This window comes from Canis lupus, chromosome 11 (assembly GCF_003254725.2).
Source record: "Canis lupus dingo isolate Sandy chromosome 11, ASM325472v2, whole genome shotgun sequence".
Taxonomy (NCBI): domain Eukaryota; kingdom Metazoa; phylum Chordata; class Mammalia; order Carnivora; family Canidae; genus Canis; species Canis lupus.
In genome coordinates this window covers 22,893,265-23,157,586 of record NC_064253.1, presented here as the reverse complement: position 1 = coordinate 23,157,586, position 264,322 = coordinate 22,893,265, and the positions used below count along the sequence as shown (strand labels likewise).

Below are 264,322 nucleotides of genomic sequence, written 5' to 3'. Positions count from 1 at the left end.
TTGGGAATGGGTGGTGAGAAGCCTGGCCTCTCTAACTTGGGCTGGGTTTCTAGAACCTGTCACTAGCCATGGATGAGGAGCACAGCTTGTCATGATGGTGGGGAGAAAGACTGAATCAGGAACTAAAAAGAGAGTTATTTTGAATAATTCCATCCAAGGGAGCAGAATACAGAGGTAGAAACTGAGACAGAAGCCAATAGTTTGCATTTAGGGCCAACTCAATAGTTCACCAGGCTAGGGGGTACACAGGAAGTAGATCCACTGTAGTCCCAAAGTGCTGCTATGTAAAGTATGTAGAGGCCTGTCTCCTTTGAGATGGAGACCAGAGAGTGGCTCTGTGCTGGCTTATGGCCAACTTCCAAGACAAGGAGATCTGGCTCCTGAGATAAGGTGAAATTCTACCCAAGTAGCTCTCAGTACTGCTGCCTGCACTCACTATCCCTGTCCTCAACAAACTACTCAATCTCAGCTGCTAAAGAAAAAATATACATCTAAATTTGTCTTCTATTTTTGTTAAGGACAGAAAGAAATTGCACTGGCTTACAAAGGTTCCGTTGGAACCCATCACAGTTCAGATTATCTTTCTGAACAACTGTTCATATGTATCAGCAGAGCAAAATATTACCAGATAGGTAAAAATACTCAGCGGTTTAAATAGAACATTCAGAATGAATAACCCTGAGTAAAAAGACAAAAGATCTTCTCCCTCCCCTGTCTCCTCTGTATACCTTTTTAAAAATAATTTTTATTCTTTCATTGCATTGATAAAATGAGAGCAGACTATTATGGCAAGGAAGCATAACAATTCTTGAAGATAAAAAATATAATTGCAAAACTGAAAAGAAAAATAGAATCCTAGTAGCGGTATGTGCAATTAGCTTCTGTCTTGCTTTCTAATCCCATACTCCCGTAAAAGGAATCCGTATTCTTTGGAGAAGTGGCTGATTCCAGGACTGGCACACAAAAGAGACAACAGGGACCTGTAACATCCTGTAATGCCAGAAAGTAATATGCTCACAAAACAAAAACAGAAAAGCCACAGTAATGGGGTCAAAGGGGCACAGGAGACAAATGAAACAGCTCCCAATGGCCAAAGCTGGAACACTCTGAGCAACCAAATAAATAAACAGTAATGGATTGCAACCCAAAATGTAAAATAAATACCCACAAGTCCATACTGATATAAATAAATAATTGAATAGATAAATAAATGGGAGACAGGTGTGCCACGCAGAATAATCCCAAATAATTTATGCAGATACTCAGCCCACAAGGAAGTGGAACATAACTCCCCACCCTGTATGTGTGGACTGTCTATAGGGCTTTCTTCCAAAGAGTACAGTATAGAAAGAGGGGAAAAGAGAAATCTACAGTGGAGAAATCTGACAAACTCTGTCTCTGCCAGATGATCAAGGTCAACATTGACAGGGATAAGTCATGTTGATGGATATTATTTTTGATATGATGTCATGAAAATGAAACTTGATTTCTGTGGTCTTCCTCCCTAACCTCAGTTTAAGCATGAGAAAAACACCAAGCAAATCCTAATGGAGGGACATTCTACAAAATGCCTAGCCAGTACTCAAAACTGTCAAGGTCATCAAAAACAAAGAAAGTCTGAGAAACTGTCATAGCTACAAGGGTCCTAGAAATAACTAAATGTAATGAGGTGTTCTGGATGGGATCTTGGAACAGAAAAAGAACATAAAGTAAGAACTAAGAAAATCTGAATAAGGCATGGGCTTTCGTTAGAAATAAAGTGTCGATATTGATTCACTAATTGTAACAAATATATGTATATATGTAACAAATGTAAGCAGTTAACAAGAGGGAAAACTAGATGTGGGGTATATGAAAACTCTCTATAATACATTCACAGTTGTCTTGTAAATCTTAAACTGTTCTAATAGAAAAACTTTATTAATGGGATGCATCGATGGCTCAGCGGTGAAGCTCTGCTTTCATGATCGGGGCGTAATCCTGGAGTTCAAGGATCGAGTCCCACGTCAGGCTCCCTATATGGAGCCTGTTTCTCTCTCTGCCTGTGTCTCTGCCTCCCTCTCTCTGTGTCTCTCATGGATAAATAAATAAAATCTTTTAAAAAATCAAAAAAGAAGACAGAAAGACACTGGTAAGTATGATAGAGGGTAGTCTGCTTTTAGGGTCTGGCAGTGGGTGTCAGATTTTGAAGAAAGAGGAGCTGGATGGCTGTATCCAGGGTAGAAAAACTTCAGAAGAAGTGGAAGTTTCAGTGGAATTTTTAATTAATTTAGTCTTAGTGGAAAACGTAAAGGCCATTTTATGTGTCTTTGTAATTTGTATGTATCGCCTTTCTTCCTCATTTTTTTTTTCTTCCTCATTTTTATTAAAAAAAAAAAAATGTGCGGGCAGCCCCAGTGGCTCAGTGGTTCAGTGCCGCCTTTGGCCCAGGGTGTGATCCTAAGGACCCGGGATTGAGTCCCATGTCGAGCTTCCTGCATGGAGCCTCCTTCTCCTTCTGCCTGTGTCTCTGCCTCTCTCTCTCTCTCTCTCTCTGTCTCTGTCTCTCATCAATAAATAAATAAAATCTTAAAAAAAAAAAGGTGCAAAGTGGGCTTGTTGCATACTTTTTGGAACGCATATTAAAATATTAATTGATGGAAAAAAACATCCTCTATACAGGTTTTGAACAACAGATTGGGTTCCAGTAAGAAGGAAGGCAAGTACATAAAATGCTAATTTGGAAAGATAAGAAAAACCATACACAGAACTGATAAATAAGAGACTAATTTGAATATCCAAAGATAATAAATATACAAATTCCTTACAAATTTTTTCAAAGAGAATACATGGGTAAAATGTACAATCTCACTACTCTGTTAGCATAAATCTGGGATCCTTTTCTAGGAACATGCACATAAAAAATTAAGAAGTAGAAGAGATAAAAGAGCACTAAAATGAGAAAAACCAGAAAATTCCAAAAAGTTAATGTCCAAAGCCATCAGATCCAGATTTTCCAGACAGGTTTATCAGAACTTAATTCATTCAACAATTTTTATTTTCATTTTCTGCTTAAGAGTCTGGAAAAACAGGGGTGCCTGAGGGGGCTCAGTTGGTTGTGCCTAGGAGCCTTGCTTTCTGTTTAAGGGCATGGTCTCAGGGTTGTGAGACCAAGCCCTAGGTGGGGCTCTGCGCTGAGCATGGAGCCTGCTCAGAATTCTCTCTCTCTTTCTCTCTCTCTCTCTCTTTCTCCCTCTTTCTCTGTCCCTCCCTCCATGCTCCCATGGGTGTTCTCTCTCTCTCTCTCTCTTTCTCTCTCTCTCCTGTTCTCTTTCTCAAATAAATAAATAAATAAATAAAAACTTAAAAAACAATCTGGAAAAATGGTCTAAGACCCCTGGCTGGTTGTTCCTACCCATAAGCAGCAGTCCAGTCCTCAGTGGGGGTGGAGGGCCGCAGTTTTCTGCAGGCCCAGGCTGAGTAGGCACGGAGGCCGCCACTCCCTCCAGACAAGCCTGCTGGATTGGCGGGAATAGCAGTAAATTTGGTAGCTGGAGCAGTCTGTGTACCCTGAGGTTTCTCCAGATCAGATCAGCCCCTTTCAGCAGCAGCCTGCTCTTCCTTGTCAACCATCTCCTAGAAGCAGAAGTTGGGCATGACCCCGCACCAGAGCACTTGGGCAGTGGGGCTGCACAGGCACAGAACTGACCTCGCTAGCACCCACCCCAGCACACCTGCTGAGAGAGTGCCCTTGTCGCTGCAGGAGATGGCAGTGTCTGCAAACAGAGCACAGGAGAGTGTTACACAGAGGGATGGTAGGCAGATTAGCTAAGAGGCTTCCATGAGAGGCTGGTGGTCAGCCCTAGGGCCAGTAAGCACCAGGAGGTTCCAGGACTAAGTGGCCAGCAACAGGTGTGGCTCCAGTGGCAGCAGCAAACTTCAGCATAGCCCACCAGTCAGTATTCCTAGAGGATAGGACACCAACATAAGCCAGGTTTCCAATGGCAACAATGGCATGAGCTGCCAGCAGAAACTTCTCCCGGGCTCTCTTCAGATTTATGACATAGATGCTCACTTTTCATTTTGCAAATGGACTGTCCCATTTGGAAGTCAAGGTTGGTGCCACCTAAGTGGGTTCTTGCTGCAAGGAATTTGAGGACTTCCTCCTCCTTCATCTGCAAGACATCAAGAGCTTCAGACGTTGTGAAAGTTTCCCTTTAAGTTATGATGGGTACTCTGAACAGTGCTGTATGGAGCCCTTTCTGGGTACCACAAAAAGGCTAGGAAATATCCAATTGCTGTTCTTATTGCTGTGTCCTGGGCACCATTTTATCACTGAAAAATCCTTTGCTCTCCATGGAGGAGTAGGGAACAACAACAACAACAAAATTATCATACTATTTATACTCTTCCAGAGTAAAGAAAAAGATGGAAAGCTTCCTGATTTACACTAGAAGGGTAGGGTAACCCTGGCCAAAACCCTAACACAAATAAGGGGAAATTAAGAATGAACTCACTTACAAATGTAGATGGTATAGGTAATGTGTTAACCATTTCCCCTTCTGAAAGAGAATTTGGCCTTACCACCAATTTTTTTAAGCCTTTGTTCCCCTGAAAACCAAAGGAAGGTAAAACATCAACTAGGCCTGATTGGCAAAATGTATCTAGACTAGCAAGAGTCAAAATGATCTAAAAATTCCTCATGGGGACACCACAGTCTTGGGCTTCTGAATACAGGGGTCTTGGAAGCTACAACTATGGAGCTCTTTCAAGGGATATTGGCAACTTTGAGGCACAAGGCTTTTAAACCAAGATCATGCCCATTCCCTCCAAATGAGAGTGTGCTTCACATCTGAGCCATCTCATCTAGAGAGCTCAATGAATAGGTCCTGGGTGACTGTAAGGACCACTCCCACTGAGAGGAGGAACTAATGCTATTGTCTTGGCAAGTAATGTTCCATCTACTCTTCAGGGGACATACAGACTAAGTGTAACGTAGAATGGTCTTATGAGTCTAAAGGCTTAGATGAGCCTGTGGTTTTTTTTGAGTGTTTGAGTCTAAGAAGATCTCCCAGTGGGCAATAAAGATAAAAACCCTAAAGAATGGGATAGCAAATTGAATGCAGCTGCATTTTTTTTATAAAGATTTTATTTATCTATTCATGAGACACACACACACACACACAGAGGCAGAGACACAGGGAGAGGGAGAAGCAGGCTCCATACAGGGAGCCCGACGTGGGACTCGATCCCAGGTCTCCAGGATCACAACCTGGGCCGAAGGCAGCACTAAACCGCTGAGCTACCCGGGCTGCCCTGCATTTTTTTTTTTTTTTAATGGCGATATAGTATGACCTTACATTTCAGGAATGTAAGGATGGCTTGACATTTGGAAATCCATTAAAATTATATGAATTACTAAAAAGATAAAATTCATGACCCTGACGGAACTGAAAAGATATTTGATAAAATTTAGCTATCATTTCTAATAACTCAGTAAACTGGAAGTTCAAAACTCTTCCCTAATATAAAATCAATAGCAAGCATGATATTTAAACAGAAAGCATTGAAAGCATTCCCATTAAAATGAAGAAAATGGCAGCGATGCTTGCTACTACAAAAAGAAAAGAAGGAAAGAAAGAAAAAATTAAAAAAAGAAACAAGACACAGTAGTCTAAAGGAATTGATTATAGCATCAGGGATCAGCAAACTTGGACTGGCTGCCTATTTTTTCTTTGTTTGTTGCCTGTTTTTCTTTTAAGTAAAATTTTATTAGGACAGAGCCATACTCACTGATTTACATTATCTTTATAGCTACTTTCCTGCTACCACAAAAGAGTTCAATAGTTGCAACAGAGACCACATGGCCTACAAAGTTCCAAATATTTACTATTTGGATAAGAAAAAGTTTAAAGAGGATCATTATTTTCAAATGAAAACATCCACTCAAGAAAAATCCAAAGAGAATCAGCTGAAAATAATTAGAATTAATAAGAGGTTTCAGTAGTTGGTGGGTATAAAATAAAGATATAAACGTTAATAAATCTGTTGTGTCAGATCGCATCATTTGGCCCTAATTACTCAGTCCTCACGATGGCCAGTTCTTTGCCATGTGACTAACAGTTCAGTGTGCCCTCATCATGGGCAAGGTGACCTGCTTTGCTCACTGATCAGTTCTATGGCTTGCTTTGGCAGTGAGGTGTCGGCAGAAGTAATATAAACAGAGGCTTGAGATGGAAATGAGCATTAGCCTTACTTCTGTTATTCTTCCTCCACTACCATGAGCATAATGTTTCTGGATTATCTCACTGGTCTTGTGTATGTGGGAGCTGAGATCCTCCAACCAATACAGCTGATATCTAGGGTCTATGTTCAGGCCTAAAACCATAGGTTGATAGACTGACTGCATTAAGTGGACTTAAAATCTAGTCTATATAGTTGGGTCAGTGGAAAGAAAGATTGTTATATGGCATAGCTGACAAAAGCACGGGCTCTGGGATCAGATATCCAGTTCAGGTTGCTAGGTGTGTAGTTAAGGCAACCCTCTTCACCTCCCTGAGCTTCAATTTCCTGAGCTTCAACATCTGTGAACTGGGGCTAATAAAGACTACAGAAGGCTGAGTCTTTGCATATAGTCAGTGTTCAGCAAACTACTTTGCATATAGTCAGTGTTCAGCAAACTCTAGTACCTTCCCCAATGTGACCCTAAAAGGAATTCTCATCCTTTCTCAATTAGATGTTCACCAATAAGCTATCCACTGCAAGAAGGGCAGGGTGGTGGGGGGAGGATTCCCCCACAGTCTCTACGAAACACAGGGGCATGTTTCAGATAATAATAGGTTGTGTCAGTAGGAAAATGTAAAACTTGCATTTACAAGGATGACCTGGATTATTATTCACTGACGGTGAGGAGGAGCAGAAGTGGAAAAAAAAGGAATGGAGCCCAGATCCTGGAGCTCTGGAAATCGCATGGAAGCTAAGCTCGGAGCAGTAGACTGCAGGTCCATGGGACCCAGAATTTGTGTAGGAGGAATGTGACAGGAGAGGTGCCGAGCACCCACCTAGAAATCACCCCGCCTGAGCAAGAAGCCCCTATAGGGATAACAGTGCACCCAGTGGGGCCTGCCCCTCACAGTTGGTTGGGAAATAATAGCTTAGAAATAACTATTTAAGAAATTAGTGCTTTAGGATTCTCATAACTAGTTATCTCTTGGTTGTTTAGAGGAAAAGGCAGAATGGGTTTTACTTAGAAATTTAGTGTCTTCTTTTTGTGTGTCATTTCATGCTGTGGCTTCCTAGAACAAACAATCTTTTTTGTTTTATTCCTAGAGAAATAATACATGACACATGGGTATTTAATCACAAAATAAAAATGTCAAACTTTATCTTTGAAACAAAATAAATGGCTGAGTATTGTCTTTTCTCATTTATTGTAAAATATGCTATCTACACTAAATCTTGGTAAGCATCCCACTCTCCAATCTTCTTGATATTTAAAACAGGTGAGTAATTAATTTCAGAGCTCGGTGCATTTCCTCTGTAAGAAATCATTTGCTTACTCACAATATATCCTAGAACCTAAACCTCAAAAGCTGTAGACTTTGCTAGATAAATATCTGCTGTTGTAATGGTGTTTTAAACGCCAGAGCTGCATTTAAATATTCTTAATTCTTTTCATTTTTATAACTGAGTGGCTGAAAAGATAGAAAAGAATTGTAAAGAATATAGTCATCGCACAATTCTCTCACCCTGTTTCTTCCTTTACAGAGTCTAAGTTCCCACACCTGACATGCTTTCTTTGTGTAGTGACTGTGAGAACCAGAAAGGAGAAGAAATTAAAAAGTTCCCCAAAGTTCTGAAGGGACTGCCCTGCAGGAGGGTGTATTTTGTTGATTTAATATATATTAAATGCATTTTTACAAAAGTAGTTATTCATTCACTTAACCAGCAATTTCTGAGCACTTAGTATATAGACCATGCCCTGGGAATACAATAATAAACCAGAGTCCAACATCATATCATTCTCACGGTACTCAAGCCCACCCGGAGGAATAGACACAAGACAGGATCATGCAGATTGCCATGACTACTATAGTCAGCAAGAGCCTCATGGAGGAAGTGGCATTTGAGTTGTAGCTTGAAGGATAAGAACATAACACACATGGTAGAGCTGAGGAAGAATATTCCAGGCAGAGCTTAGCAAGAACAAAGGCCTGGAGGCTGGAAAAGCAACCAATGTGACTGTAGGGTGGGAGGTAAGAGGGAGAGCAGAATATGAGCATAGTCTGGACCAGACCAGACTACATTTCCAAATGGAAACATGGTTCACATTTGAGGAAGCATCCCAAATTGAATTCCTCTATCCTTCTATGAGGTAAGGCTGAGTAATCTACCCCAGATTCCTGTGTGGGTGACTGTTAGTGGTCCATGGATGCTTGGAAAGTCTAGGTAATCTGCCCAAGGAGCACCGGTGTCCATTGATAGCATTTCTCTGCAACCATACTTGGAGATGGATACAAGGGTAGGTGACTCAAGATCAGCAGGTTGGGCCAGGATTTGACGCAGAGAGAAAGGAATGTTAGTTCATCTGCTTTTCTCCAGACTTCAATATGTGGGGCTCTTCCAATAAACCACCAGGACCTACTTGCAATACCTTGAATGGTAGGTACCTAGCTTTGCCAAGAGAAGACCTTTGGCTCATGGGGCAAGGAAGCTCACTCTATAGCCAGCTGCAGAAGATAATGGGCTTCTAGCACTTCAGAGAACCTGGCAGCTGATGATTCCAGGGCTTCCTCTGCTCTCCCCTCTGTAGAGAGGCCTGAGCTGAATAACTGGAAGAACAATTGGAAAAGAGACACTCAGACCACCAACTCCTAGCTTGACATTTCCCAAGAGGGGAAGATCATAGAGGACATCTACTGAAAATGTGGAATGTGCTGTGTGAAGTATGCCAGGGGCAGGCCTCTCTCTGTAAAGGGCCAGACCATAAATATTTTAGGCTTTTCTCTGTTTTTCTTTATTAATTATTTTTAAATCAAACCTTTAAAAGGTTAAAAAGAATTTTTGGTTTGTAGGCCTTACAGTGGATCTGGCTAAGTGGGTTATAGTGGGTTGACATCTACACTGGGCTATATTGTCCCATCAAACATCAAACTTAAGCTCTGAGTAAGAATTTCTTTCAACCTTTACAAGAATCTTCTGAGGTAGGGCTTACATGACAACCCAAATCCTATCCCCATCCCCATCCTTATCTTACAGTTAGGAAATAAAAGGATGAGAGGCCAAGCAACTTGCCCAAGTCCATATAGGCAGAAAGTGATAGAAGATTGGAACCCAGGTGGTCTGACTTCAAGGTCACTGGTGTTAACCACTACACTCTCCTATCCCCCACTGGTAACTGAACATATGGCTTTGCACAAGCCCACTTTTTCTGGGTACAGCCTCCATCCATCTGTACAGCAAGAGGGACAGCGTAGTGTTTTCCTCAGTGTGAGTGGTACACTTGAGGCTATGGGAAATAATTTCCACACCTCACACGCACGGCATTAAATAGTATTGTTCACCACAAAGAGTAGGTGATTGCTTTTTCAAGTCTCTTTTAGGTCTTCCAATGATATTAGAGAGAAAGGTTCATTTTGATGCTGGCACATCTTTGAAGTTTCTCTAGCATGTGCCAATTTCCATTTTTAGAAGAGATTTCCATTTTTACGGAGCTTCAAGATGCAGGGTCCTCAGGAGGCAGTGGTAACTAACTAGAATTTAGTACCGCCATTGTATCCTCATTGTTACCTTCTATTTTTGCTCTCATTATTTTATTTTTCTTGCCTTTTATGATTATCTCTATTTATGTAAAATGTTAGTGTTGCTATTGCTGCGATTCTCTTGTCCATTCCTGCATAGTTACAAGATGGCCTCAGAAGCTCTTGCCATCACACCCACCCTCAAATTGCAATAAGAGGGTAAGGGCAGATCTCAGTTACTTTTGCCTCCTGTTACCAGAAAAGAAAATGAATTCTACAGGCATTGCATTGATCAGAACACATTGTGTGGCGACCTGTGGCAGTGCAGCAGAGAGAATGACGAAGTGGGTGTTTGGCTGGGTACATCGCTGCCCTGAACTAACCAGGGTTCTATCAGCAAGAAAAGGGCATCGCTACCAGACTCTGTAATAAAAGTCTTGCCATCAGCTAGCAGGCCTCTGTGACTTCTCCTTAGTACGTGCTGAGGACAGGTATGGAACTACAGAAAGATTTTGGGAAGTTGGCAGAAAGCCAATTTCATCTTATTTTGCTTGCTACCAAGATACCTCTCTTTCCCACAGTCTGCCACCACTCTGAAGGAACGACACACGACGAGAATGGCAATATTAGCAACACGCTCCTACGGCACTGGTGAGAAAATCTTGAGTTTGTCCCACTGGTTAGTATGGCTCAAAGTGATAAACAACAGAATCCCCACTTTTCCAATCTCTAGTATGTAGAAGATAAATTTTCTTAAGCACACACACTTCAGATACATGCCCCAGAAACCAGATTGGAAACCTTACAAAATCAGAGTTTTCCTTCTATTTCAAAATCCGCTTTCCACATTAATGTTTTGATTCGACAAGCATTTAGCAAAAGCTCACTGTTCCTCAGGCACCTGCCCATGTGCTGAGGATATAAAGGGGGAACTGGACCCATAGGGGGTGTATATCCTGGTGGGAGAAGCAAACAAAAAACACACAGGGAAGATTATGAGCTGAACCTGGGAGCCAGACTTCTGGGCTTTAAAATGAATTTTATTGCTTCCTGGCTGTGTGGCCTTAGGCAAATTACTTGAATCTCTGTGCCTCAGCTTCCCCATCTATAACATAATGAGGGTCAATCAGAGTACCTGTCTCATAGGACTATAGTGCGACAATTTTCTGGCTCATAATGATAAGAATAGCCTCATCAAATGGCCAGGAAGCTAAGATATAGACAGTGTCTTAAAAATAAAAAATGAGTTCAGGTCATGATCTCAGGGTCCTGAGACTGATCCCCACTTCAGGCTCCAGCAGGGAATCTGCTGGAGATTCTCTTACCCTCTGCCCTTCCCCTGCTCTCTCTCGGGCGTGTTACCACTCTCTCTCAAATAAATAAATAAATAAATAAATAAATAAATAAATAAATAAATAAATCCATCCATCCATCCATCCTTAAAAAAATAAAATATAAAAAACGAGGATGACATATTAGTATCTGGCTGTATGTACTGCATGGCTTAATTCCCAGCAAGTGCTTAAAATGGTGAGTGGTATGCAGTAAGCACTCAATAAATGTTAGCTGCTACCCCATTTCAAGCCCTGAGTTTTGACTGGATGCTGTGCAGTGCTACATAATTTCCCTAAAGACACTAAGGAATCCTCCAGGCCAATTTTAATGGACACTGTTGCCACATTCTTTCTCCTTCAGACACCTGTTTAAAGGAATATTTGCACAAAGATGCATTTGTATGAGGTGGAGAATCTGGCCCCAGGCATGAAAAACACTGCTAAGATTTGGGAATGAAATATAGTAAGATGAAGGTTGCAATGCTTCACGGAGCTCAAGCGCTGAAGTGTGCAGAAAGCCTGAGAGTGCAGCTCCCTGGCATGGTATCTCTTTCTTCCGCCCCCTCCTGGCCCATTCATTAGAATACCTGTGACTGGCTATTTTATCAGCATTTCCAATAAAGTAAAAAGGGGGAAAATACAGATCTGAGCTTTCATGGAAAGTATTCTAACTCTCACAACTAGAATATCTGCCTTAAAAAAATATGGTTTTAAGATCTTTAACTTTTCCTTCGGCATCTCAGTACCCAACTATTTGAAAAGCATCTTTTCTGGGGAATGACATTTCCTAGCACAATGTAACATATTAGTCTGTGCCGAGTGACTCAGTTTGATGTATATGTATTTTTTTTTTTATGTCAAGTGACCCAAACTTACGTAGAACAAGCGGGCACCTGGTATCAGTTTGATGTCAGGGTTTTTCCAGGTTTACAAGGGAGCTTTAAATACGGTGTGAATTCAAGTCATCTGCAAGCCAACTTGCAGCTCCTGTCAAGATGCTCCTGTCCACAGTCCTTGCCTCTGTTCTGCTCCTCTGCACTGTGGCCAGCCAGGAGTGTTTTAGCTTTATGGGGATCAGTGATGTCAGGTACCTCATTGACAAAGTGCAGGTAAGCTGCAGAGTTGGGCACCAGATGGGAAGGCAGCTAATGGAAATTTAGGTGAACTCACTTAAGGATGAAAAACTCACCACCCATGATGGGTTCTTGTCTTTCTACATCCTTTAGAAACAACCCCCTTCAAGCTGCAGTTGCAGCGCCAATGTGAGTAAATGCTCTTTTGAGAACTTTCCAAACTTATTTTCATGTTTGCATCTGGCATCTTTACTCTGGAATTCTTCTTTTGCAGGTGACCGACTGTTTGTGTCTGCCCATTCCTTCTGTAAGTAGAACAAAACAATATACTCTTGACATCATATTCCTTCAAAGTTTTCAAGTAAAAGTAAATAGCTCCATTTGGCAATTTTAAGTAAGAAAATGTTCCTTGATTGAATTTTTACCCCTCAATATGTCCTTATAATAGCAGGCTCTTGAAATTCTATCCTCTATACCTCGCTTTATGCCTTCAGAAGTTTGCACACTATTCAATGTTTTAAGAAGAATCTTGGATGTCTTTCTGGATTAGTGGCCATGTGCACAATTAAATCAAACTGGAGCTGAGAATATAAGAATGTAGCTTGTATTGTATTGCTTACTGATTTCCTAAAACTCTAGGATTGCAAAATGAGTAAGTAAAATTAATGCTTTTTTTCCTCTTGCATAAACTATCCCTGTGCTATACCTTTTCCCTTTTTCCCTCCCCTCCAATCTGTTTTTTTTTGTTTGTTTGTTTGTTTGTTTGTTTGTTTGTTTTTTTAGTTGATTTAGGATGGCTGTGGCACAGTTTGAATGCTGGGAGGTTAGCGTGTCTCAGGTAGAAGGAAAGTGCAAAGGGCTTCCAGAGTGTCATTCCTCACACAGGCAAAGAGGAAGTATGGAAGAAATTCTCTGGTTTCCTACCCTAGCAGGGGTCAGATATATCACACCCCATCGGGGCACATCCACTAGATGAGACAAGTGTGAGGCACCTGCCGAGGAGGAACCAAGCATCCTGTAGCCCAGGCCAGCCCTTCAGTTTATGGTCTATGATTTTAGCTACTGCTGAGACACTGGCTCTATCCAATTGGCACATCCCATCAGACTGGTGGGAATTCCTTTCTCTCTACTTTGGAACTTACTTTTACAAGACATGGAACAGAACATTAGGTGTAAAGGAGACTAGAATTAGTTGTTTTCCAGCATCCACAGGCTTTGTGTTCCTTGGATGGAGCATACTGGAAATCTCCAAGGAGTGACACTGCTGAAAAAAGCCCTTGCCTTGAAATGCTGAAGATCATTTCCTAGACCAACAAGGGACTTGTCTAAAAATAATACCAGTTTAGGCTACATTGGTTAAATGAAAATAGTGCCTGAAAGTGTTCTCTTTGTGATTCTTCTCAAAGTGGTCCTCAGAGTGTTTTTTTCAATAAATTTTTATTTACCAGGACAACTGCACCACACCATGCTTCCAAGAGGGTCTGTCCCAGTTGATCAACTCCACAGTGGGAGCAAGATACCTTCTGATTTTCAATCGAGTAAAAAGAACAGTCCAAGACCTAAAGAACAAGTGCAAGGTGAATTTGTTTTTATCTGTGATATGCTCTACTTAGTTATTTTTATGTGAAGGTCAATGACAACTCTATCTAAATGAAGAAGGATGATAAAGTTGGAACTGGTAGTTCAAGGTCAATAAGAGTCCCCTAAGAAATTTACTCAGAATGACACAAAGTGAGATCCACCCTGCTAGTCCATTATTCCCTCTAGTTTTAAAAAATACTCATACCCATGTTGCCATTTACTTCTTTCCACTTTATTGAATAATGAAAGAATCTGTCCTGATTGTAATAAGAAGTTTCAATCTAGAGGATCAGAGCTGTGCCTCAAAGGTTACTAAGTTATGCTAGAAATTCAATTCACTAACAGGGTGTTTGTTGTGGCCTATAAAAAGATTTTTTTTTTTTTGATTGGCTAAGAAGGTACAAACACTCAGATCCAGAGGGAGGCTTGCCATTTGCCTTAAGCACCTACTGGCAAGTTCTCTTCTTCAGCATATGCCCTTGTCCCTGGAGGGAAAGGGGGGCATGACTCTTTGAGAATTAGCATCTTCACGTGTGTCCACAGAAGGCAGAGAGCTCTTCACTCAGCTACTTAACTGAGCTACTTACCATCAACAGCATGTAGTCTAAATGCTTAATATTTACTGTTTCATCACAATAACATTCCTTTTTTTTTACAATAACATTTCAATAACCAGTGTTTCAATGATCATTTATCACCCTCACTTTATTAGAGGAGGAAAGCAATGCTTAGTGAGGTTAACCCATTTGCCCAAAGCTAGATACTTAATAAGTGGCAGAGTTGAGATTGGAACTCTGGTCCATCTGGCCCCAATGACTCTCTTAGCCAAAGTGCTACTCAATGACCTTGGAAGGATGACCAAACAGGATAATAAAATATTGGGACTCAAAGAATCCTGAGAAAAGTTCTCTTCTAGTGAAGAGATTTAGGACCATTTGATAGGTATCTGTGTGTATATGTGTGCATGTGTGTGTCTCACCCCTGAGATGGTAGCACAAAGTCCGCCACCTACACTGGCTATACAACATGCTAGCCCTGGATCTCTCCATGCATTTGCTCTGTCTCAAGCCCCTGCTGTCTGTACAACCCACCCCACCCCACCCCACTGCACCCCCACTCCACCTCTCGCAGGGCTGCAAGTAGGGTGGTTCCTGGTCCATACTATCTTAGTCACTGTCTTTGTTAACTCTTCTCCCCACAGTATTTCTCCTGTGAACAGCCATGTAACCAAACCACAACAGGCAACACGCTGATGTTTCTGAGGAGTCTCCAGGAAATTTTCCAGAAAAAAAAGGGAGTCACAGTATGAAGATGAATTATTTATGCTATTTATTGAATTAAAAAGCCTCTTCTTTAAGTTGGAGCGTTAAAAAATCAGGTGAAACCATGCTAAATCAAAATCAGTGGTAATAATTTGTTTAAAATAATGTATTTTGTAATAAATATAGATGAAGAAAAAGAACACAACTTGGTCTCTTGGTGCTTATTTGCTCCTTGCTGCTCAGAAAAAAAGAAAGTTACAAACTCTGTGGGGGACTGAATGGATCACAGACTCCTATAGTAACAAGATTCCTTATTCAGAACAGACTGGAAGTGCCGCTAGTCATGGCTAGGGACATAGAGGGCACAGTTAGGAAGGGTGTGTGGACACAGCCACAGGATTGCTGTCAGGGAGGCTCAGGGCATGCCTGATGCACCCTATGTGTGGGTGCTGGGGGAGGGATGCTCAGGGCACTACTGAGGAGTTCAGGGTCCTGAGAAACCACCTGTGCACCTGAAATGGGAGAAGGCAGTGTGGTAAGCCTAGGAGGTGGGAGCCCATCCAGGAATGTAGGCGCCTGCACATAGAAGAGAGCAGAGTACCTGAAGCTGAGCCAGGGCAAGACCCATGGAGCAGACCCTCTGAGTTAGAGCACAAAGCAGAGCAACCTTAGGATCAGTAGTCACCTATTTGCCCCAGAGACCATCAGCTAGTATCCCCCGCATGCTGGGCAGGTTGCCCAGCTGGGGTTCAGAGCCTGATGGGGGCTATACTGAAGGGATCCTTAAACTAGCTAGTCAGCCTGGCAGAGCGTGGCTGTCTCTGATGGTAAATTTAATGTCACCTTGACCAGGCCACAGGGTGCCCAGATATTTAACCAAACATTGCTTCTGGGTGTGTCAGTGAGGGTGTTTCTAGATGAGATTAGCATTTGAATTGGTAGGCTGGGAAGCTGTGCCTCTTGTGCTGGGCCTCATGCAAATCCAATGAAAAGGCGAGGAAGAACTTGCTCTGACAGCTTGAGCTGGGACATTCTTCTACACGTGGACTGGAACTTACACCATCAGCTCCCAGGCTCTCATGCCTTTGGACTGGTATGATTGCCACACCAGCTGCTTCCTGGGCCTCAACATTGCAGACAGCAGATTATGGGATTTCCCAGCCTCCTTAAATCACATGAGCCAATTCCTTATTATCTATCTGTATGTCTATCTATCCAGCCTATTGGTTCTATTTCTCTGGAGAACTCTGATTAATAAACTAACCATCTTACCTTAATACTTAACCTGCCACTTACCCCAGGACCTCAGATTCTGTCTTCTATTCTGCAGTGCTTATACCTTCCAAGATACTCTAGAATTTCTTACTTGACCATGTTTACTGTCTGTCTCTCTTCACTCAAATGCCAGCTCCCTGAAGGCAGAGAGCTTTGTTAACTCACTGGTGTATCCCAGATGCCCATCCTGAGCCTGTCCTACTCCTATACCAGAGTAGGCACTCCATAAATACTAATGGAATAAAAGACATTGAAGATGCAAAAACAGAGTATGAACTGGTCTGTAGGTCAGGAATGTGCTCACCTAGAGAAGAGATGGCTCCCAGAACCACTACATGTGCTCAGAAAGGTGAGGTCCCAGGCACCTGGGTGGCTCAGTGTTTGTCTGCCTTTGGCTCAGGGTATGATCCCGGGGTCTCCCTCTGTCTATGTCTCTGCCTCTCTCTTTCTCTCTCTCTCTCATGAATAAATAAATAAAATCTTTATTTAAAAAAAAAAGGCAAGGTCCCTTCACAGAACTCCAGGCTGGCCCCAAGTGTGGGGTTCACCTGACCTGGCCACTTGGGGGGACCGCCTGCCAGTAACTTCCTGCATGGCCTGCCACTCTGTGTGATGAGCAGGGTGAAGGCAGGGTTAAGGTGAGGGTCTTGGGGTTGGGATGGTCTGACAATCACAATCACCCTTGCTCCTACTACCTGAAGGGTTAGAGGCTTGGGAAGAGCTTACAGGAATCTACCATGGGGAGTATTTTTCCAGGTACTGTCAAAATTAGGATTACTTTCCCTCTCTATTGAGCTAGACCATCCTTGGGTATTTTTGATACCCAATACCACAGAAAGTTCGGAGCATCAAGAGTTCTTCAGTGAGCTTTGCTCAGCCTTTTTTTGTTTTTTTTTTTTATCAGTTACAATGTCAAGCAATATGAGAAGTGACTTGTATTTTATTGTATTTTTAAAAAGATTTATTTATTTATTAGAGAGAGAGCATGGCAGGGGGCAAGGACAGAGGAAGAGGGAGAGGGACTCTCAGGCAGACTCCATGCTGGGAATGGAGCCAGACACAGAGCCTGATATGGAGCCCGGCACAGAGCTCGATCTCACAACCCTGAGATCACAACCTGAGCCAAAACCAAGAGCTGAACGCTTAACCAACTGCAACACCCACACAGCCCAGAGGTGACCGGCATTTTAAGCAGTCCTCAGCCAAAGGTAAGATTCTCTGATACTCTAAGTAGCCCTGGTCCCCTGGAGTTGTACAGACCCTTTAGTGAGGGGGTGGGCACAAATTCAGTGCTGCACCTGCAGCCAAGCCCCTTCTGCCTGGGTGAGATGGAGAAGGAATTTTAGCGAGCCGCACCTAGGTCAGAGGAGCCTGGGCTATCTTCTGGAGTGTGGAAATTTTGAGTCCATGGGGACAGCCAATCATCATTGTTTTAGTCTTAGCTTGCACGGAAAGGAACAAATTTCTCAATGATTTATTTACAGTGACATGTATATGAAAGGGCAAAAGTCGGATTTTCTGTCAAGAGGCTTTCAGAAGGGGACCAATGGCCTAGCCTTTGTCCTCTCTCAATGCCAAAGGCCATAAGCATTTTGTAGTGAACATGGACCTTAAGACAAATAGACAGTCATCACAGCCTGTTGCCCCACTTGCTTCCCAAGAGAAGTGAGAAGCATTATGGAGCAGAGGTGGGGGTGGGGGGGCCTGGGGCATAGGCTCTGACAAGGAGGAGTTCTGAGCATCTCCCGTAAGAGTGGATACAAGACATCGTGTTCCACTATTACTGTTTATAGTAGTTTATCCCAGCGTCTCCCACATGACTTCTTCCCCAAGACCAGAAGTTCCGAGCACTAACTGTCTTCAGCACTGTCCTGAAGACAGTGACTGTCCTGCCTAGCTCTCTAACTGGTCTGAGGATCCCAGGGCACAAAGCACTGAGGTAAAAGCTCTATCTGGCCAGTACATACATTATAATGTATTCAAATTAAGCATGTGATTACTAAGCACTTACTCTGTATATACTTGGCATGCATTATCTCATTTAATCCCATAATAACCACAAGAGTTAAGGATTATTATTTCTGTTTTGTAAGTAAGGAAATTGAGGCTCTAAATGATTAAAGACCTTCCCAAAGTCCTACAAGCTGGTGAGACCTAGAGCAGGACCCTTGCTCATCCCAAATCTATTGTTCTCTCCACTCTATTCTTTTCCTATTTCATGTATATCAGGGTGTGTTGCCTCAGACTACAGTTTAAGGTAAAGCAGATTCATAATTATATGGGTCCATACTCCCTTAGTCCGAAACTTGAGGACCAGATAGCTTTCAGAATTGAAACTATTTGGCCTTCTAAAAAGTGAACACATTGCTCATGCGCCATATGTTACAGAATACCCAGAGCAGGATGTGAGACAGGATTCTGTAATTAAGTATATTAATATTCTCCAAAAAAAAAAATACATGAGCAGTCACACAAAGTAGTCAGGTTTTGCAGCCAAATGAGTCTCAGCAAATCTTGGGCTTTCAGAACCTTTGGACTTCAGAATTGTGTAATTCCCTAGCTCTGGCCCCACTTACAGAAGCAGGGCACTCTCTCCCAAGGGCTTATCTGGGGCCAGCTGGCCTCTCAGGGAGGGACACAGGCTTCTGTAGCATCCCGGGTCTTGGCCACAGCCCCTTCTCTCATCTCCTCCCCTTGGGTTTTCTGAATGGCACCAGATATGTTCTCCAGTGTGGTTCACCACCCACAGCACTGGGAGCTGCCACCTCAGCAGTACTCACTCCACGTGGGGATCACAGTGAGGACAGATGCTAGTTGTTGGTGATGATTTCAGAACACAGCTTGGGGCCACCGTCGGCTGCCAGAGAAGATGGGGTGAGAGATGAGCTGCGATCCACTGTCATAGATGAGTCAACAGTGTGGCCTGGTGGTTTCCCTCAGTTGTTCTGCAAAAAGTCACATAACCCACAGGATATACCCCTGCAGGCAAGCTCAGCCCAGAGTTCTCAGGGCCTGTGATGAGGTGCACTGTAATTACTCTCCTACCCATGTCAGAAGAGTTGAGATTTATCTAAAAAACAGCTTGGAGAAAGGAGAACGAATGAACATGCATTGAGTGTTCACTGTGTACCAAGCACTCTGCTAAGCATGTTTTATGGAATGTCCAGTTGGATCTTTCCAAGAACCTCATGAGGTAGATACGTAAATTTGTTAATCCCAGTGCATAGATGGGGCAACTGAGGCCCAGAGAAGTTAGTATAACTTGCCCCAAGCACACTGCTCAAAGTGAAGCCAAGGTTCCAACTCAGGTAACTGGCCCTAGAGCCATATCTTACATCTAACCAACAGGAGCGTGGAAGCTCTCAACACAGCCTCTGCCTTGTCCAGACTGCCCAGTCCCAGGCAGAGTTGTCTCCAGAAGATTCCAGTCCAAGGCACAGTGACACTGACCAAAGCCAAGCCCAGAGGTTACTGGCTGTAATCAGTCCCCACTGGTCTATCTGCCCATCCATCCAATTTGAAGCAGGAAGATATTGCAAAGGTTCAACTCTGACATTCCCTTCCTAGCCTGCTCCCCTCACCTACTCTAGACCAAGACCTCTCTTCCTCTGCAAAGGGAGCCCTCAACAGAAACGTAAAGACCAGCCACCCACTTAAAGTGTACAGGTCAGTGGTTTTCAGTGTCAGTCACTACGGAGCCATGCAGATCATCACTACCATCTAAATTCCAGAACACCTTCTTTACCTCCAAAAGAAACCCTGTGCTCATTAGCAGCCATTCCCTATTCTCCTTAATCAACTAATAATCTGGGATCCCTGGGTGGCGCAGGGGTTTGGCGCCTGCCTTTGGCTCAGGGTGCGATCCTGGAGACCCGGGATCGAATCCCACGTCGGGCTCCCGGTGCATGGAGCCTGCTTCTCCCTCTGCCTGTGTCTCTGCCTCTCTCTCTCTCTCTCTCTCTGTGACTATCATAAATAAATAAAGAAAAAAAATTTAAAAAAAAATAAAAAAAAATCAACTAATAATCTACTCTATTCTCTATAAATTTGCCTTTTCTGGATTTTTCCTATAAATGGAATCATACAATATGTGTTTTTCTGTAACTGGCTTCTTTGACTTAGTACGATGCTTTCATTCATGTTGTAGCATACAGCCATACTTTGTCTCCTTATTGCTAAATAATATTCTGTTGTGTGGATATATTGCATTTTGTTTATCCATCCGTTGATAGACATTTGGGTTGATTCCACTTTTCAGCCATAATGAATAATGCTGCTACAAACATTCACGTGAAGGTTTTTGTGGGACATATGCTGTCATTTCTCTTGAGTATATACCTAGGAGTAGAGCTGCCGGGTCATAGGTATTTATTTTTTTTAGAGAAAGAGAGAAAGGGGAGAAGGAGAGAGAGAATCTTAAGCAGGTTCCTTGCCCAGGGCAGAGCCCGAGGCGGGGCTCCATCTTACCACCCTGAGATCATGACCTGAGCCAAAATCAAGAGATGCTTAACTGAGCCACCCAGATGCCCCTAGGTCATATGGTAACTCTATTTAATTTTTGAGGAACTGCCAAACTGTTTTCTTTTTTTTTTTTAAGATTTATTTATTTATTTATTTATTTATTTATTTATTTATTCAGAGAGAGAGAGTCAGAGAGTCAGAGACACAGGCAGAGGAAGAAGCAGGCTCCATGCAGGAAGCCCGACATGGGACTCAATCCCACGTCTCCAGGATCACAGCCCAGGCTGCAGGCGGCGCTAAACCGCTGCACCACCAGGGCTGCCCTGCCAAACTGTTTTCTAAAGGGGCTGCACCAGTTTCCATTCCCATCATTTCTCCACATTCTTATCAGTAATTGATGTTTTCGGTCTTTTCAATTATAGCCATCCCAGTGGGTTTCTGGCAGTATCTCATCGTAGCTTTGATTTGTGTTTCCCTAATAACTACTGATGCATCTCTTCATGTGCTCATTGGTCACTTGCATATCTTCTTTGCAGAAATGTCCGTTCAAATGCTTTGCCCATTTTTTTTTTAAATCGGGCTACTTGTCTTTTTATTGTTAAACTGGAAGAGTTCTTTTTTTTTTTTTTTTGGAAGAGTTCTTTATATATTCTCGATAGAAGTCCCTTATCTGATATAAGATTCTCAAATATTTTCTCATTTTGCAGGTTGTCATTTTATTGATGGGATCCATTTGTAGCATGAAAGTTTTTAATTGTAATCCCAATTGTCTATATTTTGTCACAGGTGTTTTTTTTTTTTTTGTCAGTTGCACTTTTGGTATTCTAAGAAACCGCTGTCCAATACAAGTTCATGCAGATTTACTCCTATATTGCCTTCTGTGTATTTTATAGCTTTACTTCTTACATCTCACTCCACAACCCATCTTGAGTTAATTTTCATATACTGTGTGTAATAAGATCCTGACTTTTGGTATGTGGATGTACAGTTGTACCAATACCACTTGTTAGAAAGACTATTCTTTCTGCTTTGAATTGTCTTGGCACCATTGACAAAATCAATTAACCATAAATGTAAGGGTTTATTTTTGGACTCTCACTTGTATCCCATTGATCTATATATCAAACCTAATGCCAGCATGACACTGTCTTGATTAACATAGCCTTGTAGTAGGGAAGTGTGGGTCTTCCAATTTTATTCTTCTTTATCAAGATCATTTCAGCAATTCTGAGTCCTTTGCATTTCCATATGAATTTTAGGATTAGCTTGTCAATTTCTGCACTCCCTCCCAAGAAAAAGCCAGCTGGGATTTTGAAAGGAGTTGCATTAAATCTATACATCCATTTGGGAAATATTGTCACCTTACATAACAATATTTGAACACTATTTAGTCTTGTGACCCATGACATAGAATACTTTTCCATTTATTTAGATATTTAAAAGTCTCTTTCAACAAACCTTTGTAGTTTTCAGCATATCAGTTTAGCACATCTCATGTTAAGATATGCCTATTTTTCAAATGGTATTGTAAATGGAATTGCCTTCTTACTTTCATTTTTTGGAATGTTCATTGCTAGGGTATAGAAATGTAGTTGATTTCTGTTGCTGATCTTGTATCCCGAAATCTTGCTGAACATGTTAATTGGTTCTAATATTTTTTCAATGCATTCTTTAGGATTTTCTGTGTATAAGATCATATCACCTGCACATGAAGCAGTTCCATTTTTCTTTCCAATTTGGATGCATTTTATTTCATTTCATTGCCTAAGGGCCCTGGCTAGCACCTCCATACAATGTGCAATGGAAGTGGTGAGAGCAGCCCTCCTTGCCTTGTTTGTTCTTAACCTTAGTGGGAAAGCATCTAGCCTTTCACCACTGAATGTGATGTTGGCTGTGGACTTATCACAGATGCCCTACCCAAAGCATGTGCATTGGAGGTCCATTTGGAGGTCCAAAAGCCTGGAGGCCAGGCACCTGTAGTTCTTGGGGTTTCACCTGTAGAGACAGGTCCAAAGAACACTACTGCAAGCACCCTGCATTGCAAACAACTCAGACTCAGAGAGAGGAAGGGAGGTCAAAATAAGAAATTAGAAAAATCACATAAGTGATGCTCTCCCTGTGTTCCCCAACTCCTGTGTTTTTTTTTTAACTTTATAGTTTATGAAACCATTTTTGCATTTGATTCTTACCAAAGCCCTAGCAGGTAAATAATGGAGACCCACTGTTAAATCCTCCATTTTACAGATAAGAAAACTGAGGCCCAGAGGGGACAAAAGTTTCCCAAGGTCACAAAAGTAGCTGATGATAGTGCAGACCTGGAACGCAAGGTGGAATTCTCTCTAGTCTGAGGTTCTTTCCACTACAGAGAAGTAAAGGACAACAACGAGGTAGACAGTGAGATCTAGAAAACAGGAAGAGAAGAGTCCTGAGGCTCAGATGCTCTCACCACTGAGGACCCTGGTCACAAGGTACCAGAAGCCTAGATCTATGGATGGTTTTGTTGACCTCTGCTGCCACCAAGTGGTGATTCTGGAGTTTATCAGCCAAGAGAGCCTTTGGGTGACTCGTTTTTGTGGTGCAGCAGGAGAGAAAAGAGAAATCGAGGGAGACACTTTCAAAAGGCAAAGGAAATGAATCTAAGGAGATTTTCCCCCACTGGGATCTAAAATACAAATGGCAATTAATGTGCATGCCAGTTCTGCTGGCTGGTGGTGGCTGCCCAGGGCCCAATGCTGAAGATTCTGAAGTAGGATTTAGCTCATCAGGAAAAGACTCTATGACTCATTTGGGGCACCAGCGCAGGCACAGAAGTGAGAGTGGCGTTGTGGACACATGCCACGGGGCAGCAGAAGAGCAGTCGCCTTTCCACGTGGTGATTTTAGTGAGGGAGAAAATTTAGAATAATGAAACCATTCTGGAAACCAGACTGTGGGCAAAGTATTTTATTGTGTTTTGTTCTCCCCGTGAAGACAAAGCTGCAAGAATGCCGGGCCCAGCACGCTCAGCGCCACCACCTCCCAAGTGCCTTTTTGGCATGTGCCGCTGCTCAGGCAGGGAGGCTCTCCCAAGACTTGCCTCTACAGGTGGCTGACCTCGGCACAGCCTGTAGCAAAATGAGGCTGTGGTCAGGGCACAACATATCCGGCCAGGTGACACTGGCCCTTGGGAAAAAGGATGAAAAATAAGGCTTTCATCTAACCGGGATTATCAGTCAGCAAGACCCAAGGGTCAACAAATCATTGAGAAAATCATTTCTGTGAAGCAACAGTTGGCAGAGTATCACCCCTGAGAACAGATGTGAAGGGCCATGAGGTTGTCCGTGGCAATTCGTAAATGTCCAACAAAGGTATTATAGGAAGAATGCATCTTCATTCCTTGAAAATGGATTTTCCAGGAACTGAAAGCAGATCAATGAGGTCTGGAGCAAGAATGTCACAGCAAGAAGCAGACCTGCATTATTCCAGCAAGTTTCTGGGACAGTGGATCCTGGCCTGTGGGTAGGGATGGCTCTGCTGGATTCATGGGCTTCCAACAGGCTGAAGAACTGACTGCTGACCAGGGTTGGGACCCCACTTCTACCAACAAGGGGCATATTTCTCATGGTGTCTGAGTCGGGTATCTCCCTGTGAACAGATAAAACTATCCACATTCCAAACAACCACCTCATGCGACATTCACTGTTACACATGGCCCTTGGGTCATTCACAGGTGTGGCTTTGTGGGAGAAATAACTGAGAGGATGAATGAAAAGTAAGCATTCTTCCTTCCTGGGAGCTGGTGGGAGATAAAAGAGAGCTCTGCCTCTGCTGGATGGAAAGAGGCTGCATAAGCCAAGGGTTGGACTCTGCTCCCCACAGACACTGGACACAATTCCATGCCATCCCACCACCTATACTCAGGGACTCAAGATAGTCACCTTCCTGCGACTTCTCAGGGACTGTTGGGCTCTGCAGTTCTCCAATATCCACCATGTCTCACTCCACCCCCAGCCTAGACTAGGAGGAAGGCACTGGTTTCCATGTCTTCAAAGACTGGATGCTATTGCTTCCTAGAGCATGACCTGCCCATGAACTCAGAGCTACTTGGTAAATTCAAATCTAGGACTTGATAAAGAGCCTTGGAAGTTGTAACTCTTTAGGTGAAACTTGTTCAAGATGAGGCCCAGAAAAGTCACTGGGAACCTTCCCCTTCCACTGGAGGGCCACAGCCTCCTCTCCTACTCCAGCAGAGGCAAAGCCGGCACCCATGTGTGCCTCTTGTACCGTGAGAGTATTTTCAGAAAGGGGAGCTTCCAAATGGGGTGGTCACTGCTCTGAAAGGCCAAATCCAGGACGATCAGAATTTGGCTTGTTAGAAACTTCTTCCTTCCTCCTGAAGTACCCATCACCAGGGTGGTGACAAGTGACCAAGTGTTAGCAAGCATCCAGCTGCTCTGGGTTTGGCAAGGTCTTGGCACTAAAGCCACCTTGCTGCTGAATATTTAATCACATAAGAAAAAATGGTCTGACCTATTAAACGAGAAGAACAAGTAAAAAAAATATTGCATAAAATAGGTATTTTTTTGTTCTTTCTGCTTATTCATATTTTCTTTTTCTATAATAAAGAGGCACTGCTTTTATTATAGGATTTTTTTGGAAAGCCACTTTCATCTGTTCACGGTGGGAAGTGGCCAATATCTAAGCACAGCTTTAAGAAAGAGATCATTCCTCTGCCTGGCCCCGGACAAAACCCAAAGACAGTAGCACTTCACTCAAGATGTTTAAGTATGCAAAATGTGTTACTACTCTTTTCCTTTTATGAGAGAGGGCAAAAAGCCAGGAGAGCCGTGAATGTGGGTGCTTTAGTAAAAAGCCCAAGCATTTGATTTACGTTCTAGGGCTTGTCCTGGGCTCAGTCTTGTGGGTTTGATCCATCATGCTCTTCCCCTGGATCTAGGGCCTGGCCCCACCAACACATGCTAGTAGGCGTCCGCTGCCCCAGGGGAGGCAGCAAGAGGTTTGCTAGACCTTTTTGATGAAGGCCATCCTTCTGGAGAGAATTTGCAGTCAACAAGGCTGAAGCAAAATGGTTTCCTGTTGACTAGAAAAATCAGTGACTCGTCCCATTTTGTCTTCTCAGCTCTCCAGGTTCCCAGTTTGGAGCTAGAGAAGGAGAAACTGAGGAAAAGAAGGAGCTGAAGGGATATTGGAAACTGATTGTCCATCTTCTCAATGATGTTTCTGAGTGGCCACCTCTGTCAGGCTCTGTGTGAGGCACCAGCAATAGAGAAGTGAAGAAAAAGTTGCAGCTGTCCCAGGGCTTTCATGCTGGCTGGGGAGTGGAAAAAGTCATCAGGCAGTTATGATGCAAGGGGATGTGGTAGGGGCTGAGCAGGGGCTGTGGGAAGAACCTACAGCAAGCACAACTCATCCTGGCTGAGGTATAAGGGCAGGCTTCCTGGAGGAAGAGACTTCTAGACTAAAGCCTGGATGACAAAGAAGAGTTGGTGAAGCCAAGGACAAGGGAATGGGGGCAGTGATAAGAGAGTGTCAGGTGGGCACAGCATATGTAAAGATCCAGAGGCAAGAGTAAGAATGTTATTTTCAGGATGCTGGTGATGACAGGGTTGATGACTAAAGCTTTACCTAAAGGGCAATGGGGAGCCACTGAGGGCATCTGACTAAGGGAGTCACTTGCTCAGATTTCTTTTCTTAGATCCCTTGGGCCACAGTGATCTTTTGCAATGAGAGAGAGAGAGAGAGAGAGAGAGAGAGAGAGAGAGAGAGAGAGAAGGAAAGGGTGTGGGAGGTGGGAATGAGGGCAAAGGAGGACAGCCTTTGGGAGCCCATTGTGGGCTCTTGGACTCATGCTCTGAGTTCAGTAGGGAGGTGGGGAGATGGTGCCCTGTAACAGAGGGTGGGTGGTCTGGTTTAAGTCCTCACTTCTGGGCCTGGGCCATTGAATTTGTACAGTACAGTGAAATACACCTCTACTCCTTTCCAAGGGCTTTTGAACCTGCTAGATGGGAAAACAGATCAGTGAGCTCACTACAAACAGGTAAATTCTGTGTCGATCTCAGTTACTAAGCACCTAGCTCACCTCTAGTCACATGTGGGGACTTCGGAAGGGCTTTCTGGCGATAAGAAGGGTGGCCACTGAAGCCCCATAACACAGATTAGATAGGAAATGAATGACAGGGACGTTTCAGAAAGTCACAATGAATTCATTGCAAAGAAGAGTGCCAAGCTCCAGGAGGTGCAGCTGGCTAGGAAGGAAGCACACTGACCTGGTGCTCAGGGGTTGGTCACCGTGTGGTCCCCGCGGATTGCCTGCAGTGAGAGCTCATACCCAAGGAACATGGCAGCGCTCATGGGGAAGCCACGCACAGCGTTCACCGTGATGCCTCTGAAAAATACCTTTGGCAGGAGGCAGCGTTATCTCAGAGGACTGACCCAGACCCTCTACAGAGCCACCCAGTGAGGTGCAGAGAAAGGGCTGGGGATGTTGCCCACTTGTCCTAGCCTGGACTACACAGAGCCCAAAGGACCCGTGCAAGCCCAAACCACCCAGGATGCCCGAGTCATGCCCCTGCCACGCCCCTGCCACAACCCACACCACCTGTGCTTGGGCTTTTCCTCCCAGGCCTGGTACATAAACACTAAATACTGTGGGCAAACTGTTGATTGTGAACACCCATAAACACTTTCTTAACTGCTACTCTTTCTTATGTGTATACTTAACACACACATGTACACACACACACACACACACACACACACACACGCATGCACAAAATCCTCTGAAACCTGAAAGTCCGAGCTCTCCACTCCACTCACTTCGCAATGGCAGACAGAGCAGCCAGACATGACCAACCATTTTGACAGGTGCTTCTCAGGATGTCCCCCAAGTGGCAGAGTGGGAAAGAACGCAGGCCATACTTTTATGATGGTAGACAGGACGTTGAGACACAGCTTTGCCATTGAATTGCTGTGTTACTTGGGAAGTGGCAAAGTCTCTAGAACTCAACTTACCAACTATGAAATGGGGGTAACAATACTACTGACCTGACAGGCTGTTGAATAAATGAGATGATGCCTTCAAAAGCTCTTGCACCGTGCTCGCCATGCAGCCAGCACTCATGAACTGCCGGCTATCCCATCACCCTCGTTATTATCAGTAACCATCTTTACACAAAGTGGGACTCAACCTTAGGTCATCAGCATGAGTGCTCAGTAGTAGTGTCTTGTATTGATGAACTGCTTAACTCAGCCATTCGTACAAGAACCCTGTATTTGTCTTCTAACCCTTGCATCCCTAGGGCCTATGATAAGATGCTTCACTTCCTCTGGATCTTGCTGCCCAGTGCTGCATAGAAATCAATCAATGTAATGTGGTTCCAGTCCTTGCTGTTTAAAACCCACTAGGGGGAGATAAGTCCCATTTGGGAATAACTACAATACAATCTAGAATGTGATGAGAACAGATAAGGACTTTGATGAGGGGTGACATGGGGAGGTGAGGAGGACTTGTCCTAAATGTCTTTTCTGGGAAGAGACAACTTCTCAGAAACTGAAGGAAACTCTACCCAAGCACAAATGACCCAAGAACTGTCAGGAATGGATATAAACCCATTTATCTGACTCCTGTATATTTACTAAGTGTAATAAAGAGAACTGGTACTTTTAAGGAAGTAGAAATCCAGCCCTTCTACATTTCCTCAGTTTTCTCAGTTGTTGGGCACTGTGGTGTCAGGGTAGGTACAGGCCACTGTCGTGGGCCAGTATGTCAGGATGTCTTCTTTTGGGAGAGGCACCTGTACCTTGGCACTTCTGCAAGATGGCAGTCTGCAAGATGTAGCTTGGTTGCAAAGGGGAGAGAATGCCTCTTTGGATTTGGGGGAAGCCTTGACCCTCCCCGGGAATGGAACTGATGGTCAAAGATCCCCAGAGGTGAGCAAGTGGCTCAGCAAGCCCTGGAGTGATTCAGAGATGGGGCACACAGGACACTTGGAACATCAGGGCTACTCTCTCATGTCTAACCTTTCTGGAATTGCCCAGGCTTACCCAGAGTGACTGAATAACAGCAGGGAAGTGGCTCCAGCTCTGAAAGGAAAATTCTATGCTGGGTGCCCATGGACACTCCCCTGTGAGTCTGGGCCTGGCTCTGCTCTGAGGCCAAGCCAGCAGGGCTCAGCTTGGAGTGTGGACCTCCTCCCCCACAGCCCTGGGCCCTGCAGGAACCATGAAACACTTCAGACATACAGACATGAACTCCCTCCAGCAGCCATGGCCTGCTCTGCTGTGAAGCCTGAAGACGGCAAAGTGCAGACCTGCTGGCTTTTACCCTGAGCTTTCAGAACACAAAATCACCAGACCTAGTCTCTCCTCCTGAAGCCTCAATGGCTCTCCATTGCCCATGGAAGTCTACACACTTCCCTGGCCTGCCAAGATTCTTATACTCAGGCCCTGCACTTTCTCTGGGCAGCCTCTTACACCTGACATTCTGGGCAGGTTAACAGCTTGTCACTCCTCCAAGGAGCCTGCTTTCTCCTACCACTGGGTCTCTTCTGCTCTGTCTGCCAGGATGTTCCCCAGGCCTGGCTGTACCCTCAAGCAGTCTTCCCATGGTCACCTCAAGCTGGACTGTGGCCCGTTGTCTTCTGTGCACTCAATGGCTCTGCCATCTTAGCACTTCTCACACTGTCTCTAAGCACCCTTCATTTGTCTGTGTACCCATTAATAATCTCAGTCAGGGTAGTGACAGCAGGGCTCTGTGTAGTTTACCTTGGAACCTCCAGCATCTACACTTCTGAACCCCCAGCATCTACACCTCTGAACCCCCAGCATCTAATGCTTTTCTTGGCCCAGAGGGCCCTTTATAAGTCTTACTAAATGAATCAGTAGATGGATGAATGGATGGATGGAAGGAACAAATTCCTTGTGAAAAGGGAACAGTCTCTGAGCTGAAAGAATCCTGTGGGTGGTAGTGGTAGTGGGGGATTCCTAGAGGGGAGGGAGGGCTCCAGTCCCTAGATGGCAGAACCAAAAGGCAACCAACCTTGCTGTCTCAGGAAACTGCTCTTCCTACAAATGTTCCTTTCCACCTCCCCTTAGAATTGTCCAATCTCGATCCACTGTCACAAACTGCCTCACAACATCCACCTCTGCGCACCTAAAGGATACCAAGTCGCTCCTCCAGCCTCCTGATCTTAGATGGTAACTCTTTAAGTTGCAAGATGGCCCAAGTGACCCATGACAAATGTCACAGCAGGCAGAGAATGGACTCACAGCAGGCAGAGAAGGAACTTATTTTTTGACTTGGGAATGCCCCCAAAGTCCTAGACTTCTAATTCCTTTTATCAAAAAGGCTGCATGGATGCCTGGGTGGCTCAGTCGGTTAAACGTCTGCTCAGGTCATGATCCTGGAGTCTGGGGATCAAGCCCTGTATCAGGCTTCCTGCTCAGCAGGGAGTCTGTTTCTCCTTCTGCTCCTTCCCACTGCTTTTGTTCTCTCTCTCTCTCTCTCTCTCTCTCTCTCTCTCAAATAAATAAGATTTTTTTAAAAAGGCTGCTTTTGTAGTAATCATTAAGTGAGTTACAAAGATCTGTCAAACTTGGGTACTATTACCATTATTCTACTTCTTCGCAATTCTTTATTCTCACTGAGTTCTTCTTCCATAGTGAAGTGGGGACAGGTTGGCTTACCCTGCTTCAGTAAGCCACAGTAAAAATTGCAGGAATGGATGCTCCATCGAGCCAGCACCACAGCCAGCTGTGACTGGAGCCATCCATTAGTACCCAAGAATAAACTACTTCTCCTGCTGCTGGGAAGGACTATGAGACAAGCCATCTGTCCAGGGCTATATGGGATGTTTTCTTCATGTTACTACTTATGTTTACATGCAAACACATATACAAACATACCTAAATCTACCTACCGACATACATGCTTGCATAGGCTGTGAATATTTTTGGAATATTAAGAAACTCCTAACAGTGACTGCTTTTGAGAGAAGACTGAAGACCAAGGAGGGACAATTAGACAGTATATCTTCTAACACCTTTTGAAACTTTCTATGTTCATATATTATCTATTTTCAAAACCAACTAATAAAAAATTTAAAAAATGATTTTCAGTTAATGAGGGACTAATCAAGTTGAATACTGCTACCCCTATTTAAAATCTGTCTCTGGAATGCCTGGGTGGTTCAGTGGTTAAGCATCTGCCTTCTGCTCAGGGCATGATCCTGGGTCTGGGGATCAAGTCCCACATCAGGCTCCCTGCATTGAGCCTACTTCTCCCTCTGCCTGTGTCTCTACCTCTCTCTCTCTCTCTCTGTGTCTCTCATGAATAAATAAAATAGTTAAAAATAAATAAATAAATAAATAAAACCTATCTCTGAATATAAATTATGGATCAATGCTACTGAGATTAAGAAATCAATCATCTGACCTCAGCTGCCTTCTAGGACTTTGTTTTTAACAGAGCACAGTAATTTCTGGATGAAATAATAGCAGCAATGTACTTATCCTTTATAGACTTTATGGAATTGGGATACAATATTTTGATACATTAATTTGAATAATATGATACATTAGTATTTTAATTAATAGTAGACAAAAACATCTCAAATAAAACAGTACCCTGTTTGAATCTCTCTGATGTGCCCCTCTGTACTTGTTGGTTGAAACACAAACTGTGCTTCTGTTAAAATAATACAAAAGATAAGTGAGGTGAGGATTCTAGGAAGGTGGCAGAACAGGAAATGCCAGCAATCTGCTTCCTTACCTAGATAAGAGTTGCATTGGTAGAAACTGTCTGGTGTAACTATTTTGGAAATCGGGGGTTTATTTAATGCTTAAAACTTCCAGGAGAAGGTTTGGACAGTAAATCTGGTTAATTTCAGTCCATTTTAGCTCTTAGCAAGGGAACAGCTGCCCATCCTCCACCCCCAGGCCTGTGGCAGACAGCTGCACACACATGCTGGGAGCAACCTGCACACACAGCTTCTGGAAGTGGGCAATAAGGACCCTGTCTTCCAAATATTGGACATCTTATTTTTGATCAGTGATTGGGGTTTCTGATCACAGAGGTACAAAGAGGAAGGTGGCCACTGCTGTTTCCTCTCCTCTCACTGATGCAAGTCCTTCCTCCTATGGCTGGTGCCCCACTCCCCCTTCACTTATCTTTTTTTTCCCCTTTTGGGGGATAGATATTAAAGACTAGGACATTCAAAAGCTACTGCATATATGGGGAAAATTGGAAAGTAACTGTGCATGCCCAGAGAAAGGCTCAGAAAGGAACTAAAAAGACCTTAAGTTTACAGTTCCAGCTGGTCTTCGGCAGACGGACAGGCTAAAACAATTTTAAAAAGTGAAACAATAAATAAAAACAATAAAAAAACAATAAAAAAAGACACTGGGACAGGAAGAGAGAAATCTGATTTCCAGAGTTACCACATAATTAAACTCAAAAGTCTAGTTTTCAATAAAAACATAACCAGGCATAAAAAGAAACAAGAAAGTATGGTCCCTTCAAAGAAAAAATAAATAAAGAGAAACTGTACCTGAAAAAGACCTGGTAGCAGATCTACCTAACAAAGACTCTAGAAATGTCTAAATGATGTTTGAAGAACTAAAGGAAGATATGGAGAAAGTCCAGAAAATGATACATGAACAAAATGAAAACATCAATATGAAGTAGAAAACCCAGAAAGAAACCAAATAAAAATTCTGCAGCTGAAAAGCACAACTGGAATGAAAAATTTACTACAAAGATTCAAAGGTATATTTGAGCAGGTAGAAAAAAGAATCAGCAAACTTAAAAATAAGACAATGGAAACCACTGTGTTTAAGAAAAAGAAAGAAAAAAGATTGAAAAGAGCCTAGAGATCTGTGGGAAAATATTAAGTAAATTAATATATGCATTGTGGGAGTCCCAGAAGGAGAAGAGAGATAGTAGCAGAGAAATAATGACTAATAACTTCCTAAATTTGGTGAAAGACATGACTATAAACATCAACAAAACTTAATGAACTCCAACTAAAATAAACTCAAAGAGACCCACACCAAAACGTAATCAAACTTGTGAAAGTAGCAAGATAGAAAGAACACACTACAAAGAATCTTCAGTAAGTTTAACAATAGATTACTTATCAGAAACTTTAGAGACCAGAAGGTAATAGGCCAACATATTCAAAGTACTAAAAGAAGAAAAAAGAGTCAATCAAGAATACTGTATCCAGGAAAACTATCCTTCAAGAGTGCTCGAGAAATCAAGACATTCCCAGATAAACGAAAGCTGAGGGAGTTTGTTACCACTAGACCTACCCTGCAAGAAATGTTCAAAGGAGTCCTAGAGGGTGAAATGAAATGGCACTAGAGAGTAACTTGAATCTGTATGAAGAAATAAAGATCTCAAAAAAAAAGGAAATACATGTGTGTGACAACAGTGTGGCATCGTGGCAGTACAAAATGTCCCTATCTTGTCTTCACCTCAACAACAAGAGTTGGGCATCCATCCACAACATGGGTACCTCTGCAGGAGTTGTGGGATCCAGCACCATCTGCCAGGGACTCAAGAGTCCTGCCCGCCTGTGTATCAGGTACTAGGCCAAAAGACCTCAGTACTGGCAGTGGAAGCTGCAGCAGCCTATGAACAGGCTCTGGTGCCTCTCAGCTGCAGTCTAGGATTGCCTGGTGAACCAGGATTGGCCAGTCACCTACAGACAAGAGAGCCTTTGTGGAAGTCCAGGTTTCCAGAGAAGTCCCAGCATTCCATTGAGGTGAAAAAGAAAGAAAATTAGTCTGGATGCACCGGTGTGGGTAATTAGTAAAGATTGGAGGGCTGGGAATGAGGCAGCCATGTGAGGAAAGGTCCAGTGTTCAGTGGTAACTTTAACACTAGTAAAACTGCTAATACTAATACTAAAGCCAATGACAACTGGCTCTATTTTAAATATACTGTGTTATGCATGAAACCAAGCACTTTTTATATGGCCAATTTAATTTCACTAACAAATATCCCTGTTGTTCATGGTAGGGATGATTATCCTTGGAGAGACTGAAGCCCAGAGGTGAAATAACTTGCTTGGATTTCCCCTAGCTCATGAGTAACCAGGCTGGCTTTAACTCAAGTCTGCTGACTCAAAGGAGAAAGCCAAGAAAACTAGTGGCCCACTGGAGGCAGAGCATGCATGACTGTTTCTCTGGAGGGTATCAGGGGTATCACAGGAGGCAACATAGGGATGAATTTCTTTATAATCTCGGATGCCAAACTTGGAATTTGGTTGTCATCCTAGGATAGTTTAGAGATAGGAACGGGCTTGGATTTTGACAAGCCCTTTGGATGCAGGGAGGAGGAAAGAGAAGGGAAACAAAGCCAGGCTGGAGGATGCCTCATACAAGACCAGAGATGATGGGGTGTGAACTCAAGTGGAGTCAGACAGTAGAAGATAGACCGGGGGACTGAATGTTGATATGACTGCCATGCATGGCTGTGTGACCTCAGGGAGGTTACCCATCCTCTCTGAGCCTATCTCTTCCACCAGCCTGGGGCATGGATTAGATAAGACAAGGATCTAAGTAGTGCTGTATATGGTGACCGCTGGTACTTTGGTTTCCTGACTTCCCCCTCTGTAATCTCATATGCCCCCAAAGACTGGCCAGCCCACCTTCCAGGGACTGACACTGGCCCCACATGACTGCTGATGGGCTTACTTTAAGACCTTCCTTCTGGTAACTCTGGGAGATACAATCCAGGACACCTTTGTATTTGTTTAAATAAACACCGTCAGCTTGGAGTCGACTTTTCACAACATCCATAGGAGTTGCTGTCCCCCAAGAAATTGCACCTGTAAAGAGACAATCAGGTATCAGGGACTGGATGTTTGGGGTCTGGAGGGGACATGGTTCCCTGCCTATTTCCACTATTGACAGGTTAACAAGCTGCTGGGGAAGTGGCAAGAGCTCAGTCAAGACCTGTGAAGGCCATCCCTGAACTTCCCTCACCACTCTCTCTGGGCTTTACAGAAGTCTCCTCCTCTAGGCCTTGGGTTTGCCATCTGTAAAATGGAGCAATAGTACTTATCTTCATGAGGTTACTGTTAGGACAAATAAATGGATGCACGTGAGAGCATTCAGCACAGTGCCAGACCCACAGCCAGTCCTTTATAAGTAGATGCCTTTATTAGCAGCTTTTATTGAAGAAACAGGAACATGCCCCACTGAAGAGGTGGGCCAATTCTTTACAGTGCCTTTCTGAGGCACCACAGGTGAGAACCCAGAGTAAAGCCTGAGGTGGAAAGCTTGCAGCTCCCCCAGAGACAGAACCTACTCTGAATTCAGAGAAGCTAAGGCAAACACTTGCAGGTAGGCTGCTTGCCAACAAAGGGCCAGGCTAAGGACTAAAAGAGTAGGGGCAGGTCTTTACAAATCTAGTAACTTTTCCAGATATCTGAAATAGACGCCTTGGGACAAAATAACACTGGGTCATCCTCATTGGAGAAGTTCAGGTGCCCTAGTTTGAGCATTTTGGTGACTTTAAGGGACTCTAGGAAAACAGTGCCAGGTTACTGTATAAACACTGAAACTGGCACATTCTAGACAGTAAGAGAAAAACACACAGATGCCAAAGTCCAAGGCATCTGGTTTACAAGGTTTAATAGTTGCTGCCCAGGGACTCCCAAAAGAGACCTTAGCCTGCCTTGGACCCTCTGCCCATCCTAGCCTCCACCCCCTCGGCTTCCTGCCCATGGTCCTCTGGGAACCCTATCCCACCCTCTTGCCTCCTGCCAGGATAATGAGGCTGCTTCCCCTGGAGTCTGTCCAGGGACTGCCCTGGCATACTCCCCTGTTCCTCAGCCCACGGGCAAGGCTATTACAAAATGAGGTCTGCCTACCAGGCCACTCATACCTGCTTTCACCAGAAGTGAGAATGGATGGGGCCTTATCTGTCATCTCTTACTGAGCACTTACAGGGAGCTGGCACAGGCCTCAGACACATGGGGGCAGAGGGCAGACACAGGTGTTTGGTGGCTAAGACATAAGCTTCATTATGTGTTTGCTGAGCTTAGAGCACAGGTGAGGAGGAGGGGAGGAGAAAGTGGGGAGAAGAATGACAATTTTCTTCTCTCCAGAAGATCTTCCCCATCAGCATCACATGTGCCATGTTATCAGCCTTCTTGAAAAGCAACCCGCTCTTGCCTTCCTTACCCTGCCCTGGCTATAGCTGCACACCTCCCTTCCCCAACACAGCACAGCCAAACCCCTCAGAAGTGTCATGTATACTTGGACTATCTGATTTCTTTAATCCCATTCTCTCTAGATCCCATTTCAATTGGGTTTCCACACTCTTCTCTTGACCAAAATGGGTCTTGTTACGGTCTCTGATGACCTACAAAATGACTTACTATTCCTACTCCTGGCTAAATCCAGGAGTAGGAATAGTAAGTTCAAAGACCTCGTGGTGGGGAGAAGCCAGGCATGGTCAGGTTGCAGCAAGGAGACTGGTGTGGCTGGAGCAGAGCGAGCCAAGACGTAGGAGTAGAAAAGGAATGCAGAAGGCTGATAGGCAGCTGGATCAGAAGGGGACTGAAAATCACTGCAAGAACACTAATTTTGACCCTAGATGAAGTGGAGGTGCTGTGTGATTTCTGAGTAGTGAGACTAAGTAACCAACTCATGGTCACCCAGTGAATAAGTGTGGATTTGAACTGGGATCTTGCTGACCACTAAGTCCCTGCCATACTGTCTTCACTAGCTGTGTGTCCTGAGGTTGGTCACTTAATGTCTCTGAGCCTTGGCTTTCTCATCTGAAAAATGGGGAGACTGATTCCTCCCTTATGGAGTTAATGAAATTCTCATATTAGAAAGGTTTGCTGTGTCAACATTCAAAACAGGTGAACCCCAATAACAGATTTCCTTTTCAAACCTCAGCAATACCTGACACAGAATAAATGGTCAGAATACATCTTCTAACTGAAAGTTCAACAATCTGGCATAGGGACCTGCCATTCCCACAGGTCCAGAGGGAAGGAGAGGCAAAAAAGAGGGAGACCATTTCCCATCCCCAGCCTTTTCTCTGTCTGGCTAGGTCTGGCACATAGAGGGTGCTGAACAAAGAACTGTTGCATGAGTAACTAGATTAATTGTGCCCTTTCCTGGACTGAGAATGGCATGATAGGTTCCCCAGCCATCTCACTACAGGGGTCAGCATGGGGACGGGGATCAGTGTGGTTGCCCTTACCTGCCATGCCACCGGCCAGCCACACGGCACAGGGGTTGGGGCCTGTGCAGGCCTCAGGTGTGATCCAGTCATTCAGGAACACATAGGGGATGAAGTAGAGGCAGTAGCCTGGGACATCCCTCAGCAGCATGGCACCAACACCCCGGTACATCCCTGCCAGGCCCTCGGTCCGCACGATGGTTGCGATACAATGCACAGGCCCCTGGTAGACGGGCTGCTTCCCAAGAGCCACTGCCCGGGGTTTCAAAGCAAGGTTGGCTGCAAAGACAAGGGGGAGAAGATGGCAAGTGACCCAGGAGGCAAATGACTGACCAATCTCCAGCCCTTGAGCCAGCCCAGCCTATTGACAATTTCCACTTGTGCAGCCTGTTTTTCCCAAAGTTTTTACTAACACTTATGACCTTAGCAGGTCACATGAAGATTCTGAAGTTCCAACAGAAAACCTGAGGTGTGCAGCCTGATATGCAGCCAGACTGGAGATAATACCTGCTGAGTGAAAAGGCACCAGTTGCCTGGATGGTTTCTGGTCAACCATCACTATGTGTTTGTAAGCAGCAGTGACTGCAGAATGCCCAGGATCAAAATGAACAAGCTGTACCAAGCTCTTTTCTGAAGCAGAGGTTGCAAAATCCAATATACTGTGTATGGGGTGTGGGTGGGTGTGGGTGTGTGTGCGTGAGAGAGGCTTGTGTGTGCTTGTGCACAGTGTGGTAAAAAAGCATATGAGATCTGGACCCAGATTGCTCTGGTTCCAAATCCTAAACCCACTACTTAAAAGCTTTTCAACCTTGGTAGGCCACCTTTTTTCGGCCTTTAGTTGCCTATCTTTAAAAAAGAGAACAGGCCACTATTTATTGTATACAAAGTCGCTAAGAAAGTAGATCTTAAAAGTTCTACACACACACACAAACACACACACACACACACACGAATAGTAACTATAGGATATGATGAATGTGTTAACTAACCTTACCTTGGTAACCACTTCACAATACACTTGCATATTAAATAATTGAGTTGTATACCTTGAACTTACACAATGTTACATGTCAGTTATATCTTAATAAAGCTGAAAAAAAATTTTAAAGGGAAAAGAAGAGAACAGGTGAGTATACATAAGGTAATACCTATAAAGTATTCAACAGGGTACTAGGAACACTGTTGGGATAGAATAAGTTATCAACAGATTATTACTGAGATGTAGGTAATTGGCATGAATTGGAAGCAGGACACATGGGCTGGAGGGCCAGACATGCTTTCACTCCAGCCATGACCAGGCCGCACCCTGAAGCAGCTGTAGGACAGCCCTGATGCCACTGGCCCAAGTCCGGAGGCATGGGGCTGCTGTCTCCCTGTCTACCTCCAGGGTCTCTGCTGGCAGATCATGGAATATGACGTCCTGTAGCTTCTTCTAGGAGTGTGTGTAGCCAGCATGCAGTGACTCTGTCTCTTCTTTTTAATCCTTCCACCTGGCTCCCCTGGCTCCTTCTCTGATGCTCATCTCTGCATCTATGAACCCTTTAGCTCAGCTCTGACTCATGGCCAGAGAGGCCTCCTGGTCCTAGTGCAGATAAAGTAGACTCTTATTCTCAACATTCTGTTCCTGAAGAACTAATGTGGAATTAACAGAAAAGAAACAGAATGAAGCTTGCCTGTGACACACACCTATTTGCTGCCTGGGTTTAGTTCCCTGTATGTGGCATCTCAGTTTAGTTTTGAACATGCTGACAAAGAGGCAGTAACTTTCACTACTGAACAGTTGAATTTCCAAGTTCCCCAAACAGTTCCATCTTTATCAGATGAAAGGTGAGGAGAAAATCTTCAGCTTCATGATTCCGTAGTCCAAACTGAAGATTTGAAGTCAACAGCAACCTGTCCTTTCGCTCATTCCAGAAGGAGGTAAGATAAAGGGAAAGCTTTTTATTTGCCTGGGAAGTGTGTTTGAACAAATGAGTCCTATATTTTCTTTTTGTGTGTAGGGAGGAGACTAATCGCTGCAATGTGCGTTCAGCCAACTACAGTGTGGGCAGGAGACTAAGTCCCATTCGTTTCCACAGCAGACCCCCCAGGAAGGGAGCAAGAGTGGTGGCCACTCCTGGTGGAAAAGCACCCTCTGAGTTTAGAGCAGGATCAGACAATGTGGTATTTGAAAGCCTACTGAGAGACCACTGCACACCCCTTCCTTTCCCAAATCCACAAGGATGCTGCCCGGATCATCCTGGGAAATTCTAGGATGAGATCGAATAGATACAGTTGTCCTACCATATAAACTTTACCTGGGTCATGCTCATGTCCAAGTAACTGTGACCTGACCCAGGAGTCAAGGTTTCCCTGAATCAATTATAGGTATGATGTGGCTCTCAGAAGTTACTGATTGAAGGAGGGTGTCCTGATAATATTTTGTTTGTGTAGAGGTATAGATGTTGAAAAAAAAAATACTTGCCCAACCTCCAACATGCCTTGTCAACAAAAAAACCTGTACTTTTTCCCCCCTTTTCTTCTCAGGATAAGCAATAAGGAAACACTCATGTTGCCCCAGGTTTGTAACATGAGCAATCTTGTTTTTATTGCCTGAGAATTATCTATTTATGGCTATTAAACCAATGTAATTGTCATGGGGACTGCCATAACCTGGAATATGGATACGAATCTGAACTGGTAGCCAGTGCCTTCTGGACACAAGTCAATTCTGCAAAGCCTCTAGAACTCCTTCTAGCTCCTTCATCCCCAGTGTTAAAGCATGCACACACACATGTGCACTTATTTGGATATAATTTCAAATTTGCAAAAAAGGGCAAAAGAACAATCATACAAAGAACACTCTTATATATCCTTTACCCAGATTCACCTATTGACCTCATTTTACCTCATTTATTTTATGGCATGTGTGCACTCTTTCTCTTGCCCCTCCCTTCTTACTGAACAGATGCCCCTGCCCCAATCCATAAACTTTGCCTGGGCTGTGTTCATCACCTGACCTGGAATCAAGGGCTGTATGCATCAGCTAAGGATATGATGTGACTTTTCAGGAGTTACTGGTAGGAGCGTATCTGATAAAAATCTTCCTTGTTTGGAGGTGCCAAAGTTGGAAAAACATCTGACAAACTTTGAACCAACAATGTCAACAAGACCCAAACTTGTACTTTTTTTTATCCCTTTTCTCAAGGTAAGCAATAAGGAAATTCTTCTGTATACATATGCATATTTTTATCACACATACATACATGATACTTTCTCTGAACCATTTCAGAGTTAGATACTAAATGGCCCTTTACCCCTAAATGCTACGATATGTATTTCCTAAGAATAGGGATACTGCCTTACATGCAACAGTAGTTATCAGTTTCATAATCTATATTGACAATACCTTTACCTAATGTACTGTCTATACTCAAATTATCGCTTGATCTCATACTGACCCTGCATGGCATCCCTCCCCTCCCTAGTGTAGGATTTTAGTCTAATCAGGCAGTGCATTTAGTTATGATTCTTAACCTTTAATTTTATTCTTAGTAAGCTCTACACCCAACATGGGGTTCAAACTAAGGACCCCCCAAGATCAAGAGTTGCACACTCCACCGACTGAGCTAGCCAGGTGCCCCTAGCTTTCTTTAATCTGGAGCATTTCTACAGCTTTTCTTTGTTTTTAATGATACTGACATGTTTTTAGTATGTTGCCTCCCTTCTTACGAATAGAAACTTCCTCATTTGGGATTTGTTTGCTGTTTTCTTGATCACATTGAGATGATGCATTCTTGGCTGGATTTCCTCTCCTCCCATTAGAGGACTAATGACTCTTAGGAGCCACTGGTTTTCTCCTTCTCTGGCCTCCTATCTTTGTTTTTATTAGTTTCCTTTTTAATTTAGATATAATTTACATTCAATAAAAGGTGTAGCTCGTAGGTGTACAGTTGATGAGTTTTGACAACTGCAGGCACCTGCGGCACCACACCCTACTGAGAAAATGACATCTTATGCTTGAAACAACCTGTTTTGGTCACAGCCCACTAAGACGCAGTGAAGATTCCAAGCCTACCTACTCTCTCCTGCTTGCTTTTCAAGGTCTAAGAGCTCTGTGACATCAGTGGTGTGCTACTCAACAAGAAGCAAATCTTTCAACTAGTCGATGGTTGTTATGGGCCTATCTGCAGTAGCAATAGTGACATGGACGATTCATATGGGACCACAAAGCAGAAAACAGCAGCAACTCTATCAGTTGCTCCAAGAGAGGCTGAGGCTGGGCTTGGGAGGCGTGGCCTGGGGGTGGCACTGGTTAGGGGGCGTGACCCGAGAGGAGGGCTTAGGGCTTGGGAGACGTGACCCTGGGGAAGAGTGGCCTGAGGGGAGGCACGGCTTAGGAGGCGGAGTTTGGGAGACAGGGCCTGGGGAGGCGTGGCTTGGCCGCTCCTCTTAGTAAAACGCTGAATCAGAGTTCTTGGTAACTCTAGCTGTTTAAAACAAACTTTGTTGACCTTTAAAAATGGATTTGGGAGGTTGCCGGCAAGCAGCTCTTGGAAATAGGCACAACTGAAATCCGTGGACCAGCATGTTTGTGCACGAGGAAGGGGGTGAGGTGCTGGGTGAGTACTCTGCTCACTCTGAACCACCAGCTTTTTGCCTGTTGTTCTTGAACCTTCAGGGCTTGGCTTGGAGGCATATGCATGCGTGTGAAGGGATTCACATAGGGCATATTTTTTCTGGGACAAACTATATTTAGTTTCTCTAATTAGAATTTTTTGTTCTACCATGGGGATAAAATCATGAATCAAATTTTGATCATTTATCATGAGGCTTTGCCACTGAGACCATTTTTTTTTCTGTACTCTAAATGAAGACCCTATTACCTTTTATTATATGATATGTATGGATTAAAAACCTGCAATGCTCAGGATGCCTGTGGGTTTGTTTTCCCAAATTCACTTAGGATCAATTCAAACCCCCTATCCAGGCAAGATGCCAAAAGTCAATGAACTTGGCCCCTACCCAGCTCCTAATCTTCATCCAGGAGCAGAGGAGAGCCTATACGGATCTAAAAATTCCCTCTCCTCCAAACTCCCTCACCTCGTCCCTAGCATCATCCCCACCTCCCTCAGCTCAGTCCCTTGCATCATTCCTTAGACTACATGGTGTGGATGTCTGACTTCACTGCTCTGCACCAGTGCAAGGTGTCGTGCTTACTGACCCCTGCCTGGGCCAGGAGGTCCCTCTGAAGGCAGGTGCTTCTGCAGGGAGTAGGGGTTTCCAGGTTTGGCCAGTCCTAACAGGTACCCATGCAGCCACCTCTTGGGGGTTCTCCCACTTTAGAGGGGCTGAGCCAGCCCAGATGCACAACCTAGATTTGTCTCTCAGAAGCCAGGAAGGGAAAGAGCCACAAGACTTCTCCTGTGTGTGCAGTCAGTGGTGGGATTAAAAACACTACATTATTTCTCAACAGGTCACTTTCTACAGAAAATTTATAATAACTAAGCCATCCATAGATGAAGTCCTGCTGGTCCCCAGTCAGTGATGTACAGGTTACCACATTTTCTGTGCTCAAATACTTCTGGGCCAGTGGACTCTCAAATGGAAATTGGGAACATGGACTTATTTCAAGGGACCCACAAATTGGTAAGTATTATAGATTCACAGGACTCCTAAAATATCTCACATACATGTGTGATCACTTTTCTCATGTGTAGGTGTTATTGTGGGGAAACAAAAAATCTACTTAAACACAAAAATTTACTTAAATATAATAATTATCCATGGTAACTTCTTATTGTATGTGGTTTCTTAATCCACAGACACTTAATGAACAGTGCTATTCTATGGGTTGGACCCCATTTAATATACTTAAAAAGTATTCTTAGGAAAAGATGGGACACCCTCCCCCCACACACATACTAGCCCATGCCAGAGGCTCTACCCTCTATTTTAAGGTCTGTTCTGGATGCTGCTACTTCTGAGCATGTTGTTTGAACCCATGCAATGAGTTTCCTGATGACATGAAAAGCACACTGTGGCTTTTCCCAGAGCACTAGGACCCTGTGCCTGACATCCTGTCCCATATATGCCTCAACATCCATTCAATAAATACTTGAGCATTTAACCAGGCAGCTCTCAGGACTCGGGCCTCCCAAAGTTTCCCTCCCATGCCTGGCATTCACTCACCCAAGCCTGGGCCTATCTGATCCTTTTGGCCACAGGCTGCAGATACTAAAAGCAACTCCTACATCATGGTCTCAGCTACCATGCTCTTCCAAAAATGCCATGGAAGCATGCAGTGATGTGGATATACATCTTCCAGCAGACAGGCTGAGTAGAACTTCTGCAATTTGGGTTTAAGCAGGCTGGTCAAACAGCTCAGTTCATTTCCTCAGAATATTACCAACTGGGATGCTCTTGCCCAGTTCCTGTTTCCAAAGAGTCCAGTAGTTTCCTTATGATCTCAAGACTCTGAGAATAGGCAGATGGTTTAGCAGAAAGAGCTCTGGATTAGAAGCAGTTGGGATTTTCTTTGCTACTCGGTTGCTATTTACTGTAGGACCTGGTGCAAGAGACTTAACCACAATGGCCCTCAGTTTCCTCCACCACCTATAAAAGGAGAAGAATAAACAGCCTGCCCATCTCTTTTGGCTTTTGTGAAAATTGAGTGAGAATGTTGGCAAATGCACTTTACTTGAGGCAAACTGTCATTCCTGTTTTTATTACCCCTATCCTGATATGACTCCAGATTCCGGAAGTGCTAGAACTGCCAACCTCAGGCAGCTGTGGCCTGCAGCCAAACCTACTGTGGGAGACTGGGGATGCTCACGCAGGGCCAAAACTACCACTACTACTAGCATGGAGTCCTGAAATCAGAACAATACCTGATCTCATCAATTGATTTGAAGACCAAATGGATGTGTTACCCAAGCACATAACCTCACAACAGTGTGTTGCATTGTATGCACTGTCATTCATCTCTGCTAGCTATGTGGGACCATGGTTTGTAAATGATTCAGCCAAACCATCCAGAATTCAACGATTCCTCTTGGACTATGTGGTTAAATGCCTGGCCTCTTCATAAATTTCCTCCCTTCACTTTTAGGCTGCAGTTGCTCCAGCCCTCACTTCCTATTGGCAGCCCACAGTCTACTGGAGAAGAAGGCTCAGGCTGTATGGTCCGAGCTTGTCTTCAATCCCTTGTCATGCTCCAAGGGTTCCTGTCCTCCCACATAGGCTCTCTTCTTTAGGAAATAAATGGAGCAACATTCAGGGAGCTTAGCTTCAGTAATTCTTGTCCTGCAATGGGAATGTCTTGAAAACTCTACTGTTATCAGAAGGCTGCTCCTCCCCAAGGCCAACCTGCCTGGAGAAGAGTGTTTTTCTTGGAAGCCACACATCTTTATGGTGTGGCCAAAGAGAAGAAATGATGTAGTCAGGGCCTGCAAGGCACAGTTGGAGACCTTTCCAACCAGATATTTCTGAAAATTCAGAAAAATCGGAGAAATGGTTTTACCACATTTTGTCACCATGTAGCTCCTTGGGCTCAGATAGGCTTTGTGTTCTGGTGTGTGGTTTTGATCTCATCCACCCAGGTCCACCCCTCAGGCAGCCCTCTCTGATATGACCATTCCAGCCCTATTTATCTCACCTAGGCATGCTCAGAAATTAGGACCTTCTCCTCCTTAAGTACTGGCCATGCTCCACCCCATTCATTCTGTTAGGGTCATTTTAAACACGGTAGAGCCCGGCCTTATGATGAGGGCTCCCTCAACCTCCTTCCTCTTGCCCTCAAAATTCTCTTTGAATTATCTGTTTTGTTCTCCTCTCCCACTTGGAAATGAAAGGCTTTTTACTTCCTCACCCCTAGGTCTCTGTCCCTAGTGTCTGCCCACCCCCCACCCAAATTCAGCAAGTCTCCCCTCTTGATTCCTTTTGGCCTATTCTGGTAACAGGAGTTTCTCAGGACTGTGCCTCCAGAGGCAGTGGAGGTGGATGGCCCCAGGGCCATACCCTGTCTGCAGTGTGTCACACATGAGGGAGCACAGACACGGCACACAACCTGAACCTCAGTGTCCCTATCTGTTAGGATAAAGAGAATGATGGCACCTCTTTTACACAGTTGCTGTGATGATTCAATTGTAGGTGTGCATTAGCACAGCACACATGGTATGGGCTCAGTAACTGCTGAACACAGATACCAGTGTTGCTGGGGCTCCTTCCTCCCTGAGTTCTTCTACTGAATCTTTTCCTTCATCTCCAGCCTCTTCCTTTCAGTTCACCTTGGCATCTGCATCAAATTCATGGCCTCAGCTGTCACTTCTCTGTCAGAGCCCTGACTCTTCCTTTCAGCTGCTGTACCTCACGCACGAAGCCTCAGCCGAACTCAGCATGCTCTCACTCAAGCCTGCCCTCCTGCCAGTCTCCGAAACAGCAGCAAGTGACAGAAAGCATGTATGGATCGCTGCCCCCCACCAAGGGCTGCCTCACGTACTTCCCATGCCATTTCATTCCCTGAGGTGGGTGGGGGTTGTTCCTCCCTCACAGTCACCCAACTGTGACATCCTGGGTCATTTTAGACACTTTCCTCTCTCCTGCTTAGCCCACTGATTCTCCATCACAGATGCCTCCAATCTGCCACTTCCCTCCATTCCCAAAGCCCAAGGCCCTGGGCTCCCTGCTTCTGTCTCTTCTCTGGTCTGTGGTAGCAGCTCCCAAATCAACCCGCCCACTTTACTTTCCCCATCCCTTTAACCTTTCCTGAAGGCTGGATCCACCTTCCTGCCACACAGCTCTGCTCAGGTCTTCTGGTGTCCAGGACACCTCACAGCCTGCAAAATGACATCTTAGCCTACCCTCAGCTAAGAAATCCAAGCTCTTCACAACTCACCCTGTGCCATCTCCTCCCCACATTGTAGTCTGCCCTAACCAAATAGTTCACTCCGAGGTTCCAGAGCTTTCCACAGGCCCTTCTCATTCTGCTCTACCCATCTGATTTCCCCACTAGACTGTGTGCTCCCTGAAGGCAGGGGCTGGGTATCTGCTACCTCTGATTTATCTACTCTGCTTGGCTCAGAGAAAGAGCTCAGGAAATGCTGGCAGATGAAGGAGCCAGAGAGTGAGTTCCAAGAAGTGTCACACTTAGCCTTCTACCTCCATCTGGGCCCGGTTAAATTATAGGATGGTCAGCACAGAGTTAATGCTGAGTCCTCCTCCAGTCCCCAAACTCTCCCCTCCTAGGGCATTAAGGCTTTTGTGATTTGCACATTAATTAGGCTCTGAATGAAAACATAGACCTCAAAACTCCCACACTGGAGAGAAATGAGTGTCACTGGCCGTCAGACCTCCCTCCAGGATGTGACTTGGCCCTGGCAGCAGAGGGACTGCTGGCCTCTGGAATCACAGCCCTGAATTCCAGTTCAGGCCCAGCAGGGCACCCAGGGAGGCTCATGCCCACACAAAGGGTAATGATGACTTCCAGAGGGAGGGTTTCTTCACCGGTGCCTTACAGTCCAGGTCACAGCCAGCGGAACTCAGGCCAGCCTCTCCCTGCCTGCCAAGTGGCAGGGGCACCAGGAGAAAACCTCCATGAAGTTGCAACAGTTTTCATGAGGGCTAACTGCTGTTTAGTATGCAACCACAGTCAGTGCCAAATGGAGCTTCCCTCTCAACTTCAGCAACTTCTGAATTTGGTAAAACCCTTCTGTATAACAATTTCATAATATGTGCCAAGATTCTTAAGAATGGCCAGACCTTTTGACTCATTCATGAATCAAAGAGCCCACACATTTAGAGAAATAACCCTACATGAAAGCAACTCCATATGGACAGATCTCCTGACCACATCACCATGCTTAAAAGAGGATGAACCATCAACAACATAAACATCCATCACCAGGAAGATGGTGACATAAGTTTAATAGTACACCTAACATTTATTTCAGGTGTTTGGTGTGCCAGGCATGGTGCTGAGTTCTTCGTGTTCAATCCATCATCCCATTACATCCCAGTTATGAAGTAGCCACTATAGCTGTGTCCAGTGACATTAGTGGAGATATCTAGAGCTCCCAGGTTCTAGGGAAGGGAGGACTAGAAGTGGGTGGTCTCACTCCAGGAACTGAATTTTTGCCACACTGTATCATCGCTCTCCACACATGTGTCCACATAAGCACAGTGATGGAATATTGCACATCTAATTAAATATTAGTCCTCCATTATAAATAATTTTAAATGCCATTTTCATTACATGGAAAATGTTGTCAAATTGAGTCAAAAACAGGATATGAAACTGTACGAGTATAACCTCTTAAGATATTTAATCCATATATTGAGAAAAGGAAAAGGAAATGGAAACACATTAATGTATTAACAGTGACTGTATCTGGGGGGATGAGCATTTTCTCCCTCCACATTTAATGTCCTCTCTTGTGTACATTTTCAACACAAGGTCACCACTAACAGATAATCAGGATGATCCCACTGGCTTTCTAATTGCAAGCCTTCAGGTAAGCTGACCTCTAACCCCGATGTGACCTCCATGCTACCTTCACATGTCCCAAAGGAGGGATGCCAGAGGCCTCCAGCACCTGAGTTCAGAATACGGATACAGTCCCTCATGGCCCATTGTCTCCAACCGAGAAGTGGTCAAGCATTTCTGGGGTAAAGCTACAAACCATAGACAATTTGACAAGCCTGGCCCGAGGCTGCCTGGAAATGCCCATCTCAGCACAGTCACCATGCAGAGCGGGCCTGACTCAGGGCCCAGACTGCAAGCTTGCAGCCAGCACTAGCTCCATACTATCCCAGGCCACGTCAACACATTGGACTTCATGATACTGTGTTTGCAGCAGGTTTTGTTTTTAATGAAATTGCCTGACAATTTCCAATCTAAGCCATGTGGCCACCATGACCTGGGATGAAGTTGTAGCCACCCACTTTGGACACAATGTGGGTTTGGCTTACAACAGTCCCCACTACTCCCTACTATCTCCCTGGCACTGGAGCTGACACGTGCTGCAGCTTGCTCATTTTGTAATAGCAGAGTGATAGGGAAAGTGAAACATGTTCTGTGTACATGTTTCGATCAAGAGGAAAAAGGAAACATGGGTTAGGAGAGCTATGGGTATCAAGAAAAACAGAACAGGGTACATTTTCCAGGTACCTCTGCTCACTTATGCTACCTCCATGGTTCAAGTGAGTCTCTGAGCTCTCCATGTCGGGCCTAGAGGGTCTCTGAGGAACAAGTAAACTGCATCCTTCCTCCCTTCCTAGAGAGATTCCTGGCAGAAAGTACTGCCTGGTGACGCACTGCCTGCCTGCCCCTGCTCCAGCCCCAGTGGAGATCCTGCCCAGCCTCCAAAGACTTTCCCCCAAGAAGCTTGCCTAGAAGGTGAAGGAACAATGGGCCAGGCAGAGAGGGGCTGCCCAAAGCCACAGAATCCAGACCCATTCTTGGGAATCCGTGAGCTGTGTCTGTTACTTGAACAATGTCAGTTTGGAGATGTGCCCCCCAGCCCACTTACCCCCTCAATTTTGAAGCTGGATTTGTGAGGAATGTGTGCAAAGGCCCAGGTGTTAATCAAAGCTGCCCTAGTCTCAGGTTCTAGAAAATCCCAGGGCAGGAAACAGAAGCAGCATCAGTGGGCCCTAGTCAGAATGCCTGAGGTTTCATCTCAACTCCACCTCCCACTAGGGAGTGACCCCAGGCCGGGCAGGAAGCTACTGATGCCTGGGGATCCCCTTTGTTAATGTCTAGGAATTGGGTTTCTGGAAAGATTAAACACCTGCAGAGCTCTCAGCATAGTGCTTGGTGCAGGATAAGGGCTCAGTAAATACTGGCTGTCCTGGCCCTGCTGCTGTGACCTGGCTTAGCCGAGATCAGAGGCTTGAGGACATCCTCCGATCTTGGGTTCTACCCTCCCTGTACTTGCTCAGGTGAACTGTCTTTGTTTTGTCCTGCTAGCTAAGCCCCTGGGGCCCAGATGCTAGTGACTTAGAACTCTGCAGAGTTGAGAAATCTTGGCCTGCAGGAACCTTCCCTGGCTTCTTAAGAACCTTTCCTGAGTTCACAAAAGATCACTCTCCCGGCACACGGAAAAGGATGTAATAAACACATGTTCATTTTCCACTGCTGCTGCAAGGGATTGACTCAACAGAACAAGTTTCCTTCTGGCACTATAGTGAACTGACAAACTAAAAGCCACGGACACTGTCCTACACATACAGGAGCAGGGCCAGGACACCACCTGCCTCAGACATTTTTTAGAGCTTCCTGTGGTGGAAAGGCTAGGGAAAGCCTATGGGTCTCCATGTTCTCAGCGCTCAGAGAACTTATCCAGGAGACAAGGCCCCAGAAGAATATGCACGTCCCAGGTGGGCAGTTCTGGAGAACCCTAGCCTGGGAGAGCAACAACTCAGGCTGTCACGGCCCTGGATAGCAGGCATGGGTAACCCTCAGACCAGGTACACAGCCCTGATCTCCAGCTACTCCTCCATCCTCCTACTTCCTGCCCCCATGCCCTTCCTGACTCCCAGCCTGTCCTGTTCCCTCCCCCCTACCCCACCACAGGTGGAGTGGCCCAATTCCTGTCTGCTGGACAGAGCCTGAGAGGAGGGGTATGATGGAGACTTTTGTTCACCACTGAGTCCTAGCACCTAGCTCTGTGCCTGGCATACAGCAGGCACATACACAACATGTTGGGTAAATGAACAGGGCCAGCAGCCATATGGACCTTAGGGTGTGGTAGTGGGTGTTAAGTGAATGACGCACACAGGATGTCTGGCATACGGTGAGTTGCTTGGCAGCTTTTGCAGCTGCTGATGGCAGCTGCTCAGGTCCCTAAAACTGGCTGTTGCAGCGTACCCAGCTTTGGGACCCTTCTTGGGTCTGCCCATTCCTTGACCACCTCCTATCCTTCCTCCAAGATTCTAGCCTGACCTCAGGATCCCTTAGAGCTCAGGCCTTAGCCCACCAAGTTAGTTACCATTCTAGCACCCTATGTAGGGAAGGCAGGGATGGAGGAGGACAGGATAGAGGATGGAATCAATTAATTTGCCTCCAAACATTCCGGGCTTTTCTAAGAAAGGCATTTCTCCAGAAACACCTCCTCTGGTGTCCAGGCTGGCTGTGTCTCACCTCCCCCAAAATATAAATGCATGCTTAGCCCTTTGCCTCCTCTTCTAGGGTCAAAGTACCCAGGCTGTGAAGGAGGCAGGTCTCCTCCAGGAGCAAAGGAGACTCATCACTGCTAATTCTTTCACGATCTGGACCCAAAGAGTTTTAAGACTTACGGAAAGATTTCCTCTGCACCTGAAATGGACACAGGCTTTTCTGAGGGAGGGATAGAGCCAAAGGCCAGGCTGGGGCCCATGCTTCCTGGTTCTCCATCTGCTCATGATGCCCTTCATTCCTCAACAGATTTGCTTTTGCCTCTGTGACAGGACCAGACCAGCAAGCTTCAGACATTTCTGTGAGATGCAACCCTATGATTAAACTAAACCGCACCAAAACATGGCTCAGTATGTCAAGTAGATGGAGGTGGACTCACCTCACCCTGTGTATCTCTGAGTGGCCCCGATGAGGGTATGCAGTAACCCTCAGGATGAGCCAACATGCTGACAGTAACTATGGGCCTTGGGGCACTGAGTGTCCCCCAGGGATGACCCAACTATTAAGGGCAGCCAGTTCCCAACCTCTCCATGGACCCCAGTGGGGATGTCACAATCATGCTCAGGGGATGTACAGTCGTCCTGGATGCCTCTTGGGCTGGGCAAGAGGTACAGGCTGAATCAAGGCACCTGGGCTGGGAGCAAGAGAGTTGCTGGACTGGAGTGGTCCTGAGTACACTATTGGGACTTCAGCTGAGCAACACAGCTGAGCCTGGCCTCTGTAGGCATAGGGGTCACATGCTGACCACTAAGAAGGCTGCCAGGGAGTGGGGTCTTATCTATAAGAGCTGTCACCCCAGATCGGATAGCTGAGGTGTCAGTAAGGACCACAGATCCAGCCCTTCCATTATGCAGAGAGGGACCGGTGGCCCAGGCAGGGGCAGTATCTCACCTGAGGAGACAGATTGAAATCAAAGCCAAGAACCAAACCTGGAGATACTGAAATCTGTCAGGGCACCTGGGTGGCTCAGTGGTTGAGCATCTGCCTTCAGTTTATGGCATGATCCCGGGGTCCGGCGGTGAGTCCCACATTGGGCTCCCCACAGGGAACCTGCTTCTCCTTCAGCCTGTGTCTCTGCCTCTCTCTCTGTGTCCCTCATGAATAAATAAATAAAATCTTTTTTAAAAAAAGAAAAGAAAGGAAAAAATCTAAGACCCCTGGCTCATCTTTCCTCAAGAGCTGGCACTTTCTACCCTGCACAGCACATACTTTCCCATTCTTTCCATCCTCCTTTGTCAAAAGCACAGGAAAGACCTAGAAGCTCCTTTTTCAGAAGGGAGGAAGTAACGGACCTGGCGTGTGGTACAGGAGATCTGTGTCGCTTACCAAGAAATGAAGCTCAAACCAGAATGTCAAGGAGGGGAAGAAGAGCGACCCTTCACCCCCTGCAGCTGGCAGTCCAGGGCTGAGGCTCCTGGCTCCACACCCTGGTGTTAGGGACAGGTGTGGCTTTGAAACCTGTGAGCCCTCAGGACCCTGTGCTTGATTTAGTGTTCTGGGCTGCTCTTCTAAAACCCTTTACAGTTTTTTTTTAAGGTTTTATTTATTTATTCATGAGAGAGAGAGAGGCAGAGACACAGGCAGAGGGAGAAGCAGGCTCCATGCAGGGAACCCGACATGGGACGTGGGACTCGATCCTGGGTCTCCAGGATCACACCCTGGGCCAAAAGTGGCTCCTAACTGCTGAGCCACCTGGGCTGCCCCCCTTTACAGTTTTTGAACAAGGAATTCCCCATATTCCTTCTGCACTGGACACTGCAAACAATGCAGCTGGTCCTCACCCACCCATCATTAAATGCATGGCCCTATGTGAGTGTCTTCACCTCTGGGAGCCTCAGCCTCCTCTGTAAGATGGAAATGCTAATAGCGCCTGCCTTCCAGAATTGTTATAAAGACCAAGAAACATGCCCAAAGCTCTAAGCAGGTGCCTGGCACAGAATAAACGATAGCTACTACTATAGATAAAAATAACAATTGCAGACTCTTACGTGACAACACAGACACTGCTCAATGAAAAAGACGTCAGCAACCACATCCCAGGTGGCAAAGCAGAAAAGGGGCAGAGGTGCCCAGATGCCAGGCCCCCTGCTCTACTCTTACCTTCCCGAAATGGCTGTGTTTGCATCTGCAGCCGGATCTTGATGAGGTCAACGGGCGCTCCCAGCCCGACAGAGACCACGCCAGCCACCATGCTGGCCAGGAGAAGGTCAGACAGGGTACGGGACCGGCTGGCCTCGGGATCCCTGCAGTGGTGCTGGCTGAGGAACCTCTGCGTGTTACTGAAGACCCCAAACACCACGGAGTTGTAGACAGCGATGCTGGCGAGGGGAAAGGACATGCCCTTGAAGAAGCCAAACACCTGGGGGAAAACCAGGGAGCAGGGACATGAGGGCCTGGGGCTGTCTGCAGGCCAGGTGCCAAGCCACCCAACCATGCTGCCCTCTAAGACCCTGCCCTTTTAGAGCCCACAGGCTGGTGAAGAGACACCACAGGAAAGATCAATCATTATGTCAGTGACAAGAATAAAAAAGGATGATGTGATGGAGCGACCAGGTGGCAGAGGGGTTGCTCTCCATTCGTGGGCAGGGCATCCTAGCCAGGTGGGAGTGGAGGGGGGTGGGTATCCACTCCTGTAAGCACTTTTGTTTTCTGGGTCAGGGTGCCCTAGGCCTGGAACCCATATTTGCCACCAGAATGGCAGTGTTCTTAGGTTGGAAAGACACATACCCTCCTCATGTGCCACTCAACCAAAAGCATTCTCTAAGGCACTTGCCAGGCCCTGGGGGACAACTATCAGGAAGAAATACTCACTGCCCTCACTGAGTGCACACTCTGGGGACAGGGACAGCCAAATGGACAGGTGATTAAAACTCAATGCACTAAGTGTGTAGTGGGGGTCTAAGGGGAGGGGAGCCCCCAGAGAGACAGCACCGGGAGGCTTCTGCACACATGCAGTGACCACAGGAGCAGGTGCTGGAGGCTGGGAGAGAGGGTCCTTTCTACACTGCACTCTTGGGGGATATCACAGACTCTTCTCTGGAATATTCCACAGGCCCTTGGAGGAGTCAGAGCAGCACATACTTTCAGCCCCGTGCCAAAAGTTAAAAAGTACCAGGAAGCTGTATAAGCTCCAAGCCACACACAAACCTGCTAATCCTGACCTGGGTGTGTGCACCCTATTTGCCAGAGGCAGGATCTCTCTCTCTCTCTCTCTCTCTCACACACACACACACACACACACACACACACACACACACACCCCACCTCAGGTTCTTCTTCCAAAATAAGCTCCCTCAGATAAAGTGGGACATCACTTAGCCCTGAGGTGCCGTGTCTCCAAGGAACGGCCACAGTCCCCACAAAATCCCTCGGAGTTCGGACAGTGGCTGGCAAGCCCCGAGGGGAGTGTGTGCCAGAAAGGAGATTTAACGGCCACTTCTCAGGGAATTGGGGAACCCCGAACAGCTAGAGCTAGGTTGGCAGTCCACTGCAAAGCAGCTCATAGAGAAAGTTCAAGCAACACTCAACACAAAACACACCCGTGAGGAAAAAGTCTGGGTGTGGGGATGAGGCTCCAGAGCCCAATGGCACTTCCTAGGATGGAGCCTGTGGAGAAGGTGGTCAACAATGGGGCCATGTTTCCAAGGCCTCAAGGCTTAGGGCTGCTGTGGGGCCATATCTGATGATATCTTTAAACGGTCATTTCATCGTTAATTAGAAAATGTGTTTTAAATGCCCCCAAAGAAGTGTCTCAGAGGGCCGCCTGGGTGGATCAGCGGTTGAGCGTCCGCCTTCAGCTCAAGGCATGACCCCAGGGCCTGGGATCCCACATCGGGCTCCCCTGCATGGAGCCTGCTTCTCCCTCTGCCTGTGTCTCTGCCTCTCTCTCTCTCTCTGTCTCTCAGGAATAAACAAACAAAATCTTGAGAAAATAAAAGTGCCTTAGCCTTCTGAAAGCACATGCTAATGTTCAAGACAGGCACCTGGTACATCTTCCACAAAATGCCAGTCAGGTTTTCCTCTTTGAAAAGGGAAAGCCTCATGTCCCCTGGTCTCAAGCAACCTGAGGTAAAGCCGGCTCAGGGCACCTGGAATCACAAGTGCCTGGCTCCTGCCACACCTGGAAGAAGGGAAGCCTGTGAGCACAGTTTACCCGCCTCTCATTGGGCTGTGAAAACTGACAGGCCACCTCATTACTGCAAGCATTTTCCACTCTGTGATTCTAAATTCCTCAGAATCTCTCCAGAGAGGTTACGCAGAATCAATTTTTTCCCCTAGTAACAGTGCATGAGGTGGCAGAGTTAACTTGAGGAAACACACAGCATGTGAGGTGTCGTGTGAGAAGAGTGGGGAGGCGGCAAGAACGAATGGGCCCCCCCACCGCCTGATGGCTGGTGTCAGGGCTAGGGCCGTGGTGCCTGGGCGCGGGCAGCTTCGGGCTTTTGGTGGGGGTCCCTGAGGGGTACTGCTCCTGCCCCTGCCCCAGGGGAGCACTTACACTCTCCCTCCTGTACACGGTGCGGATGCAGCTGAGGGTGTTCCCATAGTTGACGCCGGCCTGCAGGCGAGTCTGCGGAGACAGGCAAGGGTGTGAGGGCCCAGGCCCAGAGGATTCACATCCCCACCACCCCAGAGGTGCTAGGGTTAGGAGCACTGAGGCCCAGCGAGGGGGAGGGTGGGTTTCTGTCCTCTGCTGCCAGGCCAGTGCTCTGTCCTCTGCCCACAGAGCGCCTTCCACATCCCATTCAGGCATCACTGAATGCAGCAGAAGTCCTCTTGGTCTGAGAGAAGAACAAAAGTCCATTTGTTGTTCAAGAGTGATGCTTGTTTGGGGACACGTGATCCCTGCCTCTTGAGGACAAAAACGAATCTGTGGCTCTGCCTCATCCGCTGCCCATCACTCTGCCATCTTAAGTATTCCCCGAGTGACCTGCCCCTTGTGGGTCCAGAGCCCCTTCATCTCTCACCTATATGATGGGCTGGTTTGCCCACTGGCCTCCTGCTGCCCTCTCACTTCAGGCCTGTGTCTATACAACAGTAACACCGTCTTTTCTGACAACAGCGAATTGCATCACTGCTATTTACAGCTCACTGATGGCTTCTCATCAGAGTTGAAGTGAACCCCACACTCTCTACCAGTGTCAAAGAGGCCTGGGTAGACCCCAAGCCTGCCTCCCGCCCCTGCACATTCTTTCATCTTTGCCCTTGCCTTCTGGGCCCAACCACGTGGCATATTCCCACGTCCTTGGCATCACTTTCCCCCTCCCTCAGCCTGCCTGAACTTTCCACTGGCTCTTCCTTCCCCCAGAAGGCTCTTCCTCCAGCTCCTGCTTATCTTTGGGGTCTGAGCTTAAGAGATGCAATGATGTCATCTGTCTGTTTACTTAGGATTTATTTGGGGTTCCTTACTAAGGCAGAACCATCTTGTATGTCCCTCTTGTCCCCAAGCTGAGCACAGCCCTGACATGTGTCTCCTTTGCACTGGCTAAATGAGGGGCTGGAGAGGAAGACAGAGTGTCCTCTAATGGAGGCTGGCTCTGGTGACCAGGGGCAACAGTGGGCAGCCACAGAGGGTCTGAGCAAGCCCATAAAAGTGCCAGTGGAATCCTCGAGCCTGGTAAGAAGGAGCCCTGAGAACCATAGGAGTGATCCGGACCCTGTCCCCCAGAACCCAGGGTCTTATGAAGACTAAGACCCAGTGTGCAGACCAACACTTCACACGAACAGTCTGTGCTCAGTGCGTAGACAAGTAGTAAAGACTCTGGCAGCACATCATAAACGTGACAGTCTCTGAGGTAAAAATCACAGGTGATGTTTTTCTGCACTGAACTGTGCTTCATATCCGACTTTCCTAAGATAGACAGGGGTTACTTTCATTATTTTTACTCACATAATATAAAAATAATTTTAAGGACACAACTAATATGGGAATATATCTTCTTAATAAAAAAAAATTCAACATTCTCCCTCCTTGATCCCCCTCCCTGAGCTAACAAGCCTGGCTAATCTCGTGACTAAGAGATTGATAGGCACTCATCTCAACAGGGTCAGAAACCCAGATGGCCATGGGAAATCTGTGGCACTCTCACAGGCATGATGCGTGAATGGTATCGTATGTTTTATAAGTGATACTTTAATAATCAAAGACATGTAATGGTTGACTCATCAACCAGTATGATTAAATGACTGTTTTCCCAACAGCTACTGTTCCACTCTCAGGAGATTCAGCAGTAGGGGAAATAAACTTCCTGGCCTCATGGAACTTAGAACCAAGTGGGGATGGAAACAAGAGTCAGCAAAAGGTCACTTCCAAGCAAATATGCATGTCCGATGATGACAAGCACCATGCAGGAAACAGACCTGGGGTCAGAAGTGCAGGCTGGTTGAAGGAAAATGCAGTATTTAACTGGTAGAGGCAAAGACACAGAGGAAGGGGCAGGGAGAGGAGAAGCAGCCTTTCATGGTCAAGCAGACCCATAGAGCTCTACCTCAGGGTAGGGTATGCTTAACCAGGGCAAGAATATAGGCAAGGGGAGGTGGGCACAGTCCTCCCTCTCTTCCCCCAGCTAAGGCCGGTGTTGGGGTGAATCTCTGTGGCCCCCAGTACCTACGGGACTGCCTCTGGGGACTGAATCCACAGTCTGAGTCCCTAAGAAGAATCAAGTTCCTCTGAAAAACTCGAGCGCCTGAGTCACTCAAGCAAACCATACATGAGGAAGTCAATCCCAGATCACAGAATAGAGCAATGATCTCCCAGTCATGCTGGGGACTTGGAGAGACTGTCATGGAGGCCAGCAGCACAGCACATGCCTCTAGGGCTTCCGTTATAATAGGGGCTGGGATTTTGTGTGCGACAACTATGTACCTGGGGGAGATACTGGGGCTCTTACAGAACTTATCTCATGGAATCCCACAAACACTACGTGGCATGGATCCTGTCCCCATTTCACAGATGGAGAAAGCTGCCTTCCCGTCTTAGTGTCCCATCACTATGTAACAAATCATGACAAATTTAGCAGCTTACCACAATCACAATGCATATCTATTCTCTTAGGGTTCACTAGCTGGTCTAAAGGTAGCTGAGTCCTAATCAGGAAACCCTGGTCACACTGCATTGGTGCCAAAAGCCAGGTGAGAATCTGTATCCCAGCTTCACAGCCACCAAGCAGCCAGAGGCTGGCTCTCTCACCAGTGATAACAAAGCAGGGAAGGAGTTTCTGACCCGGGTTAGCAGCCCAGGTCCTTTTAGGTCAGCTCTTCTGAAGGCAAGCCCTAGGACCTTGGACAAGTCACAACTCACTCATGACATAGGAGCATGCCTGCTCATCGGGATAGGAAGGGCTCACTCATTACTCTAGCCTCAGGGCCACAGGGTTAGGATCTTCACAACAGTCCCATGAGGGGTGCTCTTTGCCCATTTTTCAGATGAGGAAAGCAAGGCTGGGGGAGGTTAGGTGCTTGTCCCTGGTCACAGGAGAGTAGGTGAGGAGGCAGAGACTGAGGTCCAGATTATTCAGACTCTAAAGCTCTTGCCTGGACCTTTCTCAGACAGGGACTCCAAAGAAAATGTCATCCAGAAGGAAGGAAGGAACGAGCGTGTTCTGGGGAGTAACAATGGCCCCGGGCCACATCCCTGGCATCAGCAGGCTGGCCCCCTGAGTAATCAGCAGGCTGGCCCCCTGAGTAAGAAGGTTCTCAGGCTACATAGAGACCAGATCTGATGTATCAGAAAGGGTTCCCTCAGAGGTTCAAGTGACAGACTAGAGAGAAGGAAGAGCACCCCAGCCTTTTAACGTGGCCAGACTTGCCTGTGTGGAGAGGGGGAGACTCCAACAAGCTTCACCAGCCCCTGAGCAAGCTGCAGGTAAGGGACGGATGCTCTACCAGGGGGACACCGAGGTTACCTGTGCCAGGAATGCAGCTGGAAGGCCCACAGGAGCAGGGATTGGATTTGCTTTGTCTACTACTGATGCCCTCCATACTGCCTGCACGCAGAGGGCATCCAGTATGCATTTGATGTCGGAGCAAAAGGCAGGGCCCATATGGGGGACACAAAGAGCCAGGAAGTATCTCCCACTATTTAAGACAAATAGGCTAAACCTCCATCAGGAAGAAAGCAAGCAGGGCAGCCTGGGTGGCTCAGCAGTTTAGCACCACCTTTGGCCCAGGGCGTGATCCTGGAGACCTGGGATCAAGTCCCACATCGGGCTCCCTGCATGCAGCCTGCTTCTCCCTCTGCTGTGTCTCTGCCTCTCTCTCTCTCTCTCTCTCTCTCTCTCTCTCTCTCTCTCTCTCTGATGAATAAATAAATAAAATCTTAAAAAAAAAAAAAGAAGAAGAAGAAGAAGAAGAAAGCAGGCCTGGCTGTGACCCAGCAGGGACCCACTGTCATACAGGGAAGACACCGGCAGGAAAAGTGATTGTAGCAGCCATCTGGGAAGAGCCTGAGTGGTTTCTCTCAGAGCACAATCCAGGCAAAGCTTGAGATATGAATGCAAGTCAGGGGTGAGACAGCACTCTTTGTGACCATGCTCTCAGGGCCTGTCTATAGCTCTATAGTCCTGCTCACCACTGGGGACAGGTAGTAGGGATGGGGGTGGAGTCAAAGAACATCCCTTTGTAGAGCACTTCATTCCCTGACTCCTGGATGCTTTACCTCCTGGGATGACCTCAGGCAAGCCCTTTCCCCTTTCTGGGCATTTCTCCATCTAAAGAACAAGGAGGTCTGGATGATCCCAACACCCGATGGCCCTGTTGAATCCTCAAACCTTATACACTTCCTTGAGTTACAATGGCTTCCCATCCCCAGCCCAGGTCCACAGTCCTTTTTTTTTTTTTTTAAGATTTTATTTATTCACGACAGACAGAGAGAGAGGCAGAGACACAGGCAGAGGGAGGAGCAGACTCCATGCAGGGACCCCAACATGGAACTCGATCCTGGATCTCCAGGATCACGCCCTGGGCTGAAAGTGGCTCTAAACCGCTGAGCTACCCGGGCTGCCCCAGGTCCACAGTCCTACTCTGACAGCGAAGGTCTCCCAGGATTGAGCAATGACCACCTTTCCTGGATTCTGATCTATAGCAGCTTTCAGAAGTCTGATGCATCACCAAACCAGCCACGCTGGCTTTTCCCAAGCATCGCCCCCCAAACAGTGTCCCCATCTCACTGCTTAGCTCTTGCTGCTGAGCCAGGAACATCTTTTCTAATCACCTGAAACCCAACCTTAAATCTTGGACTCAGATGCCACTTTGCACCTGAAGCCCCTCCTGGATCCTTAGTTCCACAGAGACCAATAGGATTACTTACCCTCTCCTTGCCCCCGCCTCCCCCCCACAGCCCACGAGCACCTGGGGGCAGAAATGGGGCTTCACAAAAACACAATCACTGCCAAGTCATGAGAGGAGAGTGATGATTCCAAACCAGGCCTCTTGGCACCCCACCCCTGGCTTGGCATATAGAATCTGCCCTGGGCTGGAGACTGTCTTGGGAAAAGAAAGAGCAGACACATTCCTGGAGGCAGACTCACTCCAGGCCACTTTCCAAGAAGTAATGACAAACACGGCTGCAGTACCTTGACTGTGTCTAGAGGGTGGCCGATGATGACACTGGCTGCACCTGTGAATCAAAGAAGAGGACCTGGTCACTCAGCCCCTGGACTCTTCACCGGGTACCCAGCTCACTCATGCCATCAATACCCAGCTGCCGGGGGGACCCCTGTAATGTGCTAGGCACCAGCCCAGGCGCTGAGGAAGGCAGAGACCATGAAGTAAAATCTGGGCTCTGCTTCAAGGAACCAGCACCCCAAAAAGGCAGTGAAGGTGCTGGGGCAACTGGGTATCCACATGCCCATGAGTGAAGTCAGAGCCCTACTTCATGCCATATACAAAAATGAACTCAAAACAGACCAAAGACCTTAAAACTCAGAGGGAAATCTTCCTGACGTTAGATTGGCAAGAGATTCTTCAATACGATGCCAAAAGCACAAGTCATGAATGAAAAAATAAATTGTGTGTCATACAAATTAAACACTTATGTGCAACAAAGGACACTATCGAGAAAATGAAAATAATCTAAGAATCGGGAGAAATATCTGTAAATCATATATGTATAAGGGTCTAGGATCCAGAATTTATTAAAAAAATACTTAAAACTAAAAAGATTTTTTTTCTTTTTTTTTTTTTTAATTTTTATTTATTTATGATATTCACAGAGAGAGAAAGAGAGAGAGGCAGAGACATAGGCAGAGGGAGAAGCAGGCTCCATACACCGGGAGCCCGATGTGGGATTCGATCCCGGGTCTCCAAGATCACGCCCTGGGCCAAAGGCAGGCGCCAAACCGCTGCGCCACCCAGGGATCCCCTAAAAAGATTTTTTTTCAAGTAAGCTCCACACAGGGCTTGAACTCCCAACTCTGAGATCAAGACCTGATATCAAGAGTCAGATGTTCCACCAATTGAGCCACCCAGATGCCCTACCCCCTAATTTTTTTTAATGAGCAAAGGACTTGAAGAGACATTTCTTCAAAGAAAATAAACACATGGTCACTGTGTACAGTGGTTGTTAGGGCTTAGGGGGAGGGGAAATGGAAGTGATTGCCTGATGGATCCAGGGGCTTTTTTGGGCACGAGGAAAATTTGTAAGTAGACAGAGGAGACAGTTGCACAACAGTGTGAATGCATCAAATGCCACTGAATTGGATGCTTGAAAATGGTTATTTCTAGGTTATGTGATTTTTGCCTCCCAGAAAAGGAGGTGTGTACGAAGAGAAAACCCAGAAACTTTTCAGTTACCTACAGGTAACTTCACTTTTTCTATACTTCACTTTTAGCATCTGTAGGTAGAAGTAATATTAACATCTACCTCACAGTTGCATTGTAAGAATGAAATGAGGTCATGAATGTCAAGCACGAGCAGAGTCCTAGCTCTTCTTCTAGGCTCTTCAAAGAGAGATGCTGTCACTATCAAGTTTTAGTTGTGTGTGTGTGTGTGTGTGTGTGTGTGTGTGTGTTTTAAAGAGGGCCTCTCTGAAACGGTGAGAAATATTCTGGACTTTTCTTCTCACAGAAAAATGTCCAACCACACACATAGTCTCAAGGCCTAAACAGCATCAATGGGAAGCAAGGCTGCCCTGAGGCCATGTAGATGAAGAGGTCCTTGTTGCAGAAGTTGTCGACTCTGCAGTTGAAACCAATCCTCTATGACAAATTCCCTACAACGCTGATGAAGAAGGAAGAGTCCTTGCTAGCTGGGGTGATTTAACCAGATAAGGCAGTCCTGGAATATGAGACAGGTAGAGATGTAGAGGAACCAGCGAAGCCCAGAACAGACAATTGTTTGGTTTAGAACCTCCAGACCCCTCTCAGATCCTCCTTCCCACAGAAGTAGGCAGAGGGAAGGTTGAGTATTCAATCTACTGGAACCCATCCCAGCATAAGAAGAAAGGACTTCTGGTCCTCAGACTCTAGATGCTTCTCCCTAGTGAGTGAGAAGCCCAGGGAAGCAGCCCTGGAGCTCACCTTGGATGTGTATCTCCTTGGTCACTCATTAACCCACCCATCTGAAAGCAGGGAATGCAAGATAAGTAAGTAATGGGCCAACCTGGGGCACCTGGGTGGTTCAATCGGTTAAGCATCTGCCTTCAGCTCAGGTCATGATCCCAGGGTCCTGGGATCCAGCACCACAACAGGCTCCCTGCTCATTGGGGGGTCTGCTTCTCCCTCTGTCCCTCTGCCCAGCTCATGCTTTCTCTCTGGCTCTTTCTCGCTCTCTGTCTGAAATAAATAAATAAAACCTTAAAAAGAAAAGAAATGGGACAATCAGGTCAGTGGTTTCCAGACCTGAAGATCTAACAGATCAGTAAAACTTCAAACAAAATGTAAAGGATGTCATGGTAAAATTTTATCATGCAAGTTCATTAAGAGAGAAAACACCTAGAGATTAGTACAGGGGTTAAGATGGCCCTGGTACCAGACTGTCCAGGTTGGGATCCCAGGGCTCATGCTAGATGCATGGCCTTGGGCAAGTCAATGAGTGTCTCTGTGTACCCATTTCCTCATCTGTTACATGAGGATGTAATAATTATAGCTACCTCATTGGGGCTATAAAGAAATATACATCAACAGACATGAGACCACATAGTGTGTGACTCAATTTATATAAAATGCCAAGGAAAGGCTAATTTATAGAACCAGAAAGTAGATTCATGGATTTCCCAGGGGGAGAGGGAGGGGAGGGAATTTAACCGTAAATAAGCATGAATAAAGTGCGCTACTGGGGAAGAAAATGTGCTAAAATGAATTTATGGTAATGGGTGCACCACTGGTAAATTTGCTGAAAATCACTGAATTCTATACTTGAAATGGGTGTGTCTTATGTAAATTAACCTCAGTGAAGTTGTTATAAAAATACATGTGGCGGGATGCCTGGTTGGCTCAGTGGTTGAGTGTCTGCCTTTCGCTCAAGTTTTGACCCCTGGGGTCCTGGGATGGAGTCCTGCATTGGGCTCCCCGCAGGGAGTCTGCTTCTCCCTCTGCCTATGTCTCTGCCTCTCTGTCTCTCATGAATAAATAAATAAATAAAATCTTAAAAAAAATACATGTGGCACTTCAACACCACCTGCTGCCGACTTAAGTATTCAGTGATGACACGTATCCTCGCTTTATGGAAGCAAGAAAACCGCCAAGCTAAAAACAACAAAATGTTACCATAACAATGTAAGGACAATGGCAGAATAAAAAACAATCCACTGCTTACTGTGTGACTTGGGGAGGGCCCAGAGTCATTAGAGACCTGGGTTATTCGGAACAGCCTTACCCTCAAACTGAGCCAGTGACAGCCCTACTGAAGTTGGTCTGGCTACATAAGGGGGACAGCCTAAAGTAGGGAAGGCTCTACTGAGGCTTGTCAGAATGGCTGAGGGTTGTCCAAAGAGGGCCTGAATAAGGCCAGTGGGCTTCTGGGTACAGCACCCCCCACCCCACCACAGTAGAGTTAGGAGAGGAACCCCTCAATGCAACTCAAGAAAGCCTGCACAAAAGAACTGTTTATGGTGGAAAGGACAACCTCTGCTCATGACAGCAAGAAGCATGGGCCCTGCAGCCACCTGTTGGGAGTCAGGGGAGCAGCCACCAGAAAGGGATCCTGGGATGCTATCTGATCTGTTGCTCTTTTTGTTTCATTTTCATTTTCCTACAAATCTTCTGGTCTTCTCTATTTCCAGAACTGGTGTGTTTGTGAGGTACAAACACACTAATTATAGCCTCTGTCTCAGCATCTCAGGTTTTTGGTTTTGTTTTTGCTTTTGACTTTGGGCAGGGGCATTTGCCAACATCCCTTTTCTGATGATTCTCTTATACGGGGCCAAAAGAAAAGAGTATTTTACAATAAGTGACAGTCCTCCCCAGACCTGGTCAGTAGCAGACAACAATGGAGAAGGAAGCCTGCTGTGAAGAGAAGATCAAAGACGCATGGAAATGGATGCGACTCTTGCCCAAGCCAACCCATTCCCAGGGCCCAGCAGATAGTGGCTCCAGGAGGGGCTCCAAGGAGAAGCAGGTCCAAGAGTGACAGGAGGAGAAACCTGACAGTCGATAAAGGCCGAAAACAAGAAGGGTTCCTCCGATCTGGCAATGCGCTCGCATGCCCTGCACCCCCCAGTCTGGGCGCCCCCCCCCCCGCCCCCCCGCCAGGGCCAGCCTGATCGCGAAGCCGGGCTCCCCATCCCGTGCACGGGGCAGTCGCCACCCTCACCCACAAGTTCTTGCAGCCCTGTCCCCAAACTCTGGCGCACACCGGGTGGCCGGAGGGTGTGTGCGCGCCTGGGCGCTCCATTGGCTGCTGGCTTCCACGGCCTGTTTAATAGTTACCGGAGCCACTTCGGCGGGTCCTCTCTGGGAGGCAAAGCCGCAGGTCAGCGGAGAATGTGCGAGGCTGGAGGGGCTCGGCCCCAGCAGCAGCCGCGGGGCGGCGGGGCGGCGGGGTGGGAGCTCCGCACCCCTGCACCTCCACCCCGTGTGCGCGCGCGGGGTGGAGGTGCAGGGTGCGGAGCTCCCACCGTCCAGCAAGGTCTGTGGGCCCGGTCGGGTCTCCCTTTCTCTCCCTGGCCCCGGGCGTCCACCGCAAGCACACGCACCTCCGGGGGGCTCCCTCCCATCCCGGGCTGGGCTCACCTCCGATCCAGCCCGCCGCGAAGTCTTCCAGCTGGAAGCTGCCCATGGCCGAGCCGCGCCGGGGCCAGTCAAAGTCCGCGGCGCATGGCCCGCCGGCCCGCGTGCCGGGGGAGGAGGTGGAGGAGGTCGGTCGCGGCGCAGCCCAGTCCCCCGAGTCGGAGCCGCACCGCCGGGGAGCCTCGGAGCTCACCTCTCGGAGCGCCCGCGGCTGCGGCTAGCACGCCCCCAGCGGCCCTTAAAGGCGCCGCCGCCGGCCGCTCGCGGACGCCTGGGCCCGCGCGCGCGCCGCCTTCCCTCCGCCCGCCCTTGTCCCGCGCCCGCGCCCGCGCCCGCGCCCACGCCCGGCCGCTTCACACCGTCCACACCTCGGGCCCGAAGATGCCCGCCCTGCCTTGTTCACATTTCCTCTGAGACGCTGCAATTGATGTCAGGGGCAGTTTCGCAAAATGCGTTACTGGAGGTAGAAAGGGAGGCTGAGAACCTTCCCCCGGGCCGGGGAAGAATTTGGTTTCCAACCCCACCATCTCTCCGTGGGTTTACATAAAGCAGCACCGAGGGTCTTCTAACCGGATGAGCAGCTATAATCAGCTCAGCCGCGAGTCCTTCGTTCTCTGAAAGCCCTTAGAGATGGTTTCACTATAAAATACCCAGGACACACAGTTTTGCAGGACCTCTGTAGAGGTTAGGGACTCTCTCTCTCTGGGCCACATGCTCCACACCTCTCTGGCTAGCCCCGGGCTGCAGAACCTCCTCTATTCAAGAATAACTGACACCTTGAGTGGAAAGCACGTAGCCCAAGGGTAGGCTCCAAGAGAACTCTAAATAAATACGAGCTATGAGGATGTCTTCAGGCCAGAGTCTATGCCCAGGGCTTTGTGCACAGTCCCGCTTCCTTCTCACAGCAGCTGTGCGCAGGCATATCAGCCCCCTGAGGGTCAGTTTTAGGAGTCCATGTGGCCAGGCGACAGTACCCACAGATTCCATCAAACACTAATCTAGGTGTTGCTGTGAAGGTATTTTTATAGATACAGTTAACATCTAAAACCAGCTGACTTAAAATATGGGAGTTTATCCTTGATAATCTGAGTGAGTTCCACCCAATCGATGGAAAGGCCTTAAGAGCAAAATGGAGAGACACCTGCCTGGCTCAGTGGGAACAGCATGTGACTCTTCATCTAGGGTGGGGAGTTCTAGCCCCATGTTGAGTGTAGAGATTAAAGATAAAGGAAAATAAAAATAAAAGAGCAAAATGGAGGCTTCCCTGAGGAAGCCTAGACTCCACAACTACCTAATATGTGTATGTCTCCTACTGATTGTTTCTCCGGTGGAACCCTCTACCTGACACAACCCTGACATCACTGATTCCAATCCCCTGTGGGTTTCTCTTTGGTCTCCCAGCCCAGGGAGGTGATGCTTACCACCATTCCAGCCATGTCCCACTCAGCACCCACGCAAGCACCTGGGGATTCAGGTTCATGTCTACTTTTCAGGTACAGCTCTCCAGGGGCCCAGCTCCACTCAAGTCCAGGCTCAGCCTACACTCTCCACTCTGGTCCACCCAGGAAGGCAGAGGGATAGTCCTCTGGCCCTCAAATATCCTCTCTGTAGGTTCTGTAGCCAGGATCCAGCTGCAGGTCCATGCTCACTGGAGGACGTGGCCTGGCTGTGTGAGGTGCTTTCAGTACAATGGAGTTCTCTGACCTCCTTCCAAGAAGGAGGGTGATTTGATGCTAATTTCCAGCAGGAAACCAGCCTTGGAATCCAAAATGGTGAGGGTATCATCAAAAATAAGGGGCCTCTGCTGGGCCTGCTCTTTTCCTACTGGCACATCCATGTCATATTATCTAGGCCATAATGCAGCAACCACCCAGGCCTCCTTTTTCCAAAGCAAGGCAAAGTCTGACCACTGAGCCTTGATCCTAAGGGCCAAGAAACTTGCTGAGGAGTCAGGGCTCACCATCAGCATGGACCCCCAAACTATGCCCTACATACCAGGCCTGGGATATGTGCTGGGACAGTTCAAAGACATAAAAGCTCTCCTAAGAGCAGGCCTTTTGTGAGTTCATCACTGAGCAAGTCAACAGGTAGAAAGGCCCACCATCTTGGAGGACCACCTCACAGGTGCCAAGCTACATGGTCATTCCTCAGTCCTGTGTCAGCACTAATTAGAAGGTCCTGAGTTGGCAGGCAGTGGCCCTGGCAGCCCTGGGACAGACTCCTGAGCTCTGAGGCTACTGCTTAAACCGCTAATGAGCATAGCAGAATGGAAGGAGTGGGCTCCTCTCCAGAATAAACCCCTGTGCTCCACTCCCAACTGTGTGCCACAAGTCTGCCTACGAGGCACAGCACCCAACAGGCAGAGGGAGGACTCAGGTCTAGTGGCAGTCAAGGGCCAGGCCTGGAGGACTAGGCTGGGGGACCCAGCAGGATGCTCATTCTGGGGAGGGGGCTGGCCTGTGGCTTAGCCCTGGCTTCCCTGCTTTGGGGTGTTTATAATGCTGCCATGCACCTTTGTATTCTAGCCTGGGGAGAGGGCGAGTACTGAAACTGAGGCACAGACAGATGAGCTCCCTGAGTGGCTAGGGCCAGAAAAATCCCCATTCCCTTCCTCCCTCTTCCTGAGAGGTACCCTCCCAAGCATTTCCTGCTGCCGTATGTGTATAGGAATGTGCTAACATCTGACAATTAGGGGCCCACTTCCCATCTCTCATTTGCCTTTTCAGATGACGACATTCCTGGGCACCTAGTTTGTGCCAGTCTCCGTTCTTGGGAGCTGTCACAGAGGAGGCAGTTTGAGTTGCCCACAAGGAAGCAACTGTGAGAGCACTGGGGAGGGGGTTGTGTGCCCAGCGGCCATCAGAGAAGACCCTCAGGCCCCCAATCTCCTGACTGCACTGAGTCTCTCCAGCCTCAGGGCTCCACCTTCTCCATGCTCTCAGCCAAGCCCTCCCTCTCCACCTGCTGCCTGAACAGCACAGTCTTGGGCCAGGTGCTCCCACCTGATGGCCTGTGGCTGTGGCCCTGCCTCCTGCTCTCCTGCCTTCTGGAAGCCCCCTCCCACTCAGTCTTTCTCCCCTCCTCCGCTGGACTGATCACCCTCCTTGGTGCTTCCTCCCTATGGGCCCTCGTTGCCACCCTGTCCCAATCACACCCACATCTCTCCACTCACAAGCCCCACATCTCATCTCCCACTCAGACCTCACTTCTGAACCCAGACGTCTTTCTTTACTCAACATCTCCACTTGGGTGGCCCCACGTCATCTCTAATGTGACACGTCCCTTGATGACCTCTTTAACTCCCAAAGTATTCCTCTTTGCATGTCCCCCCACAGCCAGTCACCCAAGCCAGACCCTGGATTCCTCTCTCTGCCCCAGGCCTCATCTCATCAGCCAAGTCCTCAGGGTCTCTCCCCTCCATGGCCCTGATATCCACCCTTTCTAACATCCCCCTAGGTGGCTGAGCCCAGGCCTATACCACCGCCTGCCTGGATCATGGTGACAGAGGCTCTCTGCCCTGCTCCCTGTCTAGCCTCCAGCTGCTGCCACAATGAACTTCCAAAAACTTGCATATGCCCTGGCTCTCCTCTATTGAGGGCACGCCAATGATTTCCCATGGCCTTATGCATAATTCCAACTCCCCAGCTTGGCACTCAAGGGTCTGTGGGCTGAGGTCCAATTGCCTTTCTACTTCTGACTTCCTACCACCTCCCTTCAGGCTGGAGCCCCAACTGGGCAGTGTGTCCTCCAAGCCCCACCTGCTTTCCACATGCAACTTTGCATCTGTGTTCCTTTACTGCAAATGCACTCTCCCCTGCTTCTCTGATTAACCTGACTCCTCTGAGACTCAGCTGCCACTTTCTCCTGACCTGCCTTCCATGAAGCACTCATCACTCCACTTCACATTGGATCTGCTGTCTCTCAAGTGTGTTTCCAGAATATCTCAGGCATATCCATATCACAGCTGCCAACCCTCTAAAGTTTAAGGGGCCTTATTTTCCTCTAAACCTGCAGTGTCTGGCACAGGCCTGGTGGACAGTCATTGCTCAGGATGCCTCAAATGGGGAAGGCTGTGGAGCAGAAGTCTGAAGGGCCTACTGACTGCCAGCAGCCAAAGAGGGGGTCCAGATACAAGGTAGAGCAGAAGAGGCCCTGGGCCTTTCTTGGCAGATCATAGAAGCCTGGCTCCTTTCAGGCTCTCAAAGCTACCAGACATTTTTACACTTCAAGACCTTTGCACTAACCACTCCTGCTCATAGCTCCCTCCTCTTGCCTCTGGAGGAAGCTTCTACTTCCTTTAGACCTAAGGTGAAACATACTCTTCATAGAGGCCTTCACAGACCCCTGGGCCAAGGTCAAGCCCTTTTTGCCTCTCTTGAAGCATCCCTATTTCTCATTCCATCCCTTACCATGTTGGTCAGTCCTTGTGCAATGCCCTGGAGGCCTGGGAGCATAGGGCTCTTGTGACTCATACACCACTGCTGCATCCTAAGCCTCAGCCACGGAGTAGGTGAGCAGGAAATCCTGATTGTTGAAAACAAATGCATGACGTGGGAACACACATGCATGCTGTCTTTTTCCTTGAGCATTTGTACCTGCTGCGTCCATCCTGTACTGGCCACAGACAGCAGGAGCTCTCTGATTCCTTCCCTGTCTCTGATGGAGAGGAAAGAGCATACGGTGATTTCCAAGGTGCTGTTCAAGCTTCTCATTTGGGGCACCATTCCCTCCTTTACTGACAGCTCTTTGAGAAAGTCTATTCAGAGTATGTTCAGGCTGTATTTGGTCCAGCGTCGATTCGATTTGACTCCAAGTCAAGAAATAGAGGTGTGAGGCTGTGAAGGGGGACAAAGCGGCCACTGGGAGGCTGGGAAGGCTGGGCTCTGCTTCTGGTGCTGCTGCTGCCTCAGTGGGTCCTGTGGGCGAGTACAGGCCTCAGTTTTCCCTTCTGTCTTTTGGAGAGTGCAGAATGACTTTTGTCTTAGGCAGTATCCAAAAAGTATGAAATTCTGGGCCACAGCAACATCATCCATGGGTGTCTTGTCAGGATGTGCCACCAGAGCGCGCTGCTGCCCAGCATTTGGGACTCCCAGGAGAGAAAAACCAGCTAGGCAGCCCAGCATTTCCCGCCCAGATTCCTCTGCCCTGGGCTGGCGGAGCTTACACTTGGACAGTGAAAGAGGCACGGACCCGGGAGGCTCAGAGGAGACTGAAGGTGCCAGGGAAGGCCTCTGAGTGGATCGAGGAGGACGCACCTGAGGCTTTCCGGAGCTCACTCTACTTGGAGGGAGAATGCCCCGGTAAAGAGCCATCAAGATCTCAAATGTACCAGGTCTCTCTCTCTTTTTTAAACCAGGGCTCCAAGCCCTGGCCCAATACTCTATGTTTCACCTATACCATCTCATTGTACTCTGTGAAGAAATTTCCCATTTTATTAGATGAGATGAATAAGGCTCAGGGAGGTTAAGCGATTTCCCCAAAGCCACACGGCCAGTGGATGGAGGATTACATATCTGCTATATGACTCCAGGGCCCAGCTCTTAACCAAGGTGCTGCCTCTTGGCCAACATTCAGAAAGTGGAGGTGACTTTCTCCAAAGCCCCTGCGCCCCTATCCCTGCCCTGGGCCACCTGCATAAATGTCCTAACTTCTGTGCTTCCTTTTCTCTACCATCAATAAGAAGGCATAAACATTTGCCAATGACACTCAGTATTCTTGGGGCTTCTGGAGCAGATGCCCCGGGATGCCCTCTGTCTTTCCTCCCTGATAGACCCCCATGGGCCGAGCTGGTTCTGAGCACATCTGAGAGCTAGGAAAGCCTGTCCCTCCTTGGTCTTTTCTTCTCAACTGATAGACATCAGTGGGCCGGTGATGAGGACACATGGAGGCCACGCAGGTCAGGGGACCACACAGATTGATGGGTTTCTGTAGGAAGATAGGGGCATGGAAGGAGGGGCAGAAGGATCCAGTATAGTGCAGTTGAGATCACATCCCAAAGTCCCTGCTGAGCACCTATTGTGGACCAACCTGCCAGGGATGCAGAGGGCTTGAGATGCTGGCAGCAAGAAGAAGTCTGCCCCGGCCCTGTCATGTGGTGGGTCTTCCTTATCATGCGTTCTTCAAACATCAGCTCAGGGCCCTAGTGGGAGGCCAGGAAACCCCATATTCCGGATGACCTGAAAGAAAGGACAGAAGAAAGTCTTGAGGACAAACTCAGAAGCCTCAGGAAGGAGATTACATTTGGGCTGGTCTTAAAAGAGAGCCTGGGTTCTGATCCATGAAGGCAGTTGAGAAGGGTAGGTGGGCAGAAGGGAAGAGCCTGAACAAAGCCAGCCAGGGAAGGAAGGAGATGCTAAAGACGCTCTCTGCTGTGGGAGGGGAGGCTGCATGTGTGGGGTCTGATGGCAGAGGACCTTGGCCAGCAAAGTGACTGTCAGTGGACCTCAGGCTTCTTGCTGTTCCCATAAGTGGACTGAAGACCTGTCTTGCAGCCATCTGCATCTCACCTCAACAAACCTCCCTGGCCCACACTGAGGTGGGCTTAGGCTACTTGTAAACAAGCTTTGGGGCTCAGCAAGGATCTGCGCCCCTTGTCTCAGGAAAGTTGAGGCCTGTGCTGGTCAAAGCCACTCAGAAGGGCTATGGTCTCCCCACACCTGCCTGGGCAGTTGACCACCACCCCAGCACATGCACACCCGACTGCCCTCTGCATGAGGGTGGTGGCCAGGACTGGAGACTTGGGGCCGGGGGACAGGCAGGCAGGAGTTCAAGCCATCAGTACCTTCCATGCCCAGGGACAGCATAGGTCTTCCCACTTGCTGTATGTCACTTTAAGACACAGGGTGTGATAAAACCCCCAGCTCTGAACCCACCCATATTCCACTCTTCTCTGCTTCAGGATCCCTGTGAATGTGGCAAAGAGCAAACTTCCCATTGTTAGGAGAGATTTTTAAAGGACTCCAAAGACATGGTAAGAAGGAAAAATTTAAAAGAATAAAATCCCCAAACCATATGGATTAGATTTTCTCAAAAATAGAGATTTGCTAAGTGACAAAAGCTGTGGCAAGGGGAGATGGCTCAGGAGAGCCAGCCTTAAATGAGGGTCAAGCCCACTTGGGACAGGGCCAGAGGGGAAGCCACCCACTGCCCCAAGCCTGCACAGTTCTGCTGCAGCTGGGTCTGCTGTGACATCAGCCGGCTGCCTCTCCACCACAGAGTAACTGCCTGCCACAGCCACACCTTCTCCCTCCTGCGTGCCAGCCTTAGTGAGCAAGCTCTCAGCCCCTGAATCACCAGAACTCTGTACCTTGTATCATAGCATTAGGGTAGCCAGTCCAAGAGGTAGGCAGCCTCTTGGCCTGCCAGTCCAAGAGGACTCCCAGTACTTACCATTCATGCCCTTGTGAGGTCCCTTTCCATGCTGAGTGACTGCTAATCTGTGTGACCAACAGAGTACGGCAAAGGTGATAATGTGGGGCTCTTGAAGCTAAGCCGTAGTAGACATTGCAGCTCTGTCTTGGTTTCTGGGATCATGTGCTCTGAAGGAAGCCAGTCACCATGCTGGGAGGCCAGGCCTCAGCCCTGTGGTGAGGCCCACAAGGTGAAGGACAGAAGCCCTTCCCCAAACCACCAGCCTTGGGAGTGTGCAAGCAGAGCCTTCAGCCCCCATCAAGCCCTTGGATGACTGTGGCCCTGGCCAATACTCTGACTGCAACTTCACAACAAACCCCAAGCCAGAACCACCCAGCCAAGTTGCTGCCAGGTTCCCGACCCTTACAACAGAGAGAAAATAAATGTAGGTTGTTATTGTAGGTCACTAAGCTCTGAGATAACTTATTACACAGAATTAGAGATCTGATAAAAGTAGCATAAGCATAATTTTAATGTTTATTATGATCTAAGCATGACGGTCAAGAGCATGCCGTCTAGATGGGATATATTCAGAGTCTGGCTCGACTGCTCTCTGGCTCTGTCTTCACTTGGCCATTTAATCAACTGTGCCTAGACGTTCTTATCTGTGAAATGGGAGTGCCAGTTGTACCTAAATGAAGTCATTCTCAACTCAAAGCCAGTGTGTGTACTCAGCCCTGTGGCTGGCACAGGGTAAACAACAGAAATTAGCTCTTACCACCGCCACGGCCCCTGTATCCTGACCTGTTTTTGTGCATGTCTGTCAGAACAACTCCTAGCTGATGCCAGCTGGACCAATGAGCAGCCAGCACTGCTCTTCCAGATAAGCCCATTCCCTTACCCAGGACCTCTTTGGCCCCACACTTCTTGCAAACTGCTCACTCCAGAAAACTCTGTCTTGAAAATCTGGAGGTTCTCTTTGGTGTGCGAGCCAGTCAGGTTTGTCCAGCTCCCTCAGGAGGGCTGGCAGGTGGCCACAGGGCTCCTGGCCCTGCTGATGCTTGGGAGGCCCCCTCACATGGGAAGAGGGAGCCACATGGCCCACCCAGGGATACCAGCTGGCCAGACCCAGGCCTATTGAGCATAACAGGGGAAAGACCAACCCATCATCCCCTCCAAATATAAGATCAAGGAGTCTTCCAGCAAGGACACCTAAATTTCTTCACCATACTGTTAACCCAGCCCACAGAGAAGTCATACGAGTGCCTCAGAAATACAAAAAAAAAAAAAAAAAAAAAGCATTTTTTTTTTTAAAAAAAGCATTTTTAAAAAGAAATTCTTGAATACAACTGAAGCAAGGCCAACTGATTTCTCTCAAGCGTCCTTTCAACTTTGCCATCCTCAGGAAGACTGCAGCTGAGGGTGTCCTCCTGGGTGAACAAACAGGATCCAGCTATTAGGCATTGTGTGGGTCAGAGGGGAGGAGACATGAACCCAAGGTCACGGGGAAGAGTGGTTATGAACATTGGTACCAAGAGACTGGGGCAGAAGCCACGGTTCACAGCCCCAGGAGTGGGTGGGGTGGGTGAGCATGTGCTGTTATCATGACCATGGGCGTTAGCCTCAGGGCCATCCACCATGGTATGGGTGCGTCTGGGGTGTGGGGTCAGGCAGGAATACCAGGAAACGTTATCCCCAGAGGTCAGGAAGGCAGGTCTTCATGTAGATGTGTGTTAGGTTTCTTTCCCCTGTCTGCCTCTCCAAAGCTCAGTGAGCTGGAGAAGGAAAGGGAGCAAGGAGGAAAGGCAAGGTGGGCCCCCCCCGGGGGGCTTGATGGGAGGAGGGGGGCTTGAAGACTCACGGAGGAGCAGTTTTATATACTTAGGCCCCAAGGACAGACAGACCTGGGTATGAATCCCAGCTCCACTGTTTGCAGGCTGCGTGAGCCCAGGCAAGCAATTTACCTCTCTGAGCCTGTTTCTTCATCTGGAGAATGGAGCTGACACAAGTATCTATCCCTAAGGATTACAAAGATGGCCCAACACCTAGAAAATGCTCAATAAATGGAAGCTGCCCATATTTCTCCAAAGAACCCCATTAGTGCATCAATTCCAACCCTCGTAGTGAAGTTATTTATTTATTTATTTATTTATTTATTTATTTATTTATTTAGTCAGTCAGTCAGTCAGTCAGTCAGTCAGTCAGTCTCTGGTCTGTATCCCTTGGTTGTTGGGTGACCCTGCTCCCTCCCTCTGACCTTGGGACATGCTGTAGCAGAACCAGGACCTTAGGGAGGCCTGAGTGCTGGGCCAGGAAGACATCCCCTTTCTGGAGCTGTTTTGGGGCTGCTGCTTGCCATTTGTCATCTGGCAGTTTTTCTAGCTAGGAGGGCCAGGAGAGCACCCGGAGCTGCAGGGTCACTTCCCGAGGCTGCATGGGGGCACAGGCTGAGCATCTCCCCTCTACTCCCCCAGGGTGTGAGGCTGCACACTGTCAGGGCACAGGGCCCTCTTGTTTGGGGCCCCTACCCAAGGAGACTTAGAGGAGGCTGGAAAGGTCTGCCAGTGTTTGGGCTCCTCCTGACACCTGTGTGGGTCACAGACACTGACACACAGGGTCCCAGGCCAGTTCAGGGAGCCTCACCCCCAGCCACCTTCACCTCTTGCTCGTAAGTAAGTACTAGGCTCCATTCTTCGGTGGCTCTTGCTGCTCACAGCAGCTCCTGCTCCCTCACACTATGGCTGCACCAGGCCTGGGCAGCTCCCCTGTGGGCCCCCCGCTCCCCGATGGAGAGGTGGGAGGCCCAGGGCTGGTGTGTAGCTCCTCCTCTGGGGTTCTGTAGTAAGGCACGAATCCCGAGGCACAAAGGGCTTGGCTCCTGAAGGCAGCATCACTGGAGAGGGGGACAGTCGGGCTGCTGTCACGGGAGCACCCTGCCGAGAGCAGCAGGATGGGGCAGCAGGGTGGTGAATGTAAGGACCCGGGGACAACATCTGGGCTTGCCAGGACAGCCTGTGTGGGAAGGAGACAAGATGGTCAGCAAGATGGTCAGCCAGGCTCACAGCTTCAGTTGGAAATCCAGAACTGGCCCTGTGTCTGCAACTCCAGGACGGTGGGGGCAGCAGGCAGGCTGCATGCCTGTGCAGATTGGGGAGCAGTAAAGAGTATTGTTCACCCCTCTGCACCTCCCAGCAGGAAGGAGTGTATCTGGGACTGGAACCCACTCATCCTGCCTGCTCCATCTTTGCAGTCATGACATGGCACCAGCTTTGTGATGTGACAGGGCACAGGCTAGGGGTCAGATCCCAGCACTTGCTAGCGACATCTCTGGCCAGTCATTTAACATCTCTGAGGCTCATTTTTCTCATCCATAAAATGGGAATAACACTTACTGGGACAAGTGAGGTGATGTACATGGAGTATCTGTCTGGGTGCCTAGCGAGACATGAGGACTAAGCAGATGTTTCTATCTGGGAACAGAGGCTAAGCCTGGCGTGTGACCACAGTACTGGACATCACCCTCACAGTGGCTCTAAGAGCAGCTCTACCGTTGCCTCTCTTCTGCAGGAAATTGCAGCTCAAGGGGCTTGAACACATTCCCCAGGCCACCCCCACCAAGTACGGGGACTAAGCGAGCTGGTCTGCCTACAGCCTCTGTACCCACTGTTCCAGGAGCCCCCATGGACCTCCATAGGGGTCCTGCCTGGCTTACTGTGTGGGGCCCTGGGGCGGAGGCCTGCAGGGGGTCCAGGGGCCCCAGGGCTGCTCTCCTACTCACGGAGCACCTGCAGCTGCCTGTCAACCTGCAGAAACAGCCAACCAGTGCCTCCTTCGTGAGGCGTAGGTCTTGGGAGCTCTGACAGGATCCACCAGGAAGGCCCAGGCAGGGGAAACTCTCCTCCTTGGAGCGGTAGTGAGGGAAGAACCCGCTGGGTGGTTCCAGGTCCTCAGGCGTGTTCTGGTCTCCACCTCGGTCCCTGCATACCTGGGGCCATGAGGCCGGCTCCTCCACAGCCAGGAGCTTCCCATAGGTGCGGAAGAAGGGCAGGTACTCCCAGGCCACCGGGGACCCATGGGAGAGGCCAAGGCTACCAAGAGGCCCGCTGTCGCTTGAGTGGCTGGCCTGTAGGTGCTGGGGCCGGGGCTCTGAGCCATCGTCCTCCAGGTGGCTCCGGGAGACTGATAGCCTGGGCTCAGACTCACTGCTCTTCTGGGATGACTGGGAAGAGAAGGGTGTCCCACCAGTCATGGTAGCCCAGCTCCCCAATCCTGAGCCTCCTCTCCATTCCTGCCAATACTGGAAGCAAGAGGGGTCCTTCCCTCCAAAGCCTAAACCTGAGTGCAAGTCTCCTTCATTAGAATCCAGCAGAGGCTTACCCAGAGCCCTGGAGGACCTGGCCCTGCCACCACCAGTACCCTGCCTACCTGCTCACTCCATTCTGTACACACCTGTCTCCTTGTCCTTCCTCGGTCATGCCAAGCTTGGCCCAGCTGTAGAGCCTATGCCCAGGTCTGCCTTCCTCCTCTCAGTTCAGAGGAGCCTTTCTAACCCCCGCCTCCCTCCACCCCTCACACCTCCCACACTGGAATGTTCTTGCTCTGTGGCCGGCCTGTTCTGGGGTATGGTGGTCTTGTCTGTCTGGTGCTTCTGGCTCATTGCAGGCCTGTAATTGATACTTTTCCAATGAATGACTGGGTAATCTGCTGACTCTCAGGTCATCTCACGTTCCTTTCATTGTCCTGTCCAGCCACACAGACCTCTTGGTCCTTCTCACTTGCCAAGCAGCCTCCTGCCACAGGGCCTTTGCACATGCTAATTCTCTTGCCTAGACTTTCTTCCTTTGCCTTTTCCCTGGTTGACAACTTCGACCCTTGGCTCCAGGCCACATCCTGTACTCCCCCGGTTTAGCTGCATCACTCTGTTGCTGACTCCCACTACCCCAATGCCCCTCATCCAGAGTACCCCCTCCTCTGCTATGAAACATTCATTGTCATGGTTACTTGATTAATGTCTCTCATCTCACTAGTTACAAATTCCACTGAGGCAAGACCCATCTGTCTCCTGTATTCTCAGAGCTTGGAACAGCCCTGGCATATGGCAGGTACCAAACAGAGGAATAAAGGAATAGAAGGTGGGAGGGAAAGGAGGAGGAAGAGAATATTAAACCGGGTTTGGCTAGAAACAAATTCCTTGCCAGACTCCATGTTGACAGGAAGGGGAAGATATGTCTTACAGGGCAGTTGGAGAGGGGAGTGAGGAATTCCTTCCCAGGCCCAGAGGGGACTCAGATGCCCAGGAGACCTGTCAGCATCTTCCACCTTTGACTGTCAGGGTCAGACCCAGAGCCCATGCGTACATGTGAGGCCTAGGGGTACTCTGTGGACTCTCAGTCCTACAGGAAGGGCCTATGGTCTGGCTCTGGCTTTCTTGATCCTTGCTGGGGCCTCTGGGCCTTAAGGTTCCTCCCCAACCCCATGCCATGTGGTCATGTATGTGACCTAGTTCCTCGTGTGCAGCTTAACCACCGTTGTCCCCACTGCAAGTCCTAACCCTGGGTAAGAGCCCAGGGTCCCACAGAGCAAGAGTTCCTGAAGAGCAGGGACCAGGGCCCCTCTCCGAGTCCTGGTGCCCAGCTCAGGGCCACCTGTGCTAAGTTTCTGCCACTACCCAGACACCCCACGGGACCTCTGCAGTCCTCTCTTTTGGGCAGTCCACAGGAGCCTGGTTCCAGCTTTGCTGGGCACAGGAAACAAGACAGGCTAGATGTGGTGCCAGGGTGTGAAGCTGACTGTGCCCTACTCCAAAGCCTGTGCTCTTTTCACCATGACCTATGTGGTATTGTGGTCTGAACTGTGTACCCCATAAGATAAGTACCCATGGTCCCTGTGAATGCAACCTTATTTAGAAATTGACTCTTTGCAGATACAATCAAGTTGAGGTAGAGGCCATACTGGATTCGGGTGGCCCTAAATCTAATGACTGCTGTCCTTATGAGGGAAATTTGGACACAGACACAGGGGGAGCATCATATGACACTGGGAGCAGAGACTGAAGTGGTGTTGCCACAAGCCGAGAGCCAAGGATCGCCAGGAGCCACCAGAAACGAGAGGCAGGGAACACATTGTCCTTGACCCCCCAAGAAGGAACCTGCCTTCAGAACAGTGCAAGAATACATTTGTGTTATATTAAGCCACCTAGTTTGTGGTGATTCATTCCCTGCTCCAGGACACTAAGACATACAGGTGGGTCAGATGGCAGGTTGTGCAGGTGAAGGGATTGGCCACAACAACAAAGGTTCTCCTGACACTTCCTCGTGAGCAGCTTATGCAGAGAAGCCCATCACTATGACTGCGGTGTCCCTGCAGAGGCTGGGTTCCCCAAGGCCTTACCCTTCCTGCCATCCAGTAGTGCTGGCTCAGCAGCTCACCCACATCTGAGTCTTCCCCACCTGGATCCTGGCTCCACCTCACCTGTGGGTCCTGGGCTGATGGAGGCCAGGCATGCACCCACCTGCTCTCCAGAGAGGCTAGGCAAAGTGGCACAAGCCCAAGGCCACTTAGGCTATGCCCTCATCACTTCCTCCAGCACCCATTCTGGAGCCAGCAGGAGCCCCCAGCTGTGACGTGATCAAAGCTAATCTTCAAACTCTGGCTGAAAAGACAAAGCTGCCTTTGGCAGGTCCCTTCCTCCTGGCCTGCTCTTCACCCTGGCAAGTCCCCCTCTACCTGTCAGAGAAGATTCTACCGTGAAGTCACAAGGCCTGGTGCCAGGCAAGAAAGCCAGATGGAGATGGTTACCATGGAGACTCCTGCCCAAGCGCCCAACACCTGTGATCATCACCTGCCTCTAATTCGGATTAATCCAGATCTCCCCAGAGACTTGGGGGAGACAAAGAGGAGGCAGACATCTTCCGGAATCAGATCGGCTCTCCGTGACAAGGCCAGTGAGCTGGCTCAGGGACTTGTGCCCAGAGACTCAGAGAGGGTCCCAGCACCTCCCATGGAAGGTGAGGAGGGGCCCCAAGGATCCATGCTGTTGCCCAGGGCTGCCTGGCCCCCTGCTTACCTGGGTGCCTCAGTCCCCTTGGGTCTCTGCTCTCGACACTTGATTTCGGCCCCCTCTCCTCTGTAAGTCTTCCCCAGGGAGCAAGAGGTGAGAGGGTGGAAGACTTGCTTAGGCTGAATGCCCGCTTTCCCCCACAGAGCCATCATCCTCGGCTTCTGTCCAAGGCCCGACGCTCCTGCTCAGAGGGAAGAGACTAGCATTTGTTGTCAGCTACCAAGCTGGGTGTTCCCCACATGCGGTGCCCCCTCCAGCCCTAAGTCATGAACAGTTACCACTGTTGTGCCATGTTACAGGCTGGGGAGTCAAGTCTCAGTGCCGGGATGGCCTTTTGCCCTAGGGCAAGAATAGGAGAGCCTTGACACACCAATACACCACCGAGGGCTCGTATGGCCAGGACCTCAGGCACCCCAGTGCTGGATTCCAAGCACAGTGGGACCCAGCCACATTCCCTGGGCCCAAGCGACACCAACCTCATCCCCACCCTGGGCCATTAAAGCTTGCTTTTCTTGTTTTATAGGCTTAACTCTTTAATCCACATGGTATTTCTGTAAGTGGTAATAGAGGAGGCTCTAATTCTGTTTTATATTTTCAGTTATGTATGTTGATCCAACATCATTTATGAAAAATTTATTTCTTCACCCACCTGATTTGAAATACCAGAGTAACCACTTTCAAAATTCTTAACTATTATAAACTCAAGTTAGTTTCTCAGATTTATTTATTGTTCTGTCCCTCTCTGTCTCTCTTGGTACCAACACCATATTGTCTTGAGCTCTTTAGTTTTATAATTCTAATTCATTAAACAGTCAATTATTTATTTATTGTAAAGAGAGAAAGAGAGAGAAAGTGAGCAAGCAGGATGAGGGGGAGGGACTCTCAAGGTCAGAGCCTGACACAGGGTTCAATCCCATGACCCCAAGACCACAACCCAAGCAGAAACCAAGAGTTGGACACTTGGCACCTCAGGACACTGAGGCGCCCCTATTATACATTCATATTTTCAAAAATCAGCTTTATTGAGGTCTAGTTTACAGACATCATGTGTATCATTCACAACTTAAAAATCCATGTAACCCCAAAATTAAGATACAGAAATGTCTCTCTTCAGGTAGTCTCTCATTCAGGCCTCCCAGCCTCAAGCAACAAGTTATCTATCTGCATTTTGATACCATAGATCCATTTTGCCCATTCTAGAATAAATGGAATCACAATCTGTGGTTTTGTGTGTGGCTTCTTTTATTCAACATTTTGGTTTTAAGATTCATCCATGTGGTGGAATTTGTTTGTGCCTTTCTACTGATGAGCACGATACCACTGTATGGTATAACATGATTGGTTTACCCACTCATCGGTGTACAGACAGTCCAGTTGTTTCCATCATCAATAAAGATGCTATGAATATTGATGTCGAAGACTTTGCATAGGCATAGTTTTTGTTTCTTTTAGGTAGATACCTACAATTTGAAGAGCATGATTGTACAGTATGTTTATGTTTAAGAAACTGCCAAACTGATTCCAAAGCAAGGTTGCATCACTTTACATTCCCAGAAGCAAAGTGTGAAAGACCTAGTTGCTTCTCATTCTTGCCATCACTTTAAATTTTTGCCATTCTAGCAGGTGTGTACTGGTATATCATTATGGTTGTGATTTGCATCAATGGCTAATGATGTTGAGCATCTTTTCCTGTGCATATTGTCAATTTATACACCTTTGTTAAGTTTTGGAATCGTTTGCCCATTTTAACAACTTTATCGTTATAATTAAAGTACAACAAACCACATATTTTCAAAGTATGCTGTTTGTCCAGTTTTCACATATGTACATATTCAAGAAACGATCACCACAATCAGGAAAACAAGCATTTCCATCAGCCACCAAAATTTCCTCATACAATTTTGTAATCTCTTTATTTCATTTCAGGCATCCACTGATCTGTTCTCTGTCACCATAGATTATTCTTTTCTATAATTTTACATACATAGATTCATACACTATATACTTTGTCTTCTTTTATGCAGCATAATACTTGTGAAATTCCTCTATGTTTTTTGCATGTACCAGTAGTTTATTCCTTTTTTAAAAGATTTTTATTTATTTATTTATTCATGAGAGACAGAGAGAGGCAGAGACATAGGCAGAGGGAGAAGTAGACTCCCTGTGGGGAGCCTGATGTGGGACTCGATCCCAGGATCCTGGGATCATGACCTGAACCAAAGGCAGATGCTCAACCACTGAGCCAGCCAGGCATCCCAGTTTGTTCCTTTCTTATGACTAAGTGCTGTTTTATTGTATAGATGGACCACAATCATTATTCCACTATATGTAGTGTGTCATTTTTTCTAGCTATTTTTATCTTTCATTTTCAGCCATTTATAGTGTGTCTAGGCATGAGTTCCAATGATCTATCTAATCCTTTTGAGGGTTTGTAGAACCTCTAGAATATGTCAATTTATGTCTTTCACCAAATCGTGGAAGACTTTCTTAAAATTTTTTTTTTTCTCGGCTGGTTTTTCCTCACCTTCTGGAACTCCAGTGACACCTCTGAGGGGCTTCCTAGCCCTGTTTCTGGGTTTCCACCCTGAGGGACATGAACTCACATGGGGGCTAGTCAGCCATTATTTGGATGAGGTAGGGGCTGGGCACGGGAACCCAGCTGCAACGGCAGTGGGGGTTCTTGGAGATTCTCTTGAACTGGGAGTTCTTTCTGACCTGTCTTGCTCTCCTTCCTGTAGCTCTTGCCCCTTCCCAATGTTTGTGACCCTGGGCAACCATCTGCCCCTCTCCAAGCTACAGCTCCCCACCTGAGGTCACATGGCACTGTGGGTCGGGGATCTTTGGGCTCTCCCCTCCCTGGAGTGGCTCCAGGACCTTCCATGTAGGATCAGATCTTGATCTGCCTTCCCTTCCTGACCTGCCTGTGCCTAGTCCCCCAGGATTGCCCCCTTCCTACTCCATGTCATCTCCATGATACCTTCTCTACAGAATTTAAAAAATAACAAATTTTTAAAAATTTAAATATCTTTTCCCATAGGTTCCTGGGGCTCTGCTCATTTTTTCTAATTTTCTTCTCTGTTATTCACAGTGTGCCATTTCCATTGATCTATCTTAAAGTTTAGAGGATTTTTCTTCCCCTCTCATCATCACCAAGCTGCTATTGAAATCAGTAAACTTTTAAATTTCCGATTTTGTATTTTTCAGTCTTAACATTTCCATCTGGTTCATTTTTATAGGTCTTATGTCTCTGCTGAGAACTTCTACCCCTTTATTCATTCCAAATGTGTTTTTCTTGACCTAATAGAACGTAGTTACAATAGCTTCTTTGAAGTCTTGATAATTCCAATGCATGGGCCACCTTGGGGTTGGCGTTGTCTTTTCCCTGGAGAACTGGCCATATTTTCCTGGTTCTTTATACACTGGGTAATTTTGATTTGTCCCAGACATTGTGAATGTTATATTGTGTAGACTTTGGGTCCTGTACAAAATCCTCTGGAGAAGTCTATGCATTTGTTTTAGCATGCAATCAACTGGGTTAGGTTCAAACTACATGTTCCGTCTTGCCTTCTATATGTAGCAATTCAAATCTAAGTTCAGTTCTCTAAGCCTATGCTGTATTGGTTTGGCTCTGTCCCTGAGTATACATTATTTAGTGATTAGGCTAAAAAGAGGCGTGCACATGGTTTGCAGCTCAGTTTGGTTTTCAAAGCTTTGCTATGCTGGTTTGGGTCTGTCCCACTTATGCATAGCTCAGAGGTGAGGCTGAGATTTGTGTGCGCTGCCATCGCAGAATAAAGGGACTACTCTCCTGGCTCTCTCTCCTGGATTCCTCCGACACTCTCTATCCGCCCAAGCCCCTTATTCTGCTACTGTTGCCTTGCTGCTATACAAGGGGAGCCCACCCTCTGGGCAAAGCGGAGAGACTGCAAGAAACAGAGACAATGAAAATGAACCTGGGAAATTCCCTTCCTACAGTGGATCACTTGTCTAAGTGTGGCATCTCCACAATCTGTTTTTGTTTACTTTTTAGAGTTCTCCGGTAGCTGGCTTTTTATTTGGCTCAAAGTTTTCAGTTTTAATCAGAGGGAGGAGTTGACTGAGTTTATGCTACCATCCTAGTACTGGAACCTCCTTTCCCCATTTTTAATAAGGTTTTTTTGGTCTTCTTACTGTTATGTTGTATGAGCTCTTTAAATCTACTGTCAGAAATATGTATTGTGAATGTTTTCTACTGAGCTGTGCCTTGACTTTGCATCTTCTTAGCAATGTCTTTCTAGGAAATTTTTTTCATTTTGAGGAAATCCAATTTGTTTTTTGTTTTTGTTTTTGTTTTTCATTTGTGCTTTTGGTAGCCTAAGAAACATGTGCCTACCCTAAAATTGTGATGATTTCTTTGTGTTTTCTTGTAGATATTCTATAGCTTTAGCTTTTATACTAAGCTTCCTAGGATTCTTTTGGAGTTAAGTGATATGATTTGAAGTGGGGATCAGGGTCTATTTTTCCATTTGGATATCCACTATGTTAATCGGTTCAAAAGACTTTTCCTCATTCTCATTGAAATATCTTGGTACTGTGGTCAAAAATTAGTACAATATGGTGGCGCCTGTGTGGCCTAGTTGGTTAAGCCTCCAGCTCATGGTTTTGGCTCAGGTCATGATCTTAGGATTATGAGATTGGGCTCTACTAAGCACAGAGTCTGCTTGAGATTCTCTCTCCCTCTCCTTCTGCCCCTTCTCCCACTTGGATCTCTCCCCGCTCTTTCTCTTAAATAAATAAATAAATATTTAAAAGAAATCAGTACTATATACATGGGCCCATATATCCCAGACTCTCTGCTATGTCCCATCGACTGATACTGCACTGCTTTGATTGCGATCATCAGAGTTTCTCAATCTTGGCACTATTGACATTTTAAGCCAGATTACTCTTTGTTGTGGGAGCTGTCTTGCTCACTATAGGATCTTCAATAGCATCCCTGGCCTCTACTCACTAGATTCCAGTAGCACCCTCCCCCAAATTGTAATAAAAAATGTGCTTTTGCCAGACATTGCCAAATGTCCCTGGGGTTTAATCACTCTCAGCTGAGAACCACTGCTGCAAATTTACTGTATGCCTTGAAATCAGCTAGGGTAGTTGGCCAGTTTTTTTTTTTTTCAAAATATACTTTAACATTTAAGAAATACAAATATTTTTTAAGACCTATGTCTACATTTTCATAGAAAGGTATACTAAATCTATCTCTAAATTTCAAGGTTTTTTGCTTGTTTCTTTTTTAGTTAGTAAAATATATCCTTTTGAGTATACAGATCTATGAATTTTAACCAATGCATCCCATCAAGTAACCATCACTTTAGTCAAGATAGAAAACAGTTCAATTATCTCCCCATATTCCCCCTTTGCCCCTTGGTATACTGGTAAGCCAGCTCTCAAAAACATCAGGACTAAATCTTGATTGTTTGCTAATTTTCCTGGTATAAATACTCCTGCCCTGGCATCACTAAATGTGCAACTGGGAAGAGATGTGCAGACTGGGCTCTCGTGAGCTGTTACAAGCTGCCTCTAGGGTACTACATACAGTACCCTTTGGTTGAAAACCCTCCTCACCCTCACTGAAACACCAATCTGTTTTCTGTCCCTATGGTTTTGCCTTTCCCCAAAACTTTTATAAATAGAGTCATATGCAAGTTCTAGTTACTCATCCTCCTTGAACAGATCTCTGCTTTCCTGACTCCCAGAGACTATGGGGCTCTGCATGAGTGTCCCTTCCCTGCTGGATTCTAAATTCTACAGAAAGCTGAGGGAGGATTTTAGGGCTCACATTACTTGTTTCCTTTCTCTCCTAAGTCACTGTCCTGCACTTCCTGTTTTCCACTGTCTTAAAATAGTGGTTTCCTATTTTATCCAGTTTTCTAGTTGTTCACGGCAAGAGAACAAATCTAGTACCAGCTATATTAACATGACTAGAAGCAGAGGTCTCTATAACCAGTTTTTAATAGTCACATTTATTTCAGTGGTTATGCTGGGAACCATGCTAATCAGTTGTCATTGATTATGTCCTCTTAATAATCCCACTAGGGAGGTACCACTATTACCTTTATGTAAAGATAAGGAAATGAGGTTTAAAGAGGGTAATAAAAGGCCAGTAGTAAACAGCAGAGCTGGATTTCAAATGTAGGCAGCTTGGCTCAGAGTCCAAAGTATTTGATCACTTTGCCATTGAAAATTATTTTAGGTGATATACGTAAACAGTTTTTATTTTTATTTTTTTAATTTTTTTTAAATTTATTTATGATAGTCACACAGAGAGAGAGCGAGAGAGAGGCAGAGACACAGGCAGAGGGAGAAGCAGGCTCCATGCACCGGGAGCCCGACGTGGGACTCGATCCCGGGTCTCCAGGACCGCACGCTGGGCCAAAGGCAGGTGCCAAACCGCTGCACCACCCAGGGATCCCCGTAAACAGTTTTTAACAGCGAATATATTTAATTTACTGTACATTATTTAGAAAAAAAATGTAATTGTCACATTAAAGCCATGATTTTTTCAGATCTTTCTGTCCAAGACAAGAGTTAAGTAGTTTTCTCCCCCCCACCTCCAATAAAATGCTGAATCTCTACTTACATATAGGATGAGAACACACAGGTGATGTGAGAACACCTGAGCTCCCAGCCACATCCATGACACTTCACCCCTTCCAGGTTGGCCCCTGGGTCCATGTGCATCTGTAGATGAGGATGACCGTAACTCATGTGACATCAAAGCGCATCACGATGTGCTTTCTTCATTTCACAACTTGTGCTGGACTTAGCTCTTCCCCTTAAATATAGTTAAAGGCAGCCCCTCAGGCCTTTTTGTGGGATTGATGTTCCTCTTCACTGCAAGAAGTTCCCAGTGACTTTTAGAAAGTCATCTCTTCATGGCTGCTGTGCAAGACCAGGGTTCCAGGGTTTCTATAGCAAGCCTTGAGTTATCCTAGCTAGTAGACAACCCTGGAGAAAATTTATTTCTACTTTGCTATACAAGTGCTTAGTCAAACTGTAGTTCAAGCTTTTGGCTCAACAGAGCCTCTCCCACTGCGGGCTCATCCCCCAGGGGCCTTCTGTGCTCTCACTGTATCCTCCCTAAATCCTCACATGTATGGACCAGTAAATATGATGGGGCCTAGAGATGGGGACTGACTTGTCCAGAGTCACAGAATATGGAACTAGGACTAGGCACCAGGCAACTGTGCCAAGGAAGCACTTGAAACATATTCTCACGTGTAACCCTCACAATCCCTGGGGGCAAGGATTTGAATCCCCATCCTGGAGATGCAGCACTCAAGGCCAGTGTGGGTAAGGGTCTTGACCCAGGTCCCTCTGGCCCTCAAGCCTGTGCTTTTAGCCCCTGCTCTATAGGAGGAGTCCACTCACTGCCTAGATGGTCCAACCATATGCCTCATAGTTCATCTGTGTCTCTCATAGGGACCTATCCATCCTGGCAGGAGCGAAGACCGTGTTGGCAGGATGTCTGAAATTTAGACTATTCCAGACTTGCAGGGCCATGTACCCCCTGCAATGAGCACAGGTGGAGCCCAGAGAAAGCAGAGATTTGAGAAGATGTAGGTGGTCAGAAGAGGCTACCTGCAGGAGGCACAAGGGCCCAGACTACAGGCAAAGTGACTCTACCCCACCAGGGAACGTATGTGAGGGACAAATGCCCTTGCAAAAGCAGCCACGGACACAAAGCATGGACAAGGCCCAGGGTGCAGAGGCCACGTGGGGACCCCACGTTGAGTGAGAAGTCAGACTCAAACCTGGAGCTCACCCACTCTGCAGACTGTTTTAACTATAAACATAGTTTTCTTTGTCGGAAAAAAAATATCTACTCCATGTGTGCCTCAGGTGGTCAAAATGGCCCTTTGTGTTTTCCTCCTACTGCCACGATGACACATTTATCACCTGGAGCCTGCTCCCAGGATCTGCTGCTCTGTTGGGAGAAACAGATGCCTTTGGTCATGAGTCACCCACACGGAGTCCATCAGGAAGCCGAAACCTGGCTCCCACCCCAAGAACTCTCCCATCCCCCCCAAGCTCCTGGTGTCCTTTACCTTCCCTGCCTCTGGATTTTCTCATCTTCTTTTGTTTCCCAGGGAAAAGTTCAGTAAAGTTGATATTCTACACCATCTGAGGCAGAAGCATGCCAAATCCCCTATGGCATTTTAAGGATGTAAGAATCATGCAGTACCTTTTATACCATTTATTCATTCCCAAAAGGATTGATGATGGATGTGTTTAATTTTCCCTTTCTGCCAGGCCACCAGGTGAGCTGCTCACCCACCCTCTCTTCTGATTCAGATAAGAAGTTTACGGTGTCAGAAGGACAAACTTTCACTAACAAGGACTGTCTGTTTTCCAACACTGGCAAACCAAAGATGCATTTTTACAAATAGCAGTCTCAGGAATAGTAGCCCTTAGGGTTTTGTAGCTCTTGCCTGAGTGCCCTGCTCTCTCTGAACCTCACCTCCCTACCCGCTCTGGTCCTGACATCTCTTGCCTCTCAGAGAGCATCATCTGAAATCCCCTGCTCAGGACCTCTATGTCACCCACTTGCTATTCCTTCTTCAGGATCTACATCTGAGCCTGTCCCCCAGTCATGCTCATTCTGACCCTTAAAACTCTGATCCTGGACATCTGCTGCTTCTTCCAGCTGGCCCCTACCTTCAGACAGATACACCCCCACCAACCCAACCTGCTGCTAGATATCTCCTCCTAAAATTCAGATATTATCCTATCACTTCCTTGCTCAAAGACCTTTGGTAGATCCCTCTTGCTTAGGAAAGCAAATCCAGGGATCCCTGGGTGGCGCAGCGGTTTGGCACCTGCCTTTGGCCCAGGGCACGATCCTGGAGTCCTGGGATCAAATCCCACGTTGGGCTCCCGGCATGGAGCCTACTTCTCCCTCCTCCTGTGTCTCTGCCTCTCTCTCTCTCTCTCTCTCTAGGTCTATCATAAGTAAATAAATAAATAAATCTTTAAAAAAAAAAAAAAAAAAAAAAGGAAAGCAAATCCAAACTGTAGGATCTGGTATCCCAGGTGTTTTACAATCTAGTTGCCTCTCTACTACGCAAAGCAAGTTTCCCCTTGGGCACCTTGCCCTAACAGACCTGGTACATCCCCACTGTGCTTTCACACTGGAATGCCACTCCCACCTGAGCAAGCCTGACGCCTTCCTCTAAGATGCAGCCAAGGTTGGCCACAGGTGCTCTGTGACACAATACCCCAGACCAGGGGACTTAAGGACACTGATATTTATCTTCTCACAATTCTGGAGGTTGGAAGTCTGAGATGAAGGTGCCAGCAGGGCTGGTTTCTTCGGAGGCCTCTCTTGCTGGCCTGCAGATAGATGATGGCCTTCTCCCCGTCTGCACATCGTCTTCCCTCTGTGTATGTGTATAGGTGTGTCCTCAACTCCTTCTCTTAGAAGCACACTGGTTATATTAGAATAGAATAAATGACCTCATTTTATCTTGATTACCTCTTTAAAGAAAACTGATCTCCAAATAGGGTTAATATTGGAGGTGCTGGTGGTTAGGGCTCCAACACATGAATTTTAGGGGACATGATTTAGCCCATAAAATTATGAGGTGGACTTTAGATATTCTAGATCCTCTTCATCCTCAGACTTAGTCTCTTGCTTCCTCTCAGCCAAGGGTTAGAGGAGTTTTCACTTTGCTTTGCTTGATGTGTGCGTTTGAGATGTGGGGTGCTCAGACCTCTGCTGCCCGCATCCCTCAGGCGAGGTTACAGACAGAAGGGCCATGATCTCCCGGGGGCAGGAACCAGGCCTCTTTCTTCACCAACTCCCAGGGCTACTCTGGTGCTATGCCAGTACCCAGAAGGGAGTTTGCCTCGTGTCCTCTGGGTGCATCCAGACACAGGCTTTTATATGCCAGCTCTGCCACTTAGCAGTGTCACTTTGGAGAGAATAACCCAATTCCTCAGCTGTAAAATTGGGACAATTACAACCTAAGCTTCCTATGAGAATTCATTAGAGAGTAAAGTTAAGAATAGTGCCTGACATACAGTAATCTCTTCCCAAACAGCAGTGATCATTATCACCACCTCTCCTGCAAGTCCCCAAAGCTCTTGCCCAAACCTCCCAGTTTACAAGATGCAGCTAGGGACATTAAGAATGACTTACCTGATGTGGTTGCCAGTACTCTGGGGATGTGGGGCAGGAAACTCTAAAAGGTTAAACATATGTATATCTTAAAACATTCAATTATATATAACAATATATATGTCTCACATTACCCCTTGTACTTTTTTTCTATGTCTTGTTTTAAAATACTATAAATCCAATCAGCTACTACAGAGACATTTTATGACTTTAGCACAAACTTTAGATAAAATGTACTCACAATTACTTAAAATGAGATGAGAAACATCATCTACTCTATAGTTCTCTCAAGACTCTTAACATTAAACTTTTAGAAGGGAAAAGAGGCACTTTCCCAGTTATCCACAAGGGGGAAGGCTGATTCCATTTCTTCTGAAAAGTACCATCAGGTCATCATTAAAGATCACTTAAAACTGGTATTTCTGGGGCGTGTGTGTGTGTGTGTGAGAGAGAGAGAGAGAGAGAGAGAGAGAGAGAGAGAGAGAGAAAGACAATTTCCCTCAAAGAAACAAAATTTCCCCATGCAAGGAAGATGCCTTTTTTTTTTTTTAAAGCTGACAACTTACAGATGGCCATTGGTTTAAAAACATATTTCAAAGTCATTTACACACACAATCTCCCTGCAGTCAATCATGGAGGATTCTAACAAATACTACATCCAGAATGTAAGAACGCTGTGGTTATTCTACCAGAAAGTCAAGCAAATTATTTAAATTCACAGGGATGGAAAAAAAAAAATCATCTTTTTTCAACATCAAACAGAAAACATTCTCTCTTTGAACATGTAAATCCCTTAAATGTATTCAAGAATTTGAATAATCATCCAGGAAGACTATCCTATTACTCTTTGAAGCCCTTAAAGAATTTTTCTTGAAATAGTAACATGCTACTCAGGGTGGGGGAGAGAGGCTTTTAAATGACAAAGGGGGTGGAAGGGCCCCATGAGTCCCCATGTATCTTTTCCCAGAAAGGAAGAACAGCCTTCAGAGAATCACTAGGCAAACATAAGGGTGTGGGGGAAATCTTCTAAGAGTAAGGCACAGGAGCTGCTTCCCATCTGTTTTACATCTGGGGTTAGAAATAGGACTTGGAGCTCTCAACTACAGGGAGAGCCTCAAGCACTGGGGGTTATTCTGTATGTTGGTAAATTGAACACCAATAAAAAATAAATTAAAAAAAAAAAGACAGTTAAGAACAGAGAGCTAAGTAGAACTTGGATCCCCCATTTGCAATAGCCATCCACCAGAGTTTGGTCTAGGTATGGGCATGGGCATTCCAAGCCAAAGTGATAGGCAAGCCAGAGGTAGAAAGTGGTTTGATGCCCAATCCTTTTTTGAGCTAATAACCACACACAAGCTTCAGTTCAAAGAACTGTAACTCCATCTGCAAAGAGAAAAATGAAGAATTAAGATGATACCAGCTATTTGACTCACAGAAGTTTTTTCTAAGGAAATAATTGAAGATATTTACAGAGATGTGGCTTTAAGATAGTTATCATGGTGGTGTTTCTAAAAATAAAAAGTAAACAAAAAAATATTTTGAGGAAAACCCTTAAATAGCCAACAATGAGAGATTGCTCAGATAAATGATGCTGTATCCACACAAGTAAATATTATGAAACAATTAAAAATGATAACATAGTGTGGGACCCAGGAAATTTAACAAAAATCCCCTACCCCTGGATAAGCAGAGCCGGACCAACTCCATTTTGTGCTACACTCGCCACCTCCTGTATGACCCCCACATGACCTGCTTATTGCTTAAGGCGCTGCCCCACCCTAGTCAAGCAGCTGGGCACACCCTAATCGGAAATCGGCTCATAACAATGTAACTCTGCCTTGTGCCCGCCAAAACTACACGCCAATTCTGACCAAAGTAATAGGCCAGTTCAAATGGATACTATAGGGTAAAATGTAATTCAATTGGCCACCTGCCTGTGGACCGATCTGCGTATCCCGTATCCCATGGGCCACTGGCCCCTATAAAGCTGCTACGCCTCTTAGTCTCGGGGTCCAAGTCTCTGCTCCGCTCTGTCGGGTACACTTGGACCCAAGCTCGAGCTTGTAATAAACCCTCATGTGTTTGCATCGGTGTCGGCTCCTTGGTGGTTTCTCGGATTCGCAATCTTGGGCACAACAATAGAAATGCATTTGTTCCCATGGAAAGAGTCTTAATATACTAAGTAAAAGACAGCTGGTTATGAAACTGTCTATACAAGATATATATATTTTGTGGTAGATGTGCAGATGTTCTCAGTTCTCGTAATTATTTCACCCTATTAAAAATACTGTACAAAATACACACTATGGAAAAGTTACATAAAAAAAGGCAGAACCCCAAATTCCTATCAAAATCCCAGCAAGATATTTTGTAGATATAGGTAAGATTATCCTGAAATATATATATATATGGAAAGACAAAGGAACTAGAATAGCTAGAATAAGTTTTGAAAAAGAATAGAAGGGAAAGAATCATTCTACCTGATTTCAAGATTTACTATGTATCTAGAGCAATCAAGATGGTGTAGTATCAGTGGAGATATATCCAGATATCCAGAAAAAGACCCACACAAATACGCCTGACTTGACAAAAATTTAACAGCAGGGGTGTCTGGGTGGCTCAGTCAGTTAAGCATCCAACTCCTGATTTCAGCTCAGATCATGATCTCAGGGTCATGGGATCAAGCCTCATGTCAGGCTCCATGCTGGTCCTGGAGCATGCTTAGGATTCTCTCTTTCTCTCTCTCCCTCTGCTCCTTCCCCCCATCTCTTCCCCCCCCCCAAAAAAGATCCTCAACCTAAGTCCCATGCCTTATATGAAAATTAACTCAGAGTGGATCACTATACTATAAAACTATACTATAAATAGTAATACTATAAAACTTTTAGAAAAAAAAAATAGGAGAAACTCTTCAGGGCCAGAAAAGATTTCTCAGATTTAAGATCTAAAGCATAATTCACAAAAGGAAAAACCGATAAATTGGGCTTCATTAAAAATAAAAACTTTTACTCTGAAAAAGACCCTACAAGAGAACGAAACACAAAGTAGTTTCAAACTACATGTAGGACAAAAGACTAGTATCTGCACCACATAACTTAAAAAACCAAATAGTAAAAAAAGCAGAGTCCAACTAGCACACAGACAAAAGACAAAAGCCATTTCACCAAAAAGGATCTACAGGTGACCAATAAGCACATGAAAAGATGTTATTAGCCATCACAGAAATGTAACTTAAATCACAATGAGATATCCTATACATCCGTCAGAATAGCGAAAACAAAAAATAGCACCACCAAATGCTGAGGAAGATACATAGAAACTGGATCACTTACACACTGCTGGTGACAATGTCAAATAGGACATTCACTCCTGAAAACTGTTGCCTCAAAAATGAAACCTGCAACTACCACAGAAGCCAGCAGTGGCACTCCTGTGCATTTATCCCAGAGAAATGGAGGCTTATACCTACACCCAAATCCACACAGGAGTGTATATAGCAGTTACATTCACAGCAGCCCCAAACTGGAAACAATAGGGATGTCCTTCAGTGGGTGAAAAGTTAGACAGTGGTATATCCGTACCTCAGAACACTACTCAACAGGAAAAAGGAAAGAATCACCAATGCAACAATCTGGACAACACTCCAGGGAATTATTATGCCGAGTGTAAAAACCCAATCACCAAAGGTGATATTTTATGATTATATTCTGTAATTCCATGGTTCCTTCACTAGTCCATTCTCAAAATGACAAAATTATAGAAATGAAGAACAGGTTCCTGGTTGCGGGTGGTTAAGGAGGGGTAGAGGCAAGAGGGAATGAGCATAACTAAAAAGGGAAAACATGGGGAATCCCTTATGGTGCTGGAAATGTCAATATCCTGGTTGTGATCTTGTACTACAGTTTTGCAAAATGTTACCACTGGAAGAAGCTGGGTAAAGGGTATGCGGCATCCCTCTGCGTTATTTCTTACAATTGTGTGAATCTACAATGATCTCCAAATTAAAAGTTTCATTAGAATAAAAAGGACAGAGATGAGACAGTCCCCAGAAAATGGGCAGACATGGGCCTGTGTGCTGTGCTACTCAGGGCTGCATCGAAGGCCTTGCATCCAGCAGGGAGCCCAGATCACTCAGCATCCAAGTGACACCAGGGTGGTAAGAGTGAGGGCCATGGGGGGAGGGTCCCCAACAGCCTGCCAGACTCCTCTGAGCCCCTCAGGGCACAGCCTCCTGCTGTCCTGTTGGCAGCCCTCAGGGGAAGGGAAGGGAAGGAACCAGCATGGCAGGGGCTCTCCCCAGTCAGCTCTGGGCCACTGGGCAGAGCCAGCCCGGCACCAATGTCCAGGCAGGGCCAGATCCCAGCAGCACACCTCAGTGCAAAGTACATCTGGATCAACCTGGCCCATGGGCAGGATAAAACAGTGACACTGTCTCTTCCCAGGTGAGATCAGGAGTCCATCAGCAAGCAGCAAATGAGGAGGCGTGGCTTGTTCAGGGCTGTCCCTCCCAGAGCTAATGGCCTGTTTAACTCAGAATCCATAACAAGAGCAGCTTTCTCCAATTAAATAACCACAGGCAGGGGGTTTTGTTATTTATTTATTTATTTTTATTTTTTATTTTTTGCAAACCCTAGCACTCTGCCTAGTAACAAAAAGTAAACATAGCATGATTTATTACTTTAGGAGGTCCAAGACATGCCATGTTAATTGCCTCTAATGAGGACATAGTTATCAGACGTCAACAAACCATCTGATTGAGCTTACTGAGTGATTGGAGGGAGCATAGCCCTTAGAAGAGCTACTGTTTACATGAGAACACCAGCCACACAGGGCTCCCTGTAGCATGGAAACACAGGCGTTGATGAGGGAAAAACAGTAATGACTTACAGAGACAAAGAGTACAGTCCAAGTGGATGTTCTGTATTGAGGAAGGCCAACAATCCCAGTGGGCTGGCTCTCTCTTTGCTCTAAACAGCAGCAACGCTAAACCTATAAATAAAACTCTTCCCATTAGTCTTCTGTTCCTGCAACTCACTCAACTGCCTACCTCAGGGCACCTGCACTTGCTGTTTCCCCTGCCTGAGTGCTCTGCCCCCATCTGGGAAGATTCCCGGGTATCTGCTGGGTCTCAACACACATTTCTCCTCCTGGGAAGGGCCTTCGCTGACAGCTCCCTCCACATTGGCTTCCTGCCCCCACTTCCAGCCACAATCCCTACCCCTTCTCCCCACTTGTGTCCTTCATGGCACTTACCTCCAGGAACTGTCCTGTTTACTAGAGTATTATCCTCACCAAAGCGATAGCCCCATAGAGATCGGAAGCTCATCCATCTTCTGGGAGACCCATCCCATCCCTGGAGTCTCTGGAAAGGACACATGACCTCGCAGCTGCCACCTTGGCCAGGCATGCTCCATCCTGCCCAGGATTCTTGTGGGGTTGAGGGAGGCCTCCTTTCTCCCATGGAGAGAAAGAGCCATTGTGGTAAATGTTTTGGACTGAATATTTGCAACTCCTGTGCTGCTCCTCCCAGCTCCCATGCTGAAACCTAATCCCTAAGGTGATGGTAATAGGAAGTGGAGCTTTTGGGAGGTGACTAGATTAAATGAGTAGAGCCCTCATGAACGGGGATTAGTATCATAAAAGAGACCCCAGAGAGCTCCGTTGCCCCTTCTACCTTGAGAGGATACAGCAAAGCAGATCCTGACCAGACACCAACTCTGCCAATACCTTGACCACGGACTTCCCAACCTTAAGAAGTGTGAGCAATAAATTTCTGTCATTTGTAAGCCACTCAACTCAGTCTGTGGTATTTTGTTAAAGCAGCCTGTTGGGACTAAGGCAGTAAACCTCCTTAGGCCCAGGGGCCATCCCAGAGACTTTAGATCAAACTTTGCCAAAGGTCCTTCCATGAGGAGTTAGAGGGTATAAAGATCTTCCCCACCTGGAGGCAGGCAACCCTTGAGAGCTATTAGAGTTCCAACAGCTACTCAGCATCCCAGGCTTCAGTTTCCCTATGTGTAACTGAGTATGACAACAGCAGTACCACCCGATGGGACTGAATAAAGCCATGATACAAGACTACAGTGCCTGGCACAGGGTAAGCACTCAATAAATGGCAGTCCTGAGTAAGATGGTGAGGATGATGATGATGGAGAAATCGAAGGAGATTAATTCACACTGAAGAAAAGCAGCAGTAGGAATGATCTCTGATTGTACTGTTGAGAGACAAAAGTATGTGTGCAAGGAGTCTGGGCCCAAGTCTCCTTCAAAAACTAAGGCATTTATTTACACATGAAGCATGGAGAAGAGCTCCCATCCTGGGATAGTCATGTGCTGCCCCAAGAAAGCCTTTTTTCCTGCCAGATACTTCTAGAGTTGGTAACACTGAGAGGTTGCACAAGTGACCTCCATGCTTATTTCCCAGCTAACGTGATGTGATGGTCATTCAGGGGGATGGTCAGTAAATTCCAGAAGCCACAAGTGAGTGAGCCATTAAAACTGATACTTATAACGACTGTGTGGCAATGGGAAGCAAGAGTTAGGAAATAAGGGGAAAGACAAAATACAGAATTGTGTTGCAATAACAGCTGCCTAGAAGCATGTCTGCTTACAGGCAGGCTAGAGAAGCAACGATCAACAAGAGTTGATTTGCCTGAGTCAAGGATCGGGAGTGATTAAAGCAACATTTCTGCTCTGGTGGTTACAATACGGTCTCTGCCATTTTTTAAGTAAAAGGAGTGAGGGAGGATCTCATGGAGTGTATGTACACGGGGTTCCCTGGCATTGATGCCTCCTTCATTCATTCTCCCTCTCTGGTACTATTTGCTACCCCATTTGCTACCGTTCAAAATGGCTCCAGCCAACATGGCCTGTTGAAGTGGGATTTTTGCAGACTTACAGTAGCTCAAAGAATAGCAAATTAACAAGCCAAAGAGAAAAACATTGTCAGGCTTTGTTACTAAGGTTTGCAGCACAGAGTTCATAGAGTTTAAGGGCAAGGGAAGCAAGAGATGAAAACGTGTTTGCAAGTAGCCTTGTGAATGAAAGAAAGCCCCGAGGCCTCAGGTAAAGTTCACTGGGCCCAGCTACTTCATGAGCCAGAGGACATCTAGCCAGGTAAGCCTCCCTGAAGAACAGATGCTGTGGAGTGAGCAAAGCGGCCTCTTGGGGACCTGTGCTCTGGCTCTCAGGCACAGCCAAGGTGAAGACATGTAGTACCTGTAAATAATCGCTCCTATTGGAGATAATAGCAATGGCCTCCACCGTTGTCCTGATGATCACGGGGTCTTAGAGGATGATGTCCTGGAATGGGAGCCTTGCTCTCCCATCTTCCCATCTGGAGCCCAGCCAGGCTGTCCCTCAGCTCAGCTGGGATTGGGTAAGGCTCTCCCTTCCTTTGGCCTCTCCCAGGCAGACTCCATCAACAGTAATGCTGCATCTCTCCAGGTGAGGAAACTGAGTCTTCAAAGACACAAATAACTTACTCAAACTCAAAGCCACGCATCCCTGCAAGTGACTGGGTGTGATTGAAACCTACATCCTGTTCCTCTTTGCAGTAAGGAAAAAACATGGAGGGGCAGCCAAGGGCCTGCAAAGAGGAAGGAAAGAGAAATTGTAGGCAAAACTCCCTCTGCACTCACACATCCACTCCAGGTTCCTCAGACAGCAGGTTTACACAACCACCCAGAAGGTACCAGCTGTGGCTAATGGCATGAGAAGCTTGGGGACAGAAGCACAGAACTTCTGGTGGATGGACCAGCAGACAGAGCCAGATAGCCAGACCCAGTGCTGGTTTCATGAAGGGCAAACAGGAAGGAGCAATGTTAAGAAAGGTAGAAGAGAACATCGAAATCCTGATCTCTGGCTGTTCAATCAACAGTTTGCACACAGACTCAGAAGAAGATATTTGACTATAAACTTTTGCTCTGCCCTGGGCTTCTGAAATTGTTGACCGCAAAGGCAAAACAACAAGGCGCCATTTCCCATGAGCATAGGGTCCAGAGCCTTGGGGACCGAACCCCCTCTCAGCTTACAGAAGCCCCAAATACCTGGGCTGAATGGCCTCTCTGCTACTCACTCTGGTTTTCAGCAGCATGTTGTCACCACAGCACATCTAATAATAATTGAAGAGCAATTCCAGGGCATCACAACCGCATCTCCCTTGGGCTACATCCAGGTTAATGTTCCCAGAGCTTTGGCGTCATCCCTGTCAGTGAGCAAGGCTGTCAGCGGCCTGCGGAGGACACATCGTTCTTGTTGGCATCCTTCTCTCCCTCTCTCTGGCCCACACCCTGTTAGGAATCTCCCCCTCCTGCAGGAACTATCCCCCGACTGCCTCCCTCTCGCCTCCTACACTTGGTTTCTGGAGATCAGAGATTTGCTCAGACCATCTATCTGGGGCCTTGCAACCAGCTTCAGCTGTGGAATCTTTTCGATGAGCAACTTTAGGTGGTCCCCAACGTGCAATCACATGGACATGGAATGATATTGGTTAAAATGGGGATGCTGGTGCAGAGCCCCCTAGCCTGGCTCCACTCTGCTCCCAGCTCCTCAGAACACCCCTTCCTCTGAGCAGCATCTTCATGTGCATATGTCAAGAATGCCAGGATAATGCAGCGGGCCAGTGCCAGGGGGAGGGCCAGAACCAAGGCTTTGTGACACCAACCAGAGGCTTCCACCACATCCACCTGCCAAAATAGTCTCCCTTCCCTATACCACCCTGCTTCACTATTTGGTTAGTGTGAGTCCAGCAGCTTCTAGGCTTGGAATGTTTTCCTCTTTTTTCGATCCTGGCATCTCTGTGCCATGAATTGTGGGAGACAATCAGGTGACCAGGATCTTCCAGGATTGTGTGGGGGCTAGGCTGAGCATGCTCTTTGAGGCTTCTGGAACTGTCTGGGGGCATCAAACCTTTCTGAGGAACCCACTGTCATTTAGTCCCAGCAACAGCAAATATTGGGCTCACATGGACCACTGATTCTCATGAAGAGCCACTTTACTCTTCCATCAATGTATTCTCAGCCACAGAAGGCTCCCAGGTCATAGGAGGGGTTGTGCAGTTTACACAAAGGATGCAGAAGTGGGTGTCAGGGGGGGTTGACTTGCTGCCAGCTTTGGGTGTCTCTGGACATGGGATCCAAGCACCCATCTCTCAAGGAGATCATATCCCCACCTTCCTTGCCTCTTAGAGGTACATACTGGTGTGTGAAAGGCCCTGTGTGACACGTGAGCAGATGGCAGTCATCTTGTGTGGAGCTCAGCAGGGGAGTCAGACAGCACTGAGTTGAGTGTGAACATGGCAGCTGTGGGATCTCGGGCAAGTACCCTCCTCTCAGTGGGCCTGGCATGTAGTAGGAGACCAGAAGCCCATGTCGAGGCCAGGGGTAGCTGTGTAAGCTCTGCATGTGGCCTTCATCACTCAACCCATATCCTCCTCTCACGAAGGGCCAGACCCAGCCAGCACTTCCAGGCCAACAGAAACTTTCAGGCTCACTTTCAAAGCCTGGTAGCCCAGCCCTGGAAACAGAACGGGGAACAAGCCATGTAGATCCTTTCCCTGGGCCCAGGCAGCCGACCACTTCAACCCACTGGGACCCAAGAAATGAGGCCTGTCTGTAAGGCCCTGGGGATAGGTCTGCATCATGTGACCCAACTCCAGGTCAGGGAGGGTCAGGGTGGGGGGGGGGGCGGAGGGAGGGAAGTGCCCCCATCCCATATGAAGGAGCTCAGCTGCTAAAATGAGAACCCACAGAGCCTCTTCTCAGCCCTCCTCAGTGAGAGAGGTGATGCCTCCAGCCTTGGGCCAGGCCCAGCGTGGAAGCCACTGACTGTGCTCTCCCTCTTTACTCCCCAGCCCTGCTCCCCACCCCTCCCACACCCCTGCCACATTCCTGAGCAGGTCCAGGCATTCCCCTCACAGAAGCTTCTTCATGTTCTCCCATCCATCTTCATGCAGCAGCCTGAGCAGCTTCCTTTCCAACCCCTGCTGCTGCTTTGAAGGGGCATCCCTGGGGGGAATGTGGGGAGCATCCTTTCCTGTCCTCCACTGCCTCTCCCCATCCTTCCCCCTTGGGGCTCCACAGGGAGGGACAGCAGCCAGGTCTGCATTCCTCCTGTCTTTCCTGCATGCCTGCTCGGCACCCCGTGCCCCCAGCCCACCCCCTAGGACACTGGGATATGCCTATACTTGCTGCCTCTGCTACACAGTGGGCTCATTTATCTGTCTTTTAAGTCAGTTTGACTGAAACTGATGAAGAGACAATGGGTCCCAAGAAAATCTCAAAGGGCGTAATAAATCCCAGACCTATAAAGTGAAAACACAGGCTCTTTAATTTGTTTACATTTCTATTTTCAAAGTTAGCTATTTTTAAATTTTTTAAGTTAGCTATTTTTTAGATGAGCTAACTTAAAAAATTACAATTATCTCAAAATATGACATTGTTAGATTCACATGTGGTTTTAAGCATTATAGAGAGGTCCTGTGTGCCCTTTGCCCAGCTTCTTCCCTCAATGGTAACACTCTGTGAAGCAATAGTTCGATATCAGGACACTGACAGTGATGTAATTTGCTGAGCCTCTTCAGACATCCCTCATTTTACTTGAACTCAGCTGTGAATTTAATTCAATGCAGTTTTATCACGTGTGAGGATTTATGTGTCCACCACCACAATCAAGATAAATGTTCCAAAGCCACCAGATCTCTCTTGACGCCCCACCCCCTTTTTAAAGATTTTACTTATTTGACAGAGAGAGAAGAACACAAGCAGGGGGAGGGGCAGAGAGAGAGGGAGAGGGAGAAGCAGACTCCCCACTGAGCAGGGAGCCTGACATGGTGCTCCATCCCAGGACTCCAGATCATGACCTGAGCTGAAGGCAGACACTGAATTGAATGAGTCACCCGAGCGCCCCTCTTGATACACTTTTATAACCACACCCACTTCCCTTCAGCCCCACATCTCTGGCAACTCTTCTCCATTTCTGACATTTCATTATTTCAAAATGTTACCTAAATAGAATCGTACAGCATGTAACCTTTTGGGATTGGCTTTTTTCAAGTGGCATAATTATCTGGAGATTCATTCAAGTCGTATGCCTATCAATAGTCTGTTCCTTTCTTGCTAAATACTATTCCAAGGCTACCCCGAGAAGGAGGCAGATAGTGAGTTCCCTAGTACAAGGATGACATCCAAGCAGAAGCTCGCTAGCTATTCCTCAGGGATGTGGCATAAAGCGAGCTTTCTCAATGAGAGTGATATACACCTAACAGGACAAAACTTGGTTCTTGGGAAACTGTTATGGTGGCTGTGGCCTGCCAAACGGCTATAGGACATAAACAGATATATGGTACTTCTGTGGTACTGAAATTTCATGGTTGGAAAATGTCTAAATAGGCTGAGAGACTATAGTATTGAGGGAATTCTTTGCTGGCAGGAGCTTGGGCTAAATGGTCTCAAAGGCCTCTCAAAGGCTAGGTCTTCCTAGCCCACAGCTTTCGACAACCCAAATCTCATGTTTGTAATTTAAGGTTTCAGATCCACAAACTGTCCCTTATTAACTTTTTACTTAGGATCAGGAACTGCCTTTCTATCACAGTATCAGGAAAGACTCATCAGACAAGGACAGGATTCCTCTCACAGATGCCTGGAAGCTCTTGAAGAAGAAACAAAGCCAATCATCTACCATGAAAGAAGCTTACTATGCACATACTCTTGAGGAAGTAGCAGACTCGCGCATAAATGAAAACCAATGGATCAGGGATGCCTGGGTGGCTCAATGGTTGAGCACCTGCCTTTGGCTCAGGGCGTGATCCCCAAGTCCCGGGATCGAGTCCCACATCAGGCTCCTTGCATGGAGCCTACTTCTCTCTCTTCCTGTGTCTCTGCCTCTCTATGTCTCTCATGAATAAATAAATAAAATCTTAAAAAAAAAAAGAAAGAAAGAAAACCAATGGATCAGAGAATAGTCCTCCTGAGGAGTTTTATCTCCCCTCTGTGGCAGCACAGGAGATTCTGGGGGACCTTAGGTCAGAAATAGGCTCATCTCCTCAAACCCACGCTGGCCCATATAAAGGTGCTCGTGAAAAATCCAAATGTCTTTGCCAATATACCATCCATGCACATGGTAGAAAGGTGACAGGTCTGAGCAGCTCTCATCCAGTTTTCTCAATGATGCAGTCAGTCCTGCTTCTCTCCCTGATGAAGGTCCTGATGGATGTCCTGGAGCTAGGGACTGGGTAAGATTGAGGCTGACTTTTCCCTGTAGGTAAGCGTTCTCTTCCAAGGTGGAAACCTACCACCAGGTGACATGGGGTCCAAGCTACATGCACCAAAAAGCCTTGGAAGTGACTCTTGGAAACCATGTGTCAGGGTAACTGGCATAGTTATCAGTGCTAGGAATCAAAGAGTCGATCTCAACAAGAATCACTTGCTCCAAGTAAAAGGTCACAGATACAAAGCAGGAGTCTCATGGCCCAGGGAAACAGGACTACACCATAGCAAGGGCACAAGAACCTGAGTTTAGTCCCAGAAAGCCATGAATGCTCTGGTCAAGCTGGATCTTCCAGCTTTGCAATCTAAGGCTGAAGCTTTAATGAGACACAGCTTCCTAATTACAGGTACAAGTGGTTCCCAGAGAGAAGAGGCTGTTAGCCAACTTGAAAGTTTTCTTTCAGGAGGCATTAGCACAGAATGGATGGATTAGTAATTTAAGAAATTTGTTTTTTCCTACAAGTGCACTTCTATGCCAAGGCTCCTAGGTCCAAACCTTTCATCTACTCCCTGGGGCTTTGGAGAGAGTCCTGAGAGGTGAAGTCACCTCTGGCCAGTCTCAGCCTCCCAACACCCACCTGGGCAGCAGCCCACCCAGCAGCTACAGCATCTATAACAGCCCATGAAGAGACAATGGCTCAGGCTATGCTGGGGTGACAAAAAAGTGTTTTAAGAGGCTATTGGAGTCAATGGAGCCACCACAAGGCACATCTGCCACCTCTCTGTGTTCTCAGGAAGAGCTGTGATACCCCAGCTGGGATAGGGGCGACGTAGGTCAAACTTTGGGAATTTGAATACAACCCTGACCCTCTTCTTCTCTGCCACGATGACTCACATGCTTCACACAGAAGCATGTCCATGTCCATTCTGGACAGGAAACCGCAACCTAGAAGAGGAGCCACTGTAAACACTGGAGCAGTGGCCACATTCTAGCGGCTGCTGTTTCTTTCAGATGTGGCCCATCTTCTCGGCCCTCACCTCCTATCTGCCCTGCACTGACACATGCAGCCTCCAGGCCTCCTATCTCTTGCCTCTCCAACTGGGCCCCTCCTGGGATGCCACCTCTTACCTTCCTGAACCATGCATCAGATTTCAACTTCCCTTCAGTGACTCCCTTTGTCCACAAGGTGAAGCTCAGACTCCTTAGCCTGCCCCTCATTGTCACAGCTCCCCACCACACCAGGCCTGAGCCCAGGGCACTGTGTGGTTTACATATCACCTTTGCACAGATCCACCCACTGCACTGTGCAGAGTCCATCATTCAAGCCGCCTGCCTTCCCCTAACACATGAAACCCAAGTGACAGTTAAAAGGGTTCTTGCCATCAACAGTGTGTGACATGGTCATTTTGTGTTCATTTTGATTCATCCATACAATGGGAATAATCATATTGCCTAGCCTCGAGTGAGGAGCAAAGAATTGAATGCTGATCTAGAAACATGCCTGGTGTGGGAAATGCACATAGCACCAGCCATCACTAGTGGTATCACCTCTGCCCAATGTGTTTTTTTGTAGCCAGGGCACCTAAACCAAACCGTGCAGGGGATGCCCAACCCCACTGGGCTTGGCCTCCACTGCAGGCTGGAGATAGTGGGCAGACTTCCAGTCTGCTGACAAGCTGATCAACTGCAACAAAGCACGAAGTGATGGGCCTGCCAACTGAAAATGGCAGAGAGAGACATCTGCCCCTCCGTCTCCTTCTTGGCCCAGGTAGCTTTTTGCAAAGCCCAGGATAGAGCCTGGATGAATGTGTGGAACAGCAAAGGCCTCATCTGCTTCTGTCCTTTCCAGTGGTCTGCTTGGTACATTCCTATGGTCTGGGCTTCCACACTCAGATCCCCCTGTTCCCCTGATTACTTACCCTGCCTCTGGTGTCATCACAGGTCCAGTGAGCATTTCTGTGAATAAGCACCTCTCTGCCCTTGGGTAGATGGCCAGAATCCAGCACCCCTGGGGAAGAGGCTCCCAAGTAAATGGCTCCAAGTTAACAAGCTTCACAATGGGAAACTATTCTCAATAAGCTTCCTCAGCACTCCTGCCCTACCCTTCCTCCCATCCACTCAGTCCTGGGGGGGTGGGCTGTGGTGAGCAGCAGGTGTTCCCAACCCCCGGAACAGCTCCCTGCAGAGTTTCCTACCACCAGCCACAGGGGTGCCAAAGGGGGACGCCCCCATGGCCAGAGGCCTATGATAGTGTGCCAGGATGGAGACTTGGGTGGGCCATGCAGGGTGCCTCCACCCAGAGCAGGTCATTCCACACAGAGCTTTGTTTTAGAACTTGTGAGCTACCTCCATAACCACAATAGGGGGACCACACATATCTCCTGCAACGAAGCATGAAAAACAGCCTGCGGTCACCCGGAGATGAGAGGTCGATGCAATTTCAGTTCTGACACTTAGGAAATAACCGGAACAAGTTTCAACCTATTTGAACCTTAGTTGCCTCACGTGCAAAATGGAAATAATGTCTGCTGTCCTGTCTCCTTCAGGGGCCTATACGTTTATTCATTTGTTCAGCTAATTAAACTGCAGCCAAATGCCAGGCATGAGCAGGGGCTGTCAGAGGAAGCCTGCTGGTCCTGGGGGCCTCTAGAACCCAGACTAGCTGCTCCAATAACCATACAAGGCCATAAATGTGAAAAACAGTTCGGTGAAAGCGTGAAATGCCAAACAACTAGCATCATTAACATGGAATGTGTTGCATTAAATGTAATTATCTGCTGAAAAATGCTTATTAGGTTAGTGCTCTTCAGACTTTAATGTGTATTAGAAGCACTTGGGTTTTTTTGTTTGTTTGTCAAAATGTTGACTCTGATTCAGTAGCCTGGGATGGGCCTGAGACTCTGTATTTTTCATAAGCTCTTAAGCTACTGGGCTGTGGACCACATTGTAAAGAGCAAGGTGTTAGGTTAATGTTGAGTGGTTATAGTTCATTAAGCATAAGATATAACTTGGCTTATCAGATCAGCTAATTGTATGAATTGGTGGGAGGGGAACATCAGATGGATAAGTTTTGATAGGAGTGCCTGACACTGAGCAAGTTCTACAATGCAGGGCCTTCCTGAATGGAGGCCACTGAGAATGGTCTACGCATCCATAGGGCAGAGGGAGATGCAGGGACAGTGAGGGTGGTGAGGTCTGAAGGAAAAGACCAGTGAGCACACTTCATAGGCTCTTCAGGGGTGTCCAGAATGCTCTGCAGAATGACAGGGGGCCCCAGGTGTAAGAGGTTGGCATGGTTTGGGCACAGGTCTTGGGCTACTTCTTCCGGGGCATCTTCTTCTCCCTACAAGTGTTCAAGGGGATGAACCTGGTCTTTTGGTGGGTCTCAGTTGAGACTGGATTCTGGGGACTACCTGACTTAAGCTACAAAATATCCTCAGTGCAAAGTATTAGCTCATGGAGCCTGCACCAGGAAATGCTGTCAGACCTCAGGAGGAGCCGGATGGGGGCTGGCCTCTTGTTCAGATTCTCTCTCGTGTCTTTATTCGTCTCTGTGTTCCTCAAAGTGTCTACTGTAGGGCTGCACAAAGGGCCCAAGGAAGCCAACAGAAAGAGAAGGGGGAATAAGTACTGCGGTCATAAATTTGACCTTGCAAGTGAGTCACCCACTCAGACACATATGCTTTACAATAAGAATGGAGTTGGGGCACCTGGAAAATTCTATTCTCCACTCGATGAACTCTTTCCTCCAAAAATAAAGCCCATAAACTTGTTCATCAGCTGGAATATTCCCTCTGAAGAGAGTACCTCGTCTGGCAGTTGACTTAAGCAGTTATTTGCAGCCTATAATTTTCACAAAAACAGTAGGGTGTGCCTGGCGGGAGATGTTTTCTACAATCCCATGGAAAGAAAACAATGAGAAAACTTTGGAACAAAGGATGCCTCTGATTCCATCCGAAAATCATCGACTATTCAGGGGTCAGGCCAACAAAGACGTGGAAAGTTTTGGAGCCGACTTGCAAGGACTCGGAAGTGCTGTGTTTAATGGGGGTAATGGGGAACGGCCTGCAGGATCCCTGGTGGGATGAGCTGGCAGGGGATGCTAGAGACAGGGGCACCAGGAGGGGATGACAAAGCTTGAGGCCCACGGAGGTGGCAGCCATGGAAGCTGGTAGGAGGGATCCAGGTAGGAATCTACACACAGAGAACCAACAGGGCTGAGCAGTGAATAAAGAGTACAAGAGGGGGGCCTGAGAGACAGTGACAGTCTTGAGGTACTAACTCCAAGCAACCAAAGAATACAGTCCAGGCAATGAGGGGAGGGCACAAAGAACAGACAGACCTGAACATGCTAGGAAGAGTTTTGTGTAATCCATAGCAAAGTGGAAGTACTTTGCCTGTTTTTCGTGTCCAGGCAGCTCCTCTATGCTCCTGGTCCCACAGGAAGGGAGAGAATGAAGCAAATCTAGTGGACTGGTGAGAGAAAGGAAATGGTGGGGACTCTGCTTCTTAGGGACACTCCTTGAGGCTCTTAGCACTCAAGTTTTCCTTCCTTCCTCCAAAACAGCATGAAAACAGCAGCTCACAGAGCCTTCCTGAGAACCAATCACAGTCTGTTCACGCCCACACATGAAGCCAAAAGTCACTGGAGAGGCAGGGTCCTGGGGAGAGAGGGCTGCAATCCTCCCACAGACTGGCAACACAGTATCCACACAGAGCTGAGGATTGTCAACGGTAGGCAAGCCTCATCTCTGCCACCTTGGTTCTCCCTGGAGGGAAGGGTAGGAGGGGACACAGGACAGTGAAAAGACCTTGACATGACATAGAGCTGTCATTGGATCTCCAATGCAGAACTTGTGCCCTATGCCTTTCAAGTTGAGATTCATAGTTGACTCTCCTCTGTCTGGAGCTTCTCACTGCTGCTCCGTGTCTGAAATGACAGCAGTGACACTGGAGCTCTCCTGTGTCTCAGAGTCACTGCTCTGGACTAGACCTGATCACCTTTTTGAGTGGTCCCCAGGCTTCTCAAAGTGTTTGCTTAATAGGACTGTATTAGTCAGGGTTGGCTAATACTAGGTGCTATAACAGCAGTATCTTAAAACTCAATGGCTTAACGCAAAGAAGGTTCATTTCTCACCCACAGAAAGTGCACAGTGGTCTCCTGGTCAGCCAACAATCCTCCAGCAGGAACATAAGCATTCAGGCTCCTTCCATTGTGTTGTTCCACCATCTCTGAGCCTGTCATATTTTATGACCAAACCTCTTAGTGGCATGTAGCCACTTACATTTTAAATCAAAGCATTCCAAAGATTCCTCCAAACTTGGCGGAAAAAAAAAAAAAAAATTTCCATCTAACTTCTTTCTCATGCTGGAATTATAGGAAAGAACTTAATATTTCTTAATTACTAAGAATAATAACTCTGGATGAAGAACAGCATCAGAAACATCATGTGGGCAGCACCTTCATGCCAGGATTAGCGATAACATAGCACCCCTCCACTGACCTGCCCTTCTCTGCCAGGCCCTATCCTGGGCACACAATGTGTCTTATGTCTGTGTCTCACCACATTGTGTGACTTAGCCATAAATATGCCCACTTGACAGAGGAGCAAACTGCGCACCAGGGAAGCCAAGCTAACTTGTGTCAAGGTCACACAATTGTCATAAAGCAGTCCTAGGATATGATTCCAGTCTGGCTCCCAGACCCGTACTCATTCCTCAGTATAAGCCTGCCCTTCTCAGTGATCCACACAAGATAAAAGCAGAACCAGCAAGGAGACAACAGTGACTTCAGACGCCTTGCACCCTTTCATGCAGTCCATGGCAAATGGTAAATATTCGCCTGTTGGAGCCATCTCTGCACTTTGATAATAATTTCTTCTCTAGATTCCCAATGCTGGTAATTTGAGGCTAGGATTCCCATTTCCTGCATTAGCTAGGAGTATGCATGGATAGCAAGACTGTGCAAAACCCAGCTGCCCCTTGCAGCAGAAGGTAGCAATTACATTGGACTCTGCCCACAGCCCTCTGCATTTATCAGCTCCAGCTGAGGCAACCACATACTCCGGATCTCACAGCAAACAAGGACTTTCTGCTGGTGTGCTGGAGCTGGCTCATAGTAGCACAGCCTGGCCAGTTGTGCACATCTCTCCCGAGCTCCATGCTCATTGTCATCACCTTAGAAGATTTCAGTTGGCCATGTGGGAGTATTTACACCACAGAAATTGGTAAATGCCTCAAATCAGGACTTTTTTAAAAAGCAGAGATCCAGCTGAGACTGTTGTAGGAAACAATGTGTGTTGAGGAAAGGAGCAGATGTGCAGATGAGGAACGGTGGGAAATAGCAGTAATAGTAGCAGCCAGCACAAACCAGGCACTTACAATGTGCCTGGCACTGGGCCGTGCTCCAGAGATTCTCGTTTACATAACCCACAGGAAACATATTAAGTATGTGTTTTCATCACCTTTGCTTAAACCACCCTTTGACCACCTCGCTATACCTCTCAGCATAGTGGTGCCTCTGAAATATGGTCCGGGTCCCCCTGCTTCAGAAGCACCCTAGCTGGTTCATTAAAATGCAGATTCCAGGGCACTGTCCTTTCTGTGCTAAATCATGATTTTGGGGGAGGGGAGCCAGGACTCTGGATTTGTATCAAGCTCTCTGGCAATTCCTCTGCTCACTAAAAGTTGTAAACAAGGACTTAGGGGTTAAAAATTGGACTCCACCTGGGGTCTTCTCATAGCGTCCCACAAAATTTACTGGGAAATCTGCCCAGAGAGTTGGTGTAGGACTTGGGTGGGGTTTGAGGCACTGGCTCCAGAGCCCATGGCTGGGGAATCCAGACTCTGATTCCATCCCCTTCCCCAGAAGTCAGTGAGTTCCCCAGCTCAGCAGGCTCAGTGGTTCCCAGGGGCTGGGGCACTTGGAGCACATGGCGGGGACATTTCTTTTACTGTCATGAAGAGCTGTTGGTTGAGATCTCAATTTTATAACAATTTTCAGTATGCGGAGCAAAATCTGTTTTGCATTATTTTCTTCTCAAAATAGACTTTTCCATATTTTATAATAATAAAATCACCTTGGCAGGACAGTCATGCAACCTAAATGAAAACACTCTCCAACGAAATGGCACTTGACCAACTTGAAACAACGCAAATGTCATATTTAAATGGGAATGAAAAAGAAAAAAAAAATAAATGGGAAGGGAAAGGGGTTGGTGCACAGGCTCACCTGGCCACAGCTGTTACCAGGGCCAGCCCAGTTCTCGTCTTGCCTACCCCACCCCACTGGCCTTCAGAGCCTGCAGGTGCGCTCTCTCTCTCTCTCTCTCTCTCTCTCTCTCTCAGATGTGCTTTTCCACCAGAAGTCATTAGGAATGATTCCAGAGGCACTTGGGCTCTCCCGGGCTGCAGCTCAAGTCTGGATCAGCTCACAGCAAACATCCCTTCTGTTGCCTGTAGCCACTCTCTATAGGGCACCAACCTGGAAGAACAAAAGTGGCAGTACCACAGGCTCTAAACAAGCTGTGGCCATACTGTCCTGGGACGGCATGGCCATCTCAGCCTGGCTAAGGCAGGGCCTGACACCCACCATTACAGTGCAGAATCTAGATGAAAGCACCCTCAGGACTAAGCAAATCTCAGTCACTGACACCTCTATGGGACTAGATTTAGCAGATCCCTGAGGAGAGCTAATTCTGACCAGGGAGAGATAGCAGGAGGACTCAGGATTCCTGCGTGAGGGAGACAAGGAAAATACTTGCCAGGAAGTATTTCTAAGCTCTCTACACAAAAGGAGAACCCATGGATTTGCCTCAGAATAACCCTTGTGGGGGGTGAGGGTGGGGTGCGTGCATAGAATACATGCAACAAGATGGGCCAGGGGTTGATTGCTGTTGCAGCTGGGTGATGTGTGATGGGTATGGATTATACTCTTCTCTTGACTTTTGCAGATGTTTGGAGGTTCTGTAATAAAAAGTTAAAAATCAAAACAGGGATCCTTGGATATAATCTATACTCCTTTGTATAGCTCCCGCTGCCTAGGAGGCTAGAGGGTTCGTGTCCCAGTGGCACAGAGCCAACAGGAAAAGGATGTCACAGCTGCAGAGTCCCAACTCCCAGGGCCCATCTTCTTTCCTCATTTTCAGCTCAAGGCAAAGAGGCCTCAACTGACTGCATCCATCCACCGTCACTCAATGTATTTGTCATCCTCTTACCAGGAAGCCTGTTCCATGCCAGTCACCAGCACCCAGCAATCAACACAACGGACATAGACATGGTGCCTGCCTTCATGAGCTCACACACTACCTGGGGGAGACAGACAATAAATATGAAAAATACCTGAGGCCATTTCAGACTGATATGAGCTTTCAGACAAGAAACCAGGATGTTAGGAAAGAGAGGCTGCTTTAGCTATGGGGGTTAGGGAGGCCTCTCTGAAAAGATGACACTGGAGTGAAGGGAAGCAGTGAACCATGAGGGCTTCTCAAGAAATTACTCCAGCAGTGGGAACAGCAAGTGCAAAGACCCTGAGGCAGGGCATGCTTGGGAGTATTGGAAATACTTCCAATATGTATGCTTGGAAAACCATAAGGAGAAATGGAAATGCTTGGAAATGCTTGGAAAACCATAAGGAGACCACAATGGCTAAAGTGCAGCAAGCAGGAGAGAAGGGCAGGCACTGCAGTTAAGGGATGGGTCAGATGGACGGGGGATACTACATAAGTCCTCGAAGGCCTTGTGGGAGAAATAGAGTAATGCCACCAACACTCTGGTTTGCAGTGAGAAGAGACAGAGGGAGCCAGGGGGGTGACCAGGGGATCATATCATAGGCTGTAGCTGCTTCAGAATCCATCACACTTTCTACTTCTCCCATGAAACCTCTCCTGATCTTTGAAACCAAAAGAGGCTGCTGCCCTTGCCCACCCCCTGCACTATAATGTCCCCTCAGCTCCTTCGTGACACTTGTCATGCCTGCCTGCCCTATACGGGGAGGTGAGACATGGTCACACATCAGCAGCTTTAGGGAAGGGACTGAGCCCCTTACAGCTTTCATCCTCCTAGGAGCTCCTCCTCCTCCAAGTCTCATTGTAATGGCACCTTCTGGATGTTCAGTGCCCCTCCTCCAGTGCTCCTGCTCCCTCCAGCACTTGCTTCTCCTGGAGCACTGGTCTTGTATCCTGAGATAGTCTGTACACTTGTCCAACTCCTTCCAAATAAGAAGCCTCTCCAAAAGAAGAGCAATGCACTGATAATGGCTGATCAATACTGCATATTTGTTATGTGCCTGGCCTTTTGCTAAGTGCATCTTATGTTCCCACTAATCCTTTGAGGTGGGTAATATTGTTAACCAGACTCACAGGTGGGCAAACTGAGGCTAGGAGAACATGAGTGCCTCGTTCAACCTCACACACTAGTGTGTAGCCGAGCCATGGTGGTTTGTCTGAGGACAGAGGTCCTGCTCTTGGTCCACTGCAGTCCCCAATTCCCAAGCCCAGGAGGTCTGTGACACACACCACTCTCCTGACTGCCCAGCAGAGGGCCAGGCCCTGCCCTGGGGAAGCAGCCAGCAGAAAGGCCCTATTTACTCAGGTGCCAGGTGTACTGGGTGGGGGGTGGGGGAGTTCTGGCTTCAGAGGCAGAGCACTTTCTCACAGACACGAGGACCTTTTTGTTTTTTTTTGTTTTTTTGGGTTTTTTTTTTTGACCTTTTTGAAAATAAAGGGCTGGACTGATGGGCAGCCAGGAAGTAAAGGCTGAGTTCAAAGAAAGTGGTTACAGGGTGAGTGACTCCTGAGAACAAAGGTGGGATGCAGTGGCCACACACACCCGTCTGTGCTCCAGACAGGCCAGCTGCCCCTTGGTGCAGCTGGGACCTGAGACTTGGCTGAGGGGCCAGCTTACTTCAGGAGCTGCTGCCATCCCAGTGCCCTGGGAAGTCCTAGCCCCATCTCCTGGGGATGAAGACTCAGCCCTTCTACTGTAGACAAGCAGCAGGAGGATGCACTCAGAGGAGCCAAGTAGCTTACTCAAACTCACACAGTGTGTAGGCACCAGAGCCCACATACAAACTAGAAGGATGACCCCAGCATGCCTTTACATCTAGGCAGTTTTGCCGTGTCCTGTTTTTTTTTTTTTTTTAAGATTTTATTTATTTATTTATTTATTCATGAAAGACTGAGAGACAGAGAGAGAGAGAGAGCGCGCCAGAGACAAAGGCAGAGGGAGAAGCAGGCTCCATACACCGGTAGCCTGATGTGGGATTCGATCCCGGGTCTCCAGGATCGCGCCCTGGGCCAAAGGCAGGCGCTAAACCGCTGCGCCACCCAGGGATCCCTGCCGTGTCCTGTTTTAAGCACTAATAATAATAATGCGAGTACATGGCCTAGCATGGGCTGGGATCTGCTGGGTACACAGCCCATGCTTTGTCATTGTTGCCATCATCATCATCACCATCATCATCATCATCATCATCATCATTGTTCTATCTTCAAAGCTAACAGATGTGGAATATTTACCGTGTGCTGACTGCCTTGCATATATTACCTGATTCCTCACAATGACTCACGAGATAAACATTAACATTCCCACTTTATGGATGAAGAAACCAAAGCTCTCAGAAGCTACGGAACACGGCCAAGGCCTCTGTGAGTAGATGGTAGAGCCAGCCTGAAGTGAGCAACAGCAGCAATGTGGTGACCCTCAGAAAGGCAGTGACTCACCCTGCCTCCTGCTCTCTGCTATTGGGGGCTGCTGCTCTCTGAGTCAAATCCAGAAAATGCAGGTCCTAACCTGAATATGGGGGCTCTGCAAGGCGGGGGGGGGGGGGGAGGTTTCTGATCACAGACCTGCAGGGAGGACTGTGGCCTTATCAACAGGAAGGGATTCCAGAGCCTGGCTGGGGCAGTCAGAGCCCACAAGACACTGGCTAGTCCCTCCCAGACCCAGGTCAAGTTCCCTCAGACAAGAGTGTTCCTGTCGCACCCTCCCCCGCCAATTCCTCTTCAGCCACCCTGGCCATGCCCACCCACATCAAAGCCTACGCTCAGTCATCCTCCTAGGCCCCAACACCTGAGTGGCAGTCAGGAACAGTACTGGGTTTGCATCATCAACCCAAACCTCACACTGCAGTCTGCCTGACACCAGGGAACAACTTAGGTATGTGGAAGTTTCCAGAAAACTCAGTTACAATCATAGCTTTGGCATCGTACAGTACTTATTTGAATCCTGAGTCTGCCATTTATTAGCCACATCTCTGTCCCTCAGTTTCCTTATCTATAAAATGAGACTAATAGTAATACCTGCCTAAAAGGGTTCATTAAGGGATTACATGACATAACATACATAAAGCTCTTCATATACCTCCCAGAACTTAGTAAATAAACAGAGAAATGAAAAGTAGCTAATTTTGATCCACCCTGACCCTTATATGTGTCCCTTAAAGTAAATGACCAAATAGTACTGACCTGAAACCAGAAGTCCTGAGTCTCAAGTTAGCCAAATAACTACACATCTCTGGGTCTGTTTTCTCTTTTTAAAATGAAGATATTGCCCACATCCTACTCAATATTTGACAAAAGAATCTGTGTTGCTCTTGCATAAGGATCTTTGGAAAGCCTGAAGCCTGAAGGAAGATGAGTTAGAAGTTGCCTGTCCTCAGGATGCCTGGGTAGCTCAGTCAGTTAGGTGTCTGCCTTCCACTCAGGTCATGATCCTGGGGTCCTGGGATTGAGCCCCACATTGAGCCCCTCTTCTCCCTCTCCCTCTGCTGCTCCCCCTGCTTGTACTTGCTCTCTGCCAAATAAATAAATAAATAAAATCTTAAAAAAAAAAAAAGAAGTTGTCTGTTCTCTAAATAGCTAACTCAGAACCCACCAGCTCTAATTAAGGGCAGGCTTGGAGCTGGGGCTCTGATGTCACTGTGAAGCTGAGTGGGAAACAACATTTCTCTCCCACCTGATTTGCCACCAACATACACATTCAGAGGATGAGTTCTGCAGCAATCCCCTGCCCCCTCAGCGCAGCGATCCCCACCCCCACCCACCCACTGCTGGACCACTGTCTCTTCAGCAGAGGCTGCTCTCCCTCCTGAACCTCCCCAGCCCAAAGCCATAAACAAGCCCACCACTGGGACCACTGCCTTCTTCAGGACTTTGAGCCACGTCCTTTTGGACAGGACAACTGTAACATTAACTGAACGCTACAAACTGATACAGGTATTTGCCACATTTCAGGATGGGAATCTTGCCAGGAGCGCGAGCCTGCCATAACTGCCAAAATGCTGAGTCTGGCATTCCATGCTGATCACCAGATGGGCGCTCTCAGGCACTGGTGATGGTGCAGCCATTTCCTGCCTAGTCTAGAGAGGTGGCACATGGAGAAAGGATGCTCATGGCCTTGGCAGTGGGGATTGAGGAGGCACACAGGAAAAGCAGAGACGGTCATTCAGCTAGGTTCTGGGCACCCACTTGGGCCAGACAGTGGGCCAGGTGCTGGGGACACAGTGGTGAATGTGACCATTCTGTCCACATAGAGCCCTACGGTCTGGCAGAGACAGAAACTGAGTGTGTCATAGTGTGGTGTCAGTGCCTCAAAGCAGGACATCCAGGGTGCTTAGGGAGAGTGAAGCAAGGGGACACAGGTGGCCGGAGAGTCAGGGATGGCTTTCTGGAGGAAGGGACTTTTCTTCTGAGAAATTAGCCAGGCAGGGATGGGTGGTGTGAAAGACTGTGGGCAGCAGAATGTCAGGTACATTACCTGACCCTGCTTTAAAAATGCTCACCTTGTTAAAACACAGTGGGCCTGGGGGTGGAAACAGCTTCTCACAGAGTAAGCAAGTGTGTGGCTCATCTGTCCCCCAGCCTTGGTATCTGCAGCTGCAGAGGGTGAGAAACTGCTGCTCCTCACCATTTGGGAACCACAGGGGAGGGGGTGGCTGGGCTGCCTTGTGTGGTTATCTCTGAAACATTCTTGGCTCAGAGGCAGAGGCATGCCAAAGCATCCCTGAGTAGTGATTGAAGTTTCTAGGTTTGCCTTTGGGGAAATTCTTCTGCAAAAGCTCATGTATGGTTCCCACAGAGCTGCTCCAGATTTCAGACTTGGTGTCTTATCACACTTCAGATGAAACAGCACAAGCCTGCACATCTGCCTCTGTTATTTTTTGCCTGTGGGTCCCTGTCTGATATTAAATATTGCCATCTTGCTTACTGCTGTGAATGGCATTTTCATAGCCCTTTCTACAATAATTAGTTTCTTGATGTCTTTTTTCTCTCCCCAGTGCTGAGAGGAGGATGGAAATCCTCAGGTAGTTCACCCGAGAAGGCGATTTCCTGAAAAGGGCCATGCATGTGGCTGTTTCCAGTCCTGGGTTATCCAGCGAGGATGCCTGTTTGGTGATTAACAGCATTTCTCCAAGTGTGCTCCTTGGAGCCTTGGCTTCACACCATGCCAAAAGGTGTTTTATGAGAAAGTGATCCCGAGGTCATTTGGGAAATACTTGATTAAGAAATGTTGAATACATTTCCTGGGTTTGGGACTTCTCAGAACCTTTCATATGTGAACGGGCACTGGAAATTTCCAGAAGGAGAATACAGCACCCAGAGTGGTCCAGACTCTCCCCATTGCAAGAGTAAGATAGTAAGTATCTTGTTTTCCTAGGGCTGCATAATTGGGTGGCTTAAGACAAAAAAAATTTGTTTTCTCTCAGTTCAGGAGGCTAGAAGTTCAAAATCAAGGTATTGGCAGGGCCACACTCCCTCCAAAGATTCTAGGGAAAGAATCCTTTCTTGTGTCTTCCTAGCTACTGGTGGTTGCCAGCAACCCTTGGCATTCCTTGGGTTATAGACAAATCACTCCAATCTCTGTCTCCATCATCACATGGTGTTCTCCCTGCATGTCTCTGTGTCTTCACATGCCTTTTTATGAAGATTTAGTCATGGGATTTAGGGCCCAAGCTACCCAGTTTGACTCATCTTACCTTGGTTGCCTCTACAAAGACCCTATTTCCAAATAAGATCACATTCACAGCAACCATGGGTTAGGATTGGGGCATATCTCTTGGCGGGGGGGGGGCGGATACTGACCCACTATAGATGGGCTAGAGAGAAAAAAATTTTAAAGCCGGAAGCCTGTGGCTCAGCACACAGGCTCTGAAGCCAGATCTAGCATTAAATTCCAACCAGCAATCGAAGCAAGTCAGTAATTGTGGCACCTCCAGACTCATTCTTCTCATCTAATCATCTCATAGGCCTGTTGTGAAGATCAAAGAGATAAATACATAAAGCATGGAGCCCAGTGCCCAGTACACAATGGAGCTTTAAGCAGCAAAGTAACAGGGTCAGATGAGTTTTTTGAAAGAAACCAATCCCCCTGGTTTCTGGGTGGGAGGATGAGTTGGCAATACCCAACTTCTGTCTTGATCTCGTTAGGCCTTTTCCTCAGAGCATCTGAGGAAACACTCCCTATAGCCTATCTGGCCACAGTAAAAAATAGCATGAGGGATGCCCAGATCTGAACCATATGAGGCTCTGCTCAGGGAACATGGACTCAGGGCTGCCTATCTGTCCCACTGTCTGTCAACTTAGACATCATCATGAGACATGGGTCAAGCCATCAAAAGTTTTGGAATCTGTTTCCTCCTCTAAATGTGAGAATAACAGTCTCTTGCAGGTATCTCTTATAGTGTGACATGAGGATTGAATGGCAAAATGCATAGTAAAGAGCTTTGTAATATGCAAGTGAGTGCTCAAGATGTATGTATGTGTGGTGGTGGTGGTGATAGGGACCAATGCCCCTCAAAATACTGCTCCTAGCAGGTCATCCAATGCCCCTATCAGACAGTCTGGCTTACTCTGATCCTAAGGCAGGTAAGAACAGGGCAAAGGCAATTATTAGGAAGAAGTCTTCTAAGATACGAAGGTATTGAATCTCAGCCAAAGCTATCCTCAGCCATGCCACTGAGGTCTTTGCCAGGAACCAGAGATGTACAGGGAAAGCAAAATGATGCACAGCCTAGGCTGAGTGGGCCAGGGCAGGCAACAAGGGTCTGTTACTTGTATCTTAATGAGATGCCCAGTGGCCCAAACTCAGAGGTAGGTGGGCATGACTCTGCATACTGCAGCTGGGGTTGGGGCTAGGGCTGGGGGCTGGGAATATGGAGCCCTGAAGGTCTCTAAGAGACTGTTCAGATGATAGGGAGGATGCCCATCACTAGATCTGCAGGTGGGACAGGGCCCAAAAGAGCTGCATCTTATGATTCAAATGCAGGAAAGCAAACTCCTTAAGGCCCTGTGATTTATGGGGGGCCATGATGTCTCAACCTGCACCAAACCTGTCTTTAGAAGCTGGCCCCTGGGTCTCAGCACATGCACAAGCAGCATCCACTGTGTTGCTGCTGGCAGGAGCATCCTACAGAGCCTGGGAGATGGGAAGTGCATGCAGAGGTCCAGATGTGCACTCAGAGCCCAGGGGGACTTCAGAATTCTCTCCTTGACAAGGGGCCTGTGCCTTGACTTGCTTCTGGAACCAGCACCTGTGGAGATAAAAGGGCACCCTCACCATCAAAGTATACACTCCTAAGCCATACCCCCTCTGGAACCAGGCTGGAGCCTTGGAAGACATCAGAAAATGAAACCCAAGAAGGCTTAGAGACCACCAGGGAGCAACACAGGGGCAGCAAACACCAGAGAGACCAGATGTCTGCCTGCAAGGACCTCTTCGGATTATGGGTTCTTGGGGTAGCACCCCTCTTGTTCACTGCTTCTCCTTAGCCCCAGCACAGTGCCTGCCTGATGTACAGCACACACTCATCTAATAGTGGACAATGCCTGGAATTCCCACTGCCAGTCCAATACCATTTTGCTAAGTACCTGCAAGGCCACCTGATAAATGCTAATGGGAAATGGAAATAACAAGATAAGAACCAGAGATACAATTAGAGTGCGTAAGGCCTCGAGCTGCAGAATTTAGGTCCTGTCTCCCCCGCCCCCTTAAAGGGCCCCACAACCCCTCAGATTAAAAAGTGGTCATGATGGGTCCTACCCCTCCAAGAGGGTGGTTGTGAGTATTGCTGAGGCCACTGATAGGTGGTTGGTCACAGAGCTGCACAGAGTGTGTTCAGTAAATGCTGGATGTTGATATTATTTTTCTAATTAAAGCATAAAACATATGAAATATTATATGAAACAATGCATAGAACTTAAATGTCCAGGGCAGCCCCGATGGCCCCGCGGTTTAGTGCCGCCTTCAGCCTGGGGTGTGATCCTGGAGACCCTGGATCGAGTCCCACATCGGGCTTCCTGCACGGAGCCTGTTTCTCCCTTTGCCTGTGTCTCTGCCTCTCTCTCTCTGTGTCTCTCATGAATAAATAAATAAAGTCTTTAAAAAAAATGCGTGAGTCTTTAAAAAAAAAAACTTAAATGTCCCATCTGAAGAGTTTTGGCACCTGTATGCACCTGTGTAATCATCATCTCAAGACATAGATATTTCAACATTTCCAAGCACCCCAGTTCCCTCACAGGCCTTTCTGGTCAATCTCTGCCTCCCTGCTTCCAGAGGCAACCATTTCTGATTTCCCTGATCATAGATGAGCTTGCTCATTCTAGAACTTCACACAAATGGCCTCATAAATATATTCCCCGGTCCCATTCTTCTGTCTGGCTTTCTTTTTTGCTCAGTATAATGTTTTTTAGGTTCATCCATGGTGTTGCAGGTATTTGCAGTTTATTTTTTTGTTGGTGCATAGTATTCAATTGTATATCACTTTAAAAGAAAAAGGCCTATTCTCCTGTTGATGAACATTTGGTTTGTTTTAGAGTATGGAGCTATTATAAATAAGTCTGTTGTAGACACTCTTGTACAAATCTCTGTGTGAACATATGCTTTCATTTCTCTTGGGTAAATAATCGTGAATGGAATCACTGGGTCACAGAATATACACATTTGTAAGAAACTGCTAACCCATTTCCAAATGCTCGTGATGCTTTGCCTTCTCATCAGGAATGTATGAGAGGTCCAGGTGTTCAGTATCCTCACCAGCACCTGCTATTAGGCGTCCTTTTCACTTCAGCCACACTATTGGACAAGAAAGCATACCTCACTGTGGTTTTAATTTGCATTTCCCTGAAGACTAATGACGTTGAGCAACTTTTCATGTGTTTATTGGCCATACGTGTATCTTCTTTTGGGCAATCTCCATTCTCATTTTTTAAGTTGGCTTGTCATTTTGTTTTGTTCTGTTGAAGTTATTTATATATTCTGAATACAGTTCCTTCATCAGATATATGCATTTCATATACTTTCCTTCTGTGGCTTGCCCAGTCATTTTCTTAATGGAGTCTTCAGAGGATAAAAAGCATCTTTTTTTTTTTTTTATCACATTTGACAAGCAATTCATTATTCTTTCTATTCATGGTTTATGCTTTTTGTATCCCGTCTAAGAAATTTTTGCTTACCCCAAAGCTGTGAAGAAATCCTATGTTTTTTTTCTGGAAGCTTTTTGATTCTAGGTTTTACATTTAGATTATGATCCAACTCAAATTATGATTTTTTAAAATTATAGTAGTTTATTAGAGCCATAAATACTAAGGAAACACTGAGATTTTTGAAAAGATCAGACTTTACCTAAGCCTCAGGCTGAAGAGGTAATATCAGTTCAAAGAAAGGGCCTTTGTTAGTGTCATGGCTGACTGACCACAGGCCACAAATGGTTGGTATAAGAACTACCAGCCAAAGAAAAAGCTATGTTGACTTCCCCAATTACTTCCAATTACTAACTCAGACAACCATAGCATGACCTTAAAATGGCCCTGGGAACCATAGCAGGTCCCAGAGGATGGCCCTAGGATGATCACCAGGAGATGACACTCAGGATGCAGGTGAGCCCTGCCCCATGGAGGCCCAGCCAACCATCAGAGGCATCCTTGCACTGACAAGTTGGAAGATGACATGACTTTAGGCAGCTCCTTGTGGCTGGATGCAGCCCATCCTAAAGGTGGAAAGGCCTGCTTGCAGCAGACATCAGAGCCTTCCACCTGGCCCAGGGACAGCCTGGACAGTTAAGACAGTAGGTCTAGAGGTCTAGTGATACGGGAACCAGGGTGAGAGGCATGAGGAGATGTGGCAAGGAGGAGAGGCAAAGGTTGTGATCTTAGCAACCTTGCAGCCAGCCTTTGAAAGCCTGATCTATAAGCTCACCTGGCAGCTAGGGCCTGTGAGATGTGTTCTTATCTCAAGGATACACTAAGGATGTCCCTCTCTTGGGCCCTGGGAGAAGGCCACTGGGGTGTTCTGTTTGTCCTGGAGACCCTGCCACAAACTAAGTGCCTTGCTGGCTCTGCCAGCAACCCATCATACATCTTGTCTACCCTCTTATTATGTTGGGCCTGGCTCTTCTTATCATTGCACTGGTTAATATGAACTGGCTAAAACTAATATAAACTGTGTTACATTGCTTTGCTCTCTTTCTCTGTACTTTCAAAGATGAATAGGACTGCTAGGACTCACAGAAGAGTAGGTCCAGGCTCTGGCAAGGGAAGCTTTCCAGCTGCCCACACTCCACTGGTCCAACTTCTCCAGAGAAAGGAAGAGATGTGCCAAAGTCACACAGCTCATGAGTGATGGCATAGGGATTTGAGTCTGGGCAGTCTGACTCTAGAGTCATATCCTATCCCAAGGAAATTAATGGATCAGTGGTTTCTGATTGCTCCTTGGTTGCCTGAGCGGGCCGGCGCAGGACAAAACAGAGACTGCAGGTCTCTTGGTGCACTGTTTATGGGGAGCCCCTGAAAATCACCACCCACCAAGACCAACAAGCCTAAATCTTGGAGGCCAACTCGAGCTGGTCCTCCAGAGGGGGCAATGTCTGCATCATTTCCTTCACTGGGAGGGAAGCATCACGTGAGGTGGCCTGTGACACTGTAGGTTAATCCAGAACTTGGAGTTTTTAAAAAACAAAGTTCTTTGCCTCTGATTCTCTTACAAGAGATTCATTCCAGCATCATTTCTAACTCAAATAATTTTGAATGTCAATTGTGTGTTTTTAATGAGCCTAGAAATTTTCATAATTACCCTTTTTTTTTCAAAGCCATAATTATAGGTTTGAGTATACGCTACAGACAAGAAATTTAAATAGCACTTTTTACATACTTAGGCATTCTACTTCTTTTTCCTTTCAATAAATAAATAAATAAAGCTTCCAATTATCCTTCTATTATCTTTCTTTTCTCCTTGAGGTAAACTCTAAGATATGAGACTCTAATTGGTGCCTCATCACCAGGTCATGCGTCCCACCCAGCCCCATCTCCCTGCCCTTTCAGGGCACCTTTGTTTCCCTGGCACTGGTTCAGAGGGGAGGTCACCATGAACTGGGACAGGCTTCCCATCTCCAAGCACAATGAATGGCAGGGGGTGAGAAGGGTTGGCTGCAGCTGATCTCCAGCATTGAAGGCCCAGGCTAGCCCTGAGCATACCCAGAGACCTCCCACAGGTGTGCAGGGAGCCACAGCCCTACGGGGTATTGCACTGGGAACAGAGCCTCCCAGACCAGCCTCTTCCTGTGTAAAAATCTGCTCCTGGTGCTACTCCAGAACCTCCCTTAGTTCCTTGGCACATATTTGAATTTGCATGCAGGTGGATGGGCAGGGTGGGGACAGGACAGGGGCCAGGGAGACCACAACTCTTGATTCACTCATTCATTTATTCACTTACTCATTCTTCACTGAGCATCAGTGTCCTGGAATTCACGGCCAAACAAATCTCTCTCCTCATTCACACTTACTGTATGCCTGGTACAGAATTTGGCACAAAGGATCCAAAAAGGGTGAAACTCAGATCCTTCTCACTCAGAGCTCCTCTACCTCCTCTCAAGTACCACGAAGTTTGGCATGACTCCTGGCCCCACCGCATCCTCTGCTTCACCCCACTTTGGCTCATCCCCTCTGAGCCAAGTCAGTCTGGTCCCTACCTAGTGGTCTTGCTGTTCTGTGGTCCCTGAATACTTCCTGGCATTCCTGGGTATCTCCTCATTGAGCTCATGCTGGGCACTTTCCATGCATGGCTTGCGTTCTACTCTTCAAAACTGCCCATGGGTATAGATGTTATTGCCTTTTCTGGTGAAGAAACTGAGGCTCAGAGAGATCATATTTGAAGCATGCCCTGGGACTCTGATCCACACATCTCTTCCCTGGACTTGCTTTGTCAAGGCAGGCTAGAAAACGAAAATGTTTCTTCTTGGGTTATGATAGGCTGTTCGGGCTAGGAAGAGGCAGAGATCCTGCTCTTGGTGAGACTTTAGTGTTTTCTCTCTTTCCAAACAACAAAAATCAACCTCCCTCACATCCCATTGCTGCTGGGAATTTATCTACTTCTGAGCCCAAAAGCCTATGTCCTGGGAAGGTTGTGGCAGGAACAAAAACATGTGGCCAGCATCAGAGGAGACTCCCAAGAGTGTCTGTCCTAAACCAGGCTCCAAGAGGAAAACAGCTGCCTCCAGGACAGGAGGCAGGAGGAAGGTGCCTGTACAGCTGCCCTGAGGTAGGAGGCCAGCCAGAGAGAGGCCCCTGTGGGTGGAAGGCAGCTCTTTGTCAGTGAGCAGAGGCTGAAGGGAAAGGGGTCGCCCAGGCCTATGTGTGCATCGTTTTGGCATACCAGCCCCAGGAGGGTTGGGCTGCTTCCATCCTAGCTCACCATCCTGCAAAAGCCAGCTGTAAAAACAAAGGAAAAAAAAAAAAAAAACAATCCTATAGTCCTAGGAGACTTAGCAAGTTAAGTTCATTGTCAAACACTTACTGAGCACATAGTCTGTGCTGGGTGCTAGGTCTTACTCTCAGAGATCTTATATTCTCATAAGGGGAGACTGACAAGAAGCAAGAAAAAACAGTAAACAGGACAATTTCTGAGAGTGATGAACTCTGTGAAGAGAATGACTCCTGAAGAGAAAGGTGACAGCTTTGGATTGGGTGCTCAGAGAAGGCCCCACTGTGGAAGGAACCACTGAGTTGATCCACAGGTAATAGGAAGCAGCCAGCAAGAACTGGAAAAGAGTGGTCCAGGCAGAGGGACCAGCTAGCACAACTGCTCCAGGGCCCAGGCAGGCCTGTGCTTTGGAGGAGCAGGAAATTGCGAATGGAGAAGCTGGAGAAGCTGAAGGGCATGAGGAGAGCAAGAGGTGATGGGGCTTGAGAGGTCAGCTCATTCTGGCTGCCAGGCAGACAGTGAACTTCTGGAGAGTGAACGTCAAAGCAGGCAGATGGGAGCTGATAGAATTCTGATTTTAGAATTCAGCCATTTCCCAGAAGAGTTTCCATCCCTAAATATCTAAGCAGTGTCATGCTTAGAGGGAGACTGGCTTCATCTTTATATTCCTCAAAGTGCAGACTGCTCAGAGTGTTTGACCGTCTGCAGCTCTCTCTCCATGGAGCCCATGGCCAGGGCTGGGCCTCGGGAAGCCTGTGTGGGCGGGACACATCCGTGCAGCCGGTGGCTCAATAAAAATAGTAAATGCAGCACACCAGGCCACCCAGGGGACCGGCGCATTTCATCCAGGAGCCAAGAGCCTCCTTCACAGTCTGTCCCTGTCTCCATACAGGCCTGCTGTGGTCCTGCCCACTGTCGTGGCTGCCTGGTTTCCTGTGTGTGAACAGACCCCTACTAGGGCTGCAAAGGTGAGCAGTGACCTGGAGTTCACCACCCACGCTCTCCTCATTGCCTTTCAAGCATGTCCTCTAAAAGCATTTGATAAGGAAATGGCTCTTTCTCCAGAATATTCCATCCTTCTGGACCTGGAAGGCTGCAGGACAGAAGGTCCAGCAGGCTTCTCTGGACCTGGGAAGGTCGTCTTCTCATATGCACTCCACACACTGCAAGTCAGAGCAGGACCCAGGGTGCAGGAAAGGGGATCATAGGGTTCTTATTCAGGCTGTGAATGGCACTGTACTGTAACAGCCCTTCTTCCTTTCCTCTCCTCTCAGACCTGGCCTGCCTCATATGGCAGGTGCTTGGACAGCAGGCCCTGAAATGAGGATGGTGGCGGCTGTGCTTCGTCTGAATCTCCACTCTATTCAACTGGCAGTGGCTGCTTTGAGAAAGGTGTTAACAAGACTTCATATCATGCATTGGTTCATGAGGAAAGAATGAAGTGATAGATTAGTGATGTCTGCCCTGATCGTGGGAGAAGACTGTAGGCATATGTGCCTTTATTTGTCAATCCTGTCACAGGCTGACAAGTCTGGAGACATCAGCTGGAGAATTGGCATCCAACTCTATCTTCCTCTGTGTAGCTGCCCACCTGGAAGGCTGCTGTGTGGCTTGGCAGAACCAGTTCCCAAATTCCAAACTGCTCAGGTCCCTGTGGGGCTCCCAGTGCAGGCCATACCAAAGAGAACTCCCCAGCACTACCCAGGCCTGACCCAGTCCTTTCCTCAACTCAAAATTCCCTAATCATATGGGCACTAAAGCAGGTTTCTAACCCAGAACTTTCTTGGGCAGGGATCCTCCACAGAAGACTAAGCAGCTTCAGATCCCTGCTAATAGACCAAGCTAAGTGGTAGGAGTTTTAATTAAATAAAATGTAAAGAAAGTTTAACATTAATAAAGTCTCAACAAGTTATTAAAAGTCTGCTCACAAATCGAATGAGGAAAACCATGTTGAAAACACACTGCAAAGACAAACACTTTTGAACTTTGAGATTAATTACTCAGTTTGAGCTTTTGATTCGATCTTAGTGGCTAATAAGGTCCATTAAAAAAATAATAAATTCAAAGGTATAGAGGCACTTTCTACTCCAAATCTTCAGTACTCAGCTTCAGCTGGAGACAGGCTGATCAAACCCAGCTCCACTTGAAAACAAATATACATCTCTAGTTGAGTGGCAGGCTTAACGAACAGTCACATTCCATTTTAATTGCTAGATTATTAGCAAAGACAGCATCTCCACAGATGACTGCAGTGCATATAAATTGGGAGTGAGATACTCAGCTATGTAACTTTTTCCAAAGAAATGCACACACGTAGACAGGGCCAGCTCGTCTCAGCTCTCAGGGGTGGTGGCAGTTGTTCTTTGCCCATGGCTCCTCCTCTGGGGCACTTTTTAATAGCAAATAACCCTCTGAAAGGATCAAGTGAGGTAGAATTCTGTAACACTAAAAAGCCTCAACAAAACCATCCCAGATTATCTATTTCTTCACCTGCATGAATGATTATTCAAAACAGGTTTAATCAGCAAACAAGATAAAGCCATTCTCAGGGCAGCACATTTGGCCCTCCTAGCTGGCTCTTGAAATGGGGCCCACTTTCAGATAAAGAACTAATATGAGCTATTGTCCGTCTCTTTTCTGAAGATATTTGAGCTTGAACAACATAATCCTCGTAGCCCCCTTGGGTAGGACTCAGGACTTCTCTGAGCTCTCTGGGCTGCTGCAAATAAAGTGGAAGAGCCCCCTAAAGCCCCCACATAGAACAAGGGGCAGATGATAAATGGGTGGCACTTCCAGACAGGGACCCTGTCTGGGCTCCTGCCCACTGCCTGGCACTCAGCTACCTACTTTCACCCAATCCTCATGCTCCCCTAGGCAGTAGAACAGCTCTAGACATGGAAGCACCAAGGCCACATCCAACACCTTTGGTTTTAAACATTCTGCAGAAATTGCTAGACAGGAAATAAGGACTCCCCAAAATATCAGGATCCTTTATAGGGTGACCACACTGGTCACCAAGTTTACCTGGGCTTTTTCTAGTTTTAGAGCTGACCCAAGCCCTGCATCCCAGGTTGCCCATCAGTGTCCAGGATGGTTGCTCATTTAGCCTATTCCTAAATGTCCAAGGAGCACATGCCAGATGCCTTGAACAGTGCCTTCCACTTCCAGGGAAGCAACTGGAGAACCATGGAGCCTCCCTGGAATCCCTAGCTTGCTCCCACCACCCACTAGCTCTGCCTGCCATGGGACAGAGTACCAGACCACGGTTTCCCAGGATAGGCCAGCACCAGCTGCCATCCTGGCCTTTGATGGCCTGGCCCTGGGTGAGGAACCTTCCCCACATACAGGGCTCCGAGTAACAGGCATATCTGTGAGTAAAATTTATGATTCGTGTTTCCACTGGAGTTAACCTTTTAACCCTGGGAGTGCTTAATTGCCTTTTCCAGGTTTTGCTGTAATAACCAGCTTGACTCTTGCCAATTTTGGCTGAACTGAGAAATACTGAATGTGTGACTGGAAACGGAAAGCTCATTACTTGATACTTGATACAGCTTGTGCCAAATCTTTAATTCATTAAATTCACTCATTGTGGCATCTTTTCCTAACGACAGTCAGAAATTTCCTTCATATGCAAACTTCCCAACTCAGGGGGTATCTTCAAAGCTAATTTTTTATAAAAATGCCTTCCCCTAACACATTTAGGGGAAACTCCTGGCTATAAATTACAGGACAGCTTTGGAATTCTTGGTCTCCTGGTCTCTCCCAGAGGAGATCCGTCTTTCTATTGGGGCCTCCCGGGCCCCACACTCCACCTTCCAAAGTAAGCACAGAGTAAGGTGCAGACATCTGGTTCCTGTTTCTGGATTCAAAATTGATCTGCTGGGTGATTCTTGGCAAGTCACTTAACCTCTCTGAGCTTAAGTTTCCCTAATCCTGGCTCACTAGACACCTCTCATGGGGAGGGGGCGGGTGGCCAATTAATGAGCAGGTGTTTTAGAGAAGGGGGACTCGGCCTATGGCACAGCAGAAGCAAATCCCAAGGAAAAGAGTGGACAGGTTGGGGTGGGGGATAGAGGCAACTGAGAATCACAGCAGAGCAGTAGCTAAATCCTGCAGAACTTAAGTGGCTTGAAGCAGGAAGAAGTTATTTCTAGAGCCACTCATTTTATTCCAAGACAATCAAATCTCCTTGCATAATTTGGGACCAAGTGTCACTGCTCTTTAAAGCAAAGCTCTCTGGAGCAAATTCCCTCCACAGAGTATTCCCCAGTTCACTTTGGCTCATGCTGGCTGCGTCCTTTCCTGAATGGTTCCACAGCTCCATGTGAATCTTGACCCTTTATGATGTCTTACGGCATTCATACACTGAAGATCCCACATGCCACATGCTTTACAAATCTAATCACCTTTTGCCCTCTCTTACATCAACTTTAAGGGTTTGATATTACTGCCTCCATTTTGTAGGTAAGAACACTGAGGCACCAAGGAGATTTAGCAACTTTTGGGTGAGCAAGTCATCCTGGTTTGTCCAGGTCTTACCTGGATTTATCACTAACGTCTCTCATCCTGGAAAACCCCTCAGTCCCAGGCAAACTAAGTCACCCTAGTTTGAACCAAATGCCTGGTTGGCCCGAACCAGGGCTCTTTCTCCAGTGGCTCCTCGCTCCTTCCCCAATCCACAGTCCCAAGTCCCCAAGAAGACATAGACTCCCTGAGGACAGCGGCTACGTCTTCAAACTTTGTTGTTTAAGAGGACCCGAAATAGAGCGGGACTGGGTTAATATTGGCCAATTTGACTCCTGTTGACGTCCACCCCCACTGAGGGCTCAGCCAGGCTGAGGTAGGGGTGGCAGGTGGTGAGCATATCCATTCACAGTACCACTTACTGCTCGTTTTGCTACACAAGTGACAGAGACCATTGCTTCTCAGTGAACTCACACGGCCCACAGAGGCAGACAACTTTCACGAGTCCTGTTGCAGGGGACGAGTGTTTGCTCCTCATGCAGAGTGCTGGTACTTCAGCCTTTGCTTTTGGCACGTTTACAATAAATCTGAATGTCAGAATCAATATTCCCTGGATAACAATCTCCACCTTCCCTCATGGAATCAGTTCTTGAGCAATTTCTTTCCATTGGTATTTATTTTTGGGGTGTAGGTTTTTTTTTTTTTTTTCAAGTTGCAACATACTGTTCCATGATAGGTACCTTCACAGACATCCCTGCAACCCTAACTAATCGCTAGAACACTGGTTGCTCAGGCATAATCTCCTGTAGGGACGTCTCTAATGATCTAGAGACCAGGCCCCCGGTAAGGTCAACCTCTCAGCTATGCCCACAAAGGCTGTATCAAAAAGCCACAGAGAAGTGAGTAGCTCTCAGGAAGCCCCTGCACCACAAGAGACGCACTCAGGACAATGGCAGACACAAGAAGGGAAAGGTAACAAAGTGGAGAAGAACTTTTGGTAGCGGGCATGGCAGTTAGAGGCCACTTCCTGCAGAGCCAAACAGCCTTGCTTACTGCAGGGGCCCCAGAAAACATTCCTAAATATAAGAACTCAGGAAAATAATGCCTATTTACAAAGACAAGCCTGAGTTTTTGTGAAATGGTGATTTGTGTCTGAGATGCTCTATTTGCTAAGCAGGGAAGGGAACATATTGTTGTAAAAACAGTAACAGAAAAAAATAAGACTTGTCCGAAGTTGATTTGAAGGAAATTGCAAAAGAAAGATTTCAAAAATGCTTCGAAGTAACCGTAGTGGAAAGATAAAATGAGGACTTAAATACCCAGCCTCAGTTTCATAGAAATCTCACTCATCTGAACACCATGTTACTCAACTTGGCAGTGAATGAAGCATTTTCCATGTATAAACATCGCAATTCTAAGTGCAACCATGAAATCTGAGGATTAATCTTTTGATAGATTATGACTTTTATAGAAAAACACACCTAATGATTTTCAAATAGGTGGTAAAGTGCTCACCTTTTCACTCAGTCTGCAGGTAAACTTTCTGAAGAGTAAGTGAGATTCTTTAATGTCGGCTTTCTTCCTAAATTCCCTGAGGGCTTGCTACTGACAGCATAAGGACACTGAGACTCAGCCTCACAGGTATGGAGAGCCCAGGTGAGCCAAGCCAGTCAGTCATGCTTTCTTAGCACATTTAAGAAAAAGTTAACATGGCATGGGTTCTGCTGAGAAGTTGTTCTTGTCAGGTTTCTACTGCTTTGTAGAAAGCATTTTCTTTCTAAGTCAGAGCCTTCAGAAATAAATGAAGCCCCTCCCAGAGTTATCACGTGTGACCCCCAGGCAGCTCATCTATCCACCCACCTACCCACCCACACACTTCACCCATCCACCCATCTATCCATCCATTCTTCCATTCAGCTGTCCATCTAACTATCCTAACTATCCATCTGTCCTCCAGCACACCTTTACTGCATGCCTCCTGGGTAAACGTGAGTCCAGGGGAGAGATCCAGTGGTCCTGCCCTCACAGTACTCTCGGTCTAATGAGAGACACTCGTGGAAGGAAAGGAGAAGCCTAAAATGTGCTGTAATACAGCATGCCAGGGCTGACCCTGGAAGGAGCAACAGACTCATACAAGAGAGCCAGAGAAGGCTGTTTCTTTCTCTGAGGAGACTACTCTGAGACTTTACAGGGTAAGTGGGCATTAGCCTGAGCATGGGTCTCCAAGGAAGTGAAGGAGGCTCAGTGTGGCTGGAGTGGGAGCAGCAAGAGGGAGAGTGCCAGGGAGAGGGGAGGGCGGAGGGGTAAAAGAGGGACATATCGAGTAGTTTAGACATTAGTGCATTTAATCCTCTCAGCAACCCACAGAGATCTCTATTATTTTTGTTAAGATTTTATTTCTTTGAGAGAGAGAGCACAAGCAGGGGGAGCAGCAGCAGGAGTGGCAGAGGGAGGGAGAAGCAGACTCCCCTCTGAGCAGGGAGCCAGATGTGGGGCTCGATCCTAGGACCCCGGGATCATGACCTGAGCTGAAAGCAGATGCTTAACCAACTGAGTCACCCAGGTGCCCTGAGATCTCTATTATTTCCCCCATCGTACATATAAGGAATTATACCTCAGAGAAGCTAATAACAAGATGACATAGTTGTTAAATGACAAAGAGAAGACTTAAACCCAGGTCTGTCCAATTCCAGTGCCTCTGAAAATGAAGAGTACGCTCCACAAGAAGCTCTACCCAAATTCAGGGTGTTATAGCTCCCGGGACAGTCACCTGAGAGACAGAAAGATGAGAAATAGGTAGATCACACGAAACCAAGCCTAGGTAGAAAAGTTCCAGAGAAACTGCAGGTCTCACTGCCTTCTCAAAAGGTCCATAAATATACAACAGTTTCTGTGTCTACCTAGGTTAAAGGGTGAACTTGTCAATTTATATCACAAAGTTCTGATTTTCATCCTATGAAAGAGTTTCTACCAATCAATAAGAAAATGGCCAACTAAGGAAAAATCAAATAAAGGCTGTAATTAAAATGTTTGCAGAACAGGTGATGCAAATTGCATTTAAACTTAACAAAAAGACACTCTCATTCATAAAAAGAGAAATGCAAACTGAAACTACCACGACAAACTATTTTCAACCCTTCAGACTGGGAAAAATAGTTTAATAACATAGTATTGGCAACAGTAGGGGAAACAGACAAGCTCATAGATTGCTGATGGGAGTGTAAACTGATATAGCCTCAGTGGATGGCATTGGATAGTATCTTCCAAAATAAAATGTGCATATTCTTGGATCATGCAATTTGTCTATAGGATATACTTGCACATGTGTGAAAAGACAAATCCATACGGAAGTGGATGTACTTCTGAAAGAACGCTAATACACTAAAATGTCCATCAAAGGAGAACTTAAATTATGCTATACCCACACAATGGACACTCTTCAGCCATAAAAAATGGAGTATAGAAGCTATTTATGTACTGATGTAAAACAATCAAAATCTACTATAAGGTAGAAAAAAGTCATGTAAGAGCAATGTGCATAATATGCTGGTAAAGTGGGCGCTGGGGTGGGCCCATCCAGATTTGACAGCTGCTGGGAGTGTTGGAGGGACCCCAAGTTCCTCTCCAGGGGATTGCCCAGTGCTGAAGAGAGAAGCCTAACAAAAGATTATGCCTATTTGCAATGACTGATCAAAGGCCTGCCCCCTCATACCCCAAACTGGGACAACTCAGAGGGCCATTCTGGCTCCAGAGGTCCCTGCGGGGCTGAGCCCCTGTTATGATAGCATTGCACTTAGAATTTCTCCCTCTGGTCAACCCTGCTTCCCACTCTTCCTCACAGGTGTTTGCTCTTGCCTGCCAATCTCTACCTTAGAGTCTATTTCCATAGAACCAACTGTTACGGCTACCACCTAGGGGCCGGGGCGGGGGGGAGGAGGAATGGGAGTAGGGGTAGAAAGATTATCCATTTACATGCCTGCCTAACTGTTCAAAAAATACTTCTAGAAGCATATGCAAGAATGTGCAATATGGGGAGGGGACCCAGTGGTTGGGGCCGGGCTAAGAGGGAAGAAGACCCTTTTAGTTTTTTTGAAATTTGTATCATGAGCATATGTTACCTATTGACAAAATAAAGGAAGTAACTCTGGGGAGGGGACCCAGTGGTTGGGGCCGGGCTAAGAGGGAAGAAGACCCTTTTAGTTTTTTTGAAATTTGTATCATGAGCATATGTTACCTATTGACAAAATAAAGGAAGTAACAATGCCTTAAAGTGAAAGCAGAAGAGGTTTAAGAAAACCTAACCAGACTCTTCCAATCATTAGGTAATTGCCAGCATTCAGCAGGAAGTCTCCACCAGCCTGAAACAAGAGAGTCTGAGTTACTCCCTGGCCTGCTGATACTGCAGGGAGGACATTACTCCTTTTCCATTTCAAACCCCACAAAGACATCCTAAATCCAAGCCGGGTTGGGAAGGAGAAATGTTTCTGGTAGGGCATCTCTCCTTGGGCAATTGTCAGGGCTGCTTACAAAGTGCAGGCATCACCAAGGGAACTTGGGCCTTTGGTGCTAACCTGTATTACCGTTCAGAGGACTGGAAAGTACAGGGTAGTGTGTGTCTCTGGTCATGAGCACTTTGATGATGATGGAGCTGACCTTCCCACCAGGCCCATTTCTGGGAAGACATCTGAATGCCTGGCCTTGCCCCGCCTTGGTGCTGCTGACCACCCAGCTCTTCAACACATATTTGGTGGTGTGCTTTTCCAGATGCTTCCTCCAAAGAGAACTTCTGCCTCCACAGTGAGCCAAGCCCTTGCTTTTAGAAGTTTCTTCCTCATCCCATTTATGAATATAAAACTGAAACATTCTAAGGGAGATCAGAGGAAAATTTCTCAGCAACTGCTAAGTCAGCAAGAATGCCAGTTGGCAGAAGGAGACTGGGAGTGGAGGCACTTCTCAGCTCTTGCAGATCCTGGGAGACTAGTAAATATCTGATGCCAACAATTCTGGTCCTAGCCACACCATAAAATGCCTTTATGAGGCCTGACTCTTCTCCATGTACTAGATCTCTCCTCATTCCCAGACCTTTCTGCACTCCTGCCCTACCCCCATTCCTTGGCCAACGCTGATTAAACCCACGGTATTTTCTCCATTTACATTCTGTTGGCAGCAATGTGCATTATCTGGAGGCATCATCTGGGCAGTGGAGGGCTGTGATCAATGCTGGAAGCAGAAGTAGTGTTAACAGTGGAAAGTCATTCTGGCCGACCCTGCAGAGGCTTCCCCAGAGGGACTTCGGGTCTTAGAAACAGCCATAGTCCTCCAGTGCTGAGAATCCCTTCTTCCCTCTCCCATTTAGCCACAGCATGACTTCTTCTTCTTCTTTTCTTCTTCTTCTTCTTCTTTTTTTTTTTTTTAGATTTTATCTACTTATTCATGAGAGACACACAGAGCGAGGGAGGCAAAGACACAGGCAGAGGGAGAAGCAGGCTCCATGCAGGGAGCCCGATGTGGGACTTGATCCTGGGCCTCCAGGATCAGGCCCTGGGTGGAAGGCAGGCACTAAACCGCTGAGCCACCCAGGGTTCCCCACAGCATGACTTCTAAGAAGCAGATTGGTTAGTGATGATTAGTTATAATCATAACAGTCCAGATATGCTATACCTCCCTGATGAAATCCTGGTGGTATAATAGTTTTAAATCTATAAAATAAAAAACTGTGTGAGGGTATCATTTTTGCCCCCTTTGGATTATTTCCTACTGTTCATTTAAAAAAAAAATTTTATCAGAGTTCAATTTGCCAACATATAGCATAACACCGAGTGCTCATCCTGCCAAGTGCCCCCCTCAGTGCCCATCACCCAGTCACCCCAACCCCCCGCCCACCTCCCTTTCCACCACCCCTTGTTCGTTTCCCAGAGTTAGGTGTCTCTAATGTTTTGTCACCCTCACTGATATTTTCACTCATTTTCTCTCCTTTCCCTTTATTCCCTTTCACTAACTTTTATATTCCCCAAATGAGATCATATAATGACTGTCCTTCTCTGATTGACTTATTTCACTCAGCATAATACTCTCCAGTTCCATCCACGTTGAAGCAAATGGTGGGTATTTGTCGTTTCTAATGGCTGAGTAATATTCCATTGTATACATAGACCACATCTTCTTTATCCATTCATCTTTCGATGGACACCGAGGCTCCTTCCACAGTTTGGCTATTGTGGACATTGCTGCTATAAACATCGGGGTGCAGGTGTTCTGGCGTTTCAATGCATCTGTATATTTGGGGTAAATCCCCAGCAGTACAATTGCTGGGTCATAGTGCAGATCTATTTTTAACTCTTTGAGGAATCTCCACACAGTTTTCCAGAGTGGCTGCACTAGTTCACCTACTGTTCATTTTTATAAAAAGTCCCTTACCTGGCTATTTGAGGCAGTTGGGTTGTCTGCAAACAGTCTCACCTCTTGTCCTTCAAGGAGTGGTGATAGCTAGAAGCCCATCTCAGCACCCTTTCTTCCTCTTGGAGGAAATGTCCCAAATCCCCCCAAAGGATGTGATTGGTGTGCACCCCCATGAGAATGCCCTGCTCATAGGCAAAGTACCCCATGGATTAGCTGATTCCTTTAGTCCTTCATGTAAAGGCATGTATATGTACATGTCTATATGCATATATGTATATATGGAAAGTGTATAATTTGTACACTTTAAATATGTGCAATTTGTTTTGTATCAATTCTACCTCAGTAAAACTATAAATAATAATAACTTTTGTAAGAGCTATGGGAGGGGTAAAAAAAAGGCTGGGGTTAAGTGTCCATTCCCAGAACACCTGGCCAGGCTGTGACTGCCCAACCGTCCTGCCCTGTGCACCTCCACTCTGGCCTGGTCTTAACGCTTAGCAGCTGAGCCTCAGCCTTGACACCTAAGAACCTGACACCTGAGATGAGCCCACAGGTTTGAATAGCAATGGTCAAAGTCCCAACACTCTGGCTGGGAGACTCTCTTCCTGCCATTTAACCTGCTTGGTGATGAACTAATGGTAAGAAATAAATACAAAGAAAGACTCGGGCGGGCGGTGGGGGCGGTGGGAGGGGGTCTCAGGCACTGATGACAGCTGCACAAAACCTGCTGTGGCTGTGAGCAGTTCAACATGGTCAGCTCCTCGCTGGCTCATTTTGGGCCCAAAGCCCACATTACCTCTTTTATAAGCTTTAATATCCCTCGGAAACGCTCTCCCTTTACATTCTCCATCTCTTCTCTGGAACTTCTCCAGAGGGCTCTGTGATTGGGTTGCATACAAGTTTCTGAGCTCGTAACTTCCTTTTGGTCATAAATCACCTCTTACACACTCACTTTTTCCTTCTCATTGTTCTTCAATATTAATAGCCCCAAATCCCAGGAGCATTTGAGAACCATTCCAATTTTGGTTAGAAAATCAATTTGGAAACTAGTAGTTGGCTTTGCTTAGACTTCCAATCCTTCTGAGAAGGTCAGTTCCTACAAATTGGCCAAACCAGGGGCGAGGTGGGGGATGGGGTGGGGGGAAGGGGGCCAGCCTGGTAAACTTCCCCATTTTGAAAATCTCACCATTTTCTCATGAAATGCTAGATACCTTGGTGTCAGTGTTTTTCTTTTAAATCTGTCTCTAAAATTAAAATGTTAACTCTAGAGAGAGAGGGGGAAAAAATCTAATGCCTTCTGTTGTGTGATCTGATAGATAATTTTTTAAAAAATCGCTCATTTCAGGATAGATTGAATCTATGGTGAAAGCAGAGGAATAAATCTGAAATCTGGTTCTGTTTGTTAAAAGGCTCTGATATTTTTAATTTTTTGGAAATACCTTTCTCCTAAATAAGTCCTGCTTCCTCCCCAGGCTGCTGATCTGCAGGGAAAGTGAGAAAGTGTCACATCTCATCAAATGCTGACAGGCCAGGGCTTCCCCCCAAGATAGGAGTAGGGATTATCTGCCAGCTGATGGGTCTGCCCTCCCCCAACCCAAGACAGCAGGAATATGCATTCAGGGATAAAGGAAACAGACCATTGGTTAGGTTTCCTTAGAAAGACAAAGGAGGAGCTCTTCACACATAGCACATTGACTTGAGTGGTCTACATAACACATCAGAGCGGGAAGTGGAATGAAGAATGCTCAGGCCTAGAGGCTGACACCTAGCCAAGTGACTCTCAGCCAAGGGCACCATGTTGGCAAGCAGGTCTCCCAGAGAGGGAAGACAAGGGCACAGTGTCCACCAGCTCCTTGGGGACCACCAGCCTCCCAACTCCTGAGCTGGGCTTGCCCAGCACCCTCTGGTCTAATGCAAGGCCTGCTAAGCACATCTCTGGGTTGCAAACTTGAACCCAGGCTTGAAATACATAACTTTCTCCAAATCCTTCAGCCCTTATCCTGTCCTCTATTATTAGAGTCAGATTCTTCATTTTTCACCATACAGCTGATTAGAGGCCAGTCCATGGGCACCCACTGCATGTGGCCCCTGACTGATCCCCAGGCAGTTCATGTCCCACAGCCATAGGCACCCCCAGCCAAGGGTGGGGCTCAGGTATGGCAGGGATGAATGATTTATTTAGGAGTGGCTCCCTAAAACTCTCTGAGACATCATCAACATCTCAAGAGGCTGATAAAGTCCCCTACATCTGGGGAGGGAGGCTATTAATCTATTCATTAGTGTGAAACAATGTCTCTTTTGAACCCGATATGTCTAATTGTGGAAGAGAACAAAGCCTGACAATTACAGCCGGAGACAGGCAAAGAGCATCTGCTCCCATGACACCAGGACTTCTTCCAGGCGGCTCACAAAGCGCTGGAGTGCTCCCTCCTGCCCGCACCGAGGGGAATCCCTACTGGGGCAAAGTGATGATAACAAGTAGCTAACATTTACAGAGTTCTTGCTATGTACTGCACACTGTGCAAACCAGCATGTGTGCACTTGCTGACTTCATTCTCACAACAGCCCTGAAAAGTGAGTAGTTTTGTCTCCATTCTATAAATGAGGGAACTGAGGCTCAACACGACAAAATGCTTTGTCTTGAGCAACACAGCTGGTAAACTGCAGAGCAGGGCTCTGTCCCCACCCCTGGCTCCCAAACCCATGCCTCTTTCCACCACTCTGTGTCTGTCCCTGGACAAGACTGCAGTGCAGTGCCTGGGATCCAGCTCTGGGAGGCCTCCTGGCAGCAGCTCTATTCATGAGCAGAGAAGAGGGTCCACAACGAGTCATTTGCCCTGCGTTCCCCAGAGGACATACCAGATCTGCACTGGGTGAGACGAGGTGCTGCAGGCTAGCCAGTCAGCAAGAACCTAGAGAGACTGGCCTGGCTAATAGCACCAAGCTGACACTCAAATCCAGGTTCACTGCCTTGAAATCCAGTATGGCTTAGAATACTTGCCTCCAAGGGCTTCTACACCAGCTTACTAATTCAACTCCTGATCATTGATCTCTGAATTGCTGGGACATCATTCTGGTCATCGAAAGAAGGTTTGTAAAGTACTCATACTCATTTATGGGTAAGAAGTTTCTCTCTGCTGGGCTTGAACTTGCCCCGAAGGAGCCCAGAGACTTCTAATTCTGAAGAGGAGCTAGGGATGTGGGTCTTCAAGCTCAAGAAAACATGGTGCCACCCCAGTAGATGTGTGGGTGAGGACTTGCATTATCATCCTTCATCCCTGGGCCTCCGGAGGCCACAGCCAGAGACAGGCATAGAGCCATGCACTCACCTAGATTGCCCATGAGAATGTCAGCTCTTTACTACTGGAGAGTTAATGCTCCTGGAAACAGCCCTCAAATAATGATGGGTGGTGGCATGGTGACAAATATCTCCAGCTTCTTCACCACTCAGCATAACTCTGAGGTGTGGCATGCATCATCTTACTGCATGCCCCTGTGCAACTGACATTCAGTTGCCCACAGAAGGAACTCCTGGATTATGTACCTTGACTTGGTGTCCTTCCCTTCCCTTCTCCGCCTCACATCATTACTTCTACCAGCACTACTCCCAATAAACTACTTGTGCTCCAACCTTGTCCCGGGTCTGCTTCGGGGAGAACCCAATCCAGTGCCAATCCAGTGTGTCCTCTCCTACTCTAACCCCAGGGAATCTTCATGTCTCTCTTCTTAGGCTGGACAAGATAAGCTGGGCAGAAAGGTTCCTTATATTGTGTCATCCTAGGCACAGAAGGTGACCTCCCATGACCTCAGTATTCTCAAAGGTAAAGCACACTGACAATGTGTGGGTGTGATATGTGGGCATGACAAGAACTGAGTCCTGTGCCTTGTACATACTGAGTGCTCACCACAGGGTAGCTGCCAGTATTATTTCTTCTTCTTTTTTTTTTTTTTTTTTTTTTTTAGAATAACACAAGCACTTGTCTTCCCTTTGTAATTGAGCTGTGACTTTCTGAAGGTCACAGACCATGAGTATTTCCTCTCTGCCTTCCCCTTCACAGGTGACACTCAATTACATACTTGTTACATTAAAGTGCTTTGCCTAGAGGTGTTTGAGTAGCTCAGTTGGTTAAGTATCCCACTCTTGGGTTTTGGCTCAGGTGATGATCTCAGGGTTGTGAGATGGAGCCCAGCCTGCATTGGGCTCTGCACTCAACTGGTAGTCTGCTGGAGATTTTCTCTCCCTCTGCCCTGCCCTCACTCTCATGTATGTGCCCTCTCTATCTCTCTCTCACTCTCAAAAAATAAAATCAATAAATAAGTTGCTTTGCCTATTCTTTGCATTACCTGTTCTTAGATGAAAGCATGCTAATTACACTGTGTTTTTTCAGGCTTAGAGAACAGAACCCTAAAGCACTTCCTGTTTGTTGATGTCTTCAGCTCATGTGTGCTGTGTGAGCCCACAGCCGGAGGAGGCAGCTGTGAGTTATCTCATGGGTTATGATTTCACTCTTCATACATTAGAATAGTTAGAGCACGTCTCACATGAGGTGTGCCTCAAAGACAGCACCTGTGTTGATCCGTGTCCATGCTCCTCTATGCCAAGCCCATAGTAGGTGCTCATTAAATGTTGGCTATTTGACTGAAATAATCTGATATGAACATGCCAAATAGCACCAGAGGGCCTGCTCTAATGACATCCATCACTGACAGCTGGATGTAGCCAGAGCCTGACTAGGCTGATTTGTGAGAGAAAATCTCAAAAAATAGGAGGTGACAGATCGTCACTAACTTTGGTAACTTTGCCCTCTTAGATACATTTTATGGATGTCAGGTTACATTGAACTCTTCTGGGTATATAAATAGCTTATATTCCATTCTCAAGGCACAGGTCTTAGTTTAGAGACTCCTTCCTGAGTTTTGATGATCTGGCAGTTATGATCAAATCTCTGGCCCCTTGTTAGCACCAACATTGGTTAGCTGAGATTTTAAACACTTGATTAGGAACTACCTCAACCATATCATGACTGCTTATGAGGTGCTTCAATATCTTGGAGAGTAGATGGAGCCATTTCTTGGCCTTGGGCCACTCTACTATTGGACTCTACAACTGCAGAGAGGCCAAGGTAGTGTATTCAACCTCCAGAGATTTAAAAATCAATTCTGTACTTGGGAAAGAGCTGTCACAAAGCACATGCACTTAATTCCACAAGTGAGACTAGGGCCATCCCCAAGCCTCTAACTGTCTGTAAACCAGCTCTAAACCTTGGATGCATGGAGGAATCATCTGGGAGTCTGGCACCTACTCTGATCAATTAGATCAGATCTCTGAGCATGGGATGCAGTATGGGTGTGGAATGGATTCCCAGGCGCCTGTACTGTGCAGCTAGGTAGAGTGGAAACCCAGTACTGTAAAGAAAGGACACAAATTCAACCAATTTCCTAGACAAGAGCAGATGAGAAAAAGCAGGTTAGAAGAGGGAAAGAGGATGGCATGAAAGAGGGGTACCCAGTATATCAAGAAGTAGCAGTGAGAAGAAGAGAGAGAAGAGAGCAAAATGGTGGAAAATATGAAAGAAATTTAGAATGCCTCTACGCTCCATGTCATGCAGGACACACCTCAGTAGTACACTTGCCATACTGAATTGAGTTCATTTTCTTTATATTAACTTTAGATTAGGAACTCCTTGAGGGAAGGAACCAGATCTGATTTGTCTGTATGCCTCTGATGCTGGCATCGTGTTGGGACAGAGGAAGAGGTAATGAATGTTGGCGAGTAAGTGAAACAACAAAGACTCCCCTCATGGATGCCCCGGGAAGACGTTTCTAAAGAGTCTATGTCAGCGCTCTGCTGACTGGACACAACTTGCAAACAGCAGGGGTTTTTATGACTGAGTCTTCATTCAAAGACATTTATTTGGCACTCACCATGTGTGCCAGACGCCATGCAGAATGCTTTTAGGAAAACAGAGTTGAAGATGCACAGCATACAGATGGCTGCCAAGAGTGCTGAGGCTCACACAGAAAAGCACGGGACATGTTTCAGAACGCATGAGACTAGCTAAAGCTCTGGTGCAAGGCATGGGCCGAAATACAGCAGAAGCAAAATGCCTTTTCACATACTCCCTTTAAGAAGCCAGACAAGGTGTGACACCCATTAGAAACATTTCCTTCCCAGACGATTATACTTTTTCAAAATCTGCTCACAGGGCTGATACTGTTTTCTGGGAAACCCATTCATGGTAAATTCATTCCAGTAATTGTGGATGAGCAAGGCATTGTTACAGCCACACTTCCCACCCAAACTCCTTCCTCCCTGCACTGGCGTCAATACCCTCTGTGCCCTTGCTCCTCCAAAATCAGCAAAGTGGGACTCAGAGAAGACAGCTTTCCTTCTCCTGATAAGCAGGACTTACAATGCCCAGGTCACTCACAACTCGCAGCTGGGCTCCTAAAGGAGGAAGGTTTTGCCCCCAAGAACTGTCCTTTCTGATCTCTTCAACAACAGGCTTCTATGAGAAATCAGAATTTGCTAAAGCCCTCGTGTCCTAGACTAAGGGCCCCAGATTTCAGTCATGGCTGTAAGCTGGTCCCTGCTTTAGACGTTCCCCACAACCACAGGAAAACATCTGAGGAACAGAGGGATCTAGGCCAGGAGTAATTGGAATTGGATTTCAATCCTCTCTTCCAACCTGCTGAGTTCTTCCTGAACATAAGCTCTTTATGTGAAAGATATCTAAAGACAGGTGATCACTGGGGTATTTTACTGAAAAACCACACCACTATTTCCTGGTCTAAAATGCACAGATTACTGAAAATAGCCCTTGAATAAGTGGAGAAGTTTCCTCTCAGTGGTTCAGTTCACTTAAATAGAGTCTCGCCCCATCCCAGGTGTAGGGGCTGTTTCCTCTGTTTTATGGATGAGACACTAAGATAGGGGAGTTATGAGAGCTGGCTGTGGTCCCCAGTGAAATGGTGGCAAAGCAGGTCTACAATCTCCATGTCCTGGCTGTTGCATGGAAGGACCTTGTGTTAACCTGCAGTCCGCCTCTCTCACCAGGTCATGGCCCATCATGAACATCAAGTACTCATGGAGCCCAGGCATATAGCTGGAGTTTCACCAAACAGTGATGGCACTCACAGTGGGTTTAAGGCATTTTATGTCTTCAAGGAGTACACACAGTAGAGAGGAAGAGAAAAGTATCCAAATACCTATACTACTGAGCAGAGCCCACTGAGCGTCCTGTGCAAGGGTTAAATTGCAGGACTATAAAAAAGCATGAGAGCCAACATTCCGTCACATTCGGAGAGGAAAGATCAAGTGGATGGAAGCCCAGAAGTCTTAGAGGCAGGACTTGAGGGTAGATCAGATATTTTTTATAAATATAATAACCAGAGTTTTTAAAACATAATAATGAGACTTGTATCAAAACAAGTCATTCATAATCCCACTTCCCCACTGCAGTGGAGTATCCATTCCAGATTGGTGCTTGCCCACCACCAGGATTCAGACACATTTGGGCATGCCTAGAGAGCTATGGGGCAGGCCACCAAGACCCTTTTGAGAGTACATCAAGCATAACACTTCGGATCAATACCAAAGCCAAGGTGGTAAGAATGAGGAGTCTGTCATAGTGTCTGTCCCTTGGATTGAGTCCCAGCCAAGCCTTCCATAAACACCTATCTAAGCAGCAAAGAGCAGTTTCATTAAAATTACATATCCACAGCTTTATAGAGAATACAGAGACAGTGTCGTCACTGAGTGTGCCTGGTCGAGGACCTCATTTTTCTCCAGCAGGGCAAGTGCTTTGTGTATGAGCATCTCCTAGCCTGACAGGTGTCTGAGGCTGGGGGGATTCCATGGGAGAGGCAACTTATCTGTCAAGGGATTCTTTTGGGGAGCTATGGGAGATTATTCATTCCCAGGAATTTCTGATGCCAGAATCCTACAGTAACAAGCGGAAGTGAGAGATACCTAAACGCTGGTTAGTTCTATAAAAAGTAGCCACATTTTTAACCCCCCCACAAGAGTAGCCCAAGGAAACATAGCTTACATAACTATGTTCATCTTTGCATATTCTATTCCAGTCCTTATTCACTTGCATATATAACAATCACAGTGCATACTTTTCTATAATTTGCTTTTTCAAATGTATCACCAAATTACAAATTAGGGGTGGGGAGATATGGGAGAAGGCTTTCCACGCAGATGAAACCATATGGCTCTTGATTAGTGGTCCTCAACACAGGGAAATTTTGTCTTCCAGGGTAACATGAGGCATTAGGCAGTGTCTGAAGACATTTTTCATTGTTATGGCTGGGGAGGTGATGCTATGGGAAGAGGCCAGGGATGCTGCTAAACATTCTACTATACACAGGAGAGTTCCCCCACCACAAAGAATTATCTATCTCAAAACATAAAGAATGTTGAGGTTGAAAAACCCTGATTTCTAGGTGCAGAGATCAGAAAGTGCTTTGAAAGTTAGCTGAGTGGGGATACACTGAAGCTACCTCAGTGGGTGTTCCTGGGAGGAAGTGAACATATAGGTAGGGACCTGGAGGACACCCAGACAAAGACCCTTCGAGGAAAGGGGAGAAGAATGGTTATAGAGACTAAGGAACAGCTAATAAAATCAGTGCCATAGAGGGCAACAGTGCCATGAGGCCTAAGGCCAGGATGAGGCAGGTCCAAAGGTACAAGTTGGCACAGATGAGGAAAGCTGGTGGAATGAAACCTGTGCCCTCCACAGGGAGAGCTGGGATTTCAACTAGGATCTGTTGGCCCCCAGCCCAGGGCTCTTCCCAGTGGCTGTATCACACTGCCTCAGGACCATGCGGGTCCATGAACGCCTCTTGTTGGACATAAGCGGGCTGGCTGGAGCTGTACTATCGCAGACACAGAATGATGATTAACAGTTACCAGAACAGAAAGAGTCTGGTGTCATACAGAAGCTTTCTTCTTTCTTCCAACATGAGCTGAAAGCCCTCTGGGGGCCATAGCAACGGCTTCTGCACAGAGTATTTACATTAAACAAATAAATACTGCTTACCTCTTCCTTGAGCAAAGCCCTTGGTGGTGCCTCCTCAGTGGGGAGCTGAGCTGGCCAAGGGGCTGCTGGAAACTTGAGCTCATGAACTGCAGAAGGGAAATAAACACCAGAAGGGATGGATGCTCTGCCTTCCTCATGAATCCAGACACGCAACTGTAAATAAGCACAAGACAATGTCTTTCCCTTTGAAGAATGACAATGATGGACAGGCTGGACAATACCCTGCCATAGCAGGGATGTGTTGAGTGAAGACGTATATGCTATAAGTGGAAGGTATATGGTGGCAGGTATGACCTTTTGGGAGAGTACCACCTATCAAAAACACAAAGGCTCTTACCTTTTGCTCAGGAACCCATCCTAGAGAATGTTCACTGCAACTTATAAAGTTAAAAACTTAGAGACAAACAAAATGTTCATCACTAGAGTGTGATCTGACTGCACTATAGTCTATCTATACTGTTGTACATAGATGTTAGGGAGAATGAGGCAGGTCTCCATGCTTGTTCATATGTGAATAAGGGTCAGGATTTATATTAAAGTGACAAGAGCAAGGTGAAGTTGTGAGACAACGTGTATAGATGAGTCATTAGTTTCTTTTTTTTTTCTTTTAAAGATTTTATTTATTTATTCATGAGAGACACACAAAGAGAGAGAGAGAGACAGAGACAGAGACACAGGCAGAGGGAGAAGCAGGCTCCACGCAGGGAGCCCAATGTGGGACTCAATTCCGGGTCTCCAGGATCACGCCCAAAGGCTACACTAAACCGCTAAGCTACCCAGACATCCCTACTCTTTTTTTCTTTTCTTTTCTTTCTTTTCTTTTCTTTTCTTTTCTTTTCTTTTCTTTTCTTTTCTTTTCTTTTCTTTCTTTTCTTTTCTTTTCTTTTCTTTTCTTTTCTTTTCTTTTCTTTATCCCTACTGTTTCTATATTAATATGTTTGTGCACCCAAAGAAACAGTACTGGGAAGACACACACAATAGGTTGACAGCACTTACTGCTGGAGAGGACTGTAGAGGAACAGAAGGAAAGGTGAGTGGCACTTGTTCAAACAGAAGTCCCAGCCTTGATCACTTTGCCCAAGGCTGCCAGCCCAAGACTGGTAGCCCTGGCCACTTGGGGCACAGAGACTGAAGGAGGACACATTGCAGAGCTGCTCCCAGGATGTAACTATCACTCTCATTATTGCTCCCTGATGTATGAAGGGCAAGTCAACCTTGGGCAACTTAGAGGTACTCACAGCCACCTGAGTACTGGTGGTCTTGCTTCTCTCATTCCCTACTGCTTGCCCAGGTGAAGAAGGGAGCAGCATGCAGAAGCTGCATTGCTGGGGGCAGGAGAAGCTAGTAAGAGAAAAGTGACTCCTGATGCATGTCTCTTCCCATAGGAAAGAGTACGAGGATTGGGACTTGAGGTCATGGGCGCATCCACACTCTCCAATCATTAGCTTCATACTCAGGCTGCAGTCCAACCCTGAGACTGGCAAAGATAGGGGCAATCCAGGCTCTGAACCTTGAAGCTCAGGCTCACTCGGCCAGCTTCTGTCCCACACAGCTTCACACAAAGGCTGGAAAAACATGGCCAGTGATTCTTGAGTGCTTACTCTGTATCAGGAACTCTTCTGAGTCCTGGCTATAGGGTGTGGTCTGAGAACCACCAACAATCAGCATTACCTGGGAGCTTGTTAAAAATGCTGACTCTCTGGGGGATCCCTGGGTGGCGCAGCAGTTTAGTGCCTGTCTTTGGCCCAGGGCGTGATCCTGGAGACGGGGATTGAATCCCACGTCGGGCTCCCGGTGCATGGAGCCTGCTTCTCCCTCTGCCTATGTCTCTGCCTCTCTCTCTCTCTCTCTGTGTGACTATCATAAATTAAAAAAAAAAAAAATGCTGACTCTCAGGCACAATAGGACCCAGGTGATTTGTGTGACATTAAAACTTGAGAGGCACTGTACTTAGTACTTGGATCAACTAACTCCCTCTGAGTTCTATTATCATCATCCCCATCTTGCATACAAAGGTTAATCAACTTGTCTTAGGTCAGTCACCTGGCTAATAATTCCTATCGCCAGGATTTGGCCTGTAGAGCCTGAGCTTTTAGCCACCATGGCACTATGCTGACTGTAAACTGCAGAGGTTACAGCTTCCCTAACTTCCTATATAGCCTGATGGCAGACGCCTTAGGGTACTGTGAAGAATAAAGTCAACTTCACCAAGACTAGCTCAGTAAAAAAAACATGTCTTTCAAAATTATAGAATCAGAGAGCAGAATAGTCGTTTTTAGGGACTAGGGATGCAGCTGGGTGGAGGTGGGAGGTAGGGCTCACTGTAGTGATGGAGCTGTTCTGTATTTTGACTGTATCATGGTCAATATCCTGGTTGTGATCTTTTATTATGGTTTTGCAATACATTATCACTGGGGGAAACTGTTAAGCGTGCAGATGATTTCTCTGTATTATTTCTTACAACTGCATATGACTCTCAAAAAGGTTTTAATTAAAGAAGAAAAAAAAAAAGCTTTCTCCATTGCTAAAATTTCCAAGCTTAAAACCCTGCTAAAGAAGCCAACGTTAAATTTTACACATATGGACCAAAAGTGTGTTCTGATTAAAATATGCACAATTAAAGGCCTAGGGAGGGGGAGTGAGGAGAGGTGACCAAATCTAAGTGCAGCTATTTACCAAAACCATTTGTGCTTCAACACTTAAGTCTCCTTAGTTCTAAAATGCCAGCTTACAGCACACACACACAAACATACATACATGTGTGCATCCCTCCCACAAACACAACCTGTTAGTCATTTAGAAGGAAATAATCTCATAAAGCAGTATTGATAGAAAAGAACAAAATATGAGGAGTCGAAAGTGGGAAAACCATGCCTGGCTTGCAGCAGGACAAAAAGAGCATCTTCCTGGCTAGAGTTGATTTTTAAAAACAAAGAGCCAAACCAAAGTCATGTTCTTCACAGAATGTCTTAGGAAGGGAATTATCCAGTTGTTAGATCAGCACAGACAGAGTAATGTCAATAAACTGAGCAAAAACACACAGCTCAATGGTGAACCCCAAAGCTCGTGTGTGTGTGTGTGTGTGTGCGCGCGCATGCACATGAAAGAGAAAGAGAGAGAATGAGAGGGAGAGAGATATGTGTGTTGTGAACCGCATAGTCCTGACTGAAGCCAATGGTTGGTTCACACCACATGAATTAGGCATTTTTGTAAAAGGCTAGAAAGTTCTAAGGTGAAGAGAGGGCTTCCCCTGGAAGTTAGTTCATCAGGTTAATGCATCCCTCCAGCTGACTACTGGTTGCTTGTGGCAGAAGCCAGCTAGCAGGCATTGTTGTCACTCCTTTTAAGAGAGTCCAGACTAGGCTTACAGCTAGTAGCTCTTCTTCACTGCACAGTAGGGCCTGCTGGGCTGCAGGGAACTCTGTAAGATGAAGATCAAGAGCCCCCTTGGTCACTTTGCATACCAGTCTGTGATGGATGTTTCCAGTGCTGACCACTGCTGGAAGACAGTACCCAGGTTGTTGCAGACACCACATCACAGTAACCTACTTCCGTGGTCCCAGGAAGCCACCACATGGCTCTCACATTGGGTGGCAACTAAAGACAGGCCTTTCTGTGGGTGATCATTGCCCAGTGATCCAGGGAGAGGCCCAGCTTGGCCACGTCCAGGGACCGTGGCCTTTGTGGAATGGCAGCCAGGAGGCCAGTATCAGCCTTCTTCTTTCCACCCTCCTCTTTCTATGTAAATGTGTCCTCTTTTCTTCAAATCTCATCTCATTGGACAATGCTATTCATCTAAGGATTATATTAATTCCATCCCCTTCACTGGAGATATCCAGAAGACTGTTTGACATGATCTCGATGAGATCTGCCACACCCACCACCTGGGCTTAACAGGGGACCTAAACTGAACCCCAGTGGCTTTATGCCAGTAGTCCATGAAAACATGCCAGCAGCACTAGGCACTGTGCAGCTTCTGTCCTGACCCACTTGTCTTCACCCAGAACATTTCATCTCCCATTTTGTTTCGAATCCTTCCAACACCTCCTGCCTTGTCTTCCTGTTATTCTCTTGTTGCAATCCATTCAGTATAAAAGCAGGAGAGCAGGGATTTCAACTTGGTTACTTAATCACTCTTCTAGCCAATGAGCCCTGGGACATAGTATCTACTCAATAAACAACTCTTGGAGGACTAACCGTCTAAGAGCTGAGGCTCAGTCCTGCTTCTCTTCCTTGCGGCTTCAATCTTTGACCAGAACTTGTATGGCCCACTGGCTATTCTAGAGAAATTTCTCTTTCTCCAGAGCCCTAAGACTGCACAGCCTGTGGCCTCCCCATGTTCACCCCAGTTCATGGAGCAGGAAAATACAAAAAGCCCAGGGCTAAGTCCACACAGGCCAAAGGTGATCTGAAAGCCATCCCTCTCTAAGGCCTGAGAGCCAAATAGCTAAAGACCACAAAGAGCAGCCAGGCATGGAGCCCTAATGCCAAAGGTAGTTGAGAGGTTTTGGATGAGAAATTCAAGGCTGAGACCTTCTGGAAAGAGCACCAAGGCGAGAAAAACAAAAACTCAGAGCTACACATTTAGCACCCACAGAGCCCAAGGCTAGGGGAAATCATACCTCAGCACTGTTCTCTGTACACTCAAAGGATAAGGAAGCTGACTAGTGGTTTTCTTTATCCTATAGCTTATGCCCTATGATGGCTGCCATGTGCCATCAAGCTGTGAAAGAGGTTGCATTTCACAAACATTGACTTTCGTAAGTCTGACATTTCCCACAGGGGCCCTCCTTCATCAGCATTAGGAGAAATGTCTCCCATTAAGCCCTAGGTCTCAGTTTGGCCTCCATGGTGTAAGAGCTAATGGAAAGGAAAACTCATGTGTTTGGATATTGGCTCCAAATGAACCAGCCATGGTCACATGCTCATGTGATGTAGCTTTGCTTAGAACTGAAGAGTAATAGAAAAAAAAAAAAGATTGGTCAACAGAAGAAAAGTGGCTAGTCTCAGCATCACCTTTGCAACACTCATCCTCTGAAAGGGGCATCTACCATCAAAATAAGTGTGAATCCCCACTGAGGAGTGACTATGCTGGACTCTCCTGGAGGGTGGGGTGTGACATGTGTTTGAGGGGCAGGAAAGTTGCTATCTCTGAGACAGAGGATACATTCCTTTCCTAGGGCTGCTGTATAACAAAGTGCCATGGACTGCGTATCTTAAAACAGAGTTGTATTGTCTCATTATTCTGGAGGCTAGAAGTCTGAAATTAAGGTATGAGTAGGACCAAGCTTCCTCTGAAATGTGTAGGGAAATCATTCTTTGCCTCTTCTTCAATTCTGGTGGTTGGTTAGGAATGGTAAATGCCTGGCTGCAGGATTCCAATCTGTCTCTGTCTTTGTCATCACTTGGTGTGTCCCCATGTCTCTTATTTTCTTCTTGTATGGATGTCAGGATTAGGGGTCTGCCCTACTCTAGTATAACCTCACCTTAGCTACTTACATCTGCAATGACCATTTTCCAAATGAGGTTACCTTCTGAGGTACTGGATTACAACTTATCTATTTTGGAGGAGTTAACAGCACAGCCCATAACAGAGGGGTTGAAAAAGATGGTGGGCCACAGGTCCCGTGACTGGCAAGATACAGTGTCCTGGGTGCATAGCAGCTAAATGGGGAGTCAGGACCCAGGACCCAGTGCTCTCAGCTTCAGCAAAAATCTGATGCCCAAACTGGGCACAGAAGTAGCAACACTGTCAGCTACAGACCTCAAGTACTTGAACAAGGTGGCCAGTGTAGGCTGTGGACTGGCAGATGTTCCCTGAGGATACTGGCTAGTGTGGCCTGAGAGCCCAGGCCAGGGTAGGAGCCCCATGGTGACCAAAATCAAAGCCTGTAACAATAGGCTCTGGCCTTGAAGTAAAGAGTATTTTGATTTAGAAAAAAAAAAATTCATATAAACATAGTTCTTAAGTCCAGTTAATATGGTGGTTTTAAATTTAAAGGAAGTTTTCAAATTTATAGACTCTAAACATAATCACACTCATATTTCCATGGACTCCACAAAAGCCATCCCTCAAGACACAGAAGACATGAGTCAACACGCAAATGGTGTCAACAATGGACAGAAAGAGGCCAAACATAGGTAGGTGTCAGCGGGGAGTAACGATGAGCCTGGAGAAGCCAGTGTTGGTCCAGATCCCCTCCCCCTTCTAAATCCTTGCAGAAAAGAATATTAATAAAATGAAACTCTAAATCCAATCCCGGAGCAATAATAGAACACTTGTGCCAAACTTCACAGCCGTGGGAAGGATGTATGTAGCTGAGCAATCTGTGGACAGCATTTCTCGGCTGAAATTCTTGAAAGCTCACAGTGCTCAGGCCAAAATGCTCTGGAAACCAAGTCCCGTGGAAAATGCAAACTTTATGAATTGCACATGTGGCCACAAAGCCAGCTCTGCAACTCTGAGTGAAAAGATTTGAAGAGCAATCTGTCCCCATTCTGAAGACCACCAGGGCTGATGCAGAGCATACCATGGGTCCCAGAGGGGATAGGAGACTCTCTCAGCCTTTGGGATTTTCTTGGCAAACTCCAGAAAAAAACAAGCGGAGGCCTGTGCTGGAATCAGACATGACAGACAAAGGGGCCACTTCCCCTGGCCTGAGGGGGCGTCCCTGGAGAAGCAGCACCCGAGGGGCAAAGTGAATCCTTCTCCAGCTACTTAGCTCTTTGTCCCTCCCTTTTCCCCGTCTGTGAGCCAAAGAGCTCATCATATAGAACTTATCTAGGGGGGTGGCTGTGAGGGTGCAAGGGATTCATATATGGGAATCTCGAAGAAAGCGCCTGACCCTTCAGAACAGCTAACCCAATCCTCACCTGCAGCAAGCACTCCAGCAAAGCTGAAGTTTCAAATCTCTCCCCGAAGTTGCTGCTCTTCCAGCACTGCTCCTAAATTTTAATTTTTTCTTTATAGATCTCGGATTGCTTTCCCACTTTGTCTCCCAACAACCTCTTCTCAAATCTGGAGAGTTTCCCGCTCTCTGTCATAGGATCTAAGGACAGGAAAGGCCCTCCTCAGTCCCTCAGCTTCCGCCCCTGCCCCAAGGCAGAGCTCTGTTCACACTGAATCCGACAGATGGTTGTCGTTTCCAGACAGGAAATATTTATCGAGCATCCACTCTGGGCCAAGCTTTGTGCTCAGAGCTGCTAGGAATACGCGCAGGAGTGGGGCGGGCTGAGCTCCCACAAGTCTATATGGGGGAACTGGAAAAACTCAGACAGGAATGGATGCTGCAGTCTTGAGGCAGAATTTCTTCTCTGGGAAACCTCTATTTTTGCTCTCCTGGCCTTCAACTGGCCATCCAACTGATTGGATGAGGCCCGCCCACATTATTAAGGGTCGTCTCCTTTACTTATAGTCAAGTGATTGTAGATGCTAACCATGTAGATGAGTGTCTGATTAATGCGCATACTGTAGCATCACCAAGTTGACATATAAAATTAATCATTACACACAAGTCATTTGTCCTTGCTCTCCCCACTTTTTGTCCAGCTTTCTTCCTACCTGCCAGTTCTATGACCTCTAACAACTTCAGGCCCCCGTAAGACACAGAGAAGATAGCTTTCCCTTGACTTTGTCATCAGCTCCCACACTTGCATTCCTGCTTCATCCCTAAAATAAATCCTTCATCCCATTTCACTCATAATAGTTGGACTTTATATGTGTCTTCCATCCAATTTACTTAATTTTTGTGCTTGTACGGCTTGCACAGGGAGATGGCATACCTCAGAACTGTCCCCAGAGTTACCCAGGAGGATGTCACAAAGACTGCTCACATAGAGGTGCCTTGCTGGCAGCATTTTCACTATTCCAGATGCTGCCAGAAAAGGTGCCAGAGGAAGATGCTGGCTGCTAGGCACTTTTGGCTGAAACACACTTACAGGAACTAGCAGCTCAAGAAGCCAACCTCTGCAGGGCCTGAGCACTAGAGAAAGTGTACCCTTCAAGGAGCCTGGCAAGTGAGACACACTGGAACCAGGAAGAGGAAATCTCTTTCTCTTCCCTCCCATGTCTTCTCAGGATTCTCTATGAACCACATGTAACAATGTGCCAGCTGGCAAAGAAGAACCCATGGCAAAGGCCATGCCCACCTCCATTCTGACAGAGCCAGCAAAGAGGAGGTGGATTGGAGCTGAGAAGCAATAAACTGGATAAACTAGCATAGTTCATTCCTTTGGCTACTCAGTTTCCAAAGGGCACTTGGACATACTTCTACATAACAATGAAATAATACTATCTTCTTTCCAACTCCTGTGATAGGGCTATCTTCCTTTCAAGTGAAGAATTTCTCACACTATCCTGAAATGAATGGACACCCAGTTCTAACAGCCACTGAATCTAGCACCATAGCTATATTTATTCCTCAAATCCATCAGCAACCCATTGAATGATCTGTCACCTAAAGACTACATCGTAAAATTAACTTCCAACAACTCGTATAGAAAATAAAAATGGAAAGTTAGTGTATACAAATACACACACATATGAAACAGACCAGGGAAAATATGCAAACTAACAGAGTTCTATAGAGTATGACTAACTGGTCTTGAGGTCATAATTGCGATCTATGGCTTCCTTCCTCCACTAACCACTCTGTGCTTCCCCAATGCTCTCAGTCAGGATCTCAGCTAGCTGAGTTTGCTACCTGAGGGTGTGACTGAAACCTTAATTTCTGAAGAGTCCTTAGTCACCCTGCCTGTTTGTTAGTTGCTACAGTTTTCCATTAACCTCTGCTGCCAGGCATGGAAAAGCTAGGAGGTGTCCCAGAGAATCCCTTGGGTTCCAAAAATAGTCTTCCTTTCCCCCATTGTGTAGCTGCAACCCAATTATCTCTTGGTATTCAGGATCAATCACTCCAGCCAGTAGACCAGCTCTTTTTTGTGGATTCAGTGGCACAAGGAGCCCAAAGCAGTAGGGTCTAATCTTTCTACTCCATGGAATCTCAGCCCATTTGAAGCACTCTCTGCTTGAGCTCAAGGATACCTGAACAGGAAGCGAAAATTCTGTGTATGGATCATTGGACATAATAGTAAGAGATGCAACTCCCATTTATATCCCTTGATTCCTGGCCCCATGCATCCTGACTGTTGGGGAGACAGCACCATATTATGATTTGATTCAAAGCATATACTATGTCCTGTAAGACAGAACCCCATCCGTCAAGATGTTTTCCCATGAAAGGTACTGCAACAGAGTCTTCAGTAAGTCAATGAACCTTCCAATTAGCCCAGTCACGTCCAATTAATGGGGTAAGACCACATAATTCCATGGAAGGGGCATTAGCCCACTGCTATACTTCCTTTGCTAAGAAATGGACTGTTGATCAGAAGCAATGCTATGGAGAATGCCATGGTGGTAGATAAGTCATTCTGTGAATCATGAATCATGGTTGGTGCTACAGACACACTTAAATGCAAATTCATACCTAGAAAATGTCTCTTCCAATGATGACAAATATCTGCCTCCTTCATGACAGAGAGGTCCAATGTAATCAATCTGCCACTATGTGGCTAACTAGTTATCCCAGGGAATGGTGTCAAGGGCTCAGTGTTGGTCTCTACTGTAGGCAGACCAGGCACCTAATAGCAGTGTAAGCACCCATGTTGCTAAGCTCCTGCACAGCCTCCATGCCTGCCACCATGGCTCCTTTGTTACAGGCCTACTGAGCAAGCATTGGAGTGTCTGAGGAAAGAGGTGGACTGATGTCTACAGAGTAATTTTGTCTGATGACTAAATTTCTCCATTGTGGATGCCCAAACGGCATCCACATTGGACACAAATATCTTCACAGTTTGTGCCCACTCTGAGAGAGATCTATCCAACACCTCTTCCCCCAGACTTTTCTTGTCACCAATCTTCCAATTATGCTCCTGACCATCCAGCCAAACCATTAATAAGTGCCCATAAACCTATGTAGATTCCTACTTCTGGACATCTCTCATTTCACAATAGTGGACAGATAAGTATATTGCTCAAAGTTCTTTCACAAGTCCAATCAAGGCACAGAAACCACATGGTAATGCAAACGGAAAAAAATTAATATAAATAATTATTAATAGGAAATTAGACTATATTAAAAGGAGACTAATGGGGACTTGGGTAGTAAGAGTTATTGAGAACTATAAAGAATGCAGGAATAGTAAACATAGGAGCATCCTCTACCCCTAGAACTGAGATAGTGCCCTAATAATATCCAAGGAAGAGCCTCCTCCTTGACCAAGGATGGGGATTCAGAGTTCAGAATACACACTGCCATGGCTTACTGGATGACACAAAAGCCAAAAGATGCCTCACCACTGGGACTTGACAGGAATTTGCCCTCTGAGAGGTCAGGAGAAGGTTCCAAAGGGAAGTGCCATGGTTCAGAACTCACTGTAAAGCCATGGGAGAGAGTACTGGAAGAGGCCATTCACAAGGAAATCCATGGCTGGTGGCATTCCACTGGGAAACTGCCAGAGAAGATAAGATGCTGGGAGAAGCTGCTAGCCTCTGGGCATTGCAGGAGCTCAAGACACTGTGACTGAAGGAGGCAGGCACAAGAGAAAGGTGTCCCCTACAGAAGCCTAACACAGCAGAAACTATATGCTCTCAGGACCTGGGTACTGGACAAAGCATCATCTGCATGAGTTTGGTAAATGAGAACCAAAAAGAGGAAACTCCTTTCTCCAGTGTACCTCAGTGTCCTTTACGGACAAGACTTAGAATCATGACAGCTGGCAAAGGAGAAATTTTTACAAAGCCCATTTCTGTGATCACAGAGCAGACAGCAAGGATGAGTTTGGAACTGAAAAGGCAATAAATTGATAAATGGCATGGGGTGGAGGGGTGCTATGCTAGGAGAAGGGGTCAGAGAGAACGGCAGGAAGCAGACCAACACACGGCAGTGCATTACTCTGTGTACAAGCTGAGCATATAAAACTCTTCAGCAGCATATATAACTCTTCAAAGGCTGCCCGTAGGAGGCAGTATGTGAGCTTCTGCCCCGCCCCCCATAAGATGATCAGCTCAACCCAAGGGTAGGAGCAGGCTGAGTGTTCTCAGTTCCGTTCACATCTAAGCAAACTACCCTTACAAAGCAACTTCTGTAACTCTGATATTGAACTAAGCATCTTCCCTCATTTCCCCAGAACCTGGCCAGGGGCCAGGCTAACAGGAGGGGCTTAATAACAGTCAATGACTTTGAGAGAGTTTTCCTGTTCCACTCCATCAGCATATGACACAACTTACCCCCAGGGTCATCATTTGCCTTGGAATCATCCATCCCAGGAATGGCAGCCTCCCTAGGACCCCAACTGGTTCCTGAGAAGTCACTTTGCATCTGGAGGCTTCTTCCTCCTTGTGTGAAGGAAGCATCACCCTCTATTGCTCTTACCATGGCTCTGACCTCCTGGGTGCTGGCACAGTCCCTCTATCTTCATGACTGAGAGAGCTTGGAATACAGTGATGGGAAGAGGAGGGGAGGGAAGAGCAGCCCTTGACATATCTTGGTGATGGACATAATTTTGGTCTTCCCAACCTTTGCCTTTTGGAAGTCAGGATTTTAGAAAGAGAAATGGGGAAGCAAAGAGCCCTCTGGGATCTCTGGGACTTTCTGTTAAGGAAGAGTGGTCATCTTGCTCTCGATCTTGCAATGTCTCCAAGCTGTGGCCTTGATTTCATAAACATCTCTGTTCAGGGCTCCCTAAGTGAAAAACGTCTTGGACTATGAACATTCCCAGAGAGATACACAGCCTTCTCCAAGGTTCTTGAGATCTTGGATGAACCACTCATAAATGCTCTCTTTTCCCCTCCTTTGCTGCTGTTTGGTTCACCCCTCACCTCCTCTAAAGAAGACAGATCCAAAATGTATCTCTACCTAGATGGCCATTATCCTTCTCAGCTTGGCTTCAAGAGGGATGCTAGGACTCTGTCCTTAGGAGCTCACCATCCCACCCAGGAGAGCTGAGTCCCACTCCTGTATGAGGCAGAGTGGGTAGGGCAGCAGCTACTGATGATCTATGGCCCTGCTTCTCAAAGTCTAATGAACAAAGGAATCACCTTGGGATCTTCTTAAAATGAGATCCTGATTCAGAAGGTTTAGGGAAGGCCCAGGCAACCTGCATTTCCAACAACTTCCAGTGATGCCAAAGCTGCCAACCTATGGGCCACACTTTGAGTAGCAAGGGTCTCCAGTGTGTGGGTTACAGAACTATGGTGACACAGGAACTCACGAATACAGAGGCTACAGCCCCAACAAGGTCCAGGAAGTCAGGCAAAGCTTCACAGTTGCCGACACTGGAACTGGGTCTCAAAGACGAGGAGGTTTTGCAGGGAGGGAGGTGTCCAAGCAGTGGGGACCCAATAGTCCACAGAGGAGGCAGCACCCTTACTTCTGCCTGCCACAACTAGCAGTCTCTCCTGTCCTGCCTCTGACCTACACACATGCCTTTCCTGCTCAGCATGCCCTACTTCTTGGAGGTGGATCAAGTACACATGCTGTGTGTCATGGTCAAGTTCCTCTTCCCACTCTGGTTCCTTCTCTGAAACCCTGAGCCAGGAGGAGGACACTTCAGGAGTAAGTCCTGCCTACTCTCTCCTCAAGCAATTATGGGCCAGCAAGAACAATGGGACTACAGGAAATATAAATGGGCATATGTTGGGGGAAATGTGAGTAATAGCAAGAACAAAAGATGAGAATGGCCCCTGACAATGACTGGCAGGGGAAGTGGGTGGAGGTGGAAAAGTCTCCATTAATTCACTCTGTTTGAATCAGTCCCCAGGGAACCATGATTTTCAGCCTCTTAGTCAAGAGTCTGGATTTAAAAAAAAAAAAAAAAAAAGAGTCTGGATTTAAGCTGCATACATATCCACTTAGTCCAGCGGGCAAAGCTTGTCCGTTCCTGAGACACTGATGGGTACACAGTCCTCTTTTCATCCTGCCCTGCTTTCTCATCCTGTTCCAAAGCCACCCTCTCGAGACAGAACATAAAGACTCCTAACTCTGGGAAATGAACTAGGGGTGGTGGAAGGGGAGGAGGGCGGGGGGTGGGGGTGAATGGGTGACGGGCACTGAGGGGGACACTTGACGGGATGAGCACTGGGTGTTATTCTGTATGTTGGTAAATTGAACACAATAAAAAATTAATTTATATTAAAAAAAAAAGCCACCCTCTCTCAGGACCACAGCCAAGCAAATCCTACACATGCCTCTTTGAGTCCCCCCACCTCTCTCATTCAAACCCTGTTCAGCCCAGCCCTTTCTAGCTTGAGAGCCTTAGCCTGTGCTGTCATGTCTGCCGGGGATGCTCTGCCCACTACCCCGGGCACACTGGCTCCTCCTAACCCTTCAAGTCTCAGAGTAAAGTCATCCCCACAGACAGGGTGCCCTGTCTGCCACTTGTCACCACTTCCTCATCTGTGGTTCACTTGCTCTTTCTGTCCTGCCAGGATTCAGCTTCCATCAAGTCATGCGCCAGCACAGTATCTGGTACCTCCTGGACGTTCAGGAGACATTCACAATGGGGAAAATGAAGCCCATAGACTCATGTCCCTTTCCTGAGGGGTTCCCAAGCTAATTGACACCATGCTCATCATTTACAGCACTTTCTTTCTGATTCATGTTGTTAGCCAGAGAACTGCTCCTCTGTCCCAAAGCAATCTCACCCCAGAAACACAAAGGCCCCCAACCTAGTGGCTCCTGCAGATGCTATGACTATCAGACACGCCTGAATGAAGGCTAGTCACAGGCTAGGGTTTGTCTCTCACTGCCTCTGCTCCACTTTCCCATAAATTAGTTAGCTGGGGTCCTTATTTCCAGTTGTTTGGCTCCAATCAGAATTCAAAGCTGGGAGTGTACAACCGGGAGTCCGCAGGATCCCCTCGGGGAGAGCTAGGAGGGCAGGACTGGAGACTTCAAGCCTTTATTTCTGGGAGAGCCCCAAAAACTGTTACCATAAAGCAGCAGAGAAGGAAGTGTCCCAGGCTGCTGGTGTGCACCAGCTCTGGACGGCTATGAGCAAGTCCACTTGTGCAATGGCCCCGGAAGGCCAGCTTGCCTCTCCATGGCCCTTTCTGGCTCCCCTGTGCTTCTTGCAGTTCTCATCCACATGCACCAGCAGAAAGGATCTAAGGACTGTTTACATTCTTGCCATTTTGCTTGTGTTTAGACTTACTAAAAAAATACATCTTAAATATTTATAAGCAATCATAGGCCCTCACGGATTTCAAATAAACTTTCCTATAAACCAGTCGACTTCAGAGTATCCATCTCCCCAAGAATCATAAACCCGCAGAGCTGTAGGCCCTTAAATATCCCAGTGTCCTTGTTTTCTGAGAAACCGAGGCCCATGAGGAGCAGGGACCTGCCCAAGCTCATAGGGCGCTTGGTGGCATATGCAGGGCTGGAGAGCAGGGCTCCTGCTTCTATAGCCCAGCGTTCCCATTTCATGTGTGAAAAATCTGAGCCCATCAGCACACTGCCTCTGCAGGCATGTGGTTCTAGTTTTTAAGAGAACAAACTGATTTGAGGTTTCAAAATATTAAGCACTTAGAGTTTGGAGAAGGAATGTGTGTTAAGTGCACATTCTTGGTCATCAGCCATCCCCCAGCGCCGGGCAGGCTGGCTGCCTGATGTGAGGGCACTGAGACTCAGTGCGTCTGGGCGTCTGCACAGCATCATGTTACAGGTCCCGAAACTGCTCACATTGCAGCAGGGTGCCACAGAAAAGTGCCAGGCCTGAGAGCAAGTCTTGAAAAAATATGACAAGGGCCTGTCCTCTCCAGGCAGGACAAAGGCTAAGGATCTTCATGTCAGACTCTCCACCAGGTTCTGTACTAATAGGCAGCTACAGACCCAGGAACGGAGATCTCTGCTGGGGTGGTTCATCTCAAGCCGGTTAACATCTCTTAGAGCCCTCAGAAGCCTCTTAAAAGCCTAAAGACAAAAAGGAAGGGTCTAGCTTGAGGCCAGAAGATGCCATGGAGGCCCTAAGCCCTCTGGGTCATCACCTTCTTCTACCACCATAGGCCCTGACAGGAAATTGAACAAAGCTCTTTCTAAATCTCTCCATGGTACTTCCAGTAGGGCTCTGAGAGCCAAGGCCATGCTCCAAGGAGTCAGGTTTCAGTGAAAGCTTTGGCCCCAGGGGATCCCACCACAGGGCCCATTCTGCAGAGTACACTGGACCCTGTGCTGACTTGGGATGGGACAGAAGGTCAAGGCTGGCTGGGAAGCCCCAGCTGGCTTGGAAAGCCAGAAGGTGACCCCTTTCCAGCCATGGGCTCAATGCAAAGACTCCCTGTCCCTGTGCCTAAAGCCCAGAAGACTCCCTTTGCAAATGCCCTAGGCTCCATCCTTCATAAGGCAGGAAGGCTGAGACTCGGTGGCATGATGAGAACTGCCACCTTGGGCCCTAATGGTCTCCTCCAAACCCACAGATTTGGGGCAAAATGTTTTTAGAGCAAAGTAACTGACTGCATACCCAGACTTCAGGTGTGCCTGGCCATGTGCATGACTGTTCTGTATTTGAGAGGAGAGAGGATGCTGCTAATCTCAGGGCCTACAGACCAATGGGAGAAGCCTAATCCAAGTAAGTCTAAATGCAATGTAGTTCCCTGGATTGGATCACGGAACAAAAAAAGGACATTGGTAGAAAAACTAGTAAAATCCAAAAGAAAATCTTGAGTTTAGTTAATAGCGATATATCTTTTTTTATATATATATTTTTTATTGGAGTTCGATATGCCAACATATAGCATAACACCCAGTGCTCATCCTGTCAAGTGCACCTCTCAGTGCCTGTCACCCAGTCACCCCAGCCCCCCCCACCTCCCTTTCCACTACCCCTTGTTCGTTACCCAGAGTTAGGTGTCTCTCATGTTCTGTCACCCTCACTGATATTTTCACTCATTTTCTCTCCTTTCCCTTTATTCCCTTTCACTAACTTTTATATTCCCCAAATGAATGAGACCATATAATGTTTGTCCTTCTCCGATTGACTTACTTCACTCAGCATAATACCCTCCAGTTCCATCCATGTCAAAGCAAATGGTGGGTATTTGTCGTTTCTAATGGCTGAGTAATATTCCATTGTATACATAGATCACATCTTCTTTATCCATTTATCTTTCGATGGGCACCGAGGCTCCTTCCACAGTTTGGCTATAAAGAACTGTGGAAAGAAACAAACAATCCAATCATGAAATGGGCAAAAGACATGAAGAGAAATCTCACAGAGGAAGACATAGACACGGCCAACAAGCACATGAGAAAATGCTCCGCATCACTTGCCATCAGGGAAATACAAATCAAAATCACAATGAGATACCACCTCACACTAGTGAGAATGGGGAAAATTAACAAGACCGGAAACAACAAATGTTGGAGAGGATGTGGAGAAAGGGGAACCCTCTTGCACTGTTGGTGGGAATGTGAACTGGTGCAGCCACTCTGGAAAACTGTGTGGAGGTTCCTCAAAGAGTTAAAAATAGAACTGCCCTACGACCCAGCAATTGCACTGCTGGGGCTTTATCCCAAAGATACACATGCAGTGAAATGGCAGAACACCTGCACCCCAATGTTTATAGCAGCAATGTCCATAATAGCGATATATCAAAGTTGGTTTCTTACTCTTGATAAATGTACCAACATTATGCAAGATATTAATGGAGAAAGCTGTTACAGATGAGGGGCAACAGGATATAAAAGGGTAAGCTGTACATGGGAACCCTCTACTATTATTGCAACTTCCCTGTAAATTTAACATTATTCCAAAATGAAACATTTATATATAAAAAAGTAACCACTGATCATGTGTCAGTCACTGAGCTGACTATGCATTATCTCAATCAATCCTCCCAAAACTTTATGGAGGCTGCAATTATGATCTTCATTTACAGCCAAGGAGATTGAGGCCAGAGCTGCAGACATCCTGGCTTGGTGGGCAGCAGGTGGTAGCTCAGAGGTCACCACCACTTGGAGGAGTAGAGATTGTATAGGCAGCCACCTGTACGAGCCCATATATAGAAGGACACTTCAATTAACACACTACATGGAACTCCACGTCCCAGTAAAAATGAGTGATTTGCCATAAGGCCTCTGAAACACTCGCCGGGACCTCTGAACTCCCCCCAAGCCCCACCTGGGAGTACCCTTCCTCCCCCTGCAGTGTCAACGGTGAGAGCCGCCATCCCTCCCTGCCTCATGCAACTCCTTCCAGCGGGAAATTAAATTCCTTCCTACTCCCTCAAGAGCCTTGGAACATAGTCCTCAGAAGCTTTTTATCAAGGGAAAATTCTTTCTTCCTTCTATTTATAAGAATTTTTTTTAAGACTCAAAACGCTTCCTAGGGCTCTTTTTCACACAGACAGAAATTGTGCAGCTATCCCCAAGTTTCTGGCTAAGCATGAGGCCCTCCTTCCATCCTGCAGTCTGACTGTGCCCAGTAGTGTATCTGATGGCCCTTCAAACTCTCTCACCCCTCCTTGGCTCCACACTTCAACACCAAGAACCACTAAGTTATGAGATGAAGGGCAGGGAGGAGTTCTAGCTCTCTCCCCAACTAGCTGGTAGGAGACAGGGCAGGGAGCAGGCCCTAGTCTCTAGGTTGTCTCTTTTTAGTATGTATGCTCTACTAAGTGCTAGAAATATGAATTCTTAGCAGCTCCTGGTCAAAGAAGACCTGCTGAAGAAGAGACAAACCCACAGAGGGCATTTACAGGTCGGGCTCAATGGTCTCTGCTCTGCTCTCAACTTCAATCATGAGCAAGGGAGACAGGGTCAGCCTGTCTGTCCCAAAAACACTTCTCTAAGAAGAGTTATGATCACAGGCAGACCTGACATTGCTCAGAGAACTTGGGGCAGCCGTGTCACAGCAACTCAGGGTGAGCTGGAGCTCAACGTCTGTCAGGCTTTGCTCTTAGTGGTTGAATCAACCTCATTAGGAAAAGTTCCCCATTTTGTCCTCAAGGTTTTAACCACTTTCTAGTGGTAACTCCAGTGAGCAAGGCCACAGCTGAGATGCTGATGGTTGTTTGGGGGGTATTTCAGGCCCAGCGAATAATTACGTGAACAAAATAACACAAAGTAGTTGCCAACAGCTATTAGCCCTGTGAAAAATAACAATGGAAAACTCAGTTGACTGGCTATCAAAGGGCCCTTATGGAAAGGAGGAAACCAGCTGTGGTTTAACATCTGTAAACTCAAAACACAATGCTAAAAAAGCGAACAGCCAAAGGAAAAACTGTCCACAAGTCTTTGCCTTTGGAATTATATTGAAGCTCCCGTACATCACTTAATTGGCCAAGAGCTGGTTTCATTCAAAACTGGAGTGCACCTGAGCAGTACAGAGGAGGCCTTGCCGAGACTTTGGCTGTTTCTGGATGGTGACAGAGTAGGAGACAGGAAACTTATTCCCATAGCCCCCAAATACACTCCCCCTGCAGAAACTGCACTCTGGTGAGGGAATATCTTCCCCTGTGGGTATTCCAGCCCTTTCTGTTAACAGTGATGGCAAGGGAAGACCCTGGTGAAAGCCACCTCCCCGAAGGTGAAATCAGCACTGGGTGACGGCCTCATCATTGACTCACACCTGCAAAGGTGGCCTCCCAGGAGTGAGGATGAGCAGGAAAATGGTCTTCATTTCACCCTCTGGTCTCCTGGGAAATGCCTCATGTGTTGTGCAAAGAGCATGGCTTTCAAATCACACAGACCTGAGTCTGACTCAGAGTTCCATCATCCATTAGCTGGGTGGCCTTGAGGAGGTGACTTAACCTCTCTGAGCCTTAGTTTCTTCATCTGCATTGCAGGGCAAGGTAAATTCTAGAGATAATGAATAAAAAGCCTCCAGTATTGTGGCAGCTATGTACAACAAATGCTGGCTTTTTCAAGAATAGTAGCAGGTGACACTGCCTCTGGAAGACTAGCCACCTGTATACCCGACATTCATGAGATATCACTATCAACTCCAAATCTGCACTTGGGTCAGATACAGCACTGTCCCTAATGCCCACAGCTCAAATTATCTGCTTTGCAAAGTGAGACTTAGAATCTTAGCTGCCTGTGTCATCTTCTACCACCTTCTACCACAAATGCCAGATTCCTACCACATCAGACTTCTCCTGAGCACGCCCTGCTTAGCTGGGACACCGTGAAACCCTTTACTAAGGCTGGTCCTCTGCTTGGGATTTTTTTTTTCACCATCTGCCCTTGTTGAAATTCCATGTGTCTTCCAAAATCTGTGTCATGAATGGTCTTCCCTGAAAAGCCTTCCTTAGTCTCTTTGTTAGAACAACCACCTTGGCCTTCCACAGCACTGTCTTATGTGTACTATCAATTGCTTATCCTAAAGGCTCTCTGATATCAGTCCTCTGGCTCTAGTAGAGTATGGGCTCTTCCATTTATTATGAGTGGCTTTAGTCAAGTTACTTAATGCTCAAAACCTCAGTCTTCTCATCTGTAAAATGAGAGGTTAGTCATGACGCCAAACACATTGTTGCTGGAAGCATTAAACATTTTTATGCAGGTGAAGGTACCTGGCACATATATTAGTCCAGAAATGTTGCTCGCTACTCTGAAAACCTGTGAGTAAATCAGTTCACTGGCTCACCAGCCTGGAAGCTCTCCAAGGCCAAGAACTAGATCACCTCCACAGAAAAAAAGAAAACATGGTTCCTGGAATGAGCAGATGCTCCATGAATGTTGGCTGAATAGGATTTCCCTTGGGAGAGCTAACCCTTTGAAGGCTGAGACCACATCTGTCCCGACCCCTCTACATAGTGCTAAAATGGGGACAGAAGGCAAGTCAGCCCTTCATCAGCAGTGCAGCAGAATGATGCCCATGGGAGGCAGATTGTAATGGGAGGTGCCCTCCTCTATAGAGAAGCACCCTTTGCCCCATCAGCATCCTGAAAGTTCTCTCCAGTATCACCCTCTGCCTTCCACAGCCAGGAAGGATCCACTATTGTTCCAGTCCCACTTCTAGCTTGAAGGTTCTTCACGTAGGAGCAGGTGAGAGACATTCTGAAGTGGTCATTGTAAAAGAGGCTAGAAATTCAGCTTGGTCACATCCTCCAGGGCCTCTGTGTTTAGCCCCACATGGGGCAGGGCCATAAATGACCAAGGAACTGGGTTTCATTCTCATGGAGGCTGCAGCTGTTCTTGGCTTTTCCCCACTGCCCGTCGGGAAACAACACAGAAATATAATTGAGCAGCTGTGGCTGTAAAAAGAACCTGCTTCAGAACAATACATTGCGTCCAGCAAGTATGTGTTACAAGCCTGTGATGGAACAGCTAATTCATGTGATAGATGAGTCCATGCTGTGTACCCCCACACTGCTCTCTGTCCACTTCCTTGCCTGTTGTGTCATGGGTTCAGGACTTGATATGCCATTCCCTCTAGCTCCCATGGCCCTGGATCCCTCCAGTGGAGTCTGTATATGAGGCAGTCTCTCAATGCCATCGTAGAGGTCATAAAAGATGTGGATGCCATCTGTGCTCCCTGCTCTTTTCTCTCTACTCTTGAGCAAGTGCACATCAGATGCTATATCTGCATCATCAGGACTTGCCAATAGAGTTTCATCCCATCCTCAGCCCTTCTTATGTCCAGATCCACTTGCTATGGATATAGCCAGGTTTGGCCAAACCATGCTTGCACACGTGTTGTTTTGAAAGATTAGCACAGAATCCAAAACAATATTTCTCTTGGGTTCCTCTTCCAAGCCAACAGAGAAAGAAAAGTTTCCAAAAAAATAACACATTATTAACCAATGAATAAGAGCCAAGAAAACAATGTGGCCAGTATATTTATTCCAAACAGCTTGTTTAGAATGCAAATTGCAAATATATTTAATTCTACCAGGCACTCTGGAGAACCATGCTAAAGACCTTTTATAGCCAGCAGAGCCAAGAAAGTCACCTTAAGTGGTTTGGTCCTGCTTGCTGGTCAGGGACTGCCTAACACTAGTTACTTTTGGGTTCTCCTGCATCAGGAGAACTTGATCGGTGCCAAAGGCTCACTCTGAGAGTCCTGCTACCTCCCACACCTCCTGCTTGAGAGCAACTTCCTTCATCTCATGCCTTGGTCTTGAAAATGGCCATCTGGCCAGAGTCCGCAGCACCATCAAGAAGTTTCCCTCTAAACAAAGGTGACTGGCTGGTGAGAAGAAAAAATAAAAGCCACGATGACAGCCTCTATTAATGGATGTCAAAACTAACCCCCAAGTGTGTGAAAGTCCAAATCAATTTGATTTATGAACACTAAGCAAACTTTCCAGTAGGTTTGGCATATCCACAGCACTAGAGAAAGGCCTTAATTATACTGCCTCCGCTCATTAAATAGATAAGATCTTAGCAGAGACAAGCTATGTTTTGTTTTAAAAAAAAAAAATGTAAATCCATCTGGCTCCATATTTATAGTCGTCAATAGCCTGAAGCCATGTGAAATGCCCAAAGTTTTCATCTTCCCAGATCTGGGGGTGGAACAGAAGTGAGACATCAACATGAGAGCTCTGAGGCTGGCAGGATGGTGATGACGGTGATGTACTGGAGCATTCCTGTCTCTACAGAGCCCCAGAGCCAAACACTGCACATGAACTAGATGAGATGCCAAAGCATAAAAAGCCAAAGGAAGAAACAGCCCTGGAGTTTATCACAGAAATGTGTCTCTTGGGCAATCAATGGAAACAAGATTTATACTCTTAATGGTTCAGCTGACCCCTCTTCCATCCCAGAAAGGACCAATGCTCTCTGGGCACAAGCATCTGGGTGTCCTAGGGCTTCTCAGTGAGGTCATCCCAAATACCAACTAGAGAGTCAATTGGTACTGATGGAAAACTACTGTGTGGGCAAGAGTTCCAGCACCCATGGGGAGCCTATTATTGTTCAAGTGAAAGTGACTTGGAGGAAATATTGCTCTCTATTGACTCTCACCCAGCAGAACCCCCACACCTTAAATCAGGACTTAGAGCAAGAGCAAGCATATGAAACTCAGGGAAGTTCCCTTACAAAGGACCCTCAGTCCTTGGACTTCTTTGCTTCCCTCTTTTTTTCCTCTATCATTCATCCAAATGTTTTAAATATCTTATAAAACATTTCTAAATTTATATCTCCATGACAGGCCTCTTCCTTGAATCCTAGATTTTAAATTCAACTGTCAACTTGACATCTCAAATTTAATATGTCTCAAAGTAAGCTTCTGATCAACTGATTTTATATATGGACCTTGTGCTCCATTATGTTGAAAAAATCATTTCTTAATTCTAATATTTTTCCCCATAGGTTTTTAAGGGTTTTCTACATACAATATCATGTTATTTGTAAACAAAGATAGTTCTAGTTCTTTTTAAAAAAAAATTTTATGCCTTTCATTTTTTTTCTTGCATTATCTCACTGGCTAGAAGCTCCAGTACGATGTTGAACAGAAGTGATGAGAATGGACATCCCTGTCTTGTTCTGATTTTAAGAGAAAAGTATTCAGTCTTTAATGAGAGGATATGATGTTACCTATAGGTTTTTCACAGATGCTATTTATCAGGTTGAAAAAGTTCCTTTCTATGCCTAGTTTTCTGAGAATTTTGATTAAAAATGGGTGTTAAATTTTTGTCAAATTCTCTTGCTATATTTATTGAAATGATCATATGGTTTTTGTCCTTAGTTCTTTTAATATACTAAGTTACAACAATCAATTTCTAAATGCTAAACAAAGCTTAAATTTCTGAAATAAATCTCAATTGGTCATAATATATAATTACTTTGTATTTATTTCTGGATTCAATTTCCTTATTTTTGTTAAGGTTTTTTTCTGTTTGGCTATGTCAGAAAAATATTAATCTTTAGTTTCTTCTTTCATGATATTTTGTCATGTTTTAGTATCAAAGTTATGTTGGCTCTATAAAACAAGTTGGGAACATTTCCTCCCCTATTTGCTGAAATAGTGTTACATCAGTATTACATCTTTGCTGAATGTTTGATTGAATTCACCTGTGAAGCTACCTGACCAGCAGTTTTGTTAGTAGAATGGTTTTTTTTTATTATGAATTTAATTTCTTTAATGGATATAAAACTGTTTAGATTTTCGATTTCTTTTTTAGTTCATTTAATAAGTTGTGTTTTGCAAGAAACCAGTACATTGTATCTACACTGTCATTGGCATAAAGTTGTTATGTTCCCTTGTTATCCTTTCAATAAATGTAGGATTTATAGTGGGCTTGTTCTTTCATTCCTGATAGTGGTAATTTGTGTCTTTTCTTTTTTTTCTTATTCAATCTTTCCAGAAGTTTATCAAATTTAAAAATCTTTCTATGGTGCCAACTTTGAGCTTTGTTAATTTTCTGTTGTTATGCTACTGTTTTCTATTGCATTGATTTCTTTTCTTACCTTTATTGTGTCTTTCCTTGTATTTACTTTGTGTTTAAATTGCTCACCTTTTCCCAGCTTCTTGAGGTGGAAGTTTTTGTCAATGATTTTAAACTTTTCTTATAAACATTTAAAGGTATAATTTTTCCACTACTGCATTAACTGTATCCCAAAAAATTTAATATGCTGTTTTCATTATAATTTCATTTTAGGTATTTCAAATTTCCAAAAAAAAAAAAAAGAGAGAAATATCTCTAATTTCCCAAGGAGTTTCACCCTGGAAATGGGTTCAAAACTATCTCTTAGAACATACTTCAATTGTTTGGGGGTTTCCTAGATATTTTACTACTATTGATTTCTAATGTTTTTTTAGAGAACATACTCTATAATTTTAGTCCTTTGAAATTCAGTATTTTAAAATTATTATATGGGTCTGCAAATGGTCTAACTTTTCAACATTCCTTGTGCATTTGAAAAGAATGTTAATTCTTCAACTCTTGAGTGTAGTTTTCTGTGTCAATTTAGTTGGTTGACCCTGTCCAAGTCTTCCATATCCCTACTGATTGTGAATTTCTCTATTTTTCTTTTTAGTTCTGTCAGTTTTGCCTCAAATATTTTGAAATTTGATTATAAGAAGCATATTCATTTATAACTGTATGTCTCCCTTGTGAATTAATATTTCTATGATTTTTGAAACATCCCTACCATGCCTGATAATACTCCTTTACCATGAAGTCCATTTTGCCTAAAGTTGGTAGAACCACACCAGCTTTCTTCTACTTATTGTTTTCATGGTATCTTTTCTATCCTTTACTTTCAATTTATCTGTGCCTTTATATTTAAAATGCATCTGCTATACACAGCATATAGTTTGGTCTTGCTTTTCTATTCAGTCTGATCATCTCTGCCTTTTAGTCTACGTTCATGAAGTACAATTCTTTATATGTGTAGGTGTAAGCCTACCACTTTGCAACTTGTTTTCAATTTGTCCCTTCTGTTTATTCTCATTGTTTTATTATGCCTCTGCTTCTCCACTTCTGGCTTATTTTGAGCTAATCAAATATCTTTTTAGCTTTCAGTTTTATATCCTTAATTAAATTTTTATCTTTTGTTTTATATTTTAATGATTGCTGTAGAGATTACAATATGCATCATATCTATATGAGATGTTGGATGTTAATTAAATCTACTGGCAGTCATTTAGAATCATTTCAAATATGGTTATCATTTCATATATGTAAACTGAATCATCAGTACCTTAAACAGTGATGTCAATTATTTCTCAAGAAAGCTGGGGGGAAATGCATCTTCACTCATTAGAGTCTACTTAAAATTAACATTTTACTATATTACAAAACATAAGAGCCCCATAAAAATATCATCTTACTTCCCGTTCTTTGGGCTACTTTTGTCATGTATTTTCCTTCTACATATATTATAAAATCTTACAACTAAATGTTATCATTTTTCTTTTAACTAGTCAAGTATAGTTTAAATATTTTAAAAGAAAAAAGGAAAGAAAGTCTTTTATACTTACCTGCATATTAACCTTTTCTCTCAGCTTTTGTTTATCCGGAAGTTTCTTTATTCCACCCTTATTTTTTAAGGATAATTTTGCTAGATACCAGATATTGAACACACCAAACAGAAGAACACAATCTTAAACATAAATGACTTCAATTTCTTTCAAATTTCTGCTCATTCTCTCTCTCTCTCTCTCCCTCCCTCCCTCCTTCCCTCAAATAAATAAATAAGTAAATAACCTTTTTTAAAAAAAGTTAATTGTGCTTGGAGAATGCTGAACTTCTTGGATCTGAAGTTGATGACTTCCAATAAACCTAGGATATTTCTGGTCATTATTTCTTAAAGTATTTTTCTGTCCCATTCTCTCTATCATACCTTTATAGGTCTCCAATTACCCTTACATTAAACTGCTTACTTTTATTCCATAGGTAAGCAAGTTTGTCAGTTTGCATAGTCTTTCTTCTCTCTATTCTTCAGATTGAATCATTTTTGTTCTCTCTTCCAGTTCACTGACCCTTTCTTCTGGAGTCTCTGATCTAATATTAATCCAATTCAGGGAATTTTTCACTGACATGGGGAGCCCAGGTGGCTCAACGGTTTAGTGCTGCCTTCAGCCCAGGGCCTGACCCTGGAGACCAGGGATCGAGTCCCACATCAGGCTCCCTGCATGGAACCTGCTTCTCCCTCTGCCTGTATCTCTGCCTCTCTCTCTCTCTCTATGTCTCTCATGCATAAATAAATAAAATCTTTTAAAAAAATATCTTTCGTCCTATTCCTAGGGATTTAGTATTTATGCCTCCAGTAGCATGACTCAGCACATGATACACAATCCATTGTATACAATCCAGTAACAAAATGAGCACAGCTACATTTATTTGTAATTAACTTCCTTTATAGCTTTGGTTAAAGCCTTGTTACTCAGTGTATGGTCTGGACCTGTAATAACACACCACCTGAGTACTAGTTACAAAAGAAGACCCTCAAGCTCCACCCTAGATCTAGCAACTAATCTTAAGATTCTCACATGATTTGTTTGCACATTAAAAGTTAAGAAGTATTTTCATAAAGTACTTGGTTATTCTGCAAGAAATATGGAATTTTGGTCATTTCTCCAATGACTGGTATTTGCTTCACTTAGAGCAAATTTACATACCTCTGCTCTTTTGGGTTTGTTTGTTTTGATACCAAAGTATAATGCAATCTTTAAAAAAAAAAGCATTCTAAATGCCAATGAAACTTCATATGTAGCACCAAAATGTATAAAACTTCATAACTCAATGAAGTGAAAATATGAACAGCTAAGACTAAGTTTTCACATGTATAGATGATGACATGTCATGACTGCTCTCTGGCTGACAGAAACTACACCATGCCATTAATTTCAGAGAAGTTAAAATATGAAAAAATTAAAATATGAAAAACAGAAAATGTGCACCTTAAAATTGATGAAATGGAGCAAGTTATGAAAAATATATTCATTCTTTATGTAGATTTAGGCTTTTCTGGAACTAGAAATCAAGGTACTTGGTTACAACACCAAATACAATCAAAATATCCTTTGCAGTACCTGTCATTGTGACCTACCTATTCAGTAGACAGTCTACAAGTGGTTTCTCTAAAATTGAGAGGAGGTTGAGGATGCTGCTTTAACTAAGGACAGGGAGTTGAGACCTCTCACCCACTTCATAATCACAGTTTCTATTGCTTGTGAAAGGAATTCTCTTTGCTTTGCTGCATACCAGACTTGTCAGCACTCACATTTCTCTCCTGATGGAGAAACATGTGATGAAAAAACACTTTTGCCAAAAGAGACTCCTCCTGGATTAAATCAAATTGCTGTACTCCTTACCCTGATCTTTGGCATGAAAAAATTAATGAGTTAGGAACCATGAGTAAGAGAACTCCCCCCAAATTTTTCACCCAACTATCCCTAAATGGTTGCAGAGGCTTGAGGTCCTTAAGTTCTTCTTTGGGTCCCCATGTGCTTGGTAAGTTTTCCTTTTCAAAAAGTGGCAGGAGAAGGCAATAAGGGAAGGAAAGGGGAAGAGTGGGGGAGAGGGAGGGAGGGAGAGGGAATGAATTTATCTGGAGCCCTGGGAATCCTGTAGCATTTGCTTCTTCACATAGCTTTCTTTGCTGTTTCAACTCCAACAGGAGGATATGGTTTCATATGGGCAGAACTAAGCCAAACATTTGGGTTGTATTGGTTACTTTGCCAGCTCATAACCAGCATGTGATAGAAAGTTTACTTCTTGGTTATTTGGGTTGACCACACTGATGATAAATTACAAATTCTGAAGGTCAGAGATGAGATCAGTTCAACTCACCCTGTATCAACTCCAAATCCACGTGGCTGATCTTTGGCATGAAAACATCGCCAGTCAATAAAGATACATGAGTAACTATGTCTGTTAAGAGGAGATGGCTCTTAAAAGTTGTCTTTCCTATTTTTCGCTCCTAGTCCCAATGGATGCTCACTCTTCCTCACTCTCTTTCTCTCTACACTGAGGCAGTACAGAACTTGGAAAATTCTTCCTCCATCCCATGGGAAGCAGACCACACTTCAAAAGAGATGTACAACATGGTCTGGCTTGACTAGTAACAGCCCACATGTTTCCTGGTATGTGAATATGGTATTGCTCAACCTCAAGGGTAATGGAAGTTGAAACTTGGCACCAGAGTCCAACATCTAAAGACTATTGGCTACTGTGCGTGCAGTTGCTACAGAGGATGTTTCTAATACGAGAACTATGGGTTTGTTCCATTCCACATGCTGAGCTATTGATCAGATTAACAATGGCACTGTTAAATTTCCTGTCACTGAAACATGGAAAGATTCCTACAGACATGTGTGTGACAGAAGTTGCCCAAAGCTTCCCATGGAAAGTGCTCTCTGCCCTAAAGAAGTCAGCCATACTAATTGATCCCTTTCCATAACATGGAAACCAAACAGCAAACATGCTGTTTCCACCAGAAACAGCAAACCACAAGCCCTACAGCAATTCACAGATGACTGCCATTGAGACTTAAAATTTAATGTCATCTTCTTTGACCATCGAGTCAAAAGTGACCTTTCTATAACCGGAAAGCCCCAGAGCACATTCCTGCCCCTCATCAGAACAAAGCACTTGAGAGTACTGACTGACCTGTTTCTCTCTCTCATTGAACACTCAGCACCTCAAAGAAGAGGCTGTCTCATTCATTACTTCCCTACAGTGCCCAGCACAAGGCGTGGCACCAAAGAGATTCTCTATTGTGTTTGTTGAATGAAATAAATTAGAAACATAATGTGCTAGATATGAGGTAACCTGTAGGGGGACAATCAGCAAGTCAGCAGAAGGTCGTTATCCAAGACCAGTGAGTAACAATTATTCTTTACTAGAACCATTCACCTCTAGTCCTAAAATCCAGCTTGCTTCTTAAATATCTGTAGAAATAGGAACCAGAAATTAGAGTTGGTGGGGTAGGGAGGGTATACTGGTTAATATGAAAGAATAACAGATTTGGGTTTGACATAATTTTCTAATATTTGCTTAAGGATGGATTTGTTTTGGCCTCACAAAAGGATGATATCTGTAAGACCCAAGACAGAAGGAAAGATGAATGGAATAAGCAACATCAAGAGGTAATGAGTTTCCTGTCACAAGAGGTATTTCATTAAAGGCAATGATGTGCAGGGTCTGGCTTGTACTTCCTTGAGAAAGCTGACTGTAAGTATCTTCCCAGCTTTGGGTTCAAAGATGTTGTTCTTGATAGCTTGAAATCAGCCATGGTGGGAATATTTACACTAAGTACAAACCAAGACTTTTAAATTTTCCCCAGAGAGCCAGTTGTTAAACATTTATCAGCATACCACCGATTAAAGGTCCAATGACTGATATTGAGGATATTTATATATGAAATCCTGCACAGAAACATAGTTGGCAAGATAACCTTTCAGGCCTCCACCAGCACCAAGTTATTTGAAGCATCTCTTGTCCCATCTGAAGAGACCTCACACTTAGGATGCTTGTCATCATTGTTGGCCCCATCACCAAGGTTCCCAGGCCTGGTTACCTCACCCGTTTACCTGTTTAAACTTATATGGACTTAGCAAGAGGTCTGCTTCCCCAACACTAACACCACTAGATCCCAGCTCAATTTACACAGATTCATCACTTGACAGGAAGCCTGCTCAGAGTCCTGCTTGGAATAATGTCCTGCTTTACAGCATGAGAGTTTTTCCGAAGCTCCACCATAGATGTGGAGCAGCCCTGGACTCCATGAACAGGCAGAGGCTGAAGAGCAGGGTCACAGCCACTAGCATTTTCCTGCAGACAGTGTGTGCTTTCTGAGGTCTGCCCCAGGGATCCCATCCTCATGAGCTACAGAGTCACATGGAGCCACCAGGAGGGAAGGACAGCTACTGGAGTCATAGGAGATACAGATGAAGGTAGTTAACAGTTGTCACAAAACAAAAGCTGCAGCAATGGCAGCACTTAGTGCATGGGATGCTTGGCTTCCTCCCATGAATAAGAAATTCATCTGCCTTCAGCTCTCTTGGTCCTCAAAGCCCCAACAGACAGAGAAATCCCTCAGGCACATGTGGCCATTAGCTTTCTCCTTTCCATGACACACAACATAGGCCTGACTTGCAGTTGTGACTTAAAAAGTATTCTCTTGAATGAGCAACCACTCTCAGCCTTGAGTCTTTCAGACTACATCTCTTTCAGAGGACTGAAACAGGACCATCTCCTCTAGAAGGCCTTCTCTGACCCAGATATTAAGCATGCTACCAATCCTGGACTGAACCCTAAATCACTCCTTTCTCTTCTCAAAAACTCCCCCAGTGCAAGTTAGCCCATGAAGATCCCTATGTGGACTTGTCTTGGCTTCCTATGGGTCTTGTTTCTTCAAGGAGATCATGAACTCCTTAATGGCAGAACCCAAGCTTCCGCTTTCTTTAGTGTCCTTCTGTGGTATCTAGCTCAATCAGGAGTCTCACGGTCCCATGATCATTGGTCATTGGCTAGGATCACCAATAACTGGATCATAGATCAGCTCTAGAAGATATTCCATCTCTCTCTCTCTTTTTATTGCTTCTCTTGTTCTTTGCCTTTGCAGGTACACTGGGTTGCAGACTGGACTCTATGCCAGCAATGTCTCTCCAGAGGGTAACAGAAATGGTAGCCACATCCCTAATGAGGGGGCAGCAGAGCCCACAGGCTAAGCACATCCAGCACTCCCTCATGATGCAGGTGTCACAGAGTTGGCCCTGCCTTCCTACTTTGTTCTTGAAGAGAAAATTGAACTGAGTAAAAGACAGTCATGGGCAAAGTACCTCCGCAGAACAGAAACAAAAATAGCATGAAGCACTTGGCCTTCCCCAATTCTAACTTGGTCTCAGAAAAGAACTCAAACTTGGAGAGAAATGGGTGTACTTTCCCTGAGAGAATTCAGAAGTCATATGGGGAATATGTCAGCCATTTGCCAACTTCAGACTTAAATTAAGTTTAAAATTTTTTTTAGATCTCACAATGTTAATGCAGATTCCAAAACTGAACAAGATACTCACTACTTCATTGTACAAAAATCTAAATCCAGGAGAATCAGTTTTTATTGCCGATTCCAATCTTAGCACCGTGAGAGCTGATTCGTTTTGTTCAAATAAATACTATGATTGAATCATCCTCACATCTACATGTCTGTCTCAGTCTGCTTGGGCTGCCATTAAAAAAACACCACAGATTGGGTGGCTTAAGCAACAGCAATTTATTTTTTCACAGTTCTGGAGGTTGGAAGCTAGAGATCAGGGTAGCAGCATGGTTGGGTTCTGGTGAGAGCCCTCTTCCTGGCTTGCAGATGGCCACCTTCTTGCTGTGTCCTCACATGGCCTTTCCTCAGTGTGTGTGCATGGAGGGAACTCTCTTTGCCACTCTTCCTCTTCTTTTAAGGCCACCAACTGTATAAGAATAGGACCTCTCCCTTATGACCTGATTTAACCTTAATTACCTCCTAAAAGCCCTATCTCCAAGTGCAGTCACATTGGGGGATTATGAATGTGAGGGCTGCACAATCCAGTCTATACCCATGGCTGTGACAAGTTTTGCCACATCTCCAAGTTCTTCCAGACCACTCATCTTTCTCATAGGCATGTCTCTAATTAATACAACCCACTGTCTTACAAGAAACCTAAAGAAACCCTGCCCCAAACAAAACAAAACAAAAAAGAAAAAACCTAACTTCATCTAGTCTGTCATGTTCCCATTACTCGGATCAGTTCCCCCACCCCTCACAATCACCATTAAACCACAGAGATAATTACCCATCTGAGGGTTGCGATCCTCCCACATAACCTGAAGCCATTGCCGTTTGTCACAACAGATCATTTCCAGAACTCTGACAGCCAGCCCTGGAAGCAGGAAGAATGCTCATTTTTCTCACCCTGCCAGAGCTTCAGAAAGAACTTGGCTCAAAATAGATGCTATTGAAGCAGGAGACACATGAGGAGGTACACAGCCTATCAATACCTCAATGCAGGCCTCTCCTTGCCCTCCATTCTATTGACCACATGAGAGCCACTGCTGGAAGCTTTGTAATCCAAAACCATCAAGTATTCATGGAGCTGGCAACCACAAATAGAAAATGAATTGAATCGCTCTCTTTCAAATTAGGATAATGACATTGTCTGAGAAATGATGATTAAAAAAAAGTTCAAAATATTGGTTTGAATTTCCTTCCCACTATTCTTTCTGCTCAGACTCTTCTCTGTTTTTTCACAAGATTCCCCTCCCAGTGGCTTAGAGACCCTTGTGTTCGGTAACATGCTCCCAAGAATGAGAGGCCGAAGTTAACCCTGACTTTGTACATCATTATTTCCAGGACAGGAACTAGACTTTTCCTCCTTGTACCTCACAGTCCACCCTATGGACTTCAAAGTCTATCTTCTAGATATTCTTGAATGTGCCTCTCTTCTACACTCCCTCTACCCCTGCTTAAGTCCAAGCCACAATGTCTTCTCTCACCTGGGTACACACCTGCCTCCCATGAAGTCTCGATGCCCCTTGGTTCTCTTCTGTCATCCATCCACCACACGGAAACCTGAGCCATCCTTCTATGACACTAAGCTTCTTTGCCACTTTCCTGCATGAAACCTTTTAGTAGCTCCCCATGGCCTTCAGGGAAAAGCCTACACATTACAGTATGACATATGAGGCCTTCTGTGACCTGGTCACCCTGATAACTCATGATGTCCCCATGGACCAGGTCTCCAGAGGACACTGGAAAAGACTATCCAACCACAAGACATGTCACACTCAGGTTAGTCTTTCATCATAACCCTTGAGGGACAAGAACCACACAGGTAGAGAGCATCTTAAGAAATACAACATGTAGGCCCTTGTTTCTAGGCAGAAGGCATCTAAATCATAGCAGGGAGAAGGTTGGCATCATTTCAAAGACCTCTCCCTTCCCTGGGTCTGACTTCAAAGTCAGACTGTGGTTTAGATAAAGAGCAAAAATACCGTATGAGAGGTAATGCCCATTTATTTTTTTTTCTGATTTTCATTGTTTGCCTTTAATATTTTGCTACTGTTTTTGCTTAACAACCAAGAGAAGGACAGACAGACAACACATTAAAAAAATGCATAGAACTGGGGTGCCTGAGTGGTTCAGTTGGTTAAATGCCTGCCTTCCACTCTGGTGATGATCTGGGAGTCCAGGGATTGAGCCCCACATCTGGCTTCCTGCTCAGCAGGGAGTCTGTGTCTCCCTCTCCCTCTGCCCCCACTCATGCTCTCTCTCATTCTCTCAAATAAATAAAAAATCTTAAAAGTATAGAACTATAATTGTGAGTTAAGTTACTCTGCTATCTTATTTAATAAAAGTGGCCGATTTTCTTACGTTTACCTTTTAAGAAGAGCTGACAAACCTATGGCAGAAAAATTGCCTTATGACAAAATCATGTTTATGACTATTAATTATTTAAAGTTTTGTTTAAAAGATATGTTATAAAATTGTAAAAATGGGTGGTACAGGAGATCATGATATTTCAAAAGTCATATTTATTATTATTAGTAGTAATGCCCATTTAAAATCAATACTAATGATTGGATTGAGAAGCTCTTTAAATCATATGGCTGTTCTTCGCATGGGAGATAAAGCTCAAAGCAACCTCACAAGATGTTTTAAATGACTCATCCTCCAAGCAGATTTTCCTCTCTAGAGTGATCCATATCATTCATCTGTGATTACAGCTGTCATTTTACACAACATGAGAATGAGTTTGATGGCTGTGCTGATCTGAGGAGAGGTGAGGAGACAAGTCAAGGAGGACAAATTAGTCTGGAAAATCAGGCATTTTGGGGGTCACCCTTGAGTTTTTGCCTTTGAATTTGGTCTCCTGGAGCATTAAGTCAGCCTGAAATCTTTCTAAAATGAGAACCATTTAAGTGCCAGTCATACAGATCCATTCTTGAGCTGCCAAACAGATGGGAACCATGTAGAGATGAAAGGTTGTACGCATCTCAAAGGCACAAGGCACGGCTCCATCTCCATACCTTGGACACAGAAGTCACAGCATAACCTGAGCCCGCTTCCCCTGAAATTCGTCAGCTCATGAATGGAAATCCCACTACAAGGGAGCTGAGACTCTTCTGTCTATTTTCCTCTCTCAATTTCCATGAGGAAACTCTTTCAACCAAATCATGTCCCAAATTCCACCTGGAAAACCCTACACTCCACATGGCAGGCCTCTGATCATCCTGCCTCAAAACTGTTTTCATTTCTCCAAATGAAAAACGCACATGCTTCTACCTAGAGGCTTCATGCTGAGCTCCAGAGTCAGTGAGGAAGGGAAGGGTTCAGGATCCTCCCACAAGCCCTATCTTCTATCTTGGCCTTCTTCTGGGGCAAGCAGGGCAGCAGGGCAGAGATGGTACTGCCCCCTTTGGGCCAGTCCTACCTCCAAGCATTGTTGCATAAGAATGGTGCTCAGCCATCCCCTTCCACCCTCAGCCCCAGGAGGGGGAGAGATGTTTAATGTCTAAAACTTCATCAACTGGCTCCACCCTGAGGCCCTTTGGCCCCCTGAGATCTTCACTAGAGCCTTGGTCTCATTATGCCAGGATGAGGAACGTGGCTGTGACAATATTCTCCAAACTTTCCTATGGGGTCAGAAGCTCAGTTCTCAGGGCCATGGAAGAGATTTTACATTAGAAAGAGCCACAGAAGAAATCTTGGAGACCTCATGGGACTACAGCAGAGACGGGAGGAAGCTACATGCCCATGTGTCCAAAAGCTGCCTAAACATAAGAGCACCACCTGATCCAGACAGCTCTTCAATGGCAGGAAGATCACTGCAGAAAGGGGACTGTGGGATGCCAGCCCCAAACTCTCACCACCTGCCATATTCTACCCTAGTCATTCATTTCCTGGCATGAGAATGATCTTTTTCAAGTCCTGGGGAAGAATAAGTACCCCAGCAGGTTCCCAGCAGGTTCATGAGGATGAAATGATCAGATCATGAATCTCTGGGGTCTGGGTACCTGCCACAGTCACTGCTGGTGCCTTGCAGCTACCACCTCCACCATTAGCATGTTAACTGCATGGCTTCCAACCACAAAGTCCTAAAAGTCTTGGTGCTGGGGGCTTTCTCCAGACAGTGGAGGCTGCTCAGCCCATGTACAGAGCAAGCCTGAGTACTAGGAAGTCAACACCTCTCACTACCGACAGCAGCCCTCAACCCCTGATAGATGGAAGTTGTAGGACCAGTACCCCAGCCCTCTCACTCTTTGGCTGTGATAACTCTGAGCACATTATGCACTGTCTCCCAGAGTTCCTGAGTCTGATGCACCTTCAGTCACTCACAGAGTAACTGAATCCACTCACTGGATCCTCTGTTGGCTTCTTTTCCTTCTTGATCTTACTTCCTCTCTCCCTACTCTGCACTGTCCAGTGTCCCTTGGGATTAGAAGCCAGATCTATGCAACTGACTCCAAAAACCCAGATCTTTCCATAACACCAAGCTGACAATCACCCCCATCCCCTCCATAGGCAGCTGTCCCCCAGAGGCAGATAGCAGAGAGAGGCACTGGAGAGTCCCTCTTCAGAGACCACACTAGCCTCTGAGTCAACAGCTTATCCACAGGTGCTGCATTCCTGCATTCTATGCCTGTTTTATGCAGTTGGATTCCAACCCAGGTGTTTGGCTGTATATCCAAAGGCAGGGAAGTTTTTTTCTTTAAGCTAAGGCTCCTTTAAAGAGGCTATAACACCAGGGATTCTGGCACTGAATGCCCCTTTAGGTTCACTCCAGTGCTGAATTTCTGTGCAATAGTCCACAAGGCAGAACTGGAAACATAATGATATCCCCCCACCCCTTAGGAAAGTCATAGTTTAACAGTTGTTATAATTATTGGGGATTTTATGAAAACAGACCACAGCCTAATTTTGGAAATTAACCTAGCACCAGCTGCAGCCTCCTGGCCTCAGCCTGCAGACATATATCCTTGTCTTCACACATATGCTCATCTGGACATGGGGTGGCCTCAGGGGGCTGAGGCATGCAAGATGAAATCCCACAAATCTCCATTATTAAATCCATGATATATTTTAGACCCTACCCTCTATCTCATAATGATGCCTCTGACAACCCTCCAAAGTAGGAGAGAGGGATGGTGGGAGGGAGTGAAAGAGGGAGAGAGGTTATGTTTTTCTCTGTCTACATGTACCCACCTCTCTTCTGCCACATCCCTGGGAACAGTAAGGGGATATCCATCCTCTGAGACAGGTCTCATGCAAGACTCACAGCCCAAAGGACTGTCAACCAATGACTGATTTAAATCTGTCCAATCTTACCTCCCTTTGGTCCTAGTACCCTCAGATTGTCTTAAGCTAGTCCACACCCATTGCGATGTCCTTCCCAGGTTACCCCTGGGGCCCAAACCTTACTTTACTACTCTTTCATTCTCCTCCCCTCCAACAATTTACCTTGCGCTCTCTCTCCAAGCAGATATATGGAAAGCAAACTAAATACCAAGTGGACTTCTCCAACAGAGGATAACCTAACCCTAAAGAGGCACTTTGGAAATTCTACACTTGTCTAAAACATGTTAGGGATTGTCCTCAAGCTCCTCTGGGTGTGCATCAATCCCTCTGTGGCTGCAGTATCTCCATGGAAAGAACGAGGAGTCTTCACTAAGGCACAGATTGGCTATTGAGGGCTTTTCAGTTTTTCAGAGGAATTAGAAGATTTACACTTTACCTTTAACCTCTGGATGTCTCCCTCTAATCATCTCCATACATCTTACCCATCCTTCAAAACCCAGCCAAATGCCACCTCCTTTTGAAAGCCCTCCCTGATTCCTTGTGCCATAGGAGGCCTCCCATGCTCCAGACCTCCTTGCACTTCCCTCTTTGAGTGGTGCTCCATGTTACCCTCTCTTGTATGTAAGCCCCACATTCTCAGTGTGCAGCAGGCTTCTGGCAGGTAGGCCTGCCTCTTCATTTCAGGCCCTAATTCCCACCCCCAGCATCAGCATAGAGTCTTCTTCCAAGCAAAAAGGTGCTTAATAAATGTTAGAGGAAGAACATGGGCAAAGGAATAACTTTTCAGGTCTCTCTGACAAGAGTGACAAAAAGAAAGTATGGGGCAGATGACATTCCCCTTCCCCATATGATATCACTTCTTTGGATGATGACTCCTCAGCAAAATGGAGACGGCCAGAAAAAGGAAGAAAGAGTAAGTAACAAGGAAGAGGGACAGAGAGTCCTTAATCATCCAGGGACTAGTTAAAAAAACAGGAAGTACTTTCATAGAGGGTTTTAGTACAAGAAAGTTAGAGTGGTCAAGGACAGGGAACAATGAGGCAATCTAAACATCATCCATAGCTAGACTCTGCTGGAGGGTCATAAGACAGAGACAGCATTACCAGAGCCCAGGAGCCAAGGCCGCCAGTCAGACTGAGACCACAGAGGGCCAGGCTGTCTGTGGCTAATGTAACCACAGAGGAGATGAGCCACTTCCCTAGGCACTGCCCTAAACAGACAGCAAGAGACATACCCTGGCTTCTGCCTCTTTCTTGCCCTCCAGCCTTCCACTGGTGCCTCCCATTGGCCAAACACAGCCTGAAGCCAGAAGGTAAGGGAGCCTGGAAATGCCACCTGAGCACCTGGCTGCTCCTGTGATGCCAGCTGGAGCAGCGGGTGAAATGGATCTGAGAGCAATGGTCCAAGAGCTTTCTTCTTTTGCTTTATCCCTAACAAGCATCTGTCCCCTCCTCTGCCATGGTTCTGAGTTCTCCTTTCTGCCTATGTTCCTTTCATGGCCATGCCAAACCAGGCCATCAATGGGGGCTACTTCTCTGAGTCTGCTCCAAGAGGACAACAAACCAGGCCAGGGAGAGAGGTTGGCTGGACCTTGATCAATCCCTGATCAAAGAGCCCTGGCAAGCAGGTCTGGCCTGGCCAGTCAGGATTAGGGGCAGTACAGACAAAGGGAATCACCCAAGCTTGGTGATGGGCCCAGGGGAACTCAGAACTGCCCAGCTCCCTCACCCAATTTGCAAGGAGTCCCCATCCCAGTGGGCCCATAAAGTCAACTCTCTCAGGACCATATGGTTGACCTGGCCTCTCAGGGCTTTAGGATGCCTCTACAGCATGATTTGGCCACCACCCTCTAACTCATTCTGATAAGAACCACCAGAGGTTTGACCCACAAGAGGTTAGGAATTAGGAAGCCTGCTCTGCAGAAACACACACACATACACATGCATAAACGCATACTCACACATATATTCTTGCACATGCTGGAACTCTCTGGGCATTTTCCCAAAGTTCTTCTTAAAATTGACCTTAGCTTTCCCCTTGATAAGGCAATGCTTGGCTTAAGGGCCCAATATTCTAACATTGAAAAGCCACTGTTCACTGCAAACACATGTCAAAATCTAGAAGCCAGGGACCAGTAATGCCAAGAAGAACCAACTCTGACATTTAAGCAGAGCTCATGTGCTCATGAATGTTTACAGGAAAATATGGAAGAAATCCCACTTTGCAGAGAAACAGCTGGGGATTTAAAAGCTTTGTTTATACTCAAGTATATGTCTCAGGAATCTGACATGTTAAATAAACTCAGTACCACCCATCTTGTCCAAACTTTCATCAGAGAAATGGAGAAGGACTGACAAGGGCAGGTAAACCCTGGATCCTGAAGTTCAGCCTTACAATTCCAAGTAGTCTTATTCCCATCCCATTTCAACTTTCTTGAAGTTTTCTACATCAAGGTTTACCCTTGTTTTTAGGGTCTACCATTGACCTTGGGGGACCCTGAGGTTGTGTCTAAGCCCAAAAGAGATGAGGAGTTAGAAACTCGAAGGTCAGGGGTGGCAGCTCAGCTCAAATAGACAAAGCCATTGTTGGGGCCAGGGAAGATCCACCCTCTTGATGGTCAGGGGAGTGTTACTGAACCAGACACATGTTCAGAGTCTGGCAGCCCCTGCCCCTCACCAGGATGTAAAGGCTGACCCATGAGACTTTGATGGTTACCTGCCAGGCAGTTGTTACAGTCAGCTCAGGAAAGACAGGGAGTCTGGAGAGATCTGTCTCTCATATTCTTGCCTTCCCCTCAATGACACTTTCCCCCTATTCTACCTGGGGGCATCCCAAAAGGCCTTCAAATGCCCATCTGCCATCAGACATCTTGGGATCAGATGCACACTGACAGGGAACTAAACCTGAGCAGAATGTCCCAGTTGAGATGGAAGGGATGGGCAGTACCTGTCAGGGCCCCCATTCTGGAGGGCCTCATAATGTCCTACCAAGTCTTAGGGTAAGCAGCCACCTAAGCTGGGTAAGAAGGACCCTGATCAACCAGAACCCAGGTAATGCCCTAGAAACAAGTTTCTCTCTCAGGAGGGAATTGTGGTCTCCTGGGTCCAGTTGACACAGCCCCATAAGCCTTATCTCCTACTGTCCCTACCACACTCCCCTCACCTGGCTCTCATGGCTCTTTAATCTTCCTGACTATAGCCTGGGTCGTTTTAGGTTGACAGTCTCTGTACCTTTGCCCATGACTCTCCTCCTCCCATAAGGCTCTTCCCCATCTTCCCTTCAAGGACCAGGTCAACCACCACTTCCTGTCTCACCCTCACCTACCCAGGTTCTTCACCCTCAATGGACAGGGAACTCAGCAGGGACAGGGCTCAGGAACGTGTCATCAGCCATACTTCCCCACCTGATTTGGGTGGATAATTCTGTTCCACATATCTGACCTGTTAGCCACAGACATAAAAGGAACAGAAATCTCCTCTATTATCTGATCCAGCCAAGAAAATTCTAAGCCAACCATAGCAGCCAAAAATGCATTCTGTGTTTTCCATGTATCTACAGACTCAAACAAGCTTCAAACAAGCACCAAGTTGGTAACTTCTGATAAAGCCTCCCTTAGGTTTGGCCAAATTTAAAGGATCCTCTTCCTTGCCGCTATTCATTTAAGATAACCCACAAAAAATGAATGAATCAATAGGGCCTACTCACTTGACAAAAGATAGTATGGAATTTCAGTTTCCCTGGAATAGCATTTCTCAAAAGTTTATCCCCACCATGTTCACAATTTTTGCCATCATCCATTTACCATCTGTGTTATTAATTTTATCTTTTTCTTCATAATAACATTAAAATGACTCTTTTATTCCAACTTAGCTTTTCTCATTCAATGCATTTATTTTTCCTAATATCTACTAAACCAAACACAAAATGACTAACATTTCCAAAAACCTGCTTAAAACCTTTTTGTTTCCCACTCAGGTCATGAGCATGGCCACCTTGGGGGTGGCCTCTGTCTGCTATGCCTGTCTTTTGACACTGCAGACCAAAATGTCAACACTTCTGCTCCACCTGATCAGGGACCTGGCACAGCGGTTACAGTGCCCGGCTCCCAGGCTTCTGGGGTGACTCACTGACCCTGCTCCCAAGGGCCCAGTTAAGGAGGTTACTGTGAGCAGAGTTTGCAAACACTGGAAAGCGGAAGACAGAGGGCAAAGCCAGGCTTTGTACTCATTTCAGGGAATAACCACACCCACTCAGGCTCCCACCCACTTGCTTTCCATTCCCTGAGCAGCTGGGCAGACAAGAGACCCAGCAGGAAGCCTGTTCTCACAAAGACCTAAGAGCTGCAGGCCCTGTTGTAGGTGAGGGCCTGGAGTGAACCTCCTCACAAAGTGCCCAGGGGCAGAGGCCAGAGCAACAACTGCAGCAGCAACAGTAATAATGATAGCCTGCAGCCCCTGAAGTCTTATTGCACAGATTCCAGGGGCATTTTATCAGCACCTGGCACATGCACCGCATGCTGCCTAGCTGAGGGGACACAGAAAGGCCAAAGTCATTATGACTGTGATTTACGGAGCACCTCTGCATTGTGCGCCGAGAGAAATGCTTTGCATACATTTGCCTACTTAAGGCTCACATGGCCCCTCAAGGTACTTATTACCGATAAGGAACTTACTTATAAAGAGGGAGCCTGAGGCTGACCACTGAAGTGAAGGGACATGGTTACACCCAGGGTCATGCAGCTTCTCTGAGTTCCCATAGCAGGAGTTCACAGCCAGTGTAAAGGGCTTCCATACCTATGGGGCTCCTCCAAACCTACCTGAGACTGACCTTCCCAACCATACTGGTGCCCTCAGGTGTCACTATGCTCTCTCAGGCCTTGAGTACCATGCCCGTGGGGAAACACTTGTCTCCAGAATGTCCCATCCACTGTTCAAGGCCAGCAAGCAGCCAAGGTCCTAAGGCTAGGCTGGATGCAAGATGGGAGTAAGAGGAGAGAAAGCTCAGCCCGAGAACTGTATTGGCAACCTCGGGGCTTCCCAAGAGTAAACTCTTTATACCAGAGATCTTTTCCTTCCAAAGTAGCAGAGTCAAAAGGAGAATTGGGGAGTGCCTGGGTGGCTCAGTTCGTTAAGTGTCCGACTCTTGGTGTTGGCTCAGGTCCTGACCGAGCCCCACATCAGGCTTTGTACTCAGTCTGGAGTCTGCTTGAGAGTCTCTCTCTTTCTCTCTCCCTCTGTCCCTCCCCCTGCATGTACACACACTCTCTCTCTTTTTAAAATAAATAAAATCTTTTTTAAAATTAAACAAAATGAGAGTACTGGACACACATGCCCAAGCAGCCTCTTTGGATGCACCAACTATACTGCAGTGAATCCTCTAGGATGCCAACTTCATTTGCACCTGGTGAGGGTAGTTGACAGGATGGGGGGTTACTCCAAGGGAGTTCAGTCTCTCTGAGAAGCTGTGGCACCCTGCAGGGCCCCATACACTCTGCCCGCAGCCTGCCTGTCTACCCTCATGCTATACTGCCTCTCCAAAGCATTCAGATTCTGATGTATCCATCCTGCTTCATCGATTTATTCTATTAAATCCAGGACCACCATCGTTTCATTATCATCTTTAAGATACAACTCATTTTCAAAATCTCTCATCCAGTCTCACCTGTTTGATTATATTTCAACTAACATTTTTTCTCATTACAAATACGTGTGCACTGCACAAAACTGGAAAATCTGAAAAGTACAAAGAACATAAAAATTGCTCAAATCCAACCACCCAGATGTAAGCACCATTAACATGTTGGCATAGTTTCTTTCCTTATTCCCATCTTTTATCTAGGTCTGTGATTATTTTAAATTAAAGAAAAAGAATCATTCTATATATAGCCTATATCCTGATGTTTTCATTTAATACATTATAAGCATTTTCTCAAGTAATTTAATGACAGGATCCTTCAAAAAATGACTTCTAATGACCACAGAGTATTCGTCTCATGGATGGGCCATGATTGAGTTAACTGTTACCATATTGTTTGGATATTTCAGCTGTTTCCAATTTTTTCTATTAAAATAATACTATGTCAGATACCTGCATACATAAGTCTGTATATGAATCTCTGATTCTCCTCCAAGATAAATTCATGGAAAATGAATAGGTTGGCCCCTAGGTATAGATATTTTTCAGGCTTTCCACACAAAGCATTTCAGAAAGCTGCTTTAGCATCCCCACCCTCACCTGAATATCAAAATGCCCATTTCACTGCATCCTTAAACATCACCGGATCTTATAATTTTTAATGTACTCTCTCTCCTGAAATATGAAAAATGATAGGTTGTTTTAATGTGCATTTTTTGAGTGTTAGTGAAGTTTGGCATTTTTCCATATGCTTATTGGCCTTTTCCCTTTTGCTATTATGGTTTGGTTATTCATGTACTTTGCCCTTTTAACTCTTGTGCATTTCTATTTTTCTTACTGAACTGTAAAAGATCTTATATTGAAAATATGGAAGATAATGTAAATATCTCTTCATCCTGTCTTCTGGCTTTAGATGGCAATGTTGACATTTATCCCAGTAGTTTATCTGGAATGTATTTTGATGTGTGGTATATGATAGTGGTCCCCACATTTAATGTGAAGCTCAGTGTAAAGCTTAAAAATCTGCATTTTAAGGGACGCCTGGATGGCTCATTAGTTAAGCATGTGACCTTTGATTTGGGTTCAGGTCATGATCTCAGTCAAGCCCCATGTCAGGCTCCGTACTGGGCATAGAGCCTGCATGAGATTTTTTTCTCTCACCCTCTCCCTCTGCCCCTCCCCAACCCTCTAAAAACAATCTGCATTTTAAGAGTGCTCTGAGGAATTCTGATGGCTGCTGCCATACTCCGAAAACATTGATACAGAGTAAGAGGTTAACATTTTTGGTAATGGGTGAATTGCCCCAGCTTATTTATTGAATGAATAACTCTTCCTTACCAATTGTTGTGAAATACTGAATAATAAATGAAATTCCTATATCCACTTGGGTCTAACATCTTTTAGATTTTTGTTTGATATTCTCATAAATTGAAAACTTAATTTAGAGGGATTAGTATAAAATAATAGCTCATATTTATTGAACCATTCCTATGTACCAGGCACCGCTCTACATGCTTGCAATGTAACAACTCACAACAATCTTATGAGGAAATTGTTATTATTGTCACCATTTTAGAGATGAGAAAACTTAGGCCCAGAAATATTTAGTAATTTGGCTAGGACTACATATTCAGTAAGTAGTAAAGCAGGTGCTTGAATCAGGGCAATTTAACTATAAGCTGTTTCACATAGTCTTCATGAAGCAGTGTCTCACATACCTACAAAGTACCAAGTCTTCCAATTCATGAACATGGTATACTTCTCCATTGATTCAATCCATCTTTAATTATTACTCTGAGTGATGTACTAAGGTTCAATATACTGCTTGCTCATTCCTAGATACTTTATATGCTTAAAAAATTAAAATAAGGTATTTTGCACTAAAAACTTTTTCTGCTAGTTATTGTTAATACTTGGGAAAACTACAGCATACAAAGTATCTATGCAGCCTGGACATCTTACTGAATTCTTATTAATGCTAATAATACATCTCTTAATGCTCTTAAGTTTTCTAGGAAGGTAATTATACAATTTTAAAATAATGATCACTTTGTTTCTTCTCTTCAATAACTATACCTTTTGTTTTCTGGTTCCATATCTTATTGAATGAGCAATATTAAATGTCAGGTAGGAGAGGCCATTCTTATCATATTGCTGGTTTTAATGAGTATGTCTCTACTGTTTCCTTATTTTCTACAAAGTTGGATTTTAGTTTAGACAAATATTCTTCATCCTGTTAAACATTCTTCACATCATAGCATTTTTAAATGTTAATTATTTCTGATAAAAATCTTTCTAAAATTTATTGACTTGTCTTCTTTATTTATTTATTTTATTTTGACTTGTCTTCTTTAAATGAAAGATTCAGAGCATAATTTGTCTTGAAGATTCAGAATCACTGATTGCATATCCATTACTTTAATGTTTTGGGGCACACAAAGGTTCTTGCCTCTATAAGAATATTTCACCTGATGCTATGTTTCTTAAAATCAGGGCTCTGCTTTTTATGTTTCTTTTCTGTGCTATTAAGTTGTCATTTTCCGCTGATGTCAAGGCATGCATCTCTAACTATTCCCCTTTACCATAAATTTTTGAAGATGTCTAAATTAGAAAACTCTACTTCTTAAAGCTATATATAAAATGAGAATAAGCTCTGAGAAAGCAATTTCTTTATGAGTTAGAGTATTATTACAAATAAACCTTGGGCCATTTTGTCTGTTATTAAACTTCTCCCTGTATTCAGTGTTTGTCAGCTCAGCTCCAGAGCAGAGTGGATTTCAAGTAGGAAGCATTATTACCTTTATAGGCAAGAAAGTAAACATAAACATGCTTTAAGAACTTCAATAATAAAATGGGAGTAAAGCAAACAGTAAAACAGAAATTTTTTTTAATTTTTTTAAAATTTTTATTTATTTATGATAGTCACACACAGAGAGAGAGAGAGAGGCAGAGACACAGGCAGAGGGAGAAGCAGGCTCCATGCACCAGGAGCCCGATGTGGGATTTGATCCCGGGTCTCCAGGATCGCGCCCTGGGCCAAAGGCAGATGCCAAATTGCTGCGCCACCCAGGGATCCCAGTAAAACAGAAAATTAACTTAAACATCTCATTCTACAATCAATCAAGAGGCTTTCTATAAAATGATTGTAAGATTTCATCCTATGATGAAAGTTACATGATGAAAGTTATTGTTATCAGTGGTCTTCCTACCATGGAAAGAGCATGGAGCAGGAATGATTAAAAAAAAAATCTATTGGGGCAACTGAATCTTGTTATGTATATATCTTCTATGCTTACTAAAGTACTGACACTGTATGAAGCTCTATGTATGCTAGCAACTCTCAGGGGACATAATCCTGAAAGAGAACCGAATATGCACACGAATGATAACAGTAAGAGTCAGTAAATGCATGAGGGTTGGGGCTGCAATTTTCAGGCTCAAAGAAACAGTCCCTTCAGGTAGGAATGTCAGAGAAAGGAAACAGGCACCCCTGCCACATGCAGTGACATCCACAGAGAATGGTCTGAGCCTGTGGGAATGGATGCCTGGGGCTGGTCACCTCCCTCTCCTGGGCCCTCCAGGCTGGAGCCGGCCCAGGCCCATCATCAGTCCCAAACCTGGCTTGTTTTTCTGGCACCGGAAGATTCCACATCTCTCTCTCCTCATATACCATTCTTACTTTTATTGCCAAATGGTCTACAAACATTTCCTTTAAGTAAGCATAGATATTTTTAAACAACTGGGTTTTTGCATTGAAAACTAATATATGCATGTGCCTAAAACAAAAATTAAACAGTACAAGTAGATACAAGTGAGTCTCTCTTTTACCCCCAATCTCCCATCTCAGGCACAACCACCAATTTTTAGCGTACTCTTCTAGAGATTTCTGCAAATGTACAAGCATACATGAATAAATACACACCCTATTAAACAGATGATAGTAAGTTAGATACCTTGTTCTGCATCTTGCTTTTTCCATCAAATTGTCTATCTTGGAGATGGAGTTAATTCTTAACCCAATATTGGCTCAGACTCCCTCCCCCAATCCTTGCAAGGAAAGGTAATTTATAAACCATGTACAGGAGGGGCAAAGGGACTCTCTGTATGTCCCTCTGCCTAGAACAGATTTCTGCAACTTTACACAGCAGTTTCCCCACAGGTTGAGGTCTCACCTAAAAGGTCACCCTCAGCAACATGCCCTCTTGGGTCACCTTATCTAAGATATACCTTCCAGCCCCACCCAGATATAGTCTTCTCTCAGAACCTTGTATGTTTTCTTCATACCATTTAACGGGGTATTTAACTACTTTATTTGCCCATTCATTCACTGGTTCACCATGTGTCTCTTCCCATGAAATGGCACCTCCATGAGGTGCCAAGACTACAACCGCTCCAACACTGTCACTCTCCTGGTGCCCACCACACACTGCCCATGACAGGTGCTCTGTGTATACTGGGTAAGAAAATAAAGTAACATTGTGACTTTACAGAGCTCCTTTGTTTCCTGTGTGAGGGATAGATGAGGCAGTATGAGATCATGGAGATAAGAATTAACCCCAATTTACTGATGAGAAAACAGGAAGTTTGGAGAGGTTTGGAGAGGAAGTACAACTCGTCTGAGGCCACACAATGGGTGAGTGACAGAACAAAATTACAACTCACGGTGATTCAAGAACCATGCCTTTTCTACCTGTAGAAAATGCCAATTTGTACTGATCAAATCTCAGCTTCCAAATGCCAGTCCTTGTTTTTTTTTTAAAAAAAAGATTTTATTTATTTATTCATGAGAGACACAGAGAAAAAGAGGGAAGCAGAGACATAGGCAGAGGGAGAAGCTCCATGCAGGAAGCCCGATGTGGGACTCCATCCCAGTACTCCAGGATCACGCCCTGAGCCAAAGGCAGACACTCAACCACTGAGCCACCCAGGCATCCCCAGTCCTTGTTTTCAAGTAGGATCCTAACTCTACAAATATCCACAGATAAGGGGACGAAATCCTTCAAACTCCTAGTGCCTGAAAGGACACAAACTATCTTCTTTACATATGAAAGCTGCCAGGGATTTGGGGTACCAGGAAAACCCAGGAATTTCCTCTCATACTTGTGTAGCCAGCCTGGGGAGAAGAGAGCACCCTCCACCTCTGACCTAGCCCACCCACTTCCATTGATCAGTTTGCTATCCACCATGGAGCAGTCCCCTCACATGCTGTACCTCCTGTCATCACAGACCTGCATGCTTCAGCATGTGCCCTGTAGCTGCATAGCCAAGATCAGAGAGGGGAGAAGGGGTACATGCACCCAAGTGGAAATCTGCTCTTCCTCAAATGGGCCAGGTTTTCTGGGAACTGCCTCACGAGGTGGCCCATTTGCAGATATTCCAGGCCAACTGCAGAGTTCTCCCTCCTGGTGAGAAAAGAGCCATTGCCCTAGACAGCAGCTGGCTCCCTTCTGACTTGAATCAAGCACTGATTTTCATGGTTGGTCTTAGACAGAGTCTGACCACCACCATTAGATGAGCCTAAAAGATAATAGCAGAACTTTGTCATTTAGACAGACGTCAGTGTTCCACTTGGTTTACATCCTCTATGGATAAAGAAGCCTTAAGACTTCGCTTCCAAACCAAGATAGTCATAAAAATAAAAGGGTACCCTTAATACCTATGCCAGGATTTCAGGTACAAACCAGGACTGTTCCAAGCAAACCTGGCATATTTCACCCTAACTATGGCAACAAGTCTGCTGTTTCTAACGGCCCTGAACACATCTCTGAGCTTGGCTCATCTTCCAAAGGACTCCCCCAGCTCCACATCCTCCACTGCCTGGTATTTATAAAACTATTCCCAAGCATTTCACATCCACATAGTACTTTTGTGAACTTGTTTTATAAAAACAAGTATAATCCCCCATTAAAAGCAAAGACAGAGACATGGTAAGTAAAGGAATGGCCAAGATCCCACAGAAGTTAGAGACAGAGATGGGAGTTGGACTCGAATTCCCTGACTACAGTCCAGTGAATAAACCAATTCCACATCCTTTCTCCACTGTCTGCTATCACTGACTTACATAATGATCAAAGTAGAAAAGGGCCCTTTTTGAAGTCACAAGATGAGCATCCACTAGAAACTAACAAGTCACTATTCAGTAAGAAATCCTGAGCTAAAGAAATTGTTCTTTTGATCTAATACAATTTCCAATGGGTTTAACTTATTTCATTATATAAGCAGGGAAACATATACACTCAGAGATGCTTGTATATTCCTCTTCCAAAGGTAACAGAATATGTAATGTAACCTGTATTTCTGCGATCATAGCATATCTCATTCTGTGGTGTGGCAGGGGGTGGGTCTTTCCTCCTAGAAGTGAGAATCAGGGCTGTCTTCATCACTATTATGCTCTACCTCTTGACATGAGACCTGGCATGAGCAGGGACTCAAAGTCCGTGAATGGGTGGATGATGGACGGAAGGATGGCTGGGTCCATGGATGAGGGAGCACACGTACAGACAGGTACATGCATGGACATATGCATGCCTGCTTGGAAATGAGTTGGTCTCCTTTGACGGGAGATTAGCTATATTTACAGATTTATCAGAATGTAATTAAGTAGGTTACAGTTAAGTTTGACCTTTGAAGTTCACTTCTTCCCCATGGATAATTCAAGCGGTATTGTGCAAGAAAACAAGGGAAGGAAAGGCATTGGAGAACATCCTAACCCAAACCATTGAAAATAGTGAACACAGGAACCTGAGCTTCTGATAAGTAGCAGCTTTGAAGGCAGCCAGAGGGTAAAAGAGAAACAGACTAGCTGACTCGGTGGACACTTAGAGGTCCTGGGGTCTAGGCCAAGTATGGGAGTGGTCAAGGCAGGACACATTGTCAGGGCAGGAGACCAGGAAACATGGGAGAACTGAAAAGAATTTTGGACTTCACCAGCAAGGAATTCTAATTCACTCTCTCACGAGCCACAGTGGTAATTTCATCTATTTTATTGTTCCTCTGAACTATAAAAGCAAACCAAATACACATTAAGGCAGTTCTCCAGGCCTGGAAAATCTCTCCTTTATGTCTGGGGAAGTTTGTTCAGAGACCACATAAACAAAGCCACCATGGATGGTGATGTTATTCTTCCAAGGAACTCCCTTAACCATCCTGTGTTGAGTATACACCTCAGTGAAGTTTCACTTGCCCTGAGAGAGAACATGACCTATATAGCAGGGAAGACAGTGGAACCCTGGGTGTTTGGGAGTCAAAAAGAGCTGACCTACAGTTCAGGGTCTGCCACTCATTAGATAGGACCCTCAGCCAAGCCATTTAACTTCTCCAAGGCTTGGCTTCTAACCTGTTAAACCACTCTGACACTGCTGCTGGGTCACAGGCATGGTGAGGATGCAAAGAACCTGCCATAGAACACAGGTGGCCACCTGGTGACCCTGAAGTGCTAAGTGCTCTGCACATGGGGCAGTGGTGTCATTTGTCTATTTAGAGGATTAAAAAAATCACATAGTTTGTCTGCAGATAAATGTTTCTCAAATACCTTAAAGATTTTATTTTGGGGGGGGGGGTGTAGCACTAGAGGAGAGGAGGGAGAGAATCCCAAGCAGACTCCATGCTGGGTGCAGAGCCCAACACAGAGCTCAATCCCATAACTCTGAGATCATGACCTGAGCCAAAACCAAGAGTCAGATACCTAAACAACTGAGTCACCCAGGTGTCCCTTAAATATTTTAAACGAAGAATTGAATAACAAAGTCAGATCTTAGCAACTTATCATTTCTAGGGTCTCACATTAACTTTGAGTGTAACCCAAATTAACATATTCCCCAGATTTGTCAAGATGGATCTATAGCTCAGACAATCACCCTCAGAACTGAAAACGTGGGCATTTTATGTGGAATAAAAATGTAATGCTGGTAGAGTGGGAGCCAGCACAAACAACAGGTCTCAGTCCAGACACAGGTCTGGGCCTTAACTTAACAACATGTGAGGCTGAACCAACCTACACTTGCTAAAAGGCCAGATTTTTTTCTCTCCCCTAGGGCTGAAATTATTCTCACAGCTCTCTGCAATGACATTACTTAGGAGAGAACCTAGCTCATTTTAGGTATTCAATACATGTTTCTTAAACTTAATCTGAAATCCCAAAATAATATGCTAATTTGTGAAACGCTGGCTTCAAATGGCCAACTTCTCTTTGACAATACTGTTCCAGGCCAGGTGTCCACCTCCCAAAACTTGCACCTTCTGTCACAACACAGATTTTTCTCTGTTCACTTCTGGTGCTATGGTAAAATCAGCATTCCCAAGGAGCAGTCAAGACCACGCAGAAGAGTCTCAATCCGAGACTTTCCATTGGCGCCAAACTTAGGACAAATTTTCAAGTGCAAATTCATTGCCACTTCCAAAGGTATGTCTTTCAGGCAAGGAAGTCAGGCAATGGCAGTGAAGATGTTAAATGTTAAATGTTCATGTTTCTGGAAAGCGAGTACCCAAGGTAAATTCAACCAAGAGTATCTACCATCTCCATGGATACAGCATTTCTGTAGGAGACAGGTCTTTCAGGAAGATGAGATCCTGGAGAAGGCAGGCCCCACCTAGTGTTTCTCGCTAGACACACTAACCTGAAGAAGACCAACTGCCCAATTCCCAAACCCTCCTAACCATTAGGACCTTTACACTCAGATCTAGATACGAAGCCTCTGATGTTTCCAATCAAGAACCCCCAACCTTTCAGAGGCATACACTTCTCATCATTTAGAACCCACCCTTTAAGGAGAGTGAGGGATGGGAGGGCTGGATCCTGGCATGAAAGAGCAGTCTTTGTTTTACATTCTTCAATAGGATTTATTTAATTATAAAGTAATTCATACTCATTGTTCAAAATAGAGGGAATACAGAATATAAAGAAGACAATAGAAACCATCTAAATTTTCATAGCATAATCATTATTAACATTTCTTTAAATGCATATATGTATGCATGTGTATATATCTATATATATAATTAGAAGCATAACATACATAATTTTTACATCCCACAGTTCTCACCTAAAATTACTTAAAAGCATTTTCCAATGGCATTCAATGTTTATATTTATTTATATTATATTATTATATTATTTATATTTCATGAACACCCACATAGCCTTTACTCTGCACCAGAAACTGTTCTAAGTGCCTCACAAGCAAGCATTAATCCTCACAGCAGGCCTAGGAGGTGAGTATTATTATTATCCTTATTTGCAGCTGGGGATCCTGAAGGATCACAGAGCAGGCAAGTAGCAGAACTGGAGTTCACACCCGGCTGTCTAACTCCAAAGCCCTGCCCTTTACCACCATGCTGCACTGTGTCTGCAGCCTTTAGAAACATAACTTTTTATGCCTTAATAATATTCCAATCTGTTCTCCTGTGATTGGAGCAGTGCCACAGTTAAACCTCAAAGTCCCTTCTAGCCAAGGTCCTTTCGGTTCTTTGAGTTTTTTGATTGTAGGAAAAGGATCGCGAGTATCAGCTGCCTCAACTGTTGACTACAAGCTGTGTATAGCAAAGAGGGACAACACAGCCAAAGAAATGCCTGTTATCAGAGCATTATCTGTTTGGCCCTTGGCCCCCCACGCCCCGGCTGTTTCTCCACTTGTTCATGCTCCAGCAGGTTGCCTAATCTTGCTGAGCTTCACTTTCTATCGCTAACACCGGCACTGTCAGGCACTTTCACCGCCTGATGGGATGCTGATGAGACTTAAGGAGACAGCTCGAGGAACCTGAAGTACTGGGCCCAAGCTGGCCCCAGGGCTGGGTAAAGTGCAGTGCTCTTTTTTTGTTGTTGTTGGTTTGTTTTGGTTTTGGTTTTTGTTTTTAATTTACCTATTGATTTGCATGGATATCCACTTATCCACTGGTATGGGAAGGACAGACTCTGCAGTTAGGCAAGCTAGGTCCAACTCCCAGCCCTGCCATTTCCTAGCTGTGGGATTTGGGGCAAGTTTCTTACCCTCTCTGAACTTTGTTGGCTCATTTGTGTAACAGGCATAATAATGGTATCCACCATGCAGGTCACCAAGAGGATCAGATGAGATAATGTATGTCAAGGAATTTAGCATCTAGTAGGGACTCCCTAATGGCCCTTCTTACTACTTCTTCCCTCATTTTCCACATTCTCTGCTTCCCCCCATATTCATTTCATTTGTTTCCCTGTCAAGATGAAGCCCAGGAAAGAGGCAGGGGAACTACCAACCAGGCCTGAGTCTGTGACATGAGAACCCTCAAGCAACCAGAATTGAGGTAGCGTGGGGAGTGGGGGGTGGGGGGTAGGGGGGTTAGAGACCTGGTTGCCCTCCACTTCCCTTTTCCATTTCACAGTTCAGGGGACCTGACCAGGGTACCTGGCCACCCTCTGAAAGTACTACTGGAGCTGCGAAGGCTTCCAGCACCCCAGAGGGCCATTAGCATCTTACTTTTAAAGGAATCACCTTCTCCTTGAAAGGAAAGCACTTCTGAGGAGCTTGGTCCTGCCCCTGGGGCTGGAATGCCTGTTGTGAAAGCCGTCCTTGGTTCCTAAGTGATTTATGCAGGAAACTGCCTGTCACCATCCAGTAATAAGGCTCCCCAGGACTCTGAGCTGATGTGCCCCTCAAAGACAGTACCCCCATTCCCCAGCTCCAGGGAGGGGCAATCTGGAGGCAGAGCCAGGCCTGCTGGGAGGCAGGCCTGCTTCTTCAGTATTTCCACTCAGCCCTTGGGCTGAAAGGGAGGAATGGGACACTCCTCAAAGCCAGCATGGTAATTGCAGGAGGCATTAAGCTTAATTAGGCTAATCATCTGCTTGAAGTCATTCACCCTCAACCTCCCAAAAGTGTCTTCAGAAGAAAATCCCAAAGCAGCTGTGGGGCTGGAGAGTACAGGTGGAGGCTTAGGGTGCTGGTATCCACAATTCCTAAGAGGCCTACAGCATGGTCTCAGGAATCTTGAGGGCAGAGCTAACCAGCTAAATCTATACCCAAGAAGGGCAAAAAGGGGGACTTCTCAACCTAGTCCCAAGTCAAGATCTGGGTCTGAACTGGAGGCCTGGAAGGTCTTTTCTGGTTTCCCTCTGAGCCTATCTGACTTGGTCAGTGCAGATCTGACCCAGGAAACAGGTATGCCCAGGAACATTCCCACAGATCCCACAGGTTCAGTTTCTACAGCTGTTTGCTCCCCACAGCAGTAGCCTCCTGTCTGCCAGGGTGATTCTGTGTAACCGGCCAACTGAGAGACAGAAAGACTTATCCATCTGAGTGGAATGGTTCTTTACTCAGAAAACTTCATGCAAGGCTACAAAGCCCAGATGAGAATGAGCAATCTTTTGCAACAAGAAAAAAAAATCTATGTATCAGCTAAAATTGAATCCTAAACTCATAATTCAAAAGCCCCGGAGAGTAGAGATGCCAGTGGCCAAACCCTTTTATATAAATACCCTTCTGGAACTGGGGCATGGGGAGAGAATCTGGAAGCTGGATCCACCCCCAGGTCTGCAAAAGCCCACACGCCTACAAAAAAAATCTCACTAAGTCAAAACATGCTCATCCAGAATTCAGGGTAGCTGAGATCAAGGAATGCTTGGCTCCTTCCTTTGTAATGGTTTACGGAAGGCATGTTAGTGAACACAATTGTGGGGGAAACACTTAGTCTCGTTGAGCCTTCCTGATCCTCTTAGTTGCACATTTTAGCACACAAGGAGCTAGATAGACATCAATAACCCCACTCTGTCCAACAGCGATGATTCTTGCCATGTGAGGCTCACTTTGTTGGCAGTGAGCCCTAGCTTTGTATACAGTCTCTACAAAAAGTAAGAGGCCGTTTATGGATTGGTGCCTGCCATGTGCTCTGAGACGAGCCCTAATCCTCTGCTCTCTGCTAAGTGGCAGGCACAGGGCAAGGTGATTGACACTGAAGTCACTCCTCACAAGAAACCCGGCGAGTAGACGTTGTTAACCCAGATTTACAAAAAGAAGAAACCAAGGCCCAGAAACATTACATAACTCCCCAGGGTCATTGACCAAGCACACTGCTGGATTCAAACTCAGGTCAAAGCCTGCACACATGGCATTCCCAGGAATTCAATAATGGAGCTTCCCTTTGGTCCAGCTAAGTCTTCATGTGGCAGCCATGTGAGGGATAGATAGATAGGAGAGGGCGGAAGCCGGGGCAGGTCTGGCAGGGCAGCCCACTGCCCTCACCATCGAGTGGGAGATGGCAAGGGCCCAATAGGGGCAGCAAAGGGGTGGGAGCCCACTGGAGGGAGCTGTGAGGAAGCAAAGAGCTTAGGGAGAGAGGCCAGCTTCTTCAAACACTGTAGACCTTTGGGTTCAGGTCAAGAAGGGAAGAAGAACTACACTTTCTCCTAAGAGTGTAGACAAGGTAGAGACAAACACTTCAAACACACATGACCAGCTCAAGGATAGAAGAACTCTTCCATGGAAGCTTCCTAGGCATGCCCAGGAAGGTGGAGATTGAGGAAGAGCCAGACTCCCCCAGCATAGCAGCAGGAGGTGGCTGTGGGAGGAGGCAGCCCTCACCTGTGACAGCCTCTCACAGGTCCAAAAAACAGCCAGCAGAGTTCTGATGAGGTCCCCACCAGATCCCTGCAAGGACAGTAAGCGGCCAAAGTTGTAACTGGAGACCATGGTAACCAAAGCCATAAATGACTTAGCCACTTCAGGATGGGTGGCCCTAGCCAGTGGTCAGAACTTCTCCAGGCCACTCCCTCCCTGCTCCTCCAAGCCAGCCCTTTGCTCTCCAGTCTCTTCTTCTGTAGTTGGGTTTGTGACTTCCCACTTCTGTGACCAACTCTGTGAGGCCAGGGGAGGGGTATTTTGTTCATTCATCCAGTCAGCCAGCCAGTCAACAGACACTTGAGTGCCTACTATATGCCAGGCACCATGTTTGGTGCTGGAATATGACACTGAACACACGGTCCCTTCAGGAAAAGACATCTCAGACAAAGATTCCAGGTAAGGAGCACAGAAGTAGGGGCTACAAAGGTGTAGGAGTGAGTGGAAGGTTAGTCAGGGAGATGACCTATGGACATGACTTTGTGCAGAACTTTGAGAAGAGAAGAGGTGTGCCTTCCCATCTGGCCACTGGAGCTGGGTGCCAGGTGCACCTCCTCAAAGGGCCAGTGCACCACCGTCCCTAAGCTGAAGGGTTGTCAAATCAACAAACTAACATCTGTAGGGCTTAGATACTCGATAGCAGTGAAGGCAAGGGCAACCGTGCCCATATAGAGTAGGAAGCCACGTTACTCAATTCCCCAAGCTGTTCCACTTGGAATGTCCTGGCCATCAACAACCAGGCACCAGAGCATAAAGGCCCTGAAATGCCTCATCTACCTTATTATTTTAGCCTGCTTTTAATCAACCAAAGACCACACCCAAAGATACAGTTCCTAGCATGAGAAGCTATAATATAATGAGGTCAACAGATGTAGCCTTGACAACTCTAATACAGCACAAGTGCTGACTGTTATATTGAGCCCCAAGAGGAGTATGTAGAAATACAAATGGATTCCTTCTTCGATATGCTATGGCATGGACAAACAGGAACAGACTCCTCTTCCCAAAGTCACTGCCATGTATGGACTTCCCCAAAGTTGCCTGGAGAGGCAGCCCCATCCTGGGCAAGTCTGTGAATGCTGGAAGCCAGAACTGAGGCTGTGCCTACTGACTTCTAGCTCCTTGCACAGAGTTAGCCCAAAAGTGGCAAGAAGGAATATTATCTGGGTAAAATTAATGAGAGTATGAATGCCAGGAGGAAGGGATGACAAGCAACTTATCGGGCTGCTCTGTGCTCTTTACAACTAGAATGGCAAGAGCACAATTAATACCAGCAATATTGACTGTGTCTTCCCAGCCTCAGTTTCCCCAGCAGCCTATCCTGCCTCCAGCTGCTCTGGACCTTCAGGGGTGATAAATGGCAAAGGTACCTGCGACCCGGACCCAGCACAATAGCAACCCTATCTGTGCATGGTGAAGAAGAAGAAAGGAGAGCAATAAGTGGCTTAATTATAGCAAATCCCCAGAAACTCCCCACCAGAAGGGGGACACCCTTACTAACCATCAGGTCTAGGAGTCCCATCAGTCAGGTAGCCCAGGAAGGATGTGTACAGACATATAATCATAATGGTCCCCAAAATGAGAAGTAAGCATGATCGTCCAGGTGGAAGCCCTCCTGGCCATCACTGTCCAAGAAGGATCTTCCCAAGTTCACCGTCCCTTTGGAACCATGGCTCTAGGAGCTAAATTAATAGTAATGGTTATAACATCTCCACCACATCTTCTCCTTCTCTCTGCCCAAGGCCTCATGAGAAGATAGCTTTGCCTTGAGGGCACTGCTGCTCCATGGCACTCGTAGGGAAGCTACTCCTTCCTTTTGCATTGGCAAGTGGCTCCAAGCTGTCCTCACTCCCTGGAGCTGCTTCCAGCTCACACTCCTCTGCCAGCACCCGAAGCTCCTATCTGAAGCTTTGTGGTCTGGTCCTCCTCTCCCTGCAGTGGTCATCTACCATCCACTTCCTTCACACCCCCTCACTCACTGCAGACCTGTGCGTGGGCCAACTGACCTCCCCCTAGCCCATCCGGGTGACCTCAGGCTCTGGGGAATGCCGTCAGTGCTTGACCTCCTTGTTGCCAGTGGACCTTGCCCACACCCTAGCCTAGGTACTCACATCCAGAGTCATACCCTGCACCCTGTCATCCCCCAGACTCACTCCATCTTCCAGATGACCAACTCAGACACCCCACCTATTGACCACAGCCTCCAGGCCCCCAGCCTTCAGGACACTTCATCTTCCTGGGAAGCCCTGACCCTGGAGCCACCCCTGACCTGGACTCTACCACAGAGCCCCACTGCTGAGTCTCCACAGCCTCACATGAGGTGCCTGTGATCCTGACACAGTCCTCTATGTCAAAACTCCATACAGTAGCTCTTTTCATTCTCTCAGACCTCCTCACATCACTACCCCCTTCTTCCCAGCTGCAGATTCATCCTCGCATCATAAAGAATCCCATATTTCATTCAGCAGTTACTGATTCAATATCCCAAATGTGTGTGGCTTACTATAGGCATTGGTGCTATAGCAGTGAACACCACAGATACAAATCCTTATCCTAGCAGCTTACAGCCAACTGGGGGGAATCAAACAACTAAAAAGATGAACAAAGCAAATAGTATGTGACAAGTGCTAAGGGAAAGTATTAAAAGTGAGGACAGAAACTTACAGACAGGTGTGCCCCTCATGCCTGCCACCAGGGCATGAGGCCTCCTCAGGGCCATCTTGCCCCCAATCTCTGTGGCCCTTCCTAGCTCAAGGCTAGTTCTACCCCTGGGCTCTGGGTCCCTCTCTCCCCACTGCTGGGGGGTATGGGTCTCTTCCATCAGCCCTGCCTCTTGCCAGTCTCCCAATCTCCCTTTCCCTCTGTCTCCTTCCCTCAAACATGCTTAGTTCCTGCTCACTCATCAGGAAACCAAAGAAGACACAACTCTCCTTCCATCTATTTCTCCATCTTCTCCCAACCTAGTGCCGTCTCTCCTCCCACCAAAGCGAAAGCAACACTGGAATGAACACTTACTTGTCTTTGAGGTCTGCATGTCAAAGGAACAGCTCTTTCATTAATAACTCAGGGAAACCAGAAGCACATGGCCGGCTCAGTCGGTTAAGTGTCTGACACTTAATTTCAACTCAGGTCATGATCTCAGGATCATGAGATTGAGAGCTGTGTCAGGCTCTGTATGAGGCATGGAGGCTGCTTGGGATTTTCTCTCCCTCTCACCCTACTCTCCCTCCCCCTCCCCATACTTGCACATGCTCTCTCTCTCAAATAAATAAATCTTCAAAAAAAAAAAAAAAACACAACAAAAAACTCAGGAAAGCTCAAATACTGCTGACAAGACAATCACTGAGAAAAGGCTAGACCAGGAGGTAGAAGTGTTCAGAAGGGTGGGACCACACTCAGTGCAGGTCACTAGCCAGCAGGAAGAACACAGTGGGCATCCCCCACTGAGAAGGACCAGCTCTGTGGAGGGCCCACTAAGTCCCCTATTCCACATGCCTTCCCCACTCACCCACCTACAGTGGGCCCTGTGGCACCTCCCAGTCTTTTCCTTTGGCACTGAATTTGCCGCTTTATCTCTTATTGTCACTGGGACTTGTCCTCCCCCCTACGCAGGCTGTACATCCCCAGAGGACAGACCTTGACTTTGACTTCACCTAGAGGTACATGACTGGCAGCCCTACCAGAGCCCAGGGAGAATGGTGCCTGAGGCCATTGCTGAACTGCTCAAAAGATGACTGGAGAAGCCACCCAGATGGAGCAAAGGTCAGGGAAGAGGTTTCTTAATTGACTTTGAGTCAGTGAAAGACTGGGGAGATGATGATGGTAGATGAAGATGAGAAAGTTCTTGGAGATCCCTGGTTGGCTCAGTGGTTTAGCGCCTGCCTTCAGCCCAGGGTGCCATCCTGGAGTCCTGGGGTTGGGTCCCACGTCGGGCTCCCTACATGGAGCCTGCTTCTCCCTCTGCCTGTGTCTCTGCCTCTCTTTCTCTCTCTCTCTTTCTCTCTCATGAATAAATAAAATCTTTAAAAAGAACAAAAAAAAGATGAGAAAGTTCTTGTCTTGTAACTGATCAACCCTCTTTCATGGTGGAGGACCTAATATGTTTGATGTTAAAAGAGCAGAGGAGCTCTGCAGAGGGGAAGGAATGGGGAACACATATTGAATACCAGAGAGGATGTCACTAGGAGGCAGCCTTGAGAGAGTCCTGAGGGGTGATCCAGAAATCCCAGGGGCAGAGGCAGGAAAAGCATTCCAGACAAGGGAACAAAGAGTACAGAAGCTTGCATAAGTGAGAGTACATGGTGTATTTGCACAGCCACAGGGGCTGGAAGGCTGAGCCAAGTGTGGTAGGGGCAAAGGAATCCAGGAGGCCCTAAGATTAGATGTCCCAGGGCCAGGCCCTGAGCATGGCCACCTGGAGGCCAGGAGCCACTCAGGAACTCAAAATAGGTGAGAGGGTGGAAAGATTTATGTTTAAGAAAGCTGTGCAAGGCTGTCAGGCAGACAATGGCCTGGAAGGCAAGTCTGGAATCCAGGAGGCCACAGAGAAGGCAGTCACATTGTCCAGCTCAGAGACTGTGATGAAGACTTGGCAAAGGACTGTGGCAATGGGTGAAGGGACATGTATGACACGTAGGTGCCTTACAAGGCTTGGTGGCTGGTTGGGGCAAGAAGGTCAGCAGTGAGGGGGAAGAATAAGCCAGAGTGGTCCAAGTTCTTGGCATAGACAAATATGGCGGAAGATGGTGTGATGACACCATGAAATGAGACGCTACGTCACAGAAAACCTCTCTGTAAGGGAGGCCCCAAAAGAGGAAGGTGAACCTTAGCACTGTTTATTAGGCACCAATCCAGGCTGCCTAAGAAGGCCAGGAAAATAATGATAATGATATCAACAGTAATAATAATAACATCAAATATTTTGAGCACTTGCATTAATACTAATGAGCACTTTGTACTGGATTCTGGGGATTGGTTCTCTCAACCTCCATTCCATTCTCCTAGCTGGGAGGTTGGAAAGCTAAACACATTTCTCAGACTCCTGTGGCTAAGGTCTAGGATGTGAACTAGATTCCATCAGACAGATACACTCACACCAGATCTGGAAAGCAGAAGTAAGGTGAAGGCCATCCTCCCATGTCCTTCAGCTATTACTAGTGGCAAGCAGGGTCCTGGAGATGTGGGGTTTCTTGGAGGCAGGTTCCAGGGTTCCTTCTGCAGCTTCCCAGGTACTAAGAGCTGAGTGTGGTGACACCTGAAGCAGCAGTGGCTTCCTGGTACCTGGATCCCAGCAGCAAGCATAAGTCCTGAGCTCTGAACTCCAGTGTCAGGGGCAGTGCAGAGGCAGGCAGCCCCACCCTGGAAGATCAGTTCTGAACTATCCTGGGAATCCTTCTAGGGGCTCATCAGTGACCTGCTCTTCCAGTCCTCCCAATAGAGTTGCAGGACCTCATTCCCTATATTCAATCTCCCCTTGCTCCAGGTCAGCCCTGATAGGTTACACAAGGCAGTGTGCTGGGCTTTGACATGCATTAGCCTCTCATGACAGACCTACTATTAGCTTTTTTTTCAAAAGAGGACTGAGTCATAGAGATATAAGCAATTCACAATAGGTCACACAGCTAGTAAGGGCCAGAGCCAGATTTCAGCCCACTGCCATGTGCATCTCCAACCCCTACACTACAGGGATTATAGGGGAGCAGACTGTTACACTACCTCCCAGAAGATGCCCTGTGAACATGTCTTTTCCAGCCTCCATTATGCTGGGGGAGGGGCAGAACAGCAGGAGAGAGAAGGGGAAGCTCACTGGATGGGCACTCTTTAAAAATGATGGCGGGATAAGGGAGGACACTCTGGTGGGTCAACCTGATTAAAAGTGGGGCATAAAGCTCTGCTTGCTTAGCAACTGACACCAGCAAGAAAATCCTGACAACCACTCACTCCCCAGCAATTTCACAAGTTAGCTTGTTGGGTCATTTCATTCCCCACATCTGCAAAGTCTGGCCTAGTAGGGCCAAAAAAGAGACCACTTGGATAGTGAAGTGAGGGAAAGAGAATCAAAGTATTTGATTTTGAGGGCTACAGAGGCTGACCTGTTAGGCCAAAACTAAGGCTCGTCATATGCTTTCCCTCTGGACAGGGACAAAGGACACAGCTTTGCAGATGAGCTCTTGCTAATCCTTTTCTTCCCCTGAGAGATTTTTCCTTGGCTGCTTAGCCCATCAGTGAAGTCATGTGTCTCTGTGCATAAGTCTAACAACTATAATTTGCAGAGAGTTAATTACCTTCATACTTTGATCTGGTGAAGTTTCATCTCTATGGTTACCGGCTGAGTATAAACAGTTATCACTTGTCTCTTTTACATAAAATATTCTTGGAAAATACCCCTAGGGCTCCAATCATGGAAATCAAGTATACAGAATGTTCAGAGAACCTTTTAAGATTTTTTTTTATACAAAATGTCTCTACACACAAAAATAGATAAAATTGGGTAACCATATGGCTATAAATAATAATCCAAGAATTGTTGCAGTTTGCTTTTTCAGCCCTAACCTGCAATGAGCACATCAGATCTCCTAAGGGAGGCAGGTCTGGTGAGGGTAAGGGCTTGGCTGAGTGACAGGTGGGGGTTGCCCAGGAAACAGTGTCCAGCGCCTGACAATGTTCACTCTTGGGGGATCAAGGTTGGAGGTGACTGATGTTCAGAGGATCATTCATGTAAGTGATCATTCAGCCCTTGTGCTTAGTGATTTTGCCTGTCTGGGGCCTTATGTTGAACAGCCCATGTAAATAGATGCGACTGTGTTGAATGAAAGAATAAATGAATGATGAAAGCTAACATTTATGCAGAGTGTACTCTGTGCCAATCATTGTTATGTACTTTACCAGTATTTCATGTAGTCCTCACCACAGCACTAGGAGCTAGATATAATTGTCATTATGCCAAATTTATAGATGAGGAAACAGAGGCTAAGAGAGGTCATGTAGCTAAAAAGAGGTAGAAGCAGGATATATGCCCCAGTCTGTCTCAGTCTAAAGACCCTGTCCTTTCTACCCTCTCCTCTGCTGCCAACATATAACAGGCCCACAAATGTCATGACTACCCAACAAAACTGAAATTTTCAAGGTGAAGAGCACAACAGCTTTCCTAATTTTCTAGGAGGGAGCTCCCTAGATGGGTGACCCTGATGGGAAGATGCTCCTGACCACCAGAAGCATTCAACCATTGGAATCCATGGTCAACCATGTATATCTATTGGTATCTCTAGGTCCCTAATCAGTGGTATCTGTGTCCCTGGTCAATAGTGTCCATCCACTGGTAGCTCCATGTTTCTGGTCAGCACTGTCCATCCAGCGGTAGCCTTCCCATTCAGTGTAGAACTGCTAGTGATTCTGATCTCCAGGATCCATGTGGTTGAGCAGGGTTTCCATGTCACACAACTCCAGATGGCATAGAATGGAAATAGAGCCCAGAAGATATAGGCAATACCCAGCCCTGCCCATCCAATCATCTCCAAATGAAAGAGGTGACAGGGACTATACAGGGTGGACCTGAGTGAGGGAATGAGAGGATCCACCAGAATGGCACTGCCTAAAGATGGAGGACTCCATTTGTCTCACCAGAGACTGTTTGAAAGTGGGGCCTGAGTCACTGCAGCTATGATCAGACTTCAAAGTCATGTGTATAACATCTCTCAGCCCCAAAATCTGGGTACAAGATCAGACCAATATATAAAACAGGGACAGAATATTTGGAGTGAGGACTACCTATCAAAGCCCTGGGTGCCATATTCCCACAGAAATGGGCCATTGTGATGACTTTAGCTCATCAGTAAGTCCCTCAAGATGCTATCCTCCATCTGTTTCTTGGAAGAAACCCTTGGAACTTTGTCTATTGTGCCAGAAATTGCAGATGCTGCTTAATTAAGTACAAATGCTTCCCTAGACCCATCAAAGCCCCTTTTCATTTTCTGTTCTGGATGGGATTAGAAATAACATACATACCTGTTGTGTGTTGACTTGAGGTTAGCACACATAGGTTGTGATGGAGGTTGATACTTAGTCACAGCACAGGAAGCCAGCTGATGTTCCACCACAGGAACAAAGCAATCAGGCTCACTGGTTGACAAGGCTCTCACTAAGGGCCCACTGTGTGCTTGACCCTGTGTATTCCAAGATGGAGACATCCTGGCTTCTGCCCCAGGAATGGAGGACAGTGAGAACTACATCAGCTGTGACCAGAAAAGGAGGGAACTAGAGGATAAGAGGAGGAAGAAAAAGAGACCATCAGAACTGGGTGAAGTGTCTCTTCCTGTAGAGCAGAGTTGAGAGCCTAGTTGGCAGCACTCTGAGCCCTTGGAGCTGAGCACTCACCTGGAGACCTACTAAGTTCTGTGGGGGGATGGTCCCTGGCTGGTCCTGGAGTTTCAGGACCTTGGGCAATGGACCAAGTGATGGTCCATTGCCTCCATCTCTTTCAGGAGGAGAATGTTTACACCAGGTCTCTCCCTCCCACCCTAACCCCACTGTGCTCTCTCGGAGTATTCTGCTACAGGTACTGGCGGTTTTGCTACTTTCAGAATTTCTAGAAACCCAAAACATCTACCCTTAACTCTCCAGTACCTGTGTGGGAACCAACTCCTCCCCAAACTCCCAGTGCCCTCATTCTACCTTCCTGCTTCCCAGGCCCATGGCTAGACCATTTCAGGGCACATTATGTGTTGTCTCTCTCACACACTCACTCACATACAGTCACAACAACCCAGATACTCACACTCATACACACTCACAACCCACATACACTCATGCACTCACTCTCATACACAAAGATCCTCTCACTTGTACACACTTACAATCCACACACTCTCTCACACTCATATATGCTCACACACTCAAGGCACACCCATAAACACTTGCATACGCTCACTCACATATGCTCACCCTCATACACGCTCACTCACTCCATCATTCCCTGCTTGCCTTTCTCTTCTTCTCACAGCATATCACACCCTGCAGCTTCCCTCTCCACGGCCCATCCCTTTCCCATTACTGTTTCTCAAGTTCCACTTCCATGTCCGTTTCTTCCCATGTCTCATTCCTCTGGCCTTTCTGGCTGAGCCCCTAACACACCCCTGTCTAGGATGTGGTGTGGACATCCATGACAGATCCATTCTGGAGTCACCATGCCTCAGCATGGATTTGATGAGACTTACTTACTACATACCAGGACAGGACAAAGTCAAAGGTATTTAGGATTGAAAGAGTATTCCTAGAGCCACAGACAATGTCTGTTCCTGGTCGCCTAGGCTTAGCTACATAACCCTTAATGAGACCCCACCACAGGTCTAAAGGGCTGGGCCTTAGTTTCTGCTGTAACACAAGCAGGCCTGGGTGGTTTCCAGGCACTCTACATTTTGTAAGTCCCTCATCCCAGAAGATTCCCCTGGCCCTAAAAAGTAGGGCAGGGTTGACCAGGGGTGGTCAACCATCTTGGTTTAGGTTTAACCATCACAGAGCCTGACATGGGGATATGAGTGTGAGTGGCTTCTTTAGAAATAGTCCCAGGAAGCAAGAAAAAGGGAGCAGGAGTGAGACAGGAGGAGAAAAGTCACTGTAAGGTGTGCTATCAAGGTCACAAATACAGGTAATAGGGGCTCCATTCTGCCAGGGTCTCTGAAAATGTAGGCAATGCCCCGCAGAACTATCCCCTTGAAAGGCAGAACCAAGTATTGGTCCACCAGCTCCCACTTCCCATTGGCTGGGATTTGCCCTCAGAGGCATTAAGTGGCCACTTACTCCTCCATGTTTCTAGGATGTCGTGGTATAAAGGCAACAAGAGCTCCTATATAGGCTTGGAGAAGGCTCTGGGGAAGAAAGCAATAGGATGTGTGGAACACTTGAGACAGGGCAGGGACAGGTGAGTTGGAACTGCCCAACACAGCTGCCACTGAAATAAGAGGCAGGCCGAGGGAGGCAGCTACGACAGGCATGTGGGCCTTAGTCACCTTCCATTCCACAGAAGGACCACCTCAAGAATACTGACATGCCAGGTAGTATGCTAGGCATCAGGCAAACATCTGAGAACAACCCCACTCCTGAGCAGAAGCAGTCCTGTCTCTGCTCTGGGCCTCAGTTTCTCTATCCCCCAAAGGGGGATCAGAATACTTGCCTTACAGTAGGCACAAAAATGGATGCAGGGCAGTGTATGAGTCTCCAATGCTCTGCACTTATATCATTGCCAGGTGAGGCCATGCCTTTGTCCAGAAAAGTACAGTCTAACAGCAAAATTACAGGTACCTTATAGGCAGGGAACAACTCTGGAGACAAGGCAGTCCTTGTCTCCCAGACATTGTGGAGGCTCCCCTCCTCGAGTTGGGGGAGGGGTGCAGGATAAAACCTGTGGAGGGGGCCAGGGCCTTGGAATTGAGATGTAAGCTCATTGCCCAGGTCTGCCCAAAAGCTGGGTGACTTCATTTATTTTGACAATGGGGAGTGGGCTCCATATTGGGCTTGGGTGATAATGTGAAGAGACAGTATCTGTGAAGAACCAGTACACAAGAACTAGCACATAGCAGGCCTGCAACAAATGCCCTCTGCTGGCTGCCCCAACCTGAGGGCCAGAGAATGTCTGAATCTGCAGAGTTCCCCCCCAAACCAGGCTAATGTCTTTCCTGCAAAGCTTCCCACCCTCCTTCACAGGATGGAAGAGTGTGGGGGCCCCAGCGCAGGTGCTGGGGTGGGGGTGGGGTGGGCCAGCAGCAGCCCTGGAAGTGCTCAAGCTTTACAGTCCCACGGCAGGGGCTGTGTTCCCCTCCACTAGCTCAGACCCTGGGCCCTCCAAGAAGCCCTGAGCTTAAGGGAACCAGGTGCCTTCATTAAAAAAAAAAAAAAAAAAAAAAATTCTACAAATAAAGGGTGACTTTGTAAGGGGAGTGTGCTACATTCTTGGGGGCTCCCAGCAGTTTTACAGACCCAGACACAGAGCAAAGGCATTCAGGGATAGAGAACAGTTCCTACACCCACTAGGCTGGCAGGGGCCCAGGCCATAGGCAGGGATGGAACAGAGCAGGAAAGGCCCCTCCTCCAGCTCTTCACTGGTCTCCAATGGCAGACTTCCAGGCTGGCCCTACTGCAGATGTGAGGGAAGAAAGGGTGAGAGGTCCAGCTCAATGAAAGTCAGGTTCATGCAGCTCTTCTGTGTTAGGGGCCTTGAATCTCAGGGATAGCCTTTCCTTAAACGCACTTTGTCTTGCTTGTGGATATGGAATGGGTACATACAAGCCCTGGGTGAGAACACCCTTAAATCCCTCCTCTCCAGGCACTCCCAAAAAAAATGCAGTCCCTCTCAGGTCTCACTAAACATATTTGGGCAAGAACCAAATGCCCATGGGGACCTGGGTGGTTCAGTTGGTTAAGTGTCTGCCTTCAGCTCAGCCCATGATCTCAGGATTCTAGGATCCAGCCTTGCGTCAAGCTCTCTGCTCAACAGGGACTCTGCCTCTCCCTCTCCTTCTCTACTCTCTCTCTCTCAAATGAATAAAATCTTAATTAAAAAAACAAACAAATGTCACTAGTAGTGAACAGAAACCAAATTTTGATAAACTAACATTTCAGTACCTTGGTCCTTTAGCATATTGACTTTTAGAGGATTGACCTGGGGCCCCTAACAGACCAAACCCATTGCCTGGCAGATGGAAGAGGTCATCCCAAAGCTCTACCATAAATTCCTGTCCTGCTGTATGGCATTTGTCACCCCAGTGGCCTGCCAGGAACGTGGGCACAGTAACACGAGCTCACTTTTTCTGGTACTATAGGAGCATGTGGCTGAGTGAAATGGGGGAGCCAGCCCAAAGGGCTCTCCAACCTCCGACAGGTATGAACTAGAGAAACTTCTGGAGAACCCAAAATCAAACCATAAGCTGGAAATTTGTTTATATATCAGAAAGTCTGTATTTTACCCCAGGGTCCTTTTAAGCCTCCCTAGACCATTTAACATAGGGATTAAATGGAGCAACGAGAGGAGTCATAAAATAATGTGTACCAAAGAAAGACAAGTATACATGGATCATACAGTATAACTGTAATTTTGCGAAAGTCGAGAAGTTGTAATCAACTTACTGGAAAATTCAATTTGCTTAGGTCTGTTTGATGCCATTGCAACACTCATTTCTTTTTAAAAAAAAAAATATATATGCAACCACCTCCCCCCACAACAATATAATACAGCTTTCTTATCCTGAAATAGTACAGGAGCAACTGAAAAGAAGAAAATTTACCATGGAACCATCCACCCTGCCAAGAGCCAGTCCTGCTGTCCCATGCATTCTTCCACACAGCCCCCATCTACCTCTTCATGGAACCAGCGACTCCCTGACTCACCACAGGCTTTCTGCTCTTCAGTACCTATAGCTCTCCCTTCCCTCCCCCTTTTCTACCTGAGGGAATACTTCTCATCCTTCAAGGTTCGCTTCAAGCCTACCTGCTCCACAAGACCTCCCCTGGCCCCCTCGCTGGAGGGGCTACCAGTAGCCACTCTCTGAAATCCCGGAATTCATGTCTGGAACCCATTTAAAGAAATCTTCCCAGACTGCTGGCCTTTGGTCCCCTCTACCACAGACACATCACAAAGCTGCCCGCATCTTTGCAGCCTGTGCTCCCTGGCAAAGATGCGGTGCTCAGCAAGGGTTCACCTTGATGTTTTCAAAGGACTACGCACATCAGAATAAAATGAATCTTCCATCTTAAGCCAAGGAGGGCCACTTAGGCAAACATACTTTTCACCCCAATCCAAGGGGATTTCCACATGTGTTACTCTTTTCCTCCACAGGATAAACAAAGTTAGTCTTTTCGTGGTATTTCAAATATACTATTAAAGAACTACTTCAAATGTTGTCTTCAAAGACAAAAATTCAGGGAAAGCTTATAAATACTTTTGTTAGTACAGCTGAAGAAGCAGCAACAAGAAAGGTAACTCTTCAGTCTAGGCCTCTCCCCTCTGAAGCTGAACCTCCCAGCCACCAACAGGGGCAAGCCTGCCCTCTTTCCGTGGCCTGAACCACCTCGCCCTCTAGCCCACCTCCTCCCTCCATCCCCTCTCCCTGCCTGCCCCCCACTACTGCCTGTCCCTCACCTGCTTCCTTTTAACCCCTTCCCTCCTGTCCGCCCCCACAACAGCTCACCCTCCCTCCTGCCTGCCCCCATCTGCACATCCTTCCTCCCACCTACCCCCCACCTTCCCTCCACCTGGCCCTCCTACCTGCACACCCTCCCTCCCACCGGCCCCTCACCCCTCCCTCCGCTCCTGTCTGCCCCCCCTGCATACCCCCTCTCCTGCCTGCCCCCTCCCGCCTGCTCCTCTCCAGCATCCACATCTGGTTTCCCTTCCTCACAAGTTTCACAATGGACAGATTCTGCACTTCAAGGATTTATGGGTCCTGCTGCCCCTCCTTGCTTTTGATATGATTCCATTATGTGCTTAAAATCTAGGCTGTGCTCTTGGCTCCAGGGAGCTGTTTATGACAATTCTTTTACAGCCCTAAATCATTCACCGTTAGGAACCTGGTCCTGTTCAGAAGCAATGACTAGTTGCTAAGACAGAAACGTACAATGTATCTCAAACAGTTGGTTGAAAAGTTTTCTTCATACAAGATTAATTAAGGCTAATGTTCACCTGGCAGGTAAATCCTCTGAGCAATGCCTTTGACCTGGTCGTCTTACACATGGCTGAGACACTGATTTAGAAGCAAATTAGAAACATCCCCACTCCAAACCCAATCATTTCCTCCTTCTGCTGTGCTCCTTTCTCTGGGTGCTAGAGACTCTTTGATAGAAAGCTTGGTAGAAAGAAATACCAGCACTGCAAATGCCTACCTCTCCTTAACAAAGGGGACTGAACCATCTTTCATTTTCCATCTCTCCATTACATTTTTTCAGGAGAAGACAAAGAATTTGGGGAATAAGAAGACAAAGTGTTTATTCCCTGCCCTTGGCCAATGCTTCTCTTGCCTCCCAACTCCCTCTTTGTCACTCCTCCTTCACCAACACCCAGAAGGGTCTTCCCAACAAGTAAAACCTGATCACTGGATCCTAACACTTTTGGGCCTCAAGGGGTCCTTATCACTTAGGTGGTGAAGCCCAAGGCCATGGGCAGTATGGCCCTCATTCACAGATCCAGCCTTCCCGGCCAACCCCACCCCCCTACCCCCACCAGATCCCTGCCCTACCTTCACAGTGGTCTACTGACTAGTTCCCCCCAGACCTCCCCCTTTCCTGAGCACTTACTTAAGCTGTTGCCTCCACCAGGAATGTCCTGCTTGATGCCTGCCTTTTCAGACTGCCTCCTCCTCCCCCGCTGGAGCCTAATGCCCAGAGCTCACAAGTGTGCCTATCCTTCTCCTCCCCAGCCCTGCACAAGGCAGATCTGAGGGGGCTCCCATGTCTGTGTCTGAGACCACCATTTGAAGGAGGCTGGCAGAAACCACATTACAGCCTCTGATGCTAAATGTAGGGTGGCCATTTAAAATACAGGAACTTCAGTTAACTTTTATTATTTTTTTAACTTTGTTTTTTATTTAAATTCAATTAATTAACATATAGTGTATTATTAGTTTCAGAGGTAGAGGTCAGTGATTCATCACTTGCATAGAACACTCAGTGGCTGGTTACGTCCCTTGCCCTCCTTAATGCCTGTCACCCATCCTCCCACTACCCTCCCCTCCAGCAACTCTCCATTTGTTTCCTATGGCTAAGAGGCTCTTATGGTTTGTCCCCCTGTCTGATTTTGTCTTATTTTATTTTTCCCTCCCTTCCCCTAAGGCTCCTCTGTCTTGTTTCTTACACTCCACATATAAATTCCACACAAACAAAGAATAAATTTTTAGTGTAAGTGTGTCCCCACACATTGCCTGGGCATCGTGTATTTGTGTGTGCCAAATCTGGCAACCCTAACTGAATGGGAGCTCTGGGACACCCTCCAGGGGCAGGAGCTGAAGATCACATGCCAGCAGCACCGGTCAAGGGAAGCAGTGGGGAGACCTGGGCAAAAAGATAGGCTATGTTGCCCTGCTCTTTCCTCCTGGGGGGCTGGCATATGGCTGTTCTGAGCACAGTTCTGTAGCCACACTACTTGGAGGTAAAGATCAGCTCTGCCACCAGCTAGTTATGTTGGGCGAGTTACTTACCTTATCTTTGTCCTTGTGCCATTTTACAGATGGGGGTCACCCATCCTAGGTGTTTATGATGACTGAATAAATAAATATTTGTATAGCACTCAGAACAATCCTTGACACAAAGTAAGTGTTATATAAGTCTTTCACAAATACAAAGCAAAAGGAATTAGTCAAGCAAACCCAGAGATAAGGGGGGGGGGGGTAGCTGAGGAGATTTTAAAAATAATAGTAAAATACAACAAGAACAGACATCTGTGGAGCACTTGCTATGTGATAAGACATTGCGTTGTGGGCATGCTTGTCCTGTATTAGCTTATTTAATCCCCACCATAGCCCTACTGTTATTTTTACTATCTTCTTTTTACAGATGAGGAAGCAGAGGCACAGAGAGGCAGCCTATGATAGACAACGATTCTAAACCAAGAAGTCTGACTCTAACTCACTAGACTGTATGGTAGGTAAACTGTGATCCATATTAATTCATTCATCACTCATTCATTCATTCATTCACTCATTAAGCACTTGCTGTATGCTAGGCCCTGGGTTCCTGCCAGGACACTGGAGTCAACAAGAACATCCTCTGAAGCTCCTGGACTGATGGGGAAGATCTTGAAGGAGTCTTTGCAGGTATGAGTGGTACTAAAGAGAAAATGGGTCTATAGACCACACAGACTGAGACAGAAAGAGGAAGAGGAAGGGAAAGGGGCAGATGTGCATGATCACAGAAGGCCTCCCTGTTAAATGATATCTTTGCAGAGTAAGAAGGTAAAGTAGCAACCAGCCTGGCCAAGGGGCAGGGGAGAAGCCTTCAGATGAACAGGTAGCCATCAAAGGAACTTGAGCTGGCAGTTTTCAAGGAACTGAAAAATAGAGAGTGTGGCTGGAGAAGGTGGGGACACCCCTGCAGTACAGGCCAGTGAGGGACAGAGGCCAGGACCCTGCTGTGAGTGTGAACCAGGACTGGCAGCAGAAGGAGGCAGAGCAACGCTAGGCAGGTAGGGCCTACATGAGCTGTGCTGCGGAAAGTATAGACAGCTATGATGACAAGGTCTAGATCCTCATCAGAGGGCTCACCTTCAGCACCAAGAACTCTCTGTGCTGCTTCTGTGGTGCCAACTGCAGGATAGGAGTGTCTACCACCCTACAAAGAAAGTGGGATTAAGGTGACCCAGGCCTCACTGTTTCAACTGAATGGTCTTGAGTTCCTTTTATAATAAGAACATCCTAATAAACCAGAAAGCAAGGAGAAAACCTTTTACAAATGCCCAAAGCCCTGCTACTCAAAGAGAATGATGTTTGTATCTCTTACTTTGCCATGCTTTATATAGCGGTTGCTGTCTTACATACTTGCAATCATGGTGTTTACACGACCTTGTGTTGTCTCTCCTCACTGCATAAGTATTTCCTCCATGAAATTCCACAGATTCTGTAATCAGGAGTCTTCATACCAGTATAATATTTCATTCAGGGCCTTCACTGTTTACTTAACCAACATCCCATTGTTGGACATTTAGTTAACTCCTTATTTGCACATGGGATTTCTCCCTTATCAACTGTTTAAATAGATCTGAAGTGTATTAATAGGGTGAAGCAGCTTATTTCAAACAGTCTGGATAGATACTATAAATATAACTTCCCCAAATCTTGTACCAATTTATAAGTCCACCAGTGATACCTAAGTGATGTTTCTGCCCTTTCCCATTGTCCGCTTCAGATATTACTCTTTAAAATAAATATTCATCATCAGGTAAGATCCAAACCAAGATGCCATGATACTACAGCATTAATGTGGGTTTCCTTGATTGCTAATGAAGACGCACATTCTTTCATGAGTTGGTTAATAATTGCTTTTCTTTCTGTTTTCCCCCTGAATTGCCCTTCGATGTCCTTTGCTCATTTGTTTGTTAGGGCCTCCTTTGAAAATATCTTTGCTTGGGTTCTTGATATAGTAAAGATGCTTGTCTGCAGTGAGGTGGTGTTGAATAAATAAGTGGCAAGATAAATACTAACAGTGAGTCTGTTATCTTTACTGCAAGCATCCTGTTGCATGTTTGGGGGAACACACTAGCATCCTCAGTTACCCTCCTGAGTGGCAGAGCCACTCTACTCCTCAAGGCTGCCTGAAGCCTAATTAGACACTGTTTGGCTACCCCCTTGCACTACTTCTTCTAGGCTTAATTGCTCAGGCTCCCTAAACATTCTAAGAATAAAGAATGAAACCCAACAGTTGTCCTGAGGAAACCTCAGCCTACATCCTTCTCTCCTCCAGAGTAAGGTCCTGGGGAGAGGGTCAGTATGCAGAACTGTGCTGAAGGAAAGCCAGCAAAGAGGAGGCCATTGGCTGCCCAGGGTCCCACAGATTGTGGGTGACAGAGAAAGGCACACAGACCTCCACCATGGGGAAGTGCTGTTTCTTGGCTCCCTGGGCAGGAAACCAGCCTTGACCAGTCAAGATCCACCGGCTCAGCAGACCTATGAGGTGGTAGCCAGATACCTGCAGGGTTTCCTTGAAAACCACACTCCTACTCATTCACCTTCTCCTCCTCCTCCTAGCAAACACTTTTCTGAAACAAATGCACTGGGAAGAACTGGCTTTCCTGGGAACATGGTCTTGCCAGTGGCCACATTCACCCACCCCCAACACACTCTCTCTGTCTCTCTCTCTCTCTCTCCCCCTCTCTCCCCTCCCCTATTCCCTTCTCTTTCTCGCATGCCCTTTCCCTCTCTCACCTAATCTTGTAGTCTACATAGACTGGTTTCAGCACTGCTCTATCAAAGACACCTGGTCTTTTGCCTGAAACACACTTTTATTTATCAAAAATGTGGTAAATCACTGCAATTGGCACTGAGGATGAGCAAGAAAGACACAGACCCTACCTTCACAGAACCAGCAGATCAGAAGATGACCCACAATATACTCCCAAAGAAACATGCACATTGTACAGTGTGAGGTCATTGCACATACAATGTAAAAAGTAAAATAGGATAGGTTAAGGGCACAGAGAGTGACTGCAGGCACAGGGAGGAGGAGGGTGACAATGGGACTGACTACACGGAAGAAGAGGGCCACCTGCCAACACGTGGGCAGCAGCAGTTTGGGCAGAGGGGCCAGCAAGGACAAAGATCCCAAGATAGGGTCAGGCTCTGCATATCTGAGGAAGAAGACAAGGCACTCTGATGGAGCATGCCCATGGGGAGAGAGGTGGATGCTGGTCACCAGGGGACCGGCTTTGCCTCTGGGTGAGATCAGAAGCCAGTAGGCACTGAGCAGGGGTTTACCCCCAGGAGATCACCATGTGAAGAGCAAAGACTATAAGGGGGTAGGAGTGCTCTCCTCTCACTGTCACCTGGTTAACTCCTTCTCATCCTTCACACTGCAATCCAGTGGGCATTTCCTTGTGGGAAGCCACCCCCACCTCCCTACCTGGTCGGATCCCCTGGTGAGCCCCACAGCATCAGCTTCCCTTCAATACATCTAGCTCTGTAGTAATTTGATGTGCATCTCTGGTTGTCTGAGTAATGTCTGTCTTCCCCCACTAGACTCCTTGGGAACAGGTACACCCCTCCTCTGTTCACCTTATATCCCCAGCACCTTGCACAGAGTCTGGCACACAATGGGTGCTCAATCACTGTAAACAGAATGAATATGCAAATTTGTAGCATCTCTGCCAATTTTTCCACTCCCTCAAGGAGCGATTTTCTGCTTCTATTTCCTTCCATCTTTGTACCCCCCACAACTTGCTTGTACCCCTTCCACAGAAGCCAGCATGACCATAAATACCTTTAGGTACCTACACACACACACACACACACACACACACACACATACAGAGTGAGAGAGAGAGAGAGAGAGAGAGACTGTGCTCCAGAGAGCAGGATCATGTGTTTGGTCTTTCACTGCACCCCAGGGATCCCCTTCAATTAGGCAGTGCCGCTGTGCACAAAACTCCCTTACTTATATCCACCTCACCCTGCCTCATCCACCTGCCCAAAGACCCCTCCCCACCAACATGAGCTCAGTAGAGAATCTACACCCTAAAGGCAAGTCAAAGGTCAAGACATCCTCTCTCTCCCAGTTGAGCAGCATCATCCACAGACAGGCTGGCAGCAGGAAGCCCTCATCCTCTTCTATACCAGTGACCCTGGAAGAGCTCACACAAATAGGAGTGAGCTCTGCTTACAAAAACACACGGTTGTATTTGGGGGCACCTGGGTGACACATTTGTTTTTTTGTTTTTAAGATTTTATTTATTTATTCATGAGAGACACAGAGAGAGAGAAGCAGAGACACAAGCAGAGAGAGAAGCAGGCTTCATGCAGGGAGCCTGATGTGGGACTCCATCTCCGGTCTCTGGGATCACGCCCTGAGTTGAAGGCAGACGCTCAACCACTAAACCACCCAAGCGTCCCACTGGCACATTTGGCTAAGCATCTGACTCTTGGTTTTAGCTCACAACATGATCTCAGGGTCTTGAGATCCAGCCCTGCATTGGGCCCCATACTCAGTGCAGAGTCTGCTTAAGACTCTCCCTCTCCCCTTCCCCACAGCATGCATCGTGTGTATGCTCTCTTGTTCTCTCAAATAAATAAATCTTTAAAAAAAAAACACACATTGCTATATTTCGGTTTCAAAGATGAGCATACATAGACTAAAGAATACAACTAGGGATGATACTTTGGACTGTATGACTTCTGGTCTGGCCCTGGAAGTTGGGAAATTGGCCCATATTTTTAGGGCCAACCACTTTTTCCTACAAAAGCTCAGTGCCTGTGATCCCTGATGCTCTTAGATCCCACTTAACTAATAAGCACTGTTAATTAAAAAAAAAAATCTATTCCATATGCTCTGAGAAAGCTTTGTAAGGTAAGAAATTTTTTGCAGAATAAAATGCATTTTAGTTTTTGAAGAGCAACTTGTATTAAAAGCCTTAAAATAGGCATGACCCATGGCCCAGTGATTCTGAGACATGATCAATTTTTAAAGGGCTACCCCAAAATTAAGTTACAAGAATATCTGCCTCGCAGCATTGCTTCTGAGATAATATGGTGGAAAACAATTGACATGTCTAGCAGAGAGTAATTACTTAAAAGTAATTATGTCACATCTGTACAATGAAATATGCTGCATCCAAAATATGAACAATACACAGAACTTATTGAGCACTTACTCTGTGACAGGACCATATTAAAAGCTTTAAAGGTACCACCTCATTTAATTCACCCTAAGCTGTAGCTATCATTATTATTGCCATCTCACAGATTAGAAAATCAGTATCAAAAACAGTTAAGTCGGGGATCCCTGGGTGGCGCAGCGGTTTGGCGCCTGCCATTGGCCCAGGGCGTGATCCTGGAGACCCGGGATCGAATCCCACGTCGGGCTCCCGGTGCATGGAGCCTGCTTCTCCCTCTGCCTGTGTCTCTGCCTCATTCTCTCTCTCTCTCTCTGTGACTATCACAAATAAAAAAAAAAAAAATTATTTAAAAAAAAGTTAAGTCATTTGCCCCAGATCACACAGCTAGTAGTAGGATTCACGTCCAGGCAGTCTGACATAGAGACACCAAGCTCTCAGGCACAATGCTCTATGACCTCATATGATGCTATTTTTAAAAAAATATTTTATTTGTTTATTTGACAGAGAGAGAGAGCACACAAGCAGGAGAAGAGGGGCAGAAGGAGAAGCAGGCTCCCACAAAGCAGAGAGCTCAACACGGGGCTCGATCCCAGGATCCCAGGATCATGACCTAAGCTGAAGGCAGATGCTTAACCAACTGAGTCACCCAGGCACCCCTCATATAACACTATTAAAAGAGAGACTGGAGAAGCAAAACCAGTCACATGGGAGAATGCTGATGATACAATGATAGGTAAAACAAGTGGGTTATTAAACAGGACACACACACACTGGTCACATTTGTGCAAATGCATGCAAGCAAAGACAAAAGGGTTTAAAAAGATAACACTGTTAGCATCTTGGTGTAGACCTCTGAGTGGATGGAGGTGTGTTTTTTTATGTTTTCTTCTGCTTATGTTTTCTGATAGTTCTGTAACAAATGTTTTGGTTTTGTACTAAGAAAAAAACTTCAAAAGATTAAAAAGTTTTGTAATTAATGTTAATGTCAAAAATCACTCCATTGCACTCATCTGCATAAACCCAAATGTCCAGCTGTTGACATTAGTTTACATATTGATACGACTACATGCATAGGACTCAGGAAATGGCCTGAAGCCAGATCAAGTTCTACAGGCTCTTCGTGGCCAAGCATCCTCTCAAGGCAGCCAAGGTCTCAAACTAGGAAGAGACAATACACATTTTCCTACTCTGCCCCTAGCAGCCTGCCCTCCCCATCCACCCAGGACCCTCTCTGGGTATCTGTACCCCCAGAGAGTTATCAGGCTGACAGCACAGAGCTTTGCTAGCTAGAATAACCTGGCAGCTTCTGCCCTGGCTTCAGCTCTGGCCTGGGAGCCAAGCCCAGGGACCCTTGGAGCCCGAGACACACCATCCCCTGTCGCTGGGTCTAAGAAGGAAGCACCTCACCAAGTGCCTGAGGGAGGCAGGACAGCCCAGAGACTGGAGCCCCAGTTCTGCACCCATAGACACCAGGGCCCCTCCTGGCCTAACCACCGGCTTCCTGGCCACATGATCTCAAGCAAGTTATTTCTTCTGAGTCTGTTTCCACGATCATCAAATAAAGAATTAAAACACCAACTTGGGGGATCCCTGGGTGGTGCAGTGGTTTAGCGCCTGCCTTTGGCCCAGGGCGCGATCCTGGAGACCCGGGATCGAATCCCACGTCGGGCTCCCGGTCCATGGAGCCTGATTCTCCCTCTGCCTGTGTCTCCGCCTCTCTCTCTCTCTCTCTCTCTCTTTCTCTGTGTGACTATCATAAATAATAAATAAATAAATAAATAAACACCAACTTGGAAGACGATTTATAAAAATCAAAATAATATATATCAAAATACATACTATAACGATACCAATGAGTAATATTTCCTGGGCACCAATTATGGGTCAGGCAGCCTGCTGAACACTTTACATGTCTGATCTTACATATAGTTCTCACAGCCGCCCTATGACGGGCGGGCACTGTGACACTCCTGCCTTACAGAAAACAAAATGAAGGCTCAGAGTAGTAATGGAGCAGGAATTTCTATTGCCATGCCTTGGCCCACACCACTATACCACAGAGCTTGGCATATGTGTGGAATACGGACTTTGTCCAGATGGTTACCATTGCCACCTTTCCCTACTGGGCAGAGGCTTTAGAGAACGGTATGACAGCGAGGAACCCCTGGCTGTTCTCCCCATTCAGCAGACAGCTCCCACAGCCACAAACCACTTTAAGAAGCCTTCCTCTCAGAGTGACCAAATCTCCCTCACACACCTTTTGAGGCAGCCCCGGGGACCACAGGCAATAGCTTTGCTGCCATACAGCAGACGGCAACCTCCCTGCAGACCTGGCCTTGTGCTGCGGCCACCAAGGCCGCTGGCCCAGCAAGGACAACTCACGCCCTCCGAGTCAGGCCTGCTGGCAACCACACCTGGCACCTGCTCCAAAACCCTTTCTGTTCTCAGGAGATCTGGGCCGCGGGCCTGGGTCCCTCCGCGGCTCGGGACAGCAAGCCCGTCTGGCCAGAAGGAACCACGCGAAGCAGTGCCCTTAAGCAGCCTCCCAAGTGTTCGGGTACAGCCCGGGCACCAGCGGTGTGCGCGGGCTGGAGTCTGGGTGTGCAAGTGTGTGTGGAAGTGAGAGGGCAGCGGGTGTGAGCTTGCGTGTGCGCGCGTGGCTCCGGCCGAGCGCCGCTGCGACCACGGTCCCGGGGCGGGGAAGGTCTCCTCCCCCCACCTCGTTGAGAAATCTCAGTGAGTCACCGAGTGGTTCTGCATATTAATGAGCTCGCCGCGGCGAGGGCAGGCGCGGATTTAAAAGAGGCCCGGCGGGCGGAGGGAGGCTGCGGAGAGCGCGGAGCGGAGCGCAGAGCGCGGCGCGGCAGCCCCGGCACCACCGACGGCGCAGCGGGAGCGAGCGGAGCCGGGAGGCGCGCTCCGGGCACACAGAGCCGAGCCGAGCCGAGCCGAGCCGAGCGGCCGGCGCCCTCCCCAGTCCCTGCTCCGCGCCGCGCCCCTCCGGCCAGCATGAGGCTCCTGCCAGCCGCGCTGCTCCTGCTGCTCCTGGCGCTCTGCGCCGCACGCGTGGACGGTGAGTGCCCGGGAGGTCCCTCGTTGCCGTGCCGTGCCGTGCCGTCCGGTCCCGGGGCACCCAGGCGCCAACGGCTGGGCTTCCTGGGACCCTGGAGGGTCTGGGTGAGGTCGGGGACAGGAGACCCCGCCCGCAGTTGAACGGCACCCTGCGCTCTCTCTCGCAGGATCCAAGTGCAAGTGCTCCCGAAAGGGGCCCAAGATTCGCTACAGCGACGTGAAGAAGCTGGAAATGAAGCCAAAGTACCCGCACTGCGAGGAGAAGATGGTTATGTGAGTTCTGGCTCCTCACCGTGAGCGTGTGCGCGCTGCTCTTAACCCGGTGCTGGGGCGCAGCATGGGGCTGGATCGGGCGGGCTAACAAACATTCCTCTGTGCCTCTGGCAAGGCCTTGGACCAGCCTTTGTAATTGCCCAGCGAGTCCTTGGGACGCTGGCGCGACAGTCTGAAAGAGTTTGGAAGGAGGGTCACTGTCCCGTGCTCTGGAAACAGCTTCTTGGGGTTCACCCTTGCTAAGATTCAAATGGGCAGCCTAGCTGCTTGCACTGCCCACCTTTCTGGGGTGGTCAAGGGGTAAATGGCTTCCGTTGTGCCAACTTTAGAACTTCCAAACCGAAGGCACTCAAAACACACCCAGAACTAGAATCTGTACCCAAACCGGGAGGCACACGTGCTGCCTTCCTGTTATTGGAGAGAGAATTAGAACAAATGTCTAAGTCCTCAGACCCTCCTTTCAGAGCCTTTTTTGGATCAGGGGACCACAGAGGGCCCATTTTTGGCTCCTAGAGATTTCATTTTGAGACTGATCCTCCATCTTCCACCACTGGTTTGTGGGTCCTTGAGCCGAGCAGTGCTGTGCAAAGTGTTCTGCTGGGGTTAACGTGCCATGCAGCTGGAGCCCTGCTTGGTGGGGATGCGAGGAATATTTTAAAAACTGGGGCAGAGTGAGAGAACACTGAGTTTCCTTGCTCCTCTGCCTTCCCAATTAACCACTTGAGTCCAGCACCACTGTTTCCCCATCAATACGCACTTGGCCAGGAAAGAAGCCCTTGGCAAAGCAGCTACCAAATATCTGCCATGGACCATTGGCCCCTCTTCCCCTCCCCCAGCAACAGGACACACTTTATTCTCAGTCTGGGCAAGTACTTTCTGTCTGCTGGACCGGCTGGCCCAAAGGCCTCCACAAGAGTGCATGCAAAGGCAGTTCCCACCCCCCACTGCCACCTGGGGGCTACAGAGTCAGGATGAAGTTAAGGGAATTTGCAAAGCCATGAGGCTTGAGCTGAACCCCACTGTCTTCCTGCCCAGGCACCTAAATTAACCTCCTGTCCTTGCCCCCCTGCCTTGCAAACTCAAGCCCAGAAGACCTGCTGGAAACTCCTTTTTGGTGAGGGCCAGAGTTCCCACAAGCTGAGGGAGGAGCTACAAGACCCCTTGGTTCCCAGCGTGGGGGCTGAAGATGGCAGGGGCACCGCAAATTAAGTCTGCACTCCTCTAAGTGCTGAAAACCACCCCAAGACGAGGTGCCAAGACCTTGCAGGGAAAGAGAAGCAGGGTATGGGATGCAGAGCCATCTCAAAAGACAGAACCCTCAATAAACAAGCTTACTTTTTCCTGGCTAAACTTGTCAGAATTGAGAAGAAACTGACAGCAGTGGGCAGGTGCAAGAGTTACGCAGCCCTGTGAAAACTTGCAGGGGCCTCTGGAGGTCCAAACACAGTAAGCATCTCCTAAACGTTCATCCACACCCAGGTCCCCCATCCCTGAAAGTCTAAACGTCCTCTCCTGTCTCAAGCTAAGAGTCTCTAGACAAGGGGCCAGCACTTTTTGCCAAAGCAGGTTTTCAGCCACAAAAGCTGAACAAAAGCAAGTTTTCCAGCTCACCCTGAGTCACCCAGAAATCTCTGATGAGGCTGGGGGTGGGGTGGGGTGGGGAGGGCAGTCTGCTTTGCAAGTGGGAGTTCTTGCACCAGAAGACTCCAAATTTTATAAAGGGCAATTTGTATCCTGTGTCCACTGAGCTCTTGCCAAAACCCTCGGCACCCAGAACCGCTGAGGAGAGGGGACGCAGGACCCAGAATTTCTGAGTAATTGCTGGGAACAGAAACCCTAATGTCTTCACCCTATAACCAATTTTCACAGTCCTAGTTTTGTGACAAGCATGTGAGGACTGTGGTGGGCCGGTTGAGTGTCCTCCCGTGTTGTCCCTCCCTTCAGGACTGTGGATCCTCAGCCTATACAGTGATCTAACTGTATAGGAATGGATTTTCATCAGGCTTCACCAAATCCTTCCATTCCATGTGCAAAACCGGCAGTGTAGGCAGAGAGAGCAGAGGGGTAAATTCCCACAGAGCAACCAGGTACCACAGGAAGGAGTTTGAGCACACTCCCCCCTGAAGCCTGCCTGGCCCATGCTTGAGACTGAGAAGAAGGGACAGGACCACGGGAGCAACTGGTCTCAGGGAGGACCACTGAAGGCAGAGCCCAGTCCATAGGCATTAGCAGAACTACTCCTGCTCTAGGAAGCTGAGGCTGTGGTGGGGGCCTTGAAATTCAGAGCACAGAGAAGGAAGAGAACAAGTTGCCCCCAAATTTCCTATCTCCATACTGGTGGCAAGATTTGATTTTTTTCTTCCCTGTCAACTGGTAGACTCAGTTCATAGAGGCCCTACTCCCATCTAGAATATGGCTCATGTGCCCTGTGACACTTTATCTTTAGGAACCTACAGGGCCCTAGCTGACCTCTCTCCTTCCCTTCTTGCTCTTCCCATCCTAGCCTCCAGCTACCCCTCTTTGGCCCTCAGCTCATTCCCCAGCGCCTAGTCCACCATCATCCCTTGCTTGTGCTATGACCTCTCATGGAGGGGCCCCCTCTCACCTTCCAGTTTTTCAGGTCCCCTAGGTGGTCTCTCATTCTAAAACACCACCCTTCCTCCCCCATCCAGAAGCTTCCTCCTAAATCCTGCTGCCTTGACCCAGCCCTGGCTGAGAGGGGCCTAGCAGTTTTGAGCAGCAGTCCTGCATCCCCAGCCAGGTTGTAGCTCTTATACTAAGGCTTCTCTTTCTCCTCAGCCACCCCATCTTCCATGACAAATACTAATGACAGTATTGTCATTACAGTGACACTCTTCACTGTGCATCTACCAGGTGCTAAGCATTCTGCATAGATTAAATCCTCTAATCACCCAATAACCCTAAGAGGTAGGTCCTATTATTAGACCCATTTTACAAATGGGCAAAATCATTAAGAGAGATTAACCAAGGTCCACAGACAGGTCTGGGATTCACACCCAGGCCTTATACTCTGTACAGTGAATGCCACCTGCTTCTCTGCCACATGGCTAAGGCCTCCACTGGATTGGGACACTGGCTGACAAGAGGCCTGAAGGGAGGCCTTATTTTATTGCTGGAGGCTGAGACAAACTGGGACTTCATGCTCAGGAATAAAAATGGGTTTCAAGGCCAGCAAGACTTAACTTCAAGATCCACAATGCCTAACCATGGGACAGTCTTCAGAAGATAAAGTGGAACTGGGGTTTGAAAGGTCAGAGACCACCACATGCGCAAAGCATGTCTGTCCTGTCTTGAGCTCCTTGCATCCAAGGAAAGAGGTCTCAGCATGTGCACCTTGCTGTCATTAGCCCTCTCCACCTCTCAGAGCAGCTGGAAGAATCCCCTGAGCTTTGTTCTCCAATGAGGCACGAGCCCTGTTAACAGTAGCCTCATGGGGGTAGGGACAAGGGTAGGGAGAGTATCCCAGACTCTAAGGTACCAGGGGAAAAGTGAAAGCCAATAACTCCATACAGGGTTAGCCCCTAATGTGAAATCAGAGATTAAGGGGACACCCAGAAACTTCCAAAGAGCCAGCCAGGCAGTGAGCACATGGACACACTCCCTTGAAAGGAAGGAGGAGGCCACAGTCTTTCCGTGTCCTGATTGGAACAGACCAGGACCACCCACAGGCCACACCAAGCCTGTCATTCAAGTTTCTCAATCCTCCACGTCATGCTGCTTCATTTCAGCATCACCACCAAGAGCGTGTCCAGGTACCGGGGTCAGGAGCACTGCCTACACCCCAAGCTGCAGAGCACCAAGCGGTTCATCAAGTGGTACAACGCCTGGAACGAGAAGCGCAGGTATGCCCCACCTCCTCACACCTTCCTTCCCACCTTCCCACAGCTCCAGATCCTAGACTCCCATCTAGCTCATTGAACCCCTATCTGATAGGTGAACACCCCCCACAGTAGCCATAGCAAGCAGATACCTAACCCGGCTTGCAGAACCCCATTCACAATTTCACAAAGGCTATTGCTCTCTTGGACAATTCTAAGCATCAAAAATGTATCCCTTTGTGAACTAAAGTTTGCACCATGTTAACTTTTTAAGTTGTAGTCTTAATTCCTCTTCTTTTTAAAGTAACTTAAATTCTCAGATCCCCAGTTTCCCTCTGTCAAATGAATGAGCAAGCACCTGGTATGGCTCTCTGTGATTCCTGTGTAAGTAAAACATGGCAAGTAATGGTATTAGTTAACTGTAACACTGGGTACAACACAAGATGGTGAGAACAGTGCCCTGCCAACAATACTCCCTCCCCTCCAGGTGCTCATGACAAAGCTGATAGACTCCTTCCTATGCAGATGCAGGGAGGGACCTTGGGCTTGACCCTTTAAAATCAGAGCCATAAAAATACATACATACATACATACATACATACATACATACATACTAAATAAATAAATAAATAAATAAATAAATAAATAAATAAAATCAGAGCCATGCTTAATCTGGGAGGGCAGTAGTGATGAGATGACCAGAGCTGTGAACCAGATCCCTGTCTTCTCTGGGTTCTGTGTCCCCATAATAAGAAGGTGACTTTCCATTTCTAATCTCCTGGGGTCCTGTGTCTGGTGAGTTTCTGGTTTCCTCATATGGCATGCAGGTGAACCTGTCCCAGAACACAGCTACTCCTCATACACTCAGGGCCTGTCTACACCTGTACCTACATAGCATGTCTGGGGAATTGCGTGCACGTACACACGCAGAGGGGACTTCCTCAGGTGCTGGTGCCAGCACCTCATCCTGCAGAGGGGGGAACCAAGGCTAAGTGGAGGTGGGAAGTGACTTCCCAGGGAGCACAGGGCAGGAAGCCAGGCCTCCCAGGGTCACCTTCACCCTGTACAGAGCAGGTGCCTGAACCACCCTCCCATGGTCCCATGCAGCTCTTCCACTCTAAGCTCAGCCCATGACCAGCTCTCCCACAGCTGACACTCGGGTCCAACCCCAGTACCTGCGCCTTTTGTCCTGCCTCCAAAACTGCCTCGTCTGCAGCTGCTTGAAATAGAAACTGTTGAGAGCGAGAGATTATTTTCTATAAATCTGATGGGAATGAAGCCCTCTTTCTGGTCAGCACAGGTGGCTCATGTGACAAAAGCAGGACCTGCCCTATCCACTGTCAGTCTCCAGGCCCTGCGTCATCAAAGTGGAATGAGGCTAACTTCAGGGCCAGTCCATGGAAGCGGTTGAGAACATCTCCACCAGACTGCTGGCACTCCGGCATTTTGCATACTTTGTCCCCCAGCTCTCCACCTGGGCCATAGCTCTGATAAAGTGGAGGCAGGCCTGGGACAATGAACTCTCCTCTTTTTATTTCTACAAATTCCAATGATGAGAGCATCTCTGTTACCAGGCCTCCCATCACTTCATTTTAAAATGAGCTTGTCTTCTTTCCAGGGAAGCTGAGCCATCCTGGGAGAGGAAGGGGGCAATCCCTTGCCCTCCCCCTCCATGCCCCCTATAAGAGGTTGAAAATGTCTCCATGAATGTACAATGGAAAGAAATGAACTATCTGGAAATCCTCTTTGTAGAGACAGCAAGAGAATCATAAACATAGCGTAGAGAGAGGAGAAGCCAGCCAGGCAGCCCAGGCCTTGAAGCCAGACTAGCAGCTCCATATCTCAGAGCTGTGAGCTTCCAGCTGCCATGGGAAGCAGCAGCAGCATCAGAGCACAATTAGGTGGTCTTACTCAAATCAGGAATGAGGCAGAGGAATCAGTTGGCTGTCTGAGCATGAAGCATGGCCTTGGAACAGCCAGGGGGCAGAAGAGAAGGGATTTAAGTTAACTAAAGAGAGACAGCCTGGAAGATGAGGGGGAAAGGTCAGCTTGGGAATGCACACAGGCCCCACAACCACTAGAGGAGGTGACCTTGAGCCACAGGCCTACGAGATAGCCCCAGGCCAGCCTAACTACTACCATCCTTCATCTTTGGTCAGGAGCTTCTAGAACTAGCATTTTTCTGGAGGACATGCATTCTCTGGGCAAAATAGACAGAAAGATACCATCCTAAATTGAAGGAGGGAGTGCCTATCCTCCCCTGTTGCATCCCTGCTTGTGCTAGAGACAGACCTCATTACCACCACTGACATTCAGTGTTCATTGGGCAAATCTGAAGTCCCTTGTGCCTCAGTTTTCTCACATATAGAGAGGGTCTGCTCCATAGGGCTTTGAGGGTTGCAGAGGTGGAAGCTGTTGAGAATGTACAAAGCCAGATTTGGGTAAGCTTTGTGGTCCATGCGATGACCTCCTCTGAGATGTTCCCCACTCCCACCCCTGCTTCTCCCAAGCTCTGGCGTTCCTGGAAGGGGCACTCCTAAAGACAAGGATGAAGCAGTTTAGCCACTGTCCTGTGGATCACCTGCATCATATCCTGAGCCACTTACACGGGTATTTTCTCTTCCTAGGGTCTACGAAGAGTAGGGTGAAATATCCCACATGGGAAAACTTCACACCAGCTGGGAGACAAGCAAAGGACTCTGCAGATAAAAAAACAAACCTTTTCTTTCTCACAGGCATAAGACACAAATTATATATTGTTACAAAGCACTTTTTACCAAGGGTCAGTTTTTACATTTTATAGCTGTGTGTGGAAGGAAGGCTTCCAGATGTGAGACCCTTCTCTCTTGTGCTCCAGACTTTATCACACACTGCTTTTTACCGAAAAGGGGGAAACTCATGCCTTTCCTTTGTAAAAAAAAAAAAATGCTTTTTTTGTATTTGTCCAGACATCACTACATCTGAGCTTTATAAGCGCCTGGGAGGAACACAGAGCTTGGTTGAAACATTTCATAGCAGCATTGCTCCGTTGCTAATGCAGGAAGCTTCCGCTCAGAGGTCCTGGCGCCTCAGCACAGCTGCCACGGGCTCTCCTGGGCTCATGGTTGGTCACAGCCTCAGGGGGACTCCACAGTGGCCCCTGTCATGGGGCAAGCAGAAGCCAATCTCTCGGCATCTGTTCTTTGAGGAACCTGAGGTTGGCTGCCAGAGAAATGTGCTTCATTCCCACCCCCATCTCCTGGTTTATTTTTGCATACTCTAGGAAACATTTCCAAGATTCTGGGATGGCAAAGCATAAGGTCCTTAAGGAAGGGGTTGGGTCTTCTTCTTGTGAAAGGTTCACTGCTTCAGTATTTAATGCTCTGGAAGCACGTGAAGTTCCCAACACTGTTAGCAAAACCTTACAAGAAAACCTAATACAAGAAATACAAGAAAACCGATACATGCACAATCCCACAGCTACAGACACACCTTCTATTGATGATGGAGAACCTTCAAAGCATGTCTCTTTCTCTCCTTGCAACAGAATAGGCAGTACAGAAGAAGCATTCTATCTGCGATTCCCCCGTGTAATTCAATGTTAAATAGCGCAGTCCTCTTTGAAAGCTGAGATGACCACATGCCCTTTCCTTTGTAAATATACTCTGAAGAAAGCCCCCTCCACACACTGCCCCTTCAGTATATGCCTCGTTGTACTGCTGTGTCATATGCTACGCACATGTCAGAAACCATTAGCGTTGCATGCAGGTTTCATATTCTTTCTAAGACAAAAAGAAAAGTAATAAAATATATTTGAAATGTACCAAATTCTAGACTACTGACTTTTTTCTATTCAGTGAGGCCAGAATAACAATCAAATGTTTACCGCATTGTAAATAAACAGGGACCAATGCAGTGGAAAGGAAGGAAAACTGGTGTTTCCCAAATACCTGTTAATATCGTCACCTTTGTGGAATGCCATTACAGTCCTACAGCCAGAATGCAAGGTCTTAAAGTCTCAGGGCTGGTTCATCAGAATAACCAGGTCCATACATCTGGAACTAAAGGGTCACACTAGGGTCCCCATTTAGGGAAGATAGTAGATGGGGGACCAGGCAAGATCTATACAGTCCAGGGCAGCCATGATACCAGTGGGGTTCAGGGAGAGGTGGAAAGTACCCGCTGTGGGGCTGAGGGGCTCTGGAGCCAGGCTGTCAGGGAGTTACAGTCACAGAAATACTGAGGCTCTCTTTCAGCTTCTGCAAGATGAGGGTGATGAACACATACCTCATGCACTTCTGGGGACTGCAGGAGGCAATACACATAAGGCACTCAGGATAATAGGGCATGATGAACACTTGGTAAATGTCAGTACCCTTAGTATTCACAAGACCAGGCCACTCCGTACTTTGCGCAAACCACCCACAGCCCCACAGTCCACTGTATTCAAGTCAGCCAGGCCTTAAAATAGGCCTCTATGTGCCCACCTGTGTCCCCCACACTCCACAGGACTGACTAAAGGGACAGCCTCCACCTGTCCACACTTCTTATGCACTACACCAGGGATGAGAAGTCAGGTGCCCACATGCACTTCACTTCTGAGGATGGTTTCCTGACATGCACTTACCTCTGTTGCCTCTGCCAACACTTACAGGGACACATAGCAAGTACCCTGCCCTAGGATGTCCTCAGCAGAATGCTGCAATAGACCCTTTACATCATGGCCTCCTCTCCTAGCAATGCCAAGTTATACCAAATTTATTCCTGAGGAAACTGAGGACCAGAGAGGTTAAGAAAGTTGCCCAAGGTCACTCATCACACTGCTCCAGTAGCAGAGCCTGCCAGCCTTTCTGCTGAGAGGAGCAGGACAGAGTGGGCCAGGGCCACTGTGAATGCCGGGGCTTGGTCCCACCTTTCCCTTCATTATGGAGAAAGAAGGAAGACTGGATATGGAAGCCCAGACACTAAACAACAGAACAGAGCAGGAGGGCCCCAGTAGGAGGGCACATACCAAGGCGGGGGAGACCAGAGGCCAGGCCTCTCTCCCTGGGAGCCCTGAACCCTACCTGGCCCCAGATCAGCACACCATGGGACCTCACAAGGGAGGGTCACTGTAAGGAGGTCGGCTGAAGGACCCCCATACACACACCTCCAGCCTGACAACTCTAAGGCATGAGAGCATGGGGCCATGGGGCACTGGGTTCTCTGTGTTGCTCCCTGAGTTTCAGCCTTCACCTTCTGCTCATTCTAAGCTCACCACACACATGTCCTCCCCTTGCTCTCTCATTCTCATCTGTGGTTCCAGGACCAGCACCTCCTCTCCAGCCCTGCTTGCCCATGTGTCCCCCCAGGGTTCTCTGACCTCCCAAGGCACAGAAGGGATTCTTAGGAACAGTAACAACGCCCCCTTACAGTGTGCCAGGCACTGACCTGGGCACTTGCCCTGCATGCTCAACCTCCACCCTACCAACCATGCTGTACTGCAGGTGCCCAGACAAGTTAAGAAATTCATTTAGGAGACACAGTCAGTAGGGGGAGAAGTGGACTTCTCGACCCCGTCTGTCAGGGAGCAGAAGGAGGAGAGAGTGTGTGTAAATGTTTCATCTCCTACAGAGACTGTGTATCCCTGGAGAACGAAGACTGGGCTATGCTTCCTGTATGACTTAGGCCCTGTCCTCCAATAGGCAAGTATTAGGTGGACCACTAAGGATAGGCTCTTAGCCCCAACAATTCACTAAACACCAAACGAGGACCCTCTGGCGCCAGAAACCATGCTCAGCTACAGGGAAGATACCCTCTTTCCCACTTACAGAGCTGCTGCTCGTCATTTTTCTCCTCGGGGCTTCCCAGCAGCCGGATGAGGGGTATATCCGCCACAATCCAGAAGGGACAGTAATTCTACTGCAGCAAAGCAAGGCCAGGCCATCTTTCCAAGTGGCTGTCCCAGGCCTGTCTGGGGAGGCATGCAGGGGCACACAGGCAGCCCAAGCCCCCACGTAGGCTTCATCTTCAGAGTCACCACTTCCTCACAGATGGGTATGCTTTAGGATGCAAATGCCACACCTCTGACCCCTCCCTGCCCCACTATTCCAAAAGGCACGTCCTGAGAGCACCACAGCACTGCACCAGGCTTGATGCAGGCTTGATGCCCGGATGGCCATGTCCTAGAAGAGCTCTGGCCTAGCTCTGCTGCTCATCTTCTCTGCCCAGCCAAACCCTCTATCACTGAGCCCGGTCAGCTTGGATCTTGGCCCAGGACCAGCTACATAACTACAAGGCCTGGGGCAAAATAAAGATGCAGGGCCCTCATTCAAAAACTAACCATGTCAAAATGGCAAGAGCAAAGCATCAAACCTCAGTACAGGGGTCTGTGCAACTCACATGCCTCAAGACTATGAAGCCAGCCCTCTACCTCGGGTAGCAACTCTAACACCCACCCGGACAGCACATCTCAGCCTTGAGTTATTTAACTGGTACTACAATGTAATAGTTTTATTTTAACTAAGACATCTAACAAGATTATGCTCTTAGAAGCCAGGGACAATCTCTTACACTTGTTTGTAAAAATCTGCCAAAACCTATGACAGTAGTTGTGAGGTACTCAAACACTGTGAATTAACCTTAGTGCCAAGAAGCACCTGAGAACACACTCTCTGCACCCACTTACTGAGCCATCACTACGTACAGAGGCCTGTGCCAAGCATGGAGCACCATGGGGAACAAAGGCTTGGTGTAGTACTGTCTTGTCCTCAAGGGCAGAGTCCACTGTTCATCTGCCCAGCCACTGTCTTATCAGGAAGCTTTCGCTATGCGTAGCATACTGTGCCAATTGCTAGGAATGATGTCTCCAGAAACTCCCAGTCTACGAGGGAGATACAGACTCAGCAGTAATTGGCCACCGGTCTAAGCACACGATGCTAGGGAGCTGTGCTGCAGGCTCCAGGGCCACTCCAAAGAGGTACCTCACCTAGGCTCGGAGGAAGCAACCCCTGACCAAGACCTTTCTCAGCTTGGAGAGGACTCATGGCAAATGGCAAGTTGTTGTCAGGCAACAATAGGAAGTGCTGATACCATCCTTGCTCTCACGTGGCCTGTGGTTCCTGCGTCCACTGGCAATGAGACAGACCTGCAAAGACAGGGAGCACCACTGCTGGAAAAGTGGGGAAGGCTCAGGGAATTCAGAGGGGCATCCGGAAGACCAGCCACGCCCTAGATGAACAAACGTCCAGGGAAACCAGCCATAGCTCCAACCTCTACCCCCCGTTTCATGCATGTCTCTTCCTCTCCTTTATCTTTGCCTGCCATCTGGCTGGGGCTAGCCTCCCCAACCTCATGGGCAAGGAAGCTGACCACAGCTTTCCTGAGCAACTTTCTATAAAGGAAGACATCATCCTGTTTTTAGGAACCTCAGGGTACTTTCCTCTCCTCCTCTTTTTGAAAAGTTGAATAGATATTCTCAGGGGTCATCGAGAAAGCAATAAAACCCAAATTTTCTTACTTTTAAGGTAACCTCTCCCAGCCTCCTCCCAGCCAGACCACTCTGACATGTGCCACCAGAGGGCAGCAAAGAGTGAGTGCGCCCAGCCCAGGGCTCTCCCCAAGTTGCCTGAGGCTGCGTGAGAACAGTGACAGCAGTGAACTGGTCCAGTCAGAGTGGCCTGTGAGCCAGACCCCATGCTGACGACCTAACGCACCTTATCCCACTGAATCCTGCTAACAACCATAGCAGGGGGTTCTGTCGTCAGCTGCACTTTATGGATAAGAAAACCGGGGCTCAGTGAGGTGAATACACTGCCCACATTCACGAAGCTACTAGGCGGCAGACACAGGATTCAAACTCAGCTGTGTGTGGCAGAGATGCTGTTTCACAGTTGCTGTTGACCCTGGCCCACAGGAGACTCTGCTGTGCCCTCACCAGGGGCTTAACTCCTGTTCACTGAATAGAGATTAATCATCCAGTTAACACGGGCCACACAGAGAGCCAGCCTTGGCCAGGGTTGTCTTGAGTGTACCTCATTTGTCTTTTGGAGGCAGAAGACTGCAACCCCCAAGTGTTCCTTCGGGGCTTCCCCCGCTGACCCACCGAAGCGAGCCCAACAACTGTGCAATCGCTACTCGCACCCACGTGTGGTACACACAAATTCTGCTTGAGAAGCAGCAGCCAGAGACTTCTCCCACAACCACCAAACATCTTGAAGAAGCAAGAGGACTGTGGCAGCATCCAATTCAACACAACGTCTTAAGCTAGAAACAAGGTGAAACCATTTTGGGTTTTAAAAAATTAATTCAAAGCTGGATTTGAAAAAATCAGCCCCACTTCATAATGAGAGCTGACATTGTGGGATGAGTAGTAGGCATGTCTAATTGGATGCAAATGAGACTCTCATCTCATATTCAAAGTTATTCCCCAGAGCAAAAGGGAAGGTGAAGCAACAGGCTCTTTCTTTCAGCCCATTGTTTTGTTAAAGGCAGCCCTCAAACAAGAATCATTTCTAAATTACAAAGGCTTTTGTCCTCTTGAAATAATGGTCTGCAAAGACAGATTGGAGTTAAGTACTTCCATTAGTACAGTCAAAAAAAATTATAAACCGAGAGACTGATGAGAGAAAGAATAACAATCAATTCCTTGATAGCTGCTAAGATATCAACCCTTCTGATTCCCCACACTTTGAGGGGCAACAAAGTTTAATAAAAACTGTAGGGATCCCTGGGTGGTGCAGCGGTTTGGCGCCTGCCTTTGGCCCAGGGCGCGATCCTGGAGACCTGGGATCGAATCCCACGTCAGGCTCCCGGTGCATGGAGCCTGCTTCTCCCTCTGCCTATGTCTCTGCCTCTCTCTCTCTCTGTATGACTATCATAAATAAATTTAAAAACTGTAAACACCATCATAATATTTATTGACTGCTTTCTCAACAAATTCTGTTAATAGTCCCATTTTATAGATGGTCTTGGGCAGTGTTAAATCTTTGGACACTTCCAGGTAGGGTGACCATATATCCCAGTTTTCCTGGGACAAGCCCAGTGTATAATGGCCGTCCCAGTGTAATTATGAAGAGTGTTTCCTTTCTCTCTCTTAAAAGAGAGACTGGTGTGACTGATAAATTGTGATTGCTCTACTTACAGGGCTTGGCAAGAGAGCACGTAGGGTAGGGAATTATGTGGTTATCTGAGAAATGTTTAGTCAGTTTACCCCTTGAGAAACCTACTCCTAAGCAAGTGTGGGCCCTTTGGAAGTAATGGTGCCTCTTTAACCCTAAAGAGCACCCTATAGGATCTTCCTGGACAATCTCCCATTTCCTCCTGTTCCACCCTGGCCTGCTTTCTGTGCTAAATAAAAATTGGAGCCTGTGTCCACGGACTGTTCAGTGGGAAGCAGGCACACAGTACTCTGGAGACCCATCTGTTCAATGAAGACACAAATCAAAACCCCTATCCTCCTCTCTGTGTCTATTCACATGAGACTCCCAGACAATTGGGAGGATCAGATTCTGGTTTCAGAGAGGCAAATCAGCCAAGCAGCTGTACTTCCCAGAGGACTGAGGAAAATCACTCCTTGACAATTTGGTTGGCATACACTAAGTGGGGGATTAGCTACTCCAGAGGAGTAGGTAATGGGATATAGGCCTTGGACATCTTATTCCGATCCTTCTGATTCAGGGATCCTGGGGAGGGCTGAAGCCCATCAGGAAGATTGAGGAAACCCTGCAGACCTGAAGGTGCAGTCCCTCCCACCACATCAGTTCAGAACACATCTCCCCTCCAACTGCCCTCTGGAGTGCTTTCCTGCCATGAGGCTGCTGACCTGCTTCCTTCTCTGAGCCTGGAAGGAGCTGCGGTGAGAGAGAGGGCACAGCCCCAAGACACAGGGTATGCTGAACCTCACTTTGCTGAGCCACCTGGAGCTATGGCAGCTGAGGGGGAGGGGCACGTGAGTCCTTCAGGCTCACTGACTCAGCTGTCCTCTCCACATTTAGCCCTTGGGCTGGCATCCCGCTCCTGAGGCTTCAGGGTATGTCCAGCTGCTACTCTGCCTCCCATGCCCGCCACAGATCCTTAGGGGGTTTTCTGTACCTCTCCCCCATCTATTCAAACAGTCCCTTGCGGGATAAATACACAGAAGGGGCCTGAACCCCCACTCTGTGTCCCAGCCCAAAGTGTCTGCAGAGCTGAGAATGCAGGCTGTGAGCCAGATGGGCCCATTCAAATCCTGGCTCCTCTCCTTAAAAGCTGAGTGACCATGAGCAAGTGACTTAATTCCTCCCCAAGCCCAACTTTATAGGGCTATAGTGAGCATTAAATGAGATGTCTCAACACAGAAAGTAAAAAGCCAATACACGGTTACTACCATCCTACCTTTAAAATTTCCAACATAACATGACATTTACTTGGCATAAAAAGGTCAGATGTGGGGGCACATATCTACCAAGAAAAGAAGTTGGAACTTGGTGTGAATTTCCACACCTCAGTTCATCACTTATAAAATAGGAATAATAATAATGCTTAATCTCAAAGAATTTTCTTAAAACAGATGAAATAATTCAAGTAAATATGTAGAACTCTCTTTGGTAATAATAGGCATACAGTAAGTTGACAGCTAATAATAAATAACAATAATTTCATGATACAAGAATATATTTAACAATTCAGCAAAGACTTACATCTGGGGGGAAAAACACCTTAAAATCTAGTCCCACCTTGCACGCAGTAGCTAAATTTCTTTTATTATTTTATTTTTATTATTTTATTATTATGTTATGTATTTTTAAACTGCTTTTCAATGCTGCCCCCCACCTCCTGCCCCAGAAACATTAATTAATGCTATGCCTCCTTCTCCCTGAAAAAAATGCACAATTTTACAAATGATTTCAGGAGATTCTGGGATTCCCGAAAGGCATCCTTATGATTCCTTATATTCTATGTGGGTAATCCCTGCCTTAGACCATCCCAGATGATGCATCCAGCAGCTGCCTGAGTGCTTCTGCTACCAGGACCCCACAACTGATAAAGCAGCTCACTCTGTGGTTGGAACAGTGCTAAAAGGTTGTACAATCCTTTCTTGAACCAGGATACTAAAGGATGCTTCCTGAGTTTTATCTTTGGAGCAAAACAGTGGTAGCATGATACCTTTTTCAGGTGCCAAACCTTAACATTTGCAGAAGGCAGACCCATGCTGTGACATGCCTGACCCTCTCCGGGCTAAACCTGTGCATCCTTAAGCTATTCCAGGTGATGGCTTCCAGGCCATTTGCCATCCAGGTCGCCCTGCCCAAACCACCTCCTGGCACGGCTGCAGCTCCTTTCCTTTATCTGGTACATTGTGCTTTTAATAATGCCTCCAAAGTCCAAGCTACAGTTCTTAGCCACCTCATCACATCCATTAGGCAGGCATTTAACCACTCCCCAAGGTGTCATCATGCAAGAGCAGAGTTTTGTGCCCCACACACTCCCACTCCAATCTAGTGTTTGACCAACTGATCTTTTAAACCTAAGCTCGCCACCGTACATCTATCCCAATTATATTTAGTCTCGCTGATTTCTTCCCTGACACTCTAAACCTTTCGGGAATCTTTGGAGTTCACATCCTGTCACCTAGTTGTATTAATTCTGTCTCTCAGCCTTGAGACACTTGCAAATCCCATCCAAGGTAAGGCGATCAATAAGACTTACACATCTCCCTGTGTGAAGCTCGGGGCAAAGTGCCTCACACGTGTTCTCATTAAATGTTCACATCCACTCTATGAACTAGGCACTGACATCTCTACTATCATCCCTGTTCTATAAAACAAAACTGAGGGATGCCTGGGTGGCTCAGCGGTTGAGCATCTATCTGCCTTTGGCTCAGGGCGTGATCCTGGGATCCGGGATTGAGTCCCACGTGGAGCTCCCTGCATGGAGCCTGCTTCTCCCTCTGCCTGTGTCTCTGCCTCTCTGTGTGTGTCTCTCATGAATAAATAAAATCTTTAAAAACAAAACACAACTGAGCCTGATGAAGAAAGAGTCAGTCACTTGTAGAAGGTCATCCAGGTACCGAAGAGCCCAGTCAGGGTTTTGACCCAGGCCTTGTCAGAGCCCCACTATTTTCCACACTGAGTGGCATCTTTCCCTAGACATGTCTGTCCCTCCACCTGAGCTGTGGGATCTCTGATAATCGTGAACAGGTTTCATCTCTGAATTCCCAGCCCCCACTGGGCGAGTGCCTGGCGCAGAGCACATGTTTTATGACTAAAAGGACAGCAAGGAAAGGGGTCACGTAGCCGAGCCCTGAAGTTCAAGTTTTTTGGAGCACTTATTCTACCCTATGGAACATGAGGACCGCCCCCTTCGTCCACTCATGACCAGAAGGTGCCGTGTCCCCAGCCGTCAGGATCGTGCGGGCGCGAACACCGTGACACCCATTCACCCACGTCGTTGGAAACTGACCCCGAAGGGTGGCGTTTGTATCCCTCCCACACCACCGTCCACCTGAGCCCACTGCGGTGTGTGTGTGGGGGAGGGGGACTCTCCCAGGTGCCCCCCTCCCGCCCCTCAGCGCCCTCCTCAGCACGGGCCCCCTCAGGGGTGGCACAGAGAAGGTTCGAGAAGCCTCTGGCTTGGATTTTCCTCAAACATTCCTGACCACACTCAGACACTCCTTTTTCAAGAAACGGGGTCCGGACCGAACTCACAGAGCTTTCAGACCGAGGAATCCGGCCGAGGGGAAGACGCTTAAGACCGTGAGGGAACAGCACCGTCCGTGCGCGGAACCAGTTCCGTCCACGCAGCGCCGCGTTTCCATGCACGCCCCCCTCGTGGCACCCACGCCCCACCGTGGCCTGCTCCTCTGACTCCGGGCTGCGAGGTCTTAATGCTTCTGGGAACCATCAGGCAGGAGCGCCCCTAAAGTCCCCGTCGTGGGTTAACAGGCGGGAAGAAAAGACCCAGGGAAGACCCGGCGCTCACGTGAAGGAGAAAGGGCGGGCGCGCCATCTGGTGGTGACTTCGCAGCTTGCAGGCCTAACCCACCGCGTCCGCGGTAACACCTCCCCGCCTGTCTCTCTCTTTTCCCTCTGGAGGCCCCTTCCTCAGCGGGTGAAGCCTGGGGGCGCTGTGGACCACGACGTCCGCGAGCACGTGACCCACCGCAGCAGCGTCGGCCCCCCGATCCACGGTGACCAATCAGAGCCCAGCGTCGCCCACCCGCAGCACGCTGATTGGCCAAGACGCGGACACCTGACCCAAGAAAGCCAATCAGGGACTTGACGAGATGTACCAGGAGAAGCCGGAGAAAGAGGCTTCTCACTTCTCGCGTCAGGAGCTATGAGGATGCGGCCTCAGGGCGCCGCGGGTCATGTTTGGGGTCGTTCAAAGAAAACCTGCCCGAGCACAAAGCAGACAGACAGAAGGAACCAGAGCAGAGAAATGCAGTGCCGGGACTACAAGCTACATGGTTAGCCCCTGGATCAAACTCTGCCTGAACTTGCAACCACTCTCTCCTCCCACACGGGAGCCAACTCGTTCTGTTTTCCTGAAGCAAGAGTCAGGTCTCTGTCACTTGTCATCAAGAGACATTACACATCAATAAAAGTAAAAGAGAAAAAAAAGAATTAAGCCCAGTTGCACAAAACAAATGATGCTTACGTTAACTTCATAATAAGGCTTTTGAAAGCAAAACTACTAATGCCAGCTCATTAAATTCGAATGAAATAATTACATGACATAATAAATCTTAAAGCCATGGATCGCTAATAGATTAAAATACAAGGTGAGCGGGGAAGATCTCCACCAAAGTGTCAAAAAGAAGTGGTTGCTGAGTATAATAGAACTTTTACTGAGTATTTTTTACTGTCAAAGCTCTCTTTGCAGCCTGCGTGGCAATACAGAAATATCCTCAGGAACTGCTGGATAAACCCTTTCGGCCAGCAAAACCATTTCTAGGAGTCCATCCCAAGAAAAGAATTCCAATCAAGGACAATAATGCTCACATGGAGATGTTCACTGCAGCATTATTTACAACAGGCATAAATAAATCAATAAACAAACTCAAAAGGTTAGGATACAATTGAATGTTATTACACATGCATAACCAGGCAACCTATTCATACACCAACTGCAGAAATATCTATTCAGGTGCACCTGGGTGGCCCAGTCAGTTAGGCATCAGACTCTTGATTTTGGCTCAGGTCATGATATCATGATCTTGAGATTGAGCCCCACGTCTGAGCATGGAGCCTACTTAGGATTCTCTCTCTCAACAACAACAACAACAACAAAAAAAGATTCTCTCTCTCTACCCCCTGACCCTCCCCCACTCACCTGCTCTCTCACTCTCTAAAAAATAGAAAGAAAGAAAGAAAGAAAGAAAGAAAGAAAGAAAGAAAGAAAGAAAGAAAGAAAGAAAAGGAATATTTACTCAAACACTTGCTGAATACCAGCAATAATTTACCGAATCCTTATTGTGCGTTATACATTTTACATCCTTTACATCATTTCACCCTGGAACAATTTAAATGTTATGGACATCTTTATAAATCCTTCCATAAATGTGTAATCCAAGGTTTGGAGAAATTTATACCTTTTGGTGGAAGTGACAAAGGATTTGAATCCAGGAGTCCTGACACAAAGTCCACACACATGCTCACTATGCTACTTTCCATGAACCAGGTAAGGCAACGAGAAAGTCACCTGAGTTATGTGTATAGTCAGCACATGGCCTCTGTGGGAAGGACTCTGTCCTTTCCAGCCCAGGTTCCAGGTGGAGGCCAAGGAAAGGGCCTTTATCAGCATCTGCCAGAGGTCAGGCACTGAGCCAGGTCCTTTGTTTCCACTGTCTACATTAACTCTCGTAGTAATCCCTGGGGAGAGAGCTCACTACACCTTCATTTCTGCAAAAGCTGAGTTCAGAGAGATGCAGACGTTTGTTCCTGGTCAGAGGCATGGCCTCTTATCCACATGTGTAACAAGAAGACGAATAGGAAAAATCATGGAGACCTGCTTGGGTACAGCAGACGATAAGGAGCTGGGAATGGTCTGGAGGGCTCTGAAAGTCAGGCAGAAGGACAGGTGTGCCATAGCGCCTGGAATGGGGAGAATGACAATACTAAATAAATGACTACCATTATAGGGCCCTTACTCCAAGCCAACACTATCCACCATCTCTCACCTCATTCTCAGAGCAGGCCTTCAATCCAGGATTATCCCATTTTACAGATTAGGACTTGCAGCAAGTGACACAACAAGGCTACAGATAAAGACCCATTCTCTCGACACCACAGCCTTTCTGGAGCCCAGCAATCTCCATACCTGGACGGTTGAGTCTGTGGCACATTTCCAAACACTAGAGGCAGAGAGGGGCTGGGTGGCGTACTTCACGTGGCTCCTGGAGGGGTTCCGGACGGCAGCAGCATAGCTGGTGGGAGACAGCAGCCCAGCTCCCCGCTAATTGTCCTTCTTTGTGGTGTTCAGTTAAGGACTCAGAAGAAACCAATCTTTGTGTCTTTTCATGGTTAAAATTCTACATAGAACAGAAACCTCAAAGCAACCACCAAGCCAGTCTTTGTTGGGTTTCTAGGCAGTAAGGACGCTGCATCTCAACACTTAGCGCTCAGAGAGAAAGGGGCTCGGTTATTCAAAGGGTTGCTCAACAAGAGCCTTTTTCTCCCGAGTCCTTGCAATTCTGGACTCACTTTTAATCCCCGGAAGAAATGTTGGATCCCTTTTCTCCTCCACATCTCAACACCATTCTTGCAAGTTCACAAACTGTCAGTGGAAGATTTTCAGGAGTTGCGCAGTCCACACTTTCTACCCCACTCTGTTAGAACCAGTTTGGTTTTCAGAACCTTGAAACCTTCATTTCTGAAAAACATTAATACATTCAAATATATATATATATATATATATATATATATATATATATGTATCAAGTTTCTAAATACAAAAAAATACATATGTTATAGTTTCACAAACAAGCCTCAACTGCATTCCTTCAATATAAGGTGCCAGGCAGGTTTCTTAAGAAGCCACTCGGTGGAAGCTGGCTGAATGTGCTTGTCCTAAAAGAGCATACACATCCTGAGTGGAGGGGAATAAAAGCCAAAGACAGATTTAGGTGCCTGGGTTCTCCAAACACACCCTTCCAGGTAGAAGGGCTAAACCAGCTCTGTGAAGAATAAACAACTTCTAAAGGCAAGACCTCTTGCCTTCTCTGGGCCCCAAACTCTACTATGGGCCAATCATCATCATCACCACCACCACAAAAACTCTCACTTGTAGAGCAGCTGAAACGTGCGGGGCCCTCCCTGAGACATGTGACATGCTTTCTTCTATGGAATAGTCAAACTTTCTGGAGAAGAGGAATGGTCACCCCCATTGGGCAAATGTGACACCGAAAACTCAGGAACTCTAAAGAATGACACAGCCAGCAAGTGGCAAAGCCACAGTGAAGCCAAATTCGTTGGACTCTGGTCCAGGTTCTTCCAAACTCAACCCCCCACAACCCTACTCCTCTCCAAACCCTGTGCCCCACTGAAGAGAAGATCTACAGACTCGGAGCTTAGACAGTGATGCCAAGGTGGGAGACTTTCCTCCTTCTCTTTGATGTACCCACACACCCACACACACTGTTTCCAAACAAATGTTCTCTGCCCTCCTTCCCCAGAAAAAAAAAAAAAAAAAAAAAAAAAACAGTACTCCAGACTATCTCTTCTTTATAACCCTAATCAACCAACTATATGCAAAAACCATGCTCAAGGATCCTGGGATCAAAAGGTGGCAATGGTTCAGCCGTTTTGGAGAGAAGTTTGATAGAATATTATTACCAAACCATCCATTCTGGGCACCCTACAAAATATCTGACCCATACTCCTTAGATAGATGCCACACTCAAACGGGGCAATTAAAGATAACAATAAAGGAAAGGCAGTGATGTGCATGGGAGCCAATGGCGACTTTTTCAGAATGTTTATGAGCCAGTAACTACATTGTCAGTGAGCCTGGAACCAGCGTGGTGGGAGAATTTACACCACAGAAATCAGGAAATGTTACAAATCAGGGTTTGGTTTTTCCGAGAAAGAGAGAGAGAGAGAGAGAGAGAGAGAGTGTGTGTGTGTGTGTGTGTGTGTTATTAAACCTTTGTCAGCACACCCCTGGAAGAAAATTTGTAAAAATGTGGGCAAAGTTAAGGGAAGTCGGGTAGGATAATGCAGTCCTCTGGGGTTAGCAGCAGTGGGGAGCCATCAGCAGCCCAGCCCTGAAGGAGCAATCCAGACTGTAGCTGAAGGTGAGGATCATGGGACAGAACCTTTGAGACAGGAAATCCAGTAGGGCACAAGATAGGGGGAAAAAAAATACTCCAATCCCACCCCCTTCCCACCAACCACCTCCAGCTGCTGCCTGCCACTGATAGAGCCCAGCTGAAAGAAGGTGGCGTGGGAGCCTCCTCCATCCCCATGAAGCCCAGAATGATTAGCTTCTGGGGCAGCCGGTAGAGGAATGAAAGGTAGCAAGTGGATTTGGGGCGCTCTGTATCCAAAACAATACACCACCAACTATTAAACACACATACACACGTTCTCTCTCTCTCTCTCCCTCCCCACACAAGTACATATATGTATTTCTGGAAGAACCCCCAAGTAACTGGTAGCAGAGGCCGCCTCCAGGGAAGGAGGCTCGCAACTGGGTCAGCAGAGGGAGATTTTCTTTTCATCAGACTCTCCTCCATACTGTTTGACTTTTATTTCTGTGCATATATTACCTCTTTCAAAAGAAGAGAGGGGTTCTTTTTGTTTTTTGTTTTTTTTAACAGCAATACTTTTCTTTCCCTCTTTACACATCTGGTGGGAAAGTGACGGGGCCGCCACAGTGCATGATCTCAGGGAGCACCTTTTGCTGACACCTGCTGGAATGAGGCAACGCCACAACTAACAGGGAAAGCACAGACGGCCCCATGATACAAGGAGGACCTGCACCCGGGAAAACGTGAACTGGGAGCTGGACTCTGCCCCAGATTGCCTCTGGGAACTGGACACCCCCCCCTCCCCGAGCTTCCGTCCCCTGGCCTGTGGTGGAAGGAAACAGCCCCTAACACGGTGGGGCCAAATGGGCTGGTTCGGATGCCAAGGAGAGAGGATTTCCTTCAAGGCAGAGATTTTGTCATCCCCATCAGGGGACTCGGGTGGGGCTGGGGGGCTGCTTCTCAGCACTTTTCTTTCCAAGTCCTTTGCACCACCTCCCAGGCCTGGAGTCTGGAAAGGGCTTCCCAGAGCCAGCAGATGCCTCTGGGAGACGGGAGCCGAGCTCCACCTTGTGGCTGCTCACACAGCACCAGGGAGGTGACGCGGGAGTCCCAGAGTGAGCCCAACAGCTGGGAAATGCTCCAAATACAGGCTTCACCCACAAGTTCACGGACACCTTCTCCTCCTCTGCCTCACCCTTTCAACACTGTGCCTTCGGAGGAAAAGTCGCCCCTGTGAAGGCTAGCCCAGGTCCCACCAGGGACCATGGCTACAAGTCAGCTCCCAAAAGCCAAACCGAGGCCTTCAACAGGACAAAATACCAAAACAGAATGCTATGGCACCTCTGATCTACGTTTAATAAGTGAATGCTTTGAGGGGCACCTGGGTGGCTCAGCAGTTGAGCGTCTGCCTTCGGCTCAGGTCGTGATCCTGGGGGTCCTGGGATCGAGTCCCGTATCGGGCTCCCCGCAGGGTGCCCACTTCTCCCTCTGCCTGTGTCTCTGCTTCTCTATGTCTCTCATGAATAAATAAACAAAATCTTTTAAAAAAATAAGCGAATGCTTTGAATCTCTGTTAAACATGACATGAAATTTAGTTATGGGACCTCTAAGATTTTGGCAGGGTTTTTTTTAAAGATATATATATAATATATATATATATATATAATATATATATATATATATACATATATACAGCTTCAATTCATTCCCACGAGATGTTCAGAAAAGCATATCAGGATTCTGGGGTAGGGGAGACAGATCTAAAGGACCCAGTCTCTACACCTGCCACTGGGCCAGGGATGCTTCTGATAAAGCTGGACCTAGAAAGGGCCTCATCCATCGGCCTTTTGGTGACCCAAGAGAAGAGACTGAGGCCTGAAAGGGGAAAGGCCTCAACCTAGACCCAGATCTGTCCCCAGCTTCCTCTCAAATGTTCTTTCAAGGAGCCACACTGCCCCTGACTGAGCTCAGTAAAGATGAAAGATTGTCTTTATTGTGGCAGAAAGATGGAGGGAGGCCACGCACACTGAGTATACTGGACCCCCTTACCTGGGATATGTCATGAGTTTTCCCATGTGTTCAGCATCATGGTTCTAGAGGGTAAGATCTAGAAGGCCTCAGCAAGTCCCCTTGTCCAACCCTCATATTTCAGAAACAGGTAAACTGAGATCACAAAGGGAACACAGCCTAGTTATGAGGCCTTGGCAGGGGATCAATACCTTAGTACCCTAGGAGTCTCCCCTACTACACACTGCATAACAATAAGAAGCTGAGTCCCCAGTGACCAAGGCGCTGGCACTAGTCATGGTGCAGTGTGTCTTAGCTGCTGTGGTGGACAGAGCCAGGCCTAGGATGCAGGCAGGGAGCCGCAGGGCAGGGCAGGGCAGGGCGGAAAGATCAGAGGCTTTGCCAGCTGCATTATGACCTGTAAACTGGAAGCAACAACCACCTATTTGCAACCAGAGTATAGAGAAAGTAGTTCTTACAGTAATTTTAATGGAAGCTAAGAAAAAAGAAGCAGAAGCCATGTGTTTCTTTTTTGAAATGAACATAGAGCGCTTGAAAAATAAAACACGCTTGCTCTGACAATAAAAAACCAACTCAGCCATTTCTCATTGGCGCTCTATGTTGGATCAAAACATATGTTGGAGGAACGTTTGCTTACCACCACTCATGCTTTGAGTCTCCATGTAAGGACTCCCCCCTCCCTGAAGCCTTCCTAGTTCTGTCAGGCAGGCTTCAGTGTCTCCTTAACTGGGGGCCACCCAACAGCTCCCTGCTCTCCGTCTAGATGGTGAGCCCCCAAGGGTGGAACCTAAGACCAAGGCTTCTCTGGGAATAAGCACAGTCCCGGGAATAAGCACAGTATCCAAACCTATTAGGTGCTCAGTAAATATTTGACACCAGTTAAACAAATAACTACCTGGTCTCATCACTAATTACAACAAAGTACAAAAAGCTTATGAATGCAACTTGGTGAATCTTGATATCAAAACATCAAAAAATATGGAGTAACAAAGTCTAACAAGAATCCTTTGAGAAACAAGTTATCTTACACATACAAGGTTTACAGTGCTTCCAATTCAGTGGGTAATCTTCCCATAAAAGTTCTCAGATTCTAGAACTCTGGACCCCACATGACCCACCAAGGTTTATCAGCTCTAAACCCAAGGCTGCAAAGGCCCAGGGGAGGAGAAGCAATGCTGAGCTGCAGTGGAATCAGAATTCCAACTTATTTTTGCTTATTTCTAACTTTCCTTTTTTAAAACCACTAAGTTGAATATGTAATAATATACTTAACTTGAAAATTAAAAAATATTCCAAAGGTACATTTTAAGACAGATGGTCTCCCTCCCATTCCTATCTCCACACGCTCACTCAGGCAACCACTATGTTAACAGTTTTCCAAGCATGCCTCAGAGTCTTCTTAGGCTTAGCCAAGCAAGATGAATATTTATTTATTTTATATATATTATAAAATATACTTATATACATTTTATACATATATATACATGTAATTGCATACTATATAAAATGTTAGTCTCTGCCCTTGTTTTTTCTCTTTTTTAAAAAAAGATTTTATTTATTTGTTTGACAGAGAAAGAGAGAGAGCATGAGCACAAGCAGAAGGAGCAGCAGGCAGAGGGAGAGGGAGAAGCAGGCTCCCTGAGCAGCAGGGAGCCCAATGTGGGCCTTGATCCTAGGACCCCAGGATCATGACCTGCACCAAAGGAAGCCACTTAACTGACTATGCCATCCAGGCGCCCCTTGTTTTCCTCTCTTAATATACCTTGGATACTTTTCTACATGGGTACCTAGAAAGTTTTTTTTAATTATTTTCTTACAGCTACACAGTATTCTTTTATATGGATGCAACATACTTCATTTCCGGCTCCTCTAACATGGGTCATTTCCACCTTTTGTATTTCAAACAATACTGCAGTGAACAGCTTATGCAAAAACATGTGCTTGCTCAGGTTTGCCGCTTTGCCAGAGCCTCTCCACGTTCCTCAAGCCTATCCAGATCCTTCACCTCTGACACATGCTGCTTCCATTTATTTTCTGAGATCCACCGGTACCCGTGAGGAGAGGCGGAGCAGGCAGCTGGACCTCTCAACTGGGCACTCTCTGTGCTGGAGGCAGAGCTGGGACTCCAGGTTCTCCTGCACACCCTTAACCACCCTACCCTATCCAGGGCAGGCCTGCACCCAGGGGCTGACAAACACTACCATGAATCCATGGGTCCTCTTGGGTCGGAAGACCGTCACCCTCTTTCACCAACAGGTGGAGCTGCTTCCTGCCTCTGGACAGCTCAGGCACTCCATAGGAAGCCAACTCCTACAAAAGCAATCGTCTCTGAGAGTAAATGAGGACTTTTCAGCCCTGCGATTACCCACAAACCTCTCCACGTGATCTTCCAACAGCCTCAGGCCATGACTACAGTTTCCTCTGGTTTCTCCCTTCTCCGTCCCTTTCCAGGTTGCAGGTACGTGCAGTTGGTGTGCTCTCCCGCACACTGCGAGACGAAATCACCTGGTTGGTACAAACTTGGGCTTTAGAATCACACTCATGTTCAGAATCCGACTCCACCATGTGCCCTGTCGCGTGGCCTTTGGCAACTGGCTTCACCTGTCCAAGCTTCCACCACCTCCTCTGCAGGACAAGAGGACAGCAGTACACACCTCACCGAGCTGGTGGGAGGATTAAACCAGGTGTAACATACAAGGTTTACAGTGTATGTGCGAGGTACATGCTAAATGTTACACAGACATGCCCTGCCTGTCCAAATGTTGCACCTCACTTGGGAACACTTCTCAGCATACGCCGGTCTCCATCAGTTCTTCACACACCACAAGCTTGTTCCTGCCCCAAAGTCCACACTTGCTAGGGCCTCTGCCTGCAATACTCTCCCCCTCGATCCCCCTTGGCTGGTTCCTTCTCATCCTTTAGATCTCAGCTTCCGAGTCGTCTCCCCAGAGATCTCCCTGGCATCTCAGCTAGAGTAGCTATCTCCTATTTATTTAGCACATGTTACCACCTGCTATCCTAGGTGTGGATTCATTTTTGTGACTGTGGTCTCTCTTTCTGTTGGAATGTAGATTCCAGAAGGGCAGCTTCATCTTCCTCGAGTTTTCCAGCACTGCAGCCAAGAGGTATCCTGCACCCAGGAGGTATCCCATAAATGACAGGTGGATGACTGGCTGAGTGGATGAGAGCACATAGGCAGAGTTATGTTTGAATTTTGAACTCTGTTCACTGGCTGCACACCCATGTTCTGATTCCCAGGCAGACTGCCCAGTCTTTGAGGGCAGGAATGGTGTCTTCTCCCACACGTAGCCCTCAGTTAGATGCCAGTACTCAGTGGACAGAGCCAGGACTTGGGGGAAGGAAGGGAGCAACAGGAGAGGGCTGCTGAGGGCTTGTTGGAGGGTAGGGCCCCTGACATTCCCACCCTAAACATACCAGCATGTGTGGATTCCTGGAAGCGACAGAGATGCTTTCCTTAGAACCAGTCCCAGCTGTCTTCCTGCTGATGGTCATCAAGCCAGGTGTACCTTGCCCCCAGCAACCACGTAGTCCCTACTCGGCGCTGAGGGGGATCCTCCTCTTCCCTGCAACTCATGAGCATTCCAGGGTTGGTCGTCCATTCTCCATTTTCGACAGGAAAGCCTGCCCACATCCAATCCCACACTGCTTAGAGAGGCATGCCCACATATCTCTTTTATAAAGAGAAGAGACATCTCTTACCCTAGCAAATACAGCAATCTCCTCTGGCCATAAAGAGTGTGATTCAGGGAGTCCCATGGATCATGGATTCAAACAAGATGCAAAATTATTGTATGGGGAGTCAGGCCCAAGGAAAAAATGTGCTATGTCCAGCCAAGTCAGAAAATGTCCCCATGCTGAGAGAAACACCCATCTTGGACACACTCCAGTCAGAAGCACCCAGCTTCCCACTCTGTAAAAGCTAAATCACTCATACATGACATACTTTTTCTTTAGCCCAGATTTTCCTGGAGCTGAGGAGGTAGAGACATCTACAAAAGGAAGGCACACGCACTTCACCATTTAAAATATATCCAAATCCAGGTCCACATTCAATCACCAAACATACATAGCCAACACTGTTCTAGTCATCGGGGGACAGAGGTTACTGCCCCACATGGAACTTTCAGTTTAGTGACAGACAGAGAGACAAGGAATAGCAAGCAAATACATATGCAGACTAACCACACATTAACAGGCTAGTAGAGTCAGTGCTGTGATGAAGAGTGACCTCTGGGGTCATGGAAGGTGGCTTTGGTCAGGATCAGCAGGAGGTCCTCCTCTGAGAAGTCCTCCTCCATCCTCCAGGATGGGGAGAGCACTCCAGGCAGAACAGGTACAAAGCCCTGAAGAGCATTCAAAGGTCCCGAATATAGACCCGTGTGCAGAGGGCAAAGGAACTGGCCCTCCCCCATGAGGCTGAGATACCCCACAAGAGATCCCCAAGTCTGCAGGGGGCAGATCGCACACAGCCTTGTTAACTGGAGTTAAAATTAAAAGACATGGCACAGCCTGGGTGGCTCAGTGGTTTAGCGCCGCCTTCAGCCCAGGGCCTGATCCTGGAGACCCAGGATCGAGTCCCATGCAGGGCTCCCTGCATGGAGCCTGCTTCTCCCTCTGCCTGTGTCTCTGCCTCTCTCTCTCTGCTTGTGTGTTTCTCATTAATAAATAAACAAAATCTTTAAAAAAATTAAAAGACATGGGTATTTTACACTAAGTGCCATGGGAAATCTCTGAAGGGTTTTAAGCAGGATAATTAAATGATCTTCTCTACTCAGAAGTTGACTTAACATCTTAGCGATGAATGAATGAGTGAACAAATGAATTGAATGAACAACTATAGAATCAATGAATGTGAGTCACTTACAGTCTCTCAGTGATGAGATCATGCTGAGTTCTTCAGGGACATGAGGACAAGAAGCCCAGGACAGCCCACAAACTCTAGAACATGAACTCCACACCAGACAGAGAACAGAGAGCATCCCCTTCACCACTCAGTTTACTGGCTTCAGCTCCCCAGGTCTCTGGCACCTCCTAAGCTCTGCTCACCAAGAAGACAGGGAGACCAGAGAGAAGAGGGAAACATTTAATGTCCCATATCCAGGTGACTCCCCAAGATCTCAGATGAGGGCACTACTGGAGCCTGGAAGTCTCCCCGCAGACTGCAAGCCTTTGAGGACACCTAACACCCCTCCATCTCCTACCCCCCCCCATCATTCTTTTTTGAGATTCAGAAAGTGAGAGAAGGATTTTCTCAAGGTAGCAAAGGGAACTCAGACCTCTCAATTCCTTCCAAGAAAACAAGGACAGAAGCAGACTTCAAACCCAAACAATGTCTCCTGTATGCCCTCTTCCACAAGAGCAACCTGCCAACACACAAGAATAGACCTTCTCTGCCGCCTGCATCTGCCACAGCTGCCCTCCCCCACAAAGTAGAGCTGTGGTTTCCATCCCATGTCTCCAGCCTCTCTGTGGAGCTGGCCACAGAGTGGTGTTCACATAAACTGAGAAAAGGAGAAGGTGAGTGGTCAATGTCATGGGTGCTGAAGCCAGACAGCCCTGGGCTCCAATTCTGGCTCTACTGTCTGACAGCCCCATGACCTTGGTCATGTACATTAACTTCTTTGGGCCACAATCTCCTCATATTTGAAAGGCAGATTAAAATGTACAATGCACACGCTTACAAGTTTAATAAAATTATTCATATTGAGGATGAAGTTCAAAGTCTCTCCATAAAAATACTGTTCAGAAACAGTATTTATGTCAGTGCAAATGTTGATGATGATGGTGGCATCACGCAGTAAAGAGGACTTCTACTGAGCATCTCTACCCTGGGTATTCCCAGGGCTCATGCTGAAACGTATTTGTTAAAGCAGGAAAGGAAATAGGGATGCTTTGGAAAGATTTCTGCAGAGCCCGCAAAAGAGCAGAAAGTCTAGTCCGGCTGCCTTCCCAGCACCCCACCCCCAACCTACCCGACTCCAGGAGAGCCACCTCCCAGCCCCCACTCTGGGACACACCCCTCAGTGGTAACAGGTGTCCAGGTGCTGCGGTGAGCAGCTTGTGGCCAGGGCTTTGAGTGCTGGTGTTGTCACCACAGTAACTCCCCTACGCTCTCTCCTACAGTGTCCAGACAGGAGGCAGGGGGCATCTGAGGGAGCAGAAAGAGTATCATGTGGCCTGGGCTTTGGCAGAGCTTGGTTACAACTTCCCTGTGGCCATGGGTATGATTGGCAGTAAAGGCGTGCCCAGGGTTTCACTTTGCCCTTGCCTGACCCCTACAGACAGCAGGGGTAATTAGGGACCTCTCCTCAGATCCTACGTAGTCCTCCATTTCACACCCCATCCCATTTTAACTCCTAAAGTTACACCACCACAGAATGAGTGAACAGATACCCACCCAGCAAGCCCTCTGCCAGCCAGGCACCGAGCACCCAGCAGAGCCTGGGGCTGTGGTGCCTAGTTGTGGGCCAACTCTCAGGTTACAGAGGTGGGGTAATTCCCGAGAGGAGATGCAACCCAACTCCTTGCTGTAAAGGTGAGGAAGGGCTGTGTATGCGCACACATGTGTACATGCAAGTCAACCACACCTGGGCAGACACATATACATGAACACCCAGTGCTCACACATAAAACCCTTCTCTCCACAAATACCCTCTGAGCACCCTGTAAGCTGAGCCAGGCACTTTGCCTGGGGGCACAAAGAGGATAGGGCAGAAAGGAAAGGCCTCACCTATTGGCAGGCGGATGTGACTATGTCATCTCTGCTTCTCCTGCTCCCTTTCTAGGGCAGACTCCATCCCACAGATCCCCCTCCCCCCATTGTTACTGCTATTACTGAGGTCATACTGGGCACTGGTGCTTCTCTACTGCGTCCAGCAAACAAGGGGCATTAGATCAATGCCTTCCACACAGTCTGCTTTACTTTGATTGATAATGAGTAATATATTTCTGTGCCCAGACTTTGCCGGCACCCACAGTGCCTGAGCTGCAGAGGCAATGAGAAGCTGCCTCCCTTCTGGCAAAGAGCAATCACTACCTTCTCCTTCAGAGCACACACACACACAGCGGGGAGCTGATTTTCACACTCTTCCTGCTTATCTTTCTCACTCTGGTTTGTGCCTCCCTTCCCATCTGCCCCAGGCTCAGGATGCCTATCACCTGGTGCCTGCTTCTCTTTTACTATTTCTGCTTCAGAAATACTGAAGGGTCCACCCTGGCTGCAAATAACATCAGCCCGGGGCACTCAACACAGCAAAATCTAGGCATTACATGAGCATTTCATCCAGAACTGCCCCTTGCCTGTCTTCGTCATCCCAGAGCATGGGAAAAAGGAATGAGGGACACAGGGACCACTATACTCGGAATATCCAGATCCTCTGCATCGTTTTTCCAACACACACTGCTGATCTGTCATTAGACACTAGGGCGCTGCACCCACTCATGAGCCCCTTGGGGTCAGGCAGGCTCTGAGAAGTCAGAGTGGGCTCTGTCCTCCCTCCTGCTGCCCCCACCCCCACTTCAGATGCAAAGTGCACATATGGCTCATCTCCATCTTTGGGGGAGGTTCCGTCTAAAGTCCTCCCAAAGATTCAGATTGTATGACAAATCACGTTCTAGACTATCGTGGCGAGAAAGGGCCGGGGCATTTGCATCATTACCCCCAGACAACAGCTTCATTAGGCTGAAAGAGAGGTTTGCAGCCGCGCGAGCTCTGCCACTGACCTGGGCCTCTCACTTCCCCCATTGTCTGTGGGCTCCGAGGCTCTCACTCCAAACCATATGGTCCGTTTGGGCATCTCACACTGCCTTCCAGGAAAAGCAGGCATGTTGGGAAGTGCTTGGGGCAAGCCAAAGGCCTGCCTGCAAGATCCCAGGTGTGATCCTGCCCCAAAGTGAGATCAGTCGGGACCAGGAGAGAGAAACTTGCCAGAGATCAGAGGCTGAACTCTACAAAGCAGTGTGTGGCCCTGAGAGGGCAGAAGAAAAGCAAAGGAGAGAAGAACCTTGACATTTGTCCCTCACATAGAAGGCAGCCTGCTGTCCCAGACCTAGGATAGCATGTCTGGCTGAATCCTGGTGTGGAGAGTCCTGGGGTGTGGAGAGTCCTGGGGTGGCAGTGCTCATGCTTGATCTACCCATTCTTCACTGTGACCCCTACTCAGTCCCCCAAGTATGTGGAGATCCCACTAGGGTCCCAGACCCCAGGCATTTCCCCCACAAATATGATAAGCAGACCCACAATCTGGCAGGATAGAGTGTGAGGCAGCCACAACTGTTCTCTAGTCCCCAACAACCTGAAAACCAGCCATCCATTTGAAGAGGACACCCCAGGGTCTGACTTACAGGAGGCTAGGAGACCAGGCTGGGTGGATGAGCTGTCCCAACCCTATTCCTTCAAAATCCCATCTCTTCAAAAATCCACTTTGCTCTAAGCCTTTGCAAGAGTCCAAGCAGATGGATGGAATGAGCCACAGGAGCCAGCACAGCCACATGGGGCTGGTTCCTAGGGGGAAAGGGAAGCCCAGCACCCCTGGCCAGAGATGGTGGGGGCTGTGGCCTTGGGCAAATCGGTGTGCCCTCTTTGTCATCAAGAAATAGGCCAACGTGGGCCTCACCTGATGGTCCTTTAAGAGTAGAGGAAGAAAACACACGCTCCAGGGCACAGCACTCTACTCCGTCCGCCAACAGGGAGGATTAGGGTCAGGATTAACATTTTCAACTCAAGCGGACTTTCTGACTCAAAGATCTTCGATCGCTAATCGTATTACTGTCCCTGGGATTATTGCTTTACTGGTTGCAGAACAGATTCTAAAATCAAATTGCTTCAAGTTGCCTCCTGTTTTCTCTTGGCTCTTTGGTGGTGGTGGTGGTGGGAGGGGGTGTTGGATTGTAGCTTGTTAAGGAGACGAACTTCTGAAGTCGAATCTCACTTAATATTTCTCTGCTCCCCCGCGCCAGGCGGCGGTAAGACGGGCGACACGGTCCCTTTATTCCCGCCCACGCCTGCTCCTAATTCCTGGTAATTTATCCCATATTAAAACTTCTTTAAGTAAGAATGGACAAGCATCAGCACCTGCTATGCAAATGCGGCCAAATCCAGCCGGGGCCGCGGGGCGTGCGCGCCCGCCCGACCGCGAGCGGCCTTTCAGCGCTCCCAAGGCGCCCGGCGCGCCCTTCATATGGAAACGGGCCGAGGGCCTGACAGATTGCGCCGCGCGGCCGCTCGGGCGGCGGGGGGCGCGGGGCGCGGGGCGGGGCGCGGGGCGGGGCCCGCGGGGCCGGGCGCGCGCCGGCCTCAGATACGCCCCCGGGAGGCGCGGGCTGCGGGGGCGCCCCCGGGCCTGCTGTGCCCTCCAGCTACTTGTTCCCGAGAGCGCCCCGTGCGCGCCGCCACCCGCGCGCGCCCGAGCCCCCCCCCCGCCTCCCCCGCCACGGCACCCTGGCCCGGGGGGTGCCGGGGGCGCGAGGCGCTCGAGGTCCTCGAGGCCCCCGCCCCGCCCCGCCGTGCAACCCCGCCGGCTGGCCCCGGGCTGCCCCACCGGCCGGCGGGCTCCGGGGGCGCGCGGGGGAGCCCAACCCGAGCAGCAGGCCGGAGCTCGGGCGCGCCGCCGGATAACAAGGATTAGCTGGGGGGCACCTTTGAAGCCCCGTCCGTCCTCACGTGGCTGGAGGCCGCGGCGCAGTCTCCTCTCGTGCGGCCCTAATCCCCGCACGCGGCCCGCCCCGCTGCGCCCCGGCCCGGCCCCGGCCCCGCCGCTCCCCTCGGCCGCGCCGCCCGGACGGAGACCCCGGCCCCGGCCTGGGAGCCTGTATCCGAGGCTCGGCGAAGAGAGCGGCGGCGGCGGCGGCGGCGGCGGCAGCGCGGGAGGGGGCGCGCGGGCGCGGCCCACAGACGGGCGATGTGATAAATACATTGTTTCGCGGCCGCCGGCTCGCTCATACCCGGGGGGGGTGGGGGGGGGTGGGGGTGGGGGGGGCATTGAAAATGAAGCACCCTTTACCCCCACCCTTTAACTCAAGGGGAGTACCAATAATTCATGTATGTTATAATTCTTCATTGCCCCTAGGTAGTCTGGGAAAACTAGAAGAAAAGAAAATGCCAGAAAGTTACGGTAAAACTTAAGATGCGGCTGAAGTCTCATTCTGTGCCCCTGCTGCGAGTGTTTGAATAAGAAGAATGCTCCCGGACTGTAACAAGCAAAAAGAATGAAGAAGACAAAAGATTTGCAGAAAAAGGTTTAGCCAGAAGACAAGGCAAGTGAAACTGAAAGGAGAAAAAAAGCATTTACAATGGAACAATAAGTGTACTAATCGCTTTGATATATTATACAAGCCCAAAGACCCAAAACATTGTGTAATTATTTATAAATGACTTCTCCACTCCTGTGTATAATGCAGAGGAAAGAATAAAACTGCAGGCTACTCTCTAAACTATTTCTAAATAGACCTGGTTCAAAAGAAGGCAGGAGTGTTTGAAATAAAATAATTAATGGTGGATTTTATGGTTGTCTCATTAAAACATTTTAATTACTACAAACAAAATGCATTTGTGTTCCAACCCAACATGAATATATGTAGCCCGCAGCATTAAGGAAGAGAAAAAGCAAAAGGGAAACCCTTCAGCTATTTCTCTATTCTGTTTATTTCAGAATTCTCTCCCCTAAAACGATAGTGAAATTCCATTAGGATAAATTTCACTGTGGCTTCTTTTGTAGGCACAGAAGAAAACATCCTCACACATTTTTCCCCACACTTGACCCACAAGCACCTTAGAGTGAGGCGGGTGTTTTTGATCTCCCCTGAAGATGTTCTTAAGGATTTAAAAACATGAAACAGACAAAAATGAACCTTGGCTTTAGCAATATCCCATGGCAGGTGGGGCCTGAATTTGGGGAGCTGAATCTGGTGACAGCAACATCAGGGCCTCTGTTCTGTTTTGTGTCTAAATCCGAGCCCAGAAGAGTTCAAGAAATCTATGAAGGCAAAACTCAGAGACTTTGAAGGAGGTTCTGGATTGATTCTAGCCTCATGCAGGTGATGTGAATATGATTCCAGGCCTCACGCCTGACGGGGGCTGAGCACCTAATGCCTAAACCCTCTTGAGTCCAGGGCCCCGCACCCCTATGGGACAACCCTGCACAAGTGTGCACACCCCATTTGCCTCCCCCGACTGTACTTTGGGCACAAAAAGGACATTGTTTCACCCAAGACTGGCCCAAACCACAAACGCCCTTCAAACCTTAGGCGAGCCCAAGCACAGATTGTCCCCCACCACCAGGCTTGGGAACGCCAATCGAATTTGAAAATTTCTCATGGAAAGAATTTATCTGGCTGCATAACTGACCAATGTGTTTTTTTGAAGGCATGTCTTATACAGCACTAGAATGAAGTTGATCTGCACCAGGACTTCCCCTGGAGGCCAACATTTATTCCCCAAGTAGGCAGATTGTACACAACCAAACACGTCAGTATACAATGCCACAGAATATTCAAGCAGACATCTCTGAGGTGGGAAATGCATACAGCCGGCACTGTATTTAGCAGGGCAGGGGCCGAGGGGGCCTCCACGGATTTCTGGAAAGCATGGATAATTTCCCATTTTCCTTGCTCTGTCACTGAAAGACGCCTCTGTTCCCCCCTCCTGCCTCGTTTCCCCCCTCCCTCCTGCCCCCCCTTCCACAACTGTCATGGGTCATCAGTAAAGAAAACAGGGAATTGTTTCTCCTTTCCACTCCCCACCCCGACCCTGCTTCTATTAGATGGAAACGCATATCTGCGGGTGTATTTAACAGAGTGAAAGGATTTACTGTGTGCCTCTCTGTCCAACATCATCCTTCGTTGCTTCCTCGGGAGTAACTGCACCCTTTTCTTCCTTTTTTCTAAAAAAAAAAAAGAGAGAGAGAGAGAGATTACAGTGTTTTCTTTCTAAAATGCCACCCAGCAAACCAATGCCATCCCTCCCCACAGGTAGCTCCAGAAAGAACTAGATGATGATAGTTGGGATGGTTTGGAAAGGGTGGCCCTCAAACAGCTTTGCTTTGTGCAAAAAATCTGCCTTATAAACTCGGTGCACTGCACGGCCTGGTGTCCAAGACCCGGATGGATGAGTGGCTGAGTAAGGCACCAACACCCTTCACCTCTCTTACCCTAAATGGCATCTGACAGTTCATGTATACTGTGAAGAAGGAGAAGGAGAAGAAGAAGAAGAAGAAAAAGAAGACGATCACCTGTAACAAAATCCAGATCCACATGTAGATGCCACAGCACTCTTGAAATTAATATTCTGTCTAACAATTGGTATGGATGGATGGGGAATGATAAATCTCAACTGAAACTGTTTAGGAGAAAAGTGTGGAATTTGATGATGTCCTTCCTCCTGCCCCATCCAACACATTCAGATGATCATACCAGCACTTGGAATTACAGGACACTAACCCCTCAGCCTCGTTCCTGAAGCAGCTTCTCTAAAAGATAGTTTGTTCAATGTCAGGCATCTGTGTTTCTGAAAACTGAAAGGGAGGGTGGCAAGAAAGCCATCTGGCTCAGCTTCATGTCCACAAAAGGGCCAAAGGATGTGGGTACTAACTCCAAATGAAGTCACATGCATGGTCACTGAATCACTGACAAAGCTACAGGAAGAAGATGTGCCCCCACAAATTTAAATCTGCTCCTATCCCTGCATTTCCATGTCTACACACGTGATTACTTGATGGTCTTTTTAAAATTCTGAAATTGTCTGGGGGCCTGGCTGGCTCAGTTACTAGATCATGTAAACTCTTGATCTCGGGGTCATGAGTTTGAGCTTCCATGATGGGTGTAGAGATTGCTTAAAAAATAAATAAAAATGTTTTAAAATTCTGAAATTGTCTTGGTGAACAGCACAGACAGCTTTGTATTTGTGTATGCTGACCACATTAATTTATTGCAGATAAACCTTTATAATTGGCCACTATTTTCTCCTATTTTGGCCTTTCTTTGCTTAAAACAAGCAAAAAAAACCCACCAAGAATCTCAAAAGATCCTGGAAACATCAGATGCCTTGCTCAACCCTGAAAGCCTCTCCTCCCATGTCTTCAGCAGGCTGGTTCCTTCATTGGGTGTTGACATCAGAAAGGTCCTCTCAGTAAGGGACTGAAGTCACCTCCCTATTGGTTCCACAGTGGCCTCAAGGTAGACCTCCAGAGCTGCCTGGAAGAGGCATGTCCTTTCAGCCTTTCAGCCCCAGCATCCCTCCCAGAGATCCTCGTCTCCCCTCTACACCCCCAGTGGTCACACAGCCAAGCAAAACTAGAGAAGCCCCAGTCTTGGCATCACTTGGAGCTGTCACAGATGCATGTTGCTCAGCCTCATGGGCTTAGGTCAGCACAGGATAGGAGGGTGGATGCTAAAGCAAGGCATTTATTCCAATATGAGGGTCAAACAGAGGCTCTAAGTATCAATCACCACTTCAGCATCTGATCCATATTTCCAGATTCTGATGAGAACATCTGGGCGAGGGTCCACCATCATCCTTACCAACTCAGGGACCACATCCAGTCCCTTGGAACATCTATCTCCCCACCCAGACTGGCAGCTGGATGGGTTACACATCAGGCAGCCAGAACACCTGGTGCAGCCCTTGCCACCTCGGTGCCTGCTGGGGCCAGATTTATTGCCTGCCCAGATAGCATCCTAGTGTGCTCTGGGAAGGAGGGCTTCCACAGATGTGCTCTGTACATCCCTTTAGCCTCCAAGGGAGTTGGTGGGCAGGAGAAGCTTCTCAGACTTTCTTTGGAAGGGAGAGCTCTGAGCCTCAAAGGGAACACATGGGAGCCTAAGCCAACATCTCGTTCTCATTCTCCCAGGGCTCAGTGCCATCCTCAGTGGGTCACCTGCAGGACAGCCCCACTCATCCACCCAAGCCTCAGATGCACTTATGAAAAGCAAAGTGGGCAAGCACTAATGTCCAGGGAGGAGGTGTACTGCCCAAGAGCCAGAAGCAGGCAGGGGAAGGCTCAGATGCCTGCCCAGTCAGGTAACTACGGCTTAGGCAGAGGAGTGGGACACATGCAGGAGAGAGCACAGAGCCACTGCTAGCTCACAAGGTACCTTTGGGCACATTTAAATAGGACACCTCTCTGGGAAGATGCAATCCCACATCACGGTACATGGCTTGGCACATGGTAGAGAGGTTGGAATTTAGCCTCCACTTGCACTGGATGCTCTTGTGCAGTGAACCACTGGACCAACTGTGATAGCCCTGCTCAGAAAAAGCAAGAGGAGAATGAGACAAAGAGGAAGAAAAAAGGCTACCATGGCCATTTGAAGCCCATCACAACTGTTTCCTACCTTCTTCCCACTGGGACCCCATAGAAGTCCCATCCAGACTGGCCGCCACAGTCATCCCCATAATCCCCTTCTATTTAAACTGTCTGTTCATATCCCATCCATCCTTCAAGGTCTTCTCAAGTCCTCCTCTGCCAGGAAACCTTTCTTGATGACCCCCTTCCCTTTGGGAGATGCATAATGCTCTGCCGCCTCTATGGACCCTCAGTACTTCTCACAGCCGCTGGCAGGTCACCTTCTGTGACCACTTCTCCCCGGCTGGCCACGTCTTCCCTGCTCCATGACTACAAGTCTGCCTGACTCAACACAGAGCATCTGGCACCGGGCAGCATGCAAGAAGTGCTCACTGTGTACTTACTGATTAACTGTGATGGAAAAATCTGGAATTGGGGCTAAAAGGACTCCTAAGTCTGGCTCTAGTTTGACCACCAGCGATCCCTGGGGTAACCAGGAGAAAAGACCCCTCAATCATCCACCTGCTTCCTAGGCTTGAGGTGCAGTACGCAGATGAATAACCTCCAAGGGTTCTGCCAGCGGTGAACCCTAAGCTTATGAGGCTCCATGCCCATCACCCCCATCAGCCGGGTTTTCACCCCTGATAACCCAGTATCTAGCACAGTGCTTGGTCCAGAATAGGCAAGCAATATGGTATATGGGTTGCCTCAATCTCCATGCTTTGGCAATGGAGCATTTAACTTGGGGTTTTATGTAGCAAACCACAGACATCAAACCTAGCCAACCCAAGCAAAAGGGCCCTACTAAGAAAAGTCTTACTATGGGGTTTCTTGTGCAGTCAATGAAAAGACTAGAGAACCAGGCTCGGAATATAGGGGGGAATGGGGGACGGGTAGCAGAATCACAACTAAAGACAGGCCCACCAGAAGGCTAGGGCAGGATACCCACTGGCTTCTGGCCATACCTTTTACCACTGGCCATTAGCCCATCCAGGTTGTTTCCACAAAACATGTATACTCTGAACTGTCACTAGCTCAGAGCCTAAGTTCCAAGTGGGGCAAGAAACTGACCCCATTTTGGGCCATACCCCAATTGCCAAGAATGCGGAGGGAGGAGCCCATACATTCAAATTCCTCCACAGGAAAGCTCTTCAGGTGTAAGGCAGCCAAGAAATGACACTCCAGTGACCCTGTTCCCCTAAACAGACAGATCCTCTCTCCCAAGAATTTAGAAAAGGAGCTAGTATGTTGGAGTAGTATGTTGAATAGTGGCTCCCCAAATGATGTGTCCACCAGAACCTCAGAATGTGAACTTATTTGGAATAATAAGTTTGTGGCTGGAATTAAGGTAAGGATTTCAAGGCAAAATCGTCCTGGATTAGGGTGGGCCCTGAATCCAATGACGAGTGTCTTTATAAGCCCTAAATCCAGTGTCCCTTTAAGACAGAGAAGGAGGCGGCAGAGACTGAAGTGGTGCAGCTACAAATCAAGGAGGCCAAGGATTACCAGGAGCCCCTAGAAGCTAGGAGAGGCACAGAACACAATCTCCCTCAGAACCTCCAAAGAGCCAACCCTGCTGATGCCTTGATTTCAGACACCCAGCCTCCTGAAGAATAAACGTCTGCTGTTTTAAGGCCCCTACTTTGTGGTGATTGAGTACCCCAGGCTCAGGAATATCATACAGGCACCGAGCAATGTCAAATCAAGGCTGGTGGGAGTGCCCTGGAGCCTCATGGAAGCAGAGTGAGGACACCTCAGCTCCAGCAGACTCACAAATACCAGCACCTTTGTGTCCCTTGAAATGCCTATTACCAGCCAACAATTTCCCTTTCTTGCTTCACCAGATTAAATCCATTTTTTGTGACTTCTAACAAATCTAAAGCTCTTCTATATGAGCATGTACAGCCTTCTCTCCAGGTGGGGAGTAAAATGTAAGGCAGGGCAGAGGGGAAGGAGGAGCTGAGCAGAGTCCATGAAGCCAGAAGACCAGCACTGGACCACCAGCCAAGGCAGGCCCTGCCTCTAGACAACAGCACAGCAGAAAGGGGACAGTGTATCCGGCAAGGACAGCTCTGAGGACAACAGGCCGGGGACCACACCTGAGGCCATCACCCAGATATCATGGAGAGGAGACTGAAACTTTGCTAAAAGGTGTTCATTTTGTTTTTTTAAGATTTTATTTATTTATTCATAGAGACATAGAGAGGGAGAAGGAGAGAGAGAGACAGGCAGAGGGAGAAGCAGGCTCCATGCAGGGAGCCCCACGTGGGACTCGATCCTGGGTCTCCAGGATCACACCCCTGGCTGCAGGCGGCGCCAAACCGCTGCGCCACTGGGGCTGCCCTGTTCATTTTGTTTTTAACCTCCCCGCTCCCATAATCTGGTGTGTTCCTTAGTGACTATTTCTCCCTAAGTACAAAGTTGGGGGTGTCTGGGTTCTACTGCTCCAAAGTGGGCCCTGGTGACCAGAGAAAAGTGACTGCTGACAGGCAGAGTGTAAACCTTCTGCTATAACAGGTGCATTCATATCACTAAGGGAGAGAAAGGAATAGGGGGGTGTGGCAGTGGCTCCATTGGGTGCTTGCTACCGTCTCTCCTGGGCCAGGAAAGCCAGGTCTACTTGGGGGGGAGGGGCGGTGGTGCTCACACTCCAGGGAGCCTCAGAGGCCTCTTGCCGGTCCAGAGAGGCAGAGTCAGGGGCGGGCTCTGGGAGTTGTGGGGGGGGGGGGGATTCGCATGGTTCTGTTATTTTATTTTTTTTATTTTTTTATGATAGTCACAGAGAGAGAGAGGCAGAGACATAGGCAGAGGGAGAAGCAGGCTCCATGCACCGGGAGCCTGACGTGGGATTCGATCCCGGGTCTCCAGGATCGCGCCCTGGGCCAAAGGCAGGCGCCAAACCGCTGCGCCACCCAGGGATCCCGGTTCTGTTATTTTAAAAGTCACTGCAAAGTGTTGGGGTAGGAAGGCTGAGGGACTAGTGAGATGCTAGGAGTGTTCGGCCAAAATTGAACTCAACTTGAAAAACCATCTATTCCTTTACTTTCCAAACTTCTCTTCCACCTCCTCCATCCTCCGCCCCTAGGTGAGGAGTCGAAGAGGCATTGCCCTGTTTCTTCAATCCGGAAGGAACAGAAGCACGTATCTCTGCCCTCTGCTCCATGACCCTCACTCGGCCCCCCTCCGCCGTTGGGTGGGGGTTTTCCCGCAGTTCTGAGGGCGCTGCCTCTCCCCACCATTCGTGGGGCGCTGCCGTACAAAAGCGCCGTGCCAACTGTCCCTCGAACATCATTTCACATCATCCTCAACAGGACAGACTTGTGCCCCATCTTACAGATGGGGAAAGTGAGGTCAAATCACTGGCCCGAAGTCACAGGGCCAGTGAGCAGCGGGAGAGAGGAAGCGACCCCAGGCTTCCAGCCGGCTCCAGGCTTCCGCAACTTGCTGCGCGGGCCACACTCTCCAGCCCGCGCCCCGCCTCCTCATCCCACCCCGGCGAGGGGCGCCGGGCCCGCCCCCAGAGGAGCGTGCCTCGGCCGCTAATCGCCGGACGCCCCCGCCTCCGCTGCACCGCCCGGAGACGCCCCCGCCGGCTTAGCCCGGAGCCGGCTCCCGGGGCCCCGCGCCGCCGCCGCCGATTGGCCCGCGGTAATTACGGGCACGCTCCGGGAGGGGGGAGGGGCCGGGCGGCCCCCCGCGAGCATAAATTATGCAAATACCCGGGCGCCGCACGGGGCCGACCTGCCGCCTCGCTGCATTCACGGGGGCTGCCGCGGGGGCGGGGGTGGCAAGGGAGGGGGGCGCCCATTGTTGGGGCGGGTACTTAAGGGGTCCTGAGGCCGGTCGTGTGCCACACTCGGTACTCACACGAGCTGATCTGCTCGCCGGCGAGATCACTCGGGAGACCGGCCAGGAGCGTGGCCCCTGCAGACGAGGCGAGGAGGTGAAGCCAAGCTCCAGGTGCGCCCCCGCGCCTTTCCAGGCCTTCGCGCCCGCAGCAGCCACAGGGTAGGCCCGGGCCATTTGTAACGTAAGTGCGCCCCGGCGACCCTGCCCTCAACCCCGGGCTCCAGTCCTCCAGGCGCGCTCTTACCTGCCCGTCGGTCCTGCGCCGCGCAACGATGCCAGCCCCCCTGGAGACCTGCCTCTCGGACCTCGACTGCGCCAGCAGCAGCAGCAGCAGCAGCAGCAGCGACCTATCCGGCTTCCTCACCGACGAGGAGGACTGTGCCCGGCTCCCAACACCAGCTCCTGCCTCGGGGACGCCCGTGCCAGTCCGCAGGGCCGTGCCCGGGGTTCCTGCAGCGCCCGATACTCCCCGGGCGCAGGACGACGAGCAGGAGCGGCGGCGGCGCCGGGGCCGAGCGCGTGTGCGCTCCGAGGCGCTGCTGCATTCGCTGCGCAGGAGCCGGCGCGTCAAGGCCAATGACCGCGAGCGCAACCGCATGCACAACTTGAACGCGGCGCTGGATGCGCTGCGCAGCGTGCTGCCCTCCTTCCCCGACGACACCAAGCTCACCAAGATCGAGACGCTGCGCTTCGCCTATAACTACATCTGGGCTCTGGCGGAGACTCTGCGCCTCGCCGACCAGGGACTGCCCGGGGGCGGTGCCCGGGAGCGCCTCCTGCCGCCGCAGTGCGCCCCCTGCCTGCCGGGGCCCCCGAGCCCTTCCAGCGACGCCGAGTCCTGGGGCTCCGGTGCCGCCGCCTCCCCTTGCGCCACCGCCGCCTCGCCCCTGTCTGACCCCAGTAGCCCCGCCGCCTCGGAAGATTTCGCCTACGGCCCCGGCGACCCCCTTTTCTCCTTCCCCGGCCTGCCCAAAGACTTGCTCCACACGACGCCCTGTTTCATCCCGTACCACTAGGCCCCTTAGGGACACCGTTATCTTCCCCCGCCCTCAGGCAACAGGCAGTAGAAGGAGCCCCAGCCCGGCGGAGGGAGGGAGCAGGAGCTTTCAAGGGGTGGGAGATACCTGAGCCGCTTGTTAGGTCGCTGCACCCTCGCCGAGGCTGCCCCCTGGTCTGTTTCTCCAGCCCTCAGCCCACGGCCCCTCCTGCCCGCCCTTAGACGGCCTTTCCTTTTGCACTTTCTGAACTTCACAAAACCTCCTTTGTGGCTGGCTCAGAGCTGACCCCAGCCACCACTTCAGTGTGATTTAGAAAAGGGACAGATCAGCCCCTGAAGACGAGGTGAAAAGTCAATTTTACAATTTGTAGAACTCTAATGAAGAAAAACGAGCATGAAAATTCGGTTTGAGCCGGCTGACAATACAATGAAAAGGCTTAAAAAGGAGAGACAAGGAGTGGGCTTCATGCATTATGGATCCCGACCCCCACCACTGCAGGCTTGCTCTAGGAAGAACCCAGAGACTTGAGACTTGCGTAGCTATTCAGGCACCGACTGGGCTGGAAAGTACTTTAATTTATTCAAGATACTTCTTTCATATGAAAATGTATTTTTGTATATAAAGATTTTATTCTATTATTATGAGCTATCAAAGTTTACATTTTTGTACTGCAGATGTTTCGTGTAAATAAAAACTAAGTAAAAAAAAAATAAGTCACCAAGTTTCTCGCCTAATGTTGATGTCTCACTGAGGCTTTTCTCCCTTCCCCTGGCGGCTCAACCACCAAAGTGAAACACTATCCTTACCCACCTCCAAACCTTCCAGTCCCTTTTCAAAAACAATTAAAAAAAAATAAAACGCACCCGATTTCCACCAAGGAACGGGATAGACAGACCAGGGCATTTGGGATTCATCATTTCCTTTCACCTTATAAACACAAGGGAGATCTTTCAAGCTCCCCATAAGCCAATTAAGACTTTTTAGTGGGGAATTAGCCCGGATACGCAGCTACCTGTAGAGGTAGGGGCGGTAGGAGACTCTTTCTTTTGAGGAACTCCACATCAGCTGGCTCTGTGTTTCAAAGAGAGGGGATTAAAAAGATCAATACAGTGTGACCAGTGGCTAGGAAGTCCCAGTGACAGGTGGGCCCAGCCTGGGCAAGCAGAAGGGTCCACTCTTCTAACAGCCTATTTAGAGGGAGAAATTGATTTGTAAACAATGCCTCCAAATTGTTGTCCATTGAGGTTAAGATCACCCTGGCTGTGAGGTGTGGAATGAATTAGGCTGGTGTGGCATCCCTGGATGGGATGTGCACCTGCCTAAAATTGTGAGTTAGGGTGCCTGCACGCACGCGCGCACACACACACACCCCCTATATACACCCCCACACACCCATGCTGTGCCCACAGTGAGGCGGGGGGCAGGGGCGGTGGGTGGTGAATAGGGAGACATTCGGTGGGCTCTGTCCTGGCTTGCTCAGCCAGTCTTCAAGGGCAACAGCCAAAGCTTTCATTTGCTGCCAGAGAAATCAGCCGCCCAAACTCAGTAGGGATTTTTCTGACTGCAGTGTGTTTGTTGTCTGACAAGTAGCTAACAGCATTGGCCACTAGCAGCTTTTGTTTTAAATTTCAGAATGCGGATGATTAAAAAGATGCTTCCTAAAATGCTTTGCTGTTTCCCCAGCTCACAAGTTACCACACATGAAGACCAATTTTTTACCCCCACTGGGTTACCCCTTTCCATGAACTTAATCATTTAGAAGCAGGAGTTCAGGAAAATAGTATACTCTCTTGTTAAAGAAATCATATCTGTTTGGGAGGTACCTAGAAACAGAGGGTCAAAAGTAAAGCCAGTAATAGCATTTTCCCCCGTGCAAGAGTTTTTCCTCCTCAAGACGTATGTCCTGATGACTTGGATCCACAGACTCATAAGCCACATCTCCAGCAGGCGTCACTAAGCCCAGCCACCAGCCAGGAGCCCTCTTTCAGATAAAAAGGCTCCTTTACAGAAGGTTCTGGAAAGTTGGATGCCTTCTCTAACTGCCCTCAGAGCAGACAAAGGATCCTCCAAGAAAAGCTTCAGAAGTTGTGAGGGCTGAGAATGGAGTTGTTTCTGCTAAAAGCTCTAAGGAAGAAGTTGTGTCTCTTGAATGACCCTGCCTGGGGCCCCACTCTATTGTCTGTTTCAGAATTAATTCACTCTACTAGCTTTGCTTTTTCCTATAGCAAAAGACACAAATGGTCTGCATCAGATTTTCTGCTTTCCTGTGCATAGGATGTTTGGAAGTAACTCCTTTCAGATCTGGACTGCAAGAAGGGCAGGTCCCCTATGGAGACTCTGCTCCGCCAGGGTGTTGGTACACATATCTGGACCAGAGGAAGAGAACAGCTAATTATGTTTATCATTGTCCAAAATCCTTGGGAAAACGAGCAGCCAGCAAACACCCCGAAATCCCCCAGGCAACCTGGAGCTCACAGCTGCAATAGAACCTTTGTGTCCTAAAATGGTACACAGCCAGCACCAAAATCAGAAAACATCACTACTCCCAATACTGCAGAAGAGCAAACCATATTCCCAACTTGGTTGCCAAAATAGGCTCATAACTTATGGTGCAGGTCCCAGAACACCTTCCATCTAAAGAAACATCTTTTGCAACATCAGTTGCCCCGGGGGGGGGGGGGGCATCTCCACCCCTACCAGTTAATACGAAAAAAGACCGTTCTTCCAAGGAAGAAAGTGTATATGTATATGTACAGTCCTCGGAGCTCTCCAATAAGAGAAAAGGAGGTGGCTTAAAATGTTTATTCCTAGCTCAGGGGCCTCTTTCTTCCTGCAGCAAGCTCTCATTCATCCACTGGCATCTGTGAAGGCAAGCTGGAGGTTACTAAAATATTGTACTCAATTATGGAGCATAGAACTCCCTGCTGACAGCCATGA

At 47.1% G+C, this 264,322-nt stretch overlaps 5 protein-coding genes and 3 long non-coding RNA genes across 37 annotated transcripts; 6 read left to right on the top strand and 2 right to left on the bottom strand.

Moving 5' to 3' along the window:
- Positions 1-11,973: 11,973 nt before the first annotated feature.
- On the top strand, positions 11,974-15,016 carry IL9 (interleukin 9). Its single transcript, XM_025433240.2, has 5 exons — positions 11,974-12,162; positions 12,280-12,315; positions 12,401-12,433; positions 13,575-13,703; positions 14,909-15,016. The coding sequence occupies exons 1-5, from the start codon at positions 12,049-12,051 to the stop codon at positions 15,014-15,016; spliced, it is 420 nt and encodes a 139-aa protein (XP_025289025.1). The 5' UTR covers positions 11,974-12,048.
- Positions 15,017-18,802: 3,786 nt separating this feature from the next.
- SLC25A48 (solute carrier family 25 member 48) lies at positions 18,803-64,457 on the bottom strand. Of its 8 annotated transcripts, none has more exons than XR_007400978.1 (9): positions 64,231-64,457; positions 59,634-59,677; positions 54,560-54,631; positions 52,162-52,420; positions 36,930-37,187; positions 34,403-34,536; positions 31,328-31,388; positions 26,971-27,100; positions 18,803-19,189 (listed from the first exon to the last, which is right to left on the bottom strand). XR_007400978.1 is itself a non-coding variant. In XM_035697053.2 (8 exons), exons 1-7 carry the CDS (start codon positions 64,274-64,276, stop codon positions 26,978-26,980), a joined length of 936 nt encoding a protein of 311 aa, XP_035552946.1. In that variant the 5' UTR covers positions 64,277-64,455; the 3' UTR covers positions 18,972-19,189; positions 26,971-26,977. The 8 variants fall into 8 exon arrangements, 4 of the variants coding, with proteins under 4 accessions (XP_035552946.1, XP_035552944.1, XP_035552945.1 ...); XR_007400975.1 differs by lacking the exon at positions 18,803-19,189 and adding an exon at positions 23,633-26,015 and having other exon boundaries at positions 64,231-64,456; XR_007400976.1 differs by lacking the exon at positions 18,803-19,189 and adding an exon at positions 23,633-26,011 and having other exon boundaries at positions 64,231-64,456.
- On the top strand, positions 41,312-44,165 carry LOC112649932 (uncharacterized). Its single transcript, XR_003129803.2, has 3 exons — positions 41,312-41,509; positions 42,364-42,536; positions 43,642-44,165. It is a non-coding gene; the product is annotated as an uncharacterized LOC112649932 (long non-coding RNA).
- A 9,253-nt stretch (positions 64,458-73,710) lies between the features above and the next one.
- On the bottom strand, positions 73,711-238,828 carry LOC112650348 (uncharacterized). 22 transcript variants are annotated; one of them, XR_007400963.1, is made up of 14 exons: positions 173,520-173,687; positions 157,643-157,810; positions 141,605-141,757; positions 116,332-116,532; positions 96,874-97,029; positions 94,050-96,384; positions 93,684-93,785; positions 88,818-88,860; positions 86,725-88,104; positions 86,048-86,603; positions 85,257-85,357; positions 78,644-85,125; positions 75,356-75,796; positions 73,711-74,589 (listed from the first exon to the last, which is right to left on the bottom strand). XR_007400963.1 is itself a non-coding variant. In XM_025432048.3 (3 exons), exons 1-3 carry the CDS (start codon positions 77,977-77,979, stop codon positions 74,308-74,310), a joined length of 735 nt encoding a protein of 244 aa, XP_025287833.3. In that variant the 5' UTR covers positions 77,980-78,522; the 3' UTR covers positions 73,711-74,307. The 22 variants fall into 22 exon arrangements, 3 of the variants coding, with proteins under 3 accessions (XP_025287833.3, XP_048947760.1, XP_048947761.1); XR_007400965.1 differs by having other exon boundaries at positions 86,442-86,603; XR_007400964.1 differs by having other exon boundaries at positions 85,257-86,603; positions 86,725-86,825; positions 87,938-88,104; positions 173,520-173,686.
- LOC125752154 (uncharacterized) lies at positions 77,480-79,157 on the top strand. Its single transcript, XR_007400974.1, has 2 exons — positions 77,480-78,584; positions 78,781-79,157. It is a non-coding gene; the product is annotated as an uncharacterized LOC125752154 (long non-coding RNA).
- LOC118350299 (uncharacterized) lies at positions 113,063-123,536 on the top strand. Its single transcript, XR_004803814.2, has 3 exons — positions 113,063-113,218; positions 114,280-114,638; positions 122,969-123,536. It is a non-coding gene; the product is annotated as an uncharacterized LOC118350299 (long non-coding RNA).
- Positions 218,651-231,886, top strand: CXCL14 (C-X-C motif chemokine ligand 14). Of its 2 annotated transcripts, none has more exons than XM_025432049.3 (4): positions 218,651-218,911; positions 219,078-219,183; positions 222,933-223,046; positions 225,650-226,829. In XM_025432049.3, the coding sequence occupies exons 1-4, from the start codon at positions 218,848-218,850 to the stop codon at positions 225,663-225,665; spliced, it is 300 nt and encodes a 99-aa protein (XP_025287834.1). In that variant the 5' UTR covers positions 218,651-218,847; the 3' UTR covers positions 225,666-226,829. The 2 variants fall into 2 exon arrangements, with proteins under 2 accessions (XP_025287834.1, XP_048947763.1); XM_049091806.1 differs by lacking the exon at positions 225,650-226,829 and adding an exon at positions 231,032-231,886 and having other exon boundaries at positions 218,658-218,911.
- Positions 238,829-260,391: 21,563 nt separating the features above from the next.
- NEUROG1 (neurogenin 1) lies at positions 260,392-261,946 on the top strand. The gene has a single exon (XM_025432835.3). The coding sequence runs from the start codon at positions 260,660-260,662 to the stop codon at positions 261,401-261,403; it is 744 nt and encodes a 247-aa protein (XP_025288620.1). The 5' UTR covers positions 260,392-260,659; the 3' UTR covers positions 261,404-261,946.
- Positions 261,947-264,322: the final 2,376 nt, after the last annotated feature.

Bases quoted from the DNA above. Each gene is read 5' to 3' on its own strand.
- IL9 (XM_025433240.2), top strand. From the start codon at position 12,049: ATGCTCCTGTCCACAGTCCTTGCCTCTGTTCTGCTCCTCTGCACTGTG. The intron at 12,163-12,279 runs GTAAGCTGCAGA...TACATCCTTTAG, and splicing joins ACCTCATTGACAAAGTGCAG to AAACAACCCCCTTCAAGCTG. The intron at 13,704-14,908 runs GTGAATTTGTTT...TTCTCCCCACAG, and splicing joins ACCTAAAGAACAAGTGCAAG to TATTTCTCCTGTGAACAGCC.
- SLC25A48 (XM_035697053.2), bottom strand. From the start codon at position 64,276: ATGGGCAGCTTCCAGCTGGAAGACTTCGCGGCGGGCTGGATCGGAG. The intron at 52,421-54,559 runs GTAAGTGCTCCC...GTTTTCCCCCAG, and splicing joins CCGTGTACAGGAGGGAGAGT to GTGTTTGGCTTCTTCAAGGG. The intron at 27,101-34,402 runs GTAAGCCCATCA...CTCCTGCCAAAG, and splicing joins ACCAGAAGGAAGGTCTTAAA to GTATTTTTCAGAGGCATCAC.
- LOC112650348 (XM_049091803.1), bottom strand. From the start codon at position 75,826: ATGACTGGTGGGACACCCTTCTCTTCCCAGTCATCCCAGAAGAGCAGT. The intron at 74,590-75,355 runs GTGAGTAGGAGA...CTTCCCACACAG, and splicing joins CAGGCAGCTGCAGGTGCTCC to GCTGTCCTGGCAAGCCCAGA.
- CXCL14 (XM_049091806.1), top strand. From the start codon at position 218,848: ATGAGGCTCCTGCCAGCCGCGCTGCTCCTGCTGCTCCTGGCGCTCTGC. The intron at 218,912-219,077 runs GTGAGTGCCCGG...TCTCTCTCGCAG, and splicing joins CTGCGCCGCACGCGTGGACG to GATCCAAGTGCAAGTGCTCC. The intron at 219,184-222,932 runs GTGAGTTCTGGC...GCTTCATTTCAG, and splicing joins TGCGAGGAGAAGATGGTTAT to CATCACCACCAAGAGCGTGT.
- NEUROG1 (XM_025432835.3), top strand. From the start codon at position 260,660: ATGCCAGCCCCCCTGGAGACCTGCCTCTCGGACCTCGACTGCGCCAGC.